Source organism: Eptesicus fuscus, chromosome 1 (assembly GCF_027574615.1).
Source record: "Eptesicus fuscus isolate TK198812 chromosome 1, DD_ASM_mEF_20220401, whole genome shotgun sequence".
NCBI classification, from domain to species: Eukaryota; Metazoa; Chordata; class Mammalia; order Chiroptera; family Vespertilionidae; genus Eptesicus; species Eptesicus fuscus.
Window position 1 is genome coordinate 41,224,520 of NC_072473.1, and position 288,358 is coordinate 41,512,877.

Genomic DNA, 288,358 nt, shown 5'->3' on the forward strand with positions numbered 1-288,358 from the left:
TTTGGTCCTTCTTTCTTTCTTTCTTTCTCTCTCTCTCTCTCTCTCTCTCTCTCTCTCTCTCTCTCTCTCTCTCTCTTTCTCTGTACACTCAAGAGTCTCTCTGTGTGTGTATATGTCCATATATATATTTATAAATTTCAACAGTGCTTCTCCGAAAAAAGGTCCATCTATAAATATAATTTTATTTACTTTATTTTAAAATTATCTGCCTCCCTGTAGGTACTATTTTTTGAAGGGGGTTAACCTGCTGAAGTTTTGCCAGAACGGTGACTGGCTGCGCTTGGGTTCGGTGAACTCAAAGACCTGTGACTGAGCGATGCCATCTGGGACCAGGTACTGGCCCTGGTTTAATGGGTCCTGCGGTGGTGGATAGGAAGGAGGAACTGAGCGGGCAGAGTTGACACCTAGAGTAGATGAAAGATCAAAGGGAAATGGTATAAGTTAAGTAGCATGGGACTTCTCAAATTACCCACTGACCGCTATGGGCAGACATTTCAAAGCAGTCCACTTTAGAGAGTGTGAGCTGGAGCTGAAAATCACCAAGGGAAGATTTACATTCCTTCATAGATTTTGGAATGGTGTGGTGATTACTGCAGCAACACATGCTTTGCAATCTACACAGTATTACTGAGAAATTTGGGATGTTGCCATCATCCATTTTACAGATGAAGACACTGAGACCTTGAAGGAAATGTCATACCCAAGGTCGCAAAGCAAGGGCTAGAACCCACATTCTTTGACTTCTCAGTTCAGAACTCTTTCCAAGAGACCATAATCCATTATGCAGGGGTTGGTGCTGCAAATAACCCAACACTATCCATTTAATATGAAGCAACATTTTCTCCCTCCTCCATTCCCCCTGGAAGTGTCAAAAGAGCCTGGTTAAAAACTAGTGACTTCAGGGTAGGTGTTTAGGGGAGGGAAATGTTTTTCTAAAAGCAAGTGATCCAGTGTTCTATGCCAGGTTGAGAGTAATGCAATTGTATTTAACAGGGAAGTGACATTGGTAATAGAGGGAGAAAGCAAACTCACCACCAGAAAATATGACTCATGAAAGACTTGGAATATATTTATGACATTTCAAATAGAACACTTAAATAATTTATCAACTTTCATTAGGAGGGTTTGCAACCATCAAAGCAAAATCCACTTGAATGGAGAATTCTTGGAACCAGGGGGCCTAAATTTAAAGTTTAATCCTAATCTATATTCAGAATAGAATAAACTGAGATATACAGCATCTGATTCAGAATGCAAGGAAGACCTCTCTGCTGCTTCCACATACCTCCCTCATCTGCTGGCCAGTGTCTGAAATTTTAACATTATAGCTTTTTTTTTTTTTTTTTGCCTTTGTTTGATGATTTGAGCCCATTATCCTGGATGTAGTATCTTATTAAGCCACCATCAGCCATTGGCATTTCAGTGGGAAGGAACTGGTTCTAAAAGTCAGTATTTTTTGTTTTGTTTTTGTTCTTATATTTATTTTCCAGCTTTGTTGAAATATAATTGACACAGAACATTGTATAAGTTTAAAGTGTGAAACGTGATATTTGATAGACATATATATTGAGAAATGATTACCACAATAAGGTTAGCTAGCACATCCACTGCCTCACATATTTACCTTTTTTTGTGATAAGAACATTTAAAAACTACTCTGTTAGCAACTTTCAAGTATACAACAAGTATTGTTAACTATAGTCACCATAGTGTATATTGTATCCCCAGAACTATGTGTTATAACTGGAAGTTTGTTCCCTTTGAACAACATATCTCCACTTCCCCAAACCCCAGCCCCTGACAACCACCAATTTATTTTCTGTTTCTGTAAGTTTTCATTTTATAGATTACAAATATAAGTAAGATCATACAGTATATGTTTTATTTTCTGACTTATTTCACACAGAACAATGCCTTCAAAGTCCATCTATAAGGCAGGGTTTCTTTCTTTTTATGGCTGAATAATATTCCTTTGTGTATATGTGTATGCATTTCCATGCATACAAAGGTACCACATTTATTTTATCTATTCATTCATTGGAGGACACGTAGGTTGTTTCTGTGTCTTGGTTATTGTGGATAATGCTGCAATGAACATAAGGGGGTGCAGATATCTCTTTAAGTTTCTGATTTCATTTTCTTTCCATATATATTCAGAAGCGGGATTGCTGGATCAGGTGACATGTCTAATTTAAATTTTTTATGACCTTCTATATTGTTTTCACTGTGCCTCACCAACTTACATCCCCATCAACAGTGAACAAGGGTTCCCTTTTCTCCACATCTCACCAGCAATTGTATTTCTTGTTGTTTTTTTTTTAATAACAGACATGAGATGCTATCTCATTGTGGTTACAATTTGCATTTCTCTGATTGATTAGTGATGTTGAAAAAATTTTATGTATCTGTTGGCCATCTGTATGAATTCTCTAGAAAAAAGTCTATTCAGATACTCTGTCCATTTTTTAATTGGACTACTGGGGTGTTTTTCATTTGTTTGTTTGTGTTTTTTTGTGTTTTTTTTTTTGCTACTGAATTATATGAGTTGCTTTATGGTATATATTTTTAATATTAATCCTTTATCAGACATATGGTTTGTAAACATTTTTCCTATTCTGTAGGTTGCACTGTCATTGTGTTAATTGTTTCTTTTGCTCTGCAAAAGTTTTGTAGTTTAATGTAGTCCCACTTGTTTATTTTTGTTTCTGTTGCTTGTGTTTTTGATATCATATTTAAAAAAAAAAACCTGTTGCCAAGACCAATGCCATTCAGTATTTCCCCTATGTTTTTTGTAGGCCCAACATTCTTATTAATAAAAATCTACAGTTTACATTAGGACTGACACTTTGTGTTATATAGTTCTATGACTTTTCACAAATGCATGATGTCAAGTGTCCACCATTCCACTATTGGTCTTTTATTTTTAGGTAAATAGGTTTCCTTAATGTTGATCATTTTTAAGAATTCTTTCTACATTTTGGATACAATTCTTTTATCAGATATGTGTTTTGCAAATATTTATTTCCAGTATCCATCTTGTGTTTTCATTGTTTTTAAAATAATTTGAATTTGCCGAAACCGGTTTGGCTCAGTGGATAGAGCGTCACCCTGTGGACTGAAAGGTCCCGGGTTCGATTCCAGTCAAGGGCATGTGCCTTGGTTGCGGGCACATCCCCAGTGTGGGGTGTGCGGGAGGCAGCTGATCGATGTTTCTCTCTCATCGATGTTTCTGACTCTCTGTCCCTCTCCCTTCCTCTCTGTAAAAAATCAATAAAATATATATTTAAAAAAAAAGAAATGTAAAATAATTTGAATTTATTAGGGTGACATTGGTTCACAAAACCATACAGGTTTCAAGTGTACAACTCAACAAAACATCATCTGCATACTGCATCATGCATCCATTACCCAAAGCAAAGTCTCTTTCCATCTCCATTTATCCCACCCCCTTTGCCCAAAGCTACATATCTAACACACCTTTCCCTCTGCCTATCACCACACTGTTGTCTGTGTCTGTGTGTTATATACATATACACACACATGTTTCATCTATTCACCCATTGGAGGACACATAGGTACATAGGTTGTTTCCATGTCTTGGTTATTTATGAATATATATATATATATATATATATATATATATATATATATATGATGTAGTTTTTAGCTTAATACCTTCACCTTCTTTTACCAATCCCCCCACCCCTCTCTTTTGACAGTGGTCAGTCTATTTCATGTATCTATGGCTCTATTTTTATTTTGTTTGTCAGTTTATTTTGTTCATTAGATTCCACATATAAGTGAGATCATATGGTATTTGTCTTTTTCTGACTGGCTTCACGAAGAATAATACTCTCCAGGTCCATCTATGCTGTCCCAAAAGGTAAGATTTCATTATTATTATTATTACTAGAAGCCCGTTGCACGAAGTTTCGTGCAATAGACTTTCCTTCACCTGGCTGCCAGCACCAGTTTTCCGCCAGCACCAGTTTTTCTCCAGCCACCCGCCGATTGGAGCGCCCCCGAAGGCTGGGGGAGGTACTCGGGGTGGCCGATAGCGCTGGCTGGAGGCGCTCAGATCGGCAGGTGGCCAGAGGAAAACTGGTGCTGGCAGAAAACTGATGCCGCAGCCACACAATTGGCCACCCCGAGTTCTGCCACCAGCACCTTCTGCCGGCCCCATGGGTCCTCCCACAGCGCCGGCGTTTAGGCTGCTCCTCCCGCCAGCCAATCAGCCACCCTGAGTCCCGCCCACCGTGCCTCCAGCCGGCCCAATCATGGGCATAGCGGAGTGATGCAATTTGCATATTACCTTTTTATTATGTAGGATTATTTGCAACTGAGTAGTATTCAACTGTGTAAATGTATCACAGCTTTTTTATCCATTCATCTAATAGTCACTTTAGCTGTTTGTAGATCTTGGGTATTGTAAATAACACTGAAATGAACATAGGGGTGCATATATTCTTTTGCATTAGTGTTTCAGGTTTTTGTGGATATATTCCCAGAAGTAGGATTGCTTGATTAAAAGGCCATTTCATTTTTAAATTTTTTAGCAAATCCCATAGTGTTTCCTACAGTGGTGGCACTAGTCTGCATTCTCACCAACAGGGCATGAATGTTCCCTTTCTCCACATCCTCATTATCACTTGTTGCTTTTGATGATAGCCATTCTGACAGTTGTGAGGTGATACATCATCATAGTTTTAATTTTTAATTTGCACTTCTCTGATGGTTAGTGACATTGAGCATTTTTTTTCATATCTCTATTGGCCATCTATATATCCTCTTTGGAGAAGTGTTTACTCAGGTTCTTTGCCCATTTTTTAATTGAGTTGTTTGCCTTCTTGGTGTTGAATTGTATAAGTCCTTATATATTTTTGGAAATTAACACCTTATCAGATGTATCATTTGTTCTCCCAATAAATGGGTTCCTTTTAATTTTGTTGATGGTTTCTTTTGCTGTGCAAAGGCTTTGTAGTTTGCTAAAGTCCCATTTGTTCTTGTGTTTTTTTTTTCCCTTTATTTCCCTTGCTCAAAAATATATATTGGCAGAAAAAACTGCAATGAGAAATGTCTGAGATTATACAGAATATGTTTTCTTCTAGGATTTTTATAGTTTTGGAACCTTCATATGTCTTTAACCCATTCTGAGTTAATTCTTGTGTATGGTGTAAGTTAGTGGTTTAGTTACTTTTTTTTTTTTTTTTTTGCATATATCTGTCCAATTTTCGTAACACCACTTATTGAATGGACCGTCTTTACCCCATTGTATGATTTGCCTGCTTTGGCAAATATTAATTGACCACAAATTTTTTGGTTTATTACTGTGCTCTCTATTCTGTTCCATTGTTCCATATACTTGTTCTTGTGCCAATACCATTCTGTTTTGATTACTATGGCCTTGTATATAGTTTGATATCAGATAATGTGATACCTCAAACTTTGTTCCTTTCTCAAGATTACTGAGGCTAATTTGGAGTCATTTCTGGTCCCATATAAATTTATGCAATATTCATACTAGATCTGAAATATATGCAATTGCTATTTTTTATATCTTTATTGTTGAGAGTATTACAAATTTCTCCCCCTCTTTTCCCACTTACCCCACACCATCTCATTCCCACAGGGCCCCAGGCCTTCACCACACTATTATCTGTATTCATGGCCAATGCATATATGCATATAAGTCCTCTGGTTAATCTCTACACCCCTCACACATTCCAAATGAGATTTGTCAGTCTGTTCCATGTTTCAATGACTCTGGTTCTATTTTATTCATCAGGGTATGGTGTTCTTTAGTTTCCACATATAAGTGAGATCATGTGATATATGTCTTTCTCTGACTGGCTTAGTTCACTTAGCATAATCATCTCCCGGGCCCTCCATGATATCTCAAGGGGTAATTGATCCTTCTTTTTCACAGCTGCATAGTATTCCATTGTGTAAATGTACCATACCTTTTAAAATCCATTCTTCTACTTCAAGGCACTTGTTCTATTTCCAGATTCTAGCTGATGTAAGCAATACTGCTATAAACATAAACGTGCATATATTCTTTCTGATTGGAGTTTCTGGATTCTTAGGATACATTCCTAGAGTGGGATCATTGGAACAAATAGCATTTCCATTTTAAATTTTTTGATGGAACTCCAGTTTCCATAGTGGCTGCTCCAGTTTGCATTCCTACAACAAATGTACTAGGGTTCTTTTTTCTCCACATCATCACCAGCATTTGCTGTTTGTTGATTTATTGATGGTAGCCATTCTGACAAGTATAAGGTTATACCTCATTGTTGTTTTAATTTGCATCTCTATGATGATTAGTGAACTGAAGCATTTTTCATGTTTCTTGGCCATTTGAATGTCCTCTTTGGAGAAGTGTCTAATCAGGTCTTCTGCCCATTGTTAAATTGGATTGTTTGTCTTCCTTTTGTTGAGTTGTATGAGTATTTCATATAGTTTTGAAATTAACCCCTTATTGGATGTATCATTGGCAAATATGTTTTCCCATATAGTGGGTTCCCTTTTCATCTTGATGCTGGTTTCTTCTGCCATATTAAAGATTTTTATTTTGATGTAGTCACATTTTTTTCCCTTTGTTTCACTTGCCCTAGGCCAGTGGTCGGTAAACTCATTAGTCAACAGAGCCAAATATCAACAGTACAACAATTGAAATTTCTTTTGAGAGCCAAATTTTTAAAACAAACTTCTTCTAACACCACTTCTTCAAAATAAACTCGCCCAGGCCGTGGTATTTTGTGGAAGAGCCAAACTCAAGGGTCCAAAGAGCTGCATGTGGCTCGCGAGCCGCAGTTTGCCGACCACGGCCCTAGGCGATATATCTGTGAAAATTCTGGTATGTGAGATGTCTGATATTTTGGGGCCCATGTTTTCTAGTAGGACTTTTATTCTTTAACAACTTACATTTTCATTAAATCTTTATTATTGTAGTATTCCATATGTCACCCTTCTCCCCAATTGACTCATTCTAGCCTGCCCCTGCCCCCCACCCCAGGCCTTCACCAAAATATTGTCTGTGTCCATGGATTATGTATAAATGCTTACAAGTTCTTTGGTTGATCTCTTCTCACCCAACCACCAACACCCGCCTTCCCTCTGACATTTGACAGACTGTTCCATGCTCCTATGTCTCTGGATCTATTATTTTTTTTTAATTAAAATTTTGTTTTTGAAAGCATTACATATGTCTACCTTTTCCTCCCCTTGACAACTTCTAACTCACCCCCATACCACACCCCAGGCCTTCACCACCCTATTGTCTGTGTTCATCACACACACACACACACACACACACACACACACACACACACACACACACACAGAGTTTATACAAGTTCTTTGGTTGATTTCTTCCCACCCTCCCATGCCTTCCCTCTGAGACTCCACACTATGTTCGGGGTTTCTATGTCTTGGATCTATCTTGTTCATCAGTTTATTTTGTTCATCAGTTTATTTTGTTCATTAGGTTCCACATAAGAGTGAGATCATGTGATACTTGTCTTTCTCTGAAAGGTTTATTTTGCTTAGCATAATATTCTTCAGGTCCCTCCATCTGTCTCAAGGGTAAGAGATCCTTTTATTTTCCTACTGCTACATAGTATTCCATGGTATATACCACAGCATTTTAATCCACTCATTTACTGATAGGCACTTGGGCTGTATCCAGATCTTAGCTATTGTAAATTGTGCTACTATGAACATAGGGGTACAAATATTCTTTCTGATTGGTTATTTGGTTTTCCTGATATATGTTCCTAGAAGTGAGATCACCAGGTCAAATGGCGGTTCCATACTAAATTTTTTGAGGAAACGCCATACCCTTTTCCATAATGGCTGCATTCCCACCAGCAGTGTACAATAATTCTTTCTCCACATCCTCACCAGCACTTGTTGTTTGTTGATTTGTTGATGGTAGCCATGCTGACAGGTGTAAGGTGATACCTCATTTTCATTTTCATTTTCATCTCTCTCATCAGTGACTTTGAGCATTTTTTCATATATCTCTTGGCCATCTATATGTTCACTCTGGAGAAGTGTATATTTAGTTACTTTGCCCATTTTTAATTCGATTGTCTTTCTTTTAAGTTGCATAAGTTCCTTATATATTTTGGAAATTAACCCCTTATCAGATGTATCATTGGCAAATATGTTCTGCCAAGTAGTGGGTTCTCTTTTCATTTTGTTGGTGGTTTATTTTGCTGTACAGAAGCTTTTAATTTTTATGCAGTCCCATTTGTTTATTTTCCCTTAGTTTTTCTTGCACTAAAGATATATCCACAAACATATTGTTTTAAGAGATGTATGAGTTTTTATTGCCTATTTTTCCTTCTAGGATTTTTATGGTTTCACTACTTAATGTTTAAGTCTTTTATCCATTTGGAGTTCATTCTCTTGTCTGGTGTAGGTTGGTGGTCTAGTTTCATTGTTTTGCATGTCTGTCCAACTCTCCCAACATTTATTGAAGCAACTGTCTTGACTCCATTGTATATGCTTGCCTCCTTTGTCAAATATTACTTGAGAGTAATGGTTTGGGTTGATTTCTGAGATCTCTGTTCTGCTCTATTGATCTATATGCCTGTTCTTGTGCCCATACCAGGCTATTTTTAGTACAGTGGCTTTGTAGTATAGCTTGATATCCAGTATTGTGATCCCTCTAATTTTGTTCTTCTTTCTCAAGATTGCTATGTCTACTCAGGGACATTTTTGGTTATATATACATTTTTGGAGTATTTGTTCCACATCTGTGAAATACGCCACTGGTATTTTAATAGGGGTTACATTGAACCTATAGATTGCTTTGGGTAGTACAGAGATTTTAATGATGTTGAGTCTACAAATCCATGAACATAGTATATTCTTTCACTTGTTTATATCTTCCTCTATCTCTTTTTTCAAATCCTATAGTTTTCAGAGTAAAAGGTCTTTTACCTCTGTGGTTAAGTTTATTCATAAGTATCTTAATGTTTTTGTTGCAATGCTAAAGGGGATTGTTTGTTCAGTTTCTCTTTCTGAGAGTTCATTATTGGTGTATAAAAATGCCATAGATTTCTGGGTGTTAATTTTGTATCCTGCTACACTGCCAAATTCACTTTCTAAAATCTAGTAATTTTTGATGCAATTTTTAGGGTTTTCTATGTCATCTGAGAATAAGGAGAGTTTTACTTCCTCCATTCCAATTTGGATGTCTTTCATGTTTTCTTCTTGTCACTCTGGCTAGCACTTCTACTAGTATGTTGAAACAGAGTGGTGAAAGTGGACATCCCTGTCTTGTTCCTATTTTTAGAGGAAATGGTTTTAGTTTTTGCCCATTGAGTATGATTTTCGCTGTAGGTTTGGCCTTTATTATGTTGAGGTATGATCCCTGTATTCCCAATTTGCTGAGAGTTTTTATAAAAACTGCGTGTAGGATTTTGTCGGATGCTTTTTCTTTTTTTTAAATTCTTTGTTGTTTAAAGTATTACATATATCTCCTTTCCCCTTCCCCCCTCCCATTGACCTCTCCCAGGCCACTCCCACCCCTAGCACATGCCCTCACCCCGCTAGTGTCTGTGTCCATTAGTTATGATTATATGCATGCATACAAATCCTTTGGTTGATCTCTTACACCCCCTACCCCACCCTCACATACCTTCCCTCTGAGGTTTGATGGTCTGTTGGATGCTTCTCTGTCTCTGGATCTATTTTTGTCCATCAGTTTATGTTGTTCTCGAATGCTTTTCTATGTCTATTGATATGATTACATGATTTTTGTCTTTTAATTAGTTTATGTGATGTATCACATTTGTTGATTTGCAAATATTGTTCCAGCCTTGCATCCTGGAATAAAGTCCACTTGGTTGTGGTATATGATCTTTTTAGTACATGGCTGGATCTGATTTGGTAATATTTTTTGAGGATTTTAGCATCTATGTTGATCAGGTACACTGGCCTGTAATTCCCTTTCTTTGTACTGTCTTTATCTAGTTTTAGAATTAGGGTTATTCTGGCATCATAAAAAGAGCTCAGAAGTGTTTCTTATTATTAGATTTTTAAAAAAATAGTTTGAGGAGGACAGATATAAGTGTTTCCTTGACTGTTTGGTAAAAGTGCCATGTGCAGTGGTCCAGACCAAGGCTTTTGTTTGCTGGGAGGTTTATTTTTAACTACTGCTTCAATTTCATCAGTTTTTATCAGTCAGTTCAGGTTTTCTGATTCTTCCTGGTTAAGTGTTGGAAGATTGTATTTTACTGGGAATTTGTCCATTTTGTCCAGGTTGTCCAGCTCGTTGGCATATAGTTGTTCTTCGTATAGTCTTACAATCCTTTTTCTTTCTGTAGAGTCAGTTGTTAATTCATCCCCTTTCATTTCTGATTTTTTTTTATTTGGGTCCTCTCTCTTTGTTTCTTGATGAGTTTGGCTAAAGGTTCATCAATATTGTTTATCTTTTCAAAGAACCAGCTCTTAGTTTCATTGACTTTAGTGATTTTTTTTTTTTTTAGACTTTGTCATTTATTTATGCTCTGATCTTTATTATTTTCTTCCTACTTACTGTGGGCTTTTCTTGTTTTTCTTTTTCTAATTTCTTATTTGTAGGGTTAGATAGTTTATTAGTAATTTTTCTTGTTCCTTGAAGTAGGCCTGTAGATCTATGAACTTCCCTCTCAGGATTCTTTTCACTATGTACCATATATTTTGTGGTGTTGTGTGTTCATATTCATTGGTTTCTAGGACGTTTTTTATTTCTTCCATGATCTCCTTGGTAACCACTTCCATGTTTAATAAAATGTATTTATCCTCCATGTGTTTGTATGGTTTTCAGTGTTGTTGTTGTTTTTTCTGTAGTTAATTTCTATTTTAATGACATTGTGATCCAAGAAGATGCTTGATATAATTTCATTCTTGAATTCACAGAGACTTAGTTTGTGTCCTGACATGTGGTCTATTTTTGAGACTGTCCCATGTGCCCTTAAGAAGAACGTATATTCTTTTTGTTAAATTTAATAAATCTTTATTGTTCAGATTATTACAATTGTTCCTCTTTTCCCCCCCAGAGCTCCCCTCCACCGGGTTCCCACCCCACCCTTTGGCCTTACCTTCCCCACACTGTCCTCATCCATAGGTGTACGATTTTTGTCCAATCTCTTCCCGCAACCCCACACCCCTTTTCCCCCCGAGAACTGTCAGTCCACTCCCTTTCTATGCCCCTGATTCTATTATATTCACCAGTTTATTCTGTACATCAGATTTTTAATTCACTTGATTTTTATATTCACTTGTTGATAGATATGTATTTGTTGTTCATAATTTTTATTTTTACCTTTTTCTTCTTCTTCTTCTTAAAGAATACCTTTCAGCATTTTATATAATACTGGTTTGGTGGTGATGAACTCCTTTAGCTTTTTCTTATCTGTGAAGCTCTTTATCTACCCTTCAATTCTGAATGATAGCTTTGCTGGGTAGAGTAATCTTGGTTGTAGGTTCTTGCTATTTATCACTTTGAATATTTCTTGCCACTCCCATCTGGCCTGCATAGTTTCTGTTGAGAAATCAGCTGACAGTCGTATGAGTGCTCCCTTGTAGGTAACTAACAGTTTTTCTCTTGCTGTTTTTAATATTCTCTCTTTGTCTTTTGCTCTTGGCATTTTAATTATGATGTGACTTGGTGTGGTCCTCTTTGGATTCCTTTTGTTTGGGGTTCTCTGCGCTTCCTGGACTTGTAAGTTTATTTCTTTTACCAGGTGGGGGAAGTTTTCAGTCATTATTTCTTCAAATAGGTTTTCAGTATCTTGCTCTCTCTCTCCTTCTGGCACCCCCATAATTCTGATGTTGGTACGCTTGAAGTTGTCCCAGAGATTCCTTACACTATCTTCATGTTTTTGGATACTTTTTTCTTTTTGCTTTTCTGGTTGAGTGTTTTATCCTTTTTTTTGTTTTGTTTTGTTTTGTTTTATTTATTTTATTTTATTTATTTATTTTTTTAAACTTTTTTTTTAAATTTCTTTATTGATTAAGGTGTCACATATTTGTCCTCATCCCCCCATTCCCATCCCACACCCCTCCCCACGGATGCCCCAACCCCCTGTTGAACTTAACCGTTGGATAGGCTCATATGCATGCACACAAGTCCTTTGGTTTATCTCTCCCCCCTCCCCCCAACCTCCCCTATCCTCCCTCTGAGGCCCGATAGTCCGATCGATGCCTCCTTGTTTCTGGTTCTGTTCTTGTTCATCAGTCTATGTTGTTCATCATTTCCCCTAGATGAGCGAGATCATGCGTCACTAGAGATATACTTATAAGAACTGAATGTGAGACGAGCAATAATAGTTATGCTGACAGGAAAATGAATCAGTCTGTAGTGAGTTTCTTTCTGGACCAACAGTTCTTTAGAGACCCAATTTCAATGTCCACCAGTTCCTTATGTGTACATGTCATCACTGACCCCTCAGCTCTGGATGGTGGACAAATGGTGGTAACGGAGGTCCGACTCCCTCTGGTTTGGTCTCGGCCGGACCCAGGGGCACGGCTTCACCCGGACTCAGGGGCACGTGGCCTCACCCAGACCCAGGGGCGCGTGGCCTCTCCCAGACCCAGGGGTGCGTGGCCTCACCTGGAGCTAGGTGCGCGAGGCCTCACCCGGACCCGGGACCCAGCCTCACCTGGATCCAGGGACACATGGCTTCACCTGGACCCGGGGGCGCGTGGCCTCTCCCAGACCCAGGGGCACGTGGCCTCACCCGGACCTAGGTGCGTGAGGCCTCACCTGGATCCAGGGACACATGGCCTCACCAAGACCCAGGGGCGCGTGGCCTCTCCAGACCCAGGGGCGCGTGGCCTCACCCGGTGTTTTATCCTTCTTTGTATTTCAAATCTTTGACTTGATTCTTGCGATCCTCTAGTCTGCTGTTAGATCTCTGTATAATATTTTTTATTTCAGTTAGTGTATGCTTAATTTCTAGTTGGTCCTTTTTTCATATCCTCGAGTGTCTCATTAAATTTATTGGCCTTTTCTAGAAAATTCTTGAAAAACCTTATAACCGTGGTTTTGAACTCTATATCCAGTAGTTTGCTTTCTTCCATTTCTTTAATTTGTGATCTGTTTCACTGTCTCTGCATTTTGGCTGCTTCCTTGAGTTGTTAGAGTGGCTTTGTGTGGTAGGTGTCCTACAGGGCCCAGTGGCTCAGCCTCCCCAGTTACCTGAGGTGGACACTCTTGGTGCACTCCTTTGTGGGCTGTGTGCACCATCTTGTTGTAGTTAAGCCTTGATTGTTCTTGGTATCACTGGGAGGAAATGACCTCCAGGCCAATTGGCTGAGAGGATCAGCTGTGCCTACGCTGGGAGAACTTCTGTGCTGGAGACATCCTTATGAGAGAAGATTTGCAAAAGCCTCTGTGCTCAGCTTGGATGGGGCGGAATCTCAGGGCGGAGCAGACAGCACCAGTTTACTGTCAGCCCTGCCCTAATAGGCCCCTGTGTCTAAGTGTCCCGTGGTAATTGCTGCAAGCACCTCTGAGAGAAAGCTGCCCTCAAGCTCCGCGCACTGCCAGACAGTCCAGTTTCTCCCCAAATGAGTCTGGTTACTCAGCCGCCTGCCCTCTGTGTGTGCGCTTCAGTACCTCTGCCTTCCACAGTTTCTCTGAGTCTCAGTGTGCTTTTCCCTCCTGACAGTCTAGCCTCTCCCTGCATGAGTCTGGGTCCCCAGAGTCTCGCCCGGAACTGGAGTTCAGCACAGTTGGGAGCTTTTGTCTCCCTCCCGCTTGAGAAAGCGAGCCACGCACTCAGCTGCCAGTCCTCTCCACATGCGCATTTCAGTACCTCTGCCCCTTGCAGCTCCTCTGAGTCTCAGTGTGCTTTTCTCTTTCCTTCTAGTTTTAGAATTTCCACTCATCCAGCCTTCCTGTGGTTCTGGATGATGTCCGTTTTGTCTTTTAATTGTAGTTTTGAAATTGTTGTGCGAGGCAGCAGCTTAGGTGTTTACCTATGCCGCCATCTTGGTTTCTCCAGAATGTATATTCTGCAGCTTTTGGGTAAAATATTCTATAAATGTCAATTAAATTCATTTGATCTAGTTTGTCCTTTAGGGGCTCTGCTTTCTTATTGATCTTTTTGTCTAGAACATCTATCCAGTGATATCAGTGGGGTATTAAAGTCCCCTACTATGATTTTATTGCTGTCAATCTCTCCCTTAAAGTCCAGAATGTGGTTTTTTTTAAAATATATTTGTGTGCTCCTTTATTGGGTCCATATATGTTTCCCAAGATTATATCCTCTTGTTGTATTGATCCTTTTATTATTATGAATTGGTATTCATTATCTCTTCTTATGGCCTTCATTTTAAAGTCTATTTTGTCAGGTCGGAGTATTCCTATCCTAGCTTTTATTTTTTTCATTTCCATTTGCCTGGAAATTTGTTTCATCCTTTCACTTTCATCCTGTGTGATTCTTTTGTTCTGAGGTAGGTCTCCTGCAGACAGCATAAATATGGGTCATGTGTTCTTATCCATTCAGCTAATCTATATCCTTTGGTGGGAACATTGACCACCTTCAGATTTAAGGTTATTATTGATAGACTAGTGGTTCAGTGCACAAAATTTATGCACGGGAGCGGGGGGCCCTCAGCCCAGCCTGCACCCTCTCTAATCAGGGACTCCTTGGGAGATGTCTGACTGCTGGTCAGACATACCTCTCGCAATCTGGGACTGCTGGCTCCTAACCACTCACCTGCTTACCTGCCTGATCACCCCTAACTGCCACTGCCTGCCTGCCTGATCGCCCCTAAGCTCTCTGCCTACCTGCCTGATTGCCCCTAACTGCCTCTGCCAGCCTGCCTGATTGCCCCTAACTGCCCTTTCCTGCCGGCCTGAACTCTCCCCCAACTGCTCTCCCCTGCCAGTCTGATCTCGCCCCCAACTGCCTCTCCCTACCTGATCACCCCTAATTGCCCTCCCTTGCTAGCTTGATGTCGCCCCCAACTGCCCTCCCCTGCTGGCCTGATAGTCCCTAACAGCCACTGCCTTGGCCCCCACCACCATGGCTTTGTCCAGAAGGAAGTCGGACGTCCAGAAGATGGCCAGTTGACGTGGTCTAAGTAGCATATTACCCTTTTAGTAGTATAGTTAGAATATATAGGATAGGATTGCATAAATAGGGGGGGCTATTTTCATCAGGGGGAGATGCTCTTGGCAGACAAAAATGCATAATCCCTATATCTGGACTGATAGCCAGCCATATGCACTATACTGCCAAACTGGTCATTAAAAAATTGAACCGCTCTCTTACACCTTACACCTAACAACTGTTGCACTTAAAACCCCTCCTAAGCCCCTACCTTAGGTTCTGCCTTTGACGTTCACCCAGATTACATTCTGATTGGTCGGTTTCTATGCCAGTCAGTGTCAAAAGCTCTGCCTCCTAAGCAGCCATTGGCTCCTTGCACTTTACCCAGATTTGGTTCTGATTGGTCAGTTTCTATGCCAGTGAGTGTCGAAAGCTCTGCCTCCTAGGCAGCCATTGGCTCCTTGTACGTCATCCAGATTTGGTTCTGATTAATTGGTTTCTATGCCAGTCAGTGTGAAAAGCTCCTCCTCCTAGGCAGCCATTGGCTCCTCACACTTCACCCAGATTTGGTTCTGCTTGGTCAGTTTCTATGCCAGTCAGCATCTATGGGCCTATCAATGGGCTTGATCAGTGAGGTGTGGCTGGGCAGCAGCCCCAGCTGGGGCCCAAGAGAAAGAGAGGCATGGCTGCTGGCCAGGCTCTGAGAGAAAGACAGGGGCAAGGGCTGATCAACAACTGCCATGGAGGCTATGGATCAGACCCTGATTCTCTCTCCCTGGACCTCCCTTTGGGCCTGATCCTCAGCCCCCTTGGCAGTCCGTGCTGGGTTGCAGTGCCCGCAGCAGCGGGGAAGTCAGTGCTGGGTCACAATGGCAACCCAGCACTGACTTCCGGTTGGTCGAGCCTTCAGTCGTTTTGGTTGTTACGACCCTGGGTTTTTATATATTAGGATACTTGTTTGTTGCCATTTTTATTCTTTATGCTTGTGGCCCTCCTTTTCTTTCTATTTCTTTTTCTTACAATAGTCCCATTAGCATTATTTTCTAGTTAATTGGCGCTTTATTTATTCATTTTCTTAAATTTATTTTTAATTTATTTAATTTTATTGTTTAAAAAATTACATATATTAGTACATATATCTCCTTTTTCCCCACAGATCTTCCCCCAGCCTCCACTACCCCCTGTCACATGCCCTCATCCCACCGCCCAAGTGTTTTGTGTCCATTGGTTGTGCTTATATGCATGCATACAAGTCCTTTGGTTGATCTTTTTCCCCGCCTCCCCAACACTCCTCAGTCTTCCCGCTGTAATTTGACAGTCTGTTTGGTGCTTTACTGCCTCTGTGTCTATCTTTTTGTTCATCAGGTTATAATGTTCTTTATTTTCCATAAATGAGTGAGATCTTGTGGTGTTTTTCTTTCATTGCCTGGCTTATTTCACTTAACATAATGCTCTCCAGGTCCATCCATACTGCTGCAAATGGTAAGAGTTCCTTCTTTTTTACAGCAGCATAGTATTCCATTGTGTGGATGTACCACAGTTTTCTAATCCACTCATCTGCAGATGGGCATTTAGGCTGTTTCCAAATCTTAGCTATGGTGAATTGTGATGCTATGAACATAGGGGTGCATATATCCTTTCTGATGGGTGTTTCTAGTTTCGTGGGATAAATTCCTAGAAGTGGGATTACTGGGTCAAATGGGAGTTCCATTTTTAGTTTTTTGAGGAAACTCCATACTGTTCTCCACAGTGGCTGCACCAGTCTGCATTTCCACCAGCAGTGCACGAGGGTTCCTTTTTCTCAACATCCTCACCAGCATTTGTTGTTTGTTGATTTGTTGATGATTGCCATTCTGACAGGTGTGAGATGGTACCGCATTGTCGTTTTGATTTTCATCTCTCAGATAATTAGTGACTTTGAGCATGTTTTCATATGCCTCTTGGCCTTCCTTCTGTCTTCTTTCAAAAAAATTCTATTGAGGTCCGTTGTCCATTTTTTTATTGGATTATTTATCTGCCTTTTATTAAGTTGTATAAGTTGCCTGTAGATGTTGGAGATTAAACCTTTATCAGTGATAACATTTGCAAATATGTTCTCCCATACAGTAGGCTTTCTTGTTGTTTTGTTGATTGTTTCTTTTGCTGTGCAAAAGCTTTTTATTTTGATGCAGTCCCATTTTTTTATTTTCTATTTAGTTTCCATTGCCCTAGGACAGTGATGGCAAACCTATGACACGTGTGTCAGCACTGACACACGTAGCCATTTCTGATGACACATGGCCCCTGAAGTGGCCGCATGCCAAAGATGAAATATTTGCTGCTCCTGAGGATGAAACATTTGCGAAATAATGTTTTTTCCTCAAAGTGACACACTACCCGAGTTATGCTCAGTTTTTTGGCGAAGTTTGACACACCAAGCTCAAAAGGTTGCCCATCACTGCCCTAGGAACTGTATTGGTGCAGAAATTGCTTTGGCAAATGTCTGAGATTTCTCTGCCTGTGGATTCCTCTAGTATTTTTATGGTTTCCCATCTTATGTTTAAGTCCTTTATCCATTTTGAGTTTATTTTTGTGTATGGTGTAAGTTGGTGGTCTAGTTTCATTTTTCTTTTGCATATGTCTGTCCAAATTTCCCAACACCAGTTATTGAAGAGACTGTCTTGACTCCATTGTATGTTCATGCCTCCTTTGTCAAATATTAATTGAGCATAGTGGTTTGGGTTGATATCTGGGTTCTCTATTCTATTCCATTGGTCTGTATGTCTGTTCTTGTGCCAGTACCATGCTGTTTTGAGAGCAGTGGCTTTGAAATACAGCTTGAAATCTGGTATTGAGATCCCACCTACTTTGTTCTTCTTTCTCAGGATTGCTGTGGCTATTCGGGGTCTTTTTTTATTCCAGATGAATTTTTAGAGAGTTCTTTCTAGGTCTGTTAAATATGCCATTGGTATTTTAATGGGGAGTTCATTGAATCCATAGATTGCTTTGGGTAGTATGGACATTTTAACCTTTTGCACTCGGATGTCGAGTGTGACTCAACACGGTTAGCATCGGTAGCAGCTCTTTTTATACTCTTTGAATGTATCAATAATTTGAAATATAAAAAAATCCAAATAAATAAGTTTGTATGAAAAGAAACTCCAGTTTTTTTATTCTACTCCCGCGCTTTGTAAAATCTGGGGTATTTAAAAAATTAAATCCCGAGTAGAATAAAGGAATCGAGAAAAAAGCCAGTGAGTGCAAAGGGTTAATGATGTTGATTCTACCAATCCATTCACGTGGTATGTTCTTCCTTCTGTTTACGTCTTCCTCTATCTCTTTTTTCAGTGTCCTGTAGTTTTCCACGTATAGTTCTTTTACCTCCTTAGTTAAGTTTATTCCTACGTATCTTAATTTTTTTGGTGCAATGGTAAATGGAATTGCTATTTTAGTCTCTCTTTCTGTAAGTTCACTATTGCATGAAGATTTGTGCAAGATTGGGCCTTCCTTCCCCTGGCTGCCGGCACCACCTTCTCTCTGGCTGAAGCCACCTTTCTGCTCTGGCCCGGAGCTGCCTTTACACTCCGGCCCGGAGCTGCCTTTATGCTCTGGCCCGGAGCCACCTTTCTGCCTTCCCATGCTGCCCAGAGGCCTGGAGTGGCTCGGTGCCTGAGTATGCAAATTAACCTGCCATCTTTGTTGGGTTAATACTCACTCCTGATTGGCTGGTGGGCATTGCAAAAGTATGGTCAATTAGCATGTTACGCTTTTATTAGATGGGTGTTGGATTTTCACAAATGCTTTTTCTGTGTCTATTGAAAAGGTTATGTTATTCTAATCCTTCATTTTGTCCATGTAGTATGTTACATTTATTAGTTTGTGAGTATTGTACCAAACTTGCATCCCCAGAATAAATCCCATGCAATCATGATGTATGATCTTTTCAGCGTATTGTTGGATCTGGTTTGCTAATATTTAGTTGAGGATTTAAGCATCTATGTTCATCAGGGAAATTGGCCTGTACTTTTCTTTCATTGTAGTGCCCATATCTGGTTTCGGAAATAGGATAATTCTTGCCTCATAAAATGAGCTTGGAAGTCTTCCCTCCTTTTTAATTTCTTTGGAATAATTTGAGAAGAATAAATCTTAGTTTTTCTTAGAATGTTAGCAAAATTCAACTGTGAATCCATCAGTACAGTACTTTTGTTTGCTGTGAATTTTCTGATTATTGCTTTGACTTCATTAGTTGTAACTGGTATATTCAGATTTTCTGATTCTTCTTGATTCACTTTTGGAAGATTGTATATTTCTAGGAATTTATCCTTTTCACCTAGGTTATCCAATTTGTTGGCATAAAGTTGATCATAGCATTGTCTTACAATCCTTTGTATTTCTGTGGTGTCAATTGCTACTTCATATCTTTCATTTCTGATTTTATTCATTTGGGTCTAATTCATTTTTCATTGAAGAGTTTGTCTTAAAAGGTTTGTAAATTTACTTGACTTTTCAAAGAACCTACTTTTGGTTTCATTGATGTTTGTATTATTTCTTTAGTCTCTATGCCATTTATTGTCACTCTGATCTTTATTATCTCCTCCCTTCTACTTAGTCTGGGCTTTGTTATTCTTTTTCTAGTTCATTTAGGTGTATGGTTAGATTGTTTACTTAAGCTTTTTCTTGCTTCTTGAGTTGGCCTGAAATGCTGTGAACTTCCTTCTCAGGTCTACTTTTGCTGTGTTCTATAGATTTTTGTTTTTGTGTGTTAATTTTCACTTGTCTTCAGGTAACTTTTTATTTCTTCCTTTATCTAACTTTAACTCATTAATTGTTTAATAATGTTATTTAGCCTCCATATTTTTACTGTTTTCAATTTTTTATTATAATTTACATCTAGTTTTATACATACTACTGTGGTCAGAGATGTTTAATGTGATTTCAATTTCCCTATATTTATTAACACTTAGTTTTTGTCCTAAAACTTGGTCTATGTTTGATGATGTTTTATGTGCACTTGGCAAGATTGTATATTCTCCACCTTTGGGATGAAATGTTCTGTAAATATCAATTAAATCTTTCTGATCCAGTGTGTTGTTTAAGGTCACTGTTGCCTTATTATTTGACTACCTGTTGATGTCATTGAGTGTTACAATTCTTTAGTATGACTGTATTTCTGTAAGTCTATACTTTAATGTCCACCAAGTTTTTCTCTATATACTAGAGGCCTGGTGCATGAAATTCTGCACGTAATGGGGGGTTCCTCAGCCTGGCCTGCACTCTCTCCAATCCGGGACCCCTTGGGGGATGTCTGACTGCCTCTTGGCAATCTGAGACCACTGGCTCCTAACTGCTCACCTGCCTGCCTGCCTACCTGATCACCCATAACCCCTCTGCCTGCCTGATAACCCCTAACCACCTCTGCCTGCCTGCCTGATCGCCCCTAACTGCTCCCCTGCTGGCCTGATCAGCCCTAACTGCCTCTGCCTTGCCCCCCACCTGGGACCCAAGATTCCCTCCACCAGCCGATTGCAGGCACCTGGACCCAGGCTTCCCTCCCTCTGGCCAGCAGCAGGCGCCCAGGACCATGGGGCGGGTGGCTTGTCCCTCTCCTGGGCCGCAGCTGCAGGCGCTGGTGCCCAGGAGTGCAGGGTGGGCCGATTGGCCTTCTCCTGGGCTGCAGGCACAGGCACAGCCACTGGTGCCTGGAACTGCAGGGCATGTGGCTTGTCCCTCTCCTGGGCTGCATCCTGGCTGGTCCCATTCCTCTCTCGCGAGCTCATTTGTGACTGGCTGGTCCCCATTCCTCTCTCCCCAGAGTTTTGTATCTGAGCCATTATGGTGTGGCAGCATGAGGGCGTGATGACCATTTGCATATTAGCTCTTTATTATATAGGATAGCTGCTCCTATTTTGGATGCATATATGTTCACAAGGGTTATATCCTCTTGCTAGATCAATCCCTTTAGTATTATGTAGTGACCTTTGTTGTCTTTCTTGTGGCCTTTGTTTAGAAGTCTATTTTGTCTGATATAAGTTTCCTTCCTGGGATTTTTTTGTTTGTTTGTTTCCATTTGAATGGGATATTTTTTTCCACCCTTTCACTTTCAGTCTGTGTGTATCTTTTGTTCTGAGATGGTTCTCTTGTAGACAGCATCTATATATGGATCATGTTTTATTATGCATTCAGCTAACCTATATGCTCTATTTGGAGCATTTGATCCATTTAAATTTAAGGTTATCATTAATAGGCACTTATTTTGCCATTTATTCATTTTTAAATATACTTATTCATTTTTAGAGAGAGAGGAAGGGAGATGGAAACATCAATATGAGGACAAAACATTGATTCACTGCCTTTCACATCCCCCCTCCACACCAGGAATTAAGCCCACAACCCAGGTAAATGCCTTGACTGGGAATCAAACTTGGGACTTCTTGGTCTATGGGATGATGCTCAATCCACTAAGCTACACCAGCTGGGACAATTTTCCTCTTTATATCTATGTTCCTCTCTTTCTCTTTTTATTTTCTTCCTCTTAAAGCAGGCCCTTTAACATTTCTTGTGATACTGGTTTTGCATTAATGAACTCACACTGCATCACTTTGAATATTTCATGCCAATTCCTTCTGGCTTGAAGTATTTCTGTTGAGAAATCAGCGTACAGCCTTATGAGAACTCCCTTGAAGGTAACTAACTGTCTCTGTCTCTCTGCCTTTAAAATTCTGTTTTAACCTTCGTCATTTTAATTATGATGTGTCTTGTTTTGAGTCTTTTTGAGTTTGGGACTCTGTGCTTCCTTAACTTGGATGACATTTTCCTTCACAGGTTAGGGAAATTTTCAGCCATTATTTCTTCAAACAGGTTCTCAATTGCTTGCTCACTCTCTTCTCCTCCTGGTATCCCAATGATAGTGGATGATTTTATGCTTGATGTTCTAGAGCAAGCATGTCAAACTCACAGTCTGTGAGCTGCATGTAGCCCACAACAAATATTTTTGCAGCCCAGCCAATATACCAGTAAGAAATGGTTTTAATAAAAATTTTATAACTTAATTTTATAATATCCTGTTATACATAATTATTAATAACTAACTACAATGTTCGTTGATGACTGATTACTATAATCATGTTGCATTCATTTTCCTTATGTGCCTTATGCGCAGGTGCACCATTTCTCTCCACTAATACTAGCAGCAAATATTTTAGCAGCCGATTGCCACATCATTAGTCTTGGACTGACTTGTTTGGTGTGCGCAACAGGAAATACTTTGATTTTGGAGAACAAGAAAAATAGGTTTATTTGCGTTATGTTTATTAATTTGTGCAGTTATTCAGTGTCTGGTAAGTTAACCTTTTGCACTCAGATGTCTAGTGTGACTCGACATGGTTAGCATTAGAATAAAGGAATCGAGAAAAACACAAGTGAGTGCAAAGGGTTAATGTTCACAAAATATTAATTTAAAAAAATGTTTTATATTTTATGTTAACGATTATTCATTTATTTCATCCCTTTGTATTCAGCATGTTTCTATCAAAATAAACATATATTTCTATGAAAATTAAAGCTTTTGTATTTTTGCAGCCCATATAAACTTAAACCTTATTTATTTGGCCCATGTTAGCCTTTGAGTTTGACATGCTTGTCCTAGAAGTCCTTTACACTTTCCTTATTTTTCAAAATTCTGTTTTCATTTTGTTGCTCTGCTTGGGGGCATACTGTTATCTTGTCCTCAAAATCGCTGTTTTGATCCTCTGCTTCATCTAACCTGTTTATTCATTTTAGTGTTTTCATTTTAAATATTGTATTCTTCATTTCCGACTGGTTCTTTTTTATGGTTTCTATGTCTTTTCAAATTATTACTATCTCCTTGTTTAAATACTCATTGAGATCATCCATTCTTCCTCTAAAGTCCTTGAGCATCCATATAACTATAGTTTTAAACTTTGTATCTGGTATGTTGCTTGCTTCCATTTCATTTATTTTTTTTCCTGGGTGTTTCTCTTGATATTTAATTTGGGGCATATTTCTTCATTTCCTCATTTTGTCTGCCTGTTTGTGTTGGTCTCTGTGTATTAGGTGGATCTGCTATGACTTGTTATGAAGATTTCATGATGTAGGTGTTTTGTTGGGTTCATTGGTGCAATCTTTCAGATCACCTGAGCTTAGTGCTCCAGGAATGCTTCTTGTGGGTTATATGCACTCTCCTGTTATAGTTGAGTTTTGAATGCAGCTAGTCCTTTTGTGGGTGGATTTAACATATCAGATTGGCTGATTATGAGGACAAACTTCAATCATCATGTATGAGTCGCTGTGCAAGAATTGTCCCCTGAGGCAGAATCATTCCCAGAAATGTCTAGTGCCTGCCAGTATTCCCATTGTGTATGCTGCTTGTGTGGCTATTTAGGTGGAGCTCTGGTGCTGTATGAAGCACACCACTGGTTGTGTTGGTTCTGCGTCCACTTGGGCAGTGTTCTGGTAAAGAACTAACTGTCTGGAGCAACTATGCTATTCACTGTTTGTGACTGTATCTACTGGGCCTGGTTGTGTTTGGGAAGGACCAAGCTACGTATAAGGGTCAACTTTCTTCCAATTTAGATCTGGGACAGATCTATAAAAGGTTCGAGACTACCTAAGTTTTACCTTCATGTGTCATCTACTCTTCCTCCCCCTGAGGTTGCTTGGTTTTCCTCCCAAGCCTTCCTAAGAAAGACTACAGAGTGGGCCCAGGCTGGCCATGAGTTACAGAACCTTCCATAGTACACAAGCTCATTAGGGCAGAGCCTGGAGTTGCGATCATGGGGCTAGTGGATCCCCTATTGGGGGGGCTGCATAGGGAAAAGTGGACTGTATCTAGAGCCATACCATCCAGGCTTGTTTAAGTTTCCAACTCTAGCTTCCCCAGAAGGAGCAGGCCATAGGTTCATGTTGGGTACATCCAGCCAGCCCCTCTGCAGAAGCAAGCTCAGTGGGGTTGAGCAACTGGGGGAACAGAGAGGACAAATTAAAAGAGCCTCCACTGGGGGTGGACCAGATGAGTATGCAGAAGGGGCAAGCACTTCACCTCCCCCCTGTTCCATAGCCAGCCACACAACCCAGTGCCCATTGGAGTCTAGAGCCTCTGAAGGAAATACATGATGAAGGTCCAAACTCCAGGTAGCACTCCCTTACCCCCACAGAGCTGAGCTCCGCAGAGTGGGGCCACTGGGATTTTGGAGGACAGATCCAGACAGTCTGACATTGGGGGTGCGGGGGCATGCCAGAAAACCTGTAGGAGAGGGTTGGCACTTCTGCCACCCAAAGAAGAGCCTCTCAGGGAGACATGCTCCAAAGATCCCAGCTCCAAGTAGCTCTCTGTTCCCTCCACAGGACTGAGTTCAGCAGCATGGGGCCCCTGGCTGCCATAAAGGCAGGTCAAATGTGTCTCCTATTAGTGGAAGATTAAGCACACAGGGGGAGATAGTAGTGCCCCCCTCATGATATAGCTACACAGCCCAGAACACATCTGATTCCCAGAAAAAAGCCTCCCAAAGAAACTCATGCCAAAGGTCCCAACTCTAAGTATCAAATCTGTAAGTGTGGAAGGAGCACTTCTCCGTCCTGGGCAAGAGATTTTGAGGGTGATGCATTCTGAAGGTCCCAGCTCTGTGCAGCACCCAAATCCCCCTGCAGGACTGAACTCAGGCAGGATGGGGCCACAGAATGTGGAAGGGCAGGCTAAGTGATTCAACAGGTTGGGTGGGGCCACTGGCTGTGTGCTGCCGGTGAGGTAGAATGGTCCTTTTTCCAAAGGTGCAGTTATATCACTATTTGAGTCTCTCCTAAGACTTTCTCCAGAAAAGATGTGCCACAAAAGTCCTTGCTGGGAGTAGTGAACAGACACCTCTGCAGGACTCAAGCATGACAGAATGGTGTCACCAGTAGCTGGAAGACCAGGCAGTGCTCTCTCCAGGATGGTGCTGTAATAATAGAAGTGTTCATCCCTCAGAAGGTGGTGTCTAAGTCTCTAGCAGACTTAGCAGACTATCTTCTCTCCCAGTTAGACAGAATCCCCACTGATTTTCTTTCCCACCCCCCACTGATTTTCACAACCAGATGCTATGAGGGCTCTTTTTTTTTTTTTTTTTTTTGCTCTGGGTTGAGACCTCATGCTCCTGGGGAGAGGAAGTTTGCATCTGAGATATCCCAACGGCTTCTCAACTGCCACCCATGTATGCGGGGACCAGTCCTTTTGGCATCTCTGCCCTTCTTCCCAGTCTCTAAGTGGCTTATTTTGTAAATCCTTGTTATAATAATTCAGTTAAACTAGCCTTCAGTGGTTAATTAGGTTGATTGCTCTATAATTTACCTGTAAATCTAGTTTGGCCCTGGGAGGAGGTGAGTATAGCTTCCACTTACTCTGCAGCCATCTTGAATTCCCTTTCCCTATGTTTTTTCCCCAGGAGTTTTGTGGTATTGAGTCTTACAATTAAGTCTTTAATACATTTTGAGTTAATATTTGTGAATTGTGTAAGAAAGGGGCCCAATGCATTTCTTATGTGAATATCTAATTTTCCCAATACCCTTTACCGAAGAGACCAGCCTTTCCTCCAGTATTCTTGGCATCCTGACAAATATTAATAGACTATAAATGTTCTTTTATAACTGTGAATTTATAATTTGGTTCCATTGGTGTTGGTTTTTATGGCAGTACCATACTGCACTGATTACCATAGATTTGTAATATATTTTGAAATTGGGACATTTGATGTCCCCAGTTTTGTTCTTTGTCAGGATTGCTTTAGTTATTTGGGGTCTTCTGTGGTCCCTTATGAATTTTAGGATTGTTCTATCTACTTCTTTGAAAAAATGCCATGAAATTTGAGATAGGGATTATGTTGAAACTATAGCTGGCTTTGGGTAGTGATGACTTTTTCACAATATTAATTCTTATGACCCATGAACATGGAATATATTTATATTCTTTTGTGTTCCTTAATTTCTTTCATAAACATTGAAAATTTTCAGTGCACATATCTTTAACCTCCTTGGTTAATTCCTACTATTTTACTCTATTTTGTGCTATTACAAATGGTATTTTCTTCATTTCCCTTTTGGATGTTCATTATTAGTGAAACATTACTGATTTTTATACATTGATTTTGTATCTTGAAAACATTGCTAAATTCCCTTTTTATTCTAATATTATGATTTCTTGAGAAGAATTCTTAGGGTTCTTTCTATATAAAATCATGTTATCTTCAAACAGAGGCAATTTTACTACTGTCTTTCTAACTTTCACTTCTTTTTCTTGCCTGACTGCTCTGGCTGGGACATCCCACACTACATTGAATAGAAGTAGAGAAAGTTGGCACCCTGGTCATGTTCCCGGTCTTAAAGGAAAATCTTGAATCATTCATCATTTGGTATAATGTTATTGGCACTGGACTTGTCATAAAAGTCATTGATTATGTTGAGGAATGCTACTTATATATTCAATTTATTGAGAGATTTTTATCACAAAAATGCTTTTTATGCAGCTATTGAGATTATCATATAATTTTTACTTTTCATTCTGTGACTGTGGTATATCGTATTTGTTGATTTTCATATGTTGAACCACCTTTCCATCCTAGAGATGAATCCCACCTGATGATGGTGCATAATCCTTTTACTGTGCTGTTGATTTTGGCTTGCTAGTATTTTGTTGAGAATTTATGCATCTATATTTATCAGGGATATTGGGATGCATTGTTTTGTACTGTCTTCATTATATTTGAATGAATGTCTATTCAAGTCCTTTGCCCAATTTTCAATAGGATGGTTTGTGGTTTGTTCTTGTTTTTTTGTTTTTTTAAAGGTTTTTGCTACTAGTAGTATGAGTTCCTTATATATTTTGGATATTAATGCTTTATCATATATGCAATTTGTAAATATTCTTTCTCATTCCAAAGGCTGCCTTTTCATTTTGTTGATTTTTAATTTTATGTAGTTCCACTTTTTTATCTTTTACTTTTGTTACTTGTGCTTTATCTTTCATATCCAAAAATTCATTGCCAACACCCATATCAAGAAGCTTTTTTCCATACGTTTTCTTATAGAAATCTGATGGTTTCAGATGTTATATTTGTCTTTAATACATTTTGAGTTAATTTTTGTGAGTAGTGTAAGATAGGGTTCTATTTTAATTTTCCCACATGAATATCCAATTCTCCCAGAACCATTTTGAAGAAACTGTTGCTCTTAGTTGAGTATTCTTGGCTCTCTTATCAAATATTTAGTTGACTCTATATGCATGTGTTTATTTCTGGGCTCCGGATTCCTTTACATTAGTCTATGTAACTGTATTTTTCCCAGTACAATACCAATGATTACTATAGCACTGTAATATAATTTGAAGTCAGGAAGTATAATACTTCAGGCTTCGTTCCTTCTCAGGATTACTTTGCCTATTCAAAGTCTTTCATAGTTCCATACAAATTTCAGGATTGTTTATTCCTTTTTCTGTTAAAAATGGCAGTAGAAACTTGGTAGGAAATGCATGAAGTCTATAGATGGCTTTGGTTTGTACAGACATTTTAACAATATTAATTCTTTCAATCCAGGAACACAGGATATCTTCCATTTTTGAGTCTTCTTCAATTTCTTTAATAAATGTCTTAGACTTTTCAGTGTATAATCTTTCACCTCCATCATTAGATATATTCCTAAGTATTTTTTTTTGATACTATTGTTAATGATGTTTTTCAGATAATTCATTGTTGGTGTATGAAATGCTACTGAGTTTTGTACGTTGATACCAAAACCGTACCACATTCATTAATTAGATTTATTAGTTTTTTGGTGGTGCTGCTAGTATTTTCTATATATAAAATCTTGTCATAGGCAAAAAGAGTTTACTTCCTCCTTTGTGATTCAGATACCTTTTACTTCCTTTTCTTGCCTGATTCCTCTGGCTAGAATCTAGTACTATGTTGAACAGAAGTAGTGAGAGTGAGTACCATTTTGTTGATCCTGGTCTTAGAAAAATAGCTTTCATCATTGACTATGATGTTAGCTGTGGGCTTGTCATATATGGTCTTTATTAGGTCAATATGTGTTCCTTCTATAACTAGTTTGTTGAGAGTTTTTAACATAAAATTATATTAAATTTTTCTAATGCTTTTGCACCTTTTGAGATAATTACATGATTTTTATCTTTCTTTCTATTAATGTAGTGTATCATATTTATTATTTGTGTGGGTTGAACCATTTTTGCATCCTGGAATAAATACCACCTGATGATGGTATATGATCCTGTTGAATTTTGTTTGCTATTATTTTGTTGATAATTTTTGTATCTATATTTATCAGGGATATTGGCCTGTACTGTCTTGTAATGTCCTTAAGTGGCTCTGGTGTCAGGGTAACTCTAGTCTGGTAAAATAAATTTTGGAGTGTTCCCTCCGTTCAAGTCTTTGAAAGAGTTTGAAAAGGACTGATGTTTATTTTTCTTTAAATGTTTCATAGAATTCACAAGTGACACCATCTGATCCCAGGCTTTTCTTGGTTGGCAGACATTTTTTATTTGTTACTGATTCAATATTCTTAATAGTTATTGGTATGTTCAGCATCCTTCTTTATTTTCATTAAATTTATTGGGCTAACATTGGTTAATAATATAATATAGGTTTCAAGTGTACATTTCTATGATTCATTATGTGCCCACCAGCCAAAATCAAATCATCTTCTGTCACCATATATTTGACCCCTTTTACCCTTTACTGCCCCCACACTTACCTTGCTTCTGGCAATAACCATACGGTTGTCACTGTCAATGAGCTTTTTTGTTCATTTGTTTTTCTTGTTCATCTGTTGCTTTCTGTTTTATATCTCACATGAGTGAAATCATGATTCTTAACTTTTTTTGTCTGACATATTTCACTTAGCATGATATACTCAAGGTCTTTATTTCCCTATGATTCAGTTTTGATACATTGAATATTTCCTAAAATTTATCCATTTATTCTACATTATCCAATTTGTCAGTGTATAGTTGACATAGTATCCTCTTATAATTATTTTTATTTCTGTGGTATCATTTGTACTATCTTCTGTTTAATTTCTGATTTTATATGAATCTTCTCTTTCTTTCTTAATCTACCTAAAGTTTTGTCAGTTGTCTTTGTTTTTTCAAAAAGCCAGCTCTTAATTTCATCAATATTTTCTATTGTTGTTAAGTCCCTATTTCATTTTTGTCTTCTCTGGTCCTTATTTTGTGTTCCCCCCGCCCCCTGCTAAATTTGGGCTTATGCATTTCCTTCTTTCTCTTGTTCCCTGAGGTGAAAAGTCTGGCTGTTTATTTGAAATATTTCTCTGTTTAGGCATTTATGGCAATTTAATAAATTGCCTAATATTACCGAGACAAAAATTATTGAGAATATTGTACTAATAATATATCTAGACTACATGAAATATAAACTAAATATAAACTAATACCGTTTTTCTATATCTTCACTCTAAGTCTATGTGTGTTTTCAAAGGTGAACTGATTCTTTTGTAGGCAGTATACAGTTGTGTCTGGTTTTATATTTTTATTCATTCAGCTACTTTTTTCAGTTTAGGCATTTTTGGCTATAAACATCCCTCCTAAAATTGTTTTTGTTATATTCCATAACTCTTGGTATATTGTGTTTCCATTTTCATTCATGTCATATTTTTGTATTTCTTCTTTGTCCCATTGGCTATTCATTCATGTGTTGTTTAATTTCCACATATTAGTGAATTTTCTAGCTAGTCTCATATCACTTTGGTTGGAAAAGTTATTTGATATGATTTCAGTCTTCTTAAATTTGCTGAATTGTTTTATGATGTAACACATGCTGTCCTGGAGAATGTTGCATGCATGCTTGAGAGAAACAGGAAACCTGCTGTTGGATGGAATGTTCTTTAGGTTCATGTAGTCTAGATATATTATTAGTACAATATTCTCAATAATTTTTGTCTTGGTAATCTATCAATTGCTCAAGTGGAGTATTAAAATCCCCTACTATTATTATATCATTGTCTGCTTCTTCCTTCAGATCTGTTAGTATTTGCTTAATATTTTTAGGTGCTCCAATGTTGAGTACATATATATTTGCAACTGTTATGTTCTTTTGAGGAATTACCCTTTTATCATCATATAATGACCTTAGTCTCTTGTGACAGTTTTTGACTTATTATCTATTTCTCTCATATAAGTATAACTATCCTTGCACTCTTTTGGTTTACTCTTGCATGGAATACCTTTTTTTTATATCTTCACTCTAAGTCTATGTGTATTTTCAAAGGTGAACTGATTCTTTTGTAGGCAGTATACAGTTGTGTCTGGTTTTATATTTTTATTCATTCAGCCACTCTATGTGTATTGATAGGAGAATTTTACCCATTTACATTTAAAGTAGTTATTAATAGGTAAGGCATTATTATCTCCATCTAAATTAATTTCTGTCTGTCTTATAGTTCGTTTGTTCATTTCTTCCTCTTTTGCTACTTTCCTGTATGAATTGATAATTTTCCATAGTGGTATTCTTTTCTCTTTTGTGAATCTACTATAGGTACTTGCTTAGTGGTTACAATGAGGCTATCATAAAAAAAAATCTCATAGTTACAATAGTCTATTTTAAGCTGATAAATCAAATTTGACCATATACAAAAATTCTACCCCTTTACTTCACTCCACATTTTATGTTTTTGATTTCACAGTTTACATCTTTTTATTGATATCTATTAACACATACTTTTACCTATGGTTATGTTAATCCATTTGTCTCTTATTCTCTACTAGAGGCCCGGTGCACGAAATTTGTGCACTGGTGGGAGGGGGGGTAGGGGGGTGTGCCCCTCAGCCCAATCTGCACCCTCTTCAATCTGGGACCCCTCAGGGGATGTCCAACTTCCAGCAGTCGGACATCCCTCTCACAATCCGGAACCGCTGGCTCCTAACCACTCACCTGCCTGCCTGCCTGATTGTCCCTAACCCCACTGCCTGCCTGCCTGCTCGCCCCTACCTTGATCTCCTGCCAGCCTGATTGCCCCTACCTTGCCCTCCCCTATCAGCCTGATCACCCCAAACTGCCTGTGCCTTGGCCCCCCGTCTGGCCTCCCTCTGGAGGCACCACCCCCATAACCCCAATGATGCTGCCACTGCAGCTGGTTATGGCTGCCTGAGCCTTGGCCTTTGTAGCGACTGCGGCTTTGTCTGGAAAGATGTCCAGAAGACAACCACTCTAATTAGCATATTACCCTTTTATTAGTATAGATTTGGGGACCATTACAACCACGCAGAACTTGAAGAAAACACATGGCCCTGGTCAGTTTGGCTTAATGGAGAGAGCATCGGCCTGTGGACTGAAGAGTCCAGGTTTGATTCTGATCAGGGGCACACATGCCTGGGTTTCGGGCTCAATCCCCAGTAGGGGGCCTGTGGGCGGCAGCTGATCAGTGATTCTTTTTTTTTTTTTTAAAATATATTTTATTGATTTTTCACAGAGAGGAAGGGAGAGGGATAGAGAGCTAGAAACATCGATTAGAGAGAAACATCGACCAGCTGCTTCCTGCACACCTCCCACCGGGGTATGTGCCCACAACCAATGTACATGCCCTTAACCGGAATCGAACCTGGGACCTTCCAGTCCACAGACCGACGCTTTATCCACTGAGCCAAACCAGTTTCGGCTGATCAGTGATTCTTATCATTGATGTTTCTATCTCTCTCTCCCTCTCCCTTTCTGAAATTTTAAACATATATATATATATATATATTTTAAAGAAAACACATGATCTTCACTTTGGGCTTTGTCATCTTACAATATCCTTTGTGCAGTGTTTTAACTTCCCTCAACTTTCCTTTACCCACCTTTAAAGTGCAATCTATTTTGGGGAAGATGATCAGGAAAGTGATTCCAGTGGGTAGAAGTTATTTTTGGAGGGGATGGGTCATGAAGATATTTAAAAATTGAGCATGGTGATGGTTGTACCACTCTGAATTTACTTTAAAAAACCAGTTCATTGTACACTTTAGGTGACATGTACAGTATATGGGTTATATCTCAACAAAGCTGTTCTTTTATTTCTTTTTAAATAAAGACCAGTCTTATAATCAGTTGCAGATGTTTTCAGAGACCCCTCAAGATTTGCTTACCATGTCCCAAATCACGGCTATGATTCCCAGTTGCCTCCAGTCCTGGTGGATCTGGATGGTGTGGTTTGCAAAGGAGAAGGTGGCAAGAGGCTTATGGAATTTCGGCAACCCCATTCCCCCGGTCTCCTCATAGGGCACCAGGGCCATTCCCACTGTGCCAGCTCTGCTCCCTTTAACCTGTTGGGCAAAAGAATCCTGCGTGCTCTGGCCAGAAAGTGCATTCTTTCTTAGGTGGCCCGGATGCTTTTTTTAAGGTCGTTTTATGGATTCAAAAGAATAAACAGAGATGTGGAAAGCTTTTGTCAAAATCCTTTTACATGGTCCTTCCAGTCTCATGGGAAATGAGATGTGGCTCTGAATTCATCCCAAAGTGTGTCTTTGGGCAAAAGCACCCAAAACGGCACAACTCCTGCAGAATGCCCCACACACTTTGCTGTCAGGACTCAGGGGGGCTTGAGGGTGAGCGAGGCGGAGGTGCCAGCACAGGACCTGGGAGAAGGTAGCGCTTTCTACACTGTCCAGGCCACGTGGACTACAGCAGTACCCGCCTAGGTGGGCAGGGTGTTTCTGCTGTTTTGTTTTGGTCTGGCCTCCACCCCGTCAGCCACGGACCTGTGCCTGCACTGAGACTGAATGGTTTGATGGCCCTACTTTTTGGTGAACAGCGGGTGCACTCCCAGAGACTGGCAGTTAGACTCTGGCGGCTTCTGAGTCCCTTGCCGGGAGAGCCCGGCCCTAGGTCAAGAACAGACTCAGGCGTCCTCGGCCAGGAGGCCTCCTTGGGCTAGGGGCCGCCACAGTTTGAAGGCTGGCCATGACCCCAATCCTGGCAGGGGTCTCCTCTGGGGTGCTGGTAGGCCTGGGTAATGGCCGCCCTGGTTTAGAGACTGGTCAAGCCCCCGATCCTGGCGGGGGTCTCCTCTGGGGCGCTGGCAGGCCTGGGCTCTGGCGCCGCAAAGGGAGAGGTTCCTGAACCTGCTTCCCACACACCTAGGCTAGGATACATCTTGTAGGAGGCGGCTTCAATGCCGGGGGTCAGTGACCAGATCCTCCGGAGCCTCGCTTTCTGGACTGCAGTCCCAGGTCTCCCAGTGCCCCAGCCTCGGATGCGCCCCCGCAGTTGCCCCCACCACCAACCACCTCAGCGCAGGCCACAGCAGCTGAAGCTAGCCTCTTGGAAGCCAGGCCACCACACCCACCACCCCTAGTAGCTCTCTGCTGCTCGCTCTCTGTGTCCTGTCCACTGGGGTGGGGGAGTGCTCCCAGCCCAGAGGCCCGCCCTCCCTCGGCAGCCTGACTTGGGAAGCTGGCCTCATGCAGCATCCCCACTCGGCCACTATGGGTGCAACGCGGACCCCACGGAGGCCAACCTGGAGAACGCGGACCAGAGCTCTGCATCCGGCTGCTGTAGATGCCCTCATTGGTCAACTACCTCCCGATCCTTCCACGGGCCCCATTGATCCCTCTCAGCACCAGCCATTTAGGCCAGGGTGGCGATTGCCCAGGGATACCCGGGGAGCGCCGGGCTCGGCCCGGACACGCCCCACCCCGGGTGGCGATGGCCCCCGGGACCCCCCGGAGCACCAGAATTGGCCCGGACACGCCCCCCCGGGTGGCGATCGCCACGCGGACACCCGGGGAGCACCGGGCTCGGCCCAGACACGCCCCCCCGGGTGGCGATGGCCCCTGGGACACCCGCGGAGCGCCGGGCTCGGCTCGGACACGCCCCCCCTGGTGGCCAACGCCCTGCGGACCCCCAGAACTTACAGGATTGCGCCAGCGGCCGGATGGGCCACCCGGAGTCCCGCCCCCAGCCTCTGGCAGGCCCAATCATGGGCATAGCGGAGGTGCGGTCAATTTGCATGTTTCTCTATTATAAGGTAAGATAATAAAAGCCTAACATGCTAAATGTGTCCAGTCGTCTGGTCGGCCAGTCAACCAATCAAAGCAAAATATGCTAATGATATGCTAAGGCCACTCAACTGCTCACTATGATGTGCACTGACCACCAGCGGGCAAACGCTCCAACCGGTAGGTTAGCTTGCTGCTGGGGTCCGGCCAATCAGTACTGAGCAAGATGGGGTCAGACATGCCCTGGAGCCCTCCCGTGGTTCCTCCCTGGATGGCCAACTTCCCACGTCCCTCCCCGGTCCCTATTGTGCACTGGTGGGGTTCCTCAGCCTGGCTTGTGCCCTCTTGCTATCTGGGCTTAGAGAACCCCCCCCACGAGTGCACAAATTTTGTGCACCGGGCCTCTAGTCATTTATAATAGATTTAAGCATACCACCATATTAGATTAATCTGAATTAGACTATATATGTAACTTTTACTTGTGTGTGTATATTCATATGTTTTCATGTTACTAATTAGTGTTCCTTTATTTCAGCTTGAAGAATTCCTTTCAGCATTTCTTGTAAGACAAGTCTAGTGGTGATGAACTTTGAGCTTTTTTATTTTTATTTTTTATTCTGGGACAATCTTTTTTATTTCTGAAGGACAAATTTCCTTGGTACAGTACTCTTGGTTGGCAGTTTTTTCTTTCAGCACTTTGAATATATAATTTCCAGTCTTTCCTTGCTGCTAGGTTTCTGCAGAGAAATATAATAATAGCCTTATATGGATTCCCTTGTATGCAAGGATTTTTTTTCCTCTTGCTAATTTTAACCTTCTCTCTCTGTATTTGATTTTTGACAACTTTATTGTAATGTGTCTTGGAGGAGATCATTTTGGGTTGACATTGTTTGGAAACCAATAAGCCTCATGAACCTACTCAGAATTGGGAAGATCTCATCCATTATTTCTTTAAGTACACTTTCTGCCCATTTCTCCTCCTCTCTTCTACTTAAGGGACACCAATATTTTATAGATCGTTCCTCTTAATTTTATCCCATAATTCACATAGGCTTATTTCACTCTTTATTATTCTTTTCTTTGTTTGTTTGGTTCTACTATGATTTCAAATGACCAGCTTTTGACTTCACAGATTCTTTCTTTTGCATGATCATCTCTGTTGTTGATATTCCCTATTGGACTTTTCATTTCATTCACTGTATTCTTTAGCTCTATGATTTCTGTTTTGGTTCTTTTAAAAAATTATTCTCTGCTAAAATATATTGTTTTGGTCATGAATTGTTTCTTTGAGTGTGTTGAATTATCTCTCTGTGTTTTCTCATAGCTCAGTGAGCTTCCTTAAAATAACTATTTTGAATTGTTTCTTGGGTAAATAGCAGATCTCCATGTTCTGGGGGGCTCCATATCTTTGGGGGTCAGTTTCTTAAAAATATTGTGTTTCTTTAGAGATAAAACATTTCCTTGATTTTCTTTTTTCTTTTTTTTTAAAATATATTTTATTGATTTTTACGGAGAGGAAGAGAGAGGGATAGAGAGTTAGAAACATCGATGAGAGAGAATCATCGATCAGCTGCCTCCTGCACACCCCCTACTGGGGATGTGCCTGCAACCAAGGTACATGCCCTTAACCGGAATCGAACCTGGGACCTTTCAGTCCGAAGGCCGACGCTCTATCCACTGAGCCAAACCGGTTTTGGCATTTCCTTGATTTTCACATTCCTTGCAGTCTGGCACCACTGTCTTTACATTTAAAGAAGTAGTCATGCCTTGGCTGGTGTGTCTCAGTTGATTGGGCATTGTCCTGTGCACCAAAAGGTTGCCAGACTGATTCCCAGTGGGAGCACATGCCAGGATAGTGGGTTTGGTCCTACTAAGGGGCATGCAGGAGGCAGCTGACCCATGTTTCACCCTTGCATCAATGTTTATTTCTTTTTCCCTCTCCCTTCCTCTCTCTCTAAAAATAAAAACAATAAAAATATAGTTTAAATAAGGAAGAAGAAGTAATGACCTCCCTCAGTCTTTAGTGACTGGATTCATCTGTGCATCCAATAATGGATTTTATTTTTCTCCAGAAGTGAGCTGGAACTTCTCTGATGGATTCCTAGACTTGAAAAAAATCACTTTCATCTGTGGGTCATTGTCAAAATCAGTGTTATTTAGGGGGAGGACAGAAGCAAACTATTCTGCCATTTTGATGACATTCAAAGGTGGTGTCAGAAATATGAGGGTACAGGATGCCACTAAACAATATGGACATATTAGGGGGGGAGTTTTGGGAGTGTTCATCTGAAATTTTTTATTAAATTTTTAAAATTTATTTTGAGATCATTGTTAATTTGCATGTAGTTGTAGAGAAAATACAGAGGTATGCTTTGTACCCTTTACTCAGTTTCTCTAATAATAAAATTTTGCAAAACTATCCTATATAATATAAGGGTAATATGCAAATTGACCATCACTCCAACACACAAGATGGCCACCACAAGATGGCTGGCAGGGGAGGGCAGTTGTGGGTGACCGGGCCAGCAGAGGAGGGCAGATGGGGGCAACCGGGTCTGCAGGGGACAGTTTGGGGGGACCAGGCCTGTAGGGGAGGGCAGTTGGGGGGGCCAGCCCTGCAGGGGAGGGCAGTTGGGGGGAACCAGGCCTGCAGGGGAGGGCAGTTGGGGGGAACCAGGCCTGCAGGGAAGGGCAGTTGGGGGGAACCAGGCCTGCAGGGGAGGGCAGTTGGGGTAGACCATGCCAGCAGGGGAGGGCAGTTAGGGGCAACCAGGCTGGCAAGGGAGGGCAGTTAGGGTTGACCGGGCCAGCAGGGGAGGGCAGTTGGGAGGGACAAGGTCTGCAGGAGAGGGCAGTTGGGGTAGACCAGGCCAGCAGGGGAGGGCAGTTAGGGGCAACCAGGTTGGCAAGGGAGGGCAGTTAGGGTTGACCGGGCCAGCAGGGGAGGGAAGTTGGGAGGGACAAGGTCTGCAGGGGTTGGCAGTTGGGGGGACCAGGCCTGCAAGGGAGGGCAGTTGGGGGGACCAGGCCTACAGGGGAGGGCAGTTAGGGGCAATCGGGTCAGCAGGCGAGGCCAGTTAGGGGTGACCAGGCTGGCAAGGGAGGGGAGTTAGGGATGACCAGGCCTGAAGGGGAGGGCAGTTGGGGGTGACCAGGCCAACAGGGGAGGGCAGTTTGGGCAACCAGGCCAGCAGGGGAGGGCAGTTGGGGGTGACCAAGCCTGCAGAGGAGGACAGTTCGGGGCAACCAGGTCAGCAGGGGAGGGCAGTTAGGGGCAATTGGGCTGGCGGGGGAGCAGTTAGGCATTGATCAGGCTGGCAGGGGAGTGGTTAGGGGGTGATCAGGCTGGCAGGCAGAAGCAGTTAGGGGCAATCAGGCAGGCAGGCAGGCAAGTGGTTGGGAGCTAGCAGCCCTGGATTGTGAGAGGGATCCCAGATTGGAGAAGGTGCAGGCTAGGCTGAGGGACACCCCATCATGCACAAATTTCATGCACCAGGCCTCTAGTCCTATATAATAAAAGCCTAATATGCTAAGGGTCCAGTCATCTGGTCATACATTCAATCAATCAAAGCGTCATATGCTAATGATATGCTAAGGCCGCTCAACCGCTCACTATGATATGCACTGGCCATCAGAGGGCAGACAGTCGACTGGTCGTCCAGTCGCTATGATGTGCACTGACCACCATGGTAGACACTCCAACCAGTAGGTTAGCTTGGTGCTGGGGTCTGGTCAATCAGGACTGAGCGAGACAGGCTGGACATGCCCTGGAGCCCTCCTGTGGTCCCTCCCCAGCTGGCCAACCTCCCGCATCCCTCTCTGGCCCTGATCGTGCACTGGTGAGGTCCCTCAGCCTGGCCTGTTCCCTCTTGCAATTCAGGACCACTCGGATGTCAGAGAGCTGGTTTCAGCCCGATCCTGCAGGCCAGGACGAGGGACCCCACTGGTGCATGAATTTGTGCACCGGGCCTCTAGTAGTACAATAACACAGCCAGAATATTACCATTTTTATAGAACACAGTCAAGAGACAGAATATTTCTATCATCAAAAGGATCACTCTTGCTACTCTTTTGTAACCACACTCATTTCTCTCCTGACCCCACCTCCTTGTTATTCCCTGGAAACCACTAATCTATTCCCCATTCATAAATTACATTAAAACATTGTATAAATGGAGTCATACAATATGCAACCCTTAGCAATTGGCTTTTCTCACTTAGCATAATTCCTTTGAGATTCATCTAAGTTGTAGCTGGCTCCTTTTTACTGATGAGTAATATTTCATGGTATGAATGTACCATAGTTTGCTTAATTTTCACCCAATGAAGGACATCTGCATTGTTTCCAGCTTAAGCTATTATGAACAAAGCTGCTATGAACATTTGATTAGAGGTTTTTATGTGGAAATAAGTCTTCATTTCTCTGGAATAAATGTCCAAGAATGTAATTGCTGGGTCATATGGTAGTTGCATGTGTCATGTCTTAAGAAAGTGCCAAACTATTTTCAAGAGTGGCTGTACCATTATATATTCTCACCAGCAAAGTATAAATGGCTCAATTTTTCTGCATCTTTGCCAGCATTTGATGGTGTTACTATTTTTTATTTCTGCATTTATAATAGATATGTAGTACTATCTCATTGTGGTTTTAATTTGCATTTCTTCAATAATTAATTATATTGAACATTTTTTCATTTTTAACTGGTATCCATATATCCTCTTCAGTGAAATATGTTTATATATTGCCTATTTTCTAATTGGAATAGGTAGTTTTTTTTTACTGTTGAGTTTTGAGAGTTCTTTATATATTCTAGATACTAGTGTTTCATCAGATATGTAGTTTGCAGATATTTTTTTGCTAGCCTCTAACTTGTCTTTTCATCCTTTTCACATGGTCTGTCACAGAGAAAATTTTTCTATTTTGACAAGGTCTATTTTATCAAATTTTTAGTTTTTGGTTCAAGATTTTGGTGTCAAGTCTAAGAACTTTTCTGCATAGCCCTAGATACACAGAGAAGATTTTCTCCTATTAATTCTAAAATTTTGTAGTTTTAAATTTGAGTGTATTATCAATTTTGAGTTAATTTTTATTGGGTGCAAGTTTAGTTTGAAGCTCTTCTTTTAATTTTTGCCCTATGGAATTTCAATTGTTTCAGCACCATTTATTTATCCTTCCTCCAGTGAATTGCTATTCCCATGTATATTATATAACTAATATTACTAAGTTTGACAACTACTTCCACATGTTAGTAATTTTGAGTCACAAAATATACGAGTCACCACAGCCCTGGACTAGAAGAGTCTTGCAGACTAGAAGTAGAAATAAGAGAAGAGATTTGTAGGAATTCTGGGACATTTGAAACTAGCTAAGTTTAATTTAAGTCTTTAAGATTGCTATTACAGGTGGAAAGCTGTTCAGGTGAACCAGTGTTTAGATATTGGTACACAAGAGAGGACCTGAACGGTATAGGTTGAGACTAGATAGGTGGGTAAGAAAACTGACACAAAAGCTTGGTATGACTGAGCAGGACTGTTTTCTGGTTGCTTGATTTGTGGATTTTACTAAGCTTTAAGGATTATCAGTCACAAAAACAGCCAGTCTCAGATAAGCTTCAGGGAACCTGGGCTAAGGTAATGGGGTACCATCCCATCACAAAGGTCAGTATGGACAGTGAAGGAAATCAGAGTGAGAGAACTTCAGGAACTAAGAGCCTACAGGAGACAGAGGCAGGCTACTAGGACAGTAGCCCCTTTGTAGCCTGAGGACTCTCCACCGGCCTAGGGCTCTTTTCTGTTCATATCTCTGTCTAAAGAAGGGGCATATTCCCTCACAGGATTCCCCTATTCATACAGATCATATCTTTATGGATAGTAATTCCAGATTGCTTTCTAATATTATACTTCACTTTTCACCCCCAAGTGGTTAGGAGTGGTTGCCTTTAATTCCATATCTAAAGAGAATCACATTTGCATGATGAGGGAAAGAGGTCTCCCAAGGGCAAAAAACAATAAGCAGTTAAAAGGACTGTCATGTCTAGATAGAGGGCCTCCAGCTGGGTAGACTGCTTAATTGGAAATCAGATATACATAGGCACTCAGCTTCCTCAATGAAAAACAGTGTCATTAGGAGTAATTAGGGGGGGCTTTATGTGACTGCTGGAATTTCATGCAACTTAAATCTGATCATTTTGTGTGGTGACTCATTCTGAAGAATAGTCCACTGAGAAAGCAGAAGGAATGGTCTGGGGAAACTGAGGTCTAAGATTGCCCACCCCTGGGGACAATAACAGTGGTTATCAGTAACAGATAATAGATTACATATATTACACATATGTAATACCTTAATCAAATACCTTATTGGTAATTGAGGTGATACAAAAAAAAAGTCAGCTGTTCTTCCTCAAAATGGAAAATCATCAAACCCCTTAGGTCAGTGATGGGCAACCTTTTGAGCTTGGTGTGTCAAACTTTGCCAAAAAACTGAGCATAACTCGGGTAGTGTGTCACTTTGAGGAAAAAACATTATTTCACAAATGTTTCATCCTCAGGAGCAGCAAATGTTTCATCCTCTGCAGGCGGCCGCGTGGCATCAGAAATGGCTACGCATGTCAGTGCTGACACACGTGTCATAGGTTCGCCATCACTGCCTTAGGTGGAGAAGAGAGAGAAGGGGACTTATAGTAAAGCTGACTTATGTTCAGAGTCACTTCACCCAGAAGATCCTCAGTTTCCTCATCGAGAAAATGGGGCTAACAATGCCTACCTTTTTAGGGGTGCCATAAAAATGAAAGAACTTACGTAAAATGACTGGGATTGAATAGACTCTCAAATAAACAGAAGGTAGTTCCTTTCCTTTATTTAACTAAGCATTTCAATTTTGTCTAGTTCATAAAAATGAGAAAATAGAGCTTCATTTCATATTCTAATTTATTTTCAATGTATTTTTCTTTTGTAAATACTTTAGTTTATAGTTCAGAGAAAGAGACAATGAATATCTGAATCTCCTTGATTCAGTTTGAAGTTCTTCATTCTGATTTGGGATTCTTGATTTACCAAATATCTCCAAAACAATGAAAGAAAATTCTGCACATTTCCCTTACAGTTATAAATAAATTCTACACATTTTCTATTGCCCACTGGTCTCTAAATTGTTAGTAAAGTTTAGTTTCTCTCTCTCATTTGTTTAAGTAAAAATAAAAATAAAAAAGGTTCTATTTTTTCCCTGTACCTGATGAGCTATCTCTGGACATAAGTACCTTATACTACTCATTCCTCAGAGTTAAACCTTCAAGAACATTTTCTATGTACAGGGACACATGGGAATCCAGAAACTCTCCACCATGGAAATAAGCCTAGGAATATGAAAACACATAGCCTATGGCTTTCCATTCTCACAAAGAGAGTGAATGGTGGGGTGGGGATGGAATAAGGTGGGGTGGGAGGAGTGTTGGTAAAAGGCAGATTTACCTTTTTGTTTAGAGACTTTTCTCACAGTCATTGCAGCCTGTCTCTTCTGATTTTCAGAAATTTCAAAGCCTAGAAAAATAAAACACATTATTTTTTAAGAGAAACATAGACCTTTCTTAAATGTAAAAATTAGTATGTTCCTGGAAGAGAAATTTGGACAAGACATATATAAAGTCTTTATTTAAAAATTTTACTTATTGATTTTAGAGAGAGAGGAAGGAAGAGAGACACAGAAAGGGAAACACTGATTTGTTGTTCCACTAATTTAGGCATTCATTGGTTGATTCTTGTATGGGGATCGAACCAGCAACCCTGGCATATCGGGACAACACTCTAATCAACTGAGCTCCCTGACCAGGGCCTCAAAAGTCAACAAGGTATTACCCTCAGAGTCTGATATCACTTTTTTGCATGTCTATATCAAGTTTTTCCAGCATCATTTTTAAAGAAACCATCTTTTCCTAACTTTGTAGTCTTGGCACATTTGTTGAAGATATGTTGACTTATATGTGTACATTTATTTCTAGGATTTCTATCCTATTTCCTTGGTTTATGTGTCTGTCTTTATGGCAGTACCATACTGTTTTTTAAAAATATTTTATTGCCCTTACCCCCCTGTTGTCTGTGTCCATTGATTAGGCTTATATGCATGCATATAAGTCTTTTGGCATTGGGGGTGTGGGGGGTAATGGGGGAATAACGACACATATGTAATACCTTAATCAATAAATAAATTAAAATATTTTTATTGATTTTTAGAGGGAGAGGAAGAGAAAGGGAGAAAGAGGAACATGGATGTGAGAGCAGAACATCAATCATCTTCATCCTGAACCCCCTGTACTACCCACAGGGGATTGAGCCTGCAACCCCTGCATGTGCCCTGACTGGGAATCAATCTTTTGTTGCATGGGACGATGCCCAACCAACTGAGCCACACCAGCGAGGGCAGCACCATACCATTTTAATTACTGTAGCTTTGGCATATATTCTGAATCAGGAAGTGTGATGCCTTTAGCTCTGTTCTCTCTTAGCTATTATGGGTCTTTTTGGTTTCTACATCAATTTTAGGAGTTTTTTCTATTTCTACAAAAAAATATCATTGGACCTAGAGGATATTTTGCTAAGTCAGAAAGAGAAAGACAACTACCATATGATTTCACTTATATGTGAAATCTAAAGAGCAAGATAAACAAACAAACAAAAAAATAGAAACAGACTGATCGATACAAAGAACAGACTGATGGTTGCCAGAGGGAAGGGGGGTTGGGGGCTGATTGAAAAAGCTGAAGGAATTAAGAAGTACAAATTGGTAGTCACAAAATAGTCATGGGGATGTATAAGTATAGCATAGGGAATATAGTCAATAATACTGTAATAACTATTTATAGTGCCATATGGATACTTGTAATATTGGGGGGATCACTTTGTAAGTTACATAAATGTCTATGTAATACTGTACACCTGAAACTAATCTATATATATATAAAAGCCTAAGCGATCAGACAACCAGCCAGTAGCTATGACACGCACTGACCACCAGGGGGCAGATGCTCAACACAGGAGCTGCCCGCTGGTGGTCAGTGCGCTCCCACAGTGGGAGCGCCGCTCAACTGACTGAAGGGTGCCAGATGCAGCACTTGGGCTCACGGCTGGCTGGTGAGCACAGCTGTGGCTGCATGAGCCTCTCTCACGGACACTACCCCTGCACGCCCCTCCCCCATCTATACCAGGACCGGGATCGGGACTGGCATCTGGATTGACTGGGCACAAGCCCATGGCTGCTTCTCCATGCCACGCAAGGAATGAGGCTGCCATGATTAGCATAATACCCATAATACCTAGGACAGTTGTGCAAAGACCACAGAGGAGAGGCAGCAGCAGCAGGCGCAGTGGGGCCGAGATGAGTGGGAGCAGTGCAGCACCAGGTTGAGGAATGGGCTCCTCCCCAGTTTCCTGTCATTTTGCGCACTACATTGTGCTGTGCAGGATCAACACGGACAGCGGGCTGGAGCCCAACGAGATGGCAGGTAAGGCTGGGCTGCAGTAGCACGAAGGTCCGCTGATCCCTACAGGCCAGGCCAAGGAACCCCATCAGTGCACGAGTCCGTGTACCAGGCCTCTAGTATAAAATAATATTGAACTTAAACTGTAATTGAAAAATTTAAAAAAGTCATTGGCGTTTTAATAGGTTCACATTGAATCTGTAGATAGCTTTGAGAAGAATGGACATTTTAACAATATGAAGTCTTCCAATATGTGAACACAGAAAGAAGGTCTTTCTATTTATTTTTGTCTTTAATTTCTTTCAGCAATATTTTGTAGTTTTCAGTGTAGAAATCTTTCACCTCCTTGGTTAAGTTTATTCCTAACTCTTGCATTCTTTTTGATGTGATTATGAGTAGACTGTTTACTAATTTTCTTTTTAGGTAGTTTGTAGTCAGTGAATATAAACACAACAGAATTTTGTAAGTTGATTTTGTATCCTACACCTTTAATAACTTCATTTATTAGTTGTAAGAGCTTTTTGTGGAGATTTTTGGATTTTCTATATGTAAAATTATATCATCTGCAGACAGAAATAATTTTACTTCTTCCTTTCTGAGTTGGATGCCTTTTATTTGTTTTCATGCCTAATTGTTCTTGATAAAACTGCCACTGCTATGCTGAATAGAAGTGGTAAAAGTAGGCATCCTTGTCTTGTTCCTAATCTTAGAGAAAATGCTTTCAGTTTTTCCCCTTTAAGTACGATGTTAGCTATGGACCTTTCATACATGGCCTTTATTATGTTGAGATAATAAAGGCAATGCATTTTACAACTAGTTTTTGAGAGTTTTATATCATGCAAGAGTGATGATTTTTCCCTATCCAAAGCAATTTAATGATTCAATGTGATCCTATCAAAACTCCAATGGCATTTTTATCAAAATAGAAAGACCACATGTGGAACCACAAAAGACCCATAATACCTTAAACAAACTTGCAAGAGAAGAAAAAATCTGGAGGCATCATACTTCTTAATTCAAAATATATTCAAAGCTATAGTAATTACAGACAGATATGTAAACCAATAGGATAGGATAGACAGTCCAGAAATAAACTTAGCCTATATAATAAAGAGGGAATATGCAAATTGACCATCACTCCACCACAAAGATGGAGGCACCCACAGTGGAGGCAGGGGTTTCTGTAACACAAGATGGTGGCGCCCACAGTGGGGGCAGAGTTTCTGTAACACAAGATGGCTGCACCAACAGTGGAGGCCAAGTTCCCGTAATGAGCCTTAATGAGCAATCACCAGGGACCTGAGGCTGTGCCCCCCTGCCCCTGTGGGGCTTGACAGGGGACCTCAGGCCATGCCCCCCACCCTGGCACCAGACCAGGGGACCTCAGGCTGCACCCCCTGCCCCAGCGCCAGGCTGGGGGACCTGAGGCTGCGCCTGCCACCTTGAGGGGCTTGATGGGGGACCTCAAGGTGCACCCCCCACCCTGGTGCTGGGCCTGGAGACTTCAGGCTGCTCCCCTCACCCAGGCCAGGGGACCTGAGGCCATGCCCCCTGCCCAGCAGGGCTTGACAGGGGACCTGAGGCTGTGCCCGCCTCCCGGTGCTGGGCTGGGGTACCTGAAGCTGTGCCTTCTGCCCATCAGGGCTTGACGGGGCACCTCGAGGCACACCCCCTGCCCGGTGGGGCTTGACAGGGGACCTCAGGCCATGCCTCCCACCCAGAGGGGTTTCACAGGGGATCTCAGGCCACATCCCCCACCAGGAGGGGCTTGAGGGGGGCCCTCAAGGAGTGCTCCCCGCCCAGCCCAGGCTGGGGGACCTCAGGCCACACCCCCACCCAGCGCCAGGCCAGGGCACCTGAGGCTGCACCCTCCGCCAAGCAGGGCTTGACAAGGGTGGGACCAGCTGGGTCTGTATCTAGCCCAATGGGGTGGGGGGGGGGTGGCTGGGTCTGGGTCTCGTGTGATTTTGAGGCACAAGTGGGTGGGCAGGGACATGACTGTGGGTCCCATGGTGCACCCCAGACTCTGACAGGAGCAAGATTTTCATATATATTTTACTAATTTTCTTTCATCTCTGACACTTTTATTATAGAGAAAGGGCAAATAACAATATTAAAATATTTCCTCTAATTAATTCCCTTTTCATGTACATGAATTTTGTGCACTGGGCCACTAGTGTGTGTGTGTGTGTGTGTGTGTGTGTGTGTGTGTGTGTGTGTATATATATATATATATATATATATATATATATATATATATTGCCACTATATCTTTGACAAAGTTGCCAACAATACAAAACGGGGAAAGGATCCTTTTCTCAAAAAATGGTGCTGAAAAAACTGGATGGATATCCACATGCAAAAGAATGAAACTGATCTCCTACCTTCTACCATACATGAAAATCAATTCAAAGTGGACTGAAGACTTAAATGTATAACCTAAAACTGTAAAAGTACTATAAGAAAACAGGGAATAAGCTTGGCATTGATCTTGGCCATGATTTCTTGAAAATTACACCAAAAACATAGGCAACAAAGCAAAGCAGATAAGTAGGACTACATCAAACTAAAATACTTCTGCATAGCAAAGAAACAGAATGAATAGGCAACCTATGGAATGGAAGAAAATATATTTGCAAACTATACCTGATAATGTGTTAATTTCCACATATGAGGCACTTCTATGTGGAACACTCAATCGCAAAAAAACAACAACAAAAAACAAAACCCAAAACAAAAACAAAAAAATCCCACAAATAACTAGATTTTAAAAATGGGCAAAGGACTTATATAGACATGTCTTCAAAGAAGACATACAAATGGCCAACATGTATATGAAAAGATTCTCAACATTTCTAATCATTAGAAAATTCAAGTTTAAACCATAAGAAATCACCTCACTCCTATTTGGATAGCTATTATCAAAGATAAGTATTGGCAAGGATGTGGATAAACTAGAACCATAGTACACTGTTCAGAATTAAAATGCTTTAGTCACTATGGAGAACAGTAAGGAGGTTCTTAATAAAATTAAAAAAAGAACTATCATATGATTAGTAATCCCACTTCTATATATATATCCAAAATAATTACAGTCAGGATCTTGAAGAGATATCTGTACTCACATGTTGATTGTAACACTATTCCCAATAGCCAAGATATAGAAACAAATTAAATGTCCATAAATAAATGAATGGATTAAATAACATGGTATATACATATACTGTAATACTACTCAGCTCCAAAAAGGAAGAAAATTCTGCCATATGTGGCAATATAGATAAATCTGTAGGACATTATGGTAAGTGAAATACGGCAGTCACAGAAGGACTAATATGGCATCATTTTTTATATTAGGTATATAAATTAAATATGAGGTCAAACTCATAAATGGACAGAATAAAATGGTGATTCCAAGAGGCTGGCTATAGGGTAAATGAGGAGTTGCTGTAGAATATGTATAAAGTACCCTTTATATAGGATACTAGAGGCCCGGTGCATGAAATTCGTGCATGAGGGGGTGTCCCTCAGCCCATCTTGCACCCTCTCCAATCTGGGACCCCTTGAGGGATGTCAGACCACCCATTTAGTCCTAAACGGGCAGTTGTACATCCCTCTCACAGTCCAGGACTGCTGGCTCCCAACCGCTTGCCTGCCTCTGCCTGATTGCCCCTAATCACTTCTGCCTGCCAGCCTGATCACCCCCTAACCACTCCACTGCCAGCCTGATCAACGCCTTTCTGCTCCCCAGCCAGCCTGATTGCCCCTAACTGTCCTCCCCTGCAGACCTGGTCGCCCCCAACTTCCCTCTCCTGCTGGCCTGGTCACCCCTAACTGTCCTCCCCTGCTGGCCTGGTCACCCCTAACTGCCCTCCCCTGCAGGCCTGGGTCCCCCACATCAACTGTCCTCCCCTGCAGGCGTGGTCTCCCTCAACTGCCCTCCTCTGCTGGCCCGGTCACCCCTAACTGCCCTCCCTGCTGGCCTGATCACCCACAACTGCCCTCCCCTGCTGGCCTGGTCCCCCCAACTGTCCTCCCCTGCAGGCTTGGGTCCCCCCCAACTGCCCTCCCCTGCAGGCCTGGTCTCCCCCAACTGCCCTACCCTGCTGGCCTGGTCACCCCTAACTGCCCTCTCCTGCAGGGTTGGTCACCTCCAACTGCCCTCTCTTGCAGGCTTGGTCCCTCTCAACTGCCCTCCCTTGCAGGCAGGGTGCCTCCCAACTGCCCTCTCCTGCTGGCCATCTTGTGGTGGCCATCTTGTGTCCACATGGGGGCAGGATCTTTGACCACATGGGGGCAGCTATATTGTGTGTTACAGTGATGATCAAGCTGTATATTACTCTTTTATTAGATAGGATAGAGGCCTGGTACAGGGGTGGGGGCCAGCTGGTTTGCCCTGAAGGGCGTCCCGGATCAGGCGGGGGTTCCCTTGGGGTGTGGGGCGGCCTGAGCGAGGGGCCTGTGGTGGTTTGCAGGCCGGCCACGTCCCCTGGCAACCCAAGCAGAGGCCCTGGTATCTGGAATTCATTTTCCTTCTACAATTGAAACTTTGTAGCCTGGAGTGGAGCCAAGCCTGGGGCTCCCTCCAAGGCCGAAGCCATTTGTGTTGGGGTTATAATTGAAATTTTGTTACCTTAAGCGGGTGGGCCCGGCCAGGGTGTCCAGAAAGCTTTGCTTCCTCTGTTGCTGGCGGCAACCCTGGCCTGCTCTCTCAAGCTCCATTCTGCCGCCATTTGTTTGAATTTGTTTACCTTCTATAATAGAAACTTTGTAGCTTGAGTGGAGGCTTAGGCCTGGCAAGGGCAGGCGGAAAGCTTGGCTTCCTCTGTTACCTAGGAAACCTTGCTCTCTGTGGCTGTAGCCATCTTGGTTTGGGTTTATTTGCATACTTGCTCTGACTAGATGGTGGGCGTGGCTTGTGGGTGTGGCTTGTGGGTGTGTAAGAGGTATGGGCAATTTGCATATTTGTCTATTATTAGATAGGATATCATGCACTTAAAATTTTTTAAGAACATCAACTTCATGGTAGTTCTTATTACCATTAAAAAAAAAAAAAGCAGTGCTGAGGTCTCCCCCATCTGAGAGATAAGAAATTCTGCCTCACAACTTTAGTCCATGTACTTGGAGTTCAATCCTTCTCATGAACTTCCTATCTATAGATGACAGCTTTGGCCTATGCCCATGAGTTCAAGCCTGCCCATGATCTGTCATTCCTGACAGCCTGCCCCTACAATTTTGGAGTTGCTCAACCAGGATTCACAATCATATAAGGTAATTCCTTATAAAAATATCTTAATAATCTCCTATTGGTTATGCTTCTCTGATTGAACCCTGATATAAAGAGTTAGAGTAAGGTTTTATATTCTTCACCTTGGGAGTTATTTATGATTAAGTTTTATAAAAGCAAGTTACAGAGTGATATGTATAATTTTTGTAAATAAAAATTTAAAAGTCTGATGTGTATAGATGTTTATATGAGCATTGGATAAGTATGGAAAGATGTACACCAAATTAATAATCATTATCTCACACAGCATAGGAGTGACAGAGAAGAAAAACATTATACACTTTCTTTATTACATATCTGTAAGTGTTTAAATGGTTATTATGGCCCTGGCCGGCTTGGCTCAGTGGATAGAGCGTCAGCCTACGAACTGAGGGGTCCCGGGTTCGATTCTGGTCAAGGGCACATGCCTGGGTTGCAGGCTTGATCCCCAGTAGGGGACGTGCAGGAGGCAGCTGATCAATGATTCTCTCATCATTGATGTTTCTATCTCTCTCTCCTTCTCCCTTCCTCTCTGAAATCAATAAAGAAATATATTTAAAAAATAAATAAATGTTTATTATGTTCATGTATATATTTTATAATTAAAAAATAAAAATAGTAAACATAAAATTATAGTAAATCCATATGACAGCAATAAGAATAATGATTAAATATTAAATGATTTAAGGAAATAATAATGATATAATTTTAAGTGAAAAATAATGATGTACAATTATATCTACCATCAGGGAGAGGTGGGGAGTAGGGAGAGAGAGAAAAAAACTATTCAGCTATGCTAGTTTTTTAAATGGAAAAATATATTAAAATGTTTATAAAAGTTAGCTCCATATGTTCATGTCTGATTTTTAGTTTCTTCTTATTTGGTCTACAAATGAAAGTCTACAATGAAAGTAATTTAGTTATAATCAGAAAAAAACACTTTTTAAAAGACAAACATAGGCCTACCAGGATTGAACTTCTGTAAGCTTTTCTATTAGAGGCAGATTCTCAAAGTTATAGGTCATTAGGACATTGTGTGTGAGACATCATGTTTGAACCAGAGAGAATGGAGGGGATATTCAAGTTGATCTAGGGGCTTTAGAAAGCACACTAAGAAAATTCCTTTAATAGCCCTAACAACCTATGCAATGTCAAAGGCTGCTACTGCCTGCCATTGGGAGAAAGCCAGTAGCATTTCTGTACCATTCCACAAGATGCCCCAAATCAATGCCCGTATGCTAAAAGCAATTTGACACCAATGTGACTCAAAGTGAATTATCAGTATGCATTTTAACCAAGACTTGAGAAGACTAGGATAAGACTAAGCAGTGTTTTTTCTAATTATATTTCCTTGCTTTTGGACCATTTCAATCCCCTACACTGAAGGATAGGAGAATCCAATTGTACCAGAACTCAGTGGGTAAGCACTTTTTTTCTAGAGGCAGTTTCTACAAACTTGAGTATTCAAGTGTTTTAAAGTACAATTCTACTCCCATTTGTAGTGGTGCAAACACAGAAACTATTTTTTAAGGGACTTACAAAGCCTGAATTTTTATATTTTTATATGAGAAATGCATGACTATGGGCAAGATACCTGATAGTACTTTGTAAACAAAACTACTTCCAATGAAGCCTAAATCCCATTTGGGAAGCAGAATAAAAAAATATCTCTCCCAGCTATTGTGGAAAAGGGGAAGAATCTCTCATACAAAAGAGTATGGTTTAGTGTGAATGGAAATCATGCAAGTAGTTATGATTTTAGACCCTATTTATTCATGTATTTCAAAATATTTTCATACAGAGGATATGATATATACATTTACATTAATTTTAATCTATATTCTATGAGCATTTAGTTAATATTTAAAGTGCCCTAATCAGGAATGTACACTGAAGAGGTGATGTTTAGCAATATTAAACACTCAGAAATCTTTCCTATAGAGGCCACTACTACCAGCCATTCAGTCACCTTAATACATGAGGCCTAATTGGCCTAACACATGTTAAAAATGAACTTTCAGCCCTAGCTGGTGTGTCTTAGTTGGTTGAGTGTCATCACATGCACCAAAAGGTCGCTATTTCCATTTCCGGTCAGGGTATATGCCCTGGTTGCAGGCTTGATCCTCAGTAGGGTGTGTGCAGAAAGCAGCCAATCAATGTTTATCTCTTACATTGAAGTTTATCTCTCTCCCTCTCCCTTCCTCCCTGTCTAAAAATCAATAAAAACATATCTTTTTAAAAATGAACTTTCATTGGGAAAGTGAATGTTATACAAGATGTGCAGTGGCCACAAATGTCTTACAGGCACCTTAGCCCTCACAAAAACTGAGTATAAGAATCCAGTAAGTCCTGTAGCCTATGCCTTTCAGAAGGAAGCCTAAAGTTTAAAATTGAAAAGATGTTATGACTTGACCTTCATGAAAGGATTCTGTCATTAGACTCTGACTAGAAAGTTAGCTGAATCCTGTCACTATATTACCAAATCTGCCTTGACTAACCTTTCACAGAAGATTCCATCATGTATCTAAGAATAGAATTGATACTGCATTGAAATTACAGAATAGGCTGTATAACTGCTCTCATGTTGGTTTGCTGATAAATGTCTGTATGTTTGAAAGAATTGAGTCAGAGGTTTGCTTTCCATGTAATAGTTTTATCTAGTAATGAGACTGTAGAGGAAGTTGACCTATAACTCACTTAACCCTAATTAATGGAAACTACTGGTATCTACCAAAAAGCACCTAATAATAGGGAACCAACAAAGTGGATTAAGTCAGTTTGCAATATAAATCTTCCTTCTGCCTCTAGAGAAATGAAAACTATTTCAAATCCTCTATGTTCTTCATAACCATATTCTTTGTTCTCTTCTGAAGTCACTTACCAATTTTTTCATCTTCCTGTACCATTTTCCTCTCTTCTCTGAAAGCCCTGAGCCAGCGTATCTTCTCCTCCAGCTTCTTGGCAAAGAATAGGTGCACTTCTTCAGTCTCCTTGTTGTGAAGTTTAAAGGCATTCTTCATGCTGACATTAAAGTCATCATCTCTGCCATCTTCAATGTCTACTACCTCATATTTATCCATGTCAATGCGCCCTTTGTAGTATAGGATGTCTCTCCGAATCAGGTCCTAGGTGGGAAGGAAGAGAAGACTATGTTAAAGGTATGTAGAGAGTGGGTACCAGGAGATTTGGCGCATAGGCACATCAGGATGCTAATACTGCCAATGGGAGGTGTTTTGGTCTAAATTTGGGCACATTATCTTAGTGTTGTAGGGATTTTTGGAGAAGGCCTAGTATGGCAGGAGAAATGAGGATAAAATTAATAAAGAACTTCACATATTTACATGGATGAATCTTACAAATCTTATTGTATGAGAAAAATAGAAGTACATATATACAAATAGTATATTGCTTATCTGTTATTATCATAGTTGTTTTGCTCTTGAGTGCACAGAATTACATTAATCCTAACTCAGTCTATGAGACACACATCATTAGTCCATGAATAGTGCTCTTATTTCTATATTTATTTACTTAATTACTTTTTTAATGTTTTCATTGATTGTTAGAGAGAGAGGAAGGGAGGGGAAAGAGAGAGAGAGAGAGAGAGAGAGAGAGAGAGAGAGAAACCTTGACGTGAGAGGGAAACATACATTGGCTGTCTCCTGCACACCCCCTACTGGGGATTGAGTTCACAACCTGCGCATGTGCCCTGACTTGGAATTGAACCAGCATAGTACAATGCCCAACCAAGTGAGCCACACTGGCCAAGGCTACTTAATTACTTTTAATAATGTGTTAAGTTTTGGTGAACCCATCACACAATCCAAAATCTATGATGACAAAGCAAACTCCATCTCAAATGCCATGCTCATCATTCCCTTAATTTCTATATAGTTTATTTCATCTATATCTATTTCACTTATATAAGGTTTAAAAACATACAAAAGCTGCCACATGTTTAAGGATACATACATATGTACAAAAACTATAAAAATACAACAACAATACATGAGAAATTCAGTACAATGATGAGAATGGGGAGAGGCAAGGAAGGAAGAGAAGGGAAGAAGCAGAAAAGGAGAGGAGGAAGACTATTTGTAAAAATATTTCTTAAACTGAATAGTAAGTACATGGGTGTGCATCATAATTTTCATATATTTTTGAATGTCAAATATTTCATAAGTTAAAGAACAGGGAGACAGATTAAATAACCTGTGGGCCTATGGAATATAAAGTCTGATGAGGGTCTCTGAGTAGTCTTTCACTGCTTTCTCTCAGCACTGTCCTATGCTTACCCTGAGAGCATACCTATTGCTGGGACATGTGGTGTGGCTGAGTCTGGTGAAAGAAGACTCCAGTGAGCCCTGTCCAGACAGATGTCCTCTATAGTAGCAGGGGTCCTTTCTGGACAATTCTCCCTCCTGTTGTCCTATACTTGGACTTTTAGACAATTTGACAGAGTCAGAAATGCTCATTAACTTTTATTAATATGATATGGTTTGATTAAATTATTTCCATTCTACTGAATCGCCTTACACGACTCATTTCTCAGCTGCAGGCTATCTGCCAAGGATTTGCCTTTGGCCATGGCCACGGCCAAATTCCCAATCCTAACTCTTCACACTGCATGATAAACTGGACTTTTTGGTAGGGCTGTAGAAGGCTGTCCTTAAGGATTTCCAACATAGCTCTGTCAATCTTGAAGCTTCAGGCTGGAAAATACAGATCTTGTTGAATTGCTTTGCAAAAAACAATCATCACATTGTACTTTTCCCTCCCATAATAATCATTCACATACATAGGCTGTGAGTACATTTGGGTTCTGATCTGTTGGGTGCCCCTAGCATCAAGTTCACAGGAGAAGAAGAGGTCATCTACAAAGAGTGGGAAAATGTTGCTCCAAGCCTCTTTCATAGCTTGGGTTCCTTTTACCATCAGGCTCAGTCTGGCCAAAAGAATGGAGTGGCTCCCATGCACTGACTTCCACATCCTCAGGAACATTTTGTGGAAATATACATTAAAAGTGGGCTCTGTCAGGCTAATGTAATTACAAAAGCAGGACAAGCTTAGAATGGATCAGTATAATCTAGTTTGATCTGTAAAGGCTTGAAACCTGCCTTACAATACATAATACAACTACACATAGACCCAGTAATCCAAGGCTGGACCACACAGGTGGGTAACCACTATGCTAGAATAAGGCAGTCTCAAACTCCCTTTATTCCTAATTTCAGCCTACAGCTTCCTTTTTCTCTGAGTTGGTGTTTCATAATCATTGTCAATCTTCAAAACCATTACTAGTTTCCAAAAATGTCAAACTCAAAGGCTAACACAGATCAAATAAACAAGTTTTAAGTTTATGTGGGCTGCAAAAAGAAACAAAAGCTTCTATCTTCATAGAAACATAGGTTTATTTCAATAGAGACATGCTGAATACAAAGGGCTGAAATAAATGAGTAATCATTAACAAAATAATAGAATATTTTAATAAAAATTAATATTTTTTATTGAACATTAACTTACCAGACACTGAATAACTGCATAAAATAATAAATGTAATGCAAACAAACCTATTTTTCTTGTTTCCCGAAAGCGAACTATTTCCTGTTGCGCACACCAAACAAGTCAGTCCAGAACTAATGACATGGCAATCGGCTGCTAAAATATTAGCTGCTAGTATTAGTGGAGAGAAATGGTGTGCCAGCGCGTAAGGCGCATAAGGGAAATGAATGCAACACAATTATAGTAATCAGTCTTTAGCAAATGTTGTAGTTCGTTATTAATAATTACGTATAACAGGATATAGTAAAAATTAAGTTACGAAATTTTTATTAAAACGTTTCTTACATACTGTTATATTAGCTGGGCCACAAAAATATTCATTGTGGACCATGAGTTTGACATGCTTGATGTACATGATCTTGAAGCTAAATTAAAAGCATCAACTGAATCTCCTATTGTTTGTTGTTGTTGTTTTTTTTAATTTAAGGATAACAAGCAATGATAGAGAATTCTGTCTCTGTGACAGGGGAACAGAGCTAGAGAGATATGTCATTAAAATTAGGCCTAGCTGGCATGGCTCAGAGGTTGAGCATTGACCTATGAAACCAGGAGTTCATGGTTCAATTCCCAGTCAGGGCACATGCCTGGGTTGTGGGCTGGATCCCGCAGGAGGCACCAGTCAATGATTCTCATCATTGATGTTTCTATCTCTCTTCCTCTCTGAAATTAATAAAAATATATTTTAAAAAATCACTTTCAAAAAAATAAAATTCCCCCTTTGAGTGCTCTTTCTGATGCCTCAGAGGGTTAAATATGAGTTTCCAAGCACCAGATTAGTCATAAGGTCAAGTGTAAGGATGTGATAGGAATGACCCACTGATCAGAAAATCCAATTACAAAGGATGGTTAATGACATAAAGCAGCATGAAACCGTGGAGTGAGTTAGAGTCCAAAACCATGAATTTAACCTACTGTGTGTTCTTGGGCAAGCCATATAACCTCTCTGAGCCTCAATTTCCTCATCTAAGAAACAAGGGGAGTCATCCTTACCTTGTAAAAGGGTTGTAAAGCTCAAATCTAAACACAGTTACCAGGACATGATGAAACCCACCCCTCTATTCTTTAAATATTGTTTTTAAAATTTTATCTTTATTGCTGAAAGTATTACAAATGTCCCTTTTGGTGTTTTTTTTCCCATTGACCACTTCCATCCCACACCTTCTCCTCCCAGGCCTTCAACACACTGTTGTTTGTATGCATGGGCTATGCATATCCTATATAATAAAGATGTAATGTGCAAATTGACCATCACTTCAACACACAAGATGGCCGCCCCCATGTGGACACAAGATGGCCACCACAAGATGGCCAGCAGGGGAGGGCAGTTGGGGGGGATCAGGCCTGCAGGAGAGGGCAGTTAGGGGTGACCAGGCCTGCATGGGAGGGCAGTTAGGGGTGACCAGGCCTGCAGGGGAGGGCAGTTGGGGGTGACCAGGCTGGCAGGGTAGGGCAGTTAGGGGTGACCAGTCTGGCAAGGGAGGGAAGTTAGGGGTGACCAGGCCAGCAGAGGAGGGCAGTTAGGGGCAATCGGGCTGGCAGGGGAGCAGTTAGGCATCAATCAGGCTGGCAGGGGAGTGGTTAGGGGGTGATTAGGCTGGCAGCTAGAAGCAGTTAGGGGTAATCAGGCAGACAGGCAGGTGAGCCAGCAGTCCTGGATTGTGAGAGGGATGTCCTACCGGGATCGGGCCTAAACAGGCAGTCGGACATCCCTTGAGGGGTCCTAGATTGGAGAGGGTGCAAGCTGGGCTGAGGGACACCCCCCCTCAGTGCACGAATTTCATGCACTGGGCCTCTAGTGTGCATATAAGATTTCAGGTTAATCACTCCCCAACTCCCACCCCTGCCTTCCCTCGGAAATTCCTGTCTGTTCCATACTTCTATGTCTCTGTATCTATTTTGTTCATCAGATTCTACAAATGAGTGAGATCATGTGATACTTATCTTTCTCTAACTGGTTTATTTTGCCTATCCTAATATTCTACCTGTCCTTCCATGTTGTCTCAAAGGGTAAGAGGTCCTTTTATTACAGATGCATAGTATTTCATGGAGTAAACATACCATAGCTTTTTTATTCACTCATCTACTGATGGACACTTGGGCTGCTCCCAAATCTAAGCTGCTGTAAGTTACACTGCTGTGAATATAGGAGTGCATATATTATTTCTGATTGGTGTTTCTGCTTTCTTAGGATATATTCCTAGAAGTGGGATCAATGGGTCAAATGGGAGTCTTAGTTTTAATTTTTTGAGGGAGCTCCATACTGTTTTCCACAGTGGCTGTACCAGTCTGCATTCCAATCAGCAGTATACTAGGAGTCCCTTTTCTTTATATCCTCAACAACATTTGCCATTGGTTGATTTGTTGATGATAGCCATTCTGACTGGTGTGAGGTGATAACTCATTGTCGTTTTAATTTTATCTCTCAGATGATTAGTGACTTTGAGAATTTTTTCATATGTCTCAGACTTCTGTGTGCCTGTTTTGGAGAAATATCTATTTAGGCCCTTTGCCCATTTCTTAATTGCATTGTATGTCTTTCTTTTGTTAAGTTGTATGAGTTCCTTGTATATTTTGGAAATTAATCCTTATCAGATGTATCATTGCCAAATAAGATCTCCCATGTAACAGGGTCCCTTTCCCTTTTTTTGATGGCTTTTGCTATGCAGAAGCTTTTTATTTTAATGTAGTCCCATTTGTTTATTTTCTACTCAGTTTCCTTTGCCCTAAGAAATGTATTGGTAAACATATTGCTATGAGAGATGTTTGAGATTTTGCTGCCTATGGCTTCTTCTAGGATTTTTATGGTTTCCCAACTTACATTTAAGTCTTTAATCCATTTTGAGTTTAATTTTGCTTATGGCGTAAGTTGGTGGTCTAGTTTCATTTTTTTTTTTTTTGCATTTTTCTGTCCAGTTTTCTCAACACCATTATTGAAGAGAATATCTTTACATCACTGTATGCCCTTGCCTCTTTTGTCAAATATTGATTGAGCATCATGGCTTGGGTTGATTCTGGGTTCTCTATTCTGCTCCATTTATCTATATGCCAGTTCCTGGGCCAGTACCAGCCTGTTTTGAGTATAGTAGCCTTGTAGTATAACTTGATATCTGGTATCATGATTCCTCCAACTTTCTTCATCTATTTCAAGATAGCGAAAGCTATTTAGAGACCTTTTTTGGTTTCATATAATTTTGGGGGAGTGTTTGTTCTAGATCGTTGAAATATGCGATTGCTATTTTAACAGGGATTGCACTGAATCTATGCATTGCTTAGTTTCATAAACATGGTATATTCTTCCACTTGCTTATATCTTCCTCTCTCATTTTTTCAAGGTCGTGTAGTTTTCAGAGGGCAGGTCATTTTATTTATTTATTTGTTGATTGATTGATTGATTGATTTATAAAATATTTTGTATTGCTTTCGGTGAGGAAGGGAGATGGTGAGAGAGATAGAAACATAAATGATGAGAGAGAATCATCGATTGGCTGCTTTCTTCACGCCCCATACTGGGGATCGAGCCTGAAACCTGGGCATGTGCCCTGACCAGAAATCTAACCATGACTTCCTGGTTCATAGGTCGATGCTCAACTACTGAGCCATGCTGGACAGGTAGGAGGGTAGGTCTTTTAATTCCTTGGTTACATTTATTCTTAAGTATCTTAATTTTTTGTTGCAATAGTAAATGGGATTTTTTAAAATTTTTCTTTCTGATAGTTCATTATTGGTGTATAAAAATGCCATGGAAATCTCTGTGTTACTTTTGTATCCTGCTACATTGTCAAATTCATTTATTAAATTGTTGTTTTTTTTATATAACTAGTTTTTTTAGGGTTTTCTATGTACAATATCATGTCATCTGTGAATAATGACTGTTTTACTTCCTCCTTTCCAGTTTGGATGCCTTTATTATTTCTCCTTGTCTAATCGCTATGGCTAGGCTAGGTCTTCCAGTACTATCTACACTAATAAAAGAGAAATATGCAAATTGACTGTCACTTTGCAATGCCCACCAGCCAATCAGGAGTGAGTATGCAAATTAACCTCATTGCCTCCATGAAGACTGACAGCAGGGAGGAGGCAGCTCCCAGCATAGCCTGTTTGGCCTTCGCCACGGCAACCCGTGAGCAGGCAAGCGCAGCCACAGGCAGCACCCAGCATGGCCTCAGTGACCCGGGAGCAGTGAAGTGCAGCCCACAGGCAGCACCCAGCATGGCCTGCTTAGACGTCGCAGGTGTGACTGGGGAGCAGGCAAGTGCAACCTGCAGGCAGCACCCAGCATGGCCTGTTTGGCAATCGCCCTGGTGTGGATCAGGCAGGCCCTGCAGAGAGCAGAGAACCATGGTGAGCAGGCCTAAGCTGTCAGTAGGACATCCCCTGAGGGCTCCCGGATTGGAGAGGGTGCAGGTTAGGCTGAGGGACGCCCCCCTCCATGCACAAATTTCATGCATTGGGCCTCTAGTGTTGAATAAGAATGGTGAAAGCAGACATGCCTGTCTTTTTCCTGTTCTTAGGGGAAATGTTTTTAGTTTTTAGCCAATTAATATAATGTTGGCTGTAGGTTTGTCATGTATGGCCTTTATTGTGTTGAGGTATGATCCCTTTATTCCCACTTTAATGAGAACTTTTATTAAAACAAAGGTGTTGTACTTTGTTGAATGCTTTTTCTGAATCAATGTATATGATCATGCGCTTTTTCTCTTCCAATCTGTTATTGTGCTGTATCACATATATTAATTTGCGAATATTGTACCAGCCTTGCATCCTCAGAATAAATCCCACTTGGTCATAGTGTATGATCTTCTTAATGTGTTGCTGGATCCTATTTGCTAATTTTTTTGAGGATTTTAGCATCTATGTTCATCAGTGGTATTGGCCTGTAATTCTTTCTTTGTAGTGTCTTTATCTGGTTTTGGAATTAGTATAATGCTGGCTTCATAAAACAGCTTGGAAGTGTCTGTTCCTCTTTGATTTTTTGGAATAGTTTGAAGAGGATAGGTGTTAGCTCTTCCTTGAATATTTGATAAAACTCCCCGTGAAGCCATCCAAACCACAGCTTTTGTTTCCCAGGAGGTTTTTGATAACTACTTCATTGCATCAGTACTTACCAGCCTATTCAGACTTTCTGAATTTTCCTGATTGTTTTAGAAGATTGCATTTTTCTAGGAACATAATCATTTCATCCAGGTTGTCCATTTTGTTGAAATATAGTCATACATAGTATTTTTTTATGAACCTTTATATTTCTGTCGAATCATTTGTAACTTCACCTTTTTTGTTTCTGATTTTGTTTATTTGGGTCCTCTTTCTTTGTTTCTTGAGGAGTCTGGCTAAAGGGTCATCAGTCTTGTTTATACTTTACAAAGAACCAACTCTTGGTTTTATTGATCTTTTGTATTATTTTTTAGTCTTTCTGTCATTTATTTACATTCTGATCTATATTATTTCATTCCTTCTACTTACTCTGGGCTTTCCTTGTTGTTCTTTTTCTAATTCTTTAAGTTGTTGGACTAGATAACTTATTAAAAGTTTTTTTTTTTCTTTCTTTCTTTTCTCTCCTTTTCTTTCTTTTTTTTAAGGTGGGCTTGTAGTGCTATGAACTTCCCTCTCATGACTGCTTTCATTATGTCATATAGATTTTGGGTTGTTGTGTGATCATTTTCATTTGTTCCCAGGATGGTTTTTATTTCTTCCTTGAGCTCTTTGGTAACCCTTACACTGTTTAATAGCATGCTATTTATCCTCCATGTGTTTGAATGTTTTTGATTGCTATTATTGTAGTTGATTTCTAATTTCATGCTATTGTGACCCAAGAGGATGCTTGATATGATTTCAACATTTTTAATTTTGTAGAAACTTAGTTTGTGTCCTAACATGTGGTCTATTTTTGAAAATGTCCCATGCACAATTGAGATGAATGTATAGTCTGTAGTTTCAGGGAGAAATGTTTTGAAAATATCAATTAATTCCATCTGATCTAGTGTGTCATTTAGGATCACTGTTTCCTTCTTGATTTTTTGTCTAGAAGTTCTATCCAGTGATGTCAGTGAGGTGTTAAATTCCCATACTATGACTGTATTGCTGTCCAAATCTCCCTTAAAATTCCCTAGAAGGTTTTTTCATATATTTGGATGCTCTTGTATCGGGTGCTTATATTTTTACCAGAGTTGTATCCTCTTGCTGTTTCGATCCCTTTAGTATTATAAAGTGGCTTTCATTAACTATTGTTATGGCCTTCATTTTGAAATCTATTTTGTCAGATATGAGTATTGCTACCCCAGCTTTTCTTTCATTTTCATTTCCTGGATTTTTTTTCCATCCCTTAACTTTTATCCTGTGTGCATCCTTTGTTCTGAGGTGGGTATCTTGTAGACAGCATATATACGGATATTGTTTTCTTATTCATTCAGCTAATTTATGTATTTTTATTGGAGTATTTAAGCCATTTACATTTTAGGTTATTATTGATAAGTACTTATTTATTGCCATTTTTATTTTTTATGCCTGTGTTCTTCTCTTTCTCTGTTTCTTCTTCTTACTACAGACCCTTTAGTGTTTTTAGAAGTTCTTCTTTGGTGGTAATAAACTCCTTTAGCCTCTTATTTGTCTGTGGTGCTGTTTATTTTACCTTCAATTTTTGAATGATAGCTTTGCTAGATAGAGTAGCTTTCAGTTTAGTCCCTTGTATACTTCATGCCATTCCCTTCTAGCCTGAAGTGTTTCTATTGAGAATTCAGCAGACAGTTTGACTGGAGCTCCATTGTAGGTAACTTTCTGTCTCTCTCTTTCAGCCTTTAAGAATCTTTGTCTTTAATGTTTGTTATTTTAATTATTATGTGCCCAGGTGTGGGTCTTTTAGGGTTCATCTTTATTGGGACTTTTTATGTTCCCTGAGCTTGAGTGACTTTTTCCTTCACCAGGTTAGTGAAATTTTCTGCCATCATTTCTTCAAATAGGTTCTGTATTTCTTTATCAGATTCTACTCCTTCTCGTACCCCTATAATGTGAAAGTTGTTACATTTCATGTTGTCTCAAAGCTCCCTTAGACTCTCCTCCTGCTTTTTAATTTTTTTCTTCATTTGCTGCTCTGAATGGGTGTTTTTTCTATCTGGTCTTCTAATTCGCTGATTTGTTCCTCAGCTTCTTCTAATCTACTGTTGAACTCTTCCAGGGTGTTATTTATTTTAGCTATGTCACTCCTCATTGCCAATTGATTCTTATTTAGTATTTCAAGTTCTCTGTTCATGTTGGTATAGCTCTTATTAAGTCTCTTATAATTATCTTTAAGTTGCTTATAGTTCTCACTGAATTGTTTGAGCCAAATTATTATTATTACTTTGAATTATTTATCTGACAAATTATTTGTCTCCATTTCATTCAGTTCCCTTTCTGGGGATTCCTCTTTTTATTTCATTTTGGGGTTGTTTCTTTGTCTCTTCATTTTTCTGTCCCTTTGTATTTGTTTATATGTATTAGATCAAACTGCTATGCCTTCCATTTTTTCTGGGGTGGTCTTATGTAGTAGGTGTTTTGTGGGACTCAGTGGTGCTATTTCTCAGATCTCCTGAGTAGGGTGCTTTAGGAAAGCCCCTTGCCTGGGTGATTTGGGTTCTTCTGTTGTAGATGGGTCCTGAATGTTATTGTCCTGTACATGGATGGAGTCTCCTCTCAGACTGTCTGACTACGTGACTCACCCTCATCCATGTTTTGTAAGCTACTGTGGAGGTGCTAACTGAACAGAACAAAGTACAACACAAGAAAATATATAGTAAAAGAAACCAAACAAAAACATACACAAGATCCCTACAGCCCCAACAAAACAACCATCAGAGAATTAAGAAACAGAAAAGAGAGCAAGAATGATAGAAAAAAAAAAAACTATGAGGAGAAAACAAATCAAACCAACAAACACATAAAAGCACAAACAAAACAAAAAAAAACAACAAAAAAGGAGCAGAAGTGAATATGTGGATGCAGAGCTGAAATAAAGAATATAAGAATAAAGAATTAGGGGAACAGGGGAAGAAAAATGGTTTATAATAAAGGAGGAAAAAAGAAAAGAGATGAAGAAAAGAAAACAAATTTAGTAGTGAAAAAAAGAGTAAAAAATTTGAGAATAAAAAGAGAAGAGAAAATTTATATATATATATATGCTTTAAACAATAGAGACTAGAATAATAACAAATCAATAAAATAGATCAAGATAAATTTAAAAAGGGGGGGAAAGAAAGTAAAGAGAAAAAATTTAAAAAAAAAATAAAAGAAAAAAAGGGAAGAAAAAATATAAAACAAAAGTGAAGTGGTATTCATTTCAGCAGAGTTTAATGCCCCTTGGGAGATTCCTTTGGATCTTATTCTTCTGAAGACTGTGGCTGACTATTCTGCTTGCCAATTCTGGGCTTCCTGTGAGGTATTTAGGTGCTATCCACTGTCAGGAAGTGTCCTCCTTTGGCTTTCAGCAACCTGCTTGGAGCTCCAAGCAATCCACCATTTGTGTCTGTCTCCCTAGGACTTGGCTGCAAGCAGGAGGGACCAATCTGCCCTCTTAATATAGGTTTGTTTGCAGCATGGGGCCCAGGACTGGGTCATCAAACTTCCCCTGGTTTTCCAGGCTCTGCCTCTGATCACCTTTGACTGCTAGGCAGCTGTTAAACTTAATCACTCAAAAGTCTGTTTCTGCCCTAACCAGTTTGGCTCAGTGGATAGAGCATCAGCCTTCAGACTGACAGGTCCCAGGTTTGATTCTGGTCAAGGGCATGTACCTTGGTTGCAGGCACATCCCCAGTAGGGTTGTGCAGGAGGCAGTTGATCGATGTTTCTCTCTCACTGATGCTTCTAACTTTCTATCCCTCTCCCTTCCTCTCTGTAAAAAAATCAATAAAATATATTGTTTAAAAAGTCTGTTTCTGAAAGGGCTTTAGGCAGTGGAGGTGCTGATTAGCTTTCAGGGAATGTGGCTGGTTGAGTTTCCCTGCCCTGGGGCTACTACTCCATGAGTGGCCCAAAATATGACTCTGCCCTCAGCTGGACAGAGATCCTTGTATGGAGAAAAATGGGTCGGAAGGAAACCTGGAGTTTTATTAGTTCTCTCATGCAGCAAAAGTAGGAGTCTGTTTCTCAGGACAGTGGGGCAGATGGCTCCTCTCCCAATTTGGTTACTGAAGTCCCCTGAGACTATTTAGGTTTGGTCTCTGCTTTTGTTTCCTCCAAAAAGGTCAAAATGCAGGGTGTTTCAGGCATGGCTCCTGATGGTGGGGCAGGCTGTATTACCTAGGGTGGGTTTTTCTTTCCTTTTTCTGCCCTGAGGCTACTGGGAGTGGCCAGCTCCTCTCAGGAAAAATGGCCATTTGGATTTGGAGACCTACAAACAAATGAAGGATTCCTGGCTGCTGCTTTTCCACATCTCCCCACAATGCTTCCCACCCCAGCCTCTCCTTAGGCACCTCCAGTCTGAGCCACTGCACCAAAGCCTTGGTAACTTCAAATGAATACTACTGTGCTCTGGTTTAAACACACACACACACACACACACACACACACACACACAAACAAAAAACCTGAAACTTCAGCTTTCTCTCCAACTGTCTCTGGTCTACTGGCTCCAGACTCCACTGTGGCCAGCAGCCCTGTGGCCTTTCACAGCTGGATGTTACATAGGCCATGGATCTAAGCTTTGGTGCTCCAGACTGTGGAGCTCAGTCTGAGTTTTGGGCCTCTATCTTCTGAGGAGACAGACCTTCCCATAGCCAGGAGCTCCCTCATCACTCTTGTACTACTAGCCTGCCAACCCTGGAAACTGGGTAAGCTCCTCTCATGACCTTGAACTTCCTACCAGTCTCCAGGTGTTTTCTGTCTTTCTTAGATACTGGAGGGGAGGTCCCTCAGCCTGGCCTGCCCCCTCTCACAGGCTGGGAGCCCTCAGGGGTGGGAGGTGACCTGGTGATCAGGGGAAGGTGACACCCCCATCACACCTCTACTACTGCCACTGTCAGCAGCACCAGCCTCAGCTGGCCCTGGTTACCTAAGCCTCGGGTGGCCCTGGGGGGCTGGGCAGCCACCATCTAAGGCTTGCCTGCACCTCAGGCCTGCCCTGGGTGTCTAGGCAGCTGGCATCTGAGGCTTGCCTACACCTTGAGCCAGCCCTGGGCAGCTGGGAAGCCGCCATATGAGGCTTGCCTGCACCTCAGGCCGACCCTGGGCGACTGGGCAGTGACATCTGAGGCTTGCTTGTGCCTTGGGCTGGCCCTGGGCAGCTGGGGGGCTGAGAGGACTGGGGGACTCCGGAGGCAGGTGTGGAGTGGCCGAACCCACCTGGAGGTGGGCCTGGCCGTGCCACATGCCTGCCATCCCAGCGGGGCTGAGGGCGCCGCCATCTTTTAGGGCATGACAGTCAATTAGCATATTACCGCCTTATTAGCTGTGAGTGCCACTTTTGTGAGGGTGTGACGGTCAATTAGCATATCCCCTCTTTATTAGATAGGATAACTCTCCTCCTCAGCTGGACCTCAGTTGGTAATTCCAAGTGAATTTTCTCTAATTTAGTTGTATCTCCAGTGTGGCCCTGAGAGGAGGTGCATGAAGGCCTGCCTATCCAGCCTCCATTTTTTATCCTATTTTTAATATTGATTTTGTTAAAAGTATTTTTATGAAAGGTGAATTATTAACTAATATGTAAAGCATGGATATGTTGCATATATGTGTAAGAGTTCCAGGAACTAGCTTTGGGGAAAGAAGCTAACTCAAGCAACTGGACATTCTGGCTCTGGGAGACTTGCTATCTCTCAGCCATAAAAACTTGATCTTCACTTGACCTGTTTTGAGATAATCATCAGAATGGACTGTGCTGACTTACATGTAGAGAACTTTCAAACACTACCCTCCTGATTTCTTTGTTTGCTTTCTCGTTCCCTCCCAATAAAAACCACTGCCTGCACTGAGAGGTTAAAATGGGCTTTGGGATGCGAGTCCCCCATTATCTCAGGCAGCTGGCACTTGAATAAACCACTTTCTTTCTCATTAGCACCTGTCTCATGAATTTGGCTTTTGTTGCGGTAGGCAGTGGAACCTGCATTCAGTTACAAGGAAGCCAATGTTCTCATAGATATGATGCTGAGCTTTCTTGCTCCCAGACTAATGTTTTGTATCATTTTAGAACTCCTTTTGATAAACATAAAACTCTCCATGCCCTCCTTTAGTTCATTTAAACTTCCAAAGTAAGTTACATATTGTGACTGAAAATAAATCAAAGCACAGTTAACTGTAAACATTTAAAAATTTACACAGCTATCCCACTATCCCCGGAAATTTTGCATACCCCTTTCAGGGTGGGGTGGGAGTGGGGTGGTGGTGGTGGATGGCTAATATTATTTGCCACTCACTCATCAAAATCACAGATCTATATGTTGGGCTCACACTAATACCTCCTCTCTGCCCCAGTGATGCTTCCTATTTCAATACATCCAGCCTTTAAAATAAAATTCACACATTCTTCCTCCCTAAAGAAGCCTTCTCTGACTGTACCCTCTAGTTCCTCACTGTGGTTTCCCTTTTGTGAATGCTAGCACAGACTATACACCCTTACACAATTGACACTCAGCTACTACATTGTTGAGCTACATTTGTTCTATTCCACAGCTTTTAGTTTTGTCTGCTCATTTAACCTGTGCCAAGCACAGCATCTTCCTTGTCTTGCCTCACTCAGCAATTGTCCTAGGAAAGACAGTTGACAAAGCCTTAGAGGTTTTTCTGCTCAGTTTCTGCTCATAACAAAGAGACAGACCTCTCTGAACTCTGGTTGCCTATGGTCCTATTGGAAACGGGCTGCTTACATGCCATTTGTTAATGGTTGACTGAGTGTTTTCATTGGGACATGGTGAAATAAGTGCTCAGAGATGCTGCCTGGGTTGCCACAAGTTCCCTGCCTAAATGGGGTTGTTTCCAATAGTATATCAGCCTTCCTCCTTTTCCCTTTCAGTAATATGAGATGGAGGATATTAAGGAAGTTTTACTTCTCCAGGAGAGCCCCAGATGTCTGCAGACAAGCATCCTGGCCCTAACCATGGCTCTAGCAAGGAATCTACCCCCAAACCTTACATGGCAAAATTGAAACAGATGGGAGCTATTTGAATTTGGACTCACTGAGTTTTCATTAGGTTTAGTAAAATACTGTATGACATTTTGTACAAATGATAGATAATGTAATCTGGGGAATGCAACTATTCAGAATTGTAGTCTGATTGTCAATAAGGTCCTCTTTGCCTCTTTAGACGGGGCCCTGGTTATTACCCCCCTAGTCTGAATCACCCAGGTGTTTTCTCCAGATCCTGGGGAAGGCACAGGGACTGAGACTGGATTTATTCTTCTCATTATTTCATTTCAGCATCAAGAGTAAATACTTATTAATAACAAAGTAATAATAACAATGCAACAGTGAACACTTAGCATAATTTATGTGCCAATTCTATTCTAAATGCTTTGCCTTTTTCTCCAGCTTTATTGAGGTATATATTTAAGATATGCAATGTGATGCTTTGATATACATATACACTGTGAAGTAATTACCACAATCAAGCTAATTAACATATGCATCACCATTTTTTTGTGATGAGAAAACTTAAGTTTTACTTTCTTAGTAAAGTTTAAGAATACAACACAGTATCGCTCTCTAGAACTTATTCATCTGGTATAACTGAAAGTTTTTATCTTTTGACTAATATCTCCCTATTTCCTCCACCCCACCAGCCCATCAACAACCATTCTATTCTCTGTCTTTATGAGTTCAAATGCTTTAAATTCCATATATAAGTTAGATCATATGGTATTTGTCTTTCTTTGTCTTATTTTATTTAGCATAATGCCCTCCATGTTCATCCATATTGTTGCAAATGGCAAGAGTTTCTTCTATTTTCCGGCTTAGTAAGATTCCATTGTGTATATCACATTTTTTATGTATTATTCAATAGTTAAATGTTTTGCACTTATTAACTTAAATAATCCTCACAACAATTCTATAAGTAAGGTACTGTTATAATCCCATTTTATGAGGAACTCTAGACATAGAGCAGTTAATAAACTTGCCCAGGAAAAAAAAAAAAAAACTAAATGGAAGAGCTGTGCCTTGAGTCCAGGCTATCTGGCTCTAGAATCTATGATTGTTTAACCTTCTGGATACTGCCTCCCAATAAAAATTTGCTGAATAAATGACTAGTGACACTAAATGTACAGTGGCTAGTATTTACTGTATACTTACTATGTGCCACTCACTGAAATTATTTTGCATCATTTGACCTTACCTACTTCCCGTCTATGTAGACATGATTATGATTCTCATTTTGCAAATGAGGGGACAATAATAGGCAAAGATCATTTGTTCAAGGTCATGCAGCTCATGGGAAAAAAAGAAATTGGTTCCCTCTTGTCTGGCCCTAGAATCCATGCTCTTAAGAGTAAACTTCATTGCTAATAACTTACAGGGTTCTTCTCAAAACCTCCTGAGATAAATTTTATCATGGACCTGCTTTGACACTGAGGAAAAATAATAATTTACAGTTAAAGCACTTACCAAGGTTAGACTAGTTAGTAAGAGACAGTAGAGTATAGGACCCAGTTGTTCTGGCTTCAACTCCTCATCTTCTTTCTCTCTATCCCCATTTCTGTTGATATGTTTGCATTTCTAGTTGTCCTGAATGGCTCATCCTCCAAGTCAGGCCAATCAGTGCAAGAAGAAATGGCCCAAATGCAGAAAGTTACTTGAACAAAAGAAGTCCTCTCTCTAGCATCATTAAACTCTATTTAGTTCTGACTTTCCAGAATATGACAAAAACAACATAAATACCAAGTAGTTATGACACAGGAGACAACAGAGCACATCCAGACTGGCACCATTTACAGAAGATACAAGACTAAGTCTGTTTGGGCAACTTCAGGGCTATAGGAACTTTAGTGGATAAATGACTGAGGAGAGGAGAAATGGGCTCTCCTCCCTTTCCCACTAAAAAGTGAAAGGACAAACATGGAGAAAAGGGTGAAAATCCTCAAAAGCAGCAAAATAATTTCCAGTATAATTATATCAGGAAAAATAACAGTACACATGCATAGCTAAAATATCAGGGCAATGAGATTAAGAGGACCAGAGCCAGCCATCATAGAAGACAGGAAAAAAGAGAACAAAGAATCTTATCTACATTTTTCAAAAGAAAAGTGACAAGAAAAGAATGAGGACAGAAAAGTTAAAGGACGGATCACATAATTAGAAGTCACTGGTATCTTCACATCTACTATAATGGCCACTTAATTCATAAACATATACATATATATGTGTATATAGATACAAACACCCTCTAAATCAAGCTACATGTTTTTAAAGCTGTTCTAAGTGGCTCAGGCAATCCCAATTTCCAATGTACACTATGGGAAAGATTTTGCATAATTATTTGCAAAATGGGTAAGTTTTTGCAATAAATCTTAAGAGTTAACCCTCAACAATTCCATCTCCTGATTTGATAGATGTTCTAGGAAGAATTGTGGGGGGGAGCTAAGAAGAGGCCTGGTATTTGGCCAAGTTCTATAATCATAAAAGTTTTGTCTTCCAGGGTCAGCTCCAGACCAAGATAATTATTGTACCCATTAACCAATCTACTATTGGTTCCGGAACTTGCATTCAAAGCTTATCTCCAACACTGAGGCACTTTGACTCAAAACTCAATTTGTTCTCTCAATCCACTGTCAAAGGCAAATGGACAAAGCTTTAATGAAAGATGTGGCACACACAGAGAACAGGGTGCTTAAAAACAAATGTGTAGCTCATGTCTCAGGCTGGAAAAAAATGACAATTTTTAACTAGGTATTTCAAGACTCACCATTCCTCTTCAGATGCATTTACTACTGGATGAGGTTAAGAACAAAGGGACTGGATGATGGAGTCAGAGCCAAGGGTAGGACAACAAATTTAGAAAGTCACTAAGCATTCTTTGGTTTTTCCCTTCTCTTTTATTTTCCCTGGTCCAAAATTCTTCCCAACCACTCCCTGGAGCCAAAAGTGATCTGAACTCCCTATGTTGGGAAAGAAAGTGAGGGGAACAGTATACCGTCAGGAGAGGAGAACAGTATATCCATCAGTCTGAGAATATATGCCATCCTCCTACCTTCCAAGGATTGGAGACCAAGAAACCAACACTCACATTGAGTCAGCCAGAGGTCAATGATAACAGTAAGACATCTCATCAAAAGGATTACAGAGAATGGAAGGTGGAGAAAAGCATAGTCAAGAGTTATAGGAAAGTGATACAACTTATGTAGAAAATAAATAAGGGCAAAGGGGAAATTCCTGTACCACAAAAGTACATACCTGTCAGGGAAAGGTATGAGGACCTTTGTTGTTTCTTGGGGCAGTGAGGGTCCAGGTGGCTAGAGCTATTAGAGTGGAAATAGGGGTAATTTGCTCAGGAAAGCCACTATTCACCAACTGGGATAGAAATATTTAAATATTTTTAATGCTTAGTATAAATCAGTAGGCTATCAGATCTGGGTGGAAGATAGTGGAGAAGGATAACCAGGGGCAGGAGGGTAAATAGTAAAAATGATACCAAGACAAAAAAAATCCTATCTTCAGAGCTTTACTGCCCAAAAGCCAGCTTTGCCTATGATATTCATGCCATACCAGTCATCCCAATATGGAATTGCTGCCAATCTCCTGTCTGCTTTTGACCCATAGTTTTAACCCACTTTATTGAAAGTTTGGGGATGATAAAAGGGGAGATGCTGGTGTCCCCTGAAGTGCCCATATCCCTCAGGGAAGAAGAGGGTGTGATTACCTTCTTGCAGAGGACCATCTGGTGGTCAAACAGGAAGAAGACCCGCTGCTGGTTGCGGCCATAGGGCTGGTAGATCCAGGCCATCTCCCCAGTGTAGATCAGCTCCGAGCTCCTGTCTAGGATGTCCTCACCCTGGGAAGGACATGTGACAGTGAGAGGCAGCCAGGCAGGAGGGATGGACCCATCGCCTGCCTGGAGGCACCTAGGGCTATACATAATCTGGAGCAGGAGTAGAACAGAAAGGACTGGTAGGAAAGGAGGGATGAAGGGAGGGACTCCTGGGAATCCTTGAAAGACTCCATGAGCTGGAAAGACTAATACTCTTATTCACCCTGAGGCCATATGAGCCCAGGGCTATCTAGAACTGCTATGGTCAATTGCCCTCTGGCCCTAGGGGCACCAGCTGCCATGAAGTTCATTCTCTAATTCGGCCTCTTTTTCTCTATAATATCTCTCTGCCACAGTATTTCATCCCAGCATTTGTCTTTTAGATGCTTTCCTGTATCTGAAGGTTAAGTCTGAATAGGTGGTAGAAGTCTCTTTGTTCCCGGTTGAGAAAAAGAGGATAGGGGAGAGCAAGAAGGAGATGATGATAAAGGAAAAGGAAACCCACACACCCTCTTACAATAGTGTTTTTCTTCCCCTAATAAGTTCATTAAAATATATTGATTAAATAGGAAACTTTATGACCACATGCTTCCTTGGCTTATTATCCAGAGAGTTGGAAACAACTCCTCCTTCTTGTTATGTAGAGTCAGACACACAAAAAAGCACCAAGACACCTGATTCCTAATTCTTCAATTCTACAGTCTGGCTCCTTTTTTATGCTAATTCTGCTAGGTCAGAGGTATGTGGTAAGTCTGTCAGATGCTAAGTTAGACTTAGCACCTATTTTCAAGGAGCTTACATCTCCAGTGGATAAGACTAATAGAGGTATGCTTGGAACTCGGAACACAAGGCAAACCAAATCAAAGCCATGGACACAAGGATGTATGTTCTTTGGCCTATGTGCAGATGGGGACAAAGAGCAGTGCCCAGGATTACTGAGCACCTATATTGTGTTACACTTTATCTCTTCTGACACTCACAGTTGCCCTGAGAGATAGATATTCTTGCTCTCATTTTATAGTCTGAGTTACAGAGAGGTCAAGTGATCAGCCAAGTTTATCCAGCTAGTTAGCTACAGATCTAACACCAAACCTCAATTCTATGGCTCCAGAGAATGTGCTCACTCTTACCATTACATTATGCTGTATCCAGGCCAAAATTACTGGAGGGTCAGTCCCTTCCTCTCTCTTGGTATCAGCTTTTCCAGCTGTTAAATGAGATATCTGAGGATGATGTCTAAGTCCCTAGCCCTGGTACTCAAAGTTTGAAGTCAGTTAGAAATGAAGGCTGCTTCATCATCCCAGAAATAATCAGAGGCAAACAGCACTGGGCCAAAGACAGGGATAGCTGGATATTATATTCTCAAGCATACCATTTTTTTCCAGTCTAAGGGATGGAAAGGAAAAGAAGAGCTCAGTGGGAATATTTTCTAATAATACAACCTCAGAAAGAAAGCTCAGAGATATTACTGTGACTCCAGATTCCACCCCAGGGATACCTTAAAACTTAGATAACACTCCTTCTTGGGGAGCCCGCAAACTAGCACAGAACTTCTGGATGCCCAGATCTGGGAGAGGAAGTCCTCAGAATGAGGGAGCTATACAGGCCTTTCCTTTGAAGGAATGGAAAGATGAGCGTGGTACCAGTCTGCCATGTCCCATCTGAGGTATCCCAGGAAAATGTGTCTCCATCTATTTTGAATATATATGAAGTGAAAGAAATCTATAAAAGGGGCCAATGCCACACAAGTATGGCCAAAATTACTTTTAGATGCACCACTTACTAAACTGAGAATGATCGTACAAGCACTAGGACTACTCAGTCGTCATCTGGTCTACCCACCATATTAGTCAGTAGACAAATTCTATTCTAAGTACTGCTTATCACATGTAAATCCAACAAGCAAAACAAAAACAAATAAAACCTTGAAAAAATGCACTCCTTATGCTCATCAAGGTGGTTGACAGTTGATGTCGGGCAATTCATATGTCCTCTCTGTGCCTCAGTTTCCTCATTTTAAAAATGAAGATAATAGCAGTACCAAACTCATTGGCTGTTGTGAAGATTATATAAATTAACATATATAAAGTTCTTAGGAAAGTACACATCACACTATAAGCTCTACATAAATGAAAGTTATTCTATTGAGTATTACTATGTGCCCTATATCCTGTGCTACATACATACTCCTATTCATACCCACTAATGTCCCACAATCAAGGTCAGAGAAATTGGAAGTAATTGTCTTAAAGTGGCTGAATCCAGGTCAGACTCCATCGAAATTCCATGTTCTAACCACTGAAGCACAGTAGAATAATGATTCCTTAATGGAACAACCAGCTGCCCTGGAAGTTTTCTGAGGTGAGAATCTCAGAAGGCTTGGGTTCTAGACCCACTGATGCTATCAATTTATCTGTACCTATGAGAAATATGTTAACCACTCTCAATCTGTTTCCTTATTTGGACAATGGAAATAATACAATGGTTCCTATAAGCCTCACGTTATATGGCTGCTTGAAAGTGGCCATGTAAAATCAGTCCATGTGAAGGAAAGAGCTCTCTCAGAATTCAGAGCTCTCACCTTGTCCCTCAAAGTGCAATCCTTTTCCACTGACCCCTTCCCCACAGGCCTTTTGTTCTCTTCCATTCCTCTAGAATTTTGCTCACACTATTTCCTCTTCCTAGAATGTATTCGTCCCCACTTCCCCCCCAGATAGGCAAAAGCACATCTCACTCATCTCAATGCTCAGCATACCATTCTGATTATAGGCTGATTGTCTGATGTAGGGTTGTGGTCTCAAGAAATACCATCCTTTTCATACAGTTTATTTTCAATGCTGCCTACTGACAAGAGGGCATATAAATAACAAATCCATCCAGCACCAGATTTGGTCTCCTGGTCCCAGGAGCATGCCTCATCAAGCCACCTTAGCTTTTAAATAGATGCTCTTGCTGACTCCATCATGTTGGGGCTTTGTGTATCCTCCAACTTCTTTGGATTAAATAATCTGATGGTAAACTGCAATAGGTCCTTGGGTATTATTATACAATCAGGATGTGAGGGGAGGGGTTCCATGAGGAAGAAATCACAATCATGTTCCCAAACATGAGCTCTAAACTTGGGCTCCTGGTAAAAAAAGAAGGTGTCTCCCTTCCTTTCAAGTGGATCTAATGCGTGTAAAGGGTGGTAAAGTGATAGCTAAACCAAATATCAGCATCAGAAAATTAGAAATTCAAATTCTCCAGAAACTACAGTCCTTGGAATAGGTCCTTTTCTATGCTGTTCCCCTAAGCTGCTCTAAGTTATTTATTATTACTTAGTGTTGTATCTATGCCCAATGGAATGGGGTTGTGAAGTATTATTTTTATAAGCAGATGACAAAAATCAGAATTTGGTCTGTCAATTTGGCAGGGATGATAGTCATGGCCTGAAGTGTGCAGGCTTGGGTAGACCTAATAGATATGTCACGGTGAAGTGATGCTACCAAAAAGAAAATAAGTATGTTGGCTGGCCAACACCAGAGAACCAACCGTGTATTCTGTGTTTGGGAGTGAATTAGCATATAGATCTCCTCAGCCAAGTATTCATCTGGTGAAATTCCAGGACTTGAAAGAGATTTGAAAAGCTACTGAGTCAACCCAATTGTTTCCTGGCAATAAGCAAAATGATGAACCTTTCCTTTCTTAATGAAGCACTGTTACAAAGATTTCTCCAACCTTCTTAGAAAGCTATTCAAGTACACAATACCTCTCATTAGCAGGAAGTTTTGCTTTGGCTCTTATCTAAATCCTTCCTGCTACTCTTCAAATCTAATTTCTCTTCACCCATCCATGGCTATGTGCAGTTCTGGCTAAGCTGTTCAGACTTCCCAATATCTCTGTTGGTAAAGAGCCTACCTCCCAGTCTAGGACAGATGCCTGCCACTGGGCAATCTTGTCAATATTCTCCAAACGCCGCTTGCGTTCATTGATCTGCTGAGTCACATTTCTCATAACAGCCAAAGCAGCTGCCACATATCTGTAGTCACTGCGAAGACACAAAAGTACAAGTTGAATGATTCAATGTGCCAGAGAACCACTGTGCTACATGCCAACCCTATCATCCATTCTCTTCTTCCTACTTAGTATAATAGAACCCTGGTTTTCGAATAGAAGCCATGTCACATGGAGACTACATTACCTATCATTTTTTACAGTAACGGGTGACTATGTGTCTAAATTATGTCAAAAGATATGTAAATAAAAGTACCAAGAATATGCACTAAACAGTTTGGCTCAGTGGATAGAGCATCAGCCTGTGGACTGAAGGGTCCCAGGTTTGATTCCAGTCAAGGGCATATACCTTGGTTGCAGGCACATCCCCAGTAGGGGGTGTGCAGGAGGCAGCTGATTAATGTTTATCTCTCATCGATGTTTCTAACTCTCTATCCCTCTCCCCTCCTCCCTGTAAAAAATCAATAAAATATCTTTTTAAAAAAAGTGTCAAGAATAAGTTTTGAGAAACCTCTTTCAAGAAAATTGGCATACCATTATTTAGCCCTTACTTAATCATGATGTTTGGAATATAGATTTGATGGCTGAAGTTCTAGCAGTCATCTTGGACCAGTAGGATAAGGTCCAGACTCCTAGAGATAGGATAAGAGAAAGTTGGAGAAAGTCCAAGTCTTTGATGACTATGGCAGCCATAGATTACCTCCCTGCAGATATCTTTTTCATAAGATAAAAATAGACCCATATCTTTCCTATACCATTATTTTTGTGTCCTATCTGATACAACCAGCCAAAGACCAAGAGGGGATCTTCGCACATGCCTTGGTCCAGACAACTTTACCATTTCTTCTATGACCTATTTCTTTTTTTAAAATCCCCATTTTATTTTATTTTTTAATAAAAAATAACAGCATGGATAGAACTGGAGAGCATTATGCTAAGTGAAATAATCCAGTCAGAGAAAGATAAATATCACATGATCTCACTCATTTATGGAATATAATGAATGTTTATGTTGTTCATTATATTCCATAAATGAGTGAGATCATGTGATATTTATCTTTCTCTGACTGGATTGTTTCACTTAGCATAATGCTCTCCAGTTCTATCCATGCTGTTGCAAATGGTAAGAACTCCTTCTTTTTTACCGCAGTATAGTATTCCATTGTGTAGATGTACCACAGTTTTTTAATCCACTCATCTGCTAATGGGCACTTAGGCTGTTTCCAAATCTTAGCTATGGTGAATTGTGCTGCTATGAACATAGGGGTGCATATATTCTTTTTAATAAGTGTTTCTAGTTTCTTGGGATATATTCCTAGAAGTGGTATTCTTGGGTCAAATGGGAGTTCCAGTTATAGTTTTTTTAGGAAATTCCATACTGTTCTCCACAGTGGCTGCACCAGTCTGCATTCCTACCAGCAGTGCACATCATCATCAAAATGTCCATTCTACCCAAAACAATCTATAGATTAAATACACTCCCCCTTAAAATACCAATGGCATATTTCACAGACTTAGAATGAACTTTCCAAAATTTCATCTGGAATAAAAAAAGTCCCCAAATAGCTGCAGCAATCCTGAGAAAGAAGAACAAAGTAGGTGGGATCTCAGTACCAGATATCAAGCTGTATTACAAAGCCACTGTTCTCAAAACAGCCTGGTACTGGCGCAAGAACAGACATATAGATCAATGGAATAGAATACAGAACCCAGAAATAGACCCAAACCACTATGCTCAATTAATATTTGACAAAGGAGGCATGAATATACAATGGAGTAAACACAGTCTCTTCAATAAATAGTGTTGAGAAAATTGGACAGATACATGCAAAAAAAAAATAAAACTAGACCACCAAATTACACCATATACACAAACAAACTCAAAATGGATAAAGGATTTAACCATAAGATGGGAAACCATAAAAATACTAGAGGAATCCACAGACAGCAAAATCTCAGACATATGCCGAAGCAATTTCTTCACTGATACAGCTCCTAGGGCAATGGAAACTAAAGAGAAAATAAACAAATGGAACTACATCAAAATAAAAAGCTTTTGTACAGAAAAAAGAAACCATCAACAAAACAAGAAAGCCCACTGCATGAGAGAACATATTTGCAAATGTTATCACCGATAAGGGTTTAATCTCCAACATTTACAGGGAACTCATACAACTTAACAAAAGGAAGATAAACAACCCAATCAAAAAATGGGCAATGGACCTAAATAGATACTTTTCTAAAGAAGACAGAAAGAAGGCCAAGAGACATATGAAAGCATGCTCAAAGTCACTAATCATCCGAGAGATGCAAATCAAAACGACAATGAGGTACCACCTCACACCTGTTAGAATGGATATCATCAACAAATCAACAAACAACAAGTGCTGGCAAGGATGCATAGAAAAAGGAACTATCACCTATTTCTAAGGAACTCTGCCCCTAATCACTGTGAAATAACATCCTCCTGAACAATACAGAGATCATACATAGAATAGTGATTAGAACAGAGACTGAAGCCAGACTCTTTGAGCTCAAACCCTAGTTTTGTCACTCACTAGTGGTGTGGCCTTTGTCAAGTTTCATTCACCCTTTCAGTGACTTAGTTTCCCACAAAATGAGGAGCATTACCTTAGGATTTGTTGAGGGTTTAATCATCCATGTAAACTATTTTACTCCCTTACTCCAGTTTGATTTCTGTACAACTGCCAGACCCCAGTCTTCAAACACTACTGCATTTAATCACCTCCAGTGACACAATGCTTACTATGCCTCCTAACCAGTTTATTTTGTCTCAAGACAACTCTGTTAAAAAATAAGCTCTTCTTTATCCTGAATCTTTATGAATGTTAGCTATTATCAGTTTTTCTTCTGGATCCTACTACTGACTCATATTGAGCTTATGGCTGACTAATGTTTCCTACGTCTCTTTGAAATATGCTGTCTGGAAGCTGCATGTCTCTCAATCTGAAGTTTAACTGTTGATTTTTTAAACAGAACTGCAAATCTTTACATTTGTTCATGTTATATTTCATCCCTTTACAATAGATCCTCCAGCCTATGGGGGATCTATTGGGCTCTGTAACATTGTCAAAGTTATTCTCTGGCAATACTATCTGAGCCTGCCATTTAGAAGCAGAATAGGGTAATGATAGAAGGGATGGTTGCAGTGTCGAAGCTGTTAACATAAACAAGAACCTCTGTTCTTTGGGCCCAATTTCTGTCTCCTGCCATTCCTCTCTCTGATTTGAGAGCATCAGGAAAATGCCTTAAGCCACTTTCTGGAAGGTAAAGCATAGAGCTATACTGCCCAATAAGGTAGCCACTAGCTACATTTAAGTAAAATAAAATTTTTGTTCCTCAGTTTTATCAGCTACATTTCTCAGTACTCAGTAGCCATATATGGCCAGTGGCTAAAATATTAGGTAGCATAGATATAGAGCCTTTACATCACTGTAGAAAGTTCTACTGGACAGCACTGGCATGAGAATGCTTATTACCTCATGCCCCACTCAACCATGAATTAATCCCTGCCACTGTGCCATACTGTCAGTCGACCTTTGCCATTTTTACCTGGCTGCCTTTCTCACAATGTTTATAGAGGAAATATTCCGATCCCTAATTTGCCCCTTTAGCGTTAGTAGTGTGTGAAAAAAGTAAATAGCTATGGTTCAGTCAGAATCCTGCTCAGAGTCCCGAGGACTCCAGATGATGTCTGGGCCCAGGCCCCTAATGAAGAGATTGACTGAAGCAAGATTGTATTACTCCAGATGTCAGCTAAATGCCCTCTTATACATAGTCTTCATTCTTGTCAGCTTAAGGAAGGTTGGGTGGCAGGATGGGGACATGTCACCCTTCTGTAAGCAAAGGTAGTATTGTTCTCCGTTTATCTCTCTCCATCCATCTAATCTTCTACCTCAGCAAGCCACTCTGACTGCCTGCATTTCAGACCTACCTATCTTAACATCTATCACACTAAGCTTTTAAGCTGGCAGCAACTTCTAATTGCCTTCAAATCCAAGCTACTCTGACATGCATCACAGGAGCTGCCATCTTGATGCAGCTTGCTGAACCTGCTAAAAGGGGTACAGTGCTTGGCTCAATAGGGCATGCCGAAGGAAAATAGGGACTGATGTAGCCTGTCACTGTCTGAGCCATTCTCTCAGCACTCTTGATCCCAGGGGATAGAAGGAGAGGGGATCAGGGACCCAGAGGGAAAAGAGGCCTTGAGGCAGGGGTTCCAGTCACAAAGTGAAGTACCACAGGAATGGCAAATCCCAGGCAGATGACCTATCTTATTGGTTCCCACTAAACTCAAAAGGCCCTGAGGTTGCTTTGACCTAAGAAACTAACATAGCTTTTTGCTGTGCTTTGAAAATGGTCTTTCTGAGCTCTTAAAATCAATTATGTAACATATAATTTACCTAGTTGAAATCATCCATCCCCAAGTATGATTTTTAGAGCCTTCTGCTAGGTTCCATGGAATAGAAACTCAGGATTAGGTGGGAAATGAACTGTGATATAAAAACATTTGAGAGCCACTATTTGAATATACCGGTTTTAAAACTATTGGTCTGGAGGTTGCTCCACTGAGATTTAGGTACAATAGTGGCTGCTTCTGGTCATTTAACACCATGAAGTATAACTGTGGAGGGCATTTAGGCTCATATTATCATGAGTTAGCAGAACCAGAAGACACCTTGCAGATGGGCTAATACAATAGCTGACAAACCTTCTTGGGCATGGAAATCACTTGGAGGGCTCTTTAAAAAGGTTTAAAAAGTTAGGTTCCCAGTACTGGATAGGTGGCTCAGCTGGTTGGAGCACCATCCTGTACACCAAAAGGTTGTGGGTTTGATTCCAGATCTGGGCACATACCTAGGTTTCAGGTTCAATTACAGGTTGGGGCATGTACAGGAGGCAACTGATTGAGGTTTCTCTCTCACATTAATCTTTCTCTCTCAAGTCAATAAGCATATCCTCGAGTAAGGATTAAAAAAAAAAAAGCCTACAGTTAAAAAACAAAAAGAGCTAAGTTCTCAGAACACTGTCCAAAATTTGTGTCCCTGTTTTGCCACAGACTTGCTCTTGGTCATTTCACTGTCTGGGCTTCAGTCTCTCCAGCTATAAAAGGAGGAAGTCTGACTAGAATACCTTCCTTTAAGGGTCTTTCCATTATAAGTGCCATAAATATTTTCCATTTTTATTTTCAAAATATCTTAATTTTAGTGGGGGTTCTTCAGTGTCTTACATTAGTTCTCATAAGAAACTGTATCCTTAAAAAACTTGGCACTCAGTTCTGACAATGGGTTATATTAAATCTTTTCAAATGAGATTTAGTCACCTTTAAATTTCATATCTAATGAATATTCCCACCATTCCCAAGCTAGCAAACAGACTCAGGGAGGAGAGAGAAGAATCCTCCTTTGCAAGGTCCCTCTCTACTTGCCTTCCTCATAACTAACAGAGCATGGAAGGCAGAATTACCACTGGTGGTGTTACTTACACAAAGGGAGAGTCCAGTGTCACTGTATTTGGATTCATATCTGAAATCTGTCCAGGGATCCAAAACTACTGAAGCACATGACCCATGATTTACTTAGAAAAACAACATCAACTTAAAAATAAACGCATGGATTGACCTAGAAGTTTGACATAAACAAAACCAACTGGCCAAAACCCATGGCCTTATGCAACTAGCTCTAGAAGTCATATCCAAGGAACCCAGGCAATGGAGCCAAATAAAAGTAGGAAGCAGGCCTAATACGAATCAGATAGGAAGCTAAAACAATTGGCCAAAGGCCTTCTTTCTTCTTGGAGTGCTCAATCAGAAAGAAAGCAGAGAGCTGGGCCAGCTGGTCTAAGATCAGGGACCTAATACCAATTAAAGGCAGTCTAGAAACAGGCTGAGGACTTTAGTTCATGAAGTAAAACACGTGAAAGAGTGGGAGAGTGGGGGATGGTTCACTTTAGACCATCCCCATTGTTGGAGATGACACTCAGCATATACCTTACTGGTAGGGGGTTTGGGGTGCCATTTCCATTTTGAGAGATAAACTCCTTGGTCCATTTTGAGTTGGTTTTCTTGAAAATATTAAAAACCTTTGAAAAAAACTTCAGGGGAAATTTCAAGTCTATTTTCCCCCAGTATGTTCAGGGTCTAACAGGAAAGTACAGTTGGAATGAGGCAGAGCAGGATAGAAAAGATAAAGAAAAGCAAGGAGTTAGCCTTGCAGAATAAATGTAAGGTCGGTATAGTTGGGCAGGATGTTACCAAAATATTTAAATCTATTAAGCAGAGTAGAAAATAACAGTTGAACAATTATTCCATCTGTGTTGAATTACTTGGCTAAACTCAGGACTAAGGACCAGACTATAAGCTCCCTGAAGGCAGGGTTTAAGTTGTACAATAATGATGATGCATAATGATTTTTGTGCATACTGATTTACATCTTTTTTTAAAAAAACAGAACATGATCATATTTAATACACAAGTTTGATACAACCAAAAAGTAAAACACCAGAATAAAATAGTAACAAAAACATGGTATTTCATTTGCAATGCATAAAAAATGGTTAACATCTTTAGTCATAAACAAGCTCTTAAAAAAAAGTAACAGAGGCACTATAATGTAAGGAAACTTGATTTACAACTTTATAAGCAACCCTCATAAGCCTTCCCTTACTTTATACACATAACAGCCTTGAGAGGTAAGCAAGAATATGTCATCATCCCATTGTGCAAAGAAGCTAACAGAAGCTCAGACAAGGAAAAAGAACATACATACTCAGTAAGAATCAACATGTAGAGGAGGCACTTTCTTTCACTCCTGCCTCCCTTAATCCCTTACCTATGGTCCTGGGCAGTATACTTGAGGAGCTCAGCCAACTGTAAGGGATACTTGCAGATTTTCTGGACTGGAGTCAGAAGGAAACCATCAATAGCTATGTCGATCATCTGCTGCAAGAGGCGACAGGCCTCAAAGAAGTGCTGATAGCGGCTGTCCTTCATCAGTTTGGAGAGCTCCATGCAGGCATCCAGATGGTTGTTACAGTACTCAGAGTATATCCAGAATCCATCTTGCTGTGAGCAGAAGAAAAAATGAAGAGAAAGTAAAAGACTGCTGAGGATTCCAAAAGAAGTTTTGGAGAAATGGAAAAAAAAGACCCTGTTGTTACGTAAAAATATTAACATGATAATATCAATCTTCCTAAATTGATTCATAATTTAATAATAAAAATTAATTATTTGGAAACTAGAAAAATTTATTGTAAAACTTTATATAGAAAAATAAATAAGTAGCCATAGTAAGGAAATTCTATAAAAGAAGGGTAATGAGGAGAGACTGGCCTTCACAATAGGAAATATACCACAGCAATAAAACTTTAGAAATTTCTGGCAAGGGCAGACTAATTTTTTTAGAAAAATCTTAGCCAGAAAAGCTAGAAAAATATAATAATTTCTGTTTGAAGAAATCACATTATCCAGAGGCTCAAACTGTCTCCACAAAATATCCATTAGGAAATACACCTTGGATTATTTAGGGGTAAAGAGGTCATGATGTATGCAAATTAAACAGATGGCTAAGAAAAAATATATGAGTGGATGTATGTACATGTACATATACATATAGAGAGGTGGGAAGAGTAAAGAGAAAGACGGAGAGCATATTCAAATTATAAATTAAAAGCAGCGAAATGTTATGTTAACAATAAGTGAATCTGGGCAAATGGTATATGAATGTTCTTTGTACTTTTCTTACTTTACAACTTTCCTATAAGTTTGAAATTATTTCTAAGTTTAAAATAAACCTCTATAAATGTCTTATACATTGTTTAAAACTCATACAAAGTTTACTTGATACATAAAAAAAGCCTAAGAGAAATAATAGGCAATACAAATTGATAGGTTAAAAAAAAATCAAGATTGAGTTATTACACACAGACTTAAAAATATTATTTAAAAAATACTAAATAGGCAAGTCCTACAGATAAAAAGAAATTAGAAAAATATATATCTAAATAAAGAGGGAGAGAGTGTGAGTAAAGGGGCAAGGGGGGCGTGTGTAGTATGTGTGTGGGTGAATGAGGAACAGATAGATATCTTAGGAGTCCCAGGAACTGTCAGATCAGGCTCTCCTAGATGGGGAACCCCTGCTGATGCTGAAGGCACCCCCAGACTGGCTAGGCTTTGGTGCGGAACCCACAGCATCTTATAGAGGGGAGTAACAGAGGCCAGGAGTGCTACAACACCAAAATCCAGACTGACCTCACATAGCACCTCAAGACCTGTGCAGGGAGCTGCTTGCCAGCCATAACACATGTGGAACCACCACCGTGCTTGGGCAGTGAGCAGCATGATGCCATGACATAGGTCCCAGATGTCTGCAGTGAGTACTCACTAGACAGACCTCCTGAGCTGTGCCTCTTAGCTGAAGCCCAAACCCAGTGCCCCAGAATCCTGTGCTTCAGGTCCCCACGCTATGAGTGCAAGCCACGGGTATCCCACTCCTTGCTCCATTCCTAGTCCTAGTAGAGAGCCACAGCCTGGTGCATGCTACACCTTCACTCAGATATAGCCCTCACCCAGTGATTATCCCATCTCCCACACAGAAAGAGCCTTTGGCAAGAGTGCACTCTGTCAGCACACAGACAGAGCTTTGGCTGGTGTGCACCCCACCCACAGCACAGACAGAGCTGCAGCCCAGTGTTTGCTATGCCCCCAGCAGAGACAGAGCCTCTTACCAGTGGGTACCCCACCTTGGCACAGGCAGAGCTGCAGCCTGGTGTGCGTCCAGCCCATGGCAAAAACGGAGCCTTGGGCCAGTGTGTGCTACACACCCAGCAGATACAGAGCCATTAGACAGTGGGTGCTCTGCCACCAGCACAGACAGAGCTTTTGGCTGCTGAGTGCCCCACCCCCAGCATAGACAGAGCCTTTGGACTGTGTGTGCTCTGAACCCAGCACAGACAAAGCTGTCACCTGGCACATGCCCTACCCCTAGCCCAGGTCAGAGCTGCTGGCGGGACCTGGTGTGCCCAGCAACAGGTCACAGGACCACGCTGCAAGTGCACTGCTAGAGGGACTTAGGCACCATCCTGCCTTAGAAGCTGGGGCCACACAGAAAATTGCATGCCAGAGAGTTCTGGGCCCTCACAGAGAGTCACAAAATAGAGCAACTATGCACCCATAGTTGCCAACTCTGAGAAACAGAAAACTGAGGGACCAGGCTGGGGGAGAAGGGGGTACAACTCAGAGCAGAGACAATAACGGTGTGAAACTCAAGGCAGACCCAACCCCTGGGGTAGGGGTCCAGGACCATTGGACTGCTAGGGGCTTTAATGCATGGGACCCCCAGCAGGGAGCCCAGAGCAAGAAAGAGACAGAAAATAGGGAGACAAAGAAACAATCCCCAAGGAAAGGAAAGGAATAATCGCCAGAAAAGGAACTAAATGAAACAGAGGCATGCAAAATGTCAGAGAAAGAATTCAGAGTAAGGGTCATAAACAGGCTAGATGAGAAAATCAACAACTTATGTAAGAATCAAAAGGAAATAAATAATGATACAACTACAATAAAAAACACAATGGAAGGTTTCAACAGTAGACTAGAAGAAAGGGAGGACCGAATCAGCAAGCTAGAAGACAGGGTAGGAAAACACACCCAATCTGAACAGCAATTGGAGAAAAAAAAAATAGAAAGCAGGAGGAGAGTTTAAGGGAGCTTAGGGACAACATGAAATGAAGCAACATCCATATAATAGGGGTGCCAGAAGGAGAACAAGAAGAGCAAGGATTAGAAAACATATTTGAAGAAATAATGACAGAAAACTTCCCTGATTTGAGGAAGAAAAAAGTCACACAAACACAGAGATTCCCAAACAAGATGAACCCCAAAAGACCCACACCAAGACACGTCATAATTACAATGGCAAACATTAACAGCAAAGAGAGAATCTTAAGCACTGGAAGAGAGAGACAGAGAGTTACCTACAAGGGATCTCCCATTAGATTATCAAATCATTTCTCACCAGAAACACTTCAGGCCAGAGGGGAATGAAATGAAGTATACAAAGTGATGCAAAGCAAGGGAATGAATCCAAGAATACTCTATCCAGCAAGGCTATTATTCAAAATTGAAGGGGAAATCAGGAGCTTCACAAATAAAAAAAGGCTAAGGGAGTTTACTACTACCAAGTCAGCAATGCAAGAAATGCTAAAGGGACTGTTGTAAAAATAAGAAATAAAAAGGGAAGAAAAAACACAAGCACAAAAAATAAAAATGGCTACAAACAAGTACTTATCAATAATAATCTTAAATGTAAATTGATTAAATGCTCCAATCAACAGACATAAGGTGGCTGAATGGATAAGAAAACACGACCCATATATGCTTTCTATAGGAGACCCACCTCAGAACAAGGGACTCACAGACTGAAAGTGAAGGGATGGAAAAATATTTTTAAGGCAAACAAAAATGAACAAAACAAAGCTGGGGTACAAATACTTAATCTGACAAAATATACCTCAAAGTAAAGGCCATAACAAGAGATACTGAAGGCCACTTGATAATACTAAAGGGAGCAATTCAACAAGAGTATATAACTCTGGTAAACATATATGCAACCAATGCAGGAGCACCCAAATACATAAAAAAAAAAAAGTTCTGGAAGATATCAAGGGAGAGATTGACAGCAATACAATCATAGTAGGGGACTTTAATACCCTATTGACATTATTGGATAAATCCTCCAGACAAAAATTCAACAAAGAAACAGCAATCCTCAATGACTCAGTAGATCATATGGACTTAATTGACATCTTTTGAACATTTCACCCTAAAGCTACAAAATATATATTCTTCTCAAGTGCACATGGGACATTTCCAAAGATAGAACACATATTAGGACACAGGCTAAGTCTCTACAAATTCAACAAGACTGAAACCATATTAAGCATCTTCTGAGATCACAATGGCATAAAACTAGAAATTGAAAGGGTTAAAGAGAGTAAAATGCGACAGAGAAAACATATTGTGCTTAGCATATATCTTGCAGAAAGCTTGCAATCTTGAGCACGGCATAGTCTAGATAGCCACTGGACATCTGGAGCCAGGAAGAGCCAAGGACAGATCAGACCCTTACATCAACAGAATGGCTTGTAGCCAGCAAAAATTAATAAAAACATTTCCCTACCTGCACTCTCTGTTGATTCCTTTGTCGGACCCAGCCTACCTGTACCCAAGTGCCTTAAATAAAAGCTTATTTTGATACATTATGGCCTCATGTCATAGATGTTGGACCCCAGCCCACTCTGCACCTTTCATTTGGCACCAAAACCCAGGAAGGTCTAGTGAGGGGTCTGGTAAGAGCCATTGCAGGGTTCCAGCAACTGGGCACTTGGTACTCAGAGAGACCATGATTGTCCACCTTCTGAGCTCCCCGTGTGTCCAAGGAAGGCCCCCAGCCATGCATCTGCACAGCTGAACTTCTACTGGACTCGTGACACTTACTTGGGTCTCCCTAGCTTTCCTCCAGACTTGTCTGGGTTGTGCCCATGACTGGATAGTAGACCTCTCCTTGCCTTGCCTCCTTCTCCATCAACACTGGGCATAAACTCATGAGTAAGTGGCTTTAGTCTGTTTTCCTACATTCCGGACTGTCCTGTCATTTTGGGTTTGGAGCCAGGCTCCAGGCTGTTACTGTATGGCTGGCCCCACGAAAATCCAGCACTGGTCAGGACAAGTCCTCCAGGGAAACTAGGTTCCCTTGCCCACTCTCTTTCTGGGGACACCTGTCACAGAGGGAGGGCTCCGTCTATTTCTTGTGAACATTAGGGGGAGATGGAGACGCCTTTCTCTGCCTTAACTTCACTGAGAACAGACCTTAAGCCACAGCCCGTCACCATGGGGAATTCACAGTCGACCATTCCCTGCACCACACCCCTGGGCTGTGTACTTAAGAATCTTCATACCCTGCAATTTACTGGCCTCAGTATAAATTAGAAAATGGGTCCCAATGGCCTGAAAACGGCACATTCGATTTCCAAATCTTAACTGACCTTAACAATTTCTGCTGCAGAGAGGGAAAGTGGTCTGAGGTCCCATATGTCCAGGCTTTTTTCATACTCAGTACACATCCTTCTCTCTGTGACAGCTGCTCACAGACTGTCTTTCCTCACTCTAAGCCCCCGAGGATCTCAAATCCTCCTCTTCCTTCACCACTTTTGATCCCATTGACCATCCTCCAGCCCCCGAGACTATGGCTCCTCCAACTCAGCTGCCTGAGAAGGCAGCCCACAAAGCAGTTAATTATGAAAAATTAGCAAAGATCACCCAGGAAAGACATGAAAATCTGGCAGTTTTCCTCTCTTGCCTTACACAGGCCATGAGAAAATACACCAATCTTGACCCTATAAGCCCAGAAGGAACAATTACCCAACAAGACCTTTTAAACATGACATTTAAGGTCTTTAATAATAGAGACGAAGAAACCCAAATCCAAAAACAAAGGCTAGATCAGGCCAAGGCTGAGGCCCAGATGGAGGCCTTTCAGCTCCTAGCCACCACTCTTATGAGCCCCAAACGAAGTGCCGGTTCTCCAACCAAGGGTAAGTTAGGGGCTAAGCCTCCTCCAGGCCCATGCTTCAAATGCAATAAGGAAGGACACTGGACCAAGTCCTCCCCAAACCTGAGACCCCTGCGTAGGCCTTGCCCAAAGTGTGGAAGGGAAGGCCACTGGAAATCAGACTGTATTCTGGCCCCTCCAGGTCGGACCTCAGCAAGGCTGCCCTCTGGGTCCAGTTTGGAGCTTTCAGACCTCCTGGGACTGGACACCGAAGACTGAAGCTGCCCAGGCCCACACAAGGCCCCACAGACTTATATCACCAGGACAGAGCCTCGGGTAATGATTGTGGTGGCAGGTAAGCTGTTTCCTTTTTAATTGATACTGGGGCCACTTATTCTGCCCTCTCCAAATTCACAGGGACCCTTGTCCCCTCTTCAGTCTATATTATGAGGATTGATGGATTAGTATCAGTCATTAGCCACCTAAACTCTACACTGCATCTTACTAAATACCCCCTTATCCACTCTTCTTGCCTGACTGGAACAGTACAGGCATCCCCTCATAAAGCCCAGTTGTGTCAAATGACAGTCACCTACCTCAGTTTCACTCTCACCTCACAAAACTATGCCATTCCTTACACTGCAAAATCTTTATCTCCTCCATCACTGTCCCCTCCTCTAAACAAAAAAGACTCTCCTTTCTCAGACTTGCTAGATACTCTCGCCTCTGAGTTCCCAACTTCAGTCTTCTCACAAAGCTCCTCTATAATGTAACATGGCAAAGGGACTCCTCAATGAGCCTTTGATCCCAAGGCCAACATTCTCACCCCTTTAATGCTCTGAAAACTGCTCTGACCTCAGTGCCTTCTCATACCACCTGCCCCTTTTTCCCAAAGGACAACTTTCTCTACTGCAAAACTACAAACCTTACTTAACAGTTGGGCTACTATCAGAAGCTGCACTCATTATCACCCAAACCTTAGCATGTTATCTCTAGGGGAAAATATGGCAGTTTTAAAGCCAAGCAGCTAGAGGCCTGGGAATAAGCTGCTTGGCTTGTTCCCTGCCCACCCCCCAACCTTTTCTCCAGCCTCATATGCCTATACATAATTTTCCAAAGTCTTTGACAACTTAAAAACTTTGGAGCATTGCTTGGTTAAATGATAAACATCTAAATATTTCAACAAGTTTCAAGTTCACCTAATTTTAGCTTTTATTACAGAAAGTCTATAAAGTAAATTTATAACTATTAATAAAGTGCCCTATACTTCATTAAAGACATATTTCTTTTTCTTTTTCTTTTTTTAAATATATTTTATTGATTTTCTACAGAGAGGAAGAGAGAGGGATAGAGAGCCAGAAACATCGACGGGAGAGAAACATCGATCAGCCGCCTCCTGCACACCCCCCACTGGGGATGCGCCCGCAACCAAGGTACATGCCCTTGACCGGAATCGAACCTGGGACCTTTCAGTCCGCAGGCCGACGCTCTATCCACTGAGCCAAACCGGTCTCGGCAAAGACATATTTCTTAAAAGTGAGAATGTTCATAAATGTCAATCTAAGAAATGCTGACTGTTTATAAAAGGTTTGTAAGAAGAAATGTTAAAAGGAAGTTATATAAATGACACAGGCCAGAAAGCCAGAAAAAGCAGAATAAGGAAACTGAAATAGTAAAACAGCAGTCCACAACCACATAAAAAATCCTATCTTCCTTAAACCAAGGACATTTAAGAATAAGCGATTTGATAAGATTGTTGTTAAAGTAATAAATTTGACAGTAAAATAGTAGTCAAGTTTTCAGAGTAATTTAAATTGGCTAATTGAAATAAGCAAATATTCTAGAAAAATTGATTGTACTGTACAAAAAGCTGTTCCTAAAGTGTTAACAAAAATTTTTATGGGTAGTTCATCTCATGGTAAAATTGTAAAACATGTAATAAACCTAAAGCAGTAATATTTTAGTGCAAAAAGTTAAAATTTAAAAGCTATCAAGACTACATTATAAAATTTCCAAAAGCCTCCTAATATTTAAATTAAAAAAGGGGGGATAGTAGAAGAATATCATGTAAGGAAAAATATCCTGTAAGTAAACTACATCTAGAAAATTTTTACTTTAGAAAATTAAGTTTCATTTGTAATGCTAACAGCAAGACACCTATGAAAAACACACATGGTGTCAAAACAAGCCAAAGGAAAATCGTTTGGGCAAAAAATGAAAAAGGATTCCAAGTCAAATTTATAGAAAATATTCCTTCATTAACTTTTGGTCAAGAATATGGTTGTATATTTTCAGAAAACAACTCCAAGACCATGTGGATTCCTGCAACAGAGAGGAATTGACAGGACTGCTCCAGCCATGAAGACAGAAGAGAAACAGTCCAGAGATGGAAGACGCTGACAACGCCTTGCCAGACTAGCAGACAGAAGCTGTGTGTCGCTGAAGGTTGCCCAGGACCAAACCAAAGAAGGTCGGACCTGCATCACCACCATTTGTACACCATCCAGAACTGAAATATCATTGCTGACATGTACACATAAGGAACTGTTTGACATTGAAATTGGGACTCAAAAGAACTGTTGGCCCAGAAAGAAACTCACTACAGACTGATTCATTTGCCTCTCAGCATAACCATTATTGCTTGTCTCATTTTCAGTTCTTATAAGTGTATTTCTTGTATCACATGATCTCACTTATCTAGGGGAAATAATGAACAACATAAACTGATGAACAAAAACAGACCCGGAGACAGGGAAGCATCGATCAGACTGTCAAACCTCAGAGGGAAGGTAGGGGAGGGTGGGGGAAAGGTGGAGAGATCAATCAAAGGACTTGTATGCATGCATATAAGCCTAACCAGTGGTCAGGGACAACAGAGGGGTAGGGGCATACGTGGGGAGGGGTTTGGGATTGGAATGGGGGCATGAGGACAAATATGTGATACCTTAATCAATAAAGAAATTTAAAAAAAGAATAAATGATTTGAGAATAAACCTCATTTTGATATATTAGATTACAACCTTCCAAACTAATGTATCTTTCCTTCCACCAGGCCATTTGTCATAACTTGTATTATCCTAACTTTTACCCCAGTAATACTAAAATGTATAAAACAGTTTCTCTCCACCAGGTTACAAGCTCTACTTATACTCAGGAAATACCACCCCTAGATACCATCAAAACCTCCTTTTGTGCCCAGGCCTCATCCTACTTCTGACCCCCAGAGCAAAGACAATAGGTGTAGAAACTCACCAGGGCAAAAAGCTCCAGATGCCTAGCAAGGGATGAAATTGGGGAAAACAAAAACCTTGTTCCCCACCCCCCTGCCCCGGTAACCTCCCCTCCCATTAGCCTTCCTGGAGAAAAAATAGCCCCTCTCACATATCAGCCAAATGACTAATAGATTATATATCCAGGCTTCCACATTCCTGAAAATTGTGACTGACATTCCCCCACCTGGCCCACATTATCCAATCCGAAAGGTGCAAGATATTTTCAAACTTATTACAGAACTCTGGTTCTAGGGCAATTTACAGAATTTCTCTCCAGATCACACCTATTTATTTACCTTCATAGTGCTTGTGAATCTTGCAGATCTCTTATATCCCAAAAATAGTCCCCCTACCAGCCTTAGACTATATTTTAGCCAAAGAGAAAGGTGTTTGTTTAATTGCTAAAACCTCCTGTTGTTTTTACCTAAACTCTGCAGGTCAAATAAAGAAAAAACACAACATTTCACAGCATTCAACAGAATACTCAATGGCTCAAGGATATCAGTCAGAACAGTATAGAGCCGTCCATATGATCCAACCTATAAGCAGCTCTGCCCAAATTAACCTGGCTTTTACCCCTTTTAGGCACCCTGATACTATTTCTCCAACCCCTACTCCTTGGGCCCTGCATTTTCAGAATAATTACCAAATTTATACAAACAAGTTTACAAGTCCTAGTTAATCAGACAGTAGGACAGTTCATCCTTACCCAGGTAAAGAGAACCTACAGGCCTATTCCCCAGGAAACACTCTAAATTTACTCCTTAGCAGTGGTTCTAATGCCGCGACCCTTTAACCCTTTGCACTCGCTTGCTTTTTTCTCGATTCCTTTATTCTAATGCTAACCTTGCCGAGTCACACTCGACATCCGAGTGCAAAAGGTTAATACAGTTCCTTATGTTGTGGTGACCCCAACCATAAGATTATTTTCGTTGCTACTTCATAACTGTAATTTTGCTACAGTTAATGAATCGTAATGTAAATATTTGTGTTTTCCGTTGGTCTTAGGCGACCCTGCTAGCAGTTCTCAACCTGTGGGTCACGACCCACAGGTTGAGAACCGCTGCTGTAGAGCCTAACAGTTCTCAACCTGTGGGTCACGACCCACAGGTTGAGAACCGCTGCTGTAGAGCCTAAGACCATTGGAAAACACAGATATTTACATTACAATTCATTAACAGTAGCAAAATTACAGTTATGAAGTAACAACGAAAATAATCTTATGGTTGGGGGTCAACACAACATAAGGAACTGTATTAAAGGGTCACAGCATTAGAAAGGTTGAGAACCACTGCTCCTTATGCAGGAAGCAGTAAAAGAAAAACGGCGACCCCATTCCCCTTCTTTTCCTTTGTATATACCCTTTAAAATGGAAATGAAAGGGTTAAAGAAAATGAAACAGGACAGAGAAAACTTGTTGTGCTTTGTAGATATCTTGCATAAAGCTTCCAATCTTGAGCACCGCATATTCCAGATAGCCACTGGACATCTGGCGCCAGGAAGAGCCAACAACAGACAGAACCCTTACATCAGCAAAACAGCTTGTAGGCAGCAAAAGTTAATAAAAACTTTTCCCTCCCTGCACTCTCTGCTGATTCCTTTGTTGGACTTAGCCCACCTGCACCAAGGTGCCTGAAATAAAAGATTATTTTGATACATTATAGCCTCATGTCATAGGCGCATGACCCAGCCCATTCTGAAGCTTTCAGAAATCAACTACAATAAAAACAATAAAAAATTCAAACACTTGGAGGTTAAATAGCATGTTATTAAACAATTATTGGGTTACCAAAGAGATCAAAGAAGAAATAAAAACAAATGACAATGAAACCTAACAATTCAAAATCTATGGGACACAGTGAAAGCAGTTCTAAGAAGGAAGTTCATAGCTTTACAGGCCTACCTCAAAAACAAGAAAAACTGGTAATAAATTATCTAACCCTACAACTTAAAGAATTATAAAGAGAGCAACAAGAAAAGCCCAGAGTGAGCAGAAGGAAGGAAATAATAAACATCAGAGGTGAAATAAATGACATAGAGACCAAAAACACAATACAAAAGATCAACAAAAGCAAGAGATGGTTCTTTGAAAGGATAAACAAGAATGATGAACCTCTAACTAGGATCACAAAGAAACAAAGAGAAAGGACCCAAATAAAAAAAATCAGAAATGAAAGAGGTGAAATAACAACAGACCCCACAGAAATACAAAGGATTATAAAAAAATACTATGAACAACTGTATCCCAACAAACTGGACATCCTAGAAGAAATGGATATATTCTTAGAAAGATACAATCTTCCAAAACTCAATTAGGAAGAATAAAAAAACCTGAGTAAGCCAATAACTATGGAGGAAATTGAAGCAGTAATCAAAAAACTTCCAGCAAACAAAAGCCCTGGGACAGATGGCTTCAGAGAGGAGCTTTACTGAACATTCAAAGAAGACCTAAAACCTACCCTCCTCAGACTATTCAAAAAAATTCAAGAGGAACACTTCCAAGCTTTTTGTATGAAGACAGAATTACCCTAATCCCAAAACCAGATAAAGAAACTACAAAGAAAGAGACTTACAGGCCAATATCCCTGATAAACATAGATGCCAAAATCCTCAACAAAATTCTATCAAATTGTATTCAGCATTACATTATAAAGATCATAACATCTTGACAAAGTGGGATTTATTCTGTGGATGCAAGGCTGGTATAACATCCACAAATCAATAAACATAATACATCGAAAAAACTGAGAGACAAAAATCACAAAATCTTATCAATTGATGCAGAAAAAGCATTCGACAAAATCCAACACCCTTTCTTGATAAAAACTGTCAGCAAAGTGGGAATAGAGGGATCATACCTCAATATAATAAAAGCCTTATATGACAAACCTACAGCCAACATCATACTCAATGGGCAAAAACTAAAACCATTTCCTCTAAGAACAGGAACAAGACAGGGATGCCCACTTTCACCATTCCTGTTTGACATAGTACTGGAAGTGCTAGCCATAGCAATCAGACAAGATGAAGAAATAAAGGCATCCAAATTGGAAAAGAAGACATAAAACTCTCATTATTTGCAGATGACATGACATTGTACATAGAAAACCCTAAAGACTCCATGAAAAATCTACTAAACTTAACAAATGAATTTGGCAATGTAGCAGGATACAAACTTAACACCCAGAAATCTATGGCTTTTTTATACACCAACTATAGGCCTGGTGCACAAAATTCTGCATGGGGGGTGGGGGGTGGTGTCACTCAGCCTGACCTGCACCCTCTACAATTTGGGACCCATCAGGGGATGTATGACTGACACTTTAGGCCCAATCCCTCTTGCAATTCAGGACCACTGGCTCCTACCATTCACCTGCCTGCCTGCCTAATGCCTCCAACTGCCCTCCCCTGCCAGCCTGGTCATCCCCAACTGCCTTCCCCTGCTGGTCTGGTCATCCCCAACTGCCCTCCCCTGCCAGCCTGATCTCAACCCTAACTGTTCTCCCCTGCTGGCCTGATCACCCCTAACTGCATCTGCCTCGGCTCCCACCACCATGGCTTTGTCTAGAAGGAAGTCGGATGTCTGGAAGATGGCCGGTCGACCCAGTCTAATTAGCATATTACCCTTTTATTAATATAGATAATAAAGGGTATGCAAGAGCTTTATACAAAGTATGCAAGAGCTTGCAATGGAGTCAAGACAGAGTCTTCAAGAAATGGTGTTGGGAAAATTGGATAGATATATGCAAAACAATGAAACTAGACCACCAAGTTACACCATACACACACACACACACACACACACACACACACACACACGCACACACAAAAGAAAAAAAAACACTCAAAAATGATAAAGGACTTAAACATAGGATGGGAAACCATAAAAATTTTAGAAAAATCCATAGGCAGCAAAATATCAGACATTTATTGTAGCAATATCTTTACTGATACAATTCCTAGGACAATGGAAACAAAGGAGAAAATAAACAAATGGAACTACATAAAAATAAAAAGCTTCTGCACAGCAAAAGAAACCATTAACAAAACAACAAGAAAGCCCACTGCATGGGACAACACATTTTCCAATGTTATCTCCGATAAGGGTTTAGTCTCCAAAACTTATAGGGAACTCATACAACTTAACAAAAGGAAGATAAACTATCCAATCAAAAAATGGGCAAAGGACCTAAGTAGACACTTCTCCAAAGTGGACATACAGAAGGCCAAGAGACAGATGAAAACATTTCAAAGTCACTAATCATCCAAGATATGCAAATCAAAATGACAATGAGGTACCATCTCACACCTGTCAGAATGGCTATCATTAACAAATCAACAAATGACAAGTGCTGGTGAGGATGTGGAGAAAAAGGAACCCTCGTGCACTACTGGTGGGAATGCAGACTGTGCAGCCACTGTGGAAAACAGTGTGGAGTTTCTTTAAAAAATTTAAAATGGAATTCCCATTTGACTCAGTAATCCCACTTCTAGGAATATATGCCAAAGAATCAGAAACACCAATCAGAATGGATATGTTCACCTCTATATCTATAGCAGCACAATTTACAATAGTTACAATTTGTAGACAGCCTAAATGCCCATCAGCAGATGAGTGGATTAAAAAATGATATTACTTCTACACAATGGAATACTACACTGCTGTAAAAAAGAATTTCTTACCATTTGCAACAGCATGGGTGGACTTGGAGAGCATTATGCGAAGCGAAATAAGCCAGTCGGAGAAAGATAAATATCACATAATCTCACTCATTTGTCAAATATAATGAACAATATAAACTGATGAACAAAAATAGATCCAGAGACAGAGAAGGATTGAACAAACTGTCAAACCTGAGAGGGAAGGCAGGGGTGGGGGTGGGGTAAAAGATCAACCAAAGGACTTGTATGCATGCATATAAGCATAACCAATGGACCCAGACAATAGGGGGTTTAGGGCACATGCTGGGGGGTGGGAGTGGCTGGGGTGAGGTCAAAGGGAGGAAAAGGAGACATATGTAGTACTTAATACAACAAAGAATTTTTAAAAAGAACAGAATTTAATAATAAAAAGATAAGCAAAAGAAAAAGAAAAACATATTTTTTAAAAATAGGCAAAACTACTACACTAAAATGATGATACACCATATGGGTTTTATCTCAAGTCATTTCACCCTATTAATATATTTAAGGACAAAAATTATATGATTATTCAAATAGATAAATAATAAGCATCTGAGAAAACACATTTATGGGATAAAGCCACCAGCAAACTAGGAATAGAAAGAAACTTCCCCAGTGTGATTAAAAAAAAAAAAAAAAAAGATCTACAGATTTAATGCAATATTAAGCAAAATGCTGACAGGGTTTTTGGTTTGTTTGTTTTTGCTTTGTGATACAACTTGGCAAACTGATTCTTTTTTTTAATTTTCAGTTTTATAGAGAAAATAGTGGTCTGGTGCACAAAATTCCTGCACGGCGGGGAGGGGGGAGGGTTCCTTCAGCCCAGCCTGCACCCTCTTGTAATCGGCGAGCGCCTGCTACTAACTACTCACCTGCCTGCCTGCCTGATTGCCCCTAACTGCCTCTGCCTGCCTGCCTGATTGCCCCTAATTGCTCTCCCCTGCCAGCCTGATCTTGCCCCCAGCTGCCTCTGCCTGCCTGTTCACCCCTATCTGCCTTCCCCTGCCAGCCTGATCTTGCCTCCAACTTCCCTCCCCTGCTGGCCTGACTGCCCCTAACTGCCCTCTCCTGCCAGCCTGATCTTGCCCCAACTGCCCTCCCCTGCAGGCCTGATCTTGCCCCCACCACCCTCCCCTGCTAGCCAATTGGATTCTGATTGGTCAGTTTCTATGCCAGTCAGCGTCAAAAGCTCCACTTCCTAGGCAGCCATTGGCTCCTCACAGTTCCTCACTTAGATTTGGTTCTGATTGATTGGTTTCTATGCCAGTCAGTGTCTCTGGGCCTAGCTCAGGGCCTGTTCAGAGAGGTGGGACTGATCAGCAGCCCCTGTGGAGGCCCAGCAAGAAAGAGAAAGAGAGGTGCAGCAACTGGCGATGCCCAGAGAGTAAGAGAGAGGCAACAGCTGATCAACAGCTGCCACTGAGGCTGTGAGTCAGACCCTGCCCCTCTCTCCTGGCCTCTCTCCAGGCCTGATCTGCAGCCCCCTCGGTAGTCAGTACTGGGTCCCTGTGCCCGCACCAGTGGCAGTCAGTGCTAGGTTGCCTCAGAAACCCAGCAATGACTGCAGGTCTGACTTCCGGTGTTCATTTGAGCCTTTGGTCAGTCTTTAAGGACCCTGGTTGTTTATATATTAGGATAACTGGCATATGTTACTGTATAAGTTTAAGGTGAACAGCGTGATGGCTTGATTTACTTATATTGTGAAATGACTACCACAATAGTCTAGTTAACATCCATCATCTCATGTAAATACAATAAAAAGAAGAGAAAAATTTTCATTGTGATGAGATAAAAATACATATAGACATACAAATTATCTAAAATAGCTTAAACTATTTTGAAAAAGAATGGATTTAGAGAGCATATGCTTCCTACTTTCAAGACTTGCTATGAAGCTACATTAGTCAAGATAGTATTAGAAAAAAAATTCCTAAAAAAATCTATAGTGATGGGTGTTAACTAGACTTATTGTGATCATTTCACAATAGATACAAATACTGAATTATTGTGTTGTACATCTGAAACTAATATAATGCTATATGTCAATTATATCTCAATAAAACAACAACCACCGTCACTACCACCCACCATCACCATCACAACAAAAAGACAGTGTGGTAGTAGTATATGAATAGTCACATAGATTACTAGAAAAGATGAATGTCTCTAAAAATGGACCCATACATATATGATCACTTGGTTTTTGACAAAGGTGCCCAGATAATTAAACAACTGAATACTCTATGTAAACCAATGAACTTTGAACTTTATTTTACCCCATTTTTAAAAATTATCTTAAAAAAGGATCATAGACATATATATATATATATATATATATATATATATATATAAGCCTAAGTGACTGAACGACCAAACGAGCTGCCCCCTGGTGGTTAGTGCACTCCCACAGTGGGAGCACCGCTCAGCTGACTGCCCCATCCTGGTGGACCACCAGCCCGGCCGCAGCCACTCACTCCCTCAGTAGTCCCGCAGGTCCAATCTCCGGAGAACGGACAAGGCACCTACAGACCGGTATCACCGGCATGATCCTGACAGCGCCACTGGCCTCTTGGAAGTCGGCCTTGGGCACTGTGGCCACTTCCCCTTCCTAGATGCTCTGCAAGGAAGAAACGATATAAAAGTGGGCTGCTAGGTGGCTCCCAACAAGCGGTGCGAATATCAGTGGGATGGATCCGGATCCCCCACCGGCAAGGGCATCCCACCACCCGCCCAGAGGGGTGGTCACATCCCAGCCCCCCCTCCACCCCTCTCTGGATGGGCGGCAGGAGCAGCGGGGCCAGGATGAGTGGGAGCAGCAGGCAGGAGTGGCAGGCAGTGTTGGACTGTGGGTTTGGGCCTGATCCTCACAGGCCACCCTGAGGATTTCATCTATGCATGAATTCATGCACCAGACCTCTAGCAAGAAATAAAGCTACACAACTTTTGTAAGAAAATAGAATAAATTTTTATGACCTTGGATTAGGCAAAGATTTTGTAAATAAGACCCCTAAAATCATGAACCATAAAAGGAAAATAATTATAAATTGGATTTCAACAAAATTAAAAGTTTATGCTTTACAAAGACACTGTTAAGTAAATGAAAGACTAAGATACAGAATGGAAGAAATATTTGCAAATCACATATCTGACCAAGGACTTATAAACAGAATATATAAAAAAACCCTAAAACTAAACAGTGAAAAATACAAAAACAAATAATCTTCTTAAATATAGCTAAAAGACATGAATAAACACCAAAGATTTTATACAAATAGAAAATAAGTGCATGAAAAAATGCTCAACATCATTACCCATTAAGGAAATGTAAATAAAACACAATGAAATACCACTAAACATCTAACAGAATGGCTACAATAAAAAAAATACTAGGAACACCACATGCTGGCAATCATGTGGAACAACTGGAACTCTTACATAGGATATCCCCCAAAATGTACATGTACAGTTTGAATAAGTATAAAGGCAGTGTTTATTAATTATACATTTCATTTTTAAAATTGAGTTGTTAAACGGAGTATACATTTTTGGGGACACCTGTATATTTGAATTCAGAATGCAAAATGGTATAGCAACTTTGGAAAATAGTTTGTCAATTTCTTATAAAGTTAAACAAACACTTACCATGCAACCTAGGAATCCTACAGATGTGAACAATCTAGTAAATAACTCAAATGTCCTGGAATAAACTGATGAATGGGTAGTATATCTATTCAAGACAATGGAATATTACTAAGCAATAAAAAGAACCAACTACTGATACATTCAACAACATGGGTGAATATCAAAGGTATTATGTTCAGTGAAAAAAGCTAAACACAAACAATTACTACTATATGATTCATTTATATGACATTCTAGAAAGCAGATTGGTGCTTGCCAATGGCTATGGGTGGGATCAGAGATTGACTACAAAGAGAAAACTAGAGAATTTGATGAAGTGATATAAATGTTCTATACCTTAATTATGATGAGGTATAGGCACATAACTATATACACTGGCTAAAAAATTGGTGAAACTTATTGTGTGTAATTATACTGAAAAAAATCTGATAAAAATAAAATCTTAGAACTGAATAATAAAGAAAGTTTAAACAATCCAAGTTTTTTCAAGACAAACTACTCAAAAAAAAAAAAAAAGATTGCAGCATTATTTACAACTAGAAGCCCAGCACGCGATATCGTGCGGCGCCACCCACCCACCTGCAGCCCTGCCTTGACACCCGAACCTGTCCACACAGAGCTCTAGCATGCCTGGCCCAGCCCCCAAACCCTCTAGACTTCTCTGGCCACTTCAAGCTGTGACCTCAGTTCCTCCAGTTGCCTTGGGCTGGTCCCACCTTCTCTGGGCACCTCCCTCCTTCCACCCCATCTCCAGAGCAATGCTGTGTCTCCACCCCATCATGGCGCCAGAGGAGAGCGTGGAAGCCTCCCCCTTTCTGCGCTGTGCTCCGTCCCCTGGCAGGCGGACCGCGGGGTACTCATAGTGTGAGTGGTGTGTGGCGAAGGACTAGTGAGAGAGGCGCTATGGGCTCTCACCCCTGACCTCCCCAGCACGAGATGGTCCCACTTCCTCCGGGCACGTTCCCGCTTCAGCCCCGTCTCCAGAGCAACGTCCCAGCTAATATGCTAATGACCTGGTTGGTACCCATTACGGCATCCCACTCATTAGCGTATTAACTCTTTATTAGTATAGATAGCCAAGATCTGGAAATAGCCCAAGTGTTCATCAGTAGATACAGGGATAAAAAAGCTGTGGTACACAATGGAATACTACTGCGCTGTAAAAGGGAATCCAATTTTACACTTTGCAACATAATGGACGGACCTGGAGAATATCATGCTAACTGAAATAAGCCAGTCAGAGAATGTCAAGTACCATATGATTTCACTCATGTGGAATTTAATGAACAAACTGACTACCAAGCAAAATAGAGACAGACTCATACATAGAAAGCAGGCAGACAACTGGGGTGGGGGTGAGTTGCGGAGGTGGAGCGATTGAGCAAAATGGGTAGGGGATAACTCATGAGCTTGGACAACAGTGTGGTGATTGCAGGGGTGGAGGGGATGGGTGAAGGTGGTATAGAGCATAGAGAGTAAAAGGTGATGGAAAATTTAAATTTTTAAAAAACATAATACATCATGATTAAGTAGGGTTTATCCCAGCAATGCAACTACCATTTAATGTGAAAATTACTCAATACAAATTCACATCTTATATAATAAAGAGGTAATATGCAAATTAACCCTCACACCCTCATAAGATGGCTGCTTATGACCAGGCCAGCAGGGGGGTTAGTGAGGGACAACCAAACGACTGAATAAGCAGGCTGCATGGGGCGACCAGTACAGCAGGGGGGTTAGTAAGGGACGACCAAATGACTGAACAAGCAGGCTGCGTTGGGTGACCAGGCTGGCAGGGGGGCAGTTGGGGGTGACCAGACTCTTGTAGGGGGACAGTTAGGGGCAACCAGGCTGGCAGAGGGGGGCAGTAAGAGGTAACCAGGCCAGCGGGGCGGGGGGACAGTTAGGGACAACCAGGCTTGTGGGGAGGTGCAGTTGGGGGCGACCAGGACAGCAGAGGGGGCAGTTGGGGGTGACCAGGCCGGCAGGGGGGGCAGTAAGAGGCGACCAAGCTGGTGGGTGGGGGGCAACCAGGCCAGCACACAGAGGCAGTGAGGGGTGATCAGGCCTGCAGGGGGACGGGCAGTTAGGAGCAACCAGGCAGGCAGGCAGGCAAGTGAGTGATTAGGAGCCAGCAGTCCAGGATTGTGAGAGGGATCGGGCCTAAACTGGCAGTCGGACATCCCCCAAGGGGTCCTGGATTGGAGAGGGTGCAGGCTGGGCTGAGGGGACCACCCCCCATGCACGAATTTCATGCACTGGGCCTCTAGTATTAACAGATTAAAGGGTAAGAGCATATGATAATTTCAATGAATTGGTGGTTCTTTTTGACCTCCAGATATTTGACAATGTCTGGAGACATTTTTGGTTGTCACAACTGGGGTACTGGGAGTTGCTACTAGCATCCACTGGGTAAGGACCAGAAATGCTGTTAAACACCCTACTATGTACAGGGCAGGCTTCAACTGAATATCAACATTCGATATTCTACTTAACCTCTCAACACTATGTTTGTAATATCTATAAGCATTGCTATAAGGTTCATACATCTACTTTGTTGAGTCTTGCTACATAATGTCCCATAGTAAGCATCTGTTGTTTCTTATCCATCCCTTGGTGATAAATACCTAAATTGATTCTATTTACACTCCACCACACATAACACTGCCATGCAATGAACAGCCTTGTAAATGCTCCCTCATGGATCTTTGTAAGAACTTCTCTGGGATACATATTCAGAAATGGAAGCACTAGGTCATACGTATGCTTAACTTTGATAAATACTTCCCATGTGCTTTCTGGAATGGCTGAAACAGTTTAAATACTGTGCAGACAAGAGTTAACATATCAGGCCTGAAGCTGCTATCCTTAGAAAGACCTGTTTGAAATGTTGGCCTTCACTGGCATCTTGGAATTTGGATCTCAAGAGGCTTCTGGCCATTCCCTGGCAATAGTGGCTCACTATGCCTAAACTGTTTATATAAACAATGTGGTTTATACTGAATGTCGCCTTTCCTTCTGGGAGTCTAGAATTTGGTTACATGCTAGGCAAAGGGTGCTTATGTGACCAGACACCTCATAAAATGCTTACATACTGAGACCCTAATGAATTTCCCTGGTAGAGAATATTTCATAAGTATTGTCACAACTTATTGCAAGGGAAATTAAGTGTATCTTTGGTGACTCTACTCAGAGAAGACTCTTGGAAACTTGAGCATGGTTTCATCCAGACATTACTCATGGTGCCTTTTCCTTTTGCTGATATTGCTTTGTATCATTTAGCTAAATAAATTATAACCATGAGTATAACTATATGTTGAGTCCTACAAGTCCCTCTAGCAAACCACCAAATTACATATCCATGAGCAAAGCAGTATTTTTCAAGAAGACTTACTTTTAGCTACACACTTTTTATGTGCCACTTGAAATTTGTATCATGTGCACATGTTATCTCTTTAAAAAATAAATACTTTATAAAACGGGGGAAGAGAGTTGTCAAAACAACTTGGTCAGCTATGAATGAGACCCAAGAGAACCACAGGGATATAGAGTGAATATATCCTATATAATAAAGGGCTAATATGCAAATAGACCGAATGGTGGAATGACCGGTCGCTATGATGCACACTGACCACCAGGGGGCAGATGCTCAGTGAAGGAGCTGCCCTCTGGTGATCAGTGCGCTCCCACAGGGGGAACGCCGCTCAGCTAGAAGCCAGGCACATGGCTGGTGAGTGCAGCGGGGGTGGCAGGAGCCTCTCTCGCCTCCGTGGCAGCGCTAAGGACCCTTTGGAAGATGTCTGACTGCCGTGGGGAGCGGGCTTAAGTCAGCAGGAAGACCCAAGGGGTCCCAGACTGTGAGAGGGCGCAATCCGGGCTGAGGGACCCCCGCCCCCCAGTGCATGAATGTTGTGCACCAAGCCTCTAATATATATATAATTGATTTTAGAGAGGAAGGTAGATGGAGAGAGAGATAGAAACATCAATGATGAGAATCACTGATTAGCTGCCTCCTGCATGCCCCACACTGGGATCAAGCCTGCAACCTGGGCATGTGCCTTTGGCCTGAATCAAACCCAAGACCTTCCAGTCCTCAGGCCGATGCTCTATCCACTTAGCCAAACCAGCTAGGGCTAGAATGAACCTTCTTATATTCCAGACGAGGAAGCCCAAAGAAGGTAATGGACTTATCCAAAGTTACCCAGACAGTTATTAGAGACACAGGACTCAAATCCTCATTTTCCTGTACCCTAGTCCTCCTTTCTCTAAGCCATGTGGCCTCTTTTCTTACACATATAATTTCTACCCTAGTACTCTCCCCTAAATGCCTCACAGAGACCTATTTTCATGCTGACCATGGGCTCGCCTATTACTCAGATCTCTGAGTTCTCCATGTAGTGAATAATTTCAAAGACCTTCCAAAAACACCAGGTTCCACAGAAACTGAACCCAACAGAAAAAAAAAAAGAAGCTGAAGAAAAATCTTAGTGGTAACTCTCTGGAAGGAGAGAGAAAAGAGAGGGGAAATGTAAAGTAAGTGAGTCATAGTTCAAATTACAGTACCTTCCTAAGTCCTCATGCACTGGCAAAGTTATCAACATTGGAGTCAGAGAAGAATCCATCCGCTACCACAAGACAAACCAGCTGAGCAGGACCAGGGAGCTTAGACACTCCTTCCAATGTTTCTTTTTTATAACTTTTTATTTTTTTACTGAGTTTGTTGGGGTGGCATTGGTTAATAAAATTATACCAGAAATGGTATAGGTTTCAGGTATACAATTCTATAATGCATTATCTGTATATTGTATTGTGTGTTTACCAACCCAAGTAAAGTATCCTTCCATCCCCATTTATCCCCCCTTTACCCTCCTGTACTCCCTCCATCCCCTTCCTTCTGGTAATCACCATACTGCTGTCACTGTCCATGACTCTTTCTTTTTTAACCTCTCTCAAAACCCTCCCCAAAGAGAAAGATACTTACATGTTCCAGGAAGCAGGGTCCTATCTCACTGAGGTGGGGGTCATCATTGTTGTACTGTTTCTCCAGGTCTCTCACAAAGCCCATCTGAAACCTGTAGATATCTTCAATGTTCCCAAAGATGACCTTCAATTGCTCATCACTGAACATGTCCCTTCTCTTTCGACATTGCTTCAGGTAGCCCTGCAAACAAAAAAAGAGCCTAGTCTGAGGATATCCCTGATTCTTCGAAAGCTTTACCACTTCCTAAGTAGTTGGATCCTCAATTCAGTTCCATGAGGTAGACAGGGAATAATCCTATATAATAAAACCCTAATATGCAAATTGACCAGACTGTGGAACGACTGGTCGCTATGACGTGCACTGAACACCAGGGGGCAGACGCTCAACGTAGGAGCTGCCTCCTGGCTGGTGAGCGCAGTGGTGGTGGCAGGAGCCTCTCCCGCCTCTGCTACAGGCAGGCGGTAAGGAGCCAAGGGTCCTGGACTGCGAGAGCCGCAGACTGCAAGAGGGATGTCTGACTGCCAGGGGATTGGGCCTAAGCCAGCAGTCAGACATCCCCTGAGGGGTCCTGGACTGTGAAAGGGCATAGGGACCCCCCCTCCCCCATTGAGTGCACTGGGCCTCTAGTCATTTATATTTTTCATATGAGGAAATTAAGGTTTAGAGAAGGAAGCCATTCCATCAGTGAAGAATTAGAAAAGTTGGATCTCAAGCAGTCTTCAGCATGCAAAGACTTGAGTATAGAGCTTTTCTCGCAATTCTCTATGACAAATATCCCTAAAGGACCATTTCTTAGAAGCTGGTTAAGCATAAACATTTTCACTAATTTTAGTAGTTATTAGTTTAGTTGGATCTATTCATATCTCTAAAGTTCTTTCTTTTTTAAAAAAAAAATTTATTGATTTTTTACAGAGAGGAAGGGAGAGGGATAGAAAGTTAGAAACATCAATGAGAGAGAAACATCGACCAGCTGCCTCCTGCACATCCCCCACTGGGGACGTGCCCGCAACCAATGTACATGCCCTTGACCGGAACCGCACCTGGGACCCTTCAGTCCGCAGACCGATGCTCTATCCACTGAGCCAAACCGGTTTCAGCTAAAGTTCTTTCTTATAGGACCAAATCAAAAGATCTTCATAACACCTACAACAATTTGGCAACAGAGGCTCCAAAAGGAAACTTCCCAAAAGGGAACAGGAATTGACAAAACCAAACCATTTCTTTTTTTTTTTTTTTTTTTTTTTACTTTATATTTCTTTATTGATTAAGGTGTCACATATTTGTCCTCATCCCCCCATTCCCATCCCACCCCTCTCCCCACGCATGCCCCAATCCCCTGTTGAACTTAACCGTTGGATAGGCTTATATGCATGCATACAGGTCCTTTGGTTGAACTCTCCCCCTCCCCCCACCCTCCCCCTACCCTCCCCTATCCTCCCTCTGAGGCCCGATAGTCCGATCGATGCCTCCTTGCTTCTGGTTCTGTTCTTGTTCCTCAGTCTATGTTGTTCATCATTTCCCCTAGATGAGCGAGATCATATGTCACTAGATATATACTAATAAGAACTGAATGTGAGACGAGCAATAATAGTTATGCTGACAGGCAAATGAATCAATCTGTAGCGAGCTTCCCCCTGGACCAACAGTTCTTTTGAGACCCAATTTCAATGTCCAGTAGTTCCTTATGTGTACATGTCAGCACTGACCCCTCAGCTCTGGATGGTGGACAAATGGTGGTAATGGAGGTCCGACTCCCTCTGGTTTGGTCTCGGCCGAACCCAGGGGCACGGTGTCACCCGGATTAAGGGGCACGTGGCCTCACCCATACCCAAGGGGCGCGTGGTCTCACCCGGGCCTGGGACCCAGCCTCACCCGGATGGATCCAGGGGCGCATGGCCTCACCCGGACCCAGGATCTGGCTTCACCCGTACCCAGGGACACTTGGCCTCTCCCAGACCCAGGGGCACGTGGCCTCACCCGGGCTTAGTTGCACAAGGCCTCACCTGGATCCAGGGACACATGGTCTCTCCCGGACCCAGGGACGCTTGGCCTCTCCCAGACCCAGGGCCACTTGGGCTCACTCAGGCCTAGGTGCACGATGCCTCATCTGGATCCAGGGACGCATGGTCTCACCCGGACCCAGGGACGCTTAGCCTCTTCCAGACCCAGGGGCACGTGGCCTCACCCGGGCCTAGGTGCACGAAGGCCTCACCCGGATCCAGGGACACATGGTCTCACCCAGACCCAGGAACGTTTGGCCTCTCCCAGACCCAGGGCCACTTGGGCTCACCCGGGCCTAGGTGCACGAGGCCTCACCCGGATCCAGGGACACATGGTCTCACCTGGACCCAGGGACGCTTAGCCTCTTCCAGACCCAAGGTCACGTGGCCTCACCCGGGCCTAGGTGCACGAGGCCTCATCCGGATCCAGGGACACATGGTCGCACCCGGACCCAGGGACGCTTGGCCTCTCCCAGACCCAGGGCCACTTGGGCTCACCCGGGCCTAGGTGTACGAGGCCTCACCTGGATCCAGGGACACATGGTCTCACCCGGACCCAGGGACGCTTGGCCTCTCCCAGACCCAGGGCCACTTGGGCTCACCCGGGCGTAGGTGCACGAGGCCTCATCCGGATCCAGGGACGCATGGTCTCACCCGGACCCAGGGACGCTTGGCCTCTCCCAGACCCAGGGGCACGTGGCCTCACCCGGGCCTAGGTGCACGAGGCCTCACCCGGACCCAGGGACACATGGTCTCACCCGGACCCAGGGACGCTTGGCCTCTCCCAGACCCAGGGCCACTTGGGCTCACCCGGGCCTAGGTGCACGAGGCCTCACCCGGATCCTGGGACACATGGTCTCTCCCGGACCCAGGGACGCTTGGCCTCTCCCAGACCCAGGGCCACTTGGGCTCACCCGGGCCTAGGTGCACGAGGCCTCATCCGGATCCAGGGACGCATGGTCTCACCCGGACCCAGGGACGCTTGGCCTCTCCCAGACCCAGGGGCACGTGGCCTCACCCGGGCCTAGGTGCACGAGGCCTCACCTGGATCCAGGGACACATGGTCTCACCCGGACCCAGGGACGCTTGGCCTCTCCCAGACCCAGGGCCACTTGGGCTCACCCGGGCCTAGGTGCACGAGGCCTCATCCGGATCCAGGGACGCATGGTCTCACCCGGACCCAGGGACGCTTGGCCTCTTCCAGACCCAGGGGCACGTGGCCTCACCCGGGCCTAGGTGCACGAGGCCTTTCTTAAAGCAATATCTTAACCATCTAATGTAGCTGGCCCAGAGAAATAGTTTGGATGAGCTAAGCCAACAAGCCCAACAGTGTCCAGACTGGTGTTTTTAACAGAGTAAATTTTCAGGATACATTTGTGAATAAACAGAGTATTCAATACAGCTAGCCATTGATGAAAGGGAAGATCAATGAAAGAGATTCTTGGTCTAATAAGAAAGTGCTGAGATAACAAAATCAACCTCAGGCACACTGTAAGTCATAGGGAGGAAAAATAAAACAGCCACAGTTTTCCATTTTGAACTTACAGATTTTTAACTAATGGCCACTGTCCCCATTAGAAATCATTAGCACATGAAAATGTTCTTGGTGAGAATGAACTATGGTCACTTGCTTTCATATAAAAGCTAAATGTGAGCCCAGCCGGCATGGCTCAGTGGTTAAACGTTGGCCTATGAACCAGGAGGCACCTTTGTAAGTGTTTTATAACACCTTTTGTAAGTGTTGAACCCCTAATGAAGAGCATTGTAGTGACTTACTTACCACTTCCAGGCCTATCTCTACCTCCACTTTGTCTCCCCTAATACAGCTTCCAATTAGGTCATCTAGGCATAGTCCAGGAGGATCCTCTTTCCTGGCTCCAATGGCTTTTACCAACCTCTACCAAAATCTCACTTCCCTTATCTCTTCTAACAATCCAAATCAGCCATTAATTATTAAGTGTATTTCAACAGTTGTACAAATTAATAGTCTGTGCCTGTGTTGACATTTATTTTACTAATGGCAGCTGCCTTAATTGATTGAAATGCCCAAGATGTTCTGTATTCATTTATATCCAATTCTTGACCAGGAAGAACAAGACACCTATTCCAAAAATACTCTTTTAGCTTCACTACTTTTACTGAAACAGCTCCCAAAATTCTGCCGCCTTGACTAACAGGAAGATCGGTAAGTAACTCCCAGTGTTTGCTTGCCTCTTTCTTTCTTCCTTCTCTTCCTCCCTCTCCCTTTCCCTTTCTCACCCTATCGTATTTGGAAGTATCTTAGCTACAGTAAAGCAGGGAAAGTAGTGTGCATATCATCAGGTAGGAACTTTTCTATCTTAACATCAGGCAACTGGGCAGAAACTTCCTCACCCCTGCTCTCACTTCTCCCTAAGGTAGGTATGTGAACACAGCTGAAAAAACTGGTAACAATGTCACAGCATGCAATGTCAGGTAAGTACAGATATCAGTGAATGACCATACTGGAGCAATATAAGAAGCCACTAGGACAGCTCATTTATCCTTAGAAGACAGTTCAGGAAGTATGTAATAGTTCTTTTCACTGCTCCCATTTAAAAGGTGTCAGGGAAAGAATAATTATCAAATCCCCAAAGTACAACAAGGATACTAGATCTCAACATCAGTATGGGATATAACAGAAATGAAAAATAAGAAAAAGTGGGTTCTGGAAAAGAAAGAACAGATAGAGATGTCAGTAAAGCTTCCTAATTCCTCAAATATGCTATTCATTGTCATTGTCAAGGTGACATTTTCTTTCTATTACATCATATGTGTTGTAGCATGTAAAGATTAAGCTATGTATTAGAAGAAATGTAACTGCCCATAGAATAGCAGGACCCTAGAGTGCTTTGTAAACTATTTTTCTTTAAAGCTAATGCTTATTATAAATACATTCTGGTCTATTTAACTTGATGGAATATTATGTAGCCATTAAAATGATTATGAAGATTATCTAGAAACATGGAGAAGTGCTTATGATATAACGTTAAAAAGCAGGACACAAAATGGTATGTCACTATGATTATAACTCTGTAAATACAAGTACATATTTGAAGGAATTACACAAAAGTGCAAATAGTTTTCTTATAGTTTGATGGATTCTAGTTGGTTTTTGTTCCTACTTTCAAACTTCCTCTAATGCCATTTAAAAAATTATTTCTATGATAAAAAATGGAGGAAATCTTTGCCAGAGGATATGAAGAAAATACAATGTCAGGAATGCTGTCCTGAGTACAATATTATTAAGGAAAATGGAAAAATCCAATGTCCTCTCAAAATCTTAGCCCTAGTGTTTAAGACACATGACTTACTGAAGAGAGTACAACTAAGCTCTCAATAGAAACTGCTTTTATCAAGAAAATAAGTGATTGAACATAAGAATATGGGAGTAGTTAGAGAACCCCAAAACTGTTAACCTTAGCCCTTACAACACATAGCTGCTTAGGCTTCTCAAGGGAGAAAGGCCAGGAGAGATTACTAGTACTCTGGAATCTGGCTTTTATTTTTCATCTCTTTCCTTTGGATGACCTAGTAACTATATAAAATTTTCCACAGCAATGATGAAAAGAGGATTAACTTAGTGGGTCAATCAGTATGTGTGTCTTCTCATTCACCCATTTTTGAGGGTATATACGTTTAAGATAAGCTAGCTGTGGAATGTGACTGCCAAAAAAATAAATGCCATTTTAAGTTAGGGGAAATTTTTCTTTTATTAAAAATTTCTTTATTGATTAAGGTATTACATATGTGTCCTTATTCCTCCATTACCCCCCAACCCCCATTCATGTCCTCACCCCCTTGTTGTCTGTGTCCATTGATTAGGCTTATATGTATGCATATAAGTCCTTTGGTTGATCTCTCCCCCTTACCTCCACCGTCCCCTACCTCCCCTGAGGTTTGATGTTCTGATTGATGTTTCTCTGTCTCTGGATCTGTTTTTGTTCATCAGTTTATGTTGTTCATTACATTCCACAAGTGAGTGAGATCATGTGATATTTATCTTTCTTGCCTGGCTTATTTCATAAACAAGTTATAGATATTGAGGTTCAAGAAAAAATAAAACCTCTGTTTAAAATATGGAAATAAAGGAAAAACAGACTGAGAGGGTAGAATGAGAGAAGTAATAAGAAGGTAGTTCCACCACTGTAGGAGAGCAGCATTCAATTCTGAGCCCTCTTTTTAGAGGAACTTGGAGAAAAGGATACAGAGCAGAGGGTAGTAAGCAGGGTAGAGAGGGGCTTGAAAATCAACATCATGAAGAATGGTGTAAGGATCCAGGGCTGTTTGTCTTAGAGAAGAAACTACTTAGGTGTCATCTGAAGGCCTGACACAGGGCATAGGTAGCAGAAGGGGTCTGTGGCTCTTACTGTCAAACATGCTTTGAATACTCTTTAACTCCATCCAAATGGGAAGAGAGAATACGGTGATATGGCAGTAGGTGTGAACTGATTAAACAGAGTCAGCTTCTGAGATCCTTACCTCTGTCTCCTAGGAATAGAGTGGGCATGGTGAGAACGCCGGCCACACAGTAGCTAAGAGTACTGTGGGAGTTATCAAATCAATCACAATCGGAATGAGTTAACTCTGGCATTTCCAATGTGATGGTCAAGGAAATAGGAAATCCTATCTAATAAAAGAGTAATATGCAAATTTGACCATCACTCCAACACACAAGATGGCTGCCCCCATGTGGACACAAGATGGCCACCACAAGATGGCCAGTAGTGGAGGGCAGTTGGGAGGGACCAGGCCTGCAAGGGAGGGCAGTTGGGGGTGACCAGGCCAGCAGAGGAGGGAAGTTGTGGGCGACCGGGCCTGCAGGGGAGGGTAGTTTGGGTGGGACCCAGGCCTGCAGGGGAGAGAAGTTGTGGGGGAACCAGGCCTGCAGGGGAGGGCAGTTAGCAGCAAACAGGCTGGCAGGGAAGTAGTTAGGCATCAATGAGGCTGGCAGGGGAGTGGTTAGGGGGTGATCAGGCTTGTAGGGAGAAGCGGTTAGGGGCAATCAGGAAGGCAGGCAGGCGAGCAGTGCACCAGGCCTCCAGTATAGTCAATAATATTGTAATAACTATGTATGGTACCAGATAGGATAGTGGAAATATCGAGGGAACACTATATAAAGTATATGATTGTCTAACCACTAAGCTGTATACCCGAATCCAATACATAAACAAAAAAACAAATAAAAATAGTAAAAGACATTTGCCTACTTAATTAACTCCATTCTAAAACCCACAAGGATTTGTTTAGAAGTCTAGATCTAGTGCACTGAGCTAGGATTACTGCCTTGATATGGAATACAAACTACAACCATGATCTCCAGGGAAGATCCCCAAAACCTCAGGGAAATAACCTAGGTTTGGAAAACACTTTAGGTAAAAGCCCTTTTAAGTCTGGACCTCAAGGTTTCCATCTTTATAGAGCAAATCTCTATATAGCACGTATATAAAAAAACATTTCCAGGGCCCCATTTAGCTATGATTTTCTAGAGATTTCATATATTATTTTGCTTGGAAACCTGAGGCCCGACAGGAGACCTGATAAACATCTTGAAAATAGATTTAAGAAAGTTTGGGAATGATGACTATGTTCGCCTTCTTCCCAGCTATATCCCAGAGTTTATTACAGTACCTGGCATGTAGTTGCTGCTTAATAAATATATATTGAATAACTACAAAGTGACTAGCTCTTTTCATGGTAATGATGACAAAAGGTAAACTAGAAGCAGAAAGTATAAACTGGCGGCTGTCTTTTCTTCTTTCTCTTTTTAGGCCAGGAAACACTTTCTTCAAATTAAATAAAACCATTAACAAAAACCTAGGAAATATCAGGAAGAAAGATACCTGTCATATGGAAAACTAACAACAGATTAACATCTGAAATATATAACAAAATCCTATAAATCAGCAAGAAAAACATGTTAAACTATAGGAAAGTAAACAGAAGATAAGAACAGGGCCAGGAGTGTCCAGGTGGTACAAAGAGTTAGGGCCTAGGTCAGACAGAAACCCCTGGGTTAGTCACTTCAGACTGACAAGCTGCCAAATCCCTTTACTTTAGGATGCTATACAAATAGCATTTTATACAATGCGTTATCATTTTCTATGTGTAAACGTAGATGTAAAGACAATTGGAAAACATCAAGATAGGCAATTCCCAGAAAGGAAAACCCACATGGTAAATAAGTTTGAAAACCTCAGGCTTAAACATATCAAATGGAAATGACTTGAAGCTACAGCAACTCAATTAGGTCTAAGGAAGAGTTTCTGGATGGTGAGGAATAGGAGACAGTAATATAAATGACTGAGGAAAGCTAGTCCAGCTTCTCTGGAAGAATTTGAGCATAAATTTATTTCACAGTTATGGGATGACTGATATTATCTTCCTCAAGAGAGGAAGACAAGGTAACTTTATAAATCATCTTTAACTTTGCTTGGCCTTTACCTCAATTTCCCTGATTATGAGTTTTAAGTTTACAAGAAGTAGTACCACCAATCATTGGTCAAGGTGACCTAGAACTAAGCCAAGGTTGTTTTTTTTTTTTTTTTTTTTTATCTCACTGTCTGGATTTAGAAAGAAGAATGTTGCCTTTTGCAGAAAACCTATTTAAAAAGATATTTTCTCTTACTGGCCTCACTGAATGACTCTGACTTTATTTCTTACTTACTCATTTGTAAAATAAGGGCATTGTAACTTAAATATTTGTAAAGCACATCTGCTGCCAGGAGTGTGTGTGTGTGTGTGTGTGTGTGTGTGTGTGTGTGTGTGTGTTTATTCTCTAATAGATAGTGACTTTTTGTTTGTTTGTTTTTCCTTTATTGATTAAGGTATTACAAATGTGTCCTTATTCCCCTATTGTCCCCCCCAACCCCAAGTCCTGCCCTCACCCTCACCCCCTGTTGTCTGCATCCATCACTTATGCTTATATGCATGCATACAAAGTCTTTTGGTTGATCTATCCCCTTTACCCGCACCCTTCCCTACCTTCCCTCTGAGGTTTGAGGATCTGATCAATGGTTCTCTCTCTCTAGATAGGTTTTTGTTCATCGGTTTATATCATTCATTATAATCCACGAATGAGTGAGATCATGTGATATTTATCTTTCTCTGACTGACTTATTTCACTTAGCATAATGCTCTCCAGCTACATCCATGCTGTTGCAAATGGTAGGATAGTGGCTTTTTACTATATTGAATGCAGTGTACCTCATTTCTTCTTCAACAGCACTAAAGTGAGAAGTATTTAGAGATCTCCTTTAAACTATAGAAAGAGTAGACATGAACACATTCATGCCCAAGTAAGACATGTCTCCATGGGTACCAAGGAGGATATGGAAAGAAATGCAGAAGTAACCTGGATCACTACCAGAGCTTTCTCTAGTGAGAACATATCTAGATCACACAGAACAAGAGAAAGAGCCATACAGCACTTAAAAAAGTAACTCTTCTAATCCCCTCATTTTAGAGTTGGGGAACAAGGCCCAGGAGGGAGAAGATTCACCTGATGTTCCTCAGTGATTAAGTTGTGACCTGAATAGTGACTTCCAATTCTGAGTCTGATGTTCTTTCTGATAAATCATATTTCTTCTCACAGATTTTGGGTTAGAGGTAACACATCCTGGGCTAAAATACTCTCTTCTGGCCCAGATAGAAACAACTTTTTCCACCCTTCTTTTGCTTTAGTTCAGTGGTCGGCAAACCGCGGCTCGTGAGCCACATGCAGCTCTTTGGCCCCTTGAGTGTTCTAACGCCACTTCTTCAAAATAGACTCGCCCAGGCCAAAAACCGACTTCTGCACGTGGGCCACGAAGTTTCAATCGCACTGTACGTGCGCGCCCGCACGTGGTACTTTGTGGAAGAGCCACACTCAAGGGGCCAAAGAGCCGCATGTGGCTCACGAGCCACGGTTTGCTGACCACTGCTCTAGTTAAACCTTTCTTTTACAACAGCATGGATGGACCTAGAGGGTAGTATGCCAAGTGAAATAAGTCAGTCACAGAAAAACAAATGCCACATTTCACTTATTTGTGGAATCTAAAGAACAAAATAAATGAACAAACAAAATAGAAACTGATTTTTAAATACAGAGAACAGACTGATGGTTGCCAAAAGGAGAAAGGGTTAGAGGATTGGGTGAAAAAAAGTAAAGGCATTGAGAACTACAGATTGGTAGTTACAAAATTGTCATGGGGATGTAAAGTAGAACATAGGAAATATAGTGAACAATATTGTGATAACTATGTATTGTGCAAATTGGGAACTAGAAATATCTGGGGAACGCTTTGTAAAGTAAATGATTATTTAACTACTATGCTTTACACCTGAAACTAAGATTAAATAATATTGAATGTAAACTGTAGTTTAAAATATTAAAATTTTTAAAAGACTTCCTTTGATACCTATGATTGCAAGATAGGACAAAGAGATATTTCCCACTTAAACTCTTAACTTTAGCACCAAGTATAATTAAGAAATACAAAACTGGCAGATTGCCAACAAAAGCTTTGCATGGGTTGGCTGGATAAACAATCCAATCAAAAAATGGGCAAAGGACCTAAATAGACACTTTTCAAAAGTGGACATATAGAAGGCCAAGAAGCATATGAAAAAAAAAATGCTCAAAGTCACTAATTATCCAAGAGATGCAAATCAAAACCACTATGAGGTACCATCTCACACCTGTCAGAATGGCTATCATCAACAAAGAAGAAATGACGAATTTTAAAAAATACCCATGAACAAACAGTGGAGAAAAGGGAACCCTTATACACTACCGGTGGGAATGCAGACTGGTGCAGCCTCTGTGGAAAACAGTGTGGTATTTCCTCAAAAAAATTAAAAATGGAACTCCCATTTAACCCAGTAATCCCACTTCTAGGAATATATCCTAAGATCTCAGAAACACCAATCAGAAATGGTATATGCACCCCTATGTTCATAGCAGTGCAATTTACAATAGCTAAGACTTGGAAACAGCCTAAGTGCCCATCAGCAGATGAGTGGATTAAAAAACAGTGCTACATCTACACAATGGAATACTACACTGCTGTAAAAAATAAAGAACTCTTACCATATACAACAGCATGGATGGACCTTGAGAGCATTATGCTAAGCAAAATATGCCAGTCAGAGAAGGATAAGTATCACATGATCTCACTCATTTTTGGATTATAATGAAAAACATAAACTGAATCCAGAGACATAGAAGCATGGAACAGACCATCAAACATTAGAGGGAAGACAGGGGAGTGTGGGCTGGGGGGATGGGTGGGGGGTAAGAGATCAACCAAATAACTTGTATGCATATAAGAATAACCAATGGACACAGACAATTGAGAGTGGAGGGTGTAGGCTGGGTTGGTGGGCAGGAGCAGGCTGGGAGAGGACAATGGGGGGGAGGGGACATACCGTATGTAGTACTTTCAATAATAAAGAATTTTTAAAAATACCCAGGAACAAATAGTGAGAGAGAGAGAGAGAGAGAGAGAGAGAGAGAGAGAGAGAGAGACTGAGAAGCTCCAAAGAATCAGTTTCTTATGAACAAAATTTAGGAAGCCAGTCAAGGTGCTCTTTCCAACATCTTTAACTGTCACAGGTAGGGCCCAGGGAGTTGTTGTATCTTCATGGAAGTGCACTCTATTTCACCCTAAGTGCCACCACAAGCACTATCATAGCTGGACCTACCTCACAAATGTCCTTGAGGTGCTTGATGTAATGACGCTCAGTGCTCATGATTTCATTGATGACATTGGCCCGCATCTGATCTCGGTTCTGTAGTGGCCGGCCCAGACAGAGGCAGTCTGAGTTGGGGTCCAGGTGCCCATTCTGCACATCACTGGGCCCTTCCTCTACCCCATCCTCTTGGTTCACCCAGAGCTGTGGAAGAAGGCAGAGAAAGAAAGGATTAACTTTCCTCTTTGAGAAGTTTTCAAACAAGTAGAAAAAGGATAAACTAAATTCTTCAGGTATTCAGAAAGCCTTCAGAGGCCCCTGTAAACTGCATGCCAGGCCTGGCTCCAGGGTGACTTGTTGACCCTAGGAATGAGTCTAATTTTCTCTTGGCCTCTGGTGACCTATCATCTATAAAATGAAAGATGGGAAATCATCTTCAGAGACTTCTTAGCTAAAATGGTTTCAGAAGAGAGAAGAGCAATGACAAACAGAACACATTCATATTGGGGCATATTAAGGAGAATAGTTGGATCAAAGTAAAAAAAGGATTAAGCTATACATATGAGGTGCCATGGCTGGATTATTGTTAAACACAACACCTATGAGTATGGAGATCAAAGTTAGAAACTAGAGTGGGCATATCCAAACCAGTGCCTTCGGTGTTAATTTCCCTCAATGCCTGCACATGTAATCATTAAAATTTGACTGTAAAATTCTTTGGATATGCAAATATCTGTACTTTCTCAAGGTTGGAATGGAGATGTCATAATGTCTTTGTATCACATAATAGCAACATCTGTTTATTGAGCACTTAGTATATACCAGCCACTGTGTTGAGTTTTCAGTTAACTGTATTATTCAGTTCTGCTAGGCAGGAACCATTATTATCACCATTTCACAGAAGAGGAAACTGAGCCTTAAAAAGTTAGGGATTTCATCCCAAGTCACAAAGTTAGGAAGCAGAAAAGCTGGGATAGAAGCCAGGCAGTCTGGCTCCAGAGTTTTTGGTCTTAACTACTGTACTAGCTCCTTTTGCCTCAATTTTTTTAAAAATATATTTTATTGATTTTTTACAGAGAGAAAGAGAGAGGGACAGAGAGTTAGAAACATCGATGAGAGAGAAACATCAATGAGCTGCCTCTTGCACACCCCCTACAAGGGATGTGCCCGCAACCAAGGTACATGCCCCTAACCGGAATCGAACCTGGGACCCTTGAGTCCGCAGACCGACGCTCTATCCACTGAGCCAAACCGGTTTCAGCTTGCCTCAATTTTAAGAGAGACAGAAAAGGAGTAGAGAAGGGATTGGGACAAGGTGAGCTTAGAAATATTAGACAAATCAAAACTGGATACAATTGATAGAGGTTCAAACGATCCATTCCAAATCATGAAGCAAAGGGATGCAGGAAAGAAACTGTTGGGGGGAGGATCCAAGATGGCTGCCCATGGGACTGCAGGCTGCAAGATAGTGTGAGAGTGTGAAAACGAAAGAAGAGTGCATGGACGTGCCAGGAGTGTCAGTATTTGTGAGTGAGGGACAGCTATATTCCAAGGGACTGTTGGGGACTGGCGGACCGCCCCCACCCCCGACCAGGTAGCCTCTACTGCAGCTGAAATCTCTCCGGGAGTGGCCAGCTCTGCCTCAGAGGTCATACCATCTTGAAGGGGAGATGGCTGTGATCAGGAGACTGAATGTGATCGGAACCCCAGCCTTACCTTGAACCGGGGGATCTCTGATACCTCTTGGGACCTTACAACCACAAAACCCAGGGTCTAGTTACCTCAACTGCGAATCCATGAGTGCTGGAACTCCAACCTCCCTGACCACAGGCACCTGAAAGGTCTGCTCAGGGGAGACAGAGCAGCGCGAATTCGGGGACAGGCCCTGTGCCTTCTCACAGAGCAGAAGGAACAGCTGAATCAAAGAGCACTCACCAGGAACTGGTGAAATAAACACAGGTGGCAACCTGCAGACGAAAAGGTCAGATATTGCCTAGAGAAAGGTGAGATCTGGAATCCAGGTTGGAGGGAGAAACACGCACAGTGGGAACTGGAGTCTCAGAGGAAGACTGCCCCCTACAAAATCCACGGTCCTTGGGGTCAGTGTAGCCCTCGAATGTGGAAGGGGGTCCACAGGGATGCTGGCAGAAGGGGATTCTAGACATTAACCCACAGCTGGACTGGACCCAGAAAGGCAGCCTGAAATTCTGTATTGGCTGCACAGAGCCAGGGGGAAAAGACACACGCAGAGTCGCATGCAGGGTTGCACACAGAGCCAGGGTAGAGAGGCCTTTTAGTCCCAGATATTAAGACAGAAACACTGCCACCCAGGGCCTGTATCAGAAATAGACTCTTGTGCGTAAATACAACTAAAGGCACGCTGAGAACCAAAGAGAGCAGAGATATCCCGCCTGCTTGAAAACAAGGTTGTGGCTTATGACACAGAGGAAGAGTGGATCGCAGGAAACTTCATTACTGTGCTGACTACCTGCAAGGAAGCAGACATGCCATGCAGAACAGTGGAAGAAGAGATTGACCTTCACTACTTCACATTTTTATTTTTTATCTTTTACTTAAGAAACTAATTTTTTTCTCACTTGATTTTACCTTGTTTTTTATTATATTTACTAGAGACCCAGTGCACAAAATTCATGCACAGGGAGAGGGGGGTTCCTCAGCCCGGCCTGCAACCTCTCCAATCTGGAACCCCTCGAAGGATGTCCTACTGCCAGTTTACAGGGGTCGGGCCTAAACTGGCAGTCGGATATCCCTCTCACAATCTGGGACTGCTCACCTGCCTGCCTGCCTGCCTGCCTGATTGCCCCTAACCACTCTGCCTGCCAGCCTGCTCAGCCCCAACTCCCTCCCCGCCACCCACCTGCTCGCCCCCAAATGCCCCCCTGCCAGCCTGCTCACTCCCAACTCCCCCCCACCCCCTTGCTCACCCCCAAATGCCCCCCTGCCAGCCTGATCACCCCCAACTGCCACCCCTGCTGGCCTGCTCGCCCCCACCTTCCCTCCCCACTGTCCTGCTTACCCCCAACTGTCCCCCTGCTGGCCTGCTCACCCCCAACAGGAGCCCCTGCTGGTCTGCTTACCCCCAACGGCCCCTGCCATCCCATCCTGGCCTGATCACCCCCCAGTGACCCAAGGTCCCAGCCCCTCCTTTTCTTCTTTTTCTTTTTTTTTTTTTCAGTGCCTCCTTGAGCGGAGGCCAGGGCCAGCTGGACGCAAGTATCTAGGATTCATTTATCTTCTATAATTGAAACTTTGTAGCCTTGAGCGGAGGCCAGGGCAGGCCAGGGTGGGTGGGAATCTTAGCTTCCTCCATTGCCGAGGCAACCCAAGCCTCCTGCTTGCTCCAGCTCCATGGCCAGAGGCCATCTCGGTTGGGTTAATTTGCATACTTGCTCCTGGTTGGTTGGGGGGTGGCTTGGCATAACAGAGTGATGGTTAATTTGCATGTTTCTCTTTTAGTAATGTAGATATTTTTAACTATTAGTATTAACCCTTTGCACTCGCTTGCTTTTTTCTCGATTTCTTTATTCTACTAGGGATTTAATTTTTTAAATACCCCAGATTTTACAAAGCACGGCAGTAGAATAAAAAACTGGAGTTGCTTTTCATACAAACTTATTTATTTGGATTTTTTTATATTTCAAATTATTGATACATTCAAAGAGTATAAAAAGAGCTACTACCGATGCTAACCGTGTCGAGTCACACTCGACATCTGAGTGCAAAAGGTTAATAATATTATTTTACCCTTTTTTAAAAGTTTTATTTTAATTTTTCTTTATTTTATTTTATTTTATCTTGGAATTAGTGTTCTACATTCTATTTTTATTTTCCCTGTAGCATTATTTTACTCTATCTCAATTTTTCCTTTATGCCTACACGCTCTTCCTCACTTTTCCCCCTTTCTATCTTGTTACTCTTACCCTGTTCCTGCTTTAGGTTTTCTCTACCCTTTCTTTTTACTTCCTGTTAAAAATTGATCTTACTGATCTTATATATCTAATTTCCTCTCCCCTGCTCCAAGCCCATACATTCTTCTCTCTTCTCTTTCTTCACTATCCAAATTCTATTTTTTTTGCCATTTTCCTTCTTTCTGCCTTGTTGTTTGTTTGATTGTTGGTTAGTGTTTTTTTGTTTGTTTGTTTCTTTGATTTTTTTTTTTTGCTTCTGTTTTTCCCCTCCTTGCTTATTCTCTTCTTCCACTAATAGCTTCACTAATTCTAATCACCAACTCAGGCCTATTTACTCTCTATTCTCATTTTTCAATAGTAAACAAATACATAGATAGATAGATTAAAGAAGGAGGAAAATTTATATATATATATATATATATATATATATATAATTTTCTTTTGTATATATATTTTAATATATATATCTATATATATATATATATATATATATATATATATATATTTCTTCTTTCTTTGGTATTTTGTTTTTTACTTTTCTTCTTATACACTCATTCTCTTTCTACCTCCTCTATACTGAATTGTAGCTATTTCCCCATTCATTCAATTCCTTGGCCTCACATTCTGGAAAACAGCTCTGTCACCTCAGATTCATCTGGGTGTTTGTTGTTGGGAGGTTTGTTGTTTGCATTTTTGGGGGGTTAGTTCTTATTTGTAGTTTGCATTCATTGGTGGGTGTTGTTTTCATGTTTTGGATTAGTTGTTGTTTTATTGGAGTTTTCTGCCCATATGCATGTATTTTTCCCCTTCTTTTTTCTTCTGTTTCTTTTCTCTCTTACATTTTTTTCATTTTCTCAATATCATTTTGCACTCTTTTGTATTCCCTAATTCTCTTTTCTCTAGTGGTCACCTGTATTTGCGGGTATTAGTATTATGAATACATTTGTGTTTGGTGCCCTGTGTTGTGTCTTGTTGTGTTGTATTGTGTACCTTTAAGTCAACGCAGGAGAGAGAGAGCTAAATAACCAGAAATGCTGAGAGGAGCAATCATGGGGAGACAAATAAACAGCCCACATACCAAAGAAAGTGAGGCATCACCAGAAAAGGAAGTAAACAAAATGGAGGCAAGCAACCTGTCAGAGAAAGAATTCAGAGAAATGGTCATAAGGTGGATGAAAAGAATGGAAGACAAATTCAACAATATGTGTAAGAACCAAGAGGAAATGAAGAACCAAGAAGAAATGAAAAATGACATTGCTGCAATAAAGAACTCAATAGAAAGCATCAGAAGTAGACTAGAAGAAGTGGAGGACTGTATGAGAGAGCTAGAAAATGAGGTAGGGGAAAATCCCCAAGCAGGGCAGCATCTAGGGAAAAAAAAAAAAAAACTTACAAAAACAGGAGGTGAGCCTAAGGGAACTTTGGGACAACATGAAATGAAACAACATCCACATAATAAGGGTGCCAGAAGGAGAGAAAAATGAGCAAGGAATAGAAAACCTGTTTGAAGAAATAATGACAGAAAACTTCCCTGATATCAAGAAGAAATAACTCACACAAGTATAAGAAGCTCACAGCAGCTCAAATGAGATGAACCCCAAAAGATCGACACCAAGACACATTATAATTAAATTGACAAACACCAATGACAAAGTAAGAATCTTAAGGCTTCCAGAGAGAGACAGAAAGTTACCTACAAAGGATCCCCCATCAGACTAGCGACTGATTTCTCAACAGAAACACATCAGGCCAGAAGGAAATGGAATGAAATATACAAAGTCATGCAAAGGAAGGGTCTGAATCCAAGAATACTGTATTCAGCAAGGTTATCAATCAAAATACAGGGTGAAATCAAGAGCTTCACAAATAAAAAAGGACTAAGAGAGTTTATTAACACCAAACAAGCAATGCAAGAAATGCTAAAGGATCTGCTGTAAAAAGAAGAAATAAGAAGGGAAAAAAGAAAACAGGCATAAAGAGTAAAAATGTTGACAAACAAGTAGCTATCAATAATAACTTTGAATGTAAATTGATTAAATGCCCCAATCAAAGGACACAGGGTAGATGAGTGGATAAGAAAGCATGACTCATATATCAGCTGTCTACAGGAAACCCACCTTAGAACAAAGGAGTGACACAGACTGATGGTGAAGGGATGGAAAAAGGTTTTCCAGGTGAATGGAACTGAAAAAAAAAAAAAAAAGCTGGGGTAACAATACTTATACTTGACAAATTAGATCCCAAAATGAAGGCCAGAACAAGAGATAAGGAAGGCCACTTCATAATACTAAAGGGAGGAATTCAACAAGAAGCTATAACTCTGGTAAACATTTATGCACCCAATGCAGGAGCACCCAATACAGAAAAAAAAAAAAAAAACTTCTAGGGATATCAAGGGAGAGATTGACAGCAATACAGTCATAGTAGGGGACTTTAATACCCCACTAACACCACTAGACAAATCCCCTAAACAAAAAATCAGCAAAGAAACAGCAATCTTAAATGACTCACTAGATCAGATGGAATTAATTGACATCTTCAGAACATTCCACCCGAAAGCCACAGAATATACATTCTTCTCAAGTGCACGTGAGTCAGTTTCAAACATAGACCACATATTGGGGCACAGGCAAAGTCTCTCCAAATTCAAGAAGATAGAAATCATATCAAGCATATTCTCAGATCACAATGGCATAAAACTAGAAATAAACTACAATAAAAAAATAAAAATCAAGCACCTCTAGGCTAAATAGCATGCTATTAAACAATGATTGGGTTACCAAAGAGATCAAAGAAGAAATAAAAAGCACCATGGCAACAAATGACAATGAAAATACAACAATCCAATAATCTATGGGACACAGTGAAAGCAGTCTTTAGAGGGAAGTTCACAGCTCTGCAGACCTATCTCAAAAAAACAAGAAACAATGGTAATAAATTACCTAACCCTACAAGTCAAAGAGTTAGAAAGAGAGCAACAAGAAAAGCCCAGCATGAGGAGATGGAAGGAAATAATAAAGATCAGAATGGAGATAAATGACATAGAGACCAAAAAAAAACCCCCAAAAACAATATACAAGATCAACAAAACCAAGAGCTGGTTCTTTGAAAAGATAAACAAGATTGATGAACCTCTATCCAGGCTCACCAAGAAGCAAAAAGAGAGGACCCAAATGAACAAAATCAGAAGTGAAAGAGGCAAAGTAACAACCAATCCCAGAGAAATACAAACTATTATGAAAAAATACTATGAACAACCCTATTCCAACAAAATGGACAACCTAGACAAAATGGATATATTCTTAGAAAATTACATGCTCCCAAAACTCAATCAAAAAGAATAAAAAAAAACAGAATAGGCTGATAAGTACTGAAGATATTGAAGCAGCGATCAAAAATCTTCCAGCAAACAAAAGCCCTGGTCCAGATGTCTTTACAGGGTTGTTCTACCAAGCATTCAAGGAAGAACTAAAACCTATCTTCTTCAGACTATTCCAAAAAATTCAAGAGGAAGGCACACTTCCATGCTCTTTCTATGAAGACAGCATTACCCTAATTCGAAAACCAGATAAAGATACCACAAAAAAAGAGAACCACACACCAATACCCTTGATGAACATAGATGCTAAAATCCTCAACAAAATTCTAGCAAATGGATTCAGCATTACATTAGAAAGATCATACACAATGACCAAGTGGGATTTATCCCAGGGATGCAAGGATGGTACAATATCCACAAATCAATAAATGTGATACATCACATAAACAAACTGAGAGACAAAAATCACATAATCATATCAATCAATGCAGAAAAAGCATTTGACAAAATCCAACACCCTTTCTTGATAAAAACTCTCAGGAAAGTGGGAATAGAGAGATCATACCTCAACATAATAAAAGCCTTATATAACAAACCTACAGTCAACATCATACTCAATGGGCAAAAACTAAATGCATTTCTCCAAAGAACAGGAACAAGACAGGGATGCCCAATTTCACTACTGATGTTCGATATAGTACTGGAAGTGCTAGCCATAGCGATTAGACAAGATGATGAAATAAAAGGCATCCAAACTGGAAAAGAAGAGGTAAAACTGTCATTCGCAGATGACATGATACTATACATTGAAAACCCCAAAGACTCCATCAAAAAAACTACTGGAGCTAAGAAATGAATTTAGCAATGCAGCAGGATACAAAATTAACACTCAGACATCTATGGCCTTTTTATACACTAATAATAAACTCACAGAAAGAGAAGCAAAAAAAAAAAAAAAAAAACACAATCCCATTTACCATTGCACCAAAAAAAAAAAAAAATAAGATACCTAGGAATAAACTTAACTAAGGAGGTAAAAGACCTATACTCAGAAAACTACAGGACATTGAAAAAAGAGATAGAAGAAGCCATAAACAAATGGAAGAACATACCATGTTCATGGATTGGCAGAATTAACATCATTAAAAAGTACATACTCCCTAAAGCAATCTACAGATTCAATGCAATCCCCATTAAAATACCAATGGCATATTTCAAAGATTTAGAACAAAGACCAAAAATTCATCTGGAATAAAAGAAGACCCAGAATAGCCACAGCAATCCTGAGAAAGAAGAACAAAGTTGGAGGGATCACAATACCAGATATCAAGCTATATTACCAAGCCACTGTTCTCAAAATTGCATGGTACTGGCACAAGAACAGACATATAGACTAATGGAACAGAACAGAAAACCCAGAAATCAACCCAAGCCATTATGTTCAATTCATATTTGACAAAGGAGGGAAGAGCATACAATGGAGTCAAGACAGTCTCTTCAATAAATGGTGCTGGAAAATTTGGTCAGATACATGCAAAAAAAAAAAAAAGAAAGAAACTAGATCACCAACTTACACCATACACAAAAACAAACTCAAAATTGCTAAAGGACTTAAATATAAGACGGGAAACCATAAAAATCCTACAAGACTCCATAGGCAGCAAAATAGCAGACATATGTCATAGCAATATCTGTACAGACACAGCTCCTAGGGCAATGGAGACTAGGAAGAAAAAGAAATGGGACTACATCGAAATAAAAAGCTTCTGCACAGCAAAAGAAACCATCAACAAAACAACAAGAAAGCCCACTGTATGGGAGAACATATTTGCCAATGATATTTCTGATAAGGGTTTAATCTCCAAAATTTACAGAGAACTCATACAACTTAACAAAACTAAGATAAATGATCCAATCAAAAAATGGGCAAAGGATCTAAATAGACACTTTTCAAAAGAGGACATATAGAAAGCCCAGGAACATATGAAAACAGGCTCAAAGTCAGTAATCATCTAAGAGATGCAAATCAAAACAACAATGAGATACCATCTCACACCTGTCAGAATGGCTATCATCAACAAATCAACAAATGACAAGTGCTGGCAAGGATGTGGAGAAAAAGGAACCCTCCTGCACTGCTAGTGGGAATGCAGACTGGTGCAGCCACTGTGGTAGACAGTATGGAGTTTCCTCAAAAAGATAAAAATGGAACTCCCATTTGACCCAGTAATCCCACTTCTAGGACTATATCCCAAGAAACCAGAAACACTAATCAGAAAGGGTATATGCACCCCTTTGTTCATAGCAGCACAATTTACAATAGCTAAGATTTGGAAACAGCCTAAGTTCCCATGAGGAGATGAATGGAATAAAAACCTGTAGTACATCTACACAATGGGATACTATGCTGCTATAAAAAAGGAACTTTTACCATTTGCAGTAGCATGGATAGAACTGGAGAGCATTATGCTAAGCGAAATAAGCCAGTCGGAGAAAGATAAATATCACATGATCTCACTCATATGTGGGATATAATGATCAACATAATTTGATAAACAATAATAGATCCAGAGACAAGTGGAAGGGGAGGGATGGTTAGAGAGCAACCAAAGGATTTGTATGCATGCATATTAGCATATCCAATGGACACAGGCACTGAGGCAGTGGGGGTTTTCCTAGGGTAGGAATGGCAGGGGTAGGGGTAAATTGGGGAAAATGAAGACAAATGTAAAACTTTAGACAATAAAAAAAGAAATTAAAAAAACAAACACAACTGTTGGGGAAGCTGAGTAAGGTATTTCTTGATCTTGGATTAATTAACTCATGGAAATGGTTCATTTCACCACAGTCCTAGAAAGAAGGAAAACTAGGGGGCATGCTGAAAAGGAAGGGTGGTACCCTAAGAAGAGTGGCAAGATCTGCTAGGATAATTAGCCAAAGAGCTTGTCAGGTGTCTCTACAACTTTATTCAACAATCCATCTATCCCTCCCATATCCCACCCCTGGTTTTTCCACATTCCTGCCTCAAGAAAGTAGGATAAATCAATTTCAATGCATCACTATTTCTGACAACAAAAAAATGTATGTTGGTGGGTGGATTTAGGGGTACAGAAGCTTTGGGATGAAGCCAGAGTGACAGTAGTTCCTTCCCAACTCTGTGTATTCTCCTCTCCCTTTGCCTCATAGAGCTTGGAGAGCATGGTTACCACCCAGTGAACGTAGAGATGTCACCAGCATATAGTCTACTTATTTGCCAGAGTGGTTGGTAATTAGTAAGAGCTCAATCCATTTTAATGCATTTTGCATATACAGTCAAATGTGCAAAAATGTATCTCTACCCAGAACTTATCACCCTCTGCAAATGATGTATTAAAAATCTTTTTCTATCTTACAAAGGTCAGCTTTGTGTCTTCGATGTGCTAATAGCCGCCCATTGATACAATAAATAGGCAGTGATGAGGGATAATTAATTAAGGAACAGATCTGTTCAAAAAGTGATTCTAAGTCCTTGAAGCAAACACATCATAAACCTGGTGCTGTCTATCTGTACCAATAAACACCTCATTTTCTCATAATCTATTAGCTTTTTCCAGCTTCTCATAAAGCAAGCTAATCCCTGCTATGAAAAGAATACAATGGGCAGGCCTTCAAGAGATAAGAAACATTTCTTTTCTTCTCAAGAAGACAGTCAAATGAAAACAAAATGTTGGCTTTCAGATGCCTGAAATGAGATGACTCTTTGAAACAATTACAGTGGGAAGGAGCAAAAATATTGGTGGGGGTGCGTGGGTTGGAAAGTCAGGTCAAGACAGAACCAAATTTAAGTTCAAGTCATACTTCAAATAATAATGAAAGGGCAAGAAGGCAACTACAACCAGGTGGATGCAGATTTCTTACACAGAATTTGGAGGAGCCCCTTTTGGCAAAAACTAAAGGCATGGATGGCAGGACTCTTCATAAAGAGTTTCTGAGAAGACAAGACCTTTATCTACTATACTGAAACAACTCCATAAGCCCACTACTTAGGGAAAGATGCTACCTTAATCCAAAAGACTGACTGGTAGATTCATTTATTCTTTAAATTTATGTTTGCTGCTTAATATACATACTAGATAATTGAGATAAAGCAGTAACAAAAGAGAAAAAAATCTCTGCCCACTGTGTAGCTGACATTTGAGGGGAGATGATTTTAATTTGCAAAAAGGTAGTATGTAAGGCCTAATTACTGTGCCCCTAAGCCCAGGGTCCCCCCAAAATATCCCCTGGGCCTGAGACAATGACTTTCTGGTAGAAAACTCTCAATCCCCTCTGTTGAGAGTTTCCCTGGAAAAACACATTTAGATTAGAAAGAAAAACTAAAACCATTCACATGACATAATATATACTAATAAAAGCCTAGGTGGCTCTCCCACCCTCACGTCATCACAAGATGGCTGCCCCATGTTGTCACAAGATGGCCACCACAAGATGGTCATGCCCACATCATCACAAGATGGCTGCACCCACGCTGTCACTAGATGGCCAGTAGGGGAGTGCAGTTGTAGGCGATCAAGCTGGCAGGAGAGGGCAGTTGGGGGTGAATATGCCAGCAGAGGAGGGCATTTAGGGGTGACCAGGCTGGCAGGGGAGGGCAATTAGGGTGGACAGGGCCTGCAGGGGAGGGCAGTTGGGGGGACCAGGCCAGCAGGGGAGGGCAGTTGTCGTCAACCAGGTCGGCAGGGAAGGGCAGTTAGGGGCAACCAGGCTGGCAGAGGAGGGCAGTTGGGGGTGATCGGGCCGGCAGGGGAGGGCAGTTGGGGGCCATTGGGCCAGCAGAAAAGGGCAGCTTGGGGTGACCAGGCCGGCAGGGGAGAGCAGTTGGGGGTGACCAGGACGGCAGGGGAGGGCAGTTGGGGTGGACAGGGATTGCAGGGGACAGTTAGGGGGGACCAGGCCTGCAGGGGAGGGCAGTTAGAGGCCATTAGGCTGGCAGGGAAGGGCAGTTGGGGTGACCAGGCCAGCAGGGGAAAGCAGTTGGGGTCGATCAGGCCAGCAGAGGAAGGCAGTTGGGGGCAATATAGCCAGCAGGGGAGGGCAGTTGGGGGCCATTGGGCTGGCAGGGGAGGGCAGCTGGGGGACATCAGGCCGGCATGAGAGGGCAGTTGGGGGCCATTGGGCCAGCAGAGGAGGGCAGTTGTGGGCGATCAGGCTGGCAGGGCAGCAGTTAGGCATTAATCAAGCCATCAGGGGAGTGGTTAGGGGGTGATCAGACTGGCAGGCAGAAGCGGTTAGGGGCAATCAGGCAGGCAGACAGGTGAGTTGTTAGGAGCCTAAATTGGCAGTAGGACATCCCCCGAGGGATCCCAGACTGAAGAGGGTGCAGGCTGGGCTGAGGGACACCCCCTCCTAGTGCATAAATTTCATGCAGCAGACCTCTAGTAGTATATATAAAATTAAGAAATCCACACATGGAAAGTATCCAAGATGGTGGCATAAGTAAACACCTAAATTGCTGCCTCGCACAGCAATTTCAAAACTACAACTAAAAGACAAAATGTCTATCACCCAGAACCACGGGAAAGCTGGCTGAGTGGAAGTTCTATAACTAGAAGGAAAGAGAAAAGAGCATTGAGACGTGCACAAGCACTGAAAAGCTGAGGTACGGAGGTGCACGCAATCTGGGCTGGCGGTGGGTGTTGCTTTTTTCAACCCGAAGGGAGGCAAGCTCCCGATTACTCTGAAATCCAGTTTCTCAGGAGACGCGGGGGACCCAAACTCCTATGGGGAGAAGCTGGACTGTCTGCCATAGGGTCGGAAAGTGAGGATGGCTTGCTTGCAGAGCTGTGCGCAGGAATAATTGTTTACTGCGCTGGAGCGCGGGATGTGGGGACATGGTCTGAGATGCAGAGATGGCTGATTGGCAGCCATCGCTGTTTGCCATGCCCTAGCCTAGTGATGCCATAAGACTCTGCCCTGCACAATCTACAAACACACCCAAGCTCTGCGCAGCGGCTTTTGCATATAAATGGCCTGCCCTATCACAGCTTAACTTAGCAAACTTGCAGCCCTGGTCAGACAGCTCCAAAACTTCCAAACCCCAAGCAAAGAGGAGAAAACTGTAGTCCTTGCTGTAGCTCCTGCTGGGTGGCCTCAGACAGTAGCTGAACTGCACCACATTGGAGATCCAGAAGCCAGTATACCTAGTGGTCAGTGTGAGACACCAGATTTCAATTCCTCATATCCATAAGTGACACATTCAAGAGGCAGACTCAGTGAGCACCAAAGCCCCACTGAAACAAGTACTGCACCATAAGCGTGTCTCCAGTGCAGCAGTTCTTCCATTATAGACACAGCAGATCCTCACAGCCAATTGGCCTGGAGGTCAATTCCTCCCAGTGTACCAACAGCAATCAAGGCTTAACTACACCAAGACTTTGCACTCAGCCCATAAAGGGGTGTACCAAGAGCATCGACCTCAGGTGATTGGGGAGGCTGAGCTACTGGCCCCTATAGGTCACCTACCACACAAAGCCACTCCATCAACACAGGGAAGCAGCCAAAATGCAGAGGCAAAGAATCATGTCATGAATGAAAGAAATGGAGGAAAGCAAACTACTAGACGACATAGAGTTCAAAACCACATTTATAAAGTTACTCAAGAATCTTCTAAAAACCACTGAGAAACTTGATGAGACCCCTGAGGAGCTCAGTGAGACATTCAAGGGCCTTAATGAGAATGCCAAAAAAATAGAAAAGGACCAGTCAGAAATTAAGCATACACTGTCTGAAATAAAGAATATACAGAAACTCAACTGTAGATCAATGTATCCCAAGAATCAAAACAAAGATCTGAAATATGAGGAAACAAAAAACACCCAACCAAAAAACAAAAAGAAAAAAGAATCCAAAAATATGAAAAAGAGGAACACCTGTAATAAATCTGAACAATAAAGATTTATTTTAAAAAAAGAAATTCACACATAAAAAACCCTGTTATAACAAACTAGAGGCCCAGTGCATGAAATTCGTGCACGGGGGTGTGTGTTCCTCAGCCCAGCCTGCACCCTCTCCAATCTGGGACCCCTTGAGAGTAAGATCGGGCCTAAACAGGCAGTCGGACATCCCTCTCACAATCCAGGACTGCTGGCACCCAACTGCTCGCCTGCCTGACTTCCTGATTGCTCCTAACCACTTCTGCCTGCCAGCCTGATCACCCCCTAACCACTCCCCTGACAGCCTGATTGAAGCCTAACTGCTCCCCTGCCAGCCTGTTTGCCCCTAACTGCCCTCCCCTACAGGCCTGGTCCCCCCAAATTCTTTCCTCTGCAGGCCTGGGTCCGCCCCAACTGCCCTTCCCTGCAGGCCCGGTCACCCCCAACTTCCCTCCTCTGCTGGCCTGGTCACCCCTAACTGCCCTCCCCTGCAGGCTTGATTGCCCCCAACTGCCCTTCCTTGCAGACCTGGTCCCTCCCAACTGCACTCCCCTGCTGGCCTGATTGCCCAAAACTGCCCTCCCTTGCAGACCTCATCCCTCCCAACTGCCCTCTCCTGCTGGCCATCTTGTGGTGGCCATCTTGTATCCACATGGGGGCAGCCATCTTGTGTGTTGGAGTGATGGTCAATTTGCATATTATTCTTTTATTAGATAGGATTAGATAGGATAGAGGCCTGGTGCACAGGTTGGGGCCAGCTGGTTTGCCCTGAAGGGTGTCCCAGATCAGGGTGGAGGTTCCCTTGGGGCAAGGGGTGGCCTGGGCGAGGGGCCTGTGGTGGTTTTCAGGCTGGCCATGCCCCCCAGCCACCCAAGCGGAGGCCCTGGTAACTAGGATTTATTTATCTTCTATAATTGAAACTTTGTAGCCTTAAGCGGAGGCCAAGGCAGACCAGGGCTGCAGAAACTTGGCTTCCTCCATCACTGGGGGCAACTCAAGCCTCCTGCTCTCTCCAGCTCCATGGCTGCCACCATTTTTGTTGGGATTTATTTATCTTCTATAATTGAAACTTTGTAGCCTTGAGTGGAGGCCTGGGCCTGCCAGGGTGTGCAGAAAGCTTGGCTTCCTCCATTGCTGGAGAAACCCAAGCCTCCTGCCCTCTCCATGGCCGCAGCCATGTTGGTTGGGTTAATTTGCATACTTGCTCCTGGTTGGCTGGTGGGCGTGGCTTGTGGGTGTAGCAGAGGTAAGTTAATTTGCATATTACTCTTTTATTAGATAAGCTAAACAAGTTCAGCAATGTTGTAGGATACAAGAACAACATACTAGTAAAAGATCAATTGTATTTTTACACAAAATAAGTCTTTAAAAAATCAAGAGAATTGAAATTTTATCAAGCGTCTTCTTGGATCACAATGGCATGAAACTAGAAATCAACAACAATAAAAAAAATTCTAAAACTTACAAACACATGGAAGCTAAATAGTATGGTATAAAATAATGAATAGGTTACCAATGAGATCATGGAAGAAATAAAAAAAATTCATGAAAACAAACATACAACAAGCCCAAATCTATGACACACAGTGAAGGCAGTCCTGAGATGGAAGTTCATAGCATTACAAACCTACCACAAGAAACAAGAAAAACATCAAGTAAATAGTCAAACCCTACACCTAAAAGAATTAGAGAAATAACAACCAAAGGCCAGAGTAAGTAGAAGGAAGGAAATAATAAAGATCAGAGCAGAAATATGACAAAGAAACTAAAAAAGAATACAAAAGATCAATGAAACCAAGAGCTGTTTCTTTGAATAAACAAGATTGATGAATCTTTAACCTGACTCATCAAGAAACAAAGAGAGTGGAACCAAACAAATAAAATCAGAAATGAAAGAGGCAAGGAAACGACTGACATCACAGCAATACAAAGGATTGTAGGAAATCTGCCAACAAATTGGTCAACTTGAGCAAAATGGACAAATTCCTAGAAACATACAATCTTCCAAAACTTAATCAAGAAAAATGAGAAAACCTGAATGAACTTGATAACAATTAATGAAATTGAAACAGTAATTTTAAAACTCCCAGCAAATGAAAGTGCTATACTGAATGGCGACACAGGCATATTTTTCCAAACATTCAAGGAAGAACTAACACCTCTCCTCCTAAAAGTATTTCAAAAAAATTCAAAAGGAAGAAAGACTTCCATGCTTTTTTATGAGGCCAGCATTATTGTAATTCCCAAACCAGAAAGACACTACACAGAAAGTAAATTATAGGCTAATATCCCTGATGAACATAGATGCTAAAATCCTCAACAAAATATTAGTAAATTGGATCCAGCAATAAATTAAAATGATCATACACCATGACCAAGTGGGATTTATTCTGGGAATGGAAGGTTGATACAATTCACAAATTACTAATTGTGATACACCATATAAACAAAATAGATGATAAAAACCACATGATCATATCAACAAATGCACAAAAAGGATTAGACAAAATCCAACACCCATTAATGATTAAAAAACAAAATCTCAGAACAGAGGAGTAGTGTAATCATAGCTAAACATAATAAAAACTATCTAAGACAAACTTACAGCCAACATCTTACACAATGGGTAAAAACTAAGTGTTTCCCTTAAGATCAGGAACAAGACAGAGATGTCCACTTTCACTACTCTTATTCAACACTAGTGGCCTGGTGCACGAAATTTGTGCACATTAAAAGGGGATTAATTAGAGGAAATATTTTAATATTGCTATTTGCCCTTTCTCTATAATAGAAGTGTCAGAGATGAAAGAAAATTAGTAAACTGTATATGAAAATCTTCCTTCTGTCAGAGTCTGGGGCGTGCTGTGGGACCCAGAGTCAAGTCCCCGCCCACCAATGGTGCCTCAAAATCACGCGAGACCGAGACCCAGAACCAGCCAGCCCCACCCCCATTGGGTGAGAACCTGACCCAGCCGGCCCCACCCCCATCAATCCCTGCTGGGCAGGGGCACAGCCTCAGGTCCCTTGGCCTGGTGCCGAGTCTGGGGGCACAGCCTCAGGTCCCCTGTCAAGCCCAGCCTAGTGGGGGGCACAGCCTCAGGTCCCCTATCAAGCCCCACTGGGCAGGGGTGTGCAGCCTCAGGTTCCCCGGTGCCAGGGTTGGGGGTGTGGCCTGAAATCCCCTGGTCCGGGGTGGGAGGAGTGCACGACCTAAGGTCCCTTGTCAAGTGGGGTGCACGACCTAGGTCCCTTGTCAAGTCCCACGAGGCAGGGGGCATGGCCTCAGTTTCTCCGGCCCAGTGCCAGATGGGGGGCACAGCCTCAGGTCCCCTGGCGCCTGGATGGAGGCGTGACCTGAGGTCCCTTGGCACGGGGTGGGGGAGCAGCCTGAGTTCCCCCGGCCCACCACTGGGGCGGGGGGCGCACCTTGAGGTTCCCTGTCAAGCCCCACCAGGCGGGGGGTGCAGGCTCAGGTCCCCTGTCCTGGCCCAGCACCACGCAGCCTCAGGTCCCTGCTGATTGCTCCTTAAGGCTAGTTACAGGAACTCGGCCTCCTCTGTGGGCGCAGCCATCTTGTGTTACAGAAACCCTCCCTCCACTCTTGGTGCCGCCATCTTTGTGACGGTGTGATGGTCAATTTGCATATTCCCTATTTATTAGATACAATATTACTGGAAGTCCTAGCCACAGCGATCAGAAAAGAAGAAATAAAAGGCATCCAAATTAGAAAGGAGGAAGTAAATCTGTCATTATTTGCAAATGACATGATACTGTACATAATAGAAAACCCTACAGAATCCACCCCCCCCCCAAAAAAAATACTAGAGTTAATAAATGAATTTGCCAAAGTAGCAGGATACAAAATTAACATCCAGAAGTCAAGGGAATTTTTATACACCAATAAGGAACTCTCAGAAAGAGAAACTAAAAAAAAAAACAAAAAAAAAACACACACACAAAAAAAACAACAATCTCATTAACCATTCAACAACAAAAAAATTATGGTACCTAGAAATAAACTTAACCAAGGAGATAAAAGGCCTATAAATGGAAAACTATAGGACACTGGAAAGAGTAATAGAAGAAGATACAAACAAATGGAACCATATGCAGTGTTCATGGATTGGAAGAATTAGCATCATTCAAATGTCCATAAAACCTAAAGCAATAGATAGATTCTATGTAATCCCTATTAAAAATACCAATAGCATATGTCACAGTTCTATAACAAATATTCCAAAAATTTATATGGAACCAAAGAAGACCCTAAATAGCCTCAGTAATATTAAGAACAAAATTGGAGGTATCAAAATACCAGATATCAAACTGTTACTACAAAGTCAGTGTAATCAAAATAGCCTGGTATTGGCACAAGAGCAGGCATATAGATCAATGGGACAGAAGAGAGACCCCAGAAATAGATCCATGCCATTATGGTCAATTAATATTTGACACAGGAGGAAAGAGCATACAATGGAATCAAGACAGTCTCTTAAAAAAATGGCTTTGGGAAAATTGGACAGGTACATAGAAACAATTAAATAAGACCACCAACTTATACCACACACAAGAATAAACTCAAATGGATAAAATACTTAAATGTAAGTTTTTAAACCATAAAAATCTTTGAAGGAAACATAGGTAGTAAAATTTCAGCCAGTCATGTAGCAGTATTTTTACCAATATATCTTCTAGGTCAAGGGAAACAAATGAAAAATAACCAAATGAGACTACATCAGACTAAAAAACTTATGTACAGCAAATTGGCCAACCTTGGCAAAATAGACAATTTGTATATTTGCTAGATATATACAATTTCCCAAAAATCAATCAGGAAAATTTTCAGACATGAAATGTAAGCAGTAATTTGAAACCATCAATGAAATGAAAAGGGAACCCACTGAATGGGAGAACATATTTGCCAGTGATACATCGGTTAAGGTGTTGATTTCCAATAAGTGTAATGAACTTATAAAACTCAACATCAGGAAGGCACACAAACAATACAATTAAACAATGGGCAAGGAACTTGAATACACACTTACCCAAGGGAGACATATAGATGATCAATAGACACATGAAAAAATGCTTAACATCACATAGATGCAAATTAAAACTACATTGAGGCATCACCTCACACCTGCCAAAATTGTTAACAATAAATCAACAAGCAACAAGTGCTGGCAAGGATTTGGAATAAAAGGGAACCATAATGGAACTCTAGTTCACTGTTGATGAGAATGTGGACTGGTGGTGCCACTGTGGAAAGCAGTATGGAGTTTCCATAAAAAAATTAAAAATGGATCTCCAGTTGACCCAGCAATCACACTTCTGGGAATATATTCTAAGAATCCTGAAAACCCAATCATATATTATATGTTTATTATAGTGTTATTTACAATAGCTAAGCTCTGAAAAAAAACACACGTGTCCATCAGTAGATGAATGGATAAAAATAAGCTGTGGTACATCTACACAATGGAATACTATACTAGTACTGCTGTAAAAGAGAACAAACTCTTACTACTTGCAACAGCATGGATGGACCTATAGATATGCTAAGTGACATAAGCCAGTCAGAGAAAGACAAATACCACATGTGGAATCTAATGAACAAAATAAGCTGACAAACAAAATTAGACCAGAGGCATAGATACATGGATCATTCTGACACTGTCAGAGGGGAAGATCGTGGAAGGACTGGAAAAGATTAATCAAAGAATGTATATGCATAGCCTATGGACAAAGACAATAATGTGGTGAAGTCCTAGGTTGGAGTGGAGGGGCTGATTGGAGGGGGGCAAGTGGGGAAACGAGGGATATGTATACTGTCAACAATAAAATGAATAAATAAATAAATAAATAAATAATTTTAAAAGTCTTTGCAAATTATTTTGGAATTTGAGTCTGTCAGATTTATAATCACCATGTAAACAGAATAATACAGAAATAAATAAAAGCTCACTTGTATTTCTAGACACTACTACTGAATAATATGAAAATGAAATTAAGAAAACAATCCCATTGTAGTTTTGATTTTCCTAATAGCTAGTGAAGTTTAGCATCTTCTCATATATCTGTTGGTCATTTGTATGTTTTCTTGGTAGAAGTGTCTGTTCAGGTACTCTGCCCATTTTTTAAATTGGATTGTTTGTTTGCTATTGAGTTGCATGAACTTTATAAATATTTTATATATATGAACCCCTTGTTGAAACTGTTGCTTGCAAATATCTCCTCCCATTCAGTTGCCTTTTTGTTTTGTTGGTGGTTACTTTTGCTGTGCAGAAGCTTTTTAGCTTTATATACCCCCATTAGATTTAATTTATTTTAAAAATAAAGCAATCCCATTTTAACAACATCAGGAAGAACAATATACTTAGAAATGCATTTAATGAAAGACATGCAAGACTTGTCTGCAGAATATTTTTGAAAGAAAATCAATAAAACTTAACTAAATAGAAAGATATTTCATGTTCATGGATTTGAAGATTTCATATTTTTAAGATTGTTTATAGTACCTATCAAAATGACCAGCTTGTTTCTTCAGAAACTAATAAGCTGATTATAAATTCATATGAAAATTTGAGAGAGTTAGAATAATCCAAACTATTTTGAAGAACAAAGTTGGAGGACTCACATTTTCTGATTTCAAAACTTACTACAAACCTTTAATAACCAAAAAAGTATAGTACTGGCACAAGAATGAACATAAAAATCAGTGGAATAGATAAGAGTCCAGAAATATTTCTTACATTTATGCTGAGTTGATAAATTTCAAATGTATGAAGATAATTCAAGGGGGAGAGTATAGTCTTTTCAAAAAAATGGTGCTGGAACAACTCTACATCCATATGCAGAAGAATGAACCTGGACCCATACTTCACACTACATTTATAAATTAGGAGATCCAAGATGACTGTGAAGTAGGTGACTGTGAAGCTACACATACCTCCTTCTGGCACCAAAACAGATTTACAGCTAAAATATAGAGCAACCAACATGAATGACCAAATGAAGTCAGCTGAACAGGAGTATTATATCCAAGTGTTTATAGAAGCTACACAGAAACAAGTAAAAAGGGCAGAGATGCAGAGAGGGTTGACCCCTGCATCCAGGTGTGGTGGCTGAGAAGCCATAGAGCTATCTCAGTTTCAAAAGTCCCCTCTGAGGATTGTGGGGGTCTCAATCCCATGCTGGAAAGAAGAGGGAGTCTGCTAGAATCCCAGGTGTTCTCCTAAAGGGCCAATGCACAGGAGCTTGCTCTTGGGTATTCACCCAGGGTTGTGGTAGAGGGAAGGCAACTCAGGGCATATGGAAGCCAGAAATAGAAGATCTGGGAGGTGTGGCTCCAAAGAGAGATCTATAGAGTCAGATACTGAGGTCCTGATCCTTAGTTAATATACCACATCACCTTCAAGTGCCACCTTCTAGGGTTGGCCCCTCGTATTCTTCCAGCACCAGCTTGAGGAGTGCAGTATCCCGGTTCTCCAAATACTGGTGAAACTATCCTGCCAAGCTTATGTCTGGCGGAAAGGAACATTGGCTGCACCCAACAGGGACCTGAGGTATACTCTTTTTCTGGAGAAACTACAGATACTCTCAGATGGTCATTGAACTATGTGGCTTTGGAACAGGAGCAAATTTTTCTGCCCTCTCATGGGTTCAGCAGATGCCATGCTCAACAGAAGACTCCCTTGTTAGGGTCTCTGGCAGTGTGACTGCAGAGTTAAGGGGCGGTGTGCAATTTGGCCTCCTCTTATGGGCCTGCGCCACTGCCAACTGAGGGCTGCCTTGATCTGCAACCCCAAATCCCACTGGCCCTCCTAAGCTCAGTTTCACAGGGAAAAAGGGGCACAGCTCAGAGCTGGAATGTTTGAAGCAACCCTCTTGGAACATTCTGTCAGGGTCTCTGGCAACAAACACACTGTGGAGCTAGGGGGAGGCATGCAGCTCACTCCTCTTCTGAGGCCATCACCACAGCCAGCAGCGGGCTAACTTTATCTGTTTCTCAAAGTCTCACTAAGCCCTGTCCTGCTGGGCTTAGTTCCTAGCGGTGAGGGGAGGGAACAGGGAGTGGAACTTGGAGCTGGGACTTATGGAGTGCAGTTCCTTTGTGGTATCTGATGGTGCAGCTGCAGAGCTGGGGGAGGCATGAAGATTACTATCCTCCCATGGGCCAGCACCACCCACAAGAGGAGACTGTATTGATCTATTTTTATAATTCCCCCATCCTCTTAGGCTCAGTTTCGTGGGGGAAAGGTGGCTCTTCTCTGAGCTAGAACATTCAGAGTGTATTTCCCTCAGAGGCTCCAGTCTGGGGCTTGAGCAGGCATGAATACAGATCTAAGGGGAGGAGTAGAACTTACCTCCCTCCTGCAGCCTTGCTAGAAGGCTTTCTTGATCTGTTTGCCCAAGTCCCAGAAGTTCCATTTTTGCTAAGCTTGCTCCTGCAGTGGGGACATCTGGCAGTATCCAGACTGAACCTGTAGGGTGCTCCTCCTGCAGGACTATAGTTGGAGACCCTGAGACTTAGTGCTTTGGATCTGGAGCGGGGACCATATTCTCCCCATTGAGAAGTTGACCACTATCCTTGCTATCCTATAGAGGCCCACTATCCTTGCTATCCTATTCCATTGTCCTAACATGCTTTGTGGGAGGATATTTGGGATGCAGCCAACTTGGGCCCACTCTACAGCCTTTCTTCATAAGACTTCAGAGGGGGTTGAAGTAGCCAACAGGTGGACATTGACATGAGGAAGCCTTGGAATTTTATTGGTCTGCCCCAATTACAGAGCTTCAGGAAGCTGATCCTGGTACACAGCCTGGTCCCTCTCATGTACACCCTTGCCCAGTATAAAAAAATAACAATGAACAGAATCATAGCTACAGACAGGTAGCCCAAGGCAGGTTACACACAACATCTAACATTGACCTGCACCAGAGCCCTGGTCAAGGGAGGCCCAAACCAATAAAACCACTGGTGGGCTTCAAACCACAACAGAGCTCGACCCAACTAGCCACAGAAACAACACAGCCAAAGGGGGACTCTTGCAGATGCAAGACCCTACAAGGAATAACTCTTCCCTGGGGTGGGGGGAACTGCCCTCAAACTTATTGAATGAGGTTCTATCCATATACTCATACAGCCTGAGGGGTTAACTCTACTCACCAATGGGCCAATAGCATTAAAGACTCAACTAAAATAGGAGAGGGGATATAACCAACAAAAGAATCATATTTGGAGCACCTAGCTCAGGTGATCTAGAAGATTGTACCACTTAGACCAACAAGGCAACTATAAGAAAGCCCTCATAGCAAGCTTGGGAGTCATAGCAGATCAACCTAATACACAGAGACAAACACAAACAGGCAGACAAAATGGGGAGACAAAGAAATATGTCCCAAATAAAAGAACAAGAGAAATCACACAAAAAAGAACTAAAGGAAATGGAAGCAACCAAGATACCAGATGCAGAGTTTAAAACAATGGTTATGAGGGTACTCAAGGAACTAAGGGGAAGAATGGATTATCTCAATGAGAACTTAAAAAGATAATATGCATTTAAAAAGGATACAGAAACCCACACAAAAAAGAACCAGTCAGAAATAAAGAATACAATATCTGAAATAAAGACTACACTAGAAGGAATCAACAGCAGCTTAGATGAAGCAGAGGATCAAATCCGTGATCTAGAGAACAAGATAACAGTAAGCACCAAAGCATAACGTCAAAAAAAAAAGAGAATTGTTAAAAATGAGGGAATTTTAAAGGGCCACTGGGACATCAAGCATAAAAACATCTACAACACTGGGAAACCAGAAGGAGAAGAGAGAAAGCAAGGGATCAAAGGCCTGTTTGAAAAATAAAGGCTGAAAACTTCCCCTAACTTGGTGAAGGAAAATGTCACACAAGTTCAGCAATCAGAGTCCCAAACAAAGATGAACCTAAAGAGGTCTACACCAAGACACATAAAAATTAAAATGCCAAAGGATAAAGACAAAGAAAAAATCTTAAAAGCAGCAAGGGAGAGACAGTTATTTAACTACAAAGGAGTTCCCATGAGGCTATCAGTTGCTTTCTCAACAGAAATACTAAAGGCCTGAAGGGACTGACATGAAATATTCAAAGTGATGAAAAGGAAGGACCTACTACCAAGACTACTCTATTCAGCAAGGCTGTCATTTAAATTTGAAAGTGAAATAAAAAACTTCCCAGACCAAAAAAAAAAAGTAAATCAGATCATTACCACCAAACCAGTATTGTAAAAAATGTTAAATGGCCTGGACTGTCTGGCATCGGGACAGGAATGTAAGGGCGGCTTTCTTTCAGAGGTGCCCACAGCAATCATTGTTCCTGAGGGAGGGCACAGGACATGGAGACACAGAGATGGCTGACTGGCAGCCATTGCTGTTTACTCCACCCCGGTGATTCCCTGAGACCCCGCCCCACCCAATTTACAACCCCACCCAAGCTGTGAGCAGAGGCTTTTGCATATGAATGGCCTGTCCTTTTGCAATCTAAAACCTAACAAACTGCAGCTGAGTCAGAGAAGTCCAAACCTCCCAAAAGAAGTACTAAGGCCTGGCAGCACAGCCTGAATGACTTCACAGCAGGGCCTCATTTGGGCCCTTCCAAACCCCAAACAAAGAAGAGGAATCTGCAGATCTCTCTGTAGCTCCTGCTGGGTGGCCTCAGGCAGTGGCTGAAAAGGCACCTCCTTGGAGAACCAAGAGCCAGTGTACTCAGTGGTCAGTGTGAGACCATGCCAGATTACAATTCTTCACATCCATAAGCAACACACTCAAGGGGTAGACTCAGTGAACACCAAAGCCCCCTGAAGCAAGTCCTGCCCTATAAGGGTGTTTCCAGCACAGCAGTTCTCCCATTGTAGACACAGCTGGTCCTCAAAGCCAATTGTCCTGGAGGTCAGTTCCTGCCAGTGATACCAACAGCAATTAAGGCTTAACTACAACAAGACTGTGCACACAGCCCACAAAGGTGTACATACACCAAGAGTGTCCACCTCAGGTAATTAAGGAGGCTGAGCCACCGGGCCCTATAGGACACCTAGAACACAAGGCCACTCTATCAACACAGGGAAGCAACCAAAATGCGGAGACAAAGAAACAGGTCACAAATTAAACAAATGGAGGAAAACAAACTACTGGACATAGAGTTCAAAACCACAGTTATAAGGTTAGTCAAGAATCTTCTAGAAACCTCCGAGAAATTTAGTGAGACCCTCAAGGATATGAAAAAGGACCAACTAGAAATTAAGCATACACTGACTGAAATAAAGAATAATATACAGAGATCTAAAAGCAGAATAGAGAATCACAAGAATCAAGTCAAATATTTGAAATATGAAGAAGCAAAAAACAGCCAACTGGAAAAGAAAAAAGAATCCCAAAATATGAAGATAGCGTAAGGAGCCTCTGGGACAACTTCAAGCGTACCAACATCTGAATTATGGGGGTAACAGAAGAAGAGAGAGAGCAAAATATTGAAAACCTATTTGAAGAAATGACAGAACACTTCCCCTACCTGGTGAAAGAAATAGACTTACAGGTCCAGGAAGTGCAGAAGACCCCAAACAAGAGGAATCCAAAGAGGACCACACCAAGACACATCATAATTAAAATGCCAAGGGCAAAAGACAAAGAGAGAATCGTAAAAGCAGCAAGATAAAAACAGTTAGTTACATACAAGGGAGTACCCATAGTACTGTCAGCTGATTTATCAACAGAAACTATGCAGGCCAGAAAGGAGTTGGCAAGAAATATTCAAAGTGATGAATAGCAAGAACCTACAACCAAGATAGATAACTCTACCCAGCAAAGCTATCATTCAGAAATGAAGGTCAGATAAAGAGCTTCACAGATAAGAAAAACCTAAAGGAGTTTATCACTGACAAACCAGTATTATATGAAATGCTGAAGGGTATACTTTAAGGAGAGGAAGAAGAAAAGGGTAAAGATAAAAATTATGAACAACAAAGTGACAACAAATACATAACTATCAACAAGTGAACTAAAAATCGAGTGAATAAAAAATCTGATGAACAGAATAAACTGGTGAACATAATAGAATCAGGGGCATAGAAAGGGAGTGGACTGTGGGGTGCGGTAAGAGATTGGACAAAAATTGTATACCTATGGATGAGGAGAGTGGGGGGTAAGGGCATGGGGTGGGGTGGGAACCGGGTGGAGGGGAACTATGGGAGAATAAAAGAGGAACAACAGTAATAATCTGAAGAATAAACATTTATTAAAAAAAGAATCACAGAAAGAGAAACTAAAAAAAATCCCATTTACCATTGAAAAAAAATTTAAATACTTAAGAATAAAGTTAAACTAAGGGGTTAAAAATCTGTACTTGGAAAACTACAGGATGTTGAAAAAAGAGATAGAGGAAGACATAAACAAATGGAAGAATACACCATGTTCATGGGTTGGTAGAATCAACATCATTCAAATGTCCATACTACATAAAGCAATCTATAGATTTAATGCAATCCTCATTAACCTTTTGCACTCGGATGTCGAGTGTAGCATCGGTAGCAGCTCGTATGTCGAGCCCCACTTGACATGTAGTTTCACCACAGGGGGGGGGGGGGGAGGGAGGGGAAGGGGAATTTTTGTTTATTTTTCCAGTATCTTTTCTTGTTTTCATTAGCATGAAAAGACAAGTAAAATGTAAATGCTGTCTCAACTGATGCCACCACCTAAGATTATCTTTTGCATAGGCAGCAATCTTGAGTAGGAGGGCCCAAGGCATGAGTCCTTGCATAATGCCTTTTTGAGCTTGCATCATCTTCCCTTGGTAAAGAACCTTCCTTATCTTTTCGTCTCCTAGGTTTGTTTAGGTTTCTATTAGCATATCACAGATGTTGTCATGACACAGGGTTTAGTTGGATGATTGGTTTGCCCCCTAGGAGTCGCATGTTCTGAGTGAATTTCCCCTTCTCAGGATGGATAAGTTTTCCAAAGACATAGAAAGCAGCGATGATGAATTTTACTTCAAAAATGAAGAAAAAAGTGAAAAATGTAACAGTGACGAAAGTGAGTTCTCCGAGGATACGAGTGGAGATGCTGAACAAATCGCTGGTCCTAGTGGAACTACAGAAAGGAAAAAGTCCCTTGCTTTGCCCAAAGATCTGGCTGAAAGTACTGACAGTGACAGTGACATTGAATTCATAAAGGCAAAACGAAGACGCACAATTGTTTATTCGAGTGAGAGTGATGGAGATATAGGTAATATCATTGAGAAATCGGGTATAAGACCCAGTGAAAGTTACGTTTCTAGGGGAAAACAGGGAAAAGAAAAGTGGACATCTACATCTGTTAATGACAAAGAGCCTAGCAGAATCCCTTTCTCCACTGGTCAGTTACATGTTGGACCTCAAGTTCCTTCTGGATGTGCCACACCAATAGACTTTTTTCAGTTGTTTTTTACTGAGACGTTGATAAAAAATATAACGGATGAGACAAATGAGTATGCTAGGCATAAAATTAGCCAGAAAGAACTATCCCAGCGATCCACTTGGAATAATTGGAAAGATGAGACGATAGAGGAAATGAAGGCTTTTCTTGGTGTAATACTAAATATGGGTGTATTGAATCACCCCAACTTGCAGAGTTATTGGTCCATGGATTTTGAGTCTCATATACCATTTTTTTCCATCTGTTTTCAAAAGAGAAAGGTTCTTGCAAATATTTTGGATGTTACACTTGAAAAACAACCAAAAGTCAAGTAAAGATTTGAGAACAAGAACTGAGAAAGTAAACTGCTTCTTGTCATACCTTGAAATGAAATTTAGGGAGAGATTCTGTCCTGGAAGAGAGATTGCTGTTGGGGAGGCTGTTGTTGGTTTCAAGGGAAAGATACACTTCATCACATATAATCCTAAAAAGCCAACAAAATGGGGTATTCGTTTATATGTCCTCTCAGATTCAAAATGTGGTTATGTACATTCATTTGTCCCTTATTATGGAGGAATAACATCAGAAACGTTGATGAGACCTGATCTCCCTTTTACTAGCAGAATAGTTTTAGAGCTTCATGAAAGATTGAAGAACTCAGTACCTGGTTCTCAAGGTTATCATTTCTTCACTGACAGGTATTACACTAGTGTCACTCTTCCAAAGGAATTGTTCAAGGAAAAAACACACTTGACAGGGACAATAATGCCCAATAGGAAAGATAATCCACCTGTTATCAAACATCCAAAGCTAATGAAAGGAGAGATAGTGGCTTTCAGGGATGAAAATGTAATGCTTCTTGCGTGGAAAGATAAGAGGATAGTCACAATGCTCAGTATATGGGACACTTCAGAGACTGAGTCTGTGGAAAGGAGAGTGCACAGTGGTGGGAAGGAAATAGTTCTCAAACCCAAGGTCGTGACCAACTATACAAAGTTTATGGAGGGTGTTGATATAGCTGATCACTACATAGGCACATACTGTTTTATGAGGAAGACTCTAAAATGGTGGTGTAAATTGTTTTTCTGGGGGCTTGAGGTCAGTGTTGTAAATTCCTACATATTGTACAAAGAATGCCAAAAAAGAAAAAATGAAAAACTGATAACACATGTGAAATTTATTAGGAAACTAGTACATGATCTTGTTGGAGAATTCAGAGATGGGACACTAACTTCCAAGGGTAGATTATTATCCACTAACTTAGAGCAACGTTTAGATGGAAAGCTCCATATAATCACAGCTCACCCTAACAAAAAACACAAAGATTGTGTTGTTTTTTCTAACAGAAAAATCAAAGGAGGAAGAAGAGAGACGATTTATGTTTGCGAAACATGTGAATGTAAACCAGGTCTTCATGTGGGTGAATGTTTCAAAAAATATCACACCATGAAAAATTACAGAGATTAAAATTACTCTTTGAATGTATGAATAATTTGAAATATAAAAAAATCCAAATAAATACGTTTGTATGAAAAGAAACTCCAGATTTTTTATTCTACTGCCACGCTTTGTAAAATCTGGGGTATTTAAAAAATTAAATCCCGAGTAGAATAAAGGAATTGAGAAAAAAGCAAGCGAGTGCAAAGGGTTAAAACATCAATGGCGTATTTCACAGACCTAGAACAAACTCTCCAAAAACTCATGTGAAATTAAAAAAAGACCCCAAATAGATGCAGCAATCCTGAGAAAGAAGAACAAAGTTGCAGGGATCACAATACCAGATATCAAGCTTTATTACAAAGCCACTGTTCTCAAAACTGCCTGGTACTAGCACAAAAACAGACAAATAGCCTAATGGAACAGAACAGAGAACCCAGAAATCGACACAAACCACTATGCTCAATTAATATTTGACAAAGAAGGCAAGAGCATACAATGGAGTTAAGACAGTCTCTTCAATAAATGGTGCTGGGAAAATTGGACAGGTATATGCAAAACAATGAAACTAGATCACCAACTTACACCATACACAAAAATAAACTCAAAATGGATAAAGGACTTAAACATAAGACAGGAAACCATAAAAATATTTGATGAATCCATAGGCAGCAAAATATCAGACATATGTCATAGCAATATCTTTACCGATACAACTTCTAGGACAATGGAATCTAAGGAGAAAATAAACAAATGGGACTACATCAAAATAAAAAGGTTCTGCACAGCAAAAGAAACCATCAACAAAACAACAAGAAAGCATGGGAGAACATATTTGCCAATGTTATCTCTGATAAGGATCTAATATCCAAAATTTATAGGAAACTCATACATCTTAACAAAAGGAAGATAAAACAATCCTATCAAAAATGGGCAAAGGACCTAAGTAGACCTTTTTGTAAGTGGACATACAGAAGGCCAAGAAACATATGAAAACATGCTGAAAGTCACTAATCATCCAAGAAAAGCGAATCAAAATGGCAGTTAGGTACCATGTCACTCCTGTCAGAATGGCTATCATCAACAAATCATCAAATGACAAGTGCTGGTGAGGATGTGAAGAAAATGGAACCTTCGCATACTGCTGGTGGGAATGCAGACTGGTGCAGCCACTCTGGAACATATTATGGAGTTTCCTCAAAATATTAAAAATAGAACTTTCATTTGACCAAGTAATCCCACTTCTCAGAATATATCCCAAGAAATCAGAAACACCAATCAGAAAGGGTATATGTACCCCTATGTTCATAGCAGAACAATTTACAATAGCTAAGATTTGAAAACAGCCTAAGTCCCATCAGCAGATGAGTGTATTTAAAAAATGGTGTTACATCTACACAATGGAATACTATACTGCTGTAAAAAATAAAGAACTCTTACCATTCGCAACAGCATGGATGGACCTGGAAAGCATTATGTTAAGTGAAATAAGCCAGTTAGATAAAGATAAATATCACATGATCTCACTCATTTGTGGAATATAATGAGCAACATAAATTGATGAACAAAAATAGACCCAGAAACTGAGAAGCATTGAACAGACCATCAAACCTCATAGGGAAGGCAGGGGCGGGGGCGGGGGGTAGGTAAGAGGGAAACCAAAGGACTTGTATGCACATATATAAGCATAACAAATGGACACAGACACTAAGGGGAGTGAGGGCATGTGCTGGGGGGTGGGAGTGGTCTGAGAGAGGTCAATGGGAGAAAAAGGAGACATATGTAATACTTTAAACAATAAAGAATTTTAAAAAACCCACAAGATATCACCTCACACCTGCCAGAATGGCCATCATCAACAAATCAACAAACAGCAATGTTGGCAAAGAAGTAGAGAAAAGGGAACCCTCAAGCGCTGTTTTTAGGAATGCAGACTAATGCAGCAACTATGCAAAACAGTATGGAGTTTTCTCCAAAAATAAAAAAATGGAACTGCCTTATGACCAATCAATTCCACTTCTGGGAATATATCTGAAGAAACCTGAAACACTAATGCAAAACAATACCTACACCCCTATGTTCACTGCAGCTTTATTTACAATAGCCATTATCTGGAAATAGCTGTAGTGTCCCTCAATAGATGAGTGGATAAAAAAGCTGTGGTACATTTACACAATGGAATACTACATGGCCACAAAAAAAAGAAATCTTATCTTTTGTGACAGCATGGATTGACCTGGAGATTATTATGCTAAGTGAAGTAAGTCAGGAAGAGAAAGACAAATACTATATGATGTCACTTACATCTGAAATCTAATGAACAAAATAAACTGATGAACAAAATAGAAACAGAGGGACAGACTGACAACTGGTCAGAGGGAAAGGTGGCTGCATGGCTGGATAAAATAGGTGAAGGGTTTATGCAAAAAACCCTAATAGACACAGATAATAGTAGGGTGATTACCAGAGAGAAAGGAGGATGGATGTGGGCAGGTAGAGGAGGATAAACAGTGATGGAAGGAAACCAAACTTTTTGTGGTGAACACACAATAGAACATATAGGTGATGTATTATAGAAGTGTACACTTGAAACTTAAATAATTTTATTAACCACTGTAATCCTAATAAATTCAATAAAAAATAACAAGAAATCAAGTGTTGGCAATGTGGAGAAAAGGGAACCTTCATGCAATATTCATGGGAATGCAGATTGGTACAGCTACTATGGAAAACAGAATGAACGTTCTTAAAAAAATTAAAAATGGAATATCCTGATAAACCAGGAATTCCACTTCTAGGTATATGTCAAAAAAACCCCAAACACTTACTCAAATAATATATACACTCTTATGTTCATTGCAGCATATCAATAATAGCCAAAAATATGGAAGTAACCCTAGTGCCCATCAATAAATGAGTGGGTAAAAAAAGCTATGGTACATATATACAATGGAATACCACTCAGGCATAAAAAATATAATGAAATCTTACCTTTTGCAATAGCATGCATGGACCTAGAGGGTATTATGCTAAGTGAAATAAGTCAGACAGAGAGAAACAAATACCATATTATTTCATTTATATGTAGAATCCAATGAACAAAATAGAAACAGACTGCCAGATACAGAGAACAAAGGGACAGGGTTTTTTTGTGGGGGTGAAAAAGATGAAGGGACTAAGAGGTACAAATTGGTAGTTATAGAACAGTCACAGAAATATAGATTGCAGTATAGGGAATACAGTAACCTATATAATAAAAGCATAATATGCAAATCACCTGAAATGGGAATGACTGGTCGCCATGGAGCGCACTGACCACCAGGCGGAAGACACTCAACGCAGGAGCTGCCCCCTGGTGGTCAGTGCGCTCCCACAGGGGGAGCGCCACTCAGCCAGAAGCCAGACTCAGGGCTGGTCAGTGCAGTGGCAGTGGCGGGAGCTCTCCCACCTCAATGGCAGCGCTAAGGATGTCCGTCTGCCAGCTTAGGCCTGATCTCTGTGGGGGTGAGGGGGAGCAGGCCTAAGCCAGCAGTTGGACATCCCCCGAGGGCTCACAGACTGCAAGATGGTGCAGGCCAGGCTGAAGGACCCCGCACCCCCAGTATATGAATCTCATGCACTGGGCCTCTAGAGGTCAATAATATTACATAGTGATAAATATGTATGGGGCTGGTTGGGCACTTGAAGCAATGGGGGGGACCACCCTATAAAGTGCATGATTTTCTACCCACTTTGCTGTACATCCAAAACTAATGCAGAATAATACTGAATGTAAACTGTAATTTAAAAACATTTTAAATGATCTATATTTAATAGTATAATTTTTATCCCCAAAATAGATGCCTCTGAGACCAATTGTATTCCCCACTCTACCCAATAGCCTTCTCCTTTTATTGGTTTTCATAGGCCTATCTCCTAATTAAACATTGATAGAATTTAGGTTTATATTAGTCAAGTAGTCACAAAAGCAATATTTGATTTAAATATTTAATAATTTTCCAGTAATTATTCTATAACTATTATGTGTAGGATCCTGTGCTCTTCATAGAGTGGGTAACAAACAATGTGTAGATGTATAGATATTAATTGATTCTGCCAGAACCTTTAGAAATTCATTTTGTTGTATTTTCTTTGATTTGCTTTCTGTTTGGACTAAAAGAAAGAGAAGGCTTGTATTTTAGCTATCTAGATATGAAAGTACAAAGCCCTGCCCTTTCTGATTTAATGATGAAAGTTACAGGAATGGAGAAAGCTCACAATATTTGATTAAATATTCAGAAAAACTACTTCAGTGTGATGACCTGACAAAATATTGGCTTTGGAGTCAGATTGTTATCTTATCTAGACTATGCCATTTACTAGTACACCAGTAGGGTGTCAGTCAATATCTGATCCTGCAGAACTCTACCAGTGACCCAAATCTGGGTTGTTCCTTTTGAGGATTATCTTGTTATATCTGTCTTATATTTATCGTCCCTTGTAATCCATATCCAGGCTAAGGTATTCTTCTGTGACTGCTCAAGTGATATGCCTCTTCCTGAGCTCTGTTCCTATTGAACCACCTTTCCGTAATTGTCATCTACCTTCCACCTGCTGACATGTGTACAAAGTGTTATAGATTCCAGGGACTAGGGTAAGGAATGTATGGGGAATGACTACTAATGGGTATAGGCTTTGTTTGAGGGTGATGAAAAAGTACTGCAACTTTTTTTTAGAGAGGTGACGGTCGCACAACATCATAAATGCAGAGTTTTACACTTTAAATGAGTGAAATGGAAAAATTCATATTATGTGTACTTTACCTCAACTTGAAAAAATTAAAGAGTATGAGCTAGAAAGGTTCTTGGAGTTTAACTAGTCCAACTTCTCCTTCTTCTAGGGGAGATAATTGAGAACTGACCAAGATAAATAATTTGACTAAGGTCACAGAGCTTAGGCAAGCAATTTTCCTTCTGTATAAGGTCTCATATTTACTATGAGTCTTTGTAGGATGGGCTCCAGGTCTAATATACTTCTGTACCTCTTCAGTAGCCACTTGATGTTCATCTCTTGTATGAATGAATTTATAATGAAGCCCTTCATTCTACAGATGAGGAAACCTTCACTGGTTCATTGCGCATTCCTGCCTCTGGATTCCTGGACACCTGCTCATTGGAACAACTCAATACTGGACCCGCTAATACCAACCTCTTATCATGACAACAATGCCACTCTCTGTCTGCTGCTTACTGACATTGCACTCTACTTACTGGGTTGGACTTTTCTGTAACATGTATAGTTGGAAGAGTCTTAAATCATCTCATGCTCTCAGCCTATGCCAACCCACATGGGAAGATGAATTTATAGGACCTAGCTTCAACTCGAGCTTATCTGGCCATACAACAATTTCAGGGTTACTGTTGACCCTATATCATATGTAACACTATTATAAAATGTGCCATTAAGATTAAGTAAGCTATGATTAGCTAATATGTAAATGAACGTGGGGATAAATCCATCCCATACATGGCCCCCAGGCCCAAGCCCCACTGATTAGCAAAGTCTATAACCTCACTACCTTAATAAGATTATAAAAACAACTAAGAGGCTGTACCAATGGGCAGAATTTACAGGTCTAGTATTATGTCTCTTTTCCCCAATATATCTTACAAAGAATGTTTTCCAATTCATTCTTGTGTTCCTATGCATACTACTGCATTCTACCATTTATTTATTTATAAATGCGGACTAACTGCTAACTGCTGATGTATAAACCAGAAAAGCCAAGAAAGTACATTATCCAAGTACATATTCATCATGTTCACTAGTTGCAACACCATTATTATTAGTTTTGAGAGCCTAGCAGTATCAAAGGAGAGGTTCAATAAAAACTTGGCATGCCCAGGCCTCCATGCAGCTCACATCCTCATATAAGCAGCTGAATGGGGTGGAACAGAAGCCTTAAATGCCCAAATGGCCTCATTCTAGCCATATACATGTAGAAGCAGCAAGAAGTTGATACACAGGGAAAGGATAAAGGCCTGGAGAACAATAGAGGTTTAGCAGATCTTGTTTCTGGCTTCAGAGCTCTGAAGTACTGTGGACAGAGTATAAACTCAGTGTATTCCTGGGGGAGAGGGGAAATAAGGATTCTCATTATTCTATTAACATTGAAAGTTTGCTGCTGGTATCATCAGTATTATTAGTGAGTGCTTTCTATGTGTCAGTACCTACTATCAATACTTTTCTTGCATACTTCTATTTAGTTCTCACAATAACTTAATGAGGTAGGTACTATTATCTCATCAAGTTGCTGAAGTGAAGAAAGTACAAGTGACCTGCCCATGGTTACATTGTTAATAAATGGGAAGGCTGCTATTTTAATCCAGAAACATTATCGTCAGCTAATGCTCTTAGCCTTGAACACCATTCCCCTGAGTATATGCTCCAGAAAGACAGATTTTGGCTCAATATAAGGACAAACTCTCTCAGAGCTGTCCTGAACTACAACTTGAGCCACAACATCTAAAAAGGCAGGAAGCTACGTAGCAGTGAAGGTGTAAAAGCAGAGACTTGATGACCACTTGGGAGGTAGGAATATTCTGGAGGGGTTCAAACATCAGCAAGGAAGCTGCACTAGGAGGCTTCTAAAATCTCCCTAAGCCCAATCTGTTTCCCGCAGCATGCAATCATGCGACCAGAACCCACGCTCACACAGGGTGGCTGCACTACCTGAATTTGAGCCTGGGCATGCAGACACTAAGAATCTGTTTCCCACAGTGTGCAATCACATGACCAGACCCCATGCCCACAGAGGGCAAGCACACATGGAAGTCTGTTTTCCGCAGCACAAGAGTGGATCTCCTGCTGATACAGAACGGCTGTGCAACCCGGTTCCCCAAGCAGACCGGGGATCCTGATTCTCCACATGAGAGGCAGCATTGAGCAATAATAACTTGACTCTCTTTCTTATCATGTGCACCTGGGATCCATGATTCCCAGTGCCCACACACTAAGAGCCAGTGACTCCAATTCTCGGTGTAGGTGCATACAGGGACCCTGATTCTCGGTGCAAGGCTGCACCAAGCAACAAAGACTCTGATACTTGATTATCAGCAGAGGCACAGGGGAATCTGAATCCTGGCATGTGCTAGGGGACTCTTGATTTTCAGCACATGCCAGTGGGGTCTCTATTTTCAGCGTGGCACAGGCAGGGTCCCTGATTTTAGGTGCACACTAAAACTGAGCGCTGATGACGCTGATCCTGGGTGAGCATGGTTACCACCAAACCACGACAGCCACATGTCTTGGTGTCAGAGCTCTTCAGTGACATTCAGGTGGTGCAAAGCTCCCACTGCACATGGCCCAGGCCTCCGCAACTTGGCATTTGAACTTTCTGGTGATAGTTAGAATGGGGAGACATCAAAACAATCCCCAGAGGAAAGAAAAAGAGTAATCACCAAGAAAGGAAATAAGTGAAACGGAGGCATGCAACATGACAGAAAAAGAATTCAGAGTAATGGTCATACAGTTCATACACCAGATGGATGAGAAAATGAACAACCTATGCAAAAATCAAGAAGAAATCAAAAGTGATATAGCTACAATTGCCATGGCCGGTTTGGCTCAGTGGATGCAGTGTCAGCCTGTGGACTGAAGGGTCCCAGGTTCGATTCTGTTCAAGGGCATGTACTTTGGTTGCGGGCACATCCCCAGTGGGGGGTGTGCAGGAGGCAGCTGATTGATGTTTCTAACTCTCTATACCTCTCCCTTCCTCTCTGTAAAAAATCAATAAAATATATTTTTAAAAAAAAGTGATATAGCTACAATAAAAAACACCATGGAAGGTTTCAACAGTAGACTAGAAGAAGCACAGGATCAAATTAGTGAGTTAGAAGATAAGGTAGAGAAACAAACCCAATCTGAACAGCAACTGGAGAAAAAAAAATTAAAAAGCAGGAGGAGAGCCAAAGGGACCTTTGGGACAACAAAAAATGAAGTAACGTGCATACAATAGGGCTCCCAAAAGGACAAGAAGAGCAGCAAGAATCAGAAAATCTATTTGAAGAAATAATGACAGAAAACTTCACTGATATGGGGAAGAAAAAAGTTACACAAGTACATAGAGTCCCAAGTAAGATGAATCCCAAAAGACCCACACCAAGACGTGTCATAATTACAATGGCAAATGTTAACGACAAAGAGAGAATTTTAAAGTCTATAAGAGAGAGACAGAGAGTTACCTACAAAGGATACCTCATCAGATTATCAAATGATTTCTCAACAGAAACACATCAAGCTGGAAGGGAATGGAAGGAGGTATACAAAGTGATGCAAAGCAAAAGACTGAATCCAAGAATACTCTATCCAGCAAGACTATCAATCAAAATTGAAGAGGAAATCAGGAACTTTGCAGACAAAAAAAAAAGCTAAGCGAGTTTATCACTACCAAGCCAGAAATGCAAGAAATGCTAAAGGGAATGCTGTAAAAAGAAGAAATAGAAATGGAGGAAGGAACACAGACATAAAGTACAGAAATGGCTATAAACAAGTACCTATCAATAATAACATTAAACATAAATGGATTAAATGCTCCAATCAAAAGAAATCAAGTGACTGAATGGATAAGAAAACATGACCCATATATATGCTATCTACAGGAGACCCACCTCAGAACAAGGGACTCACACAGACTGAAAGTGAAAGGATGGAAAAATATCTAGCAGGCAAATGAAAATGAAAAGAAAAAAAAAAGCTGTGGTAGCAATACTTATATCTGAAAAAATAGACCTCAAAGTGAAGACCATAACAAGAGAGGAGAAAAGCCACTTCATAATTCTAAAGGGATCAACACAACAATAGGATAAACTCTGGTAAACATTGATGAACCCAATGCAGGAGCACTCAAATACAAAAAAACAAAAAAACAAAAAGAACCCACAAAACAACAACAACAACAAAACACACACACACACACACACACACACACAAAAAAAAAAAAAACTTCTGGAAGATATCAGGGGAGAGATTGACAGCAACACAATCATAGTAGGAGACTTTAATACCCCATTAACATCACTGGATAAATCCTCTAAACAAAAAAAATAAAAAAATAAAAAAAACATGAAACCTAAATGATTCACTAGATCAAATGGACTTAATCGACATCTTTAGAACATTCCACCCCTAAACTACAGAATATACATCCTTCTCAAGCTCACATGGGACATTTTCAAAGATAGACCTCATATTGGGACACAAGCAAAGTCTCCAAATTCAAGAGGATTGAAATCATATCCAGCATCTTCTCAGATCACAATGGCATAAAATTAGAAATCAACTAGAGTAAAAACAATCACAAAAACTCAAACACTTGAAGGGTGAATAGCATACTATTAAACAATGATTGGGTTACCGAAGAGATAAAAGAAGAAATAAAAAACATTCTGGAAACAAACAACAATGAAAACACAACAATCCAAAATCTTTGGGACACAGGGAAAGCAATCCTGACAGGGAAGTTCATGGCATTACAGGCCTACCTCAAAAAATAAGAAAAACTGGTAATAAACCATCTAATCCTGCAACTTGAAGAATTAGAAAGAGAGCAACAAGAAAAGCCCAGTGTGAGCAGAAGGAAGGAAATAATAAAGATCAGAGTGGAAATAAACGAAATAGAGACCAAAAACAAACAAACAATACAAAAGATCAATGAAACCAAGAGCTGGTTCTTTGAAAGGATAAAAAAGATTGATGAACCTCTAGCCAGGCTCACCAAGAAGCAAAGAGAGAGGACCCAATTAAACAAAATCAGAAATGAAAGAGGTGAAATAACAACAGACCCCACAGATATACAAAGAATACTAAAAATAAATAAATAAATACTATGAGCAACTCTACTGCAACAAACTGGTCAACCTAGAAGAAATGGATATATTCATAAAAAATACGACCTTCCAAAACTCAACCAGGAGGAGTCAAAAAATTTGAATGGGACAATAACTATGGAGGAAATTGAAGCAGTAATCAAAAAAGCTTCCAACAAACAAAAGCCCTGAACCAGATGGCTTCACAGAGGAGTTTTATCAAACATTCAAAGAAGAAATAAAACCTATCTTCCTCAGACTATTTAAAAAAATTCAAGAGGAAGGAGCACTTCCAAGCTCTTTCTACGAAGCCAGCATTACCCTAATACCAAAACCAGATAAAGACAATACAAGGAAAGAGAATTACAGGCCAATATCCCTCATGAACATAGATGCCAAAATCCTCAACAAAATTCTAGCAAATCGAGTCCAGCATTACATTAGAAATATCATACACAGTGACGAAGTGAGATTTATTCCAGGGATGCAAGGATGGTACAAAATCCACAAATCAATAAATGTGATACACCGTATAAACAAACTTAGAGATAAAATCCATATAATCATATCCATTGATGTAGAAGAAGCATTTGACAAAATCCAACACCCTTTCTTGATAAAAACTCTCAGCAAGGTGGGAATAGAAGGATCATACCTCAACATAATAAAAGTCATATATGACAAACCCACAGCCAACATCATACTCAATGGGAAAAAACTAAAACCATTTCCCCAAAGAACAGGAACAAGACAGGAATGCCCACTCTTACCACTCCTGTTCGACATGGTGCTGGAAGTACTAGCCATTGCGATCAGACAAGAAGAAGAAATAAAAAGCATCCGAATTGGAAAGGAAAAAGTAAAACTGTCCTTATTCGCAGATGACATTATATTGTACATAGAAAAACCCCAAAAACTCCATAAAAAAACTAGTAGACTTAATAAATGAATTCAGCAATGTAGCAGGATATAAAATTAATGCCAAAAAGTCTATGGCTTTTCTATACACCAATAATGAACTCACAGAGAGAGAAATTTAAAAAGCAATTCCATTTATGATTGCAACAAAAAAAATTAAGATACCTATGATTGCAACAAAAAAATTAAGATACCTAACCAAGGAGACAAAGGACCTGTACTCAGAAAATTTCAGAATGCTAAAAAAAGAGATAGAGGATGACAGGAACAAATGGAAGAATATACCTTTGTCATTGATTGGTCGAATCAACATCATTAAAATGTCCATACTACTCAAAGCAATTTATAAATTCAACGCAATCCCCATTAAAAGACCAATGGCATACTTCAAAGACCTAGAACAAATTCTCCAAAAATTCATCTGGAATTAAAAAAAAAAAAAAAAAAAACCCGAGTAGCTGCAGCAATCTTGAGCAAGAAGAACAATGGTGGACGGATCACGATACCAGATATCAAGCTACACTACAAATCCACTGTTCTCAAAACTTCCTGGTACTGGCATAAGAATAGACATATAGACCAGTGGAAGAGAACAGAGAACCCAAAAATCGACCCAAGCCAGTATGCTCAATTAATATTTGACAAAGGAGGCAAGAGCATACAATGGAGACAAGACAGTCTCTTCAATAAATGGTGTTGGGAAAACTGGAAAGATACTTGCAAAAAAAATGAAACTAGATCACCAACTTACACCATACACAAAAATAAACCCATAAAGGCCTTAAATGTAAGATGGGAAACCAAAAAAATCTTAGAAGAAGCCATAGGCAGCAAAATAGCAAACATTTGTTGTAGCAACATCTTTACTGATACAGCTCCTAGGGCAATGGAAACTAAAGAGAAATAAGCAAATGGGACTACATCAAAATAAAAAGGTTCTGCACAGCAAAAGAAACCATCAACAAAACAACAAGAAAGGGATTAAAGATGGCGACTGGCAGGAAGATAGGGAGAGAGAGAGTGTGAGTGAGGAACCCATAGAGAAGAGCGTAGACGTGTGTGGTGTGTGTGTGTGAGCTAGGGTCAGTTAGATTCTGCACGTCTTCCAAGGGGCTGCCTAACCGGGCAGTCCTAGACAGCGGAGCCCCGCGCACAAAGCGGACACATCTCCGCGGCATTGCTGACGCGGAGACCACGCCATCTTGAGAAACAGAGCTGCCTGAGACTCGGATCCTGGCTTCTGACACAAACCAGGACCCTGCAGCCACTGGGGACAGAGAACTGCTACCACAGCTTCAGACCAACAAACAACAAGAATCCAGACGTCCCAGCAGAATTCTGTGAGTCAAAGAGCCTACCCCCTCCCCGCAGGCGCGCAGACAGCGCCATTTTTACTGATAGACCCGCCTCTCGCCCTGGCCACAGAGCTTTTCTCAGGGACTCGCTCCCCCTCAGGGAATTTGGCGCGCCAAGAAAGAATCAGCTCCCTGTTGGGGAAATCTGTCAGTACGCACAGAGGGCTCCCCTTCAGAGAATTTGGGGGAATTTGGCTTGCGGGTCACAGCTCTCCCTTCAGGGAATCTTAGTGCTTGCATTCCCTTTGGGGAATTTGGCGTGCAGGACAGACTCCGCCCCCCTTCCGGAACTCCAGTAGTGTGCACAGAGCCAGCTCACCTTCAGGAAATCAAGAGTGTGCGCCCTAGCCGGTTTGGCTCAGTAGAGAGAGCACACACAGGTCGCAGCTCCACTTCAGGGAATTTGGCACGCCGGACACAGCTGCCTGGGATCCCTGACTCACAGCGCATTCACATTAAGAGCCAGCGACCCCAATTGTTGGTGCGTGCACACATAGGGACCCTGAGTCTCAACGAGAAACCGCACAAGGCAACAGAGACTCTGACACTCTAGTCTTGGTGCAGACACAGGGAAACTCTGACTCCTGGCACATGCTAAGGATCTCATTTTCGGCACATACCAACAGTGTGGTGCAGACAGGGCCCCTGAATCTAAGTGTGCACACGAGACCACACGGAAGACTGGGGACACTGACTCTGGGCAAGTCTGGTTCCCACCAACCAAAGGCAGCCACACGTCCTAGTGTCAGAGCACTTCAGTGAAACTTGGGTGGAGCGAAGTCCCCACAGCAAACGGCCAAGGTCCACGCAAACAGAAGCTTGAGCTTTCTGGTGATAGCCAGAATGGGGAAACGAAATAACTCACAGAGGAAAGAAAATGTGGAGTCGCCAAGAAAGGAAATCAGTGAAACTGAAGCTTGCAACATGACCGAAAAGGACTTTAGAGTAATGGTCGTGGAATTTATACATCGGATGGATGAGAAAATAAACAACTTATACAAGAATCAGGAAGAAATGAAAAGTGATATAGCTACAATCAAAAACACCATGGAAAGTTTCAACAGTAGACTACAAGAAGCAGAGGACCGAATTAGTGAGTTAGAAGATCAGGTACAGAAACAAGCTCAATCTCAACAGCAATTGGAGAAAAAAATTAAAAAGCAGGAGGAAAGCCTAAGGGAGCTTCGGGACAACATGAAACGAAGTAACATGCGTATAATAGGGCTGCCAGAAGGACAAGAAGAGCAGCAGGGATTAGAAAATCTATTTGAAGAAATAATGACAGAAAACTTCCCGGATATGGGAAAGATAAAAGTTACGCAAGTACAGAGAGTCCCAAGCAGGATCAACCCCAAAAGACCCACACCAAGACATGTCATAATTTCAATGGCAAATATAAATGATAAAGAGAGAATCTTAAAGGCGGCAAGAGAAAGACAGAGTTACCTACAAAGGAACACCCATCAGATTGTCAAATGATTACTCAACAGAAACACAACAAGCTAGAAGTGAATGGACGGAGGTATACAAAGTGTTGCAAAGCAAAGGACTGAATCCAAGAATACTATATCCAGCAAGACTATCAATCAAAATTGAAGGGGAAATCAGGAGCTTTGCAGATAAAAAAAAGGCTTAAGGAGTTTATCACCACCAAAGCAGCAATGCAAGAATTGCTAAAGGGAATACTGTAAAAAGAAGAAATAAACAGGTAAGAAGGAATATAGACACAAAAATAGATATGACCACAAACAAATACCTTTCAGTAATATCTTTAAATGTAAATGGACTAAATGCTCCAATCAAAAGATATCGAGTAGCTGAATGGATAAAAAAACACGACCCATATATATGCTGTCTACAAGAGACCCACCTTAGAACAAGAGACTCACACAGATTGAAAGTGAAGGGATGGAAAAATATCTTTGAGGCAAATGGAAATGAAAAAAAAAGCTGGGGTAGCAATACTTATATCTGACAAAATAGACCTCAAAGTAAATGCCATAACAAGAGATAAAGAAGGCCACTTCATAATACTAAAGGGAGAAATCCAACAAGAAGAAATAATTCTGGTAAACATATACGCTCCCAATATAGGAGCACCCAAATACATTAAAAAACTTCTGGAAGATTTCAAGGGAGAGATTAATAGCAATACAATCATAGTAGGAGACTTTAATACACCACTATCACCACTGGACAAATCCTCTAAACAAAAAATCAGCAAAGAAACAGCAATCCTAAATGAATCACTAGACCAGATGGAATTAATTGACATCTTTAGAACATTTCACCCCAAAGCCACAGAATATACATTCTTCTCAAGTGCACATGGGTCATTTTCAAAGATAGATCATATGCTGGGTCACAGGCAAAGTCTCTTCAAATTCAAGAAGATAGAAATTATATCAAGCGTCTTCTCAGATCACAGTGGTATAAAACTGGAAATCAACTACAATAAATACAATCCAAAGAAATCAAACACTTGGAGACTAAACAGCATGCTATTAAACTATGACTGGGTCACCAGAGAGATCAAGGAAGAAATAAAAAACATCATGGCAACAAATGACAATGAAAACACAACAATCCAAAATCTATGGGACACAGTGAAAGCAGTCTTGAGAGGGAAGTTCATAGCTCTACAAGCCTATTGCAAAAAACAAGAATCAATGGTAATAAATTACTTAACCCTACAACTCAAAGAGCTAGAAAAAGAGCAGCAAGAAAAGCCCAGTGTAACCAGAAGGAAGGAAATAACAAAGATCAGAGCGGAGATAAATGACATAGAGACCAAAGAAACAATACAAAAGATCAATTAAACCAAGAGCTGGTTCTTTGAAAGGATAAAGAATATTGATGAACCTCTAGCCAGGCTCACCAAGAAGCAAAGAGAGAGGACCCAAATAAACAAAATCAGAAATGAAAGAGGTGAAATAACAACAGACCCCGCTGAGATACAAAGGATTGTTACAAAATACTACGAACAACTCTATTCCAACAAACTGGACAACCTGGAGGAAATGGACATATTCCTAGAAAAATATAACCTTCCAAAAATCAATCAAGAAGAATCTAAACAGCTCAATAGGCCAATAACTATGGACGAAATTGAAGCAGTCATCAAGAAGCTCCGGCAAGCAAAAGCCCGGGGCCCGATGGCTTCACAGGAGAGTTTTACCAAACATTCAAGGAAGAACTAAAACCTATCCTCCTCAGACTATTCCAAAAAATTCAAGAGGAAGGAACACTTCCAAGCTCCTTCTATGAAGCCAGCATCACCCTAATACCAAAACCAGATAAAGACAACACAATGAAAGAGAATTACAGACCAATATCCCTCATGAACATAGATGCCAAAATCCTCAACAAAATTCTAGCAAATCTGCTCCAGCAGTACATCAGAAAGATCATACACCATGACCAAGTAGGATTTATCCCAGGAATGCAAGGATGGTACAATATCCGCAAATCAATAAACGTGATACATCACATAAACAAATTGAGAGATAAAAATCACATAGTCATATCAATTGATGCAGAAAAAGCATTTGACAAAATCCAACACCCTTTCTTGATAAAAACTCTCAACAAGGTGGGAATAGAAGGCTCATACCTCAACATAATAAAAGCTATATATGATAAACCCACAGCAAACATCATACTCAATGGACAAAAAGTAAAAACATTTCACCTAAGAACAGGAACAAGACAGGGATGCCCACTCTCACCACTCCTGTTTGACATAGTACTGGAAGTATTAGCCATTGCAATTAGACAAGAAGAAGAAATAAAAGGCATCCAAATTGGAAAAGAACAAGTAAAGCTGTCTTTATTTGCAGACGACATGATATTGTACATAAATAATCCGAAAGACTCCGTCAAAAAACTAATAGACTTAATAAATGAATTTGGCAATGTAGCAGGATACAAAATTAACGCCAAGAAATCTATGGCCTTTCTATACACCAATAGTGAACTTACAGACAGAGAGACTAAAAAGGCAATTCCATTTACCATCGCATCAAAAAAATTAAGATACCTAGGAATAAACTTAACTAAGGAGGTAAAAGACCTATACGCGGAAAACTACAGGACACTGAAAAAAGAGATAGAGGAAGACGTAAACAGATGGAAGAACATACCATGTTCATGGATTGGTAGAATCAACATCATTAAAATGTCCATACTACCCAAAGCAATCTATAGATTCAATGCACTCCCCATTAAAATACCAATGGCATATTTCACCGACCTTGAAACAACTCTCCAAAAATTCATCTGGAATAAAAAAAGACCCCGAATAGCCACAGCAATCCTGCGAAAGAAGAATAAAGTAGGAGGGATCTCAATACCAGATTTCAAGCTGTATTACAAAGCCACTGTTCTCAAAACAGCCTGGTACTGGCACAAGAACAGACATATAGATCAGTGGAACAGAATAGAGAATCCAGATATTGACCGAAACCACTATGCTCAATTAATATTTGACAAAGGAGGCATGAACATACAATGGAGTCAAGACAGTCTCTTCAATAAATGGTGTTGGGAAAATTGGACAGATACATGCAAAAAAATGAAGCTTGATCACCAACTTACGCCATACACAAAAATAAACTCAAAATGGATACAGGACTTAAACATAAGACGGGAAACCATAAAAATACTAGAGCAATCCACAGGCAGCAAAATCTCAGACATATGCCAAAAGAAATTCTTCACTGACACTGCCCCTAGGGCAATGGAAGCTAAAGAGAAAATTAACAAATGAGACTACATCAAAATAAAAAGCTTTTTCACAGCAAAAGAAACCATTAACAAAACAACAAGAAGACCTACTGCATGGGAGAACATATTTGCAAATGGCATCACTGATAAAGGTTTGATCTCCAACATCTACATGCAGCTTATACAACTTAATAAAAGGAAGATAAATGATCCAATAAAGAAATGGGCAACAGACCTAAATAGAAGCTTTTCAAAAGAAGACAGAAGGAAGGCCAAGAGACACATGAAAACATGCTCAACGTCACTAATTATCCGAGAGATGCAAATCAAAACAACAATGCGGTACCATCTCACACCTGTCAGAATGGCTATCATCAACAAATCAACAAAGGACAAGTGTTGGCGAGGATGCGGAGAAAAAGGAACCCTCGTGCACTGCTGGTGGGAATGCAGACTGGTGCAGCCACTGTGGAGAACAGTATGGAGCTTCCTCAAAAAACTGAAAATGGAACTCCCATTTGACCCAGTAATCCCACTCCTGGGAATATATCCGAAGAAACTAGAAACACCAATCAGAAAGGATATATGCACTCCTATGTTCATAGCAGCACAATTCACCATAGCTAAGATTTGGAAACAGCCTAGGTGCCCGTCAGCAGATGACTGGATCAGAAAACTGTGGTACATCTACACAATGGAATACTATGCTGCCATAAAAAGAAGGAATTCTCATCATTTGCAGCAACCTGGATGGAATTAGAGAACATTATGTTAAGTGAAATAAGTCAGTCAATGAAAGAAAAATACCACATGATCTCACTCATTTATGGGTAATAAAGATCATTATAATCTTGAACAAAAAGATAGATACAGAGACAGTAAAGCATCAAACAGACTGTCAAATTACAGGGGGAAAGTTAGGGAGAGGTGGGGGAGATAAGAGATCAATCAAAGGACTTGTATGCATGCATATAAGCATAACCAATGGATGCAAAACTCTGGGGGGTGAGGGCATATATGGGAGTGGGGTGGGGGGTGGCAATGGTAAAATATGTACACATATAATACCTTAATAAAAAAAATTGGGAAAAAAACAACAACAACAAGAAAGCCCACTACATGGGAGAACATATTTGCCAATGTTATCTCTGATAAGTGTTTAATCTCCAATATTTACAGGGAATTCATACAACTTAACAAAAGGATGATAAACAGTCAAATAAAAAAAAATGGGCAAAGGACCTAAATAGACATTTTTTGAAAGAGGACATTCAGAAAGCCAGGAGACATATGAAAACATGCTCAAAGTCACTAATCATCTGAGAGATGCAAATCAAAACAACAATGAGGTACCATCTCACACCTGTCAGAATGACTATCATCAACAAATCAACAAAGGACAAGTGCTGGAGGGGATGGGGAGAAAAAGGAACCCTCAGGCACTGCTGGTGGGAATGCAGACCGGTGCAGCCACTGTGGAAAACAATATGGCGTTTCCTCAAAAAATTAAAAATGGAACTGCCATTTGACCCAGGAATACCACTTCTAGGAATATATACCAAGAAAACAGAAACAGCAATCAGAAAGGATATATGCAGCCTTATGTTCATAGCAGCACAATTTACAATAGCTAAGATTTGGAAACAGCCTAAATGGTCATCGGCAGATGAATGGATTAGAAAACTGTGGTAAATCTACACAATGGAATACTATGCTGCTGTAAAAAAGAAGGAATTCTTACCATTTGCAACAGCATGGATGGAACTGGAGAGCATTATGCTAAGTGAAATAAGCCAGTCAGTGAAAGATAAATACCACATGATCTCACTTATTTGTGGAATATAAAGAACATTATAAACTGTTGAACAAAAATAGAGGCAAAGAAGTGTTGAACAGACTGTCAGACAACAGCAGGAAGGTAGGGATGATTTGCGATGGGGTAAGAGATCAACCGAAGGACTTGTACGCATGCATATTAAGCACAACCAACAGATGAAAGACACTGGGGGGTGGGGGTGGGCAAGTGCTGGGGAGTAGGGGAGGCCATGCAGGGGTAAGGGAAGTCAATGGGGGGGAAAAAGGATACATATGTACTACTATTTGTAATACCTTAAACAATAAAATAAAATTTTAAAATAAATAAAATCTCCCTGAGCCCTACAATTCCCTAGCTTTGTGAGTCAACAACTATTGCCCATGGAACATTTTAAGAAGGATAAAAAAAACACAGCCTTTTGGCTATATCCAATTAAACCAAGTCCAATCAAATACAAACTTAGACCAGAATGTTCTTCCTTAAGCAAGGGCTCACACTAAGTCACAGAGAAAAAGACTCATCTTTGCTTTCCCCCCTCCAAGTCATTCTCAGGCAAAGGATTGATAACATTCATTTACACTTCAGTATGAATAGGCTAAAGTTAATGCTTTCTTTCCTTATCTCAAGTGATCTGGATACTAGAGCAAAGTTGTAATTACAAAATCAAAGGCTCTGACTCCTATTAAAGAGCATCCTAATAAAGAGGGACAGTGGGAGAGGCATATACAAGGAAGTAAATCTTGAGCCTGGATATATACACCTCTGGAAGCTTCCTACTCAACAGATATGGGTAAGTTTGGCAGAGATCATAGCCCATGGACAAAGACAACAGTGTGGTGATAGCCAGAGGGGCAGTGAGGGCTGAGTGGAGGTAGGTAAAGAGGAAGGGGGAAATGGGGTACATCTGTAATAGTGTCACCAATAAATAAATATATACATCAATAAAGAAATAGAGCAAACTGTCTCTTAACTTAGAGTATGGCTGCTCAAAGAACAGGAGGCCACAGATTTTAAGGTGAATTTCTTCTTTATGCCACCTCATATCATCTTCCCTGGTAGGATCTATGGGCTGATGATTCATAGGAACAGCCTCACCACCTAGACATGAGGTTTTACCGGTTAATGTGTCAATGTTCTCTCCACCCTCTATTCAACATCTGTAGTGTCAAGTCAAATATTTCCTGATACACTGGACAGCTCCATCAAACCAATTTAATGTACTATTCTGAGTAGATGAAAGCTGGTAAATACAAATGGTCCTGGCTCTAGAATCATGGAAGAACTTCAGACTGGTGCAGATAGGGCCTTTAAAAACAGCCTGGCCCAACCCCTTGGACTCTCAGCCGAGATAATGAAGCTCAGAAAAGGAAGAGTCCCTGCTTGACATTCCCCAAATAATCAGCAGCAGAGTTGGCCCTTCAAATCTCTGACCATCTAGATCAATGTTCCTGCTACATTCATGATGCTCTTCCTGCCTGATAATATGACAGATATTTCATTTCTCCATCCCCAGATGATCCATAATTCCCTATTCCTCTACAGAGAATGCCACCTGCTCAAAACACACAAACTGATCTTTGATATGCCTACATGGGACATTTCCAACACACTGTTCTCTGGTGAACCCTAGAAGTATCACTCGACCTCAAAAGGCTAGAATAATTTCTGCCCAAAGCTCCCTATTTATGTGCCTCGCCTGCCCTCTTAGCATGATCCACCTACCCCTTGGCTCCTCTACTGCAAAAGACTCAGCAAAAGTCAGCTTGTGACTAAGATCTCACTGGATATGAATTCTAATACTAGTCAAGGAAAGAGGAGGATAGTTAGGTTCCCTAAGGACTGGCATGATCAACCGATCAGTGCAGCCCACTGTGCTCAGGGAATACCATCCTTATTGGTGGGATCTGGTTTCTTTCTTAAGGCCCTGGCCTATGTTTTCTTTACCTTTATCCTCTTGTAGTAAAGAAAATGTTTCTGAAAGACAAAGGTACCTATATGTATTTAGACCAGGAGGTGTTAAGACTCCCTCACTGGCTGGATCTCTAATGAGAATAGTGCATATGAGGCCTGAGCCCTCAGATCCTTTGCCCTGTGTCTCATACCCTAGAGATAGGTAACCAGCCTTCATGTCCTCCAGAAATGACTACGCTGTGTTTACTTGATATATCAAGTCCATTCTAGAAACAGAGCTAAAGCAGGAATTGCCAATTCTCTCATTCAATGCCAAGACATCACAAATCAAGGTTCTTCAGATGTGACTCACTTCTGAACACCAAAAGGGAGATCCAAAAGATTCTGAGTATGGTTTCTCTGGTGAACCCCTAACAAGCAGAACAAGATACCTATGAGGAAGACTCTCAAGATGCCAGATACTCTCAGCCCTTTCTACCTAGCTCAAGGAGATAGCTGCTGCTAAGTGCTGGACAGTTGTGTTTGTTTAGGATTTAGTACATACTGGCAAGGAGATATTAATACCACTAGTAATAAGAAGCCCTGAGAAGAAAAATGTTAAGAGGTGCACTCTGACTCATAATAATATCCATACTGATGGAAAAAGAAAAGAATATATACAATTATCATGATTTTCCAAAATGTTATACTTCCCAAAAAGCCTCCAAAACAGACCTCATCTTCAAACACTCTTCCTCTTTTCAAGTCATCAAGACCACCAAAGCAATGTAGACATGATACTAGGGAAGCCTAAGATGATCCCTAAATGAATCCAGGGATTGGCTATACTAAGAAAAAATAGGCCCCAGGACCCAGATTATAGTCTTCAACCCAGAAAGCCAACCAAGACATTTGATTCATGCTATGGATTAATAGCAGGGCCTTGGAAGAAAAGCTCCACCACCAAGAGAACTCCACCACCAAGAGAACAATTCAGAGTGTCTTCTACTGGTACCAGTTCATAAATACCATATTCCTAGTGCAAAAAAGCAAAATGTTTTAAGAAATTTGCTTAGACTACAGCCTAAGGGCCAGCAGCTTTACTAACAAAGAAGTTTAGGCTTTTCTGATAGATGCCAGATTCTCAGAAACCCAGGGTGATTAGGTACAGCCCTGTCTAGAGTGTGGGGTATAAATTATATTACCCTCAACGTTGCTATCAGTTTGGGGATTCTGAGAGAGACCTATAGGGTCACCTCCTTGAATACGGAGGACATCACCTTGGTCAGGAAAATCTCCTACAATTAGCCAAAAAAAGTACTCAATAATATCACCCAAAGCATGTGCACAGTCAGAAACCATTAAAATGCATCATGCAAATGTAAATGAGTGCTAATGCCATTTGAAATTCTGGTATGGAGGGAGAAAAATCTTTGTAATCCATGGAAAAAGGCTCTCCCTGCTAATGTTAGCCTCAACTCACAGAGACTGCAATGAGTCACCTCCAGGGCCACAACCAAGACCTTCTACATAAATGGTTAAAGCTAGAGGCCTATGTCTACTTGAAGTTTTGGTGGATAAACAAGGGCTGGCATATCTGAACTCATCCCAAGAAAGCAAAATGATATTGCCATTATCTTGGAATTGGAGGTACATTTTCAAGTGTTAACAGTCTTGTTAGAAGCCCAAGCATACCCTTTCCTGATTATTCTATAGCACAGAAAGCACAGGATTAAGATTCAGGAGGGGGTAACATCACTAATTAGGATGCACGAAGAATCAGTCCCTCCACTGAAATAACCCTTAGCTGACATGACTGACAGGACCAACTTTTTCAGAATTCTGTACTATAATCGAAACCTTACAGCAACTTGATGAAGAAAACTGAGGCTAAAATTTGCTAAGAGAATGTTGAGGCATTTTCCCTAATTTGTCAACCATTCCTTATTCCCCAGCAGCTGAGACAAGGGTGGCCTATATACTTCATGCAGCTTGCTGGTGCCAGTGGGCTAATGACCTTGTTCTTAAAATACTGTGGCTATGTGTTTTGACCTATTTGGCATTGAGGGACAAGCACAGAGGCTGACTTTTGTTTTGTATCCCAACCTCCTTGGGCTCAAGTGGATTATGAGGCTGTTACTTCCACTGTTGAAAGATTCAAAGACATATACTTCCCATACCCACACAAGATAGAGGATGGCAGAAGGGGAAAGCAGCAAAAAGGTCCAATATCACAGGAGGGAAGAGACTGAGGAAGAAATTTCTTGAAAGAATAACTCAGAAAGACTACCATGCATACTGAGGAAGTTAAAGTGCTACACACATGCCCTGAACCAGATGCATAATCAGAAAAAGCATGAGGGGAGTATAGAGTGTAGGTTTGCACTTCTGTAGGATCTCTGGGTTATATACAAGCAGGAGAGTAGGAGATGGCTGAGGCAGAGTTGTGGGTAACCTGGAGTAGTGTTGAAGCAGTGCCCCAGCTCAGAGCCATCAAAGACTACAAGAGTAGTTTTTTGTTTGTTTGTTTTTTCTCTTCTTGGTTCTAGGTATTTAAAGAAATATTTGTTAGGTCATTAGCTGGACAATGAGACTTCAGTGTTCACAGATGACAAGGAATACAGTCTTTTCAAAAAATAGTTTGGAAAAGTTGCTAAATAAATGGACAACTGCAGCCCTCAGCTACGAACAATAGCATACCCTGGAAGGAGAGAGAATCTGATATCCAGAGTTACCACACTATATTCAAAATACCCAGTTTTCAAAAATAATTACAAGGCATACAAAAAAACCCCAGAAAATTATGACTCATTCACAGGAAAAAAAACACACAACTGACAGAAACCATAACAGAAGTCCAGACATTGTACTTACTAGACAAAGACTTTAAATCAGCTCTCTTAAGTAATATTGATGGGCCTGGGTACAAATCCTATCTTTTAAACTAATTCCTATAAGATAATTAAGTCACTTCCATTCTTTAGGCCTATGTTTGTTTCCTCAGTATTTATACATTGAGAAAGTCAGGCTGATCACTGGTCCCCAACTGTGACCCAGGGGGACAATTTAGCCCTAAAGATGTGTTGTACTTGTCCCTCACAGTATTTCTTTTAAAAAAATATGAATTACTTGTCAATACTTAAAAATATGGGTATTTTTACATAAAATTAAATTCCTGGCTTTTCTTGAAAATACTGGAATATCTCAACACACTGGACTTCCCTCCTTACTATACCTGATCCCACTGATGAGAACCATCCAAGTCTTTTGCTCCCTTTAGATGGGGCATAGATTTCCCAGTTAGACATAGGCCCCCATTTACCCCACTCTCAGACTGATTTACTCTCATTACCTATAAACATCTAATTCAGTCGTTCCTGGCCAAAATGGGTCCTTCCAACTCTAAATCTACTGTGAGTCTAAGGTTTCACACAGGTGAAAAGTGTTCCCCAAGTGCAGCCAAGAAGAGATGCTATGTAATTAATATCCAAGTAACACTTTAGAATAGTGGGCTTCCTTATAAACAGGAAAGGTTTATTTTCTGTGACATCTGATCTGTTCAATTGCAAAAAAATTATGGTAATGATTTGATTAGCTCATCCTTTCATCCCCCTGCCTCCAGGCAGGCCTAAAACCAGAGAAATCTAAAATTTGAAGAAACAAAGAATATATATGCTGATGCAACCTGAGCAGATTCTTAAATTTCTGACCAAACCCATGCCTTGTCATTCAGGCCTTGCCTACCAATAACTGGATGTCATGTGTCCTGTACACAGCTTGTCTCAAAGTAAACAGCAATCCCTCTGCAGGCAATAGACCAGAGTCAGAACAAAAGTTCATTTTTACATGTTGACAAAGTAAAAATGCCTGTATAATTTGGAGTTAGGGCCTATCATTCAAAAGGATGCCCCTCCACAAGGTTGAGATTTACCATTTGGAGACACAATAATATCCCAACAGTCTGCTCTCAGCTTCCAGTGAGGGAGACCAGGCCAGGAAAGCAGCTGAAGATGTCAATAGCTAGATAAGGAAACTGATATTCAGTAAGCTGTAATTTACTTAACCTGACCAACTTCTAGGAAGGTACATCATCCCCTGCATGGCTCTGGTAAAGACATGTTGTCCCCAGTACAAGAGGGAGAACACACATACATACACGTTATACACATGCAAAATGAAATTCTGAACAACTGAGAAGGCAAATATTTGACTGAGTAGAAGAAACATGTACCCAGCAATTTCTTGTACAATAGCCAAAATGGTAACACACTCCCTATCTACAGGTATCTGGCATATCACAGGTTACAAAGGATTTTCACAAGACTCAATTATTCACATTTTGCAAGGAGAAAAACTAAGCTTCAAATATGTACAGGAAGCTGCTCAAGCTGCACAACTAATAACAGAACTGAGACAAGAATCTCAAACTCTACATTGTGATTAATCTGATTAATATCAGTTAGGGCTAACTTGGACAGTACCTCACAAAGCACCCTTGATTACTGTTCTAATATTGGGATGTTCATACAGCAATGAGACTTCCATTTAAGGAATGAAGGTGCCTTGCTAAATTAGTTACAAATTTTGTGCAATGATCTACAAAGGGGTCCAGTTGGTATGGAGTTAGGCAAAAGTCTTTTCTTTGCTGTATGCTTTTATGTCACATGCCAAATAACCTAGTACTGATGTTCTCCAGGTGCTACTGAATCTCAGCTCAGGGTCAGCTTGGATAAACCAAGTAACTATTCTATAACATGGAGGTCTAGCATCCCAGGAAATGGCCCATCTGCCTACCAACTACATCACTAATGAAGAATCAATAGATCAGTGTGATTTATCTCTATGTCCTCCCTAGATATGTCAGAACTTGAATACATTTAGAGAATGTTTTAGAAATGAAGGAGAAAAATAAAAGCCCATGATCATATACCAAATAGCAGTGTTATTTTGCATATGCAGTGTTTCTACAATACCATTCTACCCTCAACTAAAAATCAATGTAGAGCAGCAATTCTCAACCAGTGGGCCATGGCAAGCACACTGATGTGCTGCAATCATTTTTAAAACAAGCAATACCTGACTATTTAGTCTGGGGAGCTAACATCTTTTCTCTTAAATTGTCAAATTAAAAAATGACAACATCCAACACAACAATAGCTATCCAGTGTGAATGAATCAAAATTATACCTATTTTTGTCAGACTGGCAAACAATATAACATATGTTGGTGTACCACAAAATGTTAGTGATTAGTTTGTGTTGCCATGAGATGAAAAAGGTTGAAAATTACTTATGTAGAGGAATGAAGACAGCAAATTTATTTTAAAATATCTACTAGAAAAGAGCTTCCATAACCTCCATAATTTAATCCCTTGATTATCACACAATATTACTAGAAATGTAAACCTACACATAAACACTCATTCATGAGAACTGAAAGGTCTACCTAGGAGCCAATATTCACATCATTCATGCCAACAGCAGCCTACCCCATTTCCTTTTACTGGCAATACTATTAACAGCTGGCTCCTAAGTTCCATGATACTTCTCTTTAGCAATCTGAAGACCATTAGAATATTACTAAAACAAACAAAAAAGTTATATAACAATCAAATTCTCATTCTGAATGCTATCTGAGGCAACAGGGAATGCTTAGTTTCTCACAGAATAATCACTTGTATAGTAGACAGTATTAAAGCTCTAAGTTATGATTTAAGCTCTGCCATTAACAATCCTGATCTATTATTGTGCTATCTCATGCAATAGCAATTAGTCACATATGGATAACAAACACCTGAAATGTGACTAGTGTGAATTGAGATGTGCTGTAAATATAGGATACTCACCAGATTTCAAAGACTTAGTAAAATATGTAATTAATAATTTTGTAGTGATAGTGTATTATACTAGAGGCCCATTGCACGATATTTGCGCAAGAATAGGCCTTTCTTTCCCTGGCTTCACTCCCAGCCACCCGAGAGCCCGCATGTCCCCACTCCCCAGCCACCCAGGAGCTGGCAAGTCCTCGCTCCTGTAGCTCCCTCTGCCACCCTCCTCCCCCTCATAGCAGGCGTCCTACCCCTCCCAGCTTCTAAGCGACTGCATATGCAAAATAACCTGCCATCTTTGTTGGGTTAATTTGCATACTCACTCTAATTGGCTGTGGTCGTAGAGGAGGTATGGTCAATTTACTTGTTTGTCTATTATTAGGTAAGACTAGAGGCCCTATGCATGAAATTCGTGCAAGAGTAGGCCTTTGCAGCCCCAGCTGCCTTGGCTGTCACAGCCCCGGTTTCATCCAGAAGGTTGTCCGGAAGGACATCCAGACAGTCAATCCGCTGTTCGGCTGTTTGGTCGATTTGCATATTATGCTTTTATTATTATGGATATTATATGATACTATTTTGAATAGATTGTGTTAAATAAAATATACTAAAATTAATTTCACTTTTACCTTTTGTAAAACTTTTTTTTTACTGTGGCTAGTAGAAAATTTTTAATTATATGTGTGGTTTGCATTTGTGTCTCACAATATATTTCTACTGGTCTGTGCTTGTCTAGAACAATTGTTCTCAATATCAAAGATTCTGACTTGACCCGCCTGGAACCTGGGTTTTAGTGTTTGTTTGTTTTTTAAACTACTCAAGGGAATAATTTCGTTGGGCAACTGAGAACCAATAGACTAGACTCTATATTATGTATTTCTGGGCCAGCCAGTGGTGTTCTTAAGCATTAGCATCAGCCTACCCAAGTGGCTGCTTAAACTATGCTCGGAGGAACTCTCCTCCTGCCCTTGGATGTAGGAGCATCAATGCCAGCTCGTTTATATTCTAAAGCCTGGCTCCGTCATTTGCCTCCCAAAGCCATTCTGCCTTTCTCAATCATTTTGTCCCGCCCCTTGATGTACTACTTATTATAAAAATAACATTTCACTAAAAGTGAAATACATTTGTATTTGGGTGACATTGTCACAAGGTGCAGTTTAATCCTTTTAAAGAGGGGGGACTGTCATTCTAAGACACACAAGCTGTTTGTGTACAGGGCCTCATGTTAGTTACAAAGGCCCATGGTTATTGATGTGCTCTTTTTTACTATCCCTGGGACCAATTCATCAATGAGCAAAGCTGAGCTGGGAAACAGATGGCATTTGAAGACACTGGTGAAAGATGCCACATAGATAAAAAAAGATTGGATATTTCATCAGGACAGAGGAGATAAGAGGTCACTTTGTCCACTTCTCTGCTTCTGACCAGTGCCCTCACCTAAGTCGTTCCAACCAGTTAACAGTGCTTCCTGGGTTTGCACCCTCCAAGGAAGGAGACTTCTTTCAACAAATATGGCCAGCCTTGATATATAGATCTTTTTGGATCTAATAAGGGGTTGGTAGTGATGAGGATGAGGATAAAGATGATAATTTAGCAAGTTAGCATTTGTCAAGTACCCGCTATATACCAAGCACTGCTAAACACTTTACTCACATATGTGGTTTTATTTAATCCTTGTAAAAAGTCTGCTATTGCTATTGTTCAGATGAGAAAATTGGGTCTCAGAGAGGTGAAAAGTCTTACCAAAAGCCATAGAGGTAGAAGGTAATAAAACCGAGACTGCCTCTAAGTTGTCTGATTCCAAATACCCTGCCCCTTCCTTCATGCCACACAGCTGTCATTCTAATCTCAAGGCCCTTCATCATCCAAAAGTCGAAACCACTCCGATCTTTGGTTTGGGTCAGGATTTGATCCTTATTTTACAGAAGAAATTAACAAAACGTGATAGGTTGTGGTAAGGATAATGATAAGACATCCTTATATGGCATTGGTACTTTGGTGGTCACAAAGTTGTTGTGTTTTGTTTTTTTTTTAACGTGTATTTTCTCATTCATTATGACATTCCCTGGCATGAAAGAATTGCAAAGATCAGAGCTCATAATTCCCAAAGATCTGATTCAAGCTCTTACCTCTTAAATATGGTCAAAAGCTGGGTCACCAGACCAAAGCTTTTCTCCTGTAGCATCTTACTAATTGGTGACCCAGAAGAAGCAGTAACTGCTAATGAGCCCACTTCCAATAGTTCCTTTTGTTAAGGGCCAGGTTCTTCATGGTACAATGTAAAATGGGCCAAGGCTTTGCACGCCCAATCAGGCTGATTGCATCCCACCCACAGCACAGATTAGATATCAGCCACTTGAGTCTCTTGCAAAAAGTAAGATTCCAATCAGTAAACTATAGCTCCTGAGAAAATAAGGAGCCCACACTCATACATTAACAACTGAAGACAATCCTGAGACAATATACAGGTGTGTTCACACTTCCCAAAATGAGATAAAGAAAGAACAGAAGAGTGAGGAGGAGAAAGGAGGGAGGGGAGAGATGTGTAAAAAGAAAGAACGAGGTGTTGATGGCGACCAGCAGGAAGGTAGGGAGGGAGAGAGTGTGAGAGTGAGGAACCCATAGAGGAGAGTGTAGATGTGTGTGGTGTGTGTGTGTATGAGCTAGGGTCAGCTGGATTCTGCAGGTTTTCCAAGGGGCTGCCAAACCAGAAAGTCTTAGATGGCGGAGCACCGCGCACAAAGGGGACACTTCTCGGCGGCTGGTGCGGGCACAGAGACCATGCCATCTTGTGAAACAGAGCTGCCTGAGACTAGGATCCTGGCTTCAGACACAAACCAGGACCCTGCAGCCACTGGGAACAGAGAACTGCTATCACAGCTTCAGACCAACAGACAACAAGAATCCAGACTTACTGGCAGCAGATTTCTGTGAGTCAAAGAGCCTATCACCCTCCTCACAGGCTTGCGGATAGCCCATAGTAACTGATAGACCCGCCCCTCGCCCAAGCTGCAGAGCACCCTCGCACGGGACACGCTCCCCTTCAGGGAGTTTAGCGCATAGGACAAAGCTCCCCTTCGTGGAATCTGAGCACACACACAGAGGGCTCCCCTTCAGGGAATTTGGCTTGCAGGACGCAACTCCCCTTCAGGGAATCTGAGAGTGCCCACGGAGGGCTCCCCTTCTGGGAATTTGGTGCGTGGGACAAACGCAGCTCCCCTTCAGGGAATCTGAGAGTGCCCACGGAGGGCTCCCCTTCCGGGAATTTGGTGCGTGGGACAAACGCAGCTCCCCTTCGGGGAATCTGAGAGTGCGCACAGAGGACTCCCCTTCAGGAATTTGAGAGTGTGCGAAGCCCTAGACAGTTTGGCTCAGTAGAGAGAGCACACACAGGATGCAGGTCCACTTCTGGGAATTTGGCATGCTGGACACAGCTGCCTGGGATCCCTGACTCACAGCGCATTCACACTAAGAGCCAGTGACTTCAATTGTTGGTGCATGCACACACAGGGACCCTGATTCTCAATGAGAAGCTGCACGAGGCAACAGAGACTCTGACACTTGATTCTTGGTGCAAACACAGGGAAACTCTGACTCCAGGCACGTGCTAAGGAACTCATTTTTGGCACATACCAACAATGCGGTGCAGACAGGGCCCCTGATTCTAAGTGTGCACACGAGACCACATGGAACACCGGGGAAACTGACCCTGGGCAAGCCTGGTTCCCACCAACCAAAGGCAGCCACACGTCCTAGTGTCAGAGCACTTCAGTGAAACTCGGATGGTGTGAAGTTCCCACAGCACACGGCCCAGGTCGACGCAAATTGAAGCTTGAGCTTTCTAGTGATAGTCAGAATGGGGAGACAAAACAATTCACAGAGGAAAGAAAATGAGGAGTAGCCAAGAAAGGAAATTAGTGAAACTGAATCTTGCAAAATGACCGAAAAAGAGTTCAGAGTAATGGTCGTGGAATTTATACATCGGATGGATGAGAAAATCAACAACTTATGCAAGAATCAGGAAGAAATGAAAAGTGATATAGCTACAATCAAAAACACCATGGAAAGTTTCAACAGTAGACTACAAGAAGCAGAGGACCGAATTAGTGAGTTAGAAGATCAGGTACAGAAACAAGCTCAATCTGAACAGCAATTGGAGAAAAAATTTAAAAAGCAGGAGAAAAGCCTAAGGGAGCTTCGGGACAACATGAAACGAAGTAACATGCGTATAATAGGGCTGCCAGAAGGACAAGAAGAGCAGCAGGGATTAGAAAATCTATTTGAAGAAATAATGACAGAAAACTTCCCGGATATGGGAAAGATAAAAGTTACGCAAGTACTGAGAGTCCCAAGCAGGATCAACCCCAAAAGACCCACACCAAGACATGTCATAATTTCAATGGCAAATATGAATGATAAAGAGAGAATCTTAAAGGCGGCAAGAGAGAGACAGAGAGTTACCTACAAAGGAACACCCATCAGATTGTTAAATGAGTACTCAACAGAAACACAACAAGCTAGAAGGGAATGGAAGGAGGTATGCAAAGTGTTGCAAAGCAAAGGACTGAATCCAAGAATACTATATCCAACAAGGCCATCAATCAAAATTGAAGGGGAAATCAGGTGCTTCGAAGACAAAAAAAGGCTCAGGGAGTTTATCACCACAAAACCAGCAATGCAAGAAATGCTAAAGGGAATACTGTAATAAGAAGAAATAAACAGGTAAGAAGGAACACAGACACAAAAATAGAGATGACTACAAACAAATACCTTTCAGTAATAACTTTAAATGTAAACGGACTAAATGCTCCAATCAAAAGACATCGAGTGGCTGAATGGATAAAAAAAACACGACCCATATATATGCTGTCTACAAGAGACCCACCTCAAAACAAGAGACTCACACAGATTGAAGGTGAAGGGATGGAAAAATATCGTTCAGGCAAATGGAAATGAAAAAAAAGCTGGGGTAGCAATACTTCTATCTGACAAAATAGAACTCAAAGTAAATGCCATAACAAGAGATAAGGAAGGCCACTTCATAATACTAAAGGGAGAAATCCAACAAGAAGAAATAATTCTGGTAAACATATATGCACCCAATATAGGAGCACCCAAATACATAAAAAAATCTCCTGGAGGATATCAAGGGAGAGATTAATAGCAATATAATCATAGTAGGAGACTTTAATACCCCACTATCACCATTGGACAAATCCTCTAAACAAAAAATCAGCAAAGAAACATCAATCCTAAATGACTCACTACACCAGATGGAATTAATTGACATCTTCAGAACATTTCACCCCAAAGCCACAGAATATACATTCTTCCCAAGTGCACATGGGTCATTTTCACAGTGGCATAAAACTGGAAATCAACTACAATAAATACAATCCAAAGAAATCAAACACATGGAGACTAAACAGCATGCTATTAAACAAGGACTGGGTCACCAGAGAGATCAAGGAAGAAATAAAAAACATCATGGCAACAAATGACAATGAAAACACAACAATCCAAAATCTATGGGACACAGCGAAAGCAGCCTTGAGAAGGAAGTTCATAGCTCTACAAGCCTACTGCAAAAAACAAGAAACAATTATAATAAATTACCTAACCCTACAACTCAAAGAGTTAGAAAAAGAACAGCAAGAAAAGTCCAGTGTAACCAGAAGGAAGGAAATAATAAAGATCAGAGCAGAGATAAATGACATAGAGACCAAAGAAACAATACAAAAAAATCAACAAAACCAAGAGATGGTTCTTTGAAGGAATAAACAAGATTGATGAACCTCTAGCCAGGCTCACCAAGAAGCAAAGAGAGAGGACCCAAATAAACAAAATCAGAAATGAAAGAGGTGAATTAACAACAGACCCTGACAAAATACGAAGGATTGTTAAAAAATATTATGAACAACTCTATTCCAACAAACTGGACAACCTGGAGGAAATGGACATATTCCTAGAAAAATATAACCTTCCAAAACTCAATCACGAAGAATCTAAACATCTCAATAGGCCAGTAACTATGGAAGAAATTGAAGCAGTCATCAAAAAGCTTCCTGCAAACAAAAGCCCGGGGCCCGGAGCCTTCACAGGAGAATTTTACCAAACATTCAAGGAAGAACTAAACCTATCCTCCTCAGACTATTCCAAAAAATTCAAGAGGAAGGAACACTTCCAAGCTCCTTCTATGAAGCCAGCATCACCCTAATACCAAAACCAGATAAAGACAACACAATGAAAGAGAATTACAGACCAATATCCCTCATGAACATAGATGCCAAAATCCTCAACAAAATTCTAGCAAATAGGCTCCAGCAGTATATCAGAAAGATCATACACCATGACCAAATAGGATTTATCCCGGGTATGCAAGGATGGTACAATATCCGCAAATCAATAAATGTGATACAGCACATAAACAAATTGAGAGATAAAAATCACATAGTCATATCAATCGATACAGAAAAAGCATTTGACAAAATCCAACACCCTTTCCTCATAAAAACTCTGAACAAGGTGGGAATAGAAGGCTCATACCTCAACATAATAAAAGCTATATATGATAAACCCACAGCAAACATCATACTCAATGGACAAAATCTAAAAACATTTCCCCTAAGAAAAGGAACAAGACAGGGATGCCCACTCTCACCACTCTTGTTTGACATAGTACTGAAAGTATTAGCCTCTGCAATTAGACAAGAAGAAGAAATAAAAGGCATCCAAATTGGAAAAGAACAAGTAAAGCTGTCTTTATTTGCAGATGACATGATATTGTACATAAAAAATCCAAGACTCCGTCAAAAAACTAATAGACTTAATAAATGAATTCGGCAATGTAGCAGGATACAAAATTAATGCCAAGAAATCTATGGCCTTTCTATACACCAAGAGTGAACTTACAGAAAGAGAGACTAAAAAGGCAATCCCATTTACCATCACACCAAAAAAACTAAGATACCTAGGAATAAACTTAACTAAGGAGGTAAAAGACCTATATGCGGAAAACTACAGGACACTGAAAAAGAGATAGAGGAAGATGTAAACAGATGGAAGAACATACCATGTTCATGGTAGAATCAACATCATTAAAATGTCCATACTACCCAAAGCAATCTACATATTCAATGCACTCCCCATCAAAATACCAATACAGCATATTTAACAGACCTAGAAAGAACTCTCCAAAAATTCATCTGGAATAAAAAAAAACCCCGAATAGCCACAGCAATTCTGAGAAATAAGAATAAAGTAGGAGAGATCTCAAAACCAGATTTCAAGCTGTATTACAAAGCCACTGTTCTCAAAACAGCCTGGTACTGGCGCAAGAACAGACATATAGATCAATGGAATAGAATAGAGAATCCAGATATTGACCCAAACCACTATGCTCAATTAATATTTGACAAAAGAGGCATGAACATACAATGGAATCAAGACAGTCTCTTCAATAAATGGTGTTGGGAGAATTGGACAGATACATGCAAAAAAATGAAACTAGATCACCAACTTACACCATACACAAAAATCAACTTAAAATGGATACAGGACTTAAACATAAGTCAGGAAACCATAAAAATACTAGAGGAATCCACAGGCAGCAAAATCTCAGACATGTGTCAAAAGAACTTCTTCACTGATACTACCCTTAGGGCAATGGAAGCTAAAGAGAAAATAAACAAATGGGACTACATCAAAATAAAAAGCTTTTTTACAGCAAAAGAAACTATCAACAAAACAATAAGAAAGCCCACTGTATGGGATAACATATTTTGAAATGGTATCACTGATAAAGGTTTAATCTCCAACATCTATAGGCAGCTTATACAACTTAATAAAAGGAAGATAAATGATCCAATGAAAAAGTGGGCAACGGACCTAAATAGAATCTTTTCCAAAGAAGACAGAAGGAAGGCCAAGAGACACATGAAAACATGCTCAATGTCACTAATTATCTGAGAGATGCAAATCAAAACGACAATGCGGTACCATCTCACACCTGTCAGAATGGCTATCATCAACAAATCAACAAACGCAAGTGTTGGCGAGGATGCAGATGAAAAAGAACCCTTGTGCACTGCTGGTTGGAATGCAGACTGGTGCAGCCACTGTGGAGAACAGTATGGAGTTTCCTGAAAAAACTGAAAATGGAACTCCCTTTTGACCCCGTAATCCCACTCCTAGGAATATATCCTAAGAAACTGGAAACACCAATAAGAAAGGATATATGCACCCCTATGTTCATAGTAGCACAATTTACAATAGCTAAGATCTGGAAACAGCCTAGGTGCCCATCAGCAGATGACTGGATCAGAAAACTATGGTACATCTACACAATAGAATACTATGCTGCCATAAAAAAGAAGGAATTCTTACCATTTGCAGCAACTTGGATGGAAATGGAGAACATTATGCTGAGTGAAATAAGCCAGTCAATGAAAGAAAAATACCACATGATCTCACTCATTTGTGGATAATAAAGAACATTAAAAACTGTTGAACAAAAAGATAGATACAGAGGCAGTAAAGCATCAAACAGTCTGTCAAATTACAGCAGGAAGGTTAGGGAGAGGTGGGAAAGATAAGAGATCAACCGAAGGACTTGTATGCATGCATATAAGCATAACCAATGGATGCAAAACTCTGGGGGGTGAGGGAATATATGGGAGTGGGGTGGGGGTGAGGCAATGGTAAGATATGTACACATATAATACCTTAATTTAAAAAAAAGATTATAAAGAAAAAGAATGAAAAAGAGGAGACAAGGACAAAAAAGACAGCAGAAAATAAGAGGTAAGAAAGTAAAAGTCACAGCAATATAGTTTAAAAAGGTATTAAAAAATATCAAGGCCAAAAGGGAAGTGATTTGTATAAAGTCACAGCAGGATGCAGTAGGTGGGGATTGTTAAAATAAACAAGAAAAAAATAAAAAGTTTCAAAATTAGAAAGTAAAAAAATTAAAGGAAGCCTAGGTCTTGGGTAGGAGACCACAAAAAGATGTAAAATGTGAGAGGAGCCTCCATGAGATAAATGATCAATAGAACAGGGGCTGGTGAGGGGAAATCCAAGGGCAGGCAGCCAAGGAGACAGGAGAGGAGAGTGAAGGCTGACACTCACCCTCACAAAGCTGGCAGGAAACCATCCCTCCTCATCGTCGATCTGGCCCCACCACCAATCCTTGTTGGAAGCATCCAAGACTTTGATGACGTCGCCAGCCTTAAATGCCAACTCCCGGTTGGCCATGGTGACGTGATCCCATACTGCCTCAGCACTAACGATGGAATCTCCAGTGATCAGCTTAGGAGACAAAATGAGAATGTTTTCAGTCCACACAGCTGGCTATCTTACTTGTCCCTTTTCCCCACCCACAAAGCTCTACTACTTTATGGGAAAAGTCACATACTAGTGGTGAAGACTGGGGGTAAGAGAGATGGCACTGGAAGTACAAGCATCACTAAACTATAAGGCAAACAATACTGTCAACTACATTAGCCAGTGAGTGGAATGACCCAGAATGTGAATATGGACTACATAGGCCTCATGTTTTTATCCCTACTCATTTTTTCCTCCCCCAGTGAAGAAAGAAAGCACCAGTCCATCTCTCCTTGGAGCTTCAAGGCAGCTGAAAGTCTGGAATGGGTAGAGTGGCTGAAATCAATGCTAAAATGAGGCTCGAGAACATTTGCTTTAAATTCTCTGCACTCCTCTCCCTTTCCTCCTCTTCATTGTAACTGACCAACTGAGAGTTGGTGGTACATTTTTAACACCACTGTATCCCACCCCCAGAGGTTACAGACTATGGCATTCCTCACATACAATGGGCCCCAGTCCTGCAGCCTCCTGGTTGCCACCCACACATGATACCATCAGAGAGGTCATGGGTGTGAAAGAATATGGCTTTCTGTGATGACTTGCTCCAAAGAAACTCAACTTTGGCACAGATTCACTCAGTGATTTGTACAACCACCCTATGATATACATAGAGAGGTGTAGGTTGATTTCTGCATTTGATAGATGGCAAAACTGAGCCAGAGGAAGTTAAGGTGTGAGCTCAGGGTCACCCAGCAAGGCTGGGGTTGTAAACAGACCCTAACACTGGTCATTAAACTTTGTGGTCATTAGGACTGGGCTCCACACAGCATCAGGCAGACATCTATTTCTCTGCCACATGAACACACACATGAACATGTTCACGACACTCATCTAAGCACAATAATGAGGATGGGTTAGGGAAATAGTCTGCCTCTTTCTGGCTACCATCCTGACCACTGTATTATTTGTTCTCTTTTTTCCCTAACTGGTTCCTGCCAGCATGGGCCGTGAGTCTCCCTGGCATTTGCAGAAACAGATTCCAGAATAGAGAACATATGGCCTGTCAGGCAAAGGACTCAAATACTCTCTCCCCAGCAATGAATAGCTGAACACTTCCTCTAGCAGTCACCTTTTTCATCAGTCTGCTTTGAGGAAGGACTAATTTCCCAAGGCAACATGGCTCTTGAAAAACAGTTCAAAGACAACAGAGACAGGATATGGAACATACATCCTGTCACACAGGTCTACCTTCCAACATACCAGCCAGAAAATAACACTATTGGTCAGCTCCTGCCTGGTGCATCCTTCATTGCTCAAGTTTCTAGCTATTGTGCCTTCCAGAGAAGGTAAGGTATGGGGGAGCTCCTCAGCATGAATGTAAAAGAGATTTCCAATAGGACCTTTTATAGCACCACCTTTCAAGTACCTCATGATTTACTGTTTACAAAGTGTTTTCAAATCTATTGCATCACTTGATCCTTCCTGAATGAGCTGTTTCCATATTTAAAGATGAAGAAACGGGTTCAAAGAGGAGGCCTGGCCCTTTGGCTAATCACACAAGCAATAAATTATGGAGTCTTATAACCCATCATACTGGACTATCAATGTTTACTAAGTAGCTATACTGAATTCATAGAACTCCATCCATAATATCATAAATCAGATGGCTCCTATTCTTAAAGAACCCAAACAAAGAGAGTTGAACAGCCACCTTTAATGATGCTACTACCTATGAGGAGATTTATTTTTATGTTGAACTTGCTTTTCTCCAACTACACTAGAAGTCAATTTCTTCTTGTTCTCGTCTCAGTGGAGAATTGCTGATCACTGGCCTCAATAAAGTAAATCCTTACAGAGAAGTCTCTATAAGCATATATAACACCAACTCAGAGCATCATGAAGGTTTGTGGTTTAAAGCTACACCCTTGGCTTTTTACCAAAGGTCAAAAGAATATATTAGCATCAGTTACCAAAACCCTGCTCAGGATGCTATCTGTGGTACTGTTTGAGGACCCCTAGGCCCAGATCTGGTTGATTCCACTGTTTATGCTCTTTCTACAGTGGACTTTTCTTATTAGGGACTCCATGCTTGGTTTTTCCCAGGAGCAGTTGTCTCACTCTTATAGCCATTTAGTCCAGTTGACTTGTCTGGGCCCTCAGGTCACACAGCCCAGTTATGCCCTGGTCAAGCCAATCCAGTACCCAGTGGCCACAAACCAATGGGCAAACCTGTTGTTAAGACCTACTTGGAATCAATGATAGTCAGAACTATACAGCACTTTAAAGATCATTACCCATAAGCCCTCATTTTGTAAATCAGGTATACTATAGCAGATGTGACTTGCTTATGGTCATCAGATGGCCAGCTTTCTGGACCTATTTTGCCCCAACATAACACCATATATAGAAGAGGTAGAAAAAAAATCACCCAGATTTAAGACCTTGCTCTACTTCTTGCTAAAGGTATAATAATAATGATGATAAAATTAGCTGATATAAAAGTACTTACTAGTAATAGGTCAGACTCTATTCTAAGCACTTTATACACCTTTGAGGAGATACTAATATTATTACTATCTTACAGATGAAAAAACTAAAGCTCAGAGAGGTTAAGTAATTTGCTCACACTTACACAGTCAATAGGTATTGAAGCCATAATTAAAATGCAGACACACTCTAGTTCTAGAGTTTCTGCTCTTATAAATTATGCTTCCTCTGGGTCTCAGTTTATTCACCTATTAAATGGGAATAATTCTATATCTTCACTTATTTCATGAGCTGTAAAACATTGAATCAAGAATTGACAGATCTGTGTTCATATCATGAGAGGAGGATTAACCCAGAAAGAGATGCTAGGTGTATAGGGCACCTGTGCTCTCTAGTCACATATATAAGCAGGAGTAAGGTGATGACCCCCGCCCATCCTTTGAGTTCTTTTAAAAGTAAACTAAATTGGGGCTAGAAATTGGTTTTAAATCTCTTTGTGTGTGTGTGTGTGTGTGTGTGTGTGTGTGTGTGTGTGTATGTGTGTACAGGATTGATTTTTAACTTGCTACACTTTTTTTCCCACAAATAAGCACTTTTCTCTGCTTATCCATTTATCATCCAATTCTCAATCAGTGAGCTTCCACTGGGTATAGGGCTGTACTTACTGTGATTCAGCCATAGTCCTTAACTAATGTCAACGGCCCTTTGAGTACCATCAGTGAATGCCCTTCAAGGAATATGCAGAAGTCATTAAAGGCAGGTAAACCTGGCTTCAATTTCTGGGCTTTGCTACTTTAGAAAGCAGCAGTGACAAAGGGAGATGAGGAACAGACAAGAAGCCAGAAAAACAAACCAAAATAAATGTTTAGCATGTAATTGGAATACAAAAAAGTACAATACCTGCCTCACAGGCAGAATTATAGACAGGGTGAACTGAGTGCTGGATGTCCAGTGACTAGTACAAAGCTTATATATGCTGGTCTAGTTCAAGATTTCAGAGGAAGGAAGGATCATATGTGCTTACTGGACTCTAGAAGTGTTGAGAGGCACTTAATATAGGCTTTAAAAATGAGTAGGATTATAAAAGATACAAAAGGGAACAGGAAGGGTATTTGAGGCAGAGGAATGACATTAAAGTCTCAGAGGTGAGGACTATGTGAGCTTTGATGGCAAATGTAGTGAAGTTTAAAAAGGGCTGGAGAAGGGCAGTTGGGGGTGGAAGAATGGCTGAAAAGGTGGGCTTGAGTCTGTCTGAAGGTTCTTAAATCTAGCTTTAGGAAAATGAGGTGGTCAAAATTGATTTGATGTGTGTGTGTGTGTGTGTGTGGGGGGGGGGGTTCAATCCTAAACATGATCATTAAAACATGAGGGTAAGTTACTCTACAATGCTAGCTTAGGAGGGGGAGAAAGATGACAAATATTCTCTTAAATATGTTGAATGTAGGGGCCAGCAAGATATGCAGATAGGTTTCAAGATCAAGAGAGGTTATAGTAAATAGCTATACAGGTTTAGGAGTCCATGGCCCAGAAGAAATTGTGGAAACCAAGGAAGATTGCCCTGGAAGAAAATGCTTAGAAAGAAGGCCAGAAACCTAGGGCAACAACAACAATGGGAGGTAAGGATAAGAAGAATATCCAGAGAAACAAAACTAAATAGAGCTGTCACCACATAATTAGAATGCCAAGGAATACAATCTCACAAAAGCCAAGGTCAAGAGTTTCAAGCAGCAGGAGCTGATCAAATTATCAAATGGTACAAAATATAAGAGAGAAAAGCCAAAAAAAGGCCATTTGGGAGTAATTAAGTCAGGGGTTAAATGCTTTATTTTTTAAACTAGTTTATATCCCTCTCCTAACTCAAAGCCCAAATTCCCCATCTGTTCCAACCCCTTCAGCCTACAAGCCCAACATAAAGCCTGGAGGTACAACTGGGTTACTCCAGGAAGGTACCCAAATGGCTCTGAGCCTTGGGACAGCGCTGTTGTGACTTCTAACAAAATAATTCCCAATTCCTAGGATATTTCAGGTGCAGCACCAAATATAAGTTGGTTCTTGCTCAGACTTTCTAGTGAGTGGGACACACAGTATTCTGCAATCCCACACCAAAGACACTTTTGGATATGAATAAAAAGATGGGGAGGGAGAAGAGTCATAATATAATTCATAAAGAAGGAATGCGCTCTTATTCCTTTTTATTTAGATTTTCCCAAACAATGGTAATTTCAAATATTCTATCCCATTGATTCTAAAAAGATATAATATGTTATCAGATCCATGAACCCTGACTTTTAACCTGGAAATATGATCACCATACCCTGGAGGCATTCAGAATTTGACCTCTAAGGCTGGTTCCTGATCAACAAGGCATGCATCTACAGCTAACTTGGAGTGGCCAGTGGGCCCTTTCAGGAGGAAGGAAAGAAGACAGGAAGAAGGGAGAAAATAAGTAAAACAGGGAGGAAGAAAGGGAAGAAGGGAGAGAGAGAACAATATTTGTTGAAAACATGCCAGGCATTGCTTAACAAGTCAAACTGGTTTATATCCAGCTCTTTTCTGATCTCAATCTCTGTAACTGTGTCTGAGGTATGCATTAGCACCCCAATTTTTGCTGAAGATAACTTGTAAGGTTATCCAAGTAGCTCACAGTCACCCACCAAGTAGGTGGTGGAGCAGATTTGAATCTCTAGTGGAACTTACCCTATAGCTTCGCTTTTGCAAATCCTCTACACTGCCTATCAAGAAGGTAGAGGGCTCCCAGCTGGTTTTTCTTTCCAGGGAGACCTGTGAATGGCCTACAACAGTTCTCAACCACCTTGAGGGCTTGTTAATATAGACTGCTAGGCCCCATGCATCCTTGATTTAATAGTTATGAAGTGGGGCTTGAGAATTGCATTTCAAACCACTTCCCAGGTGCTGCTGGTTAGGGACATTCTTTCTTTTATTTTATTTATTTTTTAATTTCTTCATTGATTAAAGTATTACATATGTGTCCTTATCCCCCAATTACCCCCCACCCCCACTCATGGACATACTAATCTAGGCTTTACCCTTGCCTTTCCTGATATCTCATTCTTCATAGTGATCCCCATGCCACCCCATAAGTTTGGTTCCCTGCCTGTCTATAATGTCTTTCTCAGTGGTTGGTATGTCTGAAATAAAGGATTTGGGGTCATGTAAGGAGCATTCCAAATGCCAGGCCTTGCCAACTCAGAAAAAAAATCTGAGGTGACAGCCTCTACCCAGTTTTCCAGAGCCATACCACTTGTCTTCCTCTTCTTCTTCTTGCCCTCCAGCTGAACAATACCAACCCCAAATACTTATTTAATTAGCTTGGGTGGCTGCCAGAAATATGAGAGTTTTAATGGCAAGCAGCAGAAGGTGAAAAGGTTAAAAAAGAAAAAAATATTGTTTTGTGAAGAATAGCAAATGTGCCAATTGCCATGAGAAGTTTCACAGAAGGACAATGAGGGACATGAGGGGGTTTTGACTCTCTGTTTTTCTTCAGTTGGTGCCTGCCCCCATCTCCTCAGAAGGTACCCTCTATCAACAGGTAGGCATGGACAAAGGCAAAATCCATTCCTTCATTACCTTTAAGCACATACAAAATAGGCTGGGGTTTTATGCTCTTCCATGAATAAACCAGATGTCTTTTTAATACAGCCTTGTAAACAGACTCTATCTTGCCCAAAGTGTTCAAGAACAACATTTCTGGAAAGTTGTGAGCCAGGCTGTTAAAACAACTTCTAGGAGTTACCAGGGTATACAACAAAAACTGGCTATTGGAAGAAACTCTGCAAATAACTCACTGAATGATCTTAGGTCTCTTTACCAGTATCAGTTTATCATTAAAGTTACAGATGTGAACCACAGAAATGACCTCTCAGGTACGTTCCAGTTCTGGCTTTCTATTGAGGCTAATACTTCAGCTTTGCAAAGACAAAAATGTCATTATAGCAGCTTATTTCTTTTCACCCTCCTACATGCTCCATAGGATGGTTTTACTGTTCTCTGCTCAGGAAAATGAAAACTTGGAGCTGGCTAGCCTCCTCCTGAGTCCCACTAAGGCATTGCTAGTGACACATTAAAGCACAGGCCAGTTAGACTGGCTGGGAAACTGAGGAATGGGTTTTCAACTTTAGCCCTTGACTGCCTCATTCAAAAATCAACAGGGATCTTGGCTCTTTGTTTTCTCCATGTAGCTCCTCAGAGAAATCATCTTTTTCATGACATCTGCTCTCAGTCACCTCTAGTCCCATATTTCTAACTGCCTGCTCCACATTTCACTGCATGGCCTGCTATCACCTCCAATAAAATATATGTTAAACTCATCATATGCCACCATTTTCCTTCTTCTAATTTTTCCTGTTTCTGGTAACTCTTCTGGGCCTGCTGTGTTCCTTCTTTTACCTCTCTTTCCCTCCCTCACTCCCTTCTCATATGATCTTTTATCTTCATTTCCAATGCCCCATCCTAGGCTTGGCCCTTAAGTTGCCTCCCACCTTCCTGCTGCCCACAGGTCTCTCTCATCCTCAAGTTACTCCTTAGTTATGCATTTCTCAAAACTTCTTTGCTTGTACCACTATAAAGGCTCAAAAAGCTTCAATAGCTCCCTATTGTCAATCTCTCAAAGCTATCCTTAATCTAGCCCTGGCTGTGGATCCAACTCTTGTCTTGAACATGGCAGGGACCTTCCACTCTGACCAAACTTAGTCTCTTGCAAAAGCAGATGCATTCCTACCTCTGTACCTCTGATAAAGGCATGCCCATAGCCATGGTTAACTGTAGGGACACTAGAGTTAGGCTGCCTCTTCCTACCTATGTGATCTTGATCCTTAATCTCTTCCCTGGTGACTCTCACTTATATCCTCTCTCTTTTTGCCTCTTTCACTAATTTCTATCTAGATAAGAAGAAAATAAGACAAATGGGAGTTATTTAAATTGGCAACCAAAGTGTTATTGTCCAAACAACCAGAATGTACACTTATGAACAGTACATCTAAAACATCACTTAATCCATAAAACACAGCATTGTTTTTAACATCAATCTAAAGTTTTACAACCTGAGTCTTAAAACTAGGCAAGATGTGAGGCAGATCACAGCAACAGAGTTAACATGCCTGTAAGATTGCAGCATAGTCTATGGGGCCAAGGAAATTGTTTACATAACATGTACTAGGTGGCCTAAGGGCCAATTTCTTGTTGGTAGGTTTTATGGCCAGATGACTCTTGGGGTGGGCTGATTTTTGTGGAAGAGTTGCACAGGTGCTCAATGGTCATAAGGGAAAAGAGAACAGATGCCAGCTAAGACAAACCGCACGACGAATATTAAAAGTAAAAATCACAAGAATTGCTTTTTCTTTTCCCTATGACTTTCTTTTCCCAGGCTGGTTTCAGTTTAAATCTGGGTGTTACTATGGCCCATAACTAAATAATTTCATTTCTAAGCAGAATAATTAATGCATTCAAGTGATGGTGATTATGACTATACTGGAAGGAAGTACACAAAAATCATCTTTTTCATGACATAATCTTTTTCCTAGTTTGGGCATGTGATTTGGGAGTTATTAGGCATCAGCTTCCTGCAGTGTCACATTATCAGCAATTTTTCACTTTAATGAAATGAAAGATCTACTATTGAGTTCAGCCACACCTGAAATACATTAAATGCAGCTGGACAGGTTTGACATGGAAAGTTGACAGGTGAGTCTATATGCAGATCAGGCTCAGCAAAAGCAGGACAGACCATCTGATCTGGAGGACAATATGTTTTTAATTTTTTATTTAAAATTGTCACCTGACTTTGGTCACAAACCAGCTAACACCTGCCGGGACCTAAAAGGTTGGGAAACCTAGACAAGTGTCATAAGGTAGGAAGCATCCAATACATTTCTCATTCATTACAGGCTAATAACAAAGGATGACACATCTTCTATACCTCTTTCAAAGGAAGTTACAAGGTAATCTCAGCTATAACAGTGAACAGACATATCAGGGAAATTGCTTGCTTATTCTGTCCCTCGGCAATGGACTCTTCTGGTATAAAATTTCAGCCACTAGCTCAACATAGTAGACCAAGAAGTTCTGAGGTGAGACCCAGCTGTTGCCATAAATTTCATATAGTTAAGAGTTTGTTCTTGTTGAAGGAACAAATCCTTTAGAGAAAAATACAGCCAAGTGAGCCAAGGATTGCATAGACCAGAAAGAAGACATATTTCTGGACCACCAACCATGACCACACATTAGAGCAGCTCCCAGGTTGGTCAACATCAGCTTACATTTCCACATCTTGGAAATAGGAGTTTCTGTTAAGCTGTTCTGGGATCTTTTGGCATCACCCAGGTGGCACTGAGCCATTACACAAGTTTCTCAATGTGTGGTCCACAGATTTCCTGCTCAAAAATCACCCCAACATTTTTGACAAGTAGCCCAAATGATTATGAATTATACATCATACTGAAAGAGTCTTAAAATTGCTACAGCTGGAGTTTGAAGTATAAGAATTTCTTCTTACTGCACTGGACCATTCAGAAGAAATCAGAATCTCTGAAACTGTTTCCTGGCATCATCTTCCTGTGTCAAGTGTGTCAAGTTCCAGGCAGGCTGAGGAATTATAGTTGATCAGGAGGATTTTCCCAGTCTGCCTTGAGAGGCTATCTGAAACTGCTCTGTTTATACCCACTCCTGCCCCCACCCTGACATTTAGCACTGAGGTTCTCAGTGGTCCTAATGGAAATTTTTGTAGCATCTCTCTATGCAACAATTTAGAAGCCATTTTCTAGAGCTATGTTCAATCTTCCCAAGTCAGCCTCCAATATTCTAAGAGACAAACTATTAGTAAAACAAAACATAAAATGACTTAGCAATTTTCTCTCCATGAATTGAGTCAGAAGTATGCCATCCCAAGTTCGAGGTTGTCCTAACCTATACCTGTCTCTTGAGCCAGCTTGGGACCTATCACCAAAATGTTCCTGCCTTGGGCATCATGGCCTTCTTCTTGGACTTGCTTCGGATACTAAGTTTCAGGCACCCATTGGGATTTCTTGTTGCTGTCATACTTTGAGAGATGGCCAGGAGAAGCCTAGAGGAGAGACAGAGGTTCAAAAAGTGCCAAATTCCTTAGGTGACTCCATCTTGGGCCTTGGACCTGGGTTCTTGAATTTCTTCCTGTGGTTCCACAGGAACCAGCCCTGGGAGCCTTAACTTTTCCTGGACTGTTACTTGAAGGCCAGATTGAAGTTTCCTGGGAAGGGGCGGGGGTGGTGCTTCTCTAGGTTTATAGAAGAGTAGGAGGAGGGGACTAAAACTACATGAAGAATCTGTCCTCCGTGCCTCCCACATACATAGTTCTGCAGTCATCGACACCACAGCCAGAGGGTGGGTGGGCAAGGCAGACAGAAAAGGGAAAGTCATTTTTTAAACCATTTGACAGATGTCGTGTTAAAATCTTGTAAGGGAAGGAGGGCTGTAGGTGGGGAGAAGAGCAGAGAAAAAGATAGGTTGGAACTAATGGTTCTCTAAGTTGTCTTTAAATGTGGCCATCTGGTGGTTAGAACAGGAACAGCAATTAGTCAGGGGCACTGTGACCTGTATCCTGAGAAGAGACAGAAGAAATAAATATGTCTCAATCAAGTTAAACCACCTTGAAGTCTACTGAGCATGCCCATCTAGGACACAGGCTCACAAAGACTTTGAGCCTTTCAAAAAAAAAAAAGACTTTGAGCCTCTGTATAAATTTCCAAAGAGAATCTAATTGTCTCCCAGGGAGTCCATACAGCCCAAAGAAGAAATCTGTATTTAATCAGAAAGTAGATGTTTTCCAGTGGCCTACTGATTTCCCTCTGCCTGTTGGCTCACTATGAGAGAAAAGACATTTGCCAAGGCACTTAAAAGTGCCTCTGGTCCCTGTCAGCAGTGTTTCCTGTTCAGATGTGGGATACTGTTGTTCTCACAAAATCACAGTCCTGGTTTCTCAAAAGACATGGTAAATAGTGGATGAGGGGTGTTCAGTGAGCAGCTACTGGATCAGGCCCCTGGTGATTGAAACTGGCTGAGCTGGCTTCCCTTCAGACTGTGTCACTAAAGACGCAGAGAGAAGGATGCTGCATCTAAACCTAGGCTGCCAGAAAGGATGCAAGAGAAGCAAAATCAGACACAACCTCAGGGCCCTGGAGGGTTGGCATCAGGTCTGTATCTACAGGAAAACTGGTTGTGCTTTTAACAAAAGAACTTCAAGTAGGTCAGACAGGCTTATGTAAGAGAGTGTCTGACTGTCTTGGCTATGTGGAAAAGGTGGGAGAAGGAGAGGAAAGAGAAAGGGAGGGGAGAGAAGAGGAGGGGAAAGGAGGGACCCAGGACAGCTGACTGAAGGACAAAGCATCCAGTAAGGTGCTAGGGATGAACCTATTCTTTTGGACTCTGACTCAGGCTCAGGAACCTGAAAGAAAGTACATTCTTATGCTCAGAGAAGGTTAGGATTGGAGAACCAAAACCTAGCACATCTAGTTCAGTCTAACAATTTATAAATAAGAAAACTAAGGCTCTGGTGAGGAGAAGTTGCCTAATATGGCAAGCTAGTCAGCAGCAGAGCCAAGATTAGAAGCCACACCTACAGTCTTTTAGAAGGATAGATGTCAATTATTTTTTATTAAAAATTGTCAATTGGCTAAAAAAATATGAACACCTACCTAGTATCTAAATGCTACTAATATAGTATGTGTTACAAAAATCTCCACAAAATATAAGTTAAATACTGAGTTTAACAATTTAAAATATAAAACCTTCCAATATTTTCTCCTGGAGTTTCACTTTGAAGGTCACTATTTTAGACATTTTCTGGTGCTCCTTCTTCCCTCTGCTCTACAGAAGTCATCCCTTCAATATTACAACCAGCACATCCCTCTCCCTTACCTCAGGACCCCAAACAAGTCTGACTCTGGAAATTAAGGGGTAAGAAAACCTCAGTATGAAGGGTAAGTAGAGACAATTCCAGGATCTCTCTCACTACTAGCTTCTTTGCTAAGGAAATTCAAATTCACACTAAAATGCAAATGCTAGTGAAAAAACTAGGATGGGAAGCATGGGCTTCAGGCCTGGTTTGGTTACTTATTTGCAGTATAAACTTGGGCAGATCTGGCTCCACTTTGAGCTAGTTACACTAGGTTATCTCAAATGGAAAGATGGGGTCATTTTTGACAGATGCTGATGCCTTGCTTGTAAAAGTAGGTTTTGACAAGAGACAGAGGGGAGTAAAAAAAGACGTGGAAACAAGGAAGATGAGAGAGGAATGGGGTGATTAGAAAGGTCGATAGACAGAAGTTGACTATTTCAAATTTTTGCGATAGGATACCTCCACCCAGACTAGAACTCCAGTACAAAAATGTCCTCTGGGTTCCACTGACAGAAAAAAAGGGGACTTCCTTCTCTACCCAGTTCTAGCCATTGGGTTCAAGCTATCCTAAGTAGCTTCTATGAAAAGATTAAGCAACACTCCTTCCATGTGCAGCACATTATAGTTTCTAAGACGCTTTCACATTCATTAGCTCACTGGATTGTCCCAGCAACTCTGGGAGATAAGCAGAGTAAGGATGAGATCTTACATTTTAAAGATAAGGAAATGAGCTTGAACAAAGGAAGTCACTCAGCTATCCCAGGAGCCGAGGCCAGAAGAGAACCCAGATCTTCTGACACACAGTCGAATAGTTTTGCCCCGCTAACAATAAAATATAGCTAACATTTACTGAATACTTACTGTCTGAGACAAATCTAAGTTTTTAAATGTACTAATTTATTTAATCACCATTTAAAAAAAAATAAGGAAACCAAAATTCAGAGAGATTAAGTAATTGCTGAAGGTCACACAGGGACAGAATAAAAACCCAGGTAGTTTTACTCTAGAATCAGTGCTCTCAACCTCTGTTCTGCACAGCACATCCTCACCCCCACAGGGTCAAAGAATTTCCAAGGTATAGTTATAGAACAGTGTGTGTGTGTGTGTGTGTGTGTGTGTGTGTGTGTGTGTGTGTGTGTATCCACATAAAAGAGCAAGAAGACTATATTCATATACGGGCATACCTCATTTTATTGTGCTTCAATTTATTTTGCTTTGCAGATATTGCATTTTTTTACACATTGAAGGGCTTTTTTGAGATAGAATCTACTCCTGGTAAAGATGTGTGATGATTGCTGAAATGATAACATAGGATTTAAAATATTACATAAGCCTAGAAAAGCAGCATCAGGGTTGAGAAGATTGACTCCAATTTTGAAAGAAGTTCTACTGTAGGTAAAATGATACCAAACATTACATGCTACAGAGAAATTGTGAGAAGAAGAGTCAATCAATGTGACAAACTTCATTGTTGTCTTATTTTAAGAATTATCATAGCCACCCTCACCTTCAATAACTACCACCCTGATCAGTCAATAGCCATCAACATCAAGGCAAGACTATCCATCAGCAATAATATTGTGATTTGCTGAAGGCTCAGGTGATGTTTTGCAGTTTTAGCAGTAAGGTAATTTTTAATTAAGATATGTACATAGTTTTTAAGACAATGCTATGCACACTTAATATACTATATAATGTAAACATAACTGTTATATGCAATGGGAAACTAAAACAATTCACGTGACTCACTTTATTGTGATATTTGCTTTATTGTGCTCTGAAATTGAACCCACAATATCTCTGAGGTATGCCTATATACTTATATATCCATAGAACATTTCTCTAAAAGGACTCAATAGTCGTCTTTGCAGAGGAAACTGAGAGGCTAGAGGGTAGGGGCTGAAAGTCTTTTCACTGTGCACCCTCTTGTACTTTCTGAATTTTGAGCCATGTGAATGTATTTCCTATTCAAAAATAAACTATTTTAAAATGAGGTGTTTGGGGTCCAGAGAGCTGAGGAAAACTGTGTGGCGGCTTCTTGGCAGGGCTTTGGTGGCAACCCCTTCCCTATACAACTTTCTGGTCTCTCAAACTTGAATAGAAGGTATCTCTCTCCCTCTATCTTCCAGTTTCCTCAACCCTAATATTCATTGTCTAATTCCCCCAGAAAGGCCAGTACTATAGTCATTCTACAGGTTTTAAGCAGTGCAAGTGAAAACAGCAACAAACTGGGTTAGACTCTCACAGCTAATGAGCAGGCTATAGGAAAATAATGTATTAGCAGCAGGACCGATAGAGAATGACACAAAAAGCCTTCCCTAATGCCTAGCACTCAAGGTCTGAGTTTCACAGAGTCTTCCATCTCCTTCCTCTTACCACTTCATCTCAGTATGACTACCCATTCCTCTCCTGGGGCTGGGGAAAAACAAACAAAATTAAGCTAGAAAGGTTCCAGGAAATCTGGCCCAGCTTGAGAATCTGTGCTATACAAGAACATAGTAAAGGAGAAAAAGGCATCCCAAACGGGTTTTAATGTCCATAGATGAGAGTCAGCCCAGATGGTTTCAAGGGACTCTCTCTGCTTTGGTTCTTAGATTTTCACTATCTTATCTCACAAGTGTTAGAATAACATTTCACAGACAAATGCTATCAACATTTTCTTAGATACCTTTTGGCCTAACCCTTTAGCCAGGTCAGCCACAAAGGGCTTCTGTACCCTGAAAGCTGTAAGGTGGTGCAAATGGCCAAGGTGGATCAAGGGTCTCCAGGGATCCTCCTGAAGTGGCTTAAACAAGAATCACAATTCCCTCTCACAACAACTTAGCATCTTCTCCAACATTTCACTGCTTCCCACATGCAGAAGAAGAGTGGAACATTTCACTGCTATGGAAAGGATGAGGGGTCAGTTGGAGTGCCTCTCCTGGGAAAGCAGGACTCTGCTGTAGAAGACAGGGCCCCAAAGAGCCCCCTTTCCTTGTTATGTGTCAGAGACAAATCTAAGTTTTTACATATACAGGGTGTCCCAAAAATATATATACACTTTAACAACTAAGAGCTCAATTTTGAAAATGAAATGTATTTTAATAAACACTATCTTTATAATTTTTCAAAGTGTGTGTGTACAATTTTTTGGGACATCCTATATTAACTTAAGCTGCTACCAGCAGCTTCCTTTAGTAATGGAATCCACTGTGTGGTAGCTTGGGGCCATAGAAAGAACACTGAACAGAGTCTGAATACATGACTTCTAGTCCCAAATCCACCACTACCTAATCCTGTATCCTTAGGCTGTCCCTTCCTTCTCTGAGCCTCAGTATCCCCATCTGTAAAATGGAGACAATACTGGTTGAAAAAAAAAAAGGCAGGGGAAAATAGTAGAGAAATAAAATGAAGACAAGCTCCTGGGTTACCTCCAAACTATATGTAATCATGACCTGGATGAACTCAACAATCCAAACAGCAGCAAAACAGTTCAATATTTTATATGGCACTTTTCACATCCTTCAGGTATGAATTCTTATACCCACCAATCCTGAGACTTTACAGTTAAGCCCATTTTATAGACCAGAAAACTGAGGCTCAAAAGAACTTTGCCCACAACATATAGGGTGAGGAAAAATCTGTACATGAACCAACATAGTCTAGTTCCTGACCCACCCTCTTCAACAAAGCAAGTGAAATGACCCAGAGCACAAAACTTAGAATAAGGAACTCTATCAGGGTCCAAACAAGCACTCTAGGCTGTTCCCTCTGTCAGTGGCAGGACTTTTAGGAAGAAGTCCCTGCTCTTGATGCCTTTACTTTCCCTCACTATACAGGGTTCCTGAGGAGTCAAACTTATATGACCAACTAAATATTGTAAACAAATGTTTTCTGGGAATTGACTTGGCATTGAAAACCATCTTTACAGATGTGGTGACCCCAGCATAACTTTGGCCAATCTGACCCCATGAGGTTGCCTTCCTCTGGCCCCCACTTGGGCCTTTTCTTTCTATGGATACTATGATAGGAGTCAGGCCTAGTTGTTGGTGGAAGCTTTGGGAGTAGGGGAAGTATAGCTTTGTAGGTAAAGAACAAGTACATTTCCAAAGCATTTTCTGAGCTCTTAGCCTAGGTGAGCCTTGCCAGCATCTGGATGCAATACTGGCTATTTTACCTATTGACCAAATAAGACCCAGATAGAGGCACACCCTAAGTAGCAGAGTAGCGTGCAGAACTATTGATTTCCAGTCCAAAGCTAAGAAACTGACATGAGGCTGTCACAGTTAACAGTAACCTCTAAGGACAGACCAGCCACACTTTGGCCACCTATCTCACTGCTTCTTACCCTCCATCTAGACCCTGTCTAGGGGCTTGCCTCCCCCTTCCAGCTCCAGCCTTTGGTACAAAGGGGCAGAAAGGTCTCCCTAGGACACACTGACCTAGTTTCCAGCTTGAGAAACTAAAAATAGCAGGCCCTCATTAGTGGGGCCAGATGGCCCAAGCTGCTATGCCTAGGGGCAGGGCTGTGGTCATTAATGATGTGGCTGTTCTCTCCACCAGCCACTGACTCAGGAGAAACTGGGCTTTTGCCCCTCTTTATGCATCCTACTACTTCACCTCTCACCCACAATTTAGATCTAGTTGTTCAGGTTCAAGTTGTTAATTCATTCCTAAGAAAACAAACTTTAATATTCAGTTGCTTTAAGTTTTATAGGACACTACTTTACAATCACATCATTCCATAATGGTTTGTAATGGATTAAGGGGTTCAGGAGCAGCCTCAAGTTTTCTACATTGATCAGTGTCAATTTATCTTTCTCATTTTTCTCCATCTGCCTGTTAACTCGACATCTGAATACTTGGTTCTAAGTTTTACTTGCTTTGTGGAGCCTGCTATAACACATGCCACCTTGCATATTTATTTACTCCTGAATTCACTGCCCTCTGAGTCCTGATTTCAAAGATAAGGGAAGGGGGAGTCAGAGCAAACTGACAGAGGCCCACCAGATGGGTCCAGTGCCCTGTTGTGCCCACTTGGAAGATTGAGACAGATGGACAGCCCTAGGGGTAGGATGTGTTCTGCATCAGTGTGTTTCTGTGAGTGTGTCCCATAGATGTGTTCAAATGTGTTTCATGGGGGGAGGGTTATTTGTCCATGTAAGCCCTTAGGAGGTGTATCTCAGGGATAGGAGTATGAGTCCAGGGTGTAACAGAGTGTGTATCTCAGAGTGCCCCACATGTATGTGTACTATGTATATGTGCCCTATGGGTATGCTGTTGTGCCTTAAATGCACACAAATTTGCATAAGCCTACCTCATCTGTCTCTGTGTGTGCCCTGCCTATGTTGAGTATGTGATAAGTGTGAGTATGCCTCATGGTTAACTGAATGTGTGCACTCCAAGTGTGTTAATGTAAAAGTAAACCCCACAAGTGTTGTCCCATGTGCATACCAAACACACCGTACATGTGTCTGAGTGTGTGAAAGTGTGCATCACATGTGACCTATAGTGTGTGTGTGTGTGTGGGTATGGGTGAAGGACATGGATAGACAGCAAGGCTGAACCAATTTTCCTCTCCAACAATTTTTTTCCCTAACAACTTTCCTCTAAGACACCCAAGTCTATCTGCTCCTAACCAGATCAAAGGACCTGGGTTCAAAGTTCATCTCTGTCACTTCCTGAATGTGGTGGCCATAGATGCTTTTCCTAAGAGGCCTAGTCACCACTCCATTTATACAAGGGGCCTCATAACTATGAAGTCTAACAGCTAGGAGCTGAAAAGAGAGACAGGACAGGATTGTGAGACTTTGGGCAAGTTTTTGCTTCTCCCTAGCCCTCAGTTTCCTTAGCAGTACTGTGATAAAGTGGGTTCAATTATCTTAAATATAAGGCTCTTTCTCATTCTCATCTATAGAGTTTCTCACCATGCACTAACTCTAGTCCCTCACACAACCCTCACAAAAAAAAAAAAAAAAAAAAGACAGTCCACAGATAGTGCATGTGGAATAGTACCTACAGATGTCATATTTTAACTAAGCCCCCTCTAGCCTTGGGCAAGCTACTGGTTGACTCCCTAACCCTGCCATTCCATACTCATTTTTTCCAGTGGCCTGAACCACTTAGAGTAAAAGGGATAAAGTCTCAAAGACATACAATCTTCACCAAAGTTCAGGCAAAATTAGATAGGATTGATCCAAAGCATTTTCCCCCATCTTTTGGGATGACTGTAGGAACTAGTGATGGTAATGAGTCAGCTTTTAGGCTCAAAGCCTAGTCTTTAAGAACAGGACCAGATAAACCTATAAAGAGAAACCTCCAAAAAGGGCATGAAGGGACATATAATCGAGGGCCACTCTTCCGCATTTGGAAAGGTCTGTTATGCATCCTTGGATGATATAATATCTGGGTGGACTTAGCATAGGTCAAATAGATGTATATGAATTGCCAATTAGTGGTTTAATGCCAGCCTAACCAAAGTTATCTAATGGCATCTGCCTAGTTTTCCCTGCTCTCTTGACTAACTTTTATAACACAACCTAATTAGAAGCAAAGTGCAAAGGCATCTTTAAAACAAACTCCTTGCCTAAGGCCACATAGTATGGGTTGGTTGACAACAGTTATCTGTACTATGCTCTTCCTAGTTAGTACACAACTGCTTTTAAAAGTCAGCACTGAATCTCAGTCAATCAAAGTAAATCTCTACGTTTTCATTTCCTTAGCCATAAAATGGGGAGAATAATCCTGGTCTGAGTACTTCATAAAATTGTGGTGGAAAAACCAATGTGGTAGTAAGACTATACAATAGTTCTTATTTTTTCACCTTGCCCTAGTAGTAATGAGAAATTTCCAAACAAAATGATGCAGATAAAGGTGAAGAGTGTATATTTGTTCTAAGTAGGTCATCTGTTAAGAGCCTGTTATTTCTAACACAACTCTTAATCATATCAGGAAAATCCAGTAATGATCATCACAAATCTTAGCCAAAAAACTAGAGGCCAAATAATGAGACTTTAATTATCAAGTTCCTAGGTGGTTATGGCTTTATGGACTTGAGAAGGCACTAAATAAAAACACAATTCACTTTAGTTTTCTTCTAAATTTCAATTTTAGCTTTGCATGAGATAGGGAGAGAGAAAGCTAGTCTGTTATTCATAGCATCATATTTGTGGCCAGGTGGGGGGATGGAGCTGTGGGCAAATAAAAGAAAGCTTCTTATAAGAAAAACCTTATCTTCCCACAAAGAACAGAGGACATGAGCTGGGTCATAGAGTTTCTACCCTTCCAAGGGAGGGAAGTAAAAGAGTACTCCATGATGTGATAGAGAGAAATAAAGCACAAAGACAATGGGATTTGTTCAAGGTCATCTAGTGACTAAGTTTATATTTGCAGCCCTGATTTTTTCATGTGTATATCTTTCACTAACAAAACCTTAATGGAGCTCTTACCAAGTGTTGGCCTTTCAACTATAGCAGTCACCCAGAGACTTTTGCCTCAGAAAATTGTCACAGATCATCAGCCCCAATTAACAGAAAACCAATTCAGAAAGGCTAAGTGACTTGTCCAAGGTCACAGAGCTAAAAAATGACAAACTACTAGCTCAGAGACCCTTTGGTTTTCATCATACCATATAGGTTTCCCTCGCCACCCTTGAAAGACAAAAGAAGCTTGACACATTGTGTTTTCATGGAAGAGTCCTTTTTCTGTCTGTGCCAAGTTCTCCAGTTTTTACAATGAGGGAATTAAACTCAGGATAGCTGTAACACCCCTTTTCTAGAAGATATAATTGTCTGGAATAACCTTAAAGGGCACAATAACTTCCAGAGTTTGATCCAATATCAAACACTGTATGACAACAAGTTTTTGAGTCTCATTTTTCTCATCTATAAAATGAAGATAGCCCTAACTGGTTTGGCTCAGTGAATAGAGCATTGGCCTGTGGACTGAAGGGTTCCAGGTTCAATTCTAGTCAAGGGCACATGTCAGGTTTGCAGGCTTAATCCCCAGTAGGGGGCATACAGGAGACAGCCGATTAAAGGTTCTCTCTCATCATTGATGTTTCTATCTCTCTATCCCTCTCCCTTCCTCTCTAAAATAAAAATATATTTAAAAATAAATAAAATAAATAAAACGAAGATAATCCTGTCTCACCTACTTTACAGGGCCACAGAGAAGATCAAGTGAGACCATGTAAAGTCCAGTGCAAAGTGTAAGACAATGTTCAAGAGGGACTGCCAAGAATCAAGGGAGAATCAAGTGAGCATCCACTAGCTCCATTTGCTTTTCTCTAAATTCAGGTAGAGAAACTATCTATGCATGTTCTGTCCAATAAATCTTCCTGAGCCCTCCTGTACAGTTCAACCTGTATTCTCAAGAAAATCATCTCAGCCAGTTGCAAGGTTCAGAGGAAATTAATAAATCCTCCCACTGCCTTGGGCCCAAAGCACAAAGCAGTGTCATCATTTTGCCTTTGTTCTGAACCCTCTCACCATACCAGGCCTATCAGAACCTCTCTGAGGGACGCCTGACTCCCAGTGCCTCCTTCCCAATGCCAAAACACCCACTGCCCAGACTTCCTGCAAACCAGCGGGGTTCATGGAGAGAGGAGGGAGAAGTGAGTGAGCAGAGGAGCGGCTGTGGGAGGTACAGCTAAAAGTAGCTGCTGCCTTTAGGCACCACACTCTGAGGGGGTGGGGCTCTTAGCACATCTTTGCTGCAGCCAGATGGGCAGGGAGGTGCATGGTTTCCCCTAATCTAATGAAGGCAGGCAGGCAGAAAGATCAGAGCTGCCAGAACCTTTCCCAAAGCTGTCTATGGATGCTCAGTGCTGGCCTCCTCTGGGCCCAGCTCGTCGATGGCCTTGCAGCACAGGACTGCATCCAGGCCTCCCTGACTCAGAAGAACAAATATAGTCTGCAGAAGATTCTGTGCTTCTCCACTCCCATCTCAATGCCTGGCACCCCAAGCGTTGCTGACAGGCCTGCTCCCCTCCAGGAGGTTACATAATACTCATTTTTTCCCAGCTTCTCTGTCAGCTCACTTTCTCCAACCAAACCTGAGAGCATTCAGGTTTCTGATCCAGCCAATGGGACATAGATCCAGTACCTTATAACAGAAGTAGCAGATTACAGGGGGCAAGGGCTTGATTTGAGGAGTCAGGATCCCAGGCCTATGACTAAACCTCAGACAAGTGCCTTTCCCTTCACTGTCTTATTTTTCTCATTTGTAAAATAGGAAGGGGAAAGGCATGTTGCAGATCTCCAAAGTGCTCTAATCTCTGCCCTTATGTGATTCTCTGTTAATTCTGGCCACTTAAATGAAAGCCCCTCTCTCCTACCCAAGGCTGTCCTATTCTCCAAGTGGTCTGACTGAGTTGGGCACTCTCCTAATTCCAAGTCCCCTAGTAACTTGCATTGGTAAGATGGTTGCCTGGAACTCTAGACACTGTCATCTTCGTCTGTCCCAGGCCCATTTCAATTGGACAACTTCTGCTTTTTCCTGTTTTATATAGAAGTTTCTGGCCCAAATTTCACTTAAGAACATGGTTCTTCTATTGAATCCACAGCTCATGTTAGTGACGTGGAAACTGAGTCCCAGTGAGGAAGGCCCTTGATCAAGTTCTGACAGGACAACAGCTTGCTCCCAGGGGTCCCAAGACAATTTCCAGTGCTTTTCCTTCTACTGAAAGTCTGCCTTCTATATGCAGTCCCTTGGCCATATAGATACAACTTTCCCTCTTCTGTGCTATCAACTCTTGACCTTGATGCTCAAAAACGAAATGCCCAACTCCTTCCAGGGGCCTGAAACTAGCACAGAAGTGTGATAAGAACAAGAAAGAACTGACCTTATATACATCCCTCCCTTAACATTTCCTTTTACTCTAGGTTTCCCCTTTGTTCCTTTTTTCAATGTTTCCTCCTGAGTTCTGCTCTATGTCAATGGAACTCCTATAATCCTGAAAAAGTCATGACCATATTATGACCAGAGTTGACTATACAGACTACACTGGAAGAACTGAAGGGTGTGGTATCAAGAGGCCTAGGTACTACCATTTCCTGACTGTGTGCAACCTCAGTTTCCTCAACTAATTCCAGTTTGGGGGAGGATTCAATGAAATAACTAAGGAACTTTATTTGTTGAAATTCTAATCAACAGTAGTAGTAGTATTAACTAAATGAATAGCTACTTAAAATACTGCAGAAAGGGGTTCTGGGCTGTCAAAGCAGCCCTACTAGGCTTTCCCAGATCTATGAGGCTAGTGTTTTATCTATAAGAGTCAAGTCTCAGTTATCCATGAGATACGTTTCTTTAACAAATGCTAAATCCCAAAATGGCATTCCCCTGCCACTCAACTCACTGTAGGGCTCCCTTCCCTGCTGGCAACCAGTGTGTGCTCAATGAATACAACCTACAGTTCAATTGTTCTAGAAGAAACTTAAGCCAAATATAATTAGGAAGAAAATTCTATTACCCCCCAATCACCCTATACATTCCAATCCTGTTAAAATTAATCTTCAGATTACCTGCTCGCTTTAAATAATAATATTTTTAATCATTTTGAACATCAGTATTAATCACAAAGTAATCACAGATCATTAGAGCAAGAAGAAATCTTTGAAGCTCTCTAATTCACCTAACCTTATTTTACAGATGAGGAAACCAAATTTCATTGGGAAGAAGTAGTTTACCCAAAGTCACTCAGTGAATAAACAAAAATTTTCCCACTAGTATAGGAAGTGATTTTTTTCCTGAAGGGTTCAAAGCTACTCACAGCTAATACTTTTAAGTCCAAATAGGTCCCAAGACTACTTACTGTCAATGGTTGAGTCCTCTTTTTTAAGGTGGGCACAAGCCCCTAGCATTTGTCAAGGCCCCCACAGTCCTAGAATAAAATGTTATGATCTGTGAAACCTGCCTATTCACGTGTGCAGTAAGCCAGGTTCAGGCTGAGCTGGCATTTCCTCTGAATATAGCAGTCATTCTCATCTCAGGCTAAACATTCCTTCCACCTCAGGGAGCTTTTAAAAAATATTTATGACAGGGCCTCACTATGACCAATACAATCACATCTCCCTCGGAGATTTTAAGAATTGTTGTTAGTCTTGTTAAATCCCCAGGTGATTCCACTGTGCAGATAGGACTGAGAACCAGTGGGTTAATTAAAACAATTCAGCCAACCAAGAAAAACATGCATAAAGAGTTTACTGAACTCTTTGAAAACAAAATATATTCTGTTTTAAAGCTACATTTATGCTGCTCTGCTTTCCAAAAGAGGGGATCAAAGTGATACACAGAATCTACAGTTGTAGCATTGACCCTCAGGCAAATTCTGGACCCAGTTAGGAAACATACAGTTTGTGGGTACTGAAAGAAAACAGGGAATCCTAGAGCCTCCAACAGGATTTACCAGGAGTAATATACCAAGTGACTCATACTCCTTGGTCGTTGGCTTGATAGGCGATTACTATGAACCTAACATACATCTTGATGTCTACAAAGCATACAAGTCTATCATGGCACATTATCCTCATTAACACATTGGTAGGATAGATGATGGTAGAGCCTCAATGTATTCTGCACTGATTGACCAGGCATATACAAAAATTAATGGGCTCCAACTCCAAAAGAGGGAATCTGGTGAGATGTTAGAGGAACAAATATCCATCATATTGAACATTTATTTGAATCATCAACTTGAATGATACTTATTCAGTTTTTGATAGATGCAATGCTAGAAGAGTGCCAATCTGTGTCATGGCATAAAGAAAAAATAATTAACCCCTCTCCAAAAAAAAAGCTAAAATGGGCCAACCAAATAAAATAAAGTTTCACTGATACAGTGTTAGAAGGGACTGTTAATTTGTTGCACAGTATAAAGAAAAATTTTAAAATCCATAGAAAAAATGAGAATAATGGACCAAACAAACAAAATAAAATTTAACAAGTTTGGTTGAAAAGGCCACTTTCATGAGAAAATAGAGGACTGGACTAGACAGCAAAGTGTTTGAGCCTATAACCCAAAAGACTAATACAATGGCTTTTAATTTTGGCAGCACATTTATCACCTTGTGTAGTCTTAAATTTCAAAATTATTTAAAAAGTTGCTGGGGATCTACCCCATGCCAATTAAGTCAGAATCTCTGAGTAGGGACCTGGTATGGGTAGTTAAAAAACTCTCCAACCAATCGGAATATTCAGTGAGGGTTAGAACCAGTACAAGGCTGCATTATTAGATAATTCATAGACGAATCAAAGTCCCTTTGTACTTGATCCTGATCAGGTCACACCTGGAATATCATGATCCATTATGGGAAGCACATTTTTAATGAAATATATAAATATAAGAGTGCTTCAAAAGGAAGAACAATTGTATGAAAACTTCAGTTCCTTCAAAACATTCTTTATTTTAGGCTCCACCAATTCACACTCCTTTTCTCCTTGAAGATCTCAAAGTTTTCATAAGACTAAAGGGAACTCTGATGTATATTCAAGATAAAAGGCAGCGTTTTCTTAAATAATTTTGTGCAAAAACTGCTATACAAATGAAAGGTATTAAAAACACTAAAAATTTAAGCAAGTAGCTGAGGAAGCTAGTATGACTTCAGGGAAGACTTACATACCTCTCTCTCCACCTGATTGCATTCAGCTTCACACTAGCTGGGAATGATCAATTCTGACTCTCCCCCCCGCCCCCCGCTTTTGAAAAGCAGACTCACTCCATCCTACCAATCTCTCTGACCTTTACTTTCCTCATCTATAAAACCAGCCCTACATATTTCACAAGGCTGATGTGACACTGAAAATTAGAAAGAGAAAATTCTTTGTAAACTCTTTAGGCCCATGCACTGACAAGGGATTGCCATTACTGGAACATTTCTCGAGCTTTCTCTCTCCTCTAGGCCCTTCCCCCTTCTAGTTTTTCAACTTCATACTTTTGTGCAAGGGTAAAGCACAATAAGCTAAATACTATTGAGAGGTAGACACACCTAGTGACAGGAGACACTCTCTGCAGATATCAGATGAACTAAGCTTCGATCAAGGATTCTTGGAAAGCAGGAGACTCAGTTGGCCTAGAACAAGTTGCAGAGATAGAAATAAGAGCTAGAGAGTCTAAGATTCTCTGTCTCCTTCCCACTTCTTGGGGCAAAGCCACTGGGGCTGGATCCAGATGCTTTGTGAGAAGTCTTCTGAGGAGGCAGTTATTTTGGGATAATAGGCTCAATTCCCAATTGTGTCCCTGTCCAGAGTAAGCACTCCACAGGCCAAGGGGAGCAGAGGCCAAGATGGCAGACAAAGGCTAGGAGGAGGACATGATTTGGCACCATCCCTATGGCTGTGAAAGTGTGCCCTCCAATCACAGTCAAGCACTCTCAATCTGGGCTTCACCACAGGGCATAAGAGCACTTTACTTGCTGGCTCGCTACAGTCACTCAGCTCCCTAGCCACTTAATCACACACATACAAGTGATGAGCAAATCTCAGCCAGGGCCCAAACCCTGGTTGCCAGCCCCACAATTAAACTGGCCTTCCCAATTTGTCTTACCTTCCCAGTAAAATAAACTATTCATAGACCAATAACATAAAAACAATTGCCCCCAAATTTCATACTGTAGCTGAACTAGGTTCCCTAAGCCACAAACAACACTGGGGAACACTGTGCAAGTAGATGTTGCAGGTTCTGATAATAAATAGAGGCTGTCTCGATAGGGAAAAGCACTCTCAGTTTGTTTCTACTACACTATCACTTCACCTCTTCCCTGTCTCAGCCAAAAATCAGGGTGAAAAAACATTTTTTTTCAGGGCCTACAGACCTCCTTGCACTAAAGTTGGGCTGTGATATGGCTCAGTTAATCTTAAGGAGAAGGAAGTAACTCAAAGGGAGTTGAATCCAGGAGCATTCCAATAAACAACTACCATGGCTGGGAGAAGGCTAAGCTCAGAATGCCTTCTGTGCATGTGTTTTCTAGACAGGCAGTGAGTATCTTGCTCTTTGTCTTCTCTCCCAAAGCATCTCTCCAAGTACATTTGGGCTCAAGCCCCCTTTCTCCAAAGGCCTGGTGCCTGGACATTTAAAGGGAGATCTGGAGCTCAGCAGGAGCTGTGATGCAGTGGTTGCTAGGATACCGGCTGAGGGTATTTTCTTGAATCCCCCGGTAGGGAGATGAAAGCCAAAATTCCTGAGCTGGAATTTTGCCCCTCCTAGTAGCAAAAGGAATCCTCTACCCAAAGGGTTTAGAGAGGGGGAAAAGAAAAGAGGAACTGTATTGGGAAATTTTAGGACAAATCAGAGAGAAAAAGCCCTCTTTTCTTTCTTATCTACCCACTGACAGATGTATCAGGGGAGGGAACAAAAGGAGAATGGGGAAGATAAAGAAAAGAGGCAGGAAAGGGAAGGAAAAAAAGTCAAAATGCAGAGGATTCCATTCCTCTGGCTGCATTTTTCATTTTCTCCCACTCTTCTCTTTTTGCATACCCTCACAAGTCTGAATGAAAAATGCCAAACCTTTAGGATTCACAGAAGTAAAAAGTCACACTGCCAACTTTGGTTTTCTACTCCTCAAACTAGCTACTCTAGGGTGGCCTGCCATCTGGTTAGCAACATTCCCTTATTTGCCTAGAGATAAATTAATCTGAAAAATGCTTACCGATTTTGCCAGTTAAATTACTGATGGAAGGGCTCATTCAAGCTACCCCTTTAGTCTGAGGGGTTGTGGGGGTTGGTGGGAAGACTGGCAGGGGGAACACCCATCCATCCTATACAAGGAGGCCATTCAGAACTGTGGAACTCAATGCATGCCCTTTTGTTTTTCCTCATTCCTTGCACAAGCAACCTCCATCCACATTCATGAAGGTACACCGCCCCCCCCCACACACACACACAAGGGTATGCACACATACCCATGAACATACTATCACACAACCTATACACATACATTCCCACAGGATTTCTGCCAAGGGCCTGTTAGGCACCCAGTCCTGAAGGCTGTGGCATTTCATGACACTACTTTGTCATAAACCTGGCTCAAAGACCAGCTTTAGAGAGAACCCTTCTCCCTTCAGGGGAAAAGAAAAAGAAAAAAATTCCATTGTTGTAGTGGCTTTCTCACATAGTTAGGTGAAAAAAATCTCTTAGGTGAAACTTAAATTTTCTCTAGATACCAGCAACCAGCTATTTCTTCCTCCCACCTTCTATTATCCTTTGATTAAAATTTTGTTTTCCTTTTCATTTGTCTTTACAGTTCACCCCCTCTGATTTCAAGTGTCTATGGGAACCAAAAAGCACAGAATGCAAAAACTTGGAGGTCACTTAGTGTAACCATCCCCAAATGCCAATATTACAGGGAACCCCAAACCCACTGAGAAGGAAAAAAAATTGCCCAAGGTCAAACAGCCACTGAACAGAGAAAACCAAGGTCTTCAGTGCCCAGCCTAGAGCCTTTCCTCACTCTTCAATATTGTCTTAGAACAAAGTGCCCAGTCAAAATATAAACTTACTTTAGATACCACTAGAGCTAGGGGGGAGGGCCATCTCACTAGATTCTCATTGCAAAGAAACAAGTTCTCAGTTCAACTCAGGGGGCCCCCACAAAGGAGTGCCAGCAAACTGTCTAGATCATGCTCATACCATGGTACGAATCAAATTAAAAAGTCAGCTTCTCGCCCACACCAAGCCAAAGAGAGCAGACCTCAAGACTCAAAACCTCTTCTGATGCCATTAAATAAAACTCTCTGGGTTCTGAGGTCAGGATAACCTCAAGAGCCCCCTTCATAGCCCATATCCTTTCATAATCAGTTCACAAGAGATTAAACAACAAAACATGGAACTTGAAAGCACAATTCCAGCAGATTTGCACATCACACATGAGCAGCTGCCCACATGGGTGTAGGAGGAACATGTGTGTGGATGTGTATGCGCCCTGATTCATTGCTACATGAGCCAGAAATGGCACTATTTCTAGTCAGGTAAGCAAGGGAATGAGGAAGACTTGCCTACATCAGCAGGTAGGAGAAGGGAGGAAAACAAGTATGCACATTGGCGTCAGAGACATCTTTTTCCTGGCTTTGCCAAAAGCTTTCTCAGCAGAAACAGAAATATAAAAATAATAATAGCAATAATAACAGCAACCACCACCACCATCACCATTGATACAAATATGCAAATATATGGCAAATTAGAATGTTTCTAGCTCATGGTTTCCCCACTCATACCCCATTCCATCCAGACTTTGGGGGGAGGGGAATGGGTTACTGATGCTCAAAACTCTACTTAGTAAGATACATACTTTCATTGTTATGGAAATATTTTAATTAGAGATACTTCTGGTCTTAAAGAACAAACAAGTAGGCAAACAAAAACCACCACTTTCTCATTAGCACTAGAGCAAGTTCTATTTAAAATGTAGTTCAAGCACATCATTGTAAGTGAGATAACCTGAAAGAGGCATATCCAAATACTATTATTCCCAAGGTGGGTAAAGAGCTGGCTTTTCTTGTTGTTATTGTTTTTTGTTTGTTTGTTTTTTGAGGACATACAGAGAATATCCCCAAATTCAAATCCAGGGCTAGTCTTTGGGAAAAGAAACCCAATAAAAGCTCACCAGTGTCTTCTCTTACCAATTCATAACGGTCAGGTAATGCTTTTACATCCCATACCATAATTCCAAAAAATTGATATTTAATGCTTTAAGAAATGTTTTAAAGGTGGCGTCTTTCCAAATTGGAAACTGTGAACCCTTGACAGCAAATTGAAATTCAAAGGACAGAGTCACCAACTGCCAGCTCAATGCACCCCACCACATCACTTCTCAAATTCTCCCTTCTATTAGAAACTATAGAATCATTTCCCTAAATTCATTCATTCCATCATTTTTTTCTTCTAAACATCCAGTGCAAGACTGTCTTTCCTAAGATGTCAAAAATTCATCATGCTCTTCCAACAAGCCCCCTTTAACCCCAAACAAATCCAAATACAGTCCTGATAGCAAGACAGAAATTTTGACTAAAATTCCCTCATGGAATTTAAAAATAGTTTTCAAGAAAATGAGTTGACAAGACACCACCAACAGCCAAAGCCACTGTTTAAGGATGCAGAGCTTGTTCCGTGAACGTCACATAAATGGAGAATGCACACACACACATACACACATGCACACTTAAATAGAAAGCATTTCTTTATCAACAATTTTACTCAAGCAATAAGCAACTACACTCACAGGCATACTTAAAAGACAAGACACGACAAAAGATTTAGGGAGAGATAATATACCAACGTCATACATATCACAGCGAGGCCATGTTGAAGCTCAAAACGTTTTCCCCCCTGAGTAAGAAAGCTTGTTCTTTCTCTCCCTCTCTTTCCCTGTCTCTGACTGTCTCTCTTGATTTTTTTTTTTCTCGGTGGTTCTCTGGATGAAATCAAATCGAGAGTTAGCAACAGTTCAGATGGCTGGACTCCATTCAGCGCGTTCCCAGGAAAAACATGAGTATGACATTGACAAGCAGGAGGACTACAATTACGGCAAAAACGACTACAGTTTGCACATCCAGGGTCATGGTGCAATGCAGAACACTGTAGTGTTCCAGGTGGGGGGCCGGCAGATTGGGAGATGTCAGTCTCTGTTCTGTCAGACTGTCCATACAGCCACCATTCTAGAAAGGAAAGGAGGAAGTCGGATGGTTAGGGAAGGGTTGGGTTTGGTGCCCGAGTTTGGTATGGGGGGAGGGGGAGGGGAAAGAGGGGAGCCTGTTTCACCCCTCCTCAGGATTGAGCTGATTTTTCTTCCCTAGCTGAGAAATCTTAGCTTGCGCTGAAGTCGGCAGAGTCCAGCATTCTCTCTCGGGCGCCACGGAAAAGGCAAAATCCTGGCTTTCAAAGGGAAAGGCGGGAGGAACCAGTGCGAGGTTCTCCAGCGCCTGCTCAGTCTGTCTGTCCGGCGTGTGTCCGTCCGCCTGCCTGGCTACCGGTCAGTCTCGGTCTCCCCTACTCCCTCTAGTTCGCTTGCTTTCCTACGCTTGCTAGCTCTCTTCGTGGGGCTCCTGGTTGCCAGCCACACCTTACAATCCTGCCTGCTGGCTCTCTCCCTCTCCTTCCCCCAGCCCCCAGCTTGTAGGCTGAGTTTTTATTCACCAAGCGCCTTCAGACGCCTGCGTGAGGCGCAGCACCAGCCGTTGACAGGCCCGCCGGCCAATGGCAGGTGCTATAGCAGCATGGTTTTTCGCTGGGGGCGGAACTTAGGCTGGCGTGCTAGCGGATAAAACCAATTGGAGGGCTCAAGGCATCTCAAGCAGTCTTGCTCCATTCTCAGGAGCCACCAGCCTAGGTTCCGGTGTGGGGGTGGAGAGCTTATTCTGAGTGGATTGAGGGGATGTAGGGAGAGAGAGTGGAGGGGCGGAAAAGGACTTGGAAAGAAGAAAGGAGTAGATGGGATAGGATGTGGCAGGAGGGAGGAAGGAGGAGGAAATACGGGGAAGACCCTGTGGAACAAGGGAAAAAGAGAAAGAAAGACGGGAAGGAGGAAGAAGAGATAGGGGGTAACATTAGAGAAGGGTTGCACTAAGGAAAGAAAAAGGATGGGGAAGAGGGAAAACAAATTTTTTAAATGGGATAGGTAGATGGGGAGGAGCCATGCCTTAGCAGCCACTTTGTTTGGAGCCTGGACAAGAAAGAAGCAAAGGTGCCTTTGGCCCCTGCCTAAATTTTTACAGACAACTCAATTAGGCATACAAACTCAACAAACAAGGATACTCTACAAATTATCCAAAATCCAATTATACTTGGCTTTTTTCTGATATATCCACAGTTGCAGGTCAGATTTCCTTTCCTATTTTGGTTTCTTTAGATGATGGTGGCTTGCACTTTTCCAGCATGCTGGGTAGTATTAAAGGAAGCCTCCATAAAACTTCCAATCTACTTGTAATCACTGTCCTGCTCTGTGTTTGTGACTCTGTGCCTGAACTAGGGAAAAGCCCTGGACTTGAGACCAGAAGTTTCAGATTTATTCCTAGTACTACCTGAAGCTTGTTGTATGGCTTTTGTGCAACTTCTTTCCCCTCTCTGCCTCCATCTACCTTCTGTCACATGAGGACTTAGACCTATCTGATAATTCAGTGAAATCTCTGAACTCTCACCTCAGAAAAATATCATTTTAATAGATCCCCTAGGCCCTCAAAAACTCAGGACTCTCTTAAACAGAAATTTGTCTAAGGGCTCTACTTAATCTTACATTGTAAAAGTGAACAGATAGATATTGGTGGAGCGGGTCAAGAAACTGAATTAGCCAGAGACAAAGAAATTAAATTCTGGGACTTCTACCATACTACATACTCTAAGAGGAATGAAAATTGCTTTCAATTCTTTAGAAATCTTTTGAGGCTGGGTCAGTCATACATCTTAACTAGATTATTGAAAATTCTGAATGAATGCAGGTCATATACAAAGTGGCCGCTGGCCCTATAAGATAGAATAAAACCCAAAGAAGTCCCTACTTTAAAAGTATGGGCTTGACCAGAAATCAAACCTGCAACGTTGGTATATCTGGACAGTGCTCTAACCAAGGTTGCAGGTTTGATTTCTAGTAAAGGCGCATACAAGTATCAAGCAATGAATGCATACATAAGTGAAACAACAAATCAGTGTCTCACTCTCTTCATTCTTCTCTCTCTAAAATAAATCAATAAAAATAAATAAATAAATAGAAGTTTTGGCTCATAACATCACCTATGAATGATTCATGACAAAAAAAAAAATAACCCGGACTTCTATCAAGTTTCTAGATCCAATTATCAGTTTATAGAATGGAGGACAGAAAAAATATGTTAAACTGCAATCCTGGAATACACATTATACAAAACTATAGGACCAACAACCCACTTCTTAAGCAAATAAATAGGAAGGAAAAGGAGAGACTGGATGACTCATGTGAAACTTGTGCATGTGTATGCATGCACACACATATAAACATTTGTGATATTTATGAGACAACTGGAAATTTGAACAGACTGAATATCTGATTATATTAAAGAATTACTATTAATTGTTGTGGCTAGGTTTAACAAAATGGGTAGAATAAATGTAAATCTTTGTGACTTTTGATTTTACAATCGTTTCTTAGAAATGACATGAAAAGCATAAGCAACAAAAAAAATAGGTAAGCTGGACTTCATCAATATTAAAAATTTTGTACTTCAAAGGACACTATCAAGCATGTGAAAAGAGAACCCACGGAATGGAAGAAAATATTTGCAAGTTATATATCTCATAAGAGACTTGTGTCTAGAATATATAAAGAGCTATTACAATCTATATTAATAAAAGGGTAATATGCAAATTAGACTGGGCGACCTTCCAGAGTACCTTCCAGATGTCCTTCTGGACAAAGCCACAGTGGCTGCCTGAGGCTCAGGCAAGCTGCAGTTGGCGGCTGCCACTGCCCAGGGATGGCCCGAGGCTCAGAGAAGCTGCGGATGGTTGCTGCAAACTCAGGCAAGCTGAGGATGGTGTCTGTGAGCTCAGGCAAGCCGGGGATGGTGGCTCCCAGTCACCCAGAACCAGCCCGAGGCTCAGGCAAGCTGCCAATGGAGGCTGCCCAGTGGCTCTAGGCTCACTTAAGGGGCGGTCAGGCTGGCAGGGGAGCAGTTAGGGGGCAATCAGGCCAGCAGGAGAACCATTAGGGGTATCAGGCTGCCAGGCAGAGGCAGTTAGGGGTGATCAGGCAGGCAAGTAGGCAAGTGGTTAGGAGCCAGTGGTCCTGGATTGGGAGAAGGATGTCTGACTGCCGGTTTAGGCCCAATCCCTGATTGGAGAGGGTGCAGGCCAGGCTGAGGGACACCCCTCTGTGCACAAATTTCATGCACCAGGCCCCCAGTTCATTTATAAAAAGCAAAATGACCAAATTTAAAATTTTGCAAATAAGCTGAATAACATTTCTCCAAAGAAATGGTCAATAAGCACATGCAAATATGCTCAATATTAACCATCAGGAAAATGCAAATCAAATGCAGGAAATGCAAATGCAGGATATTACTACAGCATTACTTGTAATGAGCTATAACTCTACACCCACTAGAATGGCCATATAAAAAAGCTAGATAACAAATGTTGGGGAGGTTGTGGAAACATTAGAACCTTCATAACACTGCTGGTGGGAATATAATATGGTGAAGCCACTTTGGAAAACAGTCTGACAGTTCCTTAAAAAGTGAAACAAAGAGTTAATATTTGAGCCAACAATTCCACTCCCAGGAGAAAAGGAAAGCATGTCCACATAAAAACTTGTACATGAACATTCATAAGAGCATTATTCAATTCACAATGGTCAAATGATGGAAACAACACAAATGCCAATCAAATGGTGAATGGATAAACAAATGTTGTATATCAAAAGGATGGAACTTAGAAAATATTATAAGTAAAAGAAGACAGACACAAAGGCTTTTATATGATTCCATTTATATAAAGTATCTATATGGTTAGGGTAAATGCAGTTTAATATAGCTTTGTTTCACATTTATATAAATGTTAATGTGCTAGGTTATGATGTAAAAGGTATTTCTTAAAGCAGATAATGATCAAAATAATTTGAAAGCCACTCTTCTAGATTATGTTGAGACAGATACTGGTGATCAGGATGGTGCTATAATGTAAGCAACTAGAATCTTTATCCTTGACTTTAAAAGTACAATCTTATCCTGTCTCCACTGACCTTTCAAACCACTACAGCCTGGCTTTCACCCCCTCATACCATAGGAAACTAGAACTTCTTGTGAATATAAACAAATTACCAATGTGTTGCTAACTCTCGTGGCCAATCTTTATCTTCCCTGATTTCTCTGCCACTTGACTCCCCAGATGCCTTCTTCCTCCCTGAAATGTTCCTTCTGCCTTGGGAACACCAACCACATGGCCTGTCTGGATATATTGTCTTTACTTACTGTCTAGGATCTTCTTTACCCAGTCATTAAGGCCATGATTTCTCAGGGTTCCTCTAATTTCAGTCCCCCTTTCTTCTCATTCCACACATGCACTGAATGATGGGCCCTTGTATCCCCAAGATTTGAACTACCATCTACATTACACATGATGCTCCTCCTTTCAACAAAGTTACTGGACACCAGTAGGGAACAAAACAGACATAGGCCCTTACCTGCATGGAGCTTGCAACTCTGCTGAGTACCCCCAGGTACCTCTCTTCTCTTGAACTCCAGATATTAATAACTGCCTTTTAGATATCTCCTGAATATTTCAGGTGAACCTCACACTTAGTAAGTCCAAAATTGAATTAATTTTCTTCTACCCCTGCCAGTTTCCTCCTTCCTATGAGTTCTCTATCTCTTAGAACACAGAAATATCCAAAACTAAGGAGCTATCTATACATCTTGCCTCTCCCTCACCTTTATGCTAATCATCCAGTCTCCAAGTCCTGATGATTATCTTCCTCTTTAATATCACTCTCATGTGGCCTTTCTCTCTCTCCCTGCTGCCCATAGTCAATTCCTCATCATTTCTGATCTATTACCATTCATTACGTGATCTCTTGTGCTGCTCTCTGTCCCCAATTCAGCCTCTATTCTCCTGCCCAACTCATCTTTTTCAAAAGCAATTCTGCTCTTATCAATCCTATGGTCACTATTATAGATTGGTTGCTCAGGATCCATGCCACCCTCCTTCTATACCTCCTTATATTGCTGAAAGCTAAAAACAAACAAGCAAACAAACACTAAAACAACAACTTGTCATTTCTCAGACACTTTTGCATCCAGTGTTCTGGATATGATTCGGTTCTACCAATCAATATGCACATGCACAATACTTAGAAGGAGGTGAAGCAGAGGCCATATTTCTGCTGCTTCTGTTGGCATGAACAGTGGTGGAGGTTTTAGGTTTTCTCCGACATGTTACCTTTTGGTAGACTCCAGTGTCTGGTCACTGGCTTTGTGCATTTGGGTCAGCATAAAATTGAATACATATACCTTTGTCATTGAAGATCTGGAAGGCATGATGATAGTTAAGGCAGTGGAAGATTCCCTAGTTAAGGCAGAGCCAAGGATTCCAAGATGGCTGCAGAGAAGGTAGAAGCTACACTCACCTGCCCCAGTGCCAAACTGAATTACAGCTAAATTACATAGAAATCAACCTGAATAACCAACTGAAGGTTAGCTGAACTGAAATATTATAACCAAGGATTTACATGCCAAAACCGGTTTGGCTCAGTGGATAGAGCGTCAGCCTGCGGACCGAAAGGTCCCAGGTTCGATTCCGGTCAAGGGCATGTACCTTGGTTGTGGGCACATCCCCAGTGGGGGGTGTGCAAGAGGCAGCTGATCGATGTTTCTCTCTCATCGATGTTTCTAACTCTCTATCCCTCTCTCTTCCTCTCTGTAAAAAAATCAATAAAATATATTTTTAAAAAAAAGAGAAAGAGAGAGACAGAAAGAGGAGCCCACATAGCATCTGGTGGTGAAAATCAGTGGGGATTTAGTCTGCCTGGGAGATAAGGGAGAGATCCAGCTGTCACCTTCCATGGAATGAGGATTCCTATTGTTACAAAACCAGCCTGGAGAGAGCACTGCTTTGTCCTCCAGCTACTGAGGACACAATTCTGCTGTGCTCAGGTCATGCAAAGGAGTCTGGTGGCTGCACCAAGCAGGAAACTTTGGGGTGTTCTTCTGGATAATCTCTTGGCAGAGACAAGTAATTGAAAAGTGTAACTTTATAAAAGGGACCATTCTTCCCCACCTTGAGTGCACCGCTGTTGCCAACCCCCACCTGTTGAATCACTGGGTGTGCCCTGCCACTTTGTGGTCCTTCCCCTGATGAGTTTAGCCATGCAAGGGGATCAGAGTGATGTACAGAGCTTAGATGTTCAGAGTGTCTCCTGGGAAGTCTTTTGCCTGGGAATCAGACAAGTAGGAGTTAGTTGAGTGGCTACATTGAGGGGGGTGGGCACTCTTATCTCCCTTGTTGCAAGCTCAGCCTCTGATATCCCTGGAAGGAGAAGAAGTGCCTGCCAACCCCCCTCTGACAGGCTAGCTGGAAAAAAACCCAATAGGAGACTGAACCAGCCCTCCCAAGTCCCAATGGCCCTGCCCTGCTGAGCTCAGTTCCACAAAGGGAAGGGTGTGCTGCTTGAAGCTGGTACATTCAGAGTGTGTCGCCCTCATAGGTTATTGTCTAGTGACCAGAATGTAGTGCATGGCCCCTCTTGTGGACTCATCCAGCACCACTCTCACCAGGATACTCTTTTGATCTGTTCTCCTGAGACCTGATGGCTTTGTCCTGTTGAGCTTGTTTCTGCAGAGGGGATGCCTAGCTGCACCCAACCTGAACCTGCAGCAGGCTCCTCCTGGGGAAGCTAAAGTTGGTGACTCTGGCAGATACGGAGTGGTTTGGCTCTGGAGTAGGGGGCCACTTACCCCTCATTGAGTGCCTGATCCCACGGTGCCCAAGTAGACGACCCTCTAACTCCATCCTCCCAACCCCAGTTACCCCACCCTACCAAACTCATAACATGTTGAAGGGTTTGCGCTTCACAGCCAGCCTGGGCCTACTCTACAGTCTTTCTTCGGAAGGTTCTGGAAGAAGAAAACACAACCTCTGGAGGAGTCAGAATAACTGACAGATGGAGGCAGCGAGCCTCAGAACTTTTACAGATCTGTGCCCAACTCTAAGCTGGAGGAAGCTGACCCTTTTACAGAGATTGACCCCTACCACACACACCCAGGTGCAGTAAATGCAGCCATAAACAATGATTAGTGTGGTAGCTCCAGACATATAGCACAAGGCTGGTTACACCTGACATCTGACATCAAACTGTACCTGAACCCCAGCCAAGTAGACTCAGAACCAACACAACCAGTGGTAGACTTCAGACCACACTAGAGCTTGACGAAAACAGCCAAACAAACAGCACACCCAAAGGAGGATTCCAGCAATCACCAGACACTGCCAAGAACAACTCTGCCTCAGGGGGCAGCCCCAGCACAGTAATTCATATATGACGATCAAGATTAATAAGGCAACCTGAAGGGTTAACTCCACCCACAAAAGGGCCAACAGCATTCAAGATACAACTACAACAGGAGGGTACACATAACCCAAAAGAAACATTCCTGGAGCACTGAGCTGAGATGATGTGGAAGATTGTGCCACTGAGCTCAACAAGACTCCTATATCATAAAGCCATCATAGCAGGTTTGGGAGTCATAGTAGGTCTACCCAATACACAGAGAGAAAATGGGGAGACAAAGAAATATGCCCCAAATGAAAGAACAAAAAAAATCCCCTGGAAAAAATTAAGTGAAATGGAAACAACTAGATGCAGAGTTTACAACAATGGTTATAAGGATGCTCAAGGACCTTAAGGGAAGAATGGATAGTCTCAGTGAGAACTTAAACTAAGAGATAGTAAAAATTAAAAAAGACATAAAAACCATTAAAAAAAACAGCCAGAAATGAAAGTTTAAGGGATATCTGGAAAAACATCAAGTATAACAATATCTATATCACTGGGGTATAAGAAGTAGAAGAGAGTAAGCAAGGGATCAAAAATGTGTTCAAATAAATAATGGCTGAAAACTTCCCTAACCTGGTGAAGGAAAAAGCCACACAAGTGTGGAAGCACAGATAGTCCGAATAAAGATGAACCCAAAGAGGCCCACACCAAAACAATCACAACAAAAAGAAACTTAAAAGCATCAAGGGAGAGACAGTTACCTATAAGTGAGCTCCTATAAAGATGTCATCTGATTTCTCAACAGAAGCACTTCAGACCAGAAAGGATTAGCATGAAATATTCAAAGTGACAAAGAGCAAGAACCTACAACCAAGACTACTCTATCCAGAAAAGCTATCATTTAAAACTGAAGGTGAAATTAAGCACTTCCAAACATAAATAAGCTAATATAGTTCATTACTATCAAACAAGTACTGCAAGAAATGTTTAAGAGCCTGCTTTAAGAAGAAGAAAAAGAGAAAGAGAAAGGAAAGTAGATATAAAGAATAAAATGGCAATAAATAAGTACCTATCAATAATAATCTTAAATTTAAACAATTTAAGTGCTGCAATAAAAAATAAAAAAAACACAGGGTAGCTGAATGGATAAGAAAAAATGACCCATATATATGCTGTCTAACAAGAGACCCACCTCAGAACAAAAGAAATACACAGACTGAAAGTGAAGGGATGGAAAAAAATTCCATACAAATGAAAACAAATAAATAAAATAAAGCCGGGATAGCAATGCTTATATAGACTTCAAAACAACGGCCATAACAAGAGACAAAGAAGGCCACTGGATAATACTAAAGGGAGCGATACAACAAGAGGATATAACCCTCCGAAACATATATGCATCCAACATCAGAATAAAACTTACTATAGTTCTCATAACCCACCAGGTTCTCCCTCCTCAGGACCTATGTCACTGTTGCTATCCTTCCGCAGTCCCCACCTCAAAGCTCAGCTCACATCTCACCTCCTCTAGAAGGCTTTCCCCGAGGTTTTTCATCAAAAATATTCTGGACAATATTCTTCTTCCATTAGGACCCCGTGTTTAACCCTATTGAACAATTATTAAACTGTATTGTAATGCTAATTTTGTTTGTTTATATCATACACTGGACTGTGGAGCAAAGACCACACCTGTCTTGTTCACTGCTTTCTCTCCCCATGATCAGCACTGTGCCTGACATTTAGTAGGTATTTCATAAGCATCTGCTGAATGCATGAATACCTCTTCATCCACTTGTTTCACTCAGAGAATCATATTTTCCAAACACAGAAGGCAAGACCTGATGAGACCTCAGAGAAAAATCTATTCTAAACTTTCATGTTCCAGGTTAGGAAACTTAGGCCCAGGGAATGGAAGCAACTTGCCCAAGATTACACAGCAAATTGCTGGCAGAAAAGAAACCAAAACCTGACTCTTGAGTCTCAAAAGTACTTTTGAGAGATTTCACACTCTAGAACATAACATTTCATACCAGCCCTGTACACTAAACTTACAATTTCAAAAATATTAAGACAAGTCCCCCACATTTTAAGCAGCAGGAACCCCACCTAAGAGCCAGTCCTTCTGCTAACAAGTATCAAGGAATCAAAGAATCTCTTGGTATAGCAAAAGCCCAATTCCATCCTTTAATCTCTTCTGAAACATCCCCACCAAGTAGTTATACAGTCTCAGCTTCAACATGCATAACGATGGGGAGGTTCCTTTCTCCATGGCACATCTGATTTAAAACAATCTCAGTTGATAGATGGTTCTTCAATCACTTTGTGTCAGATATTATCACCACTTCTGCCACTGCTGAGGAGCTAATCACTCCATGAAATGGTCTGGAACATAAATGTTCCCAAATTCACACTGAAATTATCATAAGCACCCAGTATATTTTTCAGGACCCAAAGGCCTCTCATTAGGTAATAATAATATTAAATGCTTATAGAATGCTAACTCTGTGCCAGGCACTGTTCTAAGACCCTTACGTATTAACTCTTTTAATCCTTACAATAACCCTATAAGGTAGATGCTATTATTGTCCTTGTTTTACAGATAAATAAATAGTCAGTGATGGAGTGCAGATGCAAACCAACCCAAGAAATCTGGCTCTTGAACCTATTCTCTTAAACACTGTCACATAAATGCCACTAGGTGATACATGTCCCATCTTCCAACAGCATTTGACATGATGTCAAAAAGAAACCAAAACCCTGACTCTTGAATCTCACAAGTATTTTTGAGAGATTTCAGACTCTAGAATATGACATTTGATATCAGCCCTGTCCATGATGTCACCTGAGTCATGGGAATAAACTGTTTCAATGTCCTGACCTGAGTTCCAGTGGCCTACCTTCCAGGTAGAAAAAAACATAGGTGTTACCTCTTTGCCTGCTCTCAGAGAAAAGCCAATGCTTTGTTGTCCCTTGCATCTCATGGTTCGGGCAGCTTCCAAAATCCCACTTGTGCTGCACCACCCAAAGAAAGTTTCACATTTTGTGTTGACCCCTACTGTTAATCACTTATTTGCTATACACCCCCCACCCCAGCTAAGTGATAATCCCTCTGATGCTTGCCACAGGCAGTCTGAAGATATTGAGTTCCATCTGTTCATTGTCTTGGCTACTGATGTGATTAAATGCTCTTGCACATTCATTCATGTCAACTCCACTTAAAAGTCAGCTCCCTGAGGTCATGAACTCTTGATTAGTTCAACTATTCAGCACAGAGATCAACACTCTTCCAAAATAATTTAAATTAAATGGGTGCACTTACTTTGATAGCTAAGGGATACAGAGAGGCTCTCAGGAAGCTTACAGTCTATTGGGAAAGACAGTCACAAACACACATAATTTTACTGTCATACAGTAAAGTGTCCCAAGCACAATCAGATAATGAATAAAGTTGTTGGTAATTATAGAATGAATCATAGAACTTCATAGAAATTTCTCCCAATCTTCTTATGTAGGAATCTTTCTGAGGTGTACGTGGTCCTAGGCCTTTCAACATATTATTTTATTTAATCTTCCCCAGAAGCCTGAACAGAAGAAATCATTATTGCTATTTTAATTTTAATGATGAGAGAGAGAGAGAGAGAGAGAGAGAGAGAGAGAGAGAGAGAGAGAGAGAGAGAGACATCTGTGTGAAACAGAAACATTAATCGGTTGCCTCCCGTACATGCACTGACTGATGTACTGACTGGAGATCAAATTCACAACCTGGGTATATACCCTGACTGGGACTTGAACCTGCCACATTTTGGTGTATGGGATGATGCTCCAACCAACTGAGCCACACTGCCCAGAGCCCTTATTGCTATTTTAAAGAGTGAGAAACTTCCCTGACTGGTTTGGCTCAGTGGATAGAGTGTCGGCCTGCGGACTGAAGGGTCCCAGGTTCGATTTCAGACAAGGGCATGTACCTTGGTTGCAGCTCATCCCCAGTAGGGGGTGTGCAGGAAGCAGCTGATCCATGTTTCTAACTCTCTATCCCTCTCCCTTCCTCTCTGTAAAAAGTCAATTAAAAATATATTTTAAAAAATAAAAAATGAGAAACTAATATTCAGAGTGTTTATACCATTTCCCAGGTAGGATGAAGGTAGAATGAAGCAGTAGCAAGATTTAAACTGAGATATGTTTCCAAAGCCCACCCTTTTCTCCCACTATCCCTAATGAGTTTTATCCAGCAATTTCTGAATATTTTCAGTAATAGGAAGCTCACTCTGAAGCTTCCAAAAACATGTGTTACAGTACCATCCACTAGGCCACTCAAAAAACAAACAAACAAAAAAAGGCCAAGTCCTTCTAAGCAATAGTCCTCTTAAGGGTTTGAAGACATCTGTCACAGGTTCAAACTCTATTCATTGTGAACAACCTCTGACACACACACACACACACACACACACACACACACACACACACGTTTTCCAAGATAAACATGATCATTTCTTTAAGCTATTCCACTGTGGCATGGTTTGCAGTCCCTTCTGCAGGCTTATTGCTTATCAATTTGTCCCTATCCCTCAGAACACACATCCAGGTGGAAGCAACAATGGGGAGTAGAGTGGGACTGTTACCTCCCTTATTATGAACACTGATTCTTAGGAAAATCTTATGAGCTCATGTTCACCTAAAATGTCTGATACATGTGCTGCTGTGATCCCACAATGCCTTGAGAAGCTAATGCAAAGTGAAAAGAGCAGTGGATGGGAAGTTAAAACTTTCAGATGTAAACCCAGCCTCTGCTTCTTGATAGCAGTGTGACCTCGAATAAGTCCCTTAACTTCCTTAAAGATAAAAAAAAAGCTATGGTTTGCTTTCATTTGCAGCTTAGAATAAATCATTGATTATTGTAAACCTTCATCAGCCTTGCCAAATGTATGGCAGAAATGAAGTTGGTCCCAAATGGGGTACCTTGAGGAAAGTGTAATGGGTGATAAGCTTAAGTTAAAGAATAAGGTTTCATATATGGTTATAGGGGGTGGAGTTTTAGGGAGGAAATCAAATATAAAGTTATGAATTTTACTCTGCCTGAATACTTTTCTCCTAGCTATCTACAATTTTAGCTCTTTCATCTCCTGGAAAGGAATCCTTCCCTGACCACCCTCTCTAAAACTGTATGACCTCATCAGCCTATATCCCATTATCCTGCCTTTCCTTCTAGCCATTTTTCCTTTTACCTGAAATATTATATAATTATTTACTTATTGGCTTATTGTCTCCCTTTATACATTGTAAGATCCATGAAGGCAGATACTGTTCTGTTTATTGTTTATCTCCAGCACCGAGAACAGTGCTTGGCATACAATAAATATTTTTTGACGACTGAATAACTAAATAACTGAATGAATGAATAAATAAAGACCAAGGCATATAGCACTGCTGACTTACAATGTAGGCTGTAGAGAAGATGTATCATGAAAAATAGTCTGTGCTGCAGCCCGTGATACCGACCTTGGCCTCTCACCCACCAAGGGCCTTCATTAGTTAGAACTAGTCCAAAAGGGACTAAAAGTTTCAAATTGCAGGCTGAGAATTTTAGGACCTCTTTGGTTTTCTGTTCCCTGTTTGCACAGACACCACTCTAAACCATCACCCAGAAGCCCTTCCCTCAAGAAACACTGCCTATACTGCCCTCCTGTGGCCAAAGCCTAAATACATAACTGAATAAATATCCAAGAACAGCAGTTTCCTTCTGTTCTTTTCAATGGCTCTATTTCAGGCCTATTTATTTTCCTTTTCCTTTTCTTTATTTTTATTTTACTTTATTTATGAGAGGGGACTTATTTTAGTTCTATTCAAGTAAGTTAGTGGGTCACACAACTTGCCTCTAACTCAGGGTAGAAAGGACTAGTTGGAAAAGAGCAGCAAGGATCTAAAAGCCCTTTCAGAGGAAGCATAATGCTTTCATCTCAGGCACAGGATCTTTCTGGGACAACCAAATCCAATCATGCTTCAATTCAAGACTGGCATTGGCAGTGAATGCTTCCCTCAGGATCAGGCCCATTGTTTAGTTTTGAAGTCTAAACTCCTGGATAGTTCCATTCTTGGGCCTCATGACTCATTCAACCAGTTGCTCATGCTCACCCCCATGTCCAGGTTTATTTAGTTATAGGCTTTATTTAAACTGTAAACAACTGTGAAGTCAGGACACTAAGCACTCATCATCAAACTAAGCATGGAGTTTTGCTCATAATAGGTGCTCCACAAACATTACATAGATAAACAGGTAGATTGGTAGGTGGATAGGCAGATGATAAGAATAAGATAAAACTACAATAGGAGGAAAGTTGGTTAGTTTAGCTGGGGAGTTTGTCAGATTGTGGTTTATATGTCAGAAGCCGTCTAACCAATTGACTCAGGAACTCTATTTTCTATAGAAGTCCAAGGTAGTCTAGCAAAGAGGCTCGGAGTGAAGATGTAAAGAGAGGATTGGACACTATCAAAGGATGGTAAAGAAGAGACATGCACAGGACACGCAGTGGATGGAGGCTTGTAGAGACTTGTGAAGCAAAAGCTAAGACTGTTGAAAATCTCTGTGGACTGATAGGGAGATATCTTAGATACATTATGTAAAAAAATAAATATGCAGAATAGTATATAAAACATATGTGTTATGGAGGTAAAAAAAATAAGGGAAATAAGAAGATATGTTTATATCTGCATAAAAAAACTCTGGAAGGATGCATCAAAAACTATAAAGCTGGTGTAGTGTAACGGAAGACCTGGGTGGACAGAGAACATTCACTCTATATGTTTTTATAGTTAGATTTTTAAACTATGTGAATATATTATCCATTCAAATATTAAATTTAAAAATGTTAAGTATGCTGTGTGAGGTTCGTAAGTCATTCCTTTCCTCACTTCTCCCTCTGCTTCAATTAATCAAGCTAGGAAGAGCCCTAACACTTAGAAGCAGTACAGCTTGATAGTTGAGAACACAGACACTGGGGTCTGCCTGCTGAGATTCAACTTTAGTTCTGCTAATTGCTGGTTATTTCAGCAAGTTAATTAATAACTTCAAACCTCATTTTTCTCATCTTTAAAATGGGATAAATGGGATAATGCCCTGGTACTCAATCTGCCCTTAACTTTGAGCAAGTCCTGGATTCTCAGCACCCTAGTTTCCTCATCTGCAAAACAGGGAGATGATTAATAAGGTTGTTAGTGAGGGTTTAATAAGTGAATAAGCACTTACAATAATGCTTGGCACATAGTAATGTTCAGTAAATACTGGCAATTACTATTATTTAAGGGTTTGAGTACTATTTCTGCCCCTAACTTTAGGCAAATTACATACTCTCTGAACCCCAGTTTCCTTATGTATAAATAGAAAAAAACAAAATTACCTACCAATGAGATGATGAGATCATGAATTTGAAAGTTCCCTATGGCATAAAAATTTTGGTTAGAATGAGAATTGTTACAGTAGAAAAAGGAGGGGGGTGGATACTAAATGAAGATTCTACTTATTCAAGGTTGCCCTCTCACCTTCAGAATTCCAAATGAGAGAATATCTAAAGGCAAGTGGAGGTCTTTAAAGGCCATGAGTCATTTGTATATTAAATGTCAGAAGATGAGTCCTGGTTCCCACCTCTTTAAAGCAGAGTGACCAAAAGGGGCCACATATCACTGGCTGCCACTCCATTGTGAGATGCCAAGTGTCCCCATGTATTTGTTCCTATTTTGAGAAGGTGCTGAGGCTTAGTGATAATCTCACTATCCTTAGCAGCTTCTCAGAAAGGAAAGGAAGTAGCACCCTGAAGGCTCAATCACCCCCTTCACACATAAAATCAATTTACAAAGAACAAAACAATTTGCTTAATCAGGGGTACCAATTCTCCATATCCCAGCAACCAGCCCTTGCAGGCTCATTTTATGACCTATACAGCCCTTTTATGCCCATTTTCTGATTTGCACCTCACAATAGCCCAAGAAGGCTGTCAAGTGGGCGAGAGATAATCATTCCCATTTTACAGAAGGAGAACACTTTACTTTTCAGAAGGAAAGTGACTTACCCCAGCTCTTACCACTTCATAGAAGAATGAGAATGAACAAAGGATTAAGAACCAGATGACCAAGTTCTGAAGAAAGTGCTTTAGAGCTATAAAATTCTATACATTTGGGGTTTTATGAAACTGTCAGGTCAGGGTAAGGCCCAGAACCCCAGTTTCCTTTCCTCCACACCACAACTCTTGTACTGATGCTGGAGAAGGGGACAGCAAGTAAAGACTAAGAGACAATTATCAACCCCCAAAATAACTGTAACTTACATTTAAATTAAAATTTACATCTTCCTAAATATTGAGGCCTTTTATTGCATTTCAACCTCATGGCAACCTTGTGAGGGGAAATGTAGCAAAAAATAGGAATATAAAGTTTTAACCACCCACACACATACTTCTTATCCTTCTTCCCTGTTTCACTTTTTCTCCTTAGTACTACATATTTTATTTAATCATCTGCTTAGCATGTATTTTCCTTAGTAGAAAATTTGTTCCATGAGGAAAGGATTTTTGTCTGCTTTGTTCACCATTCACCAATGCCTAGAACAGTGCCTGGTACATAGCAAATACTCAATAAATATTATTGAATAAGCAAATTAATGAACATGTGGAGTGTGTTGGGGAGAGTGCTGTGAGGCTTATGTAAATTAGTATATGAAGGTGCTTTGAAAATGCAAAATACTGAACAAATGTGAGGGATTACTATTACCTTATATTAGAGGCCCAGTGCATGATTAAATCGTGCACGTGTAGGGTCTCCTAGGCCTAACCTGCCATCCAGGCCATATCCACTGCCCCGCAAAGCCTAGCATGCTCTGCGGACACTGCTAGCAGCCTGCTCCCCGCTTTTGATGGCAGGGGGTCCGCTGGTGCCCAAGGGGACAAACAGCTCCCGCTTTCAATCGCGAGGTAGCTGGGTGCCTGTCCTCTGGTGCACCAGGCCTTTCAGAAGCCTCCGGTGTGGCAGAGGCTTCTGAAAGGCCTGGTGCCGGAACGGACAGGCACCCAGCTCCCCCACTTCTGATGGTCCGCGGTGGGACATGGGCTCGTTGCCCCAGAGGCCCCTTCTGTTCCGCAGCACAGCCATGGTGCAGACGCTGAGTTCGAGCCACCACTGGCGACTCGAGCTCAGCATCCCGCCAGCCCAATTGGCCACCCCGGCCACCCCGAGTCCCGCCCCTCAGCGCCTCCTGGGCAATCGTGGGCATAGCGAAGGTATGGTCAATTTGCATATTTGTCTATTATTAGGTAGGATAATAAAAGCCTAATATGCTAAGTGTCTGGTCATCTGCTCAGCCATTCAACCAATCAAAGTGTAATATGCTAATGAGATGCTAAGGCCGCTCAACCACTCGCTATGACATGCACTGACCACCAGGGAGCAGATGCTCCGCCAGTAGGTTTGCTTGCTGCTGGGGTCAGGCCTATTGGGACTGAGCAAGATGGGCTGGACATGCCCTAGAGCCCTCTTGTGGTTCCTCCCTGGCTGGCCAACCTCCCACGTCCCTCCCCAGCCCCAGTCGTGCACTGGTGGGGTCCCTCAGCCTGGCCTGAGCCCTCTCACAATCCAGGCTGAGGGACTCCCCCTCCCCGAGTGCACAAATTTTGTGCACCAGGCCTCTAGTATTAAAATAATAAAGGTTATCATTAATTGAGTGCTTGCTATGTGCAAGACTCTGTATCATGTGTTTTACATAGATTAAATCAGTTCATCTTCACAATAGTACCAATTACCAGGTACTACTATTCCAGTTTCATAGATAAGGTATATTGGTTAATTTTGTGTTTCAACTTGTCTGGAATACAATGCCCAGGCATTCAATCAAGTATTATTCTGGATATTTCCATGAAGGTATTTTTTGGATGAGGTTAACATTTAAATCAGTGGACTTTGAGTAAAGCAGATTATACTCCAGAATGTGGATGGGCCTCATCTAATCAGTTGAATGTTATAATAGAATGAAGACTGACCTGTCCCTAAGCAAGAAGGAATTCTGCCAACAGACTGCCTTTGTAATCAGACTGCAACTCTTCCCAGCTTGCTGACCTACCTTTCAGATTTTGGACTTGCACCTCTGCAATCACGAGAGCCGATTTTTAAAACTAAATTAATATTCCTCCTTATAGATAGATTATAGATATAGATATAGAACTATAGATATATATATATATATATAGATCTATAAATACATATACATCTGTTGGTAGTGTTTCTCTGGAGAACCCTGACTAATACATAAGGAAACTGAAGATTAGAATGATTAAATCCCTTGTTTCAAATCAAACAACTAGACAGTGGCAGAGCCAGAAACTTAGGGATCATCTTCCTTGTTTCTTCCATGTTATACACTTCTCTCATCAACCCAACAATAATTCCTATTGAGTCTATCTTCAAAATCAATGTCAAATCTTCCCTCTTCTCGCCCAACTCCACTGATTTAATTTCGGCAGCAGCCTTTCAATTGAGCTTGCCATCCCTACTTTCACCATCCCCAATCCATTCTATATAGAGTCTGCAAAAATCAACTTCTCAGATCACAACGCAGACCCCATCAATCTACTGCTTCAAATGCTTCCCTGTTGTACTTAGAATAAATAGCACTCACTCTGCCCAACACTGTCATACACACTGTTGAGTATGTTAACTCACACTTAATCCTCACTAACACTGTAAGTAGTACCATTATTATCTCCATTTTTCAGAGGGCATAACTGAGGCACAGAAAGATTAGTTAATGTGTCCAAAATCACACAACTAAGAAGTGGCAGAAGCATGACTTGAACTTAGGCAGTAGGCTTCTAGAATCTGTGCTACTAACCACTGAACCATACCACCTTTAGGTACACACCCTTCCTGGACCTACAAGGTCTCATGTGAGCTGTACCTGCCTGACTCTCTGCCTTTCTATCATGTCACTTGCCTCCTCTCTCCCTGTGATCCAGTCATACTGCCCTTTATTCTACCCCTCAGGTGCTATCCTCGTTCCCTCCTTTAAACTCCCTACAAGCCTTACTGTCACTTCCTTTATTTTTTTATTGTAATCCAAATTCATAGGGTCTCTCCCCAAACCTCCACACAGCTAACTTAAGTTAAATGTCAATTCCCTGGTATGTCAGGCAGGCCCTTAAACAAAATGTCTCCTCATGGCAATAGGACTTCTTAGAACTAGTTGAATGTATTTATTTCCCCCACTTTCTGGTGCCATTACTGAATAGCTTAATCACTTACAGAACTAGTCATGTTTGTTCTCTCTCTCTCTCTCTCTCTCTCTCTCTCTCTCTCTCTCTCTCTTCCCTCTCCCTCTCCCTTCCTTCCTCCCTCCCTCTCTCCCTCCTTCTTTTTCTCTCCTCCAGCTGTCAGGTACAGCCACTTCTCTCTTCTTTCGCCCTCTATGTGTATCACCAAAGAAATCGTCCACCACTCAATCTTATTATGTCATTGTCCTTTCTGCCAGGCAAAGCTTCTGAGCTTGGCATTCAAGGTACTTCCTGATGTGGCCCCAATGCACCTTGCCAGAATTACTGCCTTTAGCAACATCAAAGCACCCAAATGTTATTCACAGAACATACTGGCACTTTCATGCCTCAATTCTTTGTCTAAGGTTGTTACCTTCTGCTTAGAACATTTCTTGCTTCATCTACCATACCTACTCCCCACACCAAGTGCCATCTGAAAGGCTTAAAAGTACAATTTAAATGCTAATTTTTCTAGGAAGCCCTGCCCAATCCTCCGAATCACTCCTCCACTGTGCTTTTGCTCCCCTGTACTCCCACATCACCCTCTTTGTATCTCCAATAGCATTTCACCCAGGCTGACATTAGTTCTCCCCTTCTGAATCGCTAAGCTCCTGAACACATAAACCACATTTTGTCTTTGATTATCCCACACCTCAGCCTGACATATAGTGTCCTGGAAATAGCAGCCGCTTAATAACCATCCATTTTCTTAAAATGACCTGTTAAAATTCACTTAAGCATTGCTTATCATGTCAATTGACTGGACACAAACTAATTGGCCATCAATAGGGAACACAACAGAATCCTATGTAGCCATGTAAAAGGAGGTTTCTCTGTACATACTGATATAGAATAATCTTCAAGACATACTGTTCATTGAAAAAAAAAAGGCAAGACTGTAGAATATGCTACTATTTATATGAAGTAAATAAAATGTGTGTGTGTGTGTGTGTGTGTGTGTGTGTGTGTGTATGTATATAAGTAAATATGTACAGGCTTAGAATATGTCTATACAAACACATAAGAAACTGATTTCAGTAAATGTCTCTGGACTGTGTGACTGAGGACCCAAATGAGGAAGACCTATGGAGACTTAATTTTTGTCACATTCTTTTCCTACTCTTAGAATTTTATACTATGTGCATGCATTACCTACTCATAATAAATAAATAATTTTTTCAAGCATCTATTACATGGGGGAGAGAACATATTGAGCTGTTATTAAGTATTGGCATAAGTTTCTCTTTTGGATTATCTAGAAAAGCCCCTAAAAAATGTAACATGATTAGTCAATGATTGTACACAAATGAAGTGGTACTTCTGAGCCAGTTGGGATGGGCTCTGGCTCTGAGGAAATGTAAAAATAACAACAACAAAAATTTATATAGCTTTACTCTGTGTCAGGCACTGTTCAGGGTACTTTAGAGGTATTCACTCATTTAATCTGTACAACACTATGAAATGGGTATGTGCTACTATCTTTCCAACTTTAAAGATGAGGACCTTGAGGGGTTAAGTGGACTGTCCAAACCACGCAGACAATAAGTAGTGAGAGCAAACAGGAAATCTGGTTCCAGGGTCTGTTCTCATAACCATTACATTATGTTGCTGATACCCAAGGCAGCTGTATAGCCAGCACCTAGTAGTTTATAAGTAATCAAAAAATACATTGGATAAATGGATGGATGAATGGATGTGTGTATGGGTGAGTAGATTGGTGAGTGAATGGGGAGTGGATAGAGGGATGGTTGGGTTGTGAAAAGAGTAAGTCTTTTATAATCAGATAAATCTGGATTTGAAATATGATGCTGCCCTTTATTTACCCCTGAGCAATATACTTAAACTCTCTATTGCTATTTCCAAGCTATACTAGACTATGAACTCTGGGAAGGCAAGGACATTTATCTTTCATTCTCTACTGCATTCCTAATGTCTAGACTAGTAACTGAAAGATAGGTGTTCAGTGAATATTTATTGCATGAATTTATAAACCAACAAATGTTAACTTTAAACCTATTTTGTTAGAGGATAATGTGAGAATTAATCGAGATAACATTTCACATAACTGGCACATAATAGGTATGCTTCCCTTCCCTTTCCCACTACTAAATTTACCTCATGAGAATTGAAGAAGGCACAAATAACTGAGAATTGGGATATGTGGATTCTTTGCCCAGTTACTGAGTAGTTATGAGGTCTTGGGTCAAGTACCCTCCCTCTCTGAAACTCAGTTTTTACAATGTATAAAATGGGTGGTATTCAAACATTTTTGTGTGGGAGATAGGTAAGCAAAAACCCTCTTCCAAAATCGTAAGCAACAGCTCAACATATAAAGCAAAAATCAAGGTGCTCTGGATAAATGAAAGATAGGAGATCCAAATTCCTGCTTGCCCCTGCCCAGGCCCTCCCCTTGAGGTACTGCCATGGTAAACGAAATGCTCTAAGACAGAGGGCTACAAATCTTTTCTGTAAAGGGCCAAATAGTAAATATTTTAGGTTTTGCAGGCCATACGGTCTCTGTCACAACTATCCAACTCTGCCTTTGTATCATGAAGGCAGAATGGGTATGGCTATGTTCTAATAAAACTTTATTTATAGATAATAAAATTTGAATTTCATATAAATTTTCATATCATTTCATGTATGTCTATCACAAAATATTCTTCTTTCAAATTTTCCCAACAATTTAAAAATGTAAAAAACATTTTAAATGTTTTTTATTGATTTTCAGAGAGAGGAAGGGGGAGCGAGAGAGAAAGAGATAAAAACACACCCCCTGCTGGGGATCAAGCCTGCAACCAGGGCATGTGCCCTGACCAGGAATCCAACCTTGACCTCCTGGGTCATGGGTTGACACTCAGCCACTGAGCCACACTAGCCATGCCATTTTTATCTAATATGTGGGCTGAACTTGACCAGTAGACTGTAGTTTGCTGACCTGATCTAAGGAGTTGGGCTAAATTATCACCAAGGTCATCCTGTTTGGACATTACAACTGAGGCAGTCCAGAAGCAACATGAGCAATGTAGAGAGTAAAGCCTGAAACTATACTGTTGCCTTGGAAATTCCAGAAAGTATATAGCAGAGTGGATCAGGTCTGCTCTAAGTTAGAAAGATACCTCAAAAAGGAAAAGGCTCATGTTCTGCTCCCATCCTTCATTTCCCCAGACTGAACTGCATTTTAAAATACTTTAAAATACTTGGTAGATCTCTGTTATTCATATCAGAATCAAATCAACTGTTAAACTTAACAGTTGGCCATTCTATCTTGCCTATACAGAGATTTCTACCAACTCAATAACTGATTTTTATGAAGGTCACTTGAAATTTGGCATGGAATTTAGTTCAATATTTCTCCAAAGCATTGGCATATAAAGTGGAGCAATAGGAATGGACAACACTTAGTGCAGGCAAAGAAGGAGCACACTATCTCTAGAGAATTTTTTAAGAAACTAAAGTCAAAGTATTTTTTTATATCACCATGGACCAGCAATTTTAAACATCAGTAGTAAAATACTCCTCCCTGAAAAAATATTTTGTTGGTCAAAGTTCTAAACAATTGTTACTACTGAGTTTTAATAATCTATATAAAGTTTCAAATTAGCACCTTTCATTACTTATCCTTTAATAATATTGTATTATACGTGGAAGTCTAATTCAGAGAACTTTCAGTTATATAGTTGCCCCCCCCAATACATACAGACTTCACATGTGTTTCCACTTTTTAAATGTTTAGAATCAATCATGGCAGATTTGGGTGCATTTCCTTTTTTTATTAATTTGACAAAGAGAGCTAAAGAGGGAGAGGGAGAAGGGAGAGAGAGAGAGAGAGAGAGAGAGAGAGAGAGAGAGAGAGAGAGAGAGAGAGACTTGTTGTTCCAGTTATTTATGCATTCATTGGTTGATTCTTGTATGTGCCCTGACCGAGGATCAAACCCCAAACAATGGTATTTCTAGAGGATGCTGTAAGCAACTGAGCTATCTGGCCAGGGACTTTGGGTCCATTTCTTGTCTGCAATCCCTCTGGTGCTATATTACAGCATTTAAATAGTAGCTTCAACCACAGTGATAGTTAAGTTAAAGGAACAGAATGTATGTTATTCAATTATCTCATTTATGTGACGAATTGGAGTTTTTGTTTGTGATTAAAATCTAAAACAGCAAAAACAATACAAACTGCAAGGCATACTATTTTTGTTCAGTAAGTGCACATTTTAGATAATATTATGTTACTGAATTTGTTTTTAAATCGAAGTTTAGTCTCCATTTTCATTGTTAGTTATTTGAAAATTTAAAACAATCAAGAAAATAAGAATTGGTACTGGTTATTACTGACTTTTTTAAAATAGAAGAGAGAGTTCTGAAAACGATACATTCCGGATTTTTACAAATGTTAAGTATACCATATCTAGTACTAATAATAAACTTAATCTTCTTCTCCAGAATCCTAGAAAGCAAGGAACTGGTTCATTGGTAATTCACATAGACCCAACCCTTAATTAGCCCCACCACAGGCCAGAAGCCTGAAGCAGATAATTTGGTTATTGACTTAGATATGAAACGTCCTTTAATGAATCCACCCACTGTGTTCATTCTAGCCCCACACTCAAACATCTGAGAATCAGATGGATGGTCAGAAAAGAGAAAGACCCAAACCCAGGTAACAGAAATATCCGGACTGGCATATTTTATTTCTTAAAGCAAACTTTGTGGCATTAGTTCATCCTTAAGGAAGTCCTTTCCCAAGATCATGACTCTGTTCTTTTCTGACTCTCAGCACCATTTGAACTAATGATTCTGTGGAGCAGTGGGGAGGGACAGTTATAAGTCAGGAGACTAAGCTTTGCCTTCATGGAGCTGTGTGACCCTGGGTGAGTCTCTCTCACTCTCTGGGTCTCAGATTTCCTGTACGGATGACAAGGACTTGAAGGCCTTCTCATGCTCTGATCTTTTCTGGGTCTACAAACATTTGAAATAGCCCTGTTGGGACACCAAGGAAAGAGGGATATCTAAGAAAAAGAGTCTCTTGAAGTCCTGGTTTAAAGGAATATAAACTGGATGCCTTCAGGAACCACTAAAACAGATGTATAAGGAAGAAGATAGCTCCTCATAATACAGTCCTAGCCTACTCCAGATTCCCTCCTCCTTTCCAGAATGGGATCAAAAAAGGAGTTAAACATCAATTTTTGCCCAACTGCTTCTGGCTACTTTCCTTCAGCTTTGGGTTGTGGGTGGCAGTACAGAAGTGTGGGCTGGCATGGCCATCAGTGTCTGCTGATCCAACCCAACTGCCCTCCAATACCCTCTTGCTCATGCCTCCCAGCTGAGGACAAAGGCATGAGGGCCTCCCATCCCCAGAATCTCTAACAAGACTTGAGCTACCCCTAACTGAGTCAGAGAGGCATCAAGATGCAGCCACCACTTCCTCTCTGGAAGGGAAGTCATTCCAAGGTCTCCAGGTGGAGGAGGGAGCATTATGACATAAAATTTATTGTTGGAAGATAATATTGAACACACACACAAACCCACACTTCTTGGGTGGGGGGAGGGGTTCTCTTAACTGAATGGAATCCAGACCCATTTCCAGGATAGGGATCGCTGCAGCTGTCTTTCCTTGACGAAGCCCCAAGTATTGACAGGGTGACCCTAGCCCAGGCAAAAAAAAAAAGGCTCCTGAGATCCCCTAGACAGCTTCTCTGAGAGTGGCTTTTTGGCCCTCATGCCCTGGGACTGGCCAGAGTAAGGAGATACAGGGTCTATTTAGGGGGACTATGCAACTCTCCCATACTACCTCTTCCACAATCCCAGGCTTTGTGACTGCTCCCTTCCTCCCAACCCCCTGCCAGCTGGCCTGCAGCCTGCAAGCCTCGCAGCTCACAGAGAGCCCCTCTGCCAGATCCCTTGCTTCTTTAGCCTTCCAGGTTACCCCCACTATCATCCCACCCCAATGTCTGGGGTCGGGGGCGGGGGGGAGGGAGACAGTAGGATTGCGGAGGAGAATGGGAGGGGGCTTTCTTCCTTAGACGAGCAAGGGCTCCTAAAATGGCCACAGCAAGCTCTCTGGTATCTCAAGGACAGCGGAGAGGGGAGGGCAGTGGGCCGAGGCTAGGGGGCTTACTGCAAGGCGGCTGGTGGAGGAGCTGGGGGGTGGGGCTAGGAGACTGAGGCTCAAGCAGGGGAAGCCAGGGTTATATGCACTCACCATTCCTGATCCGCCCCTTATCCACTGCATGGTGCCTGCTTCTCCGAGGCCCTGGTGGCTGGCGCAGGTTGTCTGGGGCTGGCTGGTTTGGCGGGGCTGGAGCGAGCACCCTCTCGGTCTCCCCTCCTCCACAGCACTATGGCCCAATCCCCTCCGCCTTGGACCTTGCCTTCAGTCAGGTTGTTTAATCCCAGCCTGCAGGCTCTGCCTCTCTGCCTGACAGCTCTCGGGGTGTTTGGTCACGGAAGAAGCGTGGGCGGCGGGGCCGTGTGTGGGGGGGTCCCCAACTGACTGCCTTTGTCTCAAGCCAAGGCTTGAGAACTAGGAGGTGGGGTGTAGGGATGTAGTGAGAGGATGGGGGTGAATAACCTCACCTAGGAGAGGACAGCTGCCACCTCTGCCTGCCTCCCACCGTGCTGGAGTTAGATGCTATTTATTGTGGGGATCCCTAATTGTGTTGAGTCAGCGGAAAGTACTCTCCAAAGTTGCCAGAGGTGTTGGGCCAGCCTCCTGAATAATAAGATCCTGCTCCAGTGGAGCTATGCCAGTACTATCCAGCCTCCCTCCCCTCAGCCCTCCTTCTGCATACCCCCCTGGTGTCTCCTCTCCTCTCTTTGGGCTTTCATCATCAAAATCACTTTCACTTCTCAGAACAACCCTGTGGAGGCAGGCATTAGTATCTCCATTTTACAGATTAATAAATGGAGAATTAAAGTTGAAAGGGGGCTGTGTAAATTCACATAAAAAAATAAAGCCTCCACTTTACCTTCTGAATCTTTCCAAGCTTCTTTTTGTTCTCTCTCTCTCTCTCTCTCTCTCTCTCTCTCTCTCTCTCTTCTCTCTCTCTCTCTCTCTCTCTCTCTCTTTCTCTCTCACTCACACACACACATTATTCCAGGATTCTGGAAGAAGCTCACACCTTCAGGATAATAAATGGTAGCTTGTTGATGGATGAATTTTCCATTTGTTTATTTTGCTGAGAATGAGTCAAATGAACATCAGCAAAACAGGCAAACGGAGAAACCGCCCACCTTTTCATGATGCCCCTAACTCTGGGCATTGCAACCCAGACTGGCACCTTTGTATTTCCTTAGAGTTGACATTGTTGGTTACATTCACACCCATTATACCATACAATCCTTACAATAACCCTGTGAGGTGGACATGACAGGGAGTGTTAATTAGTCCAATGTTACAGTCATAAACACTGAAGCCCAGAAATTGAAAGATATCTGCTCAAGGTAAAACAGCCAAACAATACAATAATCCAAGGCTCCTAATCCACAGCGAAGGTCAAGCAAGCATATAATTACAAAAAAAAAAAAAAAAAGAGGTTGTAGCTTCGGCAAGAGGGAATAAAATGTGATATCAGAAAGAAGTGTCTGAAGGTGATTGGTATGAAGATATCACTGCCATTGCAAACACACCACCTTGTTATCCTCTACTTCCTAAAAAAATGTCCCCACTCCATCCAAGCCATTGTTTTGGTCAAGCATAACTGGCCCAATGTCAAAGCATCTGCCTTAATGAGCACCCAGTCCTGAGAGGTATAGAAACAAAAACTGAATGGTCTTTTGTCAAAGGATTCCTGAATTAAATGGGAGCTTAGCCTTAGTGACCTTTCAACTTCCTCCCAAGTCTGAGAGTTAAGTAATCAGAGATTCTGCAATGCTTTCCCCCCTTTTTTTCACCTCTGAGCCTTTACTCAGAACTGAACCCCATGAATGAACTTCTCCTGATAATCAGTCCATTCAAAGTGTCATGATTCTAACATATCTTTAAGATTTGGCACTAGGCAGACTACCTCTAAGGAAGCTTTCCCAAAATATTACAGGATACTGGTTTAACCATCTTTCATCTAACTTCTGTAGTACTACCATTTAGCCTTCTCAACTGAAAATGATCTTTTACTTACTAGTTATTGTAGGTTGAAGTGTGTCCCCTAAATATTTGTATGTTGAAGTCCAAACCACCAATGGCTCAGGATGTGACTGTATTTGCAATGAAATATTACTTGGCCATAAAAAAGAATAAAATCTTATTTGCAACAGCATAGATGGACCTGGAGGGTATACTCTAAGTAAAATAAGTCAGACAGAGAAAGGCAAATACCATGTGATTTCACTTACATATGGAATCTAAAGAGCAAAACAAACAAAATAGAAGCAGACTCATAGTTATAGAGAACAGACTGATGATTGCCAGAGGGGATTAGGGTTGGGGGCTGGGTTAAAAAGGTGAAGGAATTAAGAAGTACACATTGGTGGTTACAGAATAGCCACAGGGATGTAAAGTTATTACAATAATACTGTAATAACTATATATGGTGTCAGGAGGGTACTTGAAATATTGGGGGGGACCACATTGTAAAGTACATTATTTTCTAAACACTAAGCTGTACACCTGAAACTAATATAAAATAATATTGAATGTAAATTGTAATTGAAAAATAAAAAAGAATGTGTATTTGGAGACAGGGTCATTAAAGCAGTAATTAATTTAAAATAATGTAACTACTGTGGGTCCCAATCCACTATGTCTGGTGTCCTTATAAGAAAAGGAAACTTGGACAATGATGGGTACAGAAGGCAGACCGAGTGAAAATAAAGGGAGAAGGCAGCTATCCAAGCCATTGACAGAGGCCTCAGAAGAAACCACCTTGTTCTTGGACTTTTACCTTTAAAAATGAGAAAATTAATTTCTGTTGTTTAAGCTATCCAGTGTGTGGTACTTTGTTATGGAAGACCTGGTAAACTAATACACTGTTTTTTGGTTTTTTTTTCAAAGCACGGACAATGAATTACTCACATTGGTAATTTCTACAACTGGATATCTTGCACATAGGAGATACCCAATTAAAAACTTGGACTTTTTTGCATTTTAATTTCTTTATTGATTAAGGTATTACATATTTGTCCTCATCCAACCATTACATTCCCAAAACCTCCCCCACTCATGCCCTCAGCCCCCTGTTGTCTGTGTCCCATGGTTAGGCTTATATGCATGCATATAAGTCCTTTGTTTGATCTCTCCTCCTTACCTCCACCCTCCCCTACCTTCCCTCTGAGGTTTAACAGTCTGATCGATGCTTACCTGTCTCTGGATCTGTTTTTGTTCATCAGTTTATGTTGTTCATTATTTCCCATAGATGAGTGAGATCATGTGATATTTATCTTTCTCTGATTGACTTATTTCACATAGTATAATTCTCTCCAGTTCCATCCATGTTGTTGCAAATGGTAGGAATTCCTTCAAATTTAGCGCAGCATAGTATTCCATTGTGTAGATGTACCACAGATTTTAATCCACTCATCTGCTGATGGGCACTTAGGCTATTTCCAAATCTTAGCTATGGTAAATTGTGCTGCTATGAACATAGGGGATCATATATCCTTTCTGATTGATGTTTCTAGTTTCTTGGGATATATTCCTAGAAGTGGGATCACTGGGTCAAATGGGAGTTCCACTTTTAGTTTTATGAGGAAACTCCATACTGTTCACTACAGTGACTGCACCAATCTGCATTCCCACTAGCAGTGCATGAGGGTTCCTTTTTCTCTGCATCCTCACCAACACTTGTCATTTATTGATTTGTTGATGATAGCCATTCTGACAGGTGTGAGATTATGCCGCATTGTCATTTTGATTTGCATCTCTCAGATAATAACTGACTTTGAGCATGTTTTCATATGTTTCTTGGCCTTCCTTCTGACTTCTTTCGAAAAGTTTCTATTTAGGTCTGTTGCCCATTTTTTTAATTGGATTGTTTATCTTCATTTTGTTAAGTTGTATGAGTTCCCTGTATATGTTGGAGATTAAACCCTTGTTGGTTTCATATGTTCTCCCATGTAGTGGGCTTTCTTGTTGTTTTGTTGATGGTTACTTTTCTTGTGCAAAAGCTTTTTATTTTGATGGAGTCCCATTTGTTTATTTTCTCTTTATTTTCCATTGCCCTGGGAGCAGTATCAGTGAAGAAGTTCCTTTGGCATATGTCTGAGATTTTGCTGCCTGAGGATTCCTCTAGTATTTTTATGGTTTCCTGTCTTATGTTTCAGTCTTTTATCCATTTTGAGTTTATTTTTGTGTATGGTGTAAGTTGATGGTCTAGCTTCATTTTTTTGCATGTTTCTGTACAATTTTCCCAACACCATTTATTGAAGAGACTGTCTTGACTCCATTGTATGTTCATGCCTCCTTTGTCAAATATTAATTGGGCATAGTGGTTTGGGTCGATTTCTGGGTTCTCTATTCTATTCCATTGGTCTATATGTCTGTTCTTGTGCCAGTACCAGGCTCTTTTGAGAACAGTGGCTTTGTAATACAGCTTGATATCTGGTATTGAGATCCCACCTACTTTGTTGTTCTTTCTCTGTATTGCTGCATCTATTTGTTGTTGTTTTTTTTTTATTCCAGATGAAATTTTGGAGAGTTGGTTCTAGGTCTGTGAAATATGCCGTTGGTATTTTGACAGGGATTGCATTGAATCTATAGATTGCTTTAGGTAGTATGGACATTTTGATGATGTTGATTCTACCAAACCATGAACACGGTATGTTCTTCCATCTCTTTATGTCTTCCACTATCTCTCTTTTCAGTGTCCTGAAGTTTTTTCCATATAGGTCTTTTACCTCTTTAGTTAAGTTTATTCCTAGGTATCTTAATTTTTTTGGTACGATGGTAAATGGAATTGCTTTTTTAGTCTCTCTTTCTGTAAGTTTACCATTGGTGTATAGAACTACCATAGATTTCTTGGCATTAATTTTGTATCCTGCTACCTTACCGAATTCATTTATTAAGTCTAATAATTTTTTGGTGGAGTCTTTAGGGTTATCATGTCATCTGCGAACAAGGACAGTTTTACTTCTTCATTTTCTGATTTGGATGCCTTTTATTTCTTCTTCTTGTCTGATAACAATGGCTAGTACTTCCAGTACTATGTTGAACAGGAGTGGTGAGAGTGGGCATCCTTGTCTTGTTCCTGTTCTTAGGGGAAATGGTTTTAGTTTTTGTCCATTGAGTGTGAAGTAGGCTGTGTGTTTATCATATATGGCTTTTATGATGTTGAGGTATGATCCTTCTATTCCCACCTTGCTGAGATTTTTATCAAGAAAGGGTGTTGGATTTTGTCAAATGCTTTTTCTGCATCAATTGATATGACTATGTGATTTTTCTCCCTTAATTTATTTATGTGATGTATCACATTTATTGATTTGTGAATATTGTACCATCCTTGCATCCCTGGGATAAATCCCGCTTGGTCATGGTGTATGATATTTCTGATGTACTGCTTGATCTAATTTGCTAGAATTTTGTTGAGGATTTTGGCATCTATGTTCATGAGGAATATTGGCCTATAATCCTCTTTCATTGTGTTGTCTTTATCTGGTTTTGGTATTAGGGTGATGCTGGTTTCATAGAATGAACTTGGAAGTATTCCTTCCTCTTGAATTTTTTGGAATAGTCTGAGGAGGACAGGTTTTAGTTCTTCCTTGAATGTTTAGTATAACTCTCCTGTGAAGCCGTCTGGCCCCGGGTGTTTGTTTGCTGGAAGCTTTTTGATGACTGCTTCGATTTCTTCCATAGTTATTGGCCTATTGAGATTTTTAGAATCTTCCTCATTGAGATTTGGAAGGTTGTATTTTTCCAGCAATATTTCCATTGCCTCCAGGTTGTCTAGTTTGTTGAAATAGAGTTGTTCATAGTATTTTTTAACAATCCTTTGTATTTCTGTGGGGTCTACTGTTATTTCGCCTCTATCATTTCTGATTTTGTTTATTTGGATGCTCTCTCTTTGTTTCCTGGTGAGCCTGGCTAGAGGTTCATGAATCTTGTTTATCCTTTCAAAGAACCAGCTCTTGGTTTCATTGATCTTTTGTATTTTTTTTTTTTTTTTTGGTCTCTATGCCGTTTATTTCTGCTCTAATCTTTATTATCTCCTTCCTTCTGCTCACTCTGGACATTTCTTCTTGCTCTCTTTCTAATATTTTGAGTTGTAGTGTTAGAAGATTTACTACCATTTTTTCCTGTTTTTTGAGGTAGGCCTGTAGAGCTATAAACTTCCTTTTCAGGACTGCTTTCATTGTGTCCCATAGGTTTTGGATTGTTGTGTTTTTATTGTCATTAGTTTCAAGGATGTTTTTAATTTCTTCTTTGATCTCTTTGGTAACCCAATCATTATTTAATAGCATACTATTCATCTTCTAAGTGTTTGAGTGTTTTGGATTGTTTTTATTGTAGTTTATTTCTAATATTATGTCATTGTGGCCTGAGAAGATGTTTGGTATGATTTCAATCTTTTTGAATTTGGGGAGATTTTGCTTGTGACTCAATATGTGGTCTATTTTTGAAAATGCCCCATGTGCACTTGAGAAGAACGTATATTCCGTGGCTTTGGGGTAAAATGTTCTGAAGATGTCAATTAAGTCCATCTGATCTACTGAGTCATTTAGGATTGCTGTTTCTTTGCTGATTTTTTGTCTAGAGGATTTATCCAGTGATGTCAGTGATGTATGAAAGTTCCCTATTATGATTGTATTATTGTCGATCTCCCCCTTGATATCTTCCAGGAGTTTTTTTTATGTATTTGGGTGCTGCTGCATTGGGTGCATATATGTTTATCAGGGTTATATCCTCTTGTTTTATTGATCCCTTTAGTATTAGGAAGTGGCCTTCCTTATCTCTTGTTATGGCCTTCACTTTGAGGTCTATTTTGTCATATATAAGTATTGCTACCCCTGCTTTTTTTTTCCATTTCCATTTGCCTGAAAGATATGTTTGCATCCCTTCACTTTCAATCTGTGTGAGTCCCTTGTTCCATAGTGGGTCTCTTGTAGACAGTATATATATGGGTCATGTTTTTTTTTTTTTTTTATCTATTCAGCCACTCAATGTCTTTTGATTGGAGCATTTAATCCATTTACATTTAAATTTATTATTGAAAGGTACTTGTTTGTAGCCATTTTTATTTTTTGAGCTTGTGTTCCTTCTTACCTTTCTATTTCTTCTTTTTACAGCATTCCCTTTAGCATTTCTTGCATTGCTGGCTTGGTAGTGATAAACTCCCTTAGTCATTTTTTGTCTGCGAAACTCTTGATTTCCCCTTCAATTTTGATTGATAGTCTTGCTGGATAGAGTATTCTTGGATACAGTCCCTTGTTTTGCATCACTTTGTATATCTCCTTCCATTCCCTTCTAGCTTGATGTGTTTCTATTGAGAAATCATTTGATAATTTGATGAGGGATGTTTGTAGGTAATTCTCTGTCTCTCTCTTGCAGCCTTTAAGATTCTCTCTTTGTCGTTAACATTTGCCATTGTAATTATGGTGCGTCTTGGTGTGGGTCTTTTGGGATTCATCTTGCTTGGGACTCTATGTACTTGTGTAACTTTTTTCTTCCCAATATCAGGGAAGTTTTCTGTCATTATTTCTTCAAATAAATTTTCTAATGCTTGCTGCTCTTCTTGTCCTTCTGGCAGCCCTATTAGATGTATGCTATTTCGTTTTGCATTGTCCCAAAGCTCCCTTAGGCTCTCTTCCTGCTTTTTAATTTTTTTCTCTAGTTGCTGTTCAGATTGGGCTTGTTTCTGTACTTTATCTTTTAACTCACTAATTCGGTCCTCTGCTTCTTCTAGTCTACTGCTGATGCCTTCCATGGTATTTTTTATTGTAGCTATATAATCTTTCATTACTTCCTGATTTTTGCATAGGTTGTTGATTTTCTTGTCCATCCGGTATATGAAGTATATGACTATTACTCTGAATTCTTTTTCTGTCATGTTGTATGCTTCTGTTTCACTTATTTCCTTTCTTGGTGATTCCTCCTTTTCTTTCCTCTGGGGATTGTTTCATTGTCTCCCCATTCTGACTATCACCAGATGGTTCAAATGCCGAGTTATGGGAGCCTGGGCCATGTACAGTGGGAGTTTTGCACCCCCCAAGTCTCACTGAAGAGCTCTGACACCAAGGTTGGTGTGGGTTGGTGGGAGCCACATTTGCTCTGGGTCAGAGTCACAGGCACTTAGTGTGGCCTCATGTGTGCACCTAGAATCAGGGACCCTGCCTGTGCCATGTTGAAACAGAGAACCTGCTGGCTTTGACAAAAATCAAAGTCCCCTAATGCGTGTCAGGAGTCAGAGGCTCCCTGTGTCCGTGCTGAGAATCGAGTATCAGAGTCTCTGTTCCTTGGTGATATCTCGCACCGAGAATCAGGGTCCCTGTGTGTGCATGCGCCAAGAATTGCAGTCACTGGCTCTTAGTGTGAATGTACTGGGAATCAGGGATCCCAGGTGCACGCAATGAGAAACAGAGTCTAGTCACTGGTGCTCATTGCTGCCTCTTGTTTGGAAATCCGGGGTCCCTTATCTGCTTGGGAGACCAGGTTGCACTGTTGCACTGTGTTGGCAGGAGGTCCACTCCTGCCCTGCAGAAAATAGCCTTCTTTGTGCACTTGCCCTGAATCAAAGTCAGGTGGCACTGCTGCTTTGTGTGGGTGTGGGGTCTGGTCACGAGGGTGTGCACTGCAGAAAACAAATTCCCTGTGTCCATGCACCCAGGATCAAATTCAGCGCTGCCTCCCTGTGTGGGTACAGAGTCTGATCATGGGGAACAAAATCCCTGAGTTTGCTGTCCAGGTTCAAATTCAGTGCAGCCTCTCTGCTAGGGTGCAGGGTCTGGTCATGGGAACAAACTCCCTGGTTTGCACCCTCAGGCTCAAATTCAGCACTGCCTCCCTGTGTGGGCATGAGATCTAGTCACAGAAAACAATCTCCCCAAAGATGCACACCTAGGCTCAAATTCAGCCCAGTCTCCCTGCCTGGGCATGGAACCTAGTCATGGGAAACAAATTTCCCGAGTTTGCACGTCCCGGCTCAAATTCAGCGCTGTCTCCCTGCCCTGCATAGGTGTGGGATCTGGTCACAGAAAACAATCTCCCCAAGGATGCACACCTAGGGTCAAATTCAGCACAGTCCCTGCCTGGGCGCGGAGCCTGGTCGCAGGAAACAAACTTCCGGTATCCGACACCAAGGCTCAAAGTCAGGTAGAGCTGACACTGCTGTGTGTGTTCAGAAAGCCCTATTGTGTGGCCAGGGTCTGACAGTTCCTATGCCCTGCCATGGGGATTGGCTTTGTGACTCACAGAAATCTGTGGCCGGGGTGCCTGGAGTCTTGGTGTCCCTGCGTCTGTAGCTGTGGTCTCAGGTCTTCTACCAGAGCTGCTGTAGGATCCTTCTTTGCTATCAAGACCAGACTGGGTGGTGGCGAGGCTAGGATCCTATTCTCAAGCAGTTCTGTTCTTCCAGATGGTGTGGTCTCTGTGCCACCAGTGTCCTCCCAGAGTGTTTGCAGTGGTAGCGGGGTTTTGCCATCTAAGACTGCCCAGATTGGCAGCCCCTTGGAAGACCTGCAGGATCTAACTGTCCCTATTTCACACACACACACACACACACACACACACACACACACACACATGTCCACACACTCCTCTATCACTCCCTCACTCTCTCACACACGCCCCCTCCCTACCTTCCTGCCAGTTGCCATCTTATTTATTTTTTTGGACTTTTTTTTTGATGCATTCATTCAACAATATTATTGACTGCCTGTGTGCCAGACATTGTCATAGAGTCTCAGGATACAAAACAAAATTTCTCATGGATCTTACAATCTATTTGAAATGGAGGAAAGATAAGCAATAAATAAGTAAACAAATAAGATAAAGGTTTGACGTATGCTCTGATAAAGGTTGTGACATATGCTCTGAAGGATATAAACCAATTTATATGATAGTGAATAGCTCTGGGGTTATGCAAGTTGCCTATATCAATTATAATCGAGTCAGGAAAATAGAGAGAACATTTAATACAGGTAACACATACAGGTAGAGCTAAGGAGCCAAACAAGGGATGGCAAGACAAGCCAGAATTTAGCACCCATGGAAAATTCCTACCACTTCGAGAACTAGATGGATAATGGGAAAAGGTAATATTATCATAACAAAGAAACTGATGCTAAACTAATAGCATGGTAATTGTCTTTCTCTGTCTGACTTATTTCACATAGAGCAATACCCTCCAGATCCATCTATGCTGTTGCCACTTCCAGAATATACCTCTCTAAAGCAGTAGGTAGAGTAAATATCCTGGCTTCATCTTCCTCTTGCCCACCAATCAGCATGGGAGTCTATGAAATTTACTTTGCAGGAGAAGTATGAAGAATAAATCTGGGAGTGATCATTCCAGTGTTATTGTCTGTGCCTAGAAACATTTGAGCAGTTAGAGACAATATAATATAGTAGGTAAGAGAATAAGCTCTGAGGCCAGAGTGCTTTCATTCAGTTATTGGCTTTGCTACTGTCTTGGACAGGTTATTTAATGTTAGGCATCTAGATAATTTCCTTATCTGTGAAACAGGACTAATAATACTGTCTCTTTCATAATATTGTTATATAAATATTTGAGCCCTAGCTGTTTTGGCTCAGTGGACAGAGCATTGGCTTGCCTAAGAGTCCCCAGTTGGATTCCAGTCAAGGGCACATACCTCGGTTGCAGGCTCCTCCCTGGACTGGGCCCTGGTCAGGGTGAATACAGGAGGCAAGCAATCGATGTATTTCTCTCACATAGATATTTTTCTCTGACTTTCCCTCTCTCTTATACTCTCTCTAAAAATCAATGGAGAAATATCCTCGGGTGAGTATTTAAAAAATAATAAATGAATAAATAAATAAATATTTGATAAATTAACTTCATGAAAGAAAGCACTTAGCACAGGGCCTGACAACCAATAAGCATTCAGTATGGGATAAAAGATATCTGAGAAAAGGGTTTCCACAATCTCTGTGTCCCAGACTTCTTCCTTGAAACCCTGTGATCTCTCCAAAGCCTATATTTGGTACTTAGCCTAGCACCAGCTCTCTTTGTACAAGTGCTAAATACTGCCCTCTTTTCAGCCATGAGCAGCATGAGGAGAGAGGTAGTCTTAGGTATGTCCCTAATTTAGCACATTCTCTTTAATTGAGTCCATAATGATTCAAAGAGCCCAGAGTCAGACTTCTGGGGGCAGAGGCCCCACCACTCCAAACTGGTCCCTTAGCTGCTATGGCTTTGGCTTTATGCAGATTTCAGTTAAGAGCAAATTCTCTACAGGTGGGTAAACTGGGGCAAGTACCCAGCTTCTCTGAGTCTCTGGTTCCAAATCACATAATGAACACACTAATTGTGGTTTACCTAACAGTGTTAAGCAATCATTTATTCATAGATATCAGAGTTGTCAAATATCTTACGATTATCTCCTGCAACATTCTCATTTTACAGATGAGAAAATGTAGCCCCCAAGAATGAAAAGGACTCCCAAAGTTACAAAGTAAATATGTTAGTGGCTGAGCTGGAATGAGAAGTCAGACCCTTGATTTTTGACAGTGAGTGGAATGCAGTAGTGAAAAGGGATAAAATTAAAAGTATACAACTACTATAATGCTAGTATTGAGAGCTTAAAGCTAACATCTATATTGTAACTTGTGTTGTCATGACAAAATGACAGGCAGTACATATGTCACTACCTATTCTTAGTCATTTATTTATAAATTCAACAAACATGTGTGCCTGGGTGTAAGAAACAATGTATTAGGAACTGATTATATAGCAATGAAAAAGACAGAAACCATTCATTTCCTGCTTTCTATTCAACAAACAAGTAAATGAGGTGAATAAATAAGCTAATACAAATGGTGATAAGTGTTATGAAAGACAGTGAAAGGACTAATAGTAACTATTGGAGAGGAAAGAAAGAATTTATAAAAACAAGGCTTCTCCAAGGAGATGACATTTAAGTTGAGGCCTCCAGGATAATAGGAAGCCAACCATGTAAAGAGGTAGTGGTAAGTATTCCAGTCACAGAAAACAGACAGTGTCCAAAGATAAACAGGATGGTTATTTTTAAAAATCTTTATTGTTGAAAGTATTACATATGTCCTTCTTCCCCCATTGACTTCCTGCAACCCGCCCCCACTCCCACCCCAGGCCTTCACAACCCTATTGTCTGAGTCTGTGGGTTATGCATATATGCATACAAGTTCATTGGTTGATCTCTTCCCACCCACCCACCCTCCCTTGCCTACCCTCTTAGGTTTGACAGTCTGTTCGATGCTTCTATGTTTCTGTATCTATTTTTGTTTATCGGTTTATGTTGTTCATTAGATTCCACAAATGAGTGAGATCATGTGATACTTATCTTTCTCTGATTGGCTTATTACGCTTAGCATAATACTATCCAGGTCCATCCATGCTGTTGCAAATGCTAAGAGTTCTTTCTTTTTACAGCAGCCTAGTATTCCATTGTGTAGATGTACCACTGTTTTTTTACTCCACTCATCTGCTGATAGGCCCTTTGGCTATTTCCAAATCTAAGCTATTGTAAATTGCAAAGCTATGAACATAGGGGTGCACATATACTTTCTGATTGGTGTTTCTGATTGGTGTTTCTGATTTCTTTGTTCCTAGAAGTGGGGTCACTGGGTCAAACGGGAGTTCCGTTTTTAATTTTTTGAGGAAATTCCAATCTGTTTTCTACAGGGGCTGCACCAGTCTGCATTCCCACCAGCAGTGTACCAGGGTTCCATTTTCTCCACATCCTTGCCAGAACTTGTTGTTTGTTGATTTGTTGATGATAGCTATTATGACAGGTGTGAGATGGTACCTCATTATCATTTTGATTTGCACCTCTCAGATGATTAGTGATTTTGAGCATTTCTAATATGCCTTTTGGCCTTCTGTATGTCCACTTCGGAGAAGTGTCTATTTAGATCCTTTGCCCATTTTTTGATTGGACTGTTTATCTTCCTTTCGTTAAGTTGTTTGAGTTCAATATAAATTTCGGAGCTTAACCCCTTACCAGATGTATCATTGGCAACTATGTTCTCCCACGCAGTGGGCTCTCTTGTTATTTTGTTGATGGCTTCTCTTGCTGCGCAGAAGCTTTTTATTTTGATGTAGTACCATTTGTTTATTTTCTCCTTAGTGTCCTTTGCCTTAGGTGATGTATCAGTAAACATATTGCTACAAGAAATGTCTGAGATTTTGCTGCCTATGGTTTCTTCAAATATTTTTATGCTTTCACGTCTTTAATCAATTTTTAGTTTATTTTTTTGTATGGTGTAAGTTGGTGGTCTAGTTTCATTTTTTTTTTTTTGCATGTATCTGTCCAGTTTTCCTGACATCATTTATTGAAGAGACTGTCTTGATTCCATGGTATGCTTGTGCCTCCTTTGTCATATATTAATTGAACATAATGACTTAGGTCAATTTCTGGGGTCTCTGTTCTGTTCCACTGGTATATATGTCTGTTCTTGTGGCAGTACCAGTTTTAAGTACAGTGGCTTTTAGTAAAACTTGATATCTGGTATTATGATCTCTCCAACTTTGTTCTTCTTGATCAATATTGGTGCAGCTATTCAGGGTCTTTTTTAATTACATATAAATATTTGTAGTGTTTGTTCTAGGTCTGTGAAATATGTGGTTGGTATTTCTATTGGGATTGTATTGACTCGATAGATTTCTTTGGGTAGTATGGACATTTCAGTATGTTAATTCTACCAACCAATGAATATGGTATATTTTTCCAATTGTTTATATCTTCCTCTATCTCTTTTTCAAGGTCCTGTAGTTTTCAGATTGCAGGTCTTTTACCTCCTTGATTAAGTTTATAACTACGTATCTTAATTTTTTGTTTTTGCAATGGTAAATGGAATTTTTTTTTTAGTTTATCTTTCTGAGAGTTTATTATTGGTGTATAAAAATGGCCTAGGGTGTTAACTTTATATCCTGCTACGTTGTCAAATTCATTTATTAAATCTGGTAGTTTTTTATGGAGTCTTTAGGGTTTTCTATGTACAATGACATGTCATCTGTTAATAATGATAGTTTTACTTCCTCCTTTTCAATTTGGATGCCTTTTATTTCTTCTTCTTGTCTGATTGCTATGGCTAGCACTTCCAGTACTATGTCAAATAGGAGAGGTGACAGTGAGCATGGCTGTCTTGTTCCTGTTCTTAAGGGAATGGTTTTAGTTTTTACCCATTGAGTATGATGTTGGCTATATGTTTGTAATATAAGGCTTTTATCATGTTGAGGTATGATCCCTCTATTCCCACTTTGCTGAGAGTTTTTATCAAAGAAGGGTGTTGGATTTAGTCAAATGCTTTTTCTGCATCAATTGATATGCTCATGTGATTTTTATCTTGCAATCTGTTAATGTGCTATAACACATTTTTTGATTTGAGGATATTGTACCAGCCTAGTATCCCTGGAATAAATCCCACTTGATCATGGTGTATAATCCTTATAATGTATTGCTGGATCCTATTTGCAAAAAAATTTGTTGAGGATTTTAGTATCTGTGTATATGAGGGATATTGGCCTGTAATTCTCTTTCTTTGTAGCGTCTTTATCTGGTTTGGGTATGCTAGCCTCATAGAAAGAGCTTGGAAATATTCCTTTGTTTTGAAATTTTTGGAAGAGTTTGAGGAGCATAGGTGTTAGTTCTTCTTTGAATGTTTGGTAAAATGCCCCTGAGAAGCCATCCGGACCAAGGCCTTAGTTTGCTGTAAGTTTTTTTTTTCTTTTTATGACTGCTTTGATTTCATCAATAGCTATGGTTCTATTCAGATTTTCTGATTCTTCCAAATTGAGTTTTAGAAGCTTGTATTTTTCTAGGAACATGTTCATTTTGTCAAGGTTGTCCAATTTGTTCGAATAGAGTTGTTCATAGTATTTTTTTAATGATCATTTGTATTTCTGTGGGTTCAGTTGTTACTTCACTTCTTTCATTTCTGATTTTATTTGGGTCTTCTCTCTTTGTTTCTTGGGAAGCCTGGCTAGATGTTCATCAATCTTGTTTTCCTTTCAAAGAACCCACCATAATTATAATAATAATAATTATTATTATTATTATTCTCTATGTCATTTATTTCCACTCTGATCTTTATTTCCCTTCTTCTACTTTCTCTGGGCTTTTCTTGTTACTCTTTCTAATTCTTTAAGTTGTAAGGTTAGATAACTTATTACAAATTTTTTCTTGATTTTTCAGGTAGGCCTGTAGTGCTGTGAACTTCCCTCTCAGGATTGCTTTCACTGTGTCCTAGATCTTGGGTTGTTGTGTTTTTATTGTCATTTGTTTCCAGGATGTTTTTTATTTTTTCGTTGATCTGTTTGGTAACCCATTCATTATTTAGTAGTATGTTATTTAGTCTCTATGTGTTTGATTGTTTTTGAGTATGTTTGTTATAGTTGATTTCAAATTTTATGCCAATGTGATCTGAGAAGATGTTTGATATGATTTTAGTCTTCTTAAATATGTAGATACTTTGCCTGTGTCCTAACATGTGGTCTATCTTTGAAAATGTCCCATGTGCACTTGAGAAGAATATATTATGCTGCTTTGGGGTAAAATGTTCTGAAGAACTTAATTAATTCCATCTGATCTAGTGAGTTGTTTGGGATTGTTGTTTCCTTGTTGATTTTTTGTCTAGAAAATTTATCCAATGATGTCAATGGGTGTTAAATTCCTCTACTATGATTTTATTGCTGTCAATCTCTCCTTTGATATCATCCAGGAATTTTTAAATGTATTTGAATGCTCCTGTATTTGGCTGCATATATGTTTACCAGAGTTATATCCCTTTGTTGTATTTATCCCTTTGTATTATGAAGTGGCCTTCCTTATCCCTTGTTATGGCCTTCACTTTGAGGTCTATTTGTCAGGTATAAGTATTGCTACTCCAGCTTTTTTTTTTCCATTCGCCTGAAGATTGTTTTCCCCATCCCTTCACTCTCAGTCTGTGTGAATCCTTTGTTCTGAGGTTGGTCTCTTGTAGAAAGCATATACACTGAGTGGCCAGATTATTATGATCTCTGAACTCATAATAATCTGGCCACTCAGTGTAAATCCTATTTAATAAAAGGCTAATATGCAAATTGTCCCCTTGACCAGGAGTTCGACCAGCAGGCAGGACGGCCAACTGCCCATGTCCTCTCCCCCTGGCCAGGCTGGCTGGACCCCACCCATGCACGAATTCATGCATCAGGCCTCTAATGTGTGTGTGTGTGTGTGTGTGTGTGTGTGTGTGTGTGTGTGTGTGTATACTGAGTGGCCAGATAATTATGCATTCAGAGATCATAATAATCTGGCCAGCCCTAACTGGTTTGACTCAGTGGATAGAGTGTTGGCCTGTGGACTGAAGGGTCCCGGGTTCGATTCCGGTCAAGGGCTTGTACCTTGGTTGCAGGCACATCCCCAGTGGGGGGTGTGCAGGAGGCAGCTGATGGATCTTTCTCTCTCCTCGATGTTTCTAGCTCTCTATCCCTCTCCCTTCCTCTCTATAAAAAATCAATAAAATATATTTAAAATAATAATAATAATAATAATCTGGCCACTCAGTGTATATGGGCCATGTTTTCTTATCCATTCAGCTCCCCCATGTATTTATATTGGAGCATTTAATGCATTTATGTTTAAGGTTATTATTGATAGGTACTTGTGTGTTGCTATTTTTATTCTTTATGCCTGTGTCCCTCCCTCTCTTTCTATTTCTTCTTCTTACAACAGTCCCTTAGGATTTCTTGCATTGCTGGTTTGGTGGTATTAAACTCCTTTAGCCTTTTTTTTTTTTTTTTTTTTTTTGCCTTCAAGGCTCCTGAGTTCATCTTTAATTTTGAATAGAGTAGTGTTGAATTCAGTCATTGCTTTTCATTACTTTGTATACTTTCTGCCACTCCCTTCTTCCCTGATTTGCTTCTGTTGAGAAATCTGCTGATAGTCTAATGGGAGATTCCTTGTAGATAACTTTCTGTCTCTCTCTTGCAGCCTTTAAGATTTTTTCTTTGTCTTTAACGTTTGCCATTATAATTATGATATGTCTTGGTGTGGGTCTTTTTGGGTTCATCTGGTTGAGATCCTCTGTGTGTCATGGTTTTGTGTGACTTTTTCTTCCTCAAGTCAGGAAAGTTCTTTGTCATTATTTCTCCAAGCAGATTTTCTATTCCTTGCTTAGCTTCTTCTCCTCTGGAACTGTATTATGCAAATGTTTGGGGGGGTTTTTCACATTGTCCTAAAGTTCCCTTAAACTCCATTCCTGCTTTTTAATTGTCTTTTTTTCCAATTGCTGCTCTGATCATTTTTTCTACCCTGTTTTCTAACTCACTGATTTGATCCTCAGCTTCTTCTAGTCTACTGTTGAAACCTTCCATTATGTTCTTTATTGCAGCTATATCATTCTTCATTACCTTTTGATTCTTATCCATGTTGGTGTATTTCTCATTGAGCTCCTTATAACTGTTATTGAGTTGCTTGTAATTCTCATTCAGATGTTTGAGCCTCCTTATAACCAGTACTTTGACATCTTTATCTGACCAATTACTTACCTCCATTTCATTTACTACCTTTTCTGCCAATTCCTCCTCTTTTTCCCCCTCCTTTAGGGATTGTTACTTTATCTCCCCATTTTCACTGTCCCTTTGTATTTGTTTGTATGACTTAGATCAAACTGCTATGTCATCCAGATTCTTTGGGGTTGGTTCTATGTAGTAGGTGAGGGACCCAGTGGTGCCATCTCTCAGATCTCCTGAGCTGGTGTTCCAGGAAAGCCCCCTACTTGAGTTATTTGGGTTCTCCTGATGTAGTTGGGTCTTGAATGTTACTGTCCTGTTTGTGGATGGAGTCTCCTTACAGGTTGCTTGACTATGTGGATCACCCCCAACCTCATTGTGCAAGTTGTTGTGGATGTGCTCCTGTGTCAAGGGTTGCCTGTGATGTCCCACTGGCGTGTGACTCACTCTGTGGTCCCAGATCCCATGGCAGGCATCCCTTGCAAGGTCCCACTGGTGTACAGCTCACTGAACAAATCTGGGGTGATGTACAAGGCCAGTCTGGGTGGTATGAAGCTGCACTCCTAGCTTCCAACTGCTCCCCCCTTCCAAGATGGCATGGTTTCCATTCCAAAACTCTGCCTGCCCAGGGATTGCCTATGGCAGTAGTAGGGGCTCTTTGTCCAGGAGAGACTGATCTGCCAGCCCCTGAAATTTCTGCAAGATCTAACTGTCTCTCTCTCTCTCTCTCTCTCTCTCTCTCTCTCTCTCTCTCTCTCACACACACACACACACACACACACACACACACTCCCTTCTCACTCCCTTACTCAAACTCTCTCCCACATTCCCATCCTGTCAGCCACTATGTGGCATCTCCAAGGTGCTTACTGTAACTGTGGAACCTTAGGCCCCATCTCAGAACTAATGAATCATAATTTGCATTTTAATTAAATCTCTAGGTGATTTACATGTAGTTTAAAGTCTGAGAAGTACTGGTGTATCAGAGGGGTTACCTGCATGTGAAAAGTTCTTGAGAGATGAGAGAGGATGCGGTCTAGAGTATAAGAGAAGATATCTGCCCTTGATTGTAACAGGCTTATTCTAGAAGGAAGGAAGATAGAAACAATGGGTGAGGGTACAGGTGCCTATAGATTTAGTAAATAAAAGAGAAGGGAATGCTTCTAAAATGGATTCTATTTTCTCAATAAAGAGATAAAACTAATAGAGACATGTGGAAGGAGGAGTCATTGAAAGTTATAGGAGGGAAGAGCAAGTATGAAATAGTCCTCTCAGAGCAATGGTTCCCAACCTTGGCTACACATAGGAATCACCAGGAAAGCTTTAAGAAACTCTGCTGTCTAACCCTGGCAAGTGTGATTAATTTGGTTGGAGCATCATCCCATGCACTGAAAGATCATGGGTTTGATTCCCAATCAGAGTACATGCCTAGGTTGTAGGTTCAACCCCCAGTCAGGTGCACACAAGAGGCAACAGATCAATGTTTCTCTCTCACATCAATATATATATATATATATATATATATAAATATATATATATAAATATATATAAAATATATAAATATAAATATATATAAATATATAAATATAAATATATAAATATATAAATATAAAATATATATATATTTATATATATATAAATATATATATATATATTATATATATATATATATATGTAAATCTCCTTCCCTTTCCATTTCTCTGTCTCTAAAATCAATAAAAAACACCAAATCCCAAATCCCACCTTCAGGGATTATTGTTTAATTGGAATAAGATATACCCTGGGCATCAGGATTTTTATAAGATTCCTAGATGATTCTAATGAACAACTAAGGTTGACAGCCAGTGTCTTAGGGAAACTAAAAAAAAAAAAACAACAACAAAAAACACACACAAAAAAACAACAGCAGAAGATGGCAGCATAAGTAAACACTAGAACTTGCTGCCTCGCACAACCACATCAAAACTAAACTAAAAGACAAAACGGATATCATCCAGAACCATGGGAAGGTTGGCTGAGTAGAAGTTATACAACTAGAAGGAAAGAGAAAAGTGCACCGAGACTGGGAGGAGGTGCAGAGGTGCAGAAGTGCGCAGGTAGGGAGGTACATGTGGAAATGGGCTGGCAACTGGGTACACTGTTGTCTTTTTCAATTGGGAGGGAGATATAAGCTCCTGACTGCTCTGAACTCCAGTTCCGGGTGAGACTCTGGGGACCCAGACTCATATGGGGAGAAACTGTACTGTCTGGCATTGGGCCAGAACACGAGGGTGGCTTTCTCTCAGAGGTGCTTGCAGCAATCATTGTTCCTGCACAGTGCTGCATGACACAGAGACGCGGGACCTTTTCGGGGCAGGGCTGACAGTCAGCCATTGCTGTTTGCTCCACCCTGGTGATTCCCTGAGACCCCACCCAATTTACAACCCCACCCAAGCTGTGAGCAGAGGCTTTTGAATATGAATGGCCTGGCCTTTTGCAATCTAAAACCTAACAAACTGTAGCTGGGTCAGAGAGGCCCAGAGCTTGCAAAAGAAGGCCCAAGGCTTGACAGAAGCTTGCATTGCTTCACAGCTGGCCTCATCTGGGCACCTCCAAACCCCAAACAAAGAGGAGGAATCTGAAGATCTCTCTGTAGCTCCTGCTGGTTGGCCTCAGGCAGTGGCTGATTTTGCACATGCTTGGAGATCCAAGAGCCAGTGTACCCAGTGGTCAGAGTGAGACCATCCAGATTAAAACTCTTCACATCCATAAGAGACACACTCAAGAGGGCAGACTCAGTGTCAAAGCCCCACTGAAGCAAGTCCTGCCCCATAAGGTTTTTCCAGCACAGAAGTTCTCTCATTGTAGACACAACTGGTCCTCAAAGCCAATTGGCCTGGAGGTCAATTCCTCCCAGTGATACCAATAGCAATCAAGGCTTAACTACAACAGATGGTGCACACCAAGAATGTCCACCTCAGGTAATTAGGGAGGCTGAGCCACTGGGCCCTATAGGACACCTAGCACACAAAGCCACTCTATCAACACAGGGAAACAGACTAAATGTAGAGACAAAGAAACAGGTCACAAATTGGAGGAAAGCAAAATACTGGATATAGAGTTCAAAACTACGGTTATAAGGTTACTCAAGAATCTTCTAGAAACTTCCAAGAAATTTAGTGAGACACTCAAGGATATGAAAAAGGACCAACTATAAATTAAGCATACACTGACTGAAATAAAGAATGATATACAGAGATCCAACAGCAGACTAGAGGATCCCAAGAATCAAGTCAAATATTTGAAATACAAAGAAGCAAAAAACACTCAACCAGAAAAACAAAAAGAAAAAAGAATCCAAAAATATGAAGATAGTGTAAGGATCCTCTGGGACAACTTCAAGCATACCAACATCCGAATTATGGGGCTTACAGAAGAAGAGAGAGAGCAAGATATTGAAAACCCATTTGAAGAAATAATGACAGAAAACTTCCCCTACCTGGTGAAAGAAATAGACTTACAGGTCCAGAAAGTGCAGAGAACCCCAAAGAAAAAGAATCCAAAGAGGACCACACCAAGACACATCATAATTAAAATGCCAAGAGCAAAAGACAAAGAAAGAATATTAAAAGCAGCAAAAGAAAAAACAGTTAGTTACCTACAAGTGAGTACCCATATGACTGTCAGCTGATTTCTCAACAGAAACTATGCAGGCCAGAAGGGAGTGGCAAGAAATATTCAAAGTGATGAATAGCAAGAACCTACAATCAAGATAATTCTACCCAGCAAAGTTATCATTTAGAATTGAAGGTCAGATAAAGAGCTTCACAGATAAGAAAAAGCTAAAGGAGTTCATCACTGCCAAACCAGTATTATATGAAATGCTGAAGGGTATTCTTTAAGAAGAGGAAGAAGAAGAAAAAGGTAAAGATAAAAATTATGAACAACAAAGTGACAACAAATTCAAATCTATCAACAAGTGAATCTAAAAATCAAGTGAATAAAAAATCTGGCAAACAGAATAAACTGGTGAATATAATAGAATCAGGGACATAGAAAGGGAGTGGACTGACAATTCTCAGGGGGGAGGGGGTAAGGGGGTGCTGGAAGATTCTGGACAAAAATCATACACCTATGGACAAGGACAGTGTGGGGGTAAGGGCATGGGGTGGGGTAGGAATCGGGTAGAGGGGAGCTATGGGGGGAAAAACAGGAAAAACTGTAATAATCTGAACAATAAATATTTATTTTAAAAAAGGAAAAAGTAAATAAATTGATAGAAAGGAAGGAAGGAGGGAAGGAGAAAGGGGGGAGAGGAGCAGCAGGAGGAGAAGGAGATGGGGAGAGGAAAGGAGACAAAAAGTTACAAAATGTTAAAAATTGGGGTATCTGGATAAAGGGTGTATGGGAGTTCTGTTATTCTGAAACATTTTATTAAATTTGAAATTATTTCAAAACAAAACAAACAAAAAGAAAAGCAAACACATTAGGGACACATACTAAGGTTTGCTGAAAGTGTTGAGTGCCCAACTGAGGCTTGTGGTAAAGCAAACTCAATCAGCCCAGCTATGGTACTTTCAAATTTGTATAAATGAAATGACTTCAAGTTCATCTCATTTACTCCCTTTCCTTAGCACTATCACCTTTCCTCTTTGGTTCCCTCTTCTCTTTTTCCCATGTCATACCTCCAGCTTCAAACAACTTCCTGTCTATCTAAGAAATTTACATTTCAGTCCACTATTCATTTTTAGTACAAAGGCAGGAGCTGAAATAAATGAATGAAGAGTTTCAATCAGATGGACAGAGGTTTCAACTCAGTTGGATGGATTCAGGACCTGCAGAGCTCATGAATAATATGTATCTGTTCAAAGATTCTCTGGCAAGCCTCATGTCAGTATCCAACCTTATGAAGTGGTAGGCTTCCCATCATTGAAGGCATCCAAGCAGAGTCTAGAAGACCACTTGCCAGTGCTACTGTAGAATAAATCCTCCATTGATGAAAGGCTGCACTAGAGAACCATGCAAAAAAAAAGTCAGTTGCTCTGAGACCTTGGACAAGCCATGCAGCCTCTTCATCTGTCAAATGGTGTTAGAATCTCTCAATGCTTTTTTTTTGTTTTTATTTATTTAAAGTATTGCAATTAGTACTACATATGTCTCCTTTTTTTTCCCCATTGACAATCCCCCGGCCTTCCCTACCCCCTAGCACATGCCCTCACCACCCCCCAGTGTCTTGTGTCCATTGGTTATGTTTATATGCATGCATACAAGTCCTTCGGTTTATCTCTTACCCCTGCCCCCCCAACACTCCCCTCCCTTCCCGCAGTAATTTGACAGTCTGTTCAATGCTTCTAGGCCTCTATATCTATCTTATTCATCAGGTTATAATGTTCTCTATTATCCATAAATGAGTGAGATCATGTGGTATTTTTCTTTCACTGCCTGGCTTATTTCACTTAGCATAATGCTCTCCAGTTCCATCCATGCTGCTGCAAATGGTAAGAATTCCTTCTTTTTCATAGTAGTTTGTATTCCATTATGTAGATGTCCAATAGTTTTCTAATCCACTCATCTGCTGATGAGCATGTAGGCTGCTTCCAAATCTTAACTATTGTCAATTGTGCTATGAACATAGGGGTGCATATATCTTTGTGGTTGATGTTTCTGTTTTCTTGGGATATATTCCTAGAAGTGGTATTACTGGGTCAAACAGCAGTTCCATTTTTAAATATTGAGGAAATGCCATACTGTTTTCCACAATGGCTGCATCAGTCTGCATTCCCACCAGCAGTGAAGAAAGTTTCCTTTCTCTCCGCATCCTCTCCAGAACTTATTTGTTGATTTGTTGAGGATAGCCATTCTAACAGGTGTGAGGTGGTACCTCATTGTTTTGATTTGCAACTCTTGGATTTTTTAGTGACTTTGAGCATGTTTCCATGTGTCTCTTGGCTTTCTGAATGTACTCTTTGGAAAAGTGTCTATTTAGGTCATTTGCCCATTTTTTTGATTGGGTTATCTTTCTTTTGTTAAGTAGTATGAGTTCTCTGTAAATTTTGGAGATTAAACCCTTATCAGAGATAACATTGGCAAATATGTTCTCCCATGCAGTGGGCTTTCTTGTTGTTTTGTTGATGGTTTCTCTTGCTGTGCAGAAGCTTTTCATTTTGATGTAGTCCCATTTGTTTATTTTCTCCTTAGTATCTCTTGCCCTAGGATCTGTGTCTGTAAAGATATTGCTATGACAAATGTCTGCAATTTTGCTGCCTTTGTAGTCGTGTAAGATTTTTATTGTTTCCCGTCTTACGTTCAAGTCCTTTAGCCATTTTGAGTTTGTTTTTGTGTATGGTGTAAGTTGATGATCTAGTTTCATTTTTTTTTGCATATATCTGACCAAATTTCACAGCACCATTTATTAAAGAGACTTTTTTGACTCAATTGTATGCTCTTGCCTCCTTTGTCAAATATTAATTGAGTATAATGGCTTGGGTCCATTTTTGGGTCCTCTCTTCAGTTCCATTGCTCTATATGTCTGTTCTTGTGCCAGTACCAGGCAGTTTTGAGAACCGTGGCTTGGTAATATAGTTTGATGTCTGGTATTGGGGTCCCTCCTATTTCGTTGTTCTTTCTCAGGATAGCTGTGGCTATTCGGGGTCTTTTGTTTGTTGTTGTAGTTCCAGATGTATTTTTGGAGAGTGTGTTCTAGATCTTTGAAATATGCCATTGGTATTTTAATAGGTATTGCATTGAATCTATATATTGCTTTAGGTAGTATGGATATTTTAATGATGTTGTTTCTACCAATCCATGAACATGGTATGTTCTTCCATTTATTTGTCTTCCTCTATCTTTTTTTTCAATGTCCTGTAGTTTTCCGAATACAGATCTTTTACATCCACGGTTAAGTTTATGCCTGGGAATCTTAATTATTTTTTGGTGCAATGGTAAATGGGATTGTTTTTTGTTTTTTGTTTTTTTTTTCATTTCTCTTTCTGTGAGTTCATTATATAAAAAGGCCATAGATTTATGGGTGTTAATTTTGTATCCTGCTACATCGCCAAATTCATTTATTAGGTCTAGTAGTTTTTTGATGGAGTCTTTGGGGTTTTCAATGTATAGTATCATGTCATCTGGAATAAGGACAGTTTTACTTCTTTTCCAATTTGAATGCCTTTTATTTCTTCTTCTTGTCTGATCACTATTGCTAGTACTTCTAATACTATGTCGAACAGGAGTGGTCAAAGTGGGCATCCTTGTCTTGTTCCTGTTCTTAGGTGAAATGGGTTTAGTTTTTGCCCATTGAGTATGATGTTGGCTGTAGGTTTTTCATACAGGGCTTTATTATGTTAAGGAATGATCCCTCTATTCCCACTTTCCTGAGAGTTTTTATCAAGAAAGGGTGTTGGATTTTGTCAAATGCTTTTTCTGCATCAATTGATATGATTATGTGATTTTTGTCTCTCAGTTTGTTTATGTGATGTATCACATTTATTGATTTGCAGATATTGTACCATCCTTGCAGCCCCGGTATAAATCCCACTTGGTCATGTCATATGATTTTTCTAATGTATTGCTGAATCCAATTTGCTAGAATTTTGTTGAGGATTTTAGCATCTATGTTCATCAAGGATATTGGCCTGTAGTTCTCTTTTTTGTGGTATCTTTATCTGGTTTTGGTATTAGGGTAATGCTGGCTTCATACAAAGAGCTTGAAAGTGTGCCTAACTCTGGAATTTTTTGGAATAGTCTGAGGAGGATAGGTTTTAGTTCTTCTTTGAATGCTTGGTAGAACTCCCCTGTAAAGCCATCCGAACCAGGGCTTTTGTTTGCTAGAAGATTTTTGATTGCTGTTTCAATTTCTTCAGTACTTATAGGCCTATTCAGGTTTTTTTATTCTTCTTGGTTGAGATTTGGGAGCTTGTATTTATCTAGGAATATGTCCATTTCATCTAGTTTGTGCATTTTGTTGGAATAGAGTTGTTCATAGTATTTTTTTCATAAGCGTTTGTATTTCTGTGGGATTAGTTGTAATTTCACCTCTTTAATTTCTGATTTTGTTTATTTGGGTCCTCTCACTTTGCTTGTTGGTGAGCCTGTCTAGAGGTTCATCAATCTTGTTTATCCTTTCAGAGAACCAGCTCTTGGTTTTGTTGATCTTATGTATTGGTTTTTTGGGGGTGTTTTTGGTCTCTATTTCATTTATCTCTGCTCTGATCTTTATTCTTTCCTTCCTTCTCCTTACACTGGGCTTTTCTTGTTGCTCTCTTTCTAACTCTTTGAGTTGTAGGCTTAGGTAATTTATTACCATTGTTTCTTGTTTTTTGCTGTAGGCTTGTAGAGCTATAAATTTCCCTCTCAAGACTGCTTTTATTGTGTCCCATAGATTTTGGATTGTGGTGTTTTCATTGTCGTTTGTTGTCATGCTGCTTTTTATTTCTTCTTTCATCTCTCTGGTAACCCAGTCATTGCTTAATAGCATGATATTTAGTCTCCAGGTACTTGATTTTTTATTGTTTTTATTGTGGTTGATTTCTAGTTTTATGCCATTGTGATCTCAGGAGATGCTTTCTATGATTTTTATCTTCTTGAATTTGAAGAGACTTTGCCTGTGACCCAATATATGGTCTATCTTTGAAAATGACCCATGTGAACATGAGAAGAATGTATATTCTGTGGCTTTGGGGTGAAATGTTCTGAAGATGTCAATTAATTCCATCTGATCTAGTGAGTCATTTAGGATTGATGTTTCTTTGCTGATTTTTTTTAGAGGATTTGTGCAATGGTGATAGTGGGGTATTAAGGTCCTCTACTATGACTGTATTGCTGTCAATCTCTCCCTTGATATCCTCCAGAAATTTTTTAATGTATTTGGGTGCTCCTGTATTGGGTGCATATATGTTTACCAGTGTTATTTCTTCTTGTTGGATTTCTCCCTTTAGTATTATGAAGTGGCCTTCTTTATCTCTTGTTATGGCCTTCACTTTGAGATAGAATTTGTCAGATATAAGTATTGCTACCCCAGCTTTTTTTTCATTTCCATTCACTTGGAAAACCTTTTTCCATCCCTTCACCATCAGTCTGTGTCAGTCCTTTTTTTCTGAGGTGGGTTTCCTGTAGACAGCAGATATATGGTTCATGTTTTCTTATCTAGTAAGCTACCCTATGTCTTTTAATTGGGGCATTTAATCCATTTACATTTGAAGTTATTATTGATAGGTGCTTGTTTGTCGCCATTTTTATTCTTTACGCCTGTGTTCCTTCGCTTCCTATTTTTTCTTTTTACAGCAGACCCTTTAGCATTTCTTGCATTGCTGGTTTGGTGTTAATAAACTCCCTTAGTCCTTTTTTTGTCTGTGAAGCTTCTTATTTCCCCTCATTTTTGATTGATAGTCTTGCTGGGTACAGTATTCTTGGATTCAGACCCTTTCTTTGCATGACTTTGTATATTTCATTCCATTCCCTTCTGGCATGATGTGTTTCTGTTGAGAAATCAGTCACTAGTCTGATGTGGGATCCTTTGTAGGTAACTTTCTGTCTCTCTCTGGCTGCTTTTAACATTCTTACTTTGTTGGTGCTGTTTGCCAATTTAATTATAATGTGATTTGGCATTGGTCTTTTGGGGTTCATTTTGTTTGGGACTCTGTGAGCTTCTTAGATTTATGTGAGTTTTTTCTTCCCTATATCAGGGAAGTTTTCTGTTATTTCTTCAAACAGGTTTTCTATTCCTTGCTCAGTTTCCTCTCCTTCTAGCACCCCTAATATGCAGATGTTGTTTCATTTCATGTTGTCCCAAAATTCCCTTAGGCTCTCCTCCTTTTTTTAAACTTTTTTTTTACTAGATGCTGCTCTGCATGGATAGTTTTTTTTCTACCTTATCTTCTAGTCTGATGCGGTCCTCTGCTTCTTCTAGTCTATTGTTGATGCTTTTTATTGAGTTCTTTATAGCAGTGATGTCATTTGTCATTTCTTCTTGGTTCTTCATTTCCTCTTGGTTCTTACACATATTGTTGAATTTGTCTTCCATTCTTTTCAGCAACCTTATGACCATTTCTCTTAATTCTTTCTCTGACATATTGCTTGCCTCCATTTTGTTTGCTTTCTTTTCTGTTGATGCCTCCTTTTCTTTCATATGTGGGCTGTTTCTTTTTCTCCCCATGATCTCTCTTCTCCAGTTATGTGGTTCTGAGTTCTCTCTCTCCTGCGTTGATTTAAAGGCACAAAATACAACACAACAAAGCACAACGCACAAGGCACTGAACACCAAAGTATTCATGATACTAATAACCCCAAATAAAGGTGGCCACCAGAGAAAAGAGAATTAGGGGATAAAAAAAAATGAGTGCAAAAATGATATTGAGAAAAGGAAAAAAAGGTATGCGATAAAAGAAAGAGAATAAAAAGGAGGGGAACTATATGGGGAGAAAACTCCAATAGAACAACCACTAATCCCAAAAAATGCAAACAACAAACACCATGAGATGAATGCAAACTACAAACAACAACTAATAACAAGCGAGGAGAGGAAAACAGAAGCAAAAAACAAACAAAACCAAAAAAAAGAGTAACAATCTCACCAATAAGCACCAAATAACCAATCAAATCAACTCTCAAGCAAACAACAATAGGACAGAGAGAAAGCAAGACAAAACAAAAAAATATAAAACAAAAAAACCTAGAACAAAAAACTAAAACAGAACAAAAAACAATAACAAGAACAAAAAACTGACAAACAAAAAAAGGGTAGAGAGAGAAAAAATTTGAATAGTTAGGAAAGAGGAGAGAAAGGTGTGTATGGACTTAGAGCAGGGTATCAGGAATTAGATATATAAATAGGGTGAATTTTTAACAGGGCATTAAAAGAAAGAATAGGGAAAATCTAAAGCAGGAATAGGATAAGAGAAACAGGACAACAAAAGGGGAAAATTGAAAAAGAGAGTGTTGGCATAATGGTAAAGTTGAGATAGAGTAAAATGGTGCTAAAGGAAATATGAAAATAGAATGTAGACCACTAATCCCAAAATAAAATAAAGAGAAAATAAAATGACATTTTTAATAATTAAAAAGCTAAAATCAAGTGAGGAAAAAAGATAAAAAAAATTGTTTCTTAAGTAAAAGATGGAAAAATAAAAATGTGCAGTCATGTAGGTCATTCACTTTCTCTACTGTTCTGTTTGGTATGCCTGTTTCCTGCCCGGTAGTCAGGACAGTATTGAAGTTCCCTGCATTCCACTGCTCCTCTGTGTTGTAAACCACAGTCCTGATTTTTCAGCAGGCAGTATTTCTTTGTTTCTTAAACTCCTTTATTTGTGTTTACACAAAAGTCAATTTGTGATTCAACCTCTGGGTGGCAGTGTTTCTGGATTGACTTCTGGGGCTATAAGTCCTCTCTAGCCAGTATTTAGATTTTGTTTTTCCTGTCACACTTAATACTGGTTTGGGAGTATGGACTGCCCCAAGCTGGTTCTCTGATCATTACTCCCCACTCTGATCTCCAGGTTCCACAAAAACAACTTTCCCCTGCAGTCTGTGAGAGTGTCCCCAATTGGGTGATCCTATGTACTGGGCTTAGTAATCAAAAGCAAGGATTTAAAAAGAAAAAAAAGATCCAGAGTAAGTGCTCAAACTCGCAACTTTTACCCTCTGGTGCTGCGCACAAGTCTATGCAGTCTTTTTCCCCCTGACTCTAAGCAGCTGGCACACTGTTAAAATTTTAGGTTGCCTTTTTGTGCCCAGTCCAGCTATGGGTTGCTTTTTTAGAGTTCCCTTCTGTTAGCAGCCCTGTGGATCCCCTTCTACATTCTCGGATCACGCTAGCCCCAACAGCCACGGATTTTGTGGGTGCAGACTTCCCTGGAACCTCTAGCTTCCATTGTGCGCATTTCTCTCTCCTGCCTGAATTGCAGACCTCACCTTTTCTTAGGCAAAATCTGACCTTTCCATGAGAAGGTGCAGAGCTCGTCAGAGCCAGTTGCTCCAGGAGAGATTTCAGCAGCAGTGGAGGTTGCCCCATAAGGGAAACGGGGTCTGGCAATCCCCAACAGTCCCTTGGAGTATAGCTGTCCCTCAACCCACAAATATACACTCGCTGTGCGACCACATACTCTCCTTTCATTCTCTCACTCACGCACTATCTTGCAGTCTGCTTTCCCGTCGGCAGCCATCTTCCTTCCTCTCTGCATCTCTCAATTTTTTTTTTAAATCCTTACCCAAGGATTTCTTCCCATTGACTTTTAGGAGAGAGTAGAAGGGAGGGTGAGAGAAAAATTGATGTGAGCGAAACACATTGATTGATAGCCTCCCACACATGCCACTACTGAGGCCAAGGATTGAGCATGCAACCCAGATAGGTGCCCTTGACCAGAATCGAATCCTCAACCCTCCAGTCAACAGGCCAACACTCCATCCACTGAGCCAAACTTGCTAAGGCTTTCAATGTTTTTTGGCCTGTGTATTTATAGAGTGTAGGGAGGGTCCTTTAGAGGCCACTCTTAGTCTTTGGGGACATGGGATAGGTTGAGTGGGAGAAGCTCTGGACCTCACTTCAACCACAGTAGTTCTCCTTTCATCTACTCTTTCCATTAAGCTTCCAGGTAAGATTCTGTTTGATCAAATAATCCCCGTTGCTAAAAACAAACAAACAAGCAAACCTAGACTACATAAGAGGCCGTAAATGGAGTGTCTATCCAACAGCCCACCACACTGTTTTTAAATTTGTTGGATGTTAAACTATATGTATACTAGTATAATATACCTTACAATGTGATCACCATACTAAGTCTAGTAGCCAACTGTCACCATGTAAACTTATCACAATATTATTCACTATATTCCCTGTGCTGTACACTACACCTTTGTGGCTCATTTATTTTACAACTACAAGTTTTTATCTTCTATTCCCCTTCACTTTTTACCACCCTCCAATTATCAGTTTGTTCTCTGCTTGTGAGTCTTCTTTGTGTTTTATTTGTTCATTTGTTTACTTTTTTTTAGATTCCACATATAAGTGAAGTCATATGGTACTTGTTTTTCTTTGTCTTATTTCGCTTAGCATAATACCCTCTAGATCCATACATGTTGTTGCAATATGACACAGCAATTCCACTTCTGGTTATTTATCCCAAGAAAATGAAAACACTAATTCAAAATGACACGTGCAACCCCATATTTATTGCAGAATTATTTATAATAGCCAAGATATGGAAGCAACCTAGGTGTCCATCAGTAGATGAATGGATAAAGAAGATGTGATATATATAGGCTGGTATTCCCACCATGCAACAATCAGCTGGTGTTGAGTGGCAGCTGCTTCCTTTAGAGCCAGACCCCCTGCCTCGCCTCTGAAGACATCTGAGTAGTAATCCCTGCCCTCCAGGGCTCTCTGACCTTCAATTTCTTTACCCCTCCACAGTTTCAAGCAAACACAGAAAGGGTTGCTCAAGGAATGACTGTGTCCATATAGAGATGTAGTCTATGCAGAACAGTGCTATTCAAACTTTAATGTTCAAGGATATTCTTGTTAAAGTAAATATTCTGAATCAGTAGGTATGGGGTGGAGATTGAGGTCCTGCAGTTCTGACAGATTCCCAGGTAATGTGGATGCCACTGGTCCATGGACCACACTGATAGAAGTGAGAGGCCAGTAGAAAGAGCAAAGAAGTAAAAAAGAAAGAGCTGTTGCCTCCAGCCCCAGCTTTCACTGACATTCACTGCATTGAGTAAATTGCTAAACCTGTTCAAGGTGCCTGCTAAGCCATTCTCCAGTGAGGTGGTGAAAACATAGGAAGAGATTCTTTCAGCCAGAGGAGTGCTTGACCAGGAAAAGCACTATAAAGAAAGCTGGCAAAGATTGTACTTAATAGAAGGTGAGGCTACTTCTAGGGTACTTGTCCCTCCAAGTTGGAATGGTTTGAGTGCTTGAGTCATCTTTCAGATTCCAGATGATGTCTCCTAAACTCCAAGGAAAACTTGTGGGTTTTTTTTGTTTTGTTTTGTGTTTTTTTTGGGGTGGCCCTGGGGTACTGAGGAGAGTCAGGAATAGAAGGGAGAAAATAAGGAGAGAGAGTAAAAGGGAGAAAAAGAAAAGAAGAAAAGCCCTAGCTAGTTTGGCTCAATGGGTAGAGTGTTGGCCTGCGGACTGAAGGGTCCTGGGTTTAATTCTAGTCAAGGGCACATGCCCGGGGTTGTGGGTTCGATTCCCCAGTAAGGGGAATGCAGAAGGCAGCCAATCAATGATTCTCTCTCATCATTGATGTTTCTAACTCTCTCTCCCTATCCCTTCCTCTCTGAAATCAATAAAAAAATGTATTTTAAAAAGAAATAGAAAATAAGAAAAATCAAGAGGAGGATAACTAGGAAAGGGAGAGAAGGAAGAAGAGAGAAAAGAGACAGCAAGACAAAAAGAAGGGTAAACCCCAAAGCTGCTTAAGGGTAATGGGTGTATCCCAAAGCTGCTTAAGGGTAATGGGTGTATCCCATAGTCTCAATAAAAGGCATAGCAAGGCCAGAGCCTAGTCAGGCAGTCCTCCCACTAGATGTAGGCTCCCGCCTGGCCCCCCATGTCACCAAATTAATTTTCTTCTAGTCTCTTTTAATTTGTGTTCAGCCCTTCTCCAGAAACTGAACCCTGAACCGGAACCCTGAATCACTCGGGATGTGAAAGGGGCTCCCACATCTGGCACCTGACCCCGGGACATCTGGAGGAGAAGGTATTTTTCACCTAAGAGCGAAGGAAGGAAAAAGTACACCGAGAAAAGGTGTGGAAAATTCACCAAAGAAAGGTGAGTGAGGTTCAGCTGCATGCAAAAGCCCACGGCCAGCTGCAGAGTTGAGATCTGTAAATAGGGTGGGAACATCTTTTTTAGCCAGGCTAATGGGGAAGAATTAGGTTATAAATATCAAGTAAACTTTATTATAGACTTTTGTTTTGCATACTTAAAGAATGTGGTTTCTTGTTCAAATTAAAATCTTAGTTTGTATTTGGAATTTAAAATCTGTAATAAGAAATGAAACTCCGGAGGCGGAAGATGGCGGCTGGCAGGACGGAGTGGAGAGAGAGGAAGTGAGTGAGTGAGGGTATAAAAGGAGAGTGTGTGGTTGTGCATGGGGTGTGTGAGAGTGAGAGAGGGAAAGTTAAATCTCGCAGGAGCAGCAGGGGCTGGAAGAAAGCCTCTCCTTGACAAAGAGAGACTACCACCGCTGCGGGCACTCCCGGGATGGCGGGACCCTAGCACAGAGGGAACCCACGCCATCTTGAGCGGAGAACGGCTTTAGGTAGAAACTCATCAACACCACCAACAAGACAGGCCTTGGAACTGCCCCGCGACCCAGCACCCACTCCAGCCAATATCCTGCTACCCCAGCTGCAGGCTCGTGGAACCTGGGACCTCCACCTCCAAAGACACAGCTTTCCACAGCTGTAAGTGCAACTCCACAGCTGTAAGTGCAACTAAGATTTGGAAACAGCCTAAGTGCCCATCACAGATGAGTGGATTAAAAAACTGTGGTACATCTACACAATGGAATACTATGCTGCGGTAAAAAAGAAGGAGCTCTTACCATTTGCAACAATATGGATGGAGATGGAGAACATTATGCTTAGTGAAATAAACCAGGCAGAGAAAGATAAATATCACATGATCTCACTCATTTGTGGAATATAATGAACAACATAAACTGATGGGGAAAAAATAGATGCAGAAACAGAGAAACATCAATCAGAACGTCAAACCTCAGGGAAGAAATTGTGAGGTAACCAGAAACCCAAGAATGCCTGAGAAAGCCTTTCTAGCCATGCTAGCAATCATCAGATGTACGGTAATTTTACTTGGGACAAGAGGGTAAGTATTTTGGTCTTATGCTCCTGACCCTTCATGGGTAAGACCCCTTACGGGGGCTGATCCCCTGACTAATGTAGTTACCAATAATACCAAACACCTTGGTCATCCAGGAGGCCCATGGGTGGGGCAAGAAAGTATAAATACACAGGGGTCTCCACCCAGCTTCCCTTTCGTATGACACAAAATCAAAATAATGCCCCTTTGGTGTACAATTAAAGAAAGGTTTCTGGCTTGTGTGGACACCAAAGAAAGGGTGTCACTACTATCACTACTTGCCCCCAGTAGAGGTGCAGAAAATGTAACTAAGACCTTGTCTATATAAAAAGAAATGAACAGCCAGTTTGAAAGGGTATTGCCATGGACTAGAACAAATAATATCCTTACATGATATTATTCTACACTGTCATTAAAATTTTTCCCAGATTTGGATCACCCTCAGTACTTATAATAGTTCCTCACACCCTTGAGGATAAAAAACAAAAACCATCTGTTTGGTGCTTGGAGACAAACTTAACACATCTCTTTTTTTTAAATTTCTTTATTGATTAAGGTGTCACATATTTGTCCTCATCCCCCCATTCCCATCCCACACCCCTCCCCACGGATGCCCCAACCCCCTGTTGAACTTAACCGTTGGATAGGCTCATATGCATGCACACAAGCCCTTTGGTTGATCTCTCCCCCCACCCCCAACACATCTCTTGATACTTTAGAATTACAACAGCATAATATACAATTATCCCAAGCAAACTTACTAATTCTTTGAATGTCTGGCAGCAAGTTAAAAAGGACATGTAAGGATTTAATCCTTTTCATTGTGTAGAAGGCCTCCTGGGAAGGCACCTGAGCATTCTATATTGGTCCCTCTTACCCTTTAGGCCAGGAGAGACCCTCTTCTCACAATTCAATTGCTCACAGCTGTTGCATGAGCTCTCTGTTCATGTCGAGGTTGAAGTCTCGTGATGACTGGTGCCATGGATGTGTCTCTCACCCAGTGGGGCGAACTGAGCCCTCCCTGGAGAAGAAACCGGGGTTCCACAAGATATGTGATCAGTGCTGGGGCCCCGTCAGCAGGCCAGGGGATCCCAAGGCAAGTGCTGGGCATGGAGGCCACGGGGGCATAGGCTACCAAGGAGACAAAACTGAACCTCATGTCACCCTGCTTGGCCCCGGAGGATGGCTTGTTAGCCAGAGACGGGTAAGATTCCTCAAGGAAGGAACAACCTAAGACAGGCACAGTCGCAGAGGGGCCATCAGGAGAGAATTTGGGGATCAACAGAGGTGGGGCACAGACCCTCACCCCCCCTGCAACATTGCAGGGGCCTGAACCCTATCCCCTTCTGAGGGAGGTCTCCTGCCCCCATGGCTGCTTCATGCTTCCCATGCCCAGCTCGGATCATGACCCAGGTGACCGACAGAGACTTGGCCGACAACAGCTGCCCTCTTACTCCAAAAGAATTGTTTGAGTTGTCTTATACCCATGGTGTGGGGAAGTGGGTTTACGATATCTAAATCCAGCCTACCACCAGGAATGCTCAGGACCTACTCAAGAAGGCAAATAATCCCTTCCACTAATATTTACAGGGTAAAATAAGATTGGTGTTAGAGTAATAAATTTGACAGTAAAATAGTAGTCAAGTTTTCAGGCAAATTTAAATTGACTAGTTGAAACAAGCGAATATTCTAGAAAAATTAATTGTACTGGACAAAAAGGTGTTCCTAAAGTGTTAACTAAAATTTTAATTGGTACTTCATCTCATGATAAAATTGTGCACCATGTAATGAACCTAAAACAGTAATATTATAGAGCAAAAAATTAAAATGTAAAAGCCATCAAGACTACATTATAAAATTTTCAAAAGCCTCCTAACATTTAAATCAAAAAAAGAGGGTATAGTAGAAGAATATCATGTAAGGAAAAATAACCTGTAAGTAAATTACATCTAGAAAATTAATACTTTAGAAAATTAATTGTAAGGCTAAAAGCAAGACACCCATAAAAAACACACAAGGTGTCAAAACAAGCCAGAGGAAAATTATTTGGGCAAAAAATGAAATAGGATCCCAAGTCAAATTTATAGAAAATATTCCTTTTTTAACTTTTGGTCGAGAATATGTTTGTATATTTTCAGAAAACAACTCTGAGACCATGTTGATTCCAGCAACAGAGAGGAATCGACAGGACTACTCCAGCCATGAAGACAGAAGAGAAGCAGTCCAGAGATGGAAGATGCTGATGTGGTCTTCCCATACTAGCAGTTAGCAGCTGTGCATCACTGCAGGTTGCCCAGGACCAAACCAGAGAGAGTCGGACCTGCATTACCACCATTTCTCCACCATCCAGAACTGTAATGTCAGTGCTGACATGTACACATAAGGAACTGTTGGACATTGTAATTGGGTCTCAAAAGAACTCTTGGCCCAGAAAGAAACTCACTACAGACTGATTCATTTCCTGTCACCATAACCATTATTGCTTGTCTCATTTTTGGTTCTTATAAGTGTATTTCTAATAGCACATGATCTCACTCATCTAGTGGAAATAATGAACAACATAGAATGATGGACAAGAACAGACCCAGAAACAAGGAGACTCGGATCAGAATGTCGGGCTTCAGAGGGAGGGTAGGGGAGTGTGGGGGTAAAGGGAGAGATCAACCAAAGGACTTGTGTGCATGCATATGCGCCTAACTAGCGGTTGGGGACAACAGGGGGTGGGGACATGTGTGGGGAGGGGTGTGGGATGGGAATGGGGGCATGAGGACAAATATGTGATACCTTAATCAATAAAGAAATTAATAATAAAAAAAGAAATGAAACTCCACTGGTGAAACCGCCTCTGGTGTGGAGAAATTCAAAGGTGGCAGGAGAGGGCAACGCTATCTGCTCTCCTGCAATGAGAGTACTTAAAGTTTCATTTAAAAATTATAAAAGAACTCCCAGGGAAATGCAAATCTTGGCCAAATTGGGTGCTAGTTATTACTTCAGAAAGCGAAAAAGAAAGAAAAAATTTACGATCTGTCTATCTTTTAAGCATGAAAAGAAATTCAGCCAGATCTGTTGCTGAAACTTCCCCCAAAGTAAGCAGGATGTGGGGGATGGGAGACACGTGGTGATCCAATATGGACGCCCACTCTCCTAGTATGCTAAATTAAAATTTCCTTTCTCGCCATAAAAAAGTCTTAAAATATTTAGAAATTTCTGTGCTCGTGGGGAGAGAATCTAGATATAAGACAGAATGCGTTCATGGTCCAATTTTGGACATTTAGATTGTCTTCAGCTGGAATCTCTCTGCAAAAACTACAGAAAATGAGAAACCCAGAACTGGTTCTTTTTCCTAAGAAAAATGGCGAAAAAGTCTTCTTGAAAGAAATTCAAGCTAATTCCAGCCACAGGATTCAAATTTCCATAATAAAGAGTAGTTTTTAAAAAATGCTAATGAACCTTGTTAAAAAGTTAACTTTTTAAGGCCTTCAAGAAAATAAGTAAATTTGTCTCTGTTATAGAATTTATCCAAAGTAAATGCTTTAAAATAATTGGAATTGGATTTGAATCTCAAAAAATTGTTGAAATATAGATAAATAATGTATTAATTATAAAGGTCTAAGTAGCCCCTTTGTTAATGGTAGAAGGGGTATACGTCCTTCCCCCAGCTGACAGGTAATCAAGTTTCCTGCCAGGAATCACCTTTGAAAAATGGGGTAATTTATATTCAAATAAACCAAACCTGGTTTTCCAGAGCTACTGACAAATAAAAAGTAAAGTTTAAATTTGCCTCATAAAAAACCTAGAGGACAGAATTGAAGCTATTAATTGATTATGTCTTGTATTTTTCTTAAAAATGTAAAGTGCTACTAATCTAGGAAACGCTAAATATATTTGACTTGCCAGCTTTAAAAGTTCAAATTAAATTAGGAAAATTTATATAGTTGTGGTAATTAAATGTCTAAAGTATAAGAACTTATTTTTGAGAAAATAAAATGTTGTGTTTTCTCTAAAAATTAGGAATTCAAAATAAGTTGCTTATTATTAGTCTAATTAAAAAAGAGGATTAATTCTGTGATTTCAACCAAAATTTTTCTATGCAAAAACTAGTTTAAAATCTAATTGATATCTTAAGATAATTATAAAAAAGTATTATAATATTTAAATCATATATAGATATTTGATTGATGGTGTTTTCTCCATGTTAAAATTTCAAGGCTTTAACAGATGATTCTTGGAAAGCTCCAAGGGCCCGTAGTAATACAGGAAATTTATTATCTCTTATACTTGAAATTGCATGGCAAGCCTTATCAACACATGGCTTACAGGTCCCCTGGGGGCCGCCATCTTGAAATAACAAAGGCCAACCCTTTCCTTTTGAATAAGCCAATATCTTTGTAAGCAATTTGATTAAGTATTCTAAGAAAGTTACTAAGACCTCCCATGATCCCTCTGTAGATGCAAATAAGCCTAAGGGGATAGTCTTTAAAGAATAAAATTCTAGCTTAATACAAAGGAGAAATTTGAAAATTTTGAAATCTCTTTCACTGGTATTTACAGGATAAACTGAGGATTGTTATTAAAATATTAAATCTAATCCATACTAGTGGTCACCATAACCTTAAGAGAAATTGTTTCATGTGACAAAGATTTTTAAATGAAACTCTCTGTAGCCTGAAAAATTATTTTAAACAATTTAGGGGTCTAGTGGACACTGGAGCGGATGTTAGTGTTATCAGCAAAGAATTCTGGCCTCCAAATTGGTCCACGGCAGAAGCTATGGGCTCAGTTAAGGGGGTAGGAGTTCCTGATGACACACAACGTAGTGCTGCAGTGTTAAGGTGGCAAGATGAGGAAGGACAGACAGGATGGTTTCAGCCCTACGTCATCTCTGGCATTGCAGTCAACTTATGGGGCCGGGATGTTTTAGAAGGTTTATGGGCATGTATTATTACAGGCAAAGGAAAGCAGTTAATAACTCAAACAGGATATCAACCTTTTTAGGAGTGGTCACTGCTCAGTCTCCTCACCCTCATGCTGAGCCTATACAATGGAAAGATGATAGACCTGTATGGGTGGATCAGTGGCCATTAACCAAGGAGAAATTAAGTCATATTAATGAATTAATACAAGAACAAATAGAAGCTGATCACATAGAGCTTTCCAATAGTCCTTGGAATACGCCTATATTTACAATCCCTAAAAAGACAACAGGAAAATGGCTATTGTTACATGATCTTAGAGCAGTTAATGCTACTATGCATACCATGGGAGCTTTACAACCTGGACTCCCAGCACCTTCACAAATCCCTTTAAATTGGTCTCTCATAGTAGTAGATCTTAAAGATTGTTTTTTCACCATTCCCTTGGCACCTCAAGATAAATAGAGATTTGCATTTTCAGTGCCATCTATTAATAATATAGAACCCATGGAAAGATATGAATGGAAGGTTTTACCTCAAAGAATGGCCAATAGCCCTAATTTGTGTCAAAAATATGTGGCACAAGCTGTTCAGCCTTTAAGAGACAAATACTCCCAATGTTACATTATTCATTACATGGATGACTTGCTCTTAGCAAGCACATGGGAAGAGCAGACTTTGGCCATGTTTTCCCAATTAAAAGAGGAGCTCCCTAAATGGGGCTTAAGAATTGCTCCAGAAAAGGTACAGAAAGAAACGCCTTTCCAATATCTGGGACCCATAATTAAAAACCAATGCATTAGGCCTCAGAAGGTGGGGATAAGAAAAGATTGTCTTAAAACTTTAAATAATTCTCAATCACTCGACAACAGGCAAAACATATTATTAAGGAATGTCATTTCCTGTCACCATAACCATTATTGCTTGTCTCATTTTTGGTTCTTATAAGTGTATTTCTAATAGCACATGATCTCACTCATCTAGTGGAAATAATGAACAACATAGACTGATGGACAAGAACAGACCCAGAAACAAGGAGATGGAAGATGCTGATGTGGTCTTCCCATCTACCTCAAGGGCCTAACACAGGAGTCAACCCTGGAGGTTTGCTAAGAAACCATATCTGGCAAATGGATGTAACACATTATAATTCCTTTGGATGCCTTGGGGCATTACATGTCTCTGTAGATACCTTTTCAAAAGTCCTATGGGCTACTGCATCTACATGAGAAATGGCAAAACAGGTTATTAATCATTGTCTAGCTGCTTTTGCCATCATGGGAGTTCCAAAAATTATTAAAACTGATAATGGGTCTGCTTACATAAGTTGTCAATTCCAGGAATTTTGTAAAAGGTGGAAAATTCAGAACATTACAGGAATACCATATAATTCCCAAGGACAGGCCATTATTGAACGACAGCATCAACGGCTAAAATCTCAACTTGAAAAACAAAAAGGAGGGATGATGGAGAAATCACCTGTGGGTAGGCTGCACCAAGCCTTAATTACTTTAAATTTTTTCACTTGTGATGCTGATGGAAATAACACCTATGGAGTTGCATTGGTGCCAGAACAAAACAAAAGTAAATGGTCTAGTTAAATGGAAGGATCCCGAATCTGGTTTATGGAAGGAACCCGATCCATTATTAACCTTTGGCAGAGGGTATGCCTGTATATTCCCAGAGAATTTTTCCAAGCCCATGTGGATTCCTACTAGAAATATTAAACTGCAACAGGGATCCAAGAGAGAAACTAGTCGAAGTAGTGAGGACTTTGCACCTGGAGCTACACCATGCAGCTGCAGACAATCAACTACCTCAGCTACAGAGAGTAGCAACTCCAAGCAGTTCACTGAAGATGAGGAGCAAGAGGAGGATGAGCCGGACAACAGACAGCCTGGAGACCACCTGGGGCATGGTAAAGAAGACGGTACAGAACACTTGAAAACGTCTTTCTTGCCATGATAACAGTAATCAGCTGTATAGTAATATTACCTGGGGAAATGGGGCAAAATGGGGAAGAATACTCCTGACTCTTTGGGTAAAAACTCTTATGTGGGTTAATCCCCGCCTTATGTAGTAATCAGTAATTCCAAACACCTTGGTTCATCCAGGAGGAGCATGGGTGTGTCAAGGAAGTACAATTACACAGGTGTTGCCACCCAGTTTTCCTTTTGTATAACATAAAATCAAATCACTGCTCCTTTGTGTGTAAAATTAAAAAGAGGTTTCTGGCTTGGGTGGATACCAGTGAAGTAAGGGGATTATCATTACTTGCTTCTGGGAAAGGATTAAAAAAGTAACTAGATCTTGTAAATTGAATTACCATGGCTTAGAGCAAAGAATATCCTTACATGATATTATATTTTATAACAGCATATTGTACAATTATTCCAAACAAACTTACAAAACTAATTCTTTGATTGATTGGCAATAATATAAAAAGGACATGGAAGGATTTAATCCCTTCCACTGTGTGGAAAGCCCCTTGGGAAGGCACTTGAGCATTCTATATTGGCACCTATTGCCCTTTTTTGCCAAGAGGAACCCTTTTCTAAAAATCAAATTGTCCACAGCTGTTGCCTGAGTTTTAAACCTTGTGGTGGCTGGTACCATAGATCTGTCTCTCGCCCAATGATGTGAGTTGGGCCCTCCCTGGAGAAGAAACCTGGGTACCCCAAGACATGTGATCAGTGCTGGGTCCCTGCCAGCAGCCGAGGTGGGATCCCAAGGCAGGTGCTGGGCATGAAAGCCATGGGGTCATAGACTACCAAGGATACAGAAATGAACCTCACATTACCCTGTTTGGCCCCGGAGGATGGCTGGTTAGCCAGAGACGGGTAAGATTCCTCGTGGGAGGAACAACCTAAGACAGGCACAGTCGCAGAGGGGCCATCAGGAGGGAACTTGGGGGTCAACAGAGGTGGGGCATAGATCCTCACCCCCCCAACCTTGCAGGGGTCTGAACTCTAGCCCCTTCTGAGGGAGGTCTCCTGCCCCATGGCTGCTTCGCTTCCCATGCCCAGCTCAGATTGGGACCCGGGTAACAGACACAGGCTTGGCCCAGCTCAGATTGGGACCTAGGCAACAGAAAAAGACTTGACCAAGAGCAGCTGAAATCCAGCCTAGCATTGGAAATGCTCAGAGCCTACTCAAGAATGCAAATAATCCTTTCCACTAATATTTACAGGGTAAACTAAGATAGTTGTTAGAGTATTAAAATTTGACAGTAAAATAGTAGTCAAGTTTTCAGATTAATTTAAATTGGATAATTGCTGTTTCTGAAGTAGTAACTAAAAATTTCTATTGGTAGTTCATCTCATGGTAAAATTGCTTAACATGCAATGAACCTAAAGCAGTCATATTTTTGTGCAAAAAATTAAATTTTAAAGTTATCAAGACTGCATTATTTTTTTTTTCCAAAAGCCTCCTAATAATTAAATCAAAAAAAGGGGGGATAGTGGAGTAATGTTATGTAAGAAAAATATTCTGAAAGTCAATTACATTTAGAAAATTTTTACTTTGAAAACTAATTTTCATTTGTAATGGTAACAGCAAGACACACATGAAAAACACACATAGTGTCAAAATAGGTCAAGGAAAATTCGTTTGGACAAGGATGGAAAGGATTCCAAGTCAAATTTGTAGTAAAGATTCCTTTATTAACTTTTGGTCGAGAATATGTTTATATATTTTCAGAAAACAACTCCAAGACCATGTGGATTTCTTCAGCAAAGAGGAATTTACAGGAATACTCCAGGCATGAAGACAAGAGGAAAAATAGTCCAGAGATGAAAGACGCTTACGACACCTTGCCATGCTAGCAGTCAGCAGCTGTACTTTGCTGAAGGTTACCAAGGACCAAACCAGAGAGGGTTGGATCTGCATTACCACCATTTGTCCACCATCCAGAAACTGAAATATCATTGCTGACATACACATAAGGAACTGTTTTGCATTGAAACTGGACTCAGAACTGTTGGACATTTGAAATTAGGACTCAAACATTTCTTGTCCTTATATGTTTATTTCTGGTCTACAGATGCAAGATTTTTTAAAAAGAAAAAAAACGGGGGAGATGCTGGAAACCAACCATTATCTCACTAATAGAAAAAGGCTGGTCAACCTTGAAGCTCTGAAAGGTCAGAGCCAACCACTCCCTATCTAATTGAGATAATGGTAACTGAGGCAACTTCCCCATCTTGTAATCATGTAGATCCTTACTGATATGATAAACTGCTTATTACCTGCCTAAGGGCTATGGGTGTATCCCAAAGCTGCTTAAGGGTAATGGGTGTATCCAATAGTCTCAATAAAAGGCATAGCAAGGCCAGAGCCTAGTCAGGTAATGGGTGTATCCAATAGTCTCAATAAAAGGCATAGCAAGGCCAGAGCCTAGTCAGGCAGTCCTCCCACTAGAGGTAGGCTCCCGCCTGGCCCCCCATATCGCCGAATTAATTTTCTTGTAGTCTCTTTTAATTTGCATGCGGCCCTTCTCCAGAAACTGAACCCTGAACTGGAACCCTGAATCACGCGGGATAAAAGGGGCTCCCACAGGTAATGGAGGAGGAAGAGGCAGTGGTGGGTGAGGAGAGAGAAAACAGGGAGGAGTGGAAGGTGGAGAAGAGAAAAGAGGAGGACAGAGGAAGAGCTGAGCTTAAGAGATCAAGGCTAAGGCCTTTTCTAAAAGCTCCTTCCTTTGCTAGACTCCTTCATCCTTATCTGGCCCCTCCTCACAGTAGGACATCCTCACAGCAGGATCCTAATGTTGCTTTCCTGCTCTAAAATTCTATGATCTTCTGAAATCCTATGGCAACAGGATGAGCCCAGCCTGGCCTCCTGGCTTGCCTATGATTAACTGTCTCCTCTTCCTCACCTTTTGCTCAGCAGGAGCCACGCAGCCACGCTCATGCTTCCTCTTTCTAGTATAGGCAGATTCAGAGTTCATCAGACTGCTGTAAAAGCCCTGGGTTGAGGGCAAACTGGGAAGGAGGAGAGAAGACTTCACCTGCATACACATATATATTATTAGTTATCAAGTCCTGTTGCCTCAACCCTTATGGCATTTCTTCTGTGTATCCCCTCCTTTCGATATCCACCACCATTGCTCCACGTCAGGCCCTCATTTATGTCTCTCCTGAACTATCACATCAGCCTCCTAAGTGTCCACCTACCTCCATTTTTGCTGCCCTCCACTCCACTTTCACACTGCTGCAGAGTTAAAACCCTATAGGTTGATCCTCCTCTGATGAGACACTTTTTTAAAGACTTTTTTATTGATTTCAGAGAGGAAGGTAGAAGGAGAGAGAGATAGAAATGATAGATCCTCCCTTCCCCCAACTGATGGACAGAGTATGATGTAAACTCCACCTGCAGCCGGAGATTCCTGAACACCTTATATGGACTGTGCATTGAATCACCAATCAGCACCTGCCAAATACCCTAAGCCCCTGATTTCCTAAGTCCCTAGGTCCCTAATCATGTACCTTACATGAAACCACCAATCAGCATGTGCTAAGTACCCTAAGCCCCGTCCCCTCCTTTCCTCCCCTCAAAAGGCGCCCTCACCCCTGGCCCAGCCCTTTTCCCCTCTGGAAGGCAGCTGGCAGGGTGATCAATAAAGCCTGTATCCTGGTATCCCATGGTCTCTGGCCCTCTGTTTCATCTTACATCTTGGTACTGAATTACCTGGGTGAATGAGGACGATCCCCAAAACCTAGCCCCAAGCTTCTGACTCCTGCTCTGGCTCTGCTTGGCGGTATGGTTTTGGATTGATTGGCCCGTTCAGAACACTTCTCAAACCCTGCCATGCCAGGACACGTGGGAATCTCATCGCTTCCTTCTAACCAGTAGGCTTCAGGGACCCCCCCACCCCCCCTCATTCCCTTGACCAGGAAGGGCCTCGGAGTTTTCCCGTAACCTCGGCTTCACGTCTTCTCGAAAGCCCAGGCGCCTGGCCGTGAAAACTGCTCGTCTCTACAGGAAAGGTATCGGGGTAATGACCTTGAAACCTTCTCTGGTCTCTCTCGGGTTGGTTGAGGGAGAAGAAGGACGCTTCTTCTTTCCTCCCCAATTTCTCATTGGCCCTTCTATCCAGTCATGGGAACCTCTCAATCCAAACCCCCTCGGAACACACCCCTAGGGTGCCTTCTCGCCAATCTCTCGACCCTTGGTCTTTCTGGCTACATCAAACCAAAGAAACTCATTTTTTTCTGTAACACTGCCTGGCCACAATACAAACTTGATAATGGCTCTTTGTGGCCTGAACACGGCACTTTTGATTGAAATATCCTCCAAGATCTAGATAATTTTTGCCACCGGACGGGGAAAGCTGTCAAGATTCCCTACGTACAGGCTTTCTTTTTCCTCCGCTGTCGCCCCTCGCTTTATTCCTCATGTTCCACCAATCAGGTCCTCCTCGCAAAGTCCTCTCTGCCCTCTCAAACCTATCCTCAGCCCCTTTTTCTGTCTTCTGACTGCTCTTTTGACCCAGCGGATCATTCCTCTCCACATGTTTCACTCCTGCCACCTCCTTAAAACCCTGCCATGAAAACTGACCTACCACATGATAATTCCAGTTGCCTGCCTTCTTCCGAGCCCACGCACTCTCCCCTGCCTTCCCCTGTGCCTGCTCACTCTCCCCGGAATCTCCGCCCCTGTGACCGCCAGCAACCAAATTCTCAGGCGGCCGGTCAGTTCCCTTTGTGCCAGGTGGCAGGGGCAGATGGCATCATCCGTGTGGCCATTCCCTTCTTGCTTTCTGATCTTTCTCAAATTGAAAAACGCCTCGGTTCATTCTCCTCAGACCCTGATAACTACATCAAGGAATTCAAATACATCACTCAATCTTATGATCTTATCTGGCACGATATTTTTATCATTCTTACTTCCTCTCTAACTCCATCAGACAAAGACCGAGTCTGGGACACAGCTCAGCAGATTGCAGATGAGGCACACACTCATAATAACTCCAATCCTATTGGCACCCTTGCAGTTCCCCGGGAAGGTCCCGACTGGAACTATCAACTTGGACATCAGAATAGAGAGGCACGGAATCGTATGCTTGACAATATTCTTCAGGCTCTCCTCAGGCTGGCGAATAAGGCAGTAAATTATGATAAGATAAAGGAGATTACCCAGAGCCCAGAGGAAAACCCTGGAGAATTCCTTGAACGCCTTTCACAGGTGCTTCAAAAAATATACCCGTATTGATCCTACTTCCCAAGCGGGTACGGCCTTATTACATTCACACTTTATATCCCAGTCAGCCCCAGACATAAGAAAAAAACTAAAGAAGCTTGAGGATGGGCCCAAGACTCCCCAGAGGGAACTTCTTAGCATGGCCTTTAAGGTCTTCCATAATAGAGAAGAACAGGAAAAGGAGGACCTTAAAAAAAGAGACCAGGAAAATTACCTTATGCTGGCGAAGGCCCTACAGGGCTCCACATCCCTAGGAAGGCCTACACCAATCCCACTGGGAGCCTGCCTTAAATGCAAATAGCCGGGACATTGGTCAAGACAATGCCCAAACCCAAGACCCCCTCCCGGCCCATGTCCGCGCTGCCAATTGGAGGGACATTGGAGAGTTGATTGCCCCAGTCGCCGAAGCGGGGCTGGATCTTCCTCTCTAATGAAAATCCCCACATCCGGATCCACAACAGATCTGCTGGGACTGGCAACAGAGGACTGATGTGGCCCTGGGTCTCTGGCCCCAGTGGTGATCACGCATCAGGAGCCCAGAGTAAAACTTTGCGTAGCAGGTAATCCGGTCTCTTTCCTTGTTGATACCGGGGCCACATACTCCACCTTGCCCAAGTTTTCGGGCCCCTTAATGCCATCCACCACTACAATTGTGGGAGTCTCGGGAACAAAGACCAACCCTCTAGTAACTCAACCCCTCCTCTGTACCTTTGAGGGAATACAGTTCACACACAGTTTCTTAGTTATTCTCCAATGCCCCACCCCTTTACTAGGGAGAGACATCTTATCTAAATTCCTTGCAACTGTCTCACTGACTCCCTCTACCTACACACCCTCGGCCTCTATCTTTCTTGCCTCTGCTGCTGACTCATACTCAGCCTCGGTCATTCCCCCATTACCTCCAGATAAAGTCAACCCTATAGTCTGGGACACCTCCAATCCATCCATAGCCAAACACCACACACCTGTCCTCATCCACCGCAAAAATCCTGACTCCTTCCCTTTCGTCCCCCAATACCCTGTCCCAACCAAACAACTACTCGGCTTCAAACCTACTATTTTCAAACTTCTTAATTCAGGTCTTTTGAGGCCCACAAACTCCCCCTTCAACACTCCCATCCTTCCTGTTATTAAACCAAAGGCTCGTATCGCCTGGTTCAAGACTTCAGAGCCATCAACTCAGCAGTACTGCCCATAGCTCCTGTTGTGCCCAATCCCTATACCATTCTGTCTTCTAGTCCCCCTTTGTCCTCCTTTTTTACAGTTCTTGATCTAAAAGATGCCTTCTTCACTATCCCTTTAGATTCACAATGTCAGGACCTCTTTGCGTTCACTTGGACTGACCCTGAAACTAGACATTCACAGCAGCTCACGTGGACGGTTCTGCCCCAGGGGTTTAGGGATAGCCTCCACTTCTTTGGGCAGGCATTGGCAAAAGACTTGCGGGATCTGGCGCTGCCCAGAAGCTCCCTCCTACAATATGTAGATGACCTCCTACTGTGCAGTTCTGATCTCCAAACCTCCCAGGAGGACACGTGTCTACTTTTTAACTTTCTTGCCCAGCGTGGTTATCGGGTTTCAGCAACTAAGGCTCAGCTCTCTCAGTCAGCAGTAACATACCTTGGGATCAAAATTTCACAGGACAGAAAGGAGATTATTGCCAACCCATAAAAGCCTTATCTCTTCCTTACCTATGCCAACCACCAAATCTGACCTTCTTTCTTTCCTGGGAGTGGATGGCTTTCTCCGCTCCTGGATCCCTAATTACAGTAACCTAGCCAAATCCCTGTATGAGGCGACTAAAGGAGACCCCAATGAGCCTCTAGAGCCCTCAAAACCTCTAGAATCAGCCTTTAAATCCTTACAGCAGGCTCTTATCCAGGCCCCAGCATTACACCTTCCAGACCTCTCACAGTCATTCATACTATACACTCATGAAAATCATGGCCTGGCTCTGGGGGTCCTAGGACAAGACAAGGGTCCCTCTTTCGCCCCAGTAGCATACCTATCAAAACAACTAGAGCCCACCTGTAGAGGCTGGGCACCTTGTTTTAGAGCGTTAGCTAGCAGCAGCAGCTATTCTGGCACTAGAAAGCTCTAAACTTACTTTTGGGCAACACACTACTATCAAAGTCCCTCATCATCTTCAGGACCTTGTGACCCATAAGGCTATACAACATCTCTCACCTTCACGACTTCAGGCATACCATCTGGTTTTCATAGAAAACCACCAGTTTTCTTTCATTCCTTGCTCTCCCTTGAATCCTGCTACTCTCCTCCCTGTTGGGACGGACCCTCCTCTCCACTCCTGCATTGAAACAATTACCCAATTCATATCTCCCTTTCCTCATATTTCACCCACTCCTCTCTCCACACCCGAACAAACACTTTACATCCATGGCAGCTCTACCCGCATAAAGGAGGGACTATATAAAGCAGGTTATGCTATAGTATCTAGTGATTCTTCCATAATAGAAGCAAGTTCCCTTCCCCCAAACACAACATCTCAGCAAGCAGAACTCATAGCCCTCACCCGAGCTCTAACCATCTCAGCTAGCAAGTCCATAAATATCTACACTGACTCCAAATATGCATACCACATAATTCATTCTGGTGCCAGCATATGGCCTGAATGGGGATTTCTAACCACCAAAGGCAATCCCCTATACAACCATACTCACATCAAGGCCTTACTCGATGCAGCCATGCTGCCAAAAGCAGCTGCCATCATACACTGCAAAGGACACCGGAATTCTACAGACCCTATTGCTATTGGCAATGATCTGGCAGATAGGATAGCAAAAGGAGTTGCCTAGTCAGGCACCACCCAAGCTAACTTGATACTACTGGCTATACCTACAATTTCCCCACAATACTCAAGAGAAGAACATCTCAAGTACCTAGGGTACCCCCAGAAGCAAGGATGGTACACTCAGGCAGAAAAATTCATCCTTCCCCAGGCCCAAGCAATGGAGATACTCCAAGGAATCCATAACACTTTCCATGCGAGACAAAAACCCCTTCTGCTGTACGCTACTAGCTTTCTGTCCTTTCCGTCTTTATCCTCCTTAATACAGAAGATAACTAACACCTGTGACATCTGCAATCCCTGCTTTCCTCAGGGTGGAGCCCGCCCTTGCTCTTTCCCAACACACCAGATAAGAGGAAACCTCCCAGGAAAGGACTGGCAGATAGACTTCACACATATACCCTTACACAAAAAACGCTGTTATCTTCTCACTCTAGTTGACACATTTTCAGGATGGATAGAAGCCTATCCCACTTGCATGGAGAATGCTCAAACAGTAGTGGTAGCCCTCACCCATGACATTATCCCCCGCTTTGGCTTTCCAATGTCTCTTCAATCTGATAATGGCCCCGCTTTCATCTCTCAGATAACGCAGCTGGTTTCTCAAACGCTAAACATCAAATGGAACCTCCACATCCCCTACCACCCTCAGTCTTCGGGTAAAGTAGAAAAGGCCAATCATCTCTTAAAAACAAATCTAACCAAGTTATCTTTAGAATTCCATATGCCTTGGACCGAACTTCTTCCCCTGGAACTAATGAGACTGAGGGCCATGCCAGGACAACCACTACTTCTAAGCCCCATTCGAGATCATGTATGGACGGCCTTTTGTCCTCCAAACCCCGGAGGACAATTCCCCTTCCCCGGGAAACTACTTTCCTGCTTTTGCCCATATGAGGGCACTCTTACAACAACACGCTGATAATCTTCTCCCCCGTCCCTTTCCTACAACTTCTACTCATCTCTCAGTCCTCCCTGGGGACTTGGTTTATGTCAAGAAAAAAGGAAAGGCATCCTTAACACCCACATGGGAGGGACCCTTCCCAGTCATACTATCCACCCCTACTGCAGCAAAGGTACAAGGAATCCAACACTGGTATCACCTCTCAAACATTAAGCCATACAAACCTCTACACAAAACACTACCTTCCTACAATTCTACCCCCACAGGACCTACCTCTCTCAGATTCACCAAATGTCTCCCCGCCATCCCCGAAGAGGACTCGACGACACCATCCAGGACTTGATGACCCATCATTCCTTACAGGCTAAATTCTACCATTTCCTGCAGTGCATCTTGGAGGACTGGTCCTGGTGGCAACCACAATCTGCTTCCCCAGAAAACTTACACTCATGGATAGTGGATCTTACCTGGCAAGGGACCCTCCAATTCTTTACTCCGGAAGAAGCTCAGGTTTTCGAATTCCTTTTAATATGCCTTGTCTTCTCACCATAATTCTCCTACAGGCAGCCAACAATGAATGCACCAATGAGGGTTTTTGGCCTTTTCAGGTAAAATGGACTTGGGATGATGAGGGAGTCATCAATTCTACTGTCTGGGATGGGAGATCCTCTAGTGTCACTCTCTATTTTGATGCTTGTGCAGCCATGGCCCCTGGGTGGTCCAGCTGTGGTGGGTGGTATCAAGCCTATGCCACCGACCACAAATATCTATGCATGAAATATCACCAAAAGGGGGATTGTGACGATGTAGGGGAGTTCTACTGTCCATATTAGCAGTGTTCTCACTACCATTCTGGTGCTTTACGCAGTCCACTGGTAAATCTTAGACCCCCCTCGGACTGTGGCCCCCTTACGTGTAATCCAGTCAGCTTTACCATATCAAACCCAGCAGACCCACTCTGGAGCCAGGCTCAGCCAGCAGGAATCAGAATAGATGGAGGAGGTAGAGATCCTGGGGGTATAATTATCTTTATTAAAACTTATATTAATCCCTGACCTATCCCTCCCTCACTAAAAGACATTCTCTCTTGCCCTACGAACCCTGGACCTATTCCTTTGCCCACCCTCATCAACACAACTTTCCATCTACTCTCTAATATCAATCCCTCTTTCTCTACATTCTGCTGGATTTGTCTGTCACTGGCTCAAACCCTCATCATAGCCACTCCAACCCTAACCTATTGGATCACTAACTTAACTTTTACCTATACCAGACCTCAACGCACCCTATACAACATCTCTCTCTTCAATACGGAAAACACTACCTGTTTAACAAATACCTCTCAAACCACTACCTCAACTACTCCTATACCTTACTACTGTGCACAATATATAAATTTACCCCCTCCCTTAGCCTTCCCCCCACTGGGTATTTTTCTCCTCTGCAGGACTACGTCCTACACCTGCGTCCCTCAAGACCTGTCACACTCGCTCTGTCTTTATGTCTTCCTAACCCCCAACTTTTCTATTAGAACAGAGGGAGAACTCGAATCCTCTCTTGGTCTTCTCAGGCCCCGCCACAAAAGGGCAGCCCTTGTTCCCCTCTTAGTGGGTACGGGAGTCCTCACTGCAGTGGGGACAGGAGTAGAAGGCATCTCCTCCTCTGTTCATTTCTACCACAAATTGTCTGCGGAATTTTCAGAAGATATCTCCATCATTAGCAATTCCCTTGAATCCCTTCAAAGGCAGGTAGATTCCTTAACAATGGTAGCCCTACAGAACTGGCGTGCTTTAGATCTCTTGACAGCAGAAAAAGGGGGTACCTGTGTTTTTCTTGGGGAGGAATGCTGCTACTTTGTAAATGAATCAGGTATTGTCAAAGATCACATTAAATCCCTCCGGGACAGGATTGACCAAAGACGACATAACCAGCTAGAAGTGGGGTACGCCATTTTTGGATCACTTACTCCATGGTTCCTCCCACTATTAGGCCCACTGGTATCTATACTCTTAATTTTGCTCTTTGGCCCATGTCTCATGCATTGTTTCACTAGTTTCTTGCAGAACAGAATGCAGGCGTTCACCAACCAGAAGGTGGGAGAGATCTATCTGGCACTGAATTCAGAACCTAACACTGTTGGAGAGTGGGAATTTTTGAGCATGCTTCCAGAGAGGCCATGAACTATGCCCCAGATAGAGTTGTCACTGCTGACACCAGGCCAGGCCTTGAGATATGGTCTCATGGCCCCTTCCCAGCACGTAGGCCTTCTTTCATAGAACACTGTCAGCTTTCTGAAGAATAGGATGACCCTGTGAATAACATGGTCCTCATTGGCATGAACCTGACGTTGCTTGGGAAAAACTGTTTTGTCTTGGGTTACTTGTTCTGCAAAAACCGGATGTGGTTAATGTGCTTAAAAGCGGTCCTACACAAAGGGTCGCTGCTGCTCTCTGGTCTCCCTGCGTGGAGAATGGCAGAGCAGTCGCCGGGTCGTCCAGCCACCCAGCTAATAAAGGCCCCCTAAATTTTAATTTGGTCTGGGCTCCAGTGGTCATTCACTCGCATCCGCTCCACAACAACACCAGAATCCTTGAGACCCCAGGTAGACGCCCTCACTCAGCTGGAAGCAGTTATGGAAGATGGAACTCCACCCCCCGACCTTGCCTGGACTCTCAATTTTTTTAAATATTAACAAAAGCCTGGTATGATAGATCCTCCCTTCCTCCAACTGATGGACAGAGTATGACGTAAACTCCACCTGCAGCCGGACATTCCTGAACACCTTATATGGACTGTACATTGAATCACCAATCAGCACCTGCCAAATACCGTAAGCCCCCCGATTCCTAAGTCCCTAGGTCCCTAATCATGTACCTTACATGAAACCACCAATCAGTGTGTGCTGAGTACCCTAAGCCCCGTCCCCTCTTTTCCTCCCCTCAAAAGGCGCTCTCACCCCCGGCCCATCCCTTTTCCCCTCTGGAAGGTGGCCGGCAGGGTGATCTCCAATAAAGCCTGTATCCTGGTATCCCATGGTCTCCGGCCCTCTGTTTCATCTTACAAGAAACATCAATGATGAGAGAGAATCACTGATTGTCTGCCTCCTGCATACACCCCACTGGAGACAGCCTGCAACCCAGGCATGTGCCCTTGACTGAAATAGAACCTGGGACTCTTCAGTCCTCAGCCCAACACTCTATCCACTGAGCCAAACTGACTAGGGCTCATGAAACTCTTAATGATTCCCCATTGCTTACAGAATAAAGTAGCAAGATATTAACAATTCTCTCCACCCAGCCTAAATACTCTTCAGACTCTATACATACCCGGTATCCACACTTTCCAGCTCATGAGTTTTTGTTTTGTTTTGTTTTAATATCCTCTGAGAATTCCTCCCCTACTTTTGCTTGTCTAGCCATCCTAGCCATCCTTTCAGGTCAGGCTCAAAGCCATATCTTTTATGAAGTTTCAACCCAAATTGAAATCAATCTCCCTTTCTATGCATGCTTACAACATTTGACGGGCACCCTTTTTATTGCCCTTATTACTGCTTGCTTTATGTAGTTAACTTATTATGAGTTGGTCACCCCACATAATTTTGCTTTCCCATAGCCTCTGTCAGAGCACCTAGTCTTGAGGCACTAAAAAATGTTTGTTGAATGAATTGATGTTCTGTGAAAGGAGAAAAAAATGGCTGAGCTTGAGTTCAGAGAAGGTCAGCTTAGATTTTAAGACTGGCAGAGCAAGCCATGTAGGGTCAAACTTTCACCAGGCACTCTGAGGCATGCTATTGGTGCCTCAATCCCCTTCCCCGCTCCCCCAATGCCTCATGTCATTCTTCACATTCCAGGAATATAATGACTCCCTTTGGGGCTGGAAACATTTTAGAGGTCTCTGAGAAATGCAAATAGCTTTGAAAATGGGCATGCACCCTAAAGCAGTGATTTTCAAAGGGCTGTTTGCAATCCTTTAATGAATGGTGAAGTGGACCCCTTTGGGTGGTAAAATAAATTAGGTATATCCTGACCAGCTTTTTTGTTTTTGTTTTGTTTTGTTTTTTCCTAATCCTCACCTGATGACATTTTTTCCATTAATTTTTAGAGATAGTGGAAGAGAGCAGGAGAGACAGGAAGAGAAAAATATCAATGTAAGAGAGACACATCAATCAGTTGCCTCCTGCACACACCCTAACCAGGCACAGGATTGGGCCTGCAACGCAGGTACATGCCCTTGACCAAGAATCAAACCCAGATCCTTTAGTCTGTGCACCAACCCTCTAACTACTGAGCCAAACAGGCCAGGGCCTGACTAACTCTTTTTTTGTAACTGAAGTGAAAATATCAGACTACAAAGCAAATATTAAGGGTATTATTCCATGAAAAGTTAGTTTTAATTTTGTATGTTAGTTGTGAATATCTATATCTATATCTATATCTATATCTATATCTATATCTATATCTATATCTATATCTATTTATATCTATCTATCTATCTACACTGAGTGGCCAGATTATTATGATCTTTGAACGCATAATAATCTGGCCACTGAGTGTATATATATATATATATATAATTGTCCCCTCGACCAGCAGGCAGGCCAGCCAACTGACCATGTCCGCTCCCCCTGGCCAGGCTGGCCGGACCCCATCCATGCATGAATTCATGCACTGGGCCTCTAGGGGGAGCGGACATGGTCAGTTGGCCGGCCTGCCTGCTGGTCGAGGGGACAATTTACATATTAGCCTTTTATTATATAGGATATACACTGAGTGGCCAGATTATTATGTGTTCAGAGATCATAATAATCTGGCCACTCAGTGTGTGAATATATATATATATATATATATATATATATATATATATATTCAGAAGAGTTTGAAATATGCTATCCTAAACCAACATCAGCTGGCAGCCAGATAGATATTTGATCTAATTGTTAGGTCAAGGCAGGGGGGAAAGACCACAGCCATCAAGCATTGGCAAGGTAGATGGTGACAAAGATAACTGGCACCTTCCCAGATCCTTGCCAGCCTTCCCAGACCCCTGCCTGAGGTAGGAATTCCACACCTCTCATGCCCTCCACCCTCCCCTCACTAAACAGCTTTATAAAGGAAGTACCTAAGCCCCCGTTTTGGCGTGAACTCCCCTGGCCCACTCTTGGACCAGTGAGTTTCGCCTGGGAGCGCAGGATTAAAACCTCCCCCCTTTTCCATGGCCTGGACTCTGTGTCTTGTTTCCTGCATCGCAAACCTTTCACTAATTAACTTATATCTCTGGATCTCATTTTCCTCATCTGGAAAACAGGAATGATCATAGCACCTATATCAAAAGGTTGCTGTATAGAGTAAATAAATACACATAAAGCATTTAGCACAGTGTCTGGCATGATGGTGGTGATTAACTGCACGATTGAGGTGGTGTAGGGTTAAAGGGATTGCAGTAAGGACCTCTAAGATAATGAAGGACCTTGCCAGCACTGTTGAAAACCATGTATGTAGACACCCACACACAATGGGTACAGATAAAATGCAGACTATTAAATCACACACACACACACACATACACACACACACACACACACACACACACACACCTAGTGGCCCCACACAGCCATTAGTCTTTACTAGCAGTCATGTGTGCCTGTCACTTCACTCCTGTGAGAAATCTGAACCTGTCACAGAGCAAGGTGTTTGGGGTCTTATTATGCAGGATGGCCAGGAGGAGAAGGGGGCCCAGGTTCAGGGGCAAATTATGTTAAGAGCAGTGAAAATACTCCAGT

The 288,358-nt window shown here is 41.1% G+C and overlaps 2 protein-coding genes across 3 annotated transcripts; both read right to left on the minus strand.

Moving 5' to 3' along the window:
- Nucleotides 1-213: 213 nt before the first annotated feature.
- Nucleotides 214-188,134, minus strand: ARHGEF9 (Cdc42 guanine nucleotide exchange factor 9). Of its 2 annotated transcripts, XM_054716177.1 has the most exons (10): nucleotides 188,126-188,134; nucleotides 179,589-179,768; nucleotides 115,084-115,275; nucleotides 103,382-103,561; nucleotides 81,086-81,318; nucleotides 74,139-74,268; nucleotides 70,134-70,265; nucleotides 51,644-51,887; nucleotides 41,494-41,562; nucleotides 214-404 (listed from the first exon to the last, which is right to left on the minus strand). In XM_054716177.1, exons 1-10 carry the CDS (start codon nucleotides 188,132-188,134, stop codon nucleotides 223-225), a joined length of 1,551 nt encoding a protein of 516 aa, XP_054572152.1. In that variant the 3' UTR covers nucleotides 214-222. The 2 variants fall into 2 exon arrangements, with proteins under 2 accessions (XP_054572152.1, XP_054572156.1); XM_054716181.1 differs by lacking the exon at nucleotides 70,134-70,265.
- A 20,459-nt stretch (nucleotides 188,135-208,593) lies between these two features.
- Nucleotides 208,594-208,773, minus strand: LOC129149147 (uncharacterized). Its single transcript, XM_054716187.1, has one exon. The coding sequence runs from the start codon at nucleotides 208,771-208,773 to the stop codon at nucleotides 208,594-208,596; it is 180 nt and encodes a 59-aa protein (XP_054572162.1).
- Between the last annotated feature and the right edge of the window lie 79,585 nt (nucleotides 208,774-288,358).

Excerpts from the sequence above, each read along its gene's own strand:
- ARHGEF9 (XM_054716177.1), bottom strand. Across the intron at positions 103,562-115,083 it reads ACCTCAAGGACATTTGTGAG|GGCTACCTGAAGCAATGTCG; the intron begins GTAGGTCCAGCT and ends TTTTGTTTGCAG. Across the intron at positions 41,563-51,643 it reads ACAGGAAGATGAAAAAATTG|GCTTTGAAATTTCTGAAAAT; the intron begins GTAAGTGACTTC and ends TTATTTTTCTAG.
- LOC129149147 (XM_054716187.1), bottom strand. The coding sequence starts at position 208,773 with ATGGACAGTCTGACAGAACAGAGACTGACATCTCCCAATCTGCCGGCC.